This window comes from Gossypium arboreum, chromosome 5 (genome assembly GCF_025698485.1).
Source record: "Gossypium arboreum isolate Shixiya-1 chromosome 5, ASM2569848v2, whole genome shotgun sequence".
Lineage (NCBI taxonomy): Eukaryota > Viridiplantae > Streptophyta > Magnoliopsida > Malvales > Malvaceae > Gossypium > Gossypium arboreum.
Window position 1 is genome coordinate 91,465,826 of NC_069074.1, and position 266,146 is coordinate 91,731,971.

Genomic DNA, 266,146 nt, shown 5'->3' on the forward strand with positions numbered 1-266,146 from the left:
TTTTAACTTTTAATTTAATCTCGTTATCGCAGCAAATGAATAACTATGGGCATTCAAGATGAAATTAATGAGATTATCTTTCATTCTATTTACTTGGAAAAGAAGTGAAGTTTAAAGTGTTGAAGATGTTCATCCTTATCCGTATCATTATCTCTTGAGACAGTTTTGAAGATGTTGGAAGACTTGTTTATGAAGGATATTATATGATAAATACTCAAGATAATTTCAACTTTAAATAGGAATTTGAAGTGTATCAAAACTCTTTTCGATGAACTCTTGTATCAGCTTATAAATAGGTTGCTTATGGTGTCACTTTATGTGTAGTTTTGAGTATTTTGCTATTCCATTGGGTAAGTTTGTGACACTCTTTTAGTTTTTATAGGAGAGTATTATTGATTGTATTGTGAGGTATTTTGGTGAGCAATTTGTGACAATTGGGATCGGTGTTGAGGCTTAAGCCAATAGGTGATTTGGATTTTTTTTTTTAATAAAATCATTCACTAAGCGAGGTTCCAGAGTAAGATTGATGAATCCAAACTATGTTAACAAATAGCGTATATTAATTCTCTCCTTACTTTACTCCTTAATTTGCTTCTAGCTTTACTTCGCATTTAATCAATCTTGTTCAATTTTGTTGCAACAACAATTAAAACAAAATTGCTTTTCAAGTATAAATCGAAGGCGTTTTCACCAATTTCGAGTACTAACTTAGACAAAAAAAACTTAAGAAGTAACTTGGATAAAGTTACCAATGAGGCAAAAATTACCTAGGCACCTAGATTTCAGGGTTCTATAGGTATATTGGATGATATTCTGTTTTTGAAGTAGGGTATTTTGAGCAGCCTTGAGGCTACATTAAAATTGGGTTTGCGACGTATTGTGCTTGAACCCAATAGTTTAGCTGCAAAGTAACTGGTTTAAAACAGGTTGGCAGCACAACATCACTATGTTGTTCTTCGTTCTATTATTGGCCTTCTATATCTACCTTAGGAAGTTAAAAAGTTAATGACTGTTTAGCTTCTATGGCATACTCATGCTCTCTTGGAGTTCATTACTTCCTGCATGCTTGGGTACGGCTTGGCCATATTTTCGCTTAAACTCGGTGTTTTATCTCTTTGTGTAAAAAAGAAAGTATAATGATAAATTTAGCATCTAAGTTTTACTTTTTTGGTTACTTCAATCATAAATTCTTTTTATTACTTTGGTCATTAACCTTTAAATTTTAGTTTAATTGCTTTCTCTCTTTTCTTTTTCTAAATAGAAAAACTGATTGAATTATTAAAAATTTAGGGACACTAATGTGGCAATTTGCATGGAAGCGCACGCATACTTTATTGTTGACATGAGTTTTTTTGAAATTTTTAATATTTTTTAAAAATTTTATGAAATACACCTAAATTACCATATAAACTGTCGTATCAATATTATTAAAATTTTAATAACCCAAATAGCTTGTTGTTAAAAATAATCATCTAAATTTTAAAAATTAAGGGCAAAAGTAATTTTAAGAAAAGAATTAAGAGCAAAATTACACTAAAAATAGACATTAAAAGCAAACTTTACTAATAATGATAATTATTTGTTGCAAAAGTTTTTACCATGGTGGAGTATATACACATGCATGCATAAACAACCATGAACAGATCCAAAATATTGTGTGCTGGAATTGGGTCCTAGCATCAATGCTATCCATATATTTGCCATTATTTACAAGTTTCGACAATCATCAATATTGTTTAAATCGAATCAAATTGATAGTTTAGATAGTTGAATAAAAAATTTAGTCGAAATATTAATTTAGAGAAGTAAAAAATTAATTAATTCGTAAATAGATACAGATCGATTGAATCGAATTAAATAATTTTTTTAATTTTAAATAATGACAAATAAATTAAAAATCAATAATGCGACCAATCACCAAAACTTTAAATTGAATCCTAGCCTAGGCCTAGCTTCTTTAACTCTTTTGAAGAACCTAAAAGAATCCATTATTGAACTCATGTTCTTGTCACGTGTTCACCCATATCCCTTCATGAATGTTTGGAAAATGTTGTGTTGGAATGATAATGGTCCAAACCACATATGTTTTGATTTTTCAAGTTGGTTAAATTTTCCTACTAGTTCCTATAATCCGTAAAAGTTCTGGGTTTAGTCTCGATATTTTAATTTGATCAATTTTAGTCCTATACTTTTCAATCTGGTCGATTTTAATCCTTGTACTTTTTTAATTTTAAAATTTTACTCCTAACTCAAATAGTAGCAAGTAAATTCGTTTGGTTAAAGTCAATTACTAGTTCTATACCGAACATACATTTGTAGATTTAGTATATATATTCCCTAATTGAATCATTTCAAGTCCCTATTCTTTTTCAAATTTTAAATTTTCATATGACAGTCGTTAATCCATTAATTGGATTTTTAGTAAGTACTATGTGAAAATAACAAGCTAACATGGTATTAGACATATAATAATATGTCTGCCCATCAGATTTTGGAAATAACAGAACTTAATGTGTTGAACAATTATTATTAATTTGGTGAGGACTGAAGTTTTAAATTTTAAAAAATATAATGACTAAAATTGACCAAATTAAAATACAAAGACTAATAAAAACTATGTCATAGGTTTTACTTTTTACTTTTATCTTATTTTGACAGCCTAATATTCTCCTCTAAGGTACTTTGTTTCTTAGAACATGTCATTTTGTTTCACATTCAGTTTTTGTCTTGTCTGAAGCTTTCCTCATCTCCTCTCTTAATTTTTAACTTAATTTGGTATTATATTTAATTTAAAGATTTAATTTATTTATATTTATATTAACTCATCGACAGAATAGATGTCACGAGTCACAGAAGCATCGTCGTAATTGAAAAATTACTAAAAAACCCTTATATGTACAAAGTCAATAATATTATTTTAAGGGTGTTTACCTTTTTTTTATATTTTATAAATAAATAGAAAAACTAAATCATAATAAGATTTGAACTTATGTCGCAATGAATTTTAAACATTTAACTTTACCATTTCAACCGCAATATTATTTAATTTTTGTATGAACTTTTATTAAATATATTGTTACACTTTTTTCTCTCACGTCGTGAGTGTATCATAATTTAATATACATTCATTTTAAATTTTAACTTTCAAAATTACCATGGTTAAATTTAGGCATAATGACAGTTTTTCATTAATTTTCCATCTCTTTTAGTTTTTGAACTTGCATTTTTTGTCAAATCACCTTAAAATAGATGGAAAAGTTCACCTTTGTTAACTTTGTTGATGTGGAATATATGTGGAAAGCCCCGTAGATGACATGTCAGCATTTAATTAATTTTTAAAAATTTTAAAAATATTTTTTAATGATTTTATATTTTTAAAAATTGCTTTTACATTTTTTGAATTTTAAATTTTTAAAAATTAATTAGATCTTGACATATCATCCACGTGACAATTTATATATATACAACGTCAAGAAAGTTAAAAAACGTTAACTTTTTTATTCATTTTGGGTTGATTTGACAAAGAAGCAAATTTAAAAGGAAATACAAAAATTAAATAGATGACTAAAATGATTATTTTTTACATAATTTCAAGTAAAAAAATAAAGAGAGAGAGTTTATTTACAATTATTTAATGGTTAAAATATCCCTACATTATGTGTAAGTTGTTCATATATTGCTTGTACTCTAAATTTGTATTTTTATTTTTATATTTTAAAATTTTAATCTTAATTAAATTATCATTAAATTCATTAAATTAAAATTTTATTTTCAAATGTTATATGATAAATATATTATTATACGTGTAATGTTAATTCACAAAAAGTCATATCATTTTAGTTAATGAATTTAACGTTACTATTCTAGTCAAGAATGAAATTTCAAAATTCAAAAATATAGGGACTAATAACAAAATTAAACCTTACTGATTTAACCATTTTTAATTTAAGTGATTAATGTGGAAATATTACTTTATCATACGTGTAAACTTTCTTTGTTAATAAAGAACTTAAAAAATAGCCGATTGAGCCTTAACTCGATTAGCATTAATATTGTTGTTAATCCAAGAGGACTTAGGTTCAAGTACGTTAAAATACATTATCTTCCAATTTTAGGGCTTAGGAAGGACTATAAATAGTTTTACACATTAAATAAAAAAGAGCAGATATAATAAAAACGAGCAGATATAATAAAAACGATTAATAGTGAAATAAAAATAATAATAAATGTGCCCAACAAAACTTAACAATTTCCTATAATAAATCAAATCAAACATGAAAATCAACTTTGTTTCTTTGTCCAAAAATAGAAAAAAAATCATTTATATTTTAGAGTGCATTATTGAAGAATCAAACACAACTAGCACTAGCACCAGCACCAGCACCAACACTAGGGGAATCGTTAAAATGTCAAATGAATTTACAACTAGGATTCAAATATTGTACTACCAACCCTTATTTAGACTCTGGACTGGACCAAATCAAACAAATAAAATACTTTAAAAGGGCTAATGCATTTTTTTATCCGGGTTAATCTCTAAACATGATAATTATTATCACGTTCGAGTATAATTTTTTTCAAGTTAGTACTTAAATTGACAACTGTACTCACATTAGGATCTAAATTGTTTTTAGTTCAACTTTTTTTAAAGACTAACTTGGACCAAAAAAAGTGGTTAAAATATATTATAGGTCCTAGCGTTGTTCACAGATTTGGAGTTAGTTCCTGTACTTTTATTTCTAGGAATTTAGTTTATTTATTTTCAATTGTTTATACTATTAAATTGTCTTTATTTGATGTGTTGGTGTGACATTTTGAAATAAAAAAATACTCACCTGATAGTAATGTAATTAAAAATATGCCACGTTGTAATGAATTTGAATTTAACAAGCTGATTTTAACAGTGTTAACAGTTGGATTTGAAGTTTGAAATTTGAAATTTGAAAAGTAGATGAAATAAATTTCTAGAAATAAAAGTACAAAGACTAAATCTAAATTTATGAAGAGTGTAGGGACTTATGGCATTTTTTAACCAAAAAAATTTATACCCGAAATAAGAACAATTGTCGAGTTCAAGGATTAACTTATACCAACAAAAATTTAAGCCTCGAACAATTGCCGGATTCAAGGACTAACTTGAAAAAAATGTTTCATTTAGGGATAAAATGTGGATTAATCCAATTTAAAATTCAAAACACTATTTTTCTTGGAATGTCAGCTATATTTTTTTAAATATATGTAAGAAACTCAACAATTGAAGTTGCTGGGTCATCTCCACATACTTCCCAAAAAGGTTTAATACACTTTTCGAGACTTCAACTTAACAATTATTTCCATATTAGGACCTTAAGTTAGCAATTTTTCTCATATTGAGGTTTGAATTTTTTTTTTCCAAATTTTTCAAAGTATAAAGAAAAAGGATCAAAACCTAATGTGGGAACAATTACCAAGTTCAAGGATTAATTTGGAATGGGAAAATTTAATAAGTTTAGGGACTAACTTGAAAAAAAACTCAGATTCTAATGTGCAAAAAGTTCAGGCCCCAAGAGTAAATTAACCCACCTTAAAATTCAAAACACTAAATTTCTTCGAATGTCGGCTGTATTATTTATATTATATTTTTTAATGTATATAATAATTATATGTAAGAAACTCAACAGTTGAAGTTGCTGGTTCATCTCCAAAAAAACTTCCCAAAACAGCATCATTTTTTTTTCCTCTTCTCTGCAAATTTTTTCAGCTGAAACAAATCTAGAAAAACCCAATTTGAAGATTAAAAATTCAAAGTATTGAGTCACACTTTCATTTTGTAAAAAGGTCTTTTCCTTTTATTCGTTTCATTTTTCTAGAAAGTTGAAGGCTTTGGATCTGAAATTTTGGGTCATTTTGACTTTTTTTCATTTGAGATAAGAATTGGGTTTTTGCTTTTGATTTAGATTTTTCAGTACTTTCAGAAGAAGAACAAAAAAAAAATGAGTTGGAAAAGCAAAGGATTTGATCCAAATCCTAAATCTATGGTAACAAAAAAGTTGACTCTTTTGCTTTGCATTGGCTGTTTTTGTGCTGGAATGCTCTTTTCTGATAGGTAAATTTCTTTTTATTTTCATTTCTTGATTTGGTTCTAGCTTATATTTGCAGTTTGATGAATTAGGTGATTGTAAATATTATATATATATATAACACTTAGTGAAAGCAATAGCTGTTTTTCTTTGTTTTAATTAGTTCCATGGACCATATTTTAAATCACTTTTTTACTAGGTTTATTGCTATATATTTGTGTATATTATTTTAGTGGCAATGATTATGAAAACTTTTGATAAATAATCATTAATTTTTAGGGATTTTCTTTTTGTTTTTACATTTAGATTGATATGTGCTATGTAATTAATGAACCCACTTTGTTTAATGGTGTGTAATGCTAAGATCTGCACTTCATATAGCCTTGTGAAGGTTTTCATGTCGTTGTTTTATGCTTCTTTCATGGTGGATTCAAAGTTTTAGCCAGCATCAAGATCTTTCCGTATTCGCTTTCACTGCGAGGATTGGTTAATGTCCTCTGAAAATGGTGTTTTGTTAATGATATTCATTTGACATTTCATTTTGTTTACTGTCCTTATATTGAAACTTGTTGTTGGGATCTTCCGTTATTATCGTTTTCTCGAATTTGTTCAAGAATCAATGGATGTTCTCTGTCCCGAATCGAGAAGCTACCTTTATATCTTCAGTCATAGTTTGTTATATTGTTACCAATGTGAATGCCTAACTAATTAGATCTTTGGGGGTATCAGAATGTGGACAGTGCCGGAGGCAGAGGATAAAACCATATCACGAGCAATGGGTGTTAAAGATGAAAGACTAAAGTTAATTTCAGAGGGTTGTGATCCGATACGAGTGAGTTTTCTATTCAAATACTCGATAATTTTGTCGCCTTTTGTTAAGTTCTTGTTAGCTTACACGATGGATTTATATTAACAGAAGGATGTGAAGCATGAATCAAAGGATATACTCAGTGAAGTTTCGAGGACTCATAATGCTATACTGTAAGTTCATATCCGTGCTTCACTTTTTTACTTACCCCTTCGATTTCATTGTGGAAGGTGTATTTTTTTTTTACGGATTATAAAAATGCAGAACATTGGACAAAACAATATCGAATTTGGAGATGGAGTTAGCCGCTACAAGGGCAGTGCAAGAATCAATAATTAACGGTTCTCCCATTTCCGACGACCTGAAAATCCCTGAAACAAATGGGAAACGGAAATACTTAATGGTTGTAGGCATCAATACCGCTTTTAGTAGCAGAAAACGAAGAGATTCAGTTCGTGCTACTTGGATGCCTCAAGGAGAAGAAAGAAAGAAGCTTGAAGAGGAGAAGGGAATCGTAATGCGATTCGTAATCGGCCATAGGTATGTACTTTATCGAGTTCAAAGCCAAGTTTTGTGGACAGAAGCTTTATGAATCCTTTTGTTGTATAGTCAACTATTTCGACTGAATTGAATTCTCTTTAAACTTTTTTATCTGTCCAATCGATAGTGCTACCTCCGGGGGCATCCTCGATAGAGCTATTGAAGCAGAAGACCGAAAGCATGGGGACTTTCTGCGGCTGGTACTATCCTCAATCTTGCTAGTTTTCAGTTTTATGTATATATCTCGGGAACAACTATGTAGCCTTATTTTTTATTGTAAAAACTTTTTGTTCCGAGCAGGAGCACGTTGAGGGTTATCTCGAATTATCAGCCAAGACAAAGATATACTTCGCCACTGCTGCTGCTTTGTGGGATGCTGATTTCTATGTCAAAGTCGATGATGATGTGCATGTAAATATAGGTACATATACAACATTTTCTTCCCCATTCTCTTTTTTTTTTCTTTCATGAGAACAGTCTTTTAAACCGGTAAACATTAAACCTAAAATTCTTTAATATATTTTCCGTTTTCGTGTGGTTGCCAAAATGTATGTTGCACTTGAAACTGAGTATTTTGTGATGACAACAATTTGTAGATGTAACTCATTTATCTTGATATGTTTTTGTGTTTCTAGATTTGATATGATAGATATTGGATACGGTAAAAGACCTCTCCAATCTCTGTCAATTTTGAAAGTGAGCAACTAAAGATAATTAAGCACGGCGTTAATGTTTTCCATCAATTGTACATAATTTCAATTGTTATAGTAACAAATTTAGCATTTAATGTTTACATATTTTGTCATTATGACCTTGATTCTAATATTCAGCAAATTCATCCTCAACATTTAAGCATTTACACAATCGTTGCAGGATAAATTAGAACCAAATTGACAGAATGTGTAAACTTTGTAGGCTAAATTTATTATTCTACCAATTAAAATCATATACAATTGATAGAAAATATTATCGTTCTGATTAATTGTTCTTAGTTGTTCACTTTCGAAATTGACAGGATTAAATTGTTTTAATTTTTTTGAGAGGGACTGGAGAGGTGTTTTTACCAATTGGATACTCATTTTTGGTTTTTTTCCTTGGATAATGAAAAACATTAAGAAAATGTGTTTGGTTAAAAATTTTGAAAATTTAAAATAGGTGAAAATTAGAAAACAATAAAAAGTTGTTTTCACTAAAAATGTTTGGTAAAACTAAAAAAATTAACTTAAAATGAATTGACTTTGGTTCAAACATATATAAACAAAATTTGCTTTTGCAGCAACACTTGGAGCAACTTTGGCTCGACATCGAACCAAGCCCCGGGTTTATATCGGTTGTATGAAATCCGGTCCCGTTCTTGCCCAAAAGTAAGTCCAAGGTCATGTTTCTAACAAAGAAGTTCGGAGTTATAACCTAAATTTATGTTTTCTCACTTTTATTCTTGTCCATGGATAGGGGAGTAAGATATCACGAACCCGAATATTGGAAATTCGGTGAGGAAGGAAACAAGTATTTCCGGCACGCAACGGGGCAACTATACGCCATCTCTAAAGATTTAGCTTCCTATATATCAATTAACCAGTAAGCTTTGCATCTTCTAAACAAAATGTTGTATCTTTGTGTTTGAAGTTCATTTGTGCTTATTACTCGTCTTTCTTTAACGATAATTTTCCAGGCATGTGCTGCATAAGTATGCCAATGAAGATGTTACGTTGGGATCGTGGTTTATAGGGTTGGATGTCGAGCATATAGATGACCGAAGCCTATGCTGTGGCACCACAGGTAACATCCTAAACTAAATGCAGTACTTGTTTCCATCTGGTATTTGGAATCATCTTATCAAGGAACTTGTTATCGATAAGTGGTTCTCACCAGTCATATGGAGGCCCTTGTGTTAAGAGTTGAATTACATTTATCCCCTCTACTCAAAATTTGTACAAATTGGTCCTTTCACGGTAGATCAAAGAGCAAACAAATTCTTCTGTTAAAAAATTCATTTATTTCTACTATTAAAAGCTGGTCTTTATGCATCAGCATAAGATACATGTGGCTATACATGTGGCTATCTGATTATTTCATAAGCTACGCCATTTTTTAACTGTAGAAATGAATGAAGTTTTTAACAGATCGACCAGTTGTTGCTTATGTTTTGAGTAAATAGGACAAAATGCAATCTAACTCCTAATACAGAGGTTTCCATGGTACTTTTACTTGATATTTTCCATCACCGACAATATTTTTAAACCTATGTTGCTCAGATGTTAATTTTTTCCCTTGAAATACTCGTGTTCAACACATGGATATAAGGATATGACCTGAAAGGATCATCCATAAACAAGGAAAAACTTAAGAAACATTCAACCATACCTCTGTAAAATCTCTCACTCCCAAATCTGAGCAGCATAGCTTTAGAAAGGCACCTAACATTAAAGCAATGCTTGGAGGTTCTATGATCCCAATTGTTCTGTAACATCCCCGGACTTCCTCCGGGGACTGTATGTGTATATGTGTGTGTGTGAAAAGACAAGAATAGATAATAAATACCATATGTTCAAGGAGTATGTTACAAAACCAGGATTTGGAAACAAAAAGATTGATGATGAAAAACATTTGCTGCAGATTGCGAGTGGAAGGCTCAAGCAGGCAACGTTTGTGTTGCTTCGTTCGATTGGACCTGCAGTGGGATATGCAAGTCTGTTGAGAGGATGAAAGACGTTCACCGACGGTGTGGAGAAGGCAAGAATGCTTTGTGGAGTGAAGCTTAGTCAGTTTTCCTCCGATCTCCGGAGGAAGCAAAGTAAACAAAATAGCCATAGGAGCTTGTTTTTTTGGCCTTCATGAGAATACATTGTAGAAAACAGTGAGGTGTGTAATTAAAAAATTCAATTCTTTAGGGGGGGGTGGGGAGTTTTGTAAGTGTGAAAGGCAAACTCCACAATAAGTGCCATTAGTTAAGCCATAAAGCTTTTGCTTCTTTTATATATATATATATATTCACAAAATCAGTGGCTTTTTTTCATTACACTTTTTGACTGATATTTCTCCCTTTTTCATGATTGTGGGTGAAATTGATGATGAAATGCTTCCATTTTGATGTCTTCATTTCTTCATCTTTAAGCATCACCATCTAAGATTATATATATATATAAAGGGTTTGGTTAAATTATGAAAGTTAAATTCTACTCATAGCTCGGATTTATTTTTATACTTTAATTTGATCAATTTTAGTCATTGTAGTTTTCGAATTTTAAAGTTTTAGTGGTTTGTTTGGTTAAATTCAATTACTATTCTTGTGTACTATACATACATTTGTAAATTTAATCCATATTATTCAATTGGATAATCCTAAGTTTTTATATGTCATTACACGTATGGTAATATATTTGTCACATTAAATTTTGGGAATAGCATAACTTAATATATTTAACAACTATTATTTGGTGAAGGCTGGAATCTTAAATTTTGAAAAAGTGCGTGAATTAAAATTGATCGAATTAAAATACAGAGACTAAATTCATAACGTTTACAATATACGGTTAGGGGTGTTCATAGTTCGATTAAAACTGGATTAACCGACCGAGCCATTCTAATTCAGTTAATTGGTCAATAGCCGAATTTAGTTCGGTTGGAGGTCGGTTAATGATTTTTTAAAATTGCAGTTATTGATTAATTTGAATTGAAATCGAGTAATTAACCGAAATAAATAATATAATATATATAATATATTTTTATATTAGCAATGTATTTTTTGAACTATTATTTTTTATATAAATCAAAATAAATAATATATTATATATAATAAATTTTTTGAACTATTAAAAAAAGAAATGAACATTAACAATATATTTTTTTATATGTTTTATACTCTTTTTGTATTTCTTAAGGTATCTACTGAAGTAAGTTCAAGAACTTATTTTATACTTATTTTAATCAAAAGACAAAAAACATATAAATATCGGTTTATTCAATTAACCAAACGAATTAACCGAAATATTTCAGTTTGGTTAATGTATTTGAAAAAATTTCACTTGGTTAATAATTAAAGTTTTTACATTTCAAGTAATTCGATTAATAGTAATTCGATCAATTAATAATTAAAGTTTTATATATATATATATATACTGTGACTAATAGCAAAATTTAACCTTTTATATATATATATATATATATATATACTGTGACTAATAGTAAAATTTAACCTTATATATATATACTGTGACTAATAGCAAAATTTAACCTTATTTTCAATATACTTTATTTAATGCTTCAATTGTCAACTAAACATTTTAAAGTTGATAAATCAATTTAAAATTTAGGTACTAAGAAGAAGACCCACAAAAACCCTAAAGCCAAGTTTGCTGTATTGTTTTGATTCCCATTTGAAGTGTAGACAAAAAATTGGTTCAAAATTGAGCTCTATCAATCACTAGAAATTATTTTATTATTGGTATAATGTTAAATTTAGTCTTTAACATTTATATTTTCATCAATTTGGTCCTTTTTAGTCAAATTTAACCCTTAACCTTTTAAAACAGTCAAATTTGACAATTGACTTTTTTATAAAAAAAAGGTCAAAATGGTTTTCCTTTAATGAGATTACTAACTAAAATGTTAAAATTTTAAACACAAGAACATGCATGACAATTTACTTGTACTCCGTGTTAATTATTTTTGAATTTTATGAACTTTTATATATTTTTAATTTTATTTTTATAATTTTTGAAATATTTGTTTATGTAAAATATAAGACAAATTATATTATATTAGCATGACGCACATAAACTGTCATATGAGTTATCAAGTCAACAACGTTAAAAATTAATATTTTAATCATCATTTATGTTAAAAAAAAATATAACTCTTTTTAAAAAAATTAAGTTTAAATTTAACTTTTAAAAATAATGACCAAATCGATAAAAATATAAAGATTGAAGATTAAAATTATTATTATACCTATAATATTTAATAAATACAGTTGTACAAACCAGAATCAAGTTCACTCAACCTTATCTCATTCAAAGAGTTAAAAAAAAAAACAGTAGTGGAATCAAACAAGGTCATTTTGCATCATCCATTAAAGTGAAAACAAACACCTACCAAACAATCATTACTTCCAAAAAGAAAGCACAGCCCCACTAGTTCTCACTCATCCCACTAACATATCAAACCTAATATCATTCATCCCACTATTTCATATTTCATATTATCTTTCGATTTATGAATTCGATTTATGAATTTCGATGTCTACTATTAATAATAAAAAATATATAAGTAAATTTGAGTACGTTAAAATGCATTACCTTTTTATTTACGAGTTGAGGAAGAGTTATTAATAGTTTTAGATATTGTGTAAAAAAAAAATACGACCAAAACCCATAATGAAATTGTTCAAAAAATAATGAGTTCAAATGTCTTTAAGCGCATATTATCCTCCGATTTATGAATTTTGAAAATTATAAGTAGTAGTAAGAAATGTATAGAAAAAAAAAATGTTTAAAGCCTATAAAAATGATTTTTACATTACACTTTAGGAAGAAAGGATATCAACACCAATACTCGGATCTTAAACTTTAAGTTATCAAGACAAAATTTTAACCACTCCTTTGTCTTAATTATTTTTTCGATATTATTGAATTACCCCGTAAATTGAATCAAAAATAATAAAAATGTCAATTGATATGCTTCTGATTAAATTGTTTCAACCATAACTTCTTACCACTCAATTCAACAAGCATAAATACAGATCTTGAACCTTGAGGTGCCGATACAAAATTTTAACCCTCGAATTTAACCAATTGTATAAACTAACCTAAAAATCAAAATATTCAATCCTCCTACTTTTTTTTTTTACCTACTTGATTCAACAAACAATCCAAAAGCTCCCCTTTCGCACCATAATACAGTACCCCATATCTATCCCCCACCACTTGTTCACTTTACCATTCAACAAAACCATTCCATTTTTCTTCTCTATCTTAAACCTTGTTGTTTTGTTCCAAAAGATGAGTAACAACAACATTGCAGAAAGCTCAAACACCCAAAACCCAATCCTCAAATTGCTAGATTGTTCCCTTAGGGTTTCAGTGATTCCACTAAGTGTTGCAACCATTTGGTTAACTGTAACTAACAAGCAAGACAACAGCATCTACGGAGATGTCAAATTCAACAATCTTTTGGGTCTCAAGTAAGTCATCTTACCAACTTCTTTCTAGTGTCGATTGAGTCTTGACTCGGTATTAACTTTTTACAATATTGATAAAAATCAACTTCTTTACTAAGTTGACACAGTAACGAAGATAACGTGAGTTTAAACGCGTTTTTTCTCTTATTTAAATATTAAAAAAGAGTTATGAGTCGAGAAATAGACAAAAATCAACTTCTATAAAATGTTGATTGAGCCTTAGCTCATTTGACACTCTTGCTATTGCAACAACGAGGAAGACATAGATTTGAACGCTATTAAATGAGTTTTTCCTCTGATTTAAAGATTAGAAAGGGATTATAAATAATGAAGTGTTAAGATTTTTATATATTTATTTATTTATATTTTAGATAAATAAAAAGTACTGAAATTTGATTCGCAGATACATGGTTTGCACCAGCGCCATATGTGCTGCTTATGCTTTATTTGCTGCCATTGCCTCTTGGATCAGATATTTTGTCACTAAAGCTTGGCTCTTCTTTGTCTCTGATCAGGTATTTCAATCCTTAAAAACATCAAACTTTACCATAATTTTCATGTATGATTCTTTGAATATTACTTTTTTCGATTTAAAAATTCTAACCCAATCATTAACTTTGTTAGTATTTTCTGTCAAAATATGTCAATTTGTCATATTTATTAAACTATTTTCGTATGCCGATACGAATGAATTAAGTTGACAAATTCTGACAGAAATTATAAACAACGATAATGATTGGACTAGAATTTTTAAATCGAAAAAAGTAGGAGGATTGAATTACTAAACTATTAGTAAGTTTAAATTTTAATCACTTACTTTCAAAAAAATTTATTTAAGAACCGAGACTGATAACATATTTTAACCTCTTTCTTGTTTTGGTACTACAGATTGTAGCATATTTAATGGTGACATCAGGGGCAGCAGTGATGGAAATATTGTACTTAGCATATAATGGGGACCAAAAAGTCACGTGGAGTGAAGCCTGCGATAGTTATGGCAAATTCTGCAATAAAATGAAAGTAGCTTTGATCCTCCATGCCTTGGCTGTTTGCTGCTTCATGGTTTTGGCTCTCATCTCTGCTTATAGGGTTTTTAGCAAATTTGACCCTCCTTTTTTTTCTAAACAAGATAATGAAGAAAGGACTTAATTGCAAAATGGCACAAACATTTGGCTTTGTTTTGCATTAATATATATACTCTTTATAGATGCTTTGGGGTTTAAACTAATAAGTGGATTATATTCCATAGAGAGGTATGTATTATATGGGAAATTACCTGATGTGAGCGTTGAATACGAATGTTTTTATATGAATATTATCAATTATTTTAAATTTTTTATTTATTTATTTATATGTTTGAACGATAATATCTCGTTTGTGTTTATATACGGGTTAAAAGAAGATAGTTTAGCAAAATGAATAGAAGAAACTAAACTTTGCTAATGAGATTTTGGTTCAATGGGGTAAAAGTATCACGGAGGACCTTGTATTAGGAGTTAGATTACAATTTGTCCATCTTCGTTCAAAAAATGTGCAAATTAATTCTTGTACATTGGATCAAGGAGTAAACCAATCCTTTCGATTAAAAATTTCATTCGTTTTTATAATTAAAAAATGGTTTGACTGGCGAAATAACCAAATAGTCACATGTTGCATGCTATGTGTACCTCATGCTGAACCAAATGGAATTTTTAACAAAATGACCGAATTGCTCTTTGATCTAATGTACAAGAACTAATTTCCCCATTTTTTGAGTACAAATGGCAAAATACAATCTAACTTCTAGTACAAAAGCCTCATGGTACTTTCACTGGCTCAATGGTAAGTTTTTAGAACCGAATCAGTGGTTAAATTGGTCAGGTCACCGGTTCAATTGGTCCATACTGATTCTCGAGTCAACGGGTCTAATATATTTCTTCAAACTGATACCTCAATCGATTTCAAGTCTTTATCAATTGATTGAAAAAAAACTATTAGTAATTTTAAACATTGTGTCAAAAAAAATAGATATGATCAGAATTTATAAAAGAGAGTTAAATTTTTCTTTTAAAATCAAAGGGAAGTGGTATTATTCTTGTCTGGAATATGCTAATTGAACTCTAATCTGTTAAAATAAAATGGCAGCAGCTTAAAATTAAAGCAACAGCTAATCAATTTCAAATTTCAATTGAAAACAAAATTAAAACTTTCTTAAACTTGTAATAAATACATAGCTACAAAAAAGAAAAAATAGATAAATCCGTCACAGCACTCAAAGCTGCAAAGCCAGATCTGGCTGCTGGGAATCAACCAAAACACCTGACGATTGTTTCACCGGTGACCCTGGAGATTGGAACCCGATATTAAGATCGGGAGGAAGTGAATCCTGCTTCTGTCTCGGCTGTGCTCGAGGGCTAAGACCTTGCCAATGAGGCTGAACTTGGAACCGAGACAAGTCGGTCGCCACGAGTTGAGGGAAAACCATGGGTCGGTTTTGGAACTGAGCTTCATTCATCATGCGAACATGTTGCGGTGGGAAACCATGGAGGGGAAAATTATTCTTCTCTGGCTGAGGTTGAAAATGCATCCCCGCAGAAAGAGGGAATTGCCCTCGAACTTGTGAAGCTTGCGGATGAAGTTCCCTAGCCGGGTTGTATAACGAATCTGCGGATATTTTTCCTTTCGAAGTGCCAGAGTTTTCATTTGCTTCCTTAAAGGCTCCAGCTCCTATAGACATCCATGCACGAGCAGCGACAGCGGCAGCATTGCTGGACTCATCTCTTCTAATAGGTGGAACAGATGGCATAGCTGGTGGAGTAAACAAAGATGGCCTCCCTTCTGATGTTGACCCATTTGCGGGACAAAATGAAGTGGATTTCGATTCAGAAACGGGGACATCAAGAGGATGTGGCTTAGCAGGAACTGGGGTCCTATAAGTTCCAACATCCTTTCGAACATCAGTTGCAGGAACCGGGGTCGTCCTATGAGTAGCATCATCCTTTCGAGGATGAACATCAGCAGCATGCTGCAACTTTGTGAAAAGGGCTGATTCCTTAGGAGCACGAGTCTCGAAGGTTAATACCGGTGTTGGAAGTGGTTCATACTCTCCGACCCACCCACGACCAAACTTACAGCCAACAGGCAGTGCTTGCTCAATCCTGCGGGATGCAACTTTCCATGCAACAGGTCCAAGCGTTGCAGCAAAGCGAGCAAGACTCCTAGCATACGAAAGTTCTGCTTGAAGCCCAACCTGAATCAGAAAAGAAAAATAACTAAGAAGGCTAATAATAATTGAAGATGATAAAATCAGTTTGCTTGTTACATACAGCAACCAGCTGCTTGATTTCAGCCTCAAAGGTCGTAAATATCGAATCCGATCTAACCACCGGTTGATTAGATATGTTATATGTTGCACGACGATTATCATCAAGTGCAGTTGTCCTCCTCCCAAATTTAGAAAGAAGACCCTTCCCTAAGACACGAAAGAATAATTTAAGAGCTAAAACAGCACTGCCACATGTATAAGGCCCTTATCAACAATTAAAAAGCCACTATCGAAAGTGGAAATATGGGTTCGAAAGGGAACTCAATACCTGATGATAGTTCTTCAGTTTTCTCTCGATTATAATCAGGCACAGATGAGTTACCATCTACAAGTACATCAGTATGGCTAGGCCTCCCACAAGCATTAGCTTGGATAGCGATGGAAGTGTTCAGGATATCTCCAGAAGTGGCAAGAATGGCCCCTGAAGAGAAATCAGAACCAACAGGTTCCTGTGTTGTAAGGTATAAAGGTTTTCTGGTTTGCTTCTTTGCTAAGAAGTTTGATTTTGTTTTCTGTTCAATCTTGCTATCTTTCTCAGACCGGTCTACATCAATCCTTAACTTCTCAAACTTTTTCATGGCCAGCTCTTGAATGGACCTTGCCTTCGCATAATAACTTATAGTCAGAACTCAGAAAACCAAAAGATAATCAAAAGTAAACTATAATTCGGAAGGAACGAAGAGGCGAAAAAAACATTATACCTGTTTATGGTATACTGTATCTGGCGCATTGTATTGCATTGCGTTTGAGCATATTAAGAAGACATCACTCTGCATCCAAGAAAAAACAAGCATAAAAATCCAAGAGAAGGCAAATGTGAAAGCGGGGATCACTGTGGACCAAAATGCTACATTTTAGTTCATTCGGTGATATTGTTCACACTACTCAATGTAAACACAAAGCAGAGGCATCTCCATTTACAAGCACCAAAAACCGAAATCTATTTACCTAACCAAAAAATTCAGCTAATTGCAAAATGCTAAAAAAATAAAAGCCTATGACAACAAGATGATGAAGTAAAAACCCAGCCAAGAACTAGGAAACATATTGTCCAAAGACTGAACATATCCCTCAGTTCCACAATGTCGAAAACCAATTAACCAAACAAGATCAAATGAAAGATGAAGCTCTGAATCAGAGGCAATCTATCTCAATTAACATGGTGGGGTACTTCTTGGTTTTTGCAAGCTCATTTAGAAAGTTTCACCTTCACCAAAGTGTTCTAATCTGAAAATTTGCAACCTCAGCAGCCATCAAAAGGAGTTACTTTTATGCTTTCAAGATACCTTAAACAAATCTGTTATCTTAGTGAGGAAAGCAAATGCAATAGGACCACCATAAAAACTCTAGCCACCACTATTTGCCAATTGAAAACAATGTTGGTAAAATTATGATGAATATTAGCAACTCTCCAATAGAATGGACCAAAATGCAACATTCAACACTTGAGCCATGCCAACCAAACCTTTTATCTTTATCACAATGATTTTCAAGTTCCATATGTCAGATCTTGTATTGCATTACAGCAATCCACAACACTCTTGCCCAAAACCCATAAAACATACCCGATGCCAAAACAGTTACAGGATAATAAACAAGCATCTATGAAGATTGAAAAAATTCCACACCAGTTCTATGCAATTTCCACTTTCTCAAATTTGATGAACACCATGTGGCATCTTTAGAACAAGAATACACTTTGGGGGCTGCAATGCAGATCGATTTCTCCAATAAATACTAGAGCTGAACTTAAGGAGGCCTCTTCTTTTCCCAAATCAATTAATTTCATACCATGTTCAAAGGGGTAGAAAATTAGGAGAACTTCAACTAAGAAGAGAACTTCAACTAAGAAGAGAACTTCAGCTACATAAACCAAGCCGAAGAACACCATGAACACATACCTCAAATTGTTCCAGTGTCGAATAAGATCCATTTGCCAACTTCTTCCTCACCGTGGCAAAGTCCATCGGATGCTCAATCACATCATGGTAATCAGGAAGCTGCAAAATCAATAAAAACTTACTAAGGCGAAAGAAATTAAACTCAAAACAAACCAGAATTCCAAATAGGAACGTGCTGCCAACACTTTCGAAGTAAATTCTGCTTACCTCCTCAGGATCAACGGGTTCCGCATATACACCATACGTGTCTTTCCTGCCATGATTCACAGCCAATCCGGCATAAGCAACACCAAGTAGAGAGAAGAAAGAAGAAAAAGAACAGAAAAAAAGGAGTCCAATACTCACTTCTGAAGTTTATCAAGAATCAATTCCAATATCTTCTTATCAGGTAATGGAACCGCTGATGGAGGATCGGATGGCGTCCCTAATAAAAACCAACCAAAATCCATATCAAAATTCCACATTCTTAAACCGAGACACTGAATTCTCAAAACCCAGCACTCACATTACAACAAAGCTCCATAAACAGAGCAAAAATCGAAGACCTAACAATAAATCAAAAACAAACCTGGAACCGAGTCCTGCCCTTTGGATTCCCCTTTTCTCCCTCTCATCTGTCAAACCAAAAAAAAAACTCCTAAACTTCAGAACACCCAAACCTTAAAAGAACACAAATCATCAAAATATAAAAGCTTACACTCAAACCAGAACCCATCTACAAAGTCTCCCACAAGCTACATATAATATATAGATGAAGAGAGAAATGAGAATGAGACAGTGACAGTGACAGGAGACAGTGACAGCTAAAGGGGACAATATAGGTACACTCGAACATTACAGACAGAGAGTAGAACACAAAGATTTAGAGAGAGAAACAGATGGTTTAGAGGGAGAGAGAGATAGATAAATAGAGAGAGAAAGGTGGGAGCGTGATCAGATTCCGTTAGAAGATTTTTTGGGGGGGGTTTTTTGACAGTTGACCCTTAAAACCGTTAATTTTCTCCTAAATTCTCTCGTTCCCTCCAAAGTCCCAAACAATAAATAGTTGCTTGCTTTCAGCTTGTACTTCTCCTTTGATAGATCAGTAGAGTACAAATGATTTGATACAAACCTCGGCATCCACATCAACACGGCCATCGTCATCATCATCTTCATCATCATCAACTTGTCGGTCTTCTTCTTCTTCTTCGTCTTCATCATCAACTCCATCACTGACGTTGATTCTTCTCTTTTTAATCTTTCTCTTCCTTCTCTCACTTTCCTCTTCTTCCTCTTCCTCATCTTCATCTTCTTCTTCCTCCTCCACTTCCTCCTTCGCCGTTCGCCTCCCACGCGCGGCTGACGACGAAACAACACCTCGGCCACGGCTCGGCGGTAAAGAAACAGGAGGAGAAGGCGGTTCAGCTTCTAGACCTTGATTAAGTTTAAGAATAAGCTTAAGCTTCTTCTCTCTCCTCCTCTCTTCTTCCTCGTCTTCTTCCTCGAAGTCTTCGTCCAGGTAATCATCATAATCGATGTTATACCTCACATTTCTCCGCCGGTGACTCCGCCGCAGCTCCGATTCAGTCGCTGCTGCCGGCGAGCTTCCCCTTTTAGCCAGATCCGCCTTCGATGGCCTCCCTTTCTTCTTCCTCTTCACGATCTGCCCCATCTCTTTACACCTTTTCTCTCTAAAAAAAAAAAAAGCCTCACACACCCTCCCCTCTCTCTCTTCTGTTGTTTTTATTTTTTATTTTTATTTTTATTTCCACTTTCTCTCTCTTAAATTTTTTTTGATTCCATTTATTTTTTTTCCAGATAGTGTCTTGGCCTTTTTCCCGAGATTTCCGACCCTATATCCGAGGCTGTAGGTTCGTATATAAATAAAAAATGAGTGTGATGTTTGTTTTTTCTTTTTCAACTTTCTGGCTGTCTAAATGACATATCGGGAGTGTATAAAACGACACCCAAATACGCCGTTTTGGAAACTCCCTGATTAGGGTTCGGCGTGTCCCGTTCTGTGCGGCTCATTTTCTTTGATCCTAAGACTTTTTTTTTCTTTAGCGCGTGTGTAACACGCTCGTTATATGTAATGACATTTTTACTCGTTCTGATAAAAATTACTATGAAATTCTAAAATTTTCCTTTTATGGTAAAAAATGTAACATCAATAGTTCCGGGTCAGTTCATCGATTTAATCGATTTATCGTCAAATTTTTTTATCTAATCATAATTTTTATAATCGTGTTTTTCAAATTATATTCTAATTTTTATTTATTTATATTTTATATTAATTTAATTATAATTTTAATTTCTCAAGTTGTAATTGATTTTAGTCTAATTATTAACAATGATAAAAGCATAATTGTTAATATTAAATATATAATTAACTAATGGGAAAAGTTAATAACAAATTATTAGAATTTAAAATCAAAGAAAATTAACAATATCCTTATAAAAATAATTTAAAAATATCATCAAAGCATTAATTAAAAATATAAAAAAGTTGAAATAATATAAAATAAAAAATACATTAATGTGCTTATAATAAGAATGCAACCTCAGACTCGATGATGTAATTGCAATTATCTAACCATCTAACGAAATGAGCTAATATGTTAAAAATATTAATTAAAAAAAAACTTGAAGCAACATGGAAATAAAAAATTATAAACATGAGTAAAAGAAGAATCGAACTCGAGACTCAAGAATATAATTACAACTACCTAACAATCTATTGAAAAAACTAATATACTAAAAACCATTAATTAAAAATTTAAAAAGCTTGAAGCAACATGAAATGAAAAAATACAAATGTGAGTTAGAGAGGAATCGAACCGAGATTCAAAGATAAAAGCACTAACATTTAGCCATTTGGCCAAAGCTAAAAACATATCTAAGTTGGAAGCATTTTCCTGCCGTATCTACTGAAAATGCATCCAACTTCCACTGTAAAGGCGTCCAACTGGACGCATTTTCCCTTTCTCTATCCAAAATCAACCTAATCTGATAAATTTCAAAAAATTGGCCTAATCCGATAATTATAGTTAAAAAAAAATAATTTTTGGGTAATTTACCCTATTTATTATTTGACATTTAAAAAAATTACTAGATTAGACCAATTTTTTTAAAATGATTTGTTTTTTAGGTTTTTATTTTTTAAAAATAGGGCTAGGGTTTTGTAGGGTTTTGAGTTTTTTATTATAAATATTTTAATTTTATTATATATTCTTTAGTTTTAATAAATTTTTGAGATGTAAAATTAATAATTATTTAATTCGATATTTACTAGCATCGTATTGACACTAGTTGTATATTCGAATTGTAAAATTCAATTCGATTCATAATTGAAACTCCAACTACTCAATTTGATTAAATCTTAATTTATAATTTTTTTCAAATTTTTTTAATGCAATTGAGTTTTGATCAATTTTTTTTACAAGAGATTGAAGTCGATCAGATTTTTTAGTGCATTATTTTTAAACTTTTAGTGCATTTTTCTTCAGAAAATATATCTCGGGAATCTTGGGATATCTGATGAGTGAGTGGGAAAAAGTGAGAAGTTAAAAGTGCTAGAATGAAAACGCTCTACGTAAGTCGCATTAAGAGGGAATTGAGAGAAATGATATTTGATTGAGAAATTAAGAGGAAATCGAGAAATTTGAGAATGTGAGAGAGACTTAAGATTGAATTAAAAAAATGAAATAGGGAGGGTTATATAGACATTAAAAAGTGACGGTTAAGGGAGTCGTTAGTTCCAACGATTAGGGAAGAGTCGTTGTTCTCTAATGACTAATTAAATAATCATTAGAAAAAATAGTCGTTAGAAATGAGCATTAAGAGAAAACGCTTCCAGCCGAAAACATTTTCGTTATTTCAACCTAATTCAATAAATATATTAAGAAACGGCATTTTTACGTAATTCAATCCCTATTAAATAGCAACATTACTTATAGTTTCCAAAAGTAGAAGGATTTATTTGACGCGCCACCAAGTGCGAGTGATATTCACAAATCAAATTTGAAAATGTCCGCCAACACTTTGACTATTAGACCCAGTCTCCCACTAAAAAACTGCTCGGCTTCATCCTCGCTGTAAAAGGACTGAGTTGTCAATTCACAAAAACAGAGCTTTTCTTTTCCTTTTTCGGTGCAGCGTTCACATTGAATCATACCGTCCAAATGAGCAACGACGTCAATAAAACCAACGGTGGTGATGAGCAGCATCCGCAAAGGTGGAAAACTCCTGAAATGCAGCTCCTTCGTACGATTCAATTTCTAGGTGAAGGCTTCATTATTTGAGGTATCTATACTACATTCAATGTCTTTAAATAAATTTTTTTTTTAAATATTTTAATTTTTTAATTTAATTATTTCTTAAATAAATATTTTTCATTTATAGAGTCGTAATCATAAGTCATACAGTATGCATACTCACGAGCATGGTAGTTGGTATGGGCTAATATTGGTTGATATGTATTGTCTCAATTTTAAATCAGCATAAACTGTTTAAGTTTCATTTCGGTCAAAATATTTTAATTGTTTTAGTTCGTGTGTCAAGAGTCAGATTGCATTTTACTCTCTCTACTTAAAGAAATGAGTAAATTAGTTTGCGTATGTTAATCAAAGAACAAATCGGTCATTTTTTATTAAAATTTTCATCTATTTGTATTGTTAAAAACTAACGTAGCTAAATAAATAACTAGACCTTATCTTGATGTATGAGTAGAACTGGATGAAAATTTTAACAGACGGACCAGTTTGTTCTTTAATCTAATATATAGGGACTAATTTGTTTATTTTTTTAGTAGAAAGAGCAAAATACAATCCAATTTTTAATACAAAGACATCTATGGTACTTTTACTATAAATCCATTAAATCATGGTTTAATCCATAAACATATTAAATTTAATTTTTTATTTAAAATTATATAAAATATGGGTCATCAAAATAAAAATAGTAATCATCTAACATAAGGGCATAAGCGAAAAAAAGGACAATTTTTAAGAGGCAAATAAAATTTTAATTTTTTATATTCTATATATTTATAATTTTTAAAGAATTAAATCGAATTTTTATAATTTTAAGGGGGTAAAGTGTAATTTTATCTTTAATAATTTAAAATTTTAAAAAAATTAAAGGGCTTAAATAGTAATTTTTTATTTTTTAGGGGGCAGGGACCCCTGCCAGCCCCTAAATTCGCCTCTACATAAGGGTATATTAGTCATTTTCTAGTTGAGACTTTGTTAATTCGTGATACCGATTTAATTAAAAATTTTATTAATAATATAAATTTAAAAATAATATAAAATTTTAAATTTTAGGGTTTTAAAGATTTAAGGAAAAATGGGCTAAGTTGGCCTATAGCTGATGACAGAAAATCATTATCTTCTTTTTCTCGCTTCAGCATAAAAAAAAGTTTTGTATTACTGTATATATACGGCTTGTACGCTGTCGTTTTTCTAACTGACTCTCTGACAAAGTCAGCTAATCTGAACCGTCGGATCGCTCTGATTTGATGGTAAGCCTGTGCTGGAATCAATCACGACCGTTCTTTTTCAATTTCCTTTTACGTTTGGTTCAAATGGTGGGCCCAATGCATAACTATTCTGAAAATATTGGTAAATGGAATTATTATACCCTGGGTCCCACTGCTGACGTGGTGTAGGTGTAAATGGTCAACTTATTAATGGTTTTTAAAATTTAAATTAGGTTGAGAATAATATACACTTATTTTTTTAGTATTATTAATAAATAAAAATAATCAATTAAAATTAAATATTGAATTAAAATAGTTGATTAAGTCTTAGCTCGATCAACATAGGCATAATTATCATTGTAGGAGGATGTGGGTTCGTGTGCGTGCATTATCTTCTATTTATGGATTGAAGAAAGACTACGAATAGTTCTATATGATCAGAACTTATGATGAGATTGTTCAAAAATATTGAATAAAAATATGTTATTGTAATAAATAATATGTATAATGATAATTTTTTAGTTATTAGTATTTGTATTTTTGTCAATATTTTAAAGAGAATCGAGTTTTACCATCAACTTCTTAAAAATAGTTGAATTGTTGTTTTTTTCTAATAGAAATGCATACTAAAACGTTAAAATTTTAAACATGACAACTCACGTGCACTTTATGATATTTTTATTTTTATAATTTTTAATATTTTTTAATTTTAAATTATTTACTGACTTGACATATAAAATAAATAGTACCTTGTCATGCAGAGGCAAATCTAAAGAGGTTGGTAGGGCCTCGACCCCTCTAAAATGAAAAATTATTATTTTGGCCTTTTAGAAAATTTTAAATTAGTAAAGGTAAAATTATATTTTGACCCTTCTAAAATTATGAAAATTTAATTCAATCCTTTAAAAATATAAAGATATATACTATTAAAATTAAAATTTCATTTTAGCCCCTAAAAAATTTTTTACTTCACTCGATGTCAATATAAAGTATATATAGATTACTATGCAAGTTATGAGGTAAATATCATTAAAAAAATTAACATTTTAATCATTATTTCATTCTCGTTAAAAACAATTTTACTTTTTTTAATATTATTCAAATTTAACTAAAAAAATTACAGTAAAATTGATAAAAATGTAAAGGTGAAATCCATTATGCCTAAATAATATGCTATCTAATCTTAAAAAGTTGTTGATGGCCAAAAGAAATCTAAAAGTTATTCTAAGGATATATGTGAGTAATATTTAATTTGAAAAGCAAAAGAAAAGAAAATAAAAGCTTAAATTATCCAAATATTTTATTTTATTTTATTTTATTTTTAATAAAAGTCTTGCTTTCCACATATGTGTAAGTCTCACATATAATATATGATTTTTCTCCTTTTGAAGATATGATAATGAAATATTTCAACTATAAAAATAATATTAATATATAGCTTACGAGAATAAATTATATTAGGATAATTCTAAAAGTATATTTTTAAACACTAATAAAATAGTGACATATCATAAAATTTTAAAGATAACGAAGATTTATTATACACTAATCTATATCTAATATCTAATATATTCTCCAACTTAATTTAACATTAATTAAATTACTTAAAAATAATTAATTTTTAAATTATAAATAAACATCTTTTTTATCTTTTGTAAAATTAATCATTTTGGTTTTTTTTCTTACCCTGAACCCCGAATCCAAAATCCCGAATATTGAACTTGAACCTTAGACCTTGAGGTTTAGGGTTTGGCTTTAGGTTTAAGGTACAAAAGGTTTAGGGTTATGAGTTATGCGCTTGTGCTTTAGGGTTTGAGCTTGTGGTTTACAGGTGCATGGTCATGGGTTCGAATTTAGGATTTAGTGTTTATGGTTCAAAGTTTGAGATTTTAAAATTATGGTTAAATGTTTAAAGTTAATGGTCAATGTTATGGGTTTGAGTTTAGGGTTTCAACTTCTAAGTTTTAGGTTTAAGGTAAAAATAATTAGCAAATTTATGATAAATAATTTCGATACATAAATGTTTACATTTCAACAAAATTTTCCATGTCATTGATGCATAATTTTGAAAAAAATTTACCCTACACCTAAACTCATAACCCTAAACCATAAATTCTAAACCATAAATTCTAAATCTAAAATCTAGAAGGTCCTAAAACATGCACGATAGGAGTTCTGGGTGGAACAATGGAATTGATCTAGTTGGCTGAGTTATTAATTTGGTTGGTTGGGTCAGTAAGGGTGCCACTTTGGGATTGTGAAGCCATGACGTCTACGCTCGCCATACCAATTGTTGGTACAGTGGTACAACAAGGAGGAGATGTGGAGGAAAGATTGGTGGTCACTACGGAGGTCGATTCACCTGGACAGAGTAAAGAGTCGGAGTAGAAAAGACTAGAGAAGAGGAGGGTGTCAAAGCTAAGGGCTAAAGGTATATTGACAGAGTGTTGTCTTGGTATCTTAGAAGAGACCATCTTTTCTTCATCGTTCGTGGAGGTATTTATAGGTAAGGGTCTCGTGCAAGGTGATGTTAATGTATTGAACTCACAATCTAGCTATTATTACAAATTAGGGGCAAATATTTTCGATGGGACAAATCTTGCCATCCACTTTGACTTGATGGTATAAAACAGTTGAACCCATATGAAGTTTGGTAACGAACAACTTTATGTTCCCAATGAAAGCTTGGAGACCCAGGCGAAAGATAGCTTACACTTGTTGTAACGCCCCAATTTTTGGGAATTCTGTGAATGTTGGCATAGGTTTAATTATGTTTGTGTGCCTCTAGAAGGCCCAAGCTTAAGATAGAACCCGGTAATTTTAGTTAATTTTTGTTCCATAAGAAAAAGGGAGTGAAATTATGAAATAGGACTTATGTGAAAATGTTTGAAAATGCTATAGGCTAAATTGAAGTGGCCAAATAAATAGGAGTGCAAAATAGGAGGATTTGCATGATAAACCTCCCATTTTACATGAAGTGGCCAACCATCATGTTGTTGTAGACAAAATGTACACTTGATATCCATAATTTATGGTACAAATTGATACAAATTGATAATAGGTTAGGTAAATGTTCCATGATAATGGGTTAGGTAAATGTTTCATGATAATAGGTTAAGTAAATGTTCCATGATAATGGGTTAGGTAAATGTTTCATGATAATGGGTTAGGTAAATGTTTCATGATAAGAATTTCATGTCTTTTGTATTAAAGAATTAAATGGATGAAATATGAAGTTTTACTAAAAGAAAAAGGGGTGAAAAGAACAAAGTTTTGTCCATCTTTGTTCATCATAGCTGAAAGTTAGAGAAGAGAAAGAGAGGAGAAAGCTCTTGAGTATTTGGTCATTAGGAGGAGGAAAATTGAAGGTAAGTTCTTGGTACCTTGCTTCTATCTTGAGGTTCATGAGTTCTTCTTGATTCTACCTTAACTCTTGAAGTATATTTTGATTTTTAGTTGTGTTGTGAGCATTTGGTCATGAATTAAAATGAAGGAAATGGTTGTTGTTTCATGTTCTTTTGATGAAAAATGGAAGATATTTGAAGTTGAGCCAAACAAATAAGCATGCATGTGCCTTAGATGCTAAAGGAAAATCGGCTAACATGTTGTGCTTTAAAATGATGAAATGGAGATTATGCTTAAGTAAAAATCATAGATATGTGATGATTGATTGGTGATATACATGTTTAAATAACATGCATGCAAGATAGGTGTATGAAAGAGTGATTTGGTAATAAATCTGCTTGGGACAGCAGCAGTAACGTGACTTTGGAAAATCACCATAAATTGTGGGAGATGAATTAGAAGCTTAATAAATTATGTAATTAAAGCTTATTGAGTCTAGTTTCTAATGAAATAAACAAGAACATATTTTGAATTCTGTACAATGAGAAATTTGATTCGTAATGAAGTGTGGTCAGATTAGTCAAACAGTGAAACATGGGAAACTTTGAGAAATTTCTGGTATTGATTGGCTAAACCAAAAATTCTGAAAATTTTATGGATAGAAGATATATTAGTCTATTTTCAGGGAAAATTAACGGAACTTGCTTTGGAGTTTCGTAGCTCCAGTTATAAATAATTTAGTGACTGTTGCTCAGGAAGACAGCTTGCAGTGAAATTATGATTATGTGGTAAACATTGACAAAAATTTGTTAATGAGTTGCTTATTGATTTCTTATAAGCTTACTATGATCTGTAGGTGTGGTTGGCCGAATATTGTAAGGGGTTAATACGTAGTTTGTATTTGAATAGTTAGATTAACGTGTTAGTAATCCAATTGTAGGCGGTTCGTGTGTGGATCTCACAAGATATCGTCGCATAAGCAGTGTGTGACTAACACCCTCTTTCTTAGTCTAGATCGGCAAAAGCCAAAATGCCGAAATGCCGAAAATCGGTATTTTGAAGATTTACGAAAAGCGAATGCTCGTGAGGTAAATCGATTAATGTTTTTGGTAAGTTGAAATGTTTGACCGCAAAGTGCATGATTTCTATGCCCTCGATATTTTTGGGCTTTATGGGCCAAAATTGGAATGATGGGTCAACGGCCCAATTCGGTAAGAACCCTCGGTAGGTGATTCGTTAGTACGTGAAAAGTAGGAATATGCATGAAAAACCCTAAAATAGATAAATTCTTGAAATACCTTTAAAAGTGGAAAATTTACGTTTACCCTAGTAGATAAATTACCAAACACCCCTGGGTTAAATTGACCTAAATGCATGTTTGATTTGTTGTTATTTATCTGCATGCCATGTTGTTATTATCGATGCATGGGATGGGATATTGATGGAGGAAATATGAAGGTGGCTTGTCCACGTCTTGGAGGCTTTGCCTCAATTTATCGATAATCGAGCAGCAAGGCAAGAATGTGGAGTGGGTGGGTGGGTTGAGCTATTCCCCACATGGAGTGTATGGCTAGTACGGTGGAGTGTAGTGGTTGGTGGGTTGAGTAGTCTCCCCAAATGGGCTTGCATATGTTTACTGATGTTCTATGTATTTTGAAATGGGCCTATGGGCCATACTGTTATCTGAATAAGGGGCTAAGGCCCAGTTTATTGTAATCTGAAAAGGGCTTTGGCCCAGTACCACTGTTACCCAAATGGGCTTGCATATGTTATTGATGTTGCATGTATTTTGAAATGGGCCTATGGGTCATACTGTTATCTGAATAAGGGGCTAAGGCCCAGTTTATTGTAATCTGAAAAGGGCTCGCCCAAGACCATCATTACTGAATGGGCTTAGGCCCAATGGGCTTGAGCTGACTTGGACTTTGAATGGGTTTTCCTTACACACTGAGTTTCCCCAAACTCACCCCTTTTACTTTCATCCACGCAGGAAATCCCTTACCCATAGTGGGCTTGGAGCTGTGAGGGAATTCGGAGTGGCCACCCGTTCTGAAAGTTTGATTTTCTTCTGGTGAACTGGACATCTTTTTAATTACGTTTGAGGTTTTGGGCTTTTAAATGTAATAAGGCCGCTTATTTATTTTTGATGGTTTTAATATGTATTACTAAGATAGGTATTACTTATTTTAACTGTTGAAACTGGATAGCTTTAGGGCTCGTTTTCAAAAACAACAGTTGATTTCAAAATAACACGACAACAAGCAAAGCTTCCGCAATGAAAGTATTTTCTAAAATTAATCATTTTTCTTAAAATGACTTAATCAAATCGGTTTCTAGAAATATCCATGACGTTAAGGTGTGGCAATGGCAAGATGCATGTCAGGATTGGATCCGAAGGAGCTTGGTACTTAGCGATCAGATGGACTCACCACCTCTTTTTCCGGTTTCCTACGGTGCACGACTTCCATTCACTTTAACCCTTAATGAATTAATCTTTTGAACATTAAGTACGATTTTCTGGACTTAGAATGGAATTTTTTTTTTTTTACGTTTTGATGTGGCATGCCGAATCCGGCCATAACTTCTGGGTCGGGTTTGGGGTGCTACATTTAGTGGTATCAGAACTTTATGCCAAAAAAAAAAAAACTGACTTTTGAAAATAAATTTTCTGTTTAAAGGAGATAATCTCCGAACATATTTTTTTTACACAAATATTTGGAAAATGGATTTCAAAAAGTTTAAATCTTTTGAGTTTATCTGAAACCGATGAGGTGGCACATGAATCCCCGCACCAAGGCCGTAAGTACTATTCATTTTATATCTTGAATCGCATCTTGTAGTTAGTACTAAACCTTAGAGATAGTACTATAGATAATATAGCATAAAGGCTACGAAACTGAGACTGTAGGGTAAACTAAGCCCTAGGAAACTGAGATAGTAGCTAAACTGTGGTTACGCGAGAACAACTTTGAAACCTTATCTGTTCATAAGATATTCTATAATAAACAGTGGAAACAGTAAACTAACTGCATAAAATTGTAATCAGATAAATCGATATGAGTACGAGAGCTACTCGGGGAAGAGGCCGTGGTCGAGGCCGTGGTCGAGGCCGTGGTCGAGGCCGTGGTCGAGGCCGAGGTAGTACTCAAGCCGGATCTTCGTCTTCTGAACACATACCCGATGGAGTAGCACGACCACCACCGGTGGATGAGAATGGGCCGTATGATCGGGCCGCGGGGATGGCGCTCTGTCCCGAGCCATGTTAAGAGTTTTGGAAAGGGTGGTGGAGCTAATATCGGCCCATGAATAGGGGTCCATTTCGAGCGACTCCGCCAATGAGCCAAGTTTTGGGGTGTATCTGGAGTAGCCCCAAATGTGGTCGAAATCTTGGTGGAAGCCACGGAGCTAATTATGGATGACTTGGACCGCTCAAGAGAGCAAAAGTTAAAAGGAGCATATCCTTACTACGGGATGAGGCGTGTCGTGGTGGATCATCGTGAGAGAGGTACCCAGTGAGAGGTAACACAGGAGTTATTTAGCGATCCTTCAAGGCGAAGTATGTCTGAGCTAGCTATGTGGATGCTGTGAAGGAAGGAATTCTGAACCGACCTGTGGTGGTAAGACCGTTCTTGAATATGAGGCGAGTTTCGCGATTGAGCCAGTATGCTAATGGTATTGTCTCTACCGAATCACGAAGCGAGTGTTCGCTTTGAGGATGGCCTCGTGGATGAGCTAAGGGTGCTCATAGCTCCGCAAAGAGAGCGCGATTTTCTTTGACCGATAGAAAAGGCTAAGATAGCCGAAGAGGTGAAGCAAGTGAACGAGGAACCGTGATGAGGATCGAAATCGATTCAAGAGAGATGTTGGACCAACCTGTGCCGCAAACCGGAATGTTAAGAGAGCTAGGATGGAAGAACCGATTCGGCGGTTCCGGTGAATCTTGTTAGACCACAAGCTTGTGGAGATTGTGGTAGAATGCATTTGGGGAATGTTGGAAACGTTCGGGCTTGTCTTCGTTGTGGATCAAAGGAACATAAGATCGTGGATTGTCCTAAGAGGCCACTCGAGCTCAAGTGGTTGAACAAAGGTCATGCAACCCGTGCAAACAATGGTGAGGTGGACCGTCATTGCCGTTGAGAGGTCATGGCCGAGGTCGCGGTGGCAATGGCCATGGACGTGGGGCACCGGCAAGGGTACTATTAACACCGAGGCTCGTCACCACTTTGGTATATCTTTGCTTCGTCGCCCGAGGAGGGTGACCTTTTGACGTCATAATCGGTACGTTTTTATTTTTAGCATACCGTATATTGTCTTGGTGGATGTTGGATCTACTCATTCCTATGTTGCATGTGCCATATCTGGGTCGTTGGGTGTGCACTCTGAGGAGATTGTGAGTGGGGTATCTGTACTAAGTCCTTTGGGTCACTTTCGGTTAGGGTAGACAAAGCGTATAGGGATGTACCTTAGAAAATCAAGGTAAGATTTTCCCGGAGATCGATGGAATTACCATTCGGAGAGTTTGATCTCATTTTGGGAATGGGTGGCTTGTTAAGCATAACGCGACTGGATTGTGCCGCTAAACGAATGGTGTTAAGGACCACAAAGGATGAGGAGGTTATGGTGATAGGTGAGCGAAGGGATTATTTGTCCAATGTGGTGTCGGCATTAAGAGCCGAAAAGTGGATTCGGAAAGGTTGTGAGGTTTATTTGGCATTTGTAAGTCAGTCAGAAGAGGAGGGACTAACAGTGGATAAGGTTAGGACCGTAAAGGAGTTCCAAGATATTTTTCCGGAGGAGCTTCGGGATTACCTCCGAACCAGAAGTTGAGTTCGAATAGATTTGTTGCTCGGGCGGCGCTACCGTATCCATCGCACCGTATAGAATGGCACCGAAGGAGTTAGTGGAGTTAAAGGCTCAAATTCAAGAGTTGTTGGATAGGGCTTCATTAGGCCAAGCGTATCTCCATGGGGAGCACCAGTCTATTTGTGAAGAAAAAGGACGGGACAATGCGCATGTGCATCGATTACCGCCATTGAACAAACGACGATAAAGAACAAATACCTACGCCAAGGATTGATGATTTATTTGACCAACTTAGAGGAGCTTCAGATTTTCCAAGATTGACCTTCGATCCGGATACCATCGATTAAGGGTAAAGGAAGTGGATATTCGTAAGACAAGATTCGAGACTCGATATGGTCATTACGAGTTTTCGGTTATCTTTGTTTGGGTTGACGAACGCTTTGCCGCTTTCATGGATCTAATGAATCGAGTGTTCCAACCTTACTTGGACCGATTCGTGGTAGTTTTCATCGATGATATTCGGTATACTCGAAACCGAGGAGAAACATGAGGAGCATCTACGTATTGTCTTGCAAGTCTTTGAGAGAAGGAACGTATGCAAAGTTTAGTAAGTGTGAATTTTGGTTGCAAGAAGTGTCTTTTCTAGGTCATGTGGTTTCTTTGAAGGAATTAGAGTGGATCCTCGAAAAATTGAGGCGCTTCGGGATGGAAGCCACCAAAATCGATGATCGGAAATTCGGAGTTTTACGGGTTTGGCGGGCTATTACCGAAGGTTTGTAGAAGGATTTTCTCGATTCTTTGCACCATTGATTAAATCATTAAGGAAAGGGTAGCATTTATCTGGTGAGAGTCGCAAAAAGCTTTTGACCATTTGAAAAGGTATTGATGAAGCACCGGTGTTGATTCAACCGAGTCTGGAAGGACTTCACTGTGTACAATGATCGTCACATGTAGGGTTAGGATGTGTACTGATGCAAGAGGGTAAGGTGGTCGCTTATGCTTCCCGACAGCTTAAGTCTCATAAAGCGAACTACCATACGCACGACTTAGAGCTAGCAGCGGTGATCTTTGCGTTGAAAATCTGGAGACATTACTTATATGGAGAAAAGTGTATTATATACACAGACCATAAGAGCCTAAAGTATCTGTTAACTCAGAAGGAGTTAAACCTTAGGCAACGAAGATGGGTAGAGTTGCTTAAGGATTACGACTGTTCGATTGAGTACCACCTGTAAGGCTAACGTGGTGGTGGCGCGTTGAGTCGAAGGGTTGTTTCGATTTGAGAGCCTTGTTTGCACGTTTGAGTCTGTTTGATGATGGAAGTCATTAGCGAATTGCAAGTGAGGCCTATTTGGACTGAACAAATTAAAGAAAAACAGTTGAAGGATAACTCGTTGATTCTTCGGTTTGAGCAAGTTGAGAAGGGTAAGAATGAGGATTTTGGACTGAATACTGAAGAAGTTTTATGCTTCCGAGGAAGAATTTGTATTCCGAAGGACTCTGACTTGAGAAAGTCAATATTGAAGGAAGCTCATGGAGGACTTTGTGCCATGCATCCTGGAGGGAATAAGTTGTATCACGACTTGCGAGAAGCTATCTTGGTGGCACTGGCTTAAACGAAGTAATGTGAGTTAGTGGGGAAATGTCGACATGCCGCAAGTGAAAGTGAACATCAATTTCTTCGGATTATCGCAACCGGTGAAAATTCCATTGTGGAAGTGGGAGAGAGTCACTATGGACTTTGTGAGTGGGCTACCTTTGACACCCACCAAGAAAGATTCGTGTGGGTAGTGGTGGATAGGTTAACAAAATCGCCCATTTCATACCGGTTAGATCTTGATTACTCCTGCAAAAGTTGGCTAGGTTGTATGTGGCGAGATAGTACGACTACATGGAGTGCCGGTGTCGATTATTTCCACCGAGACCCTAGGTTTACATCTCGTTTCGGAAGAAGTTGCAGGAGGCATTGGGTACACGTTTGGATTTCAAGATCGCCTTTCACCCACAAGCAGATGGACAATCGGAGAGGGTTATTTGATTTTGGAGGATATGTTAAGGGGTTGTATCATCAATTTTCGTGGGAGTTGGGAGGACTACTTGCCATTGGCGGAGTTTGCATACAATATGACTACCAAGCAAGTATTCAGATGGCTCCATATGAGGCACTTTATGGGCGGAGATGTCGTACTCCTACGTGTTGGACGAGTTGGGTGAACGACAAGTGCTTGGACCGGAGTTGGTGGTAGATCTTGAAAGTAAGGTTAAGTTGATAAGAGATCGATTAAAGAGGCATCGATGAGCAGATGTAAGTCGATGCGGACCTAAAGCGCAAAGAGATAGAGTTCGTGGTTGGGGATATGGTTTTTAAAGGTTTCACCTTGGAAGAAGATCTTGAGATTCAGCAAGAAAGGCAAATTGAGTCCGCGGTTTATAGGGCCTTATCGAGTTCTTAAGCGAGTAGGGCGATGGCGTATCGATTAGAGTTACCACCGAGTTAGACAGAATCCATGACGTTTTCATGTGTCTATGTTAAGACGATATCGATCGGATCCCTCACATGTTGTGCCGGTGGAGGAGATTGAAGTAAGGACTGATTTGACCTTTGAGGAAGAACCCATACAAATTTTAGATCGAGAGGTTAAAGTTCTAAGAAGGAAGTCGGTTCGTTGGTAAAAGTCTTGTGGCGTAATCATGGGAGGAAGAAGCTACTTGGGAATCGAAGAGACTATCGTCAACAATACCCTCAACTATTTGGATCGTAAATTTCGAGGCGAAATTTCTTTAAGGGGTAGAGTTATAACGCCCCAATTTTTGGGAATTCGTGAATGTTGGCATAGGTTTAATTATGTTTGTGGGCCTCTAGAAGGCCCAAGCTTAAGATAGAACCCGGTAATTTTAGTTAATTTTTGTTCCATAAGAAAAAGGGAGTGAAATTATGAAATAGGACTTATGTGAAAATGTTTGAAAATGCTATAGGCTAAATTGAAGTGGCCAAATAAATAGGAGTGCAAAATAGGAGGATTTGCATGATAAACCTCCCATTTTACATGAAGTGGCCAACCATCATGTTGTTGTAGACAAAATGTACACTTGATATCCATAATTTATGGTACAAATTGATACAAATTGATAATAGGTTAGGTAAATGTTCCATGATAATGGGTTAGGTAAATGTTTCATGATAATAGGTTAAGTAAATGTTCCATGATAATGGGTTAGGTAAATGTTTCATGATAATGGGTTAGGTAAATGTTTCATGATAAGAATTTCATGTCTTTTGTATTAAAGAATTAAATGGATGAAATATGAAGTTTTATTAAAAGAAAAAGGGGTGAAAAGAACAAAGTTTTGTCCATCTTTGTTCATCATAGCTGAAAGTTAGAGAAGAGAAAAGAGAGGAGAAAGCTCTTGAGTATTTGGTCATTAGGAGGAGGAAAATTGAAGGTAAGTTCTTGGTACCTTGCTTCTATCTTGAGGTTCATGAGTTCTTCTTGATTCTACCTTAACTCTTGAAGTATATTTTGATTTTTAGTTGTGTTGTGAGCATTTGGTCATGAATTAAAATGAAGGAAATGGTTGTTGTTTCATGTTCTTTTGATGAAAAATGGAAGATATGTGAAGTTGAGCCAAACAAATAAGCATGCATGTGCCTTAGATGCTAAAGGGAAAATCGGCTAACATGTTGTGCTTTAAAATGATGAAATGGAGATTATGCTTAAGTAAAAATCATAGATATGTGATGATTGATTGGTGATATACATGTTTAAATAACATGCATGCAAGATAGGTGTATGAAAGAGTGATTTGGTAATAAATCTGCTTGGGACAGCAGCAGTAACGTGACTTTGGAAAATCACCATAAATTGTGGGAGATGAATTAGAAGCTTAATAAATTATGTAATTAAAGCTTATTGAGTCTAGTTTCTAATGAAATAAACAAGAACATATTTTGAATTCTGTACAATGAGAAATTTGATTCGTAATGAAGTGTGGTCAGATTAGTCAAACAGTGAAACATGGGAAACTTTGAGAAATTTCTGGTATTGATTGGCTAAACCAAAAATTCTGAAAATTTTATGGATAGAAGATATATTAGTCTATTTTCAGGGAAAATTAACGGAACTTGATTTGGAGTTTCGTAGCTCCAGTTATAAATAATTTAGTGACTGTTGCTCAGGAAGACAGCTTGCAGTGAAATTATGATTATGTGGTAAACATTGACAAAAATTTGTTAATGAGTTGCTTATTGATTTCTTATAAGCTTACTATGATCTGTAGGTGTGGTTGGCGAATATTGTAAGGGGTTAATCGTAGTTTGTATTTGAATAGTTAGATTAACGTGTTAGTAATCCAATTGTAGGCGGTTCGTGTGTGGATCTCACAAGATATCGTCGCAAAGTGTGTGTAACTAACACCTCTTTCTTAGTCTAGATCGGCAAAAGCGAAATGCCGAAATGTCAAAATCGGTATTTTGAAGATTTACGAAAGTGTCGAATGCTCGTGAGGTAAATCGATTAATGTTTTGGTAAGTTGAAATGTTTGGACGCAAAGTGCATGATTTCTATGCCCTCGATATTTTTGGGCTTTATGGGCCAAAATTGGAATGATGGGTCAACGGGCCCAATTCGGTAAGAACCCTCGATGCGTGATTACGTTAGTACGTGAAAAGTAGGAATATGCATGAAAAATCCTAAAACAGATAAATTCTTGAAATACCTTTAAAAGTGGAAAATTTACGCTTTACCCCTAGTAGATAAATTACGAAACACCCCAGGTTAAATTGACCTAAATGCATGTTTGATGTTGTTATTTATCGCATGCCATGTTGTTATTATCGATGCATGGGATGGGATATTGATGGAGGAAATCAAGGTGGCTTGTCCACGTCTTGGAGGCTTTGCCTCAATTTATCGATAATCGAGAGCAAGGTCAAAGCAATCTGTGGAGTGTTAAATTTGGGTGGGTTGAGCTATTCCCACATGGAGTGTATGGCTAGTACGGGTGAAGTGTAGTGGTTGGTGGGTTGAGTAGTCTCCCCAAATGGGCTTGCATATGTTTACTGATGTTCTATGTATTTTGAAATGGGCCTATGGGCCATCATTATCTGAATAAGGGCTAAGGCCCGCTTTATTATAATCTGAAAAGGGCTTTGGCCCAGTACCACTGTTACCCAAATGGGCTTGCATATGTTATTGATGTTGCATGTATTTTGAAATGGGCCTATGGGTCATACTGTTATCTGAATAAGGGGCTAAGGCCCAGTTTATTGTAATCTGAAAAGGGCTCGCCCAGACCACTCATTACTGAATGGGCTTAGGCCCAATGGGCTTGAGTGACTTGGACTTTGAATGGGTTTTCCTTACACATCGAGTTTCCCAAACTCACCCTTTTACTTTCATCCACGCAGAAATCCTTACCCATAGTGGGCTTGGAGTCGTGAGGGAATTGGAGTGGCCACCCGCTCGAAAGTTTGATTTTCTTCCGTGAACTGGACATCCTTTTAATTACGTTTGAGGTTTTGGGCTTTTAAATGTAATAAGGCCGCTTATTTATTTTTGATGGTTTTAATATGTATTACTAAGATAGGTATTACTTATTTTAAGCTGTTGAAACTGGATAGCTTTAGGGTTCGTTTTCAAAAACAACAGTTGATTTCAAAATAACACGACAACAAGCAAAGCTTCCGCAATGAAAGTATTTTCCAAAATTAATCACTTTTCTTAAAAATGACTTAATCAAATCGGTTTCCTAGAAATATCCATGACGTTAAGGTGTGGCAATGGCAGTATGCATGTCTAGGATTGGATCCGAAGGGAGCTTGGTACTTAGCGATCGATGGACTCACCACCTCTTTTCCGGTTTCCTACGGTGCATGACTTCCATTCACTTTAACCCTTAATGAATTAATCTTTTGAACATTAAGTACGATTTTCTGGACTTATAATGGAAATTTTTTTTTTTTTACGTTTTGATGTGGCATGCCGGATCCGGCCATAACTTCTGGGTCGGGTTTGGGGTGCTACACTTGTTCAGATTGTCGTCCCATAAATGAGGGCTTGTGGGAGACTTCCTGGTTTGTTGGCAACTAACTTATTCATAGGGTGCCTTTCTGGCTTGCCACGTGGCCTCACACGAATGGGGGTATAAAAAGTGCATAAAAATTATAAAAGTAAAATTATCCTTAAAATTCAAATTTTATACATTAAAAATTCACTTAAAAATAAAAAAAGTTTCAAAATTTTAAAATGTTATTCTAGTAATAAGGGTTTGATATAATTTTTGAATGAAATTTTAATTTAATCTTTGAATTAAATTAAAATATATACTAATTTAAATTCAATTTTAATACATATAGAACGAATAGCTCAAAATTTAGAAAAGTATTATTTCGGTTTAAGGACTAAATAATAATTTCTTTTTATATTTTAATTTTCTTTTATTAAAACCCTTACCTAAACATTGGGCATAGTGGAATACCATAAATTCAAATCCGAATTACTTCTTTTATTATATCTTAACGTACTGAGGTTGAAGCGTCAACCTCTTAAGACCTTTGCTACTCTATAGAATATTAATGACTTAGATATTAATTAATTATATTGGTGAATATATCTAAGAGGTTCCTCTATTATAGAGATTTTATTAAATTAGTCCATTTACTATTAAATAGTTCGATTTAGTCCATGTACTACGTTCAAATTTTTATAGTTCTGGAATTTTTTGGTTTGAAATTGAAATGTAATTAAATAATAACAATTTTCAATATATTTTTATATAGTAAATGTTAATTACATTATAATTTGGACTTATTTGAATTTTTTTAATAGTGTAGAAGCTAAATTGATTATTTAATGATAGAGGAACTAATTTGATCTGGTTCATATAATACAAGGATCTCACATTTGCTAACAAATCAAGTTTACAAACCTTTTTTCTTTTCCTAAGATTACTCTTCGATGGTTTCACTAAGTTAGATTTACTTTCCGGTGAATTAAACTGATTCAGATATATTGCAATAATTAACACATATGTACCAACACATATAGCACATAATTCAACGATACAAGTTGCGTAGCATGCCTTAAGTTCCTTTGTAAAGCATTACTAATAATTTTTTTGTTGAAATTAGGGTATTCATCGTCGACAGTAATGATTAATTCCTTTGCCATTGGTGTTCTTTGCTAAGGCAAGCAACTAGCCACAAAATGTGCTCCATCTCATGAGTGAGGATCAAACCCTCAATCATATGATTAAGGATGAGGTGAGCAATCACCACGCCATACCTCGTGGGTTATCAAAGCTTTCATATTTAGAATTTAGTCTCTCTTTAAGCATATATGAACACATATAAGCCTTTCTTCATTAGGCATGCTCCAAGTCCTTAAATTCTTCGTATATTTCTAATTTAATCCCTCTATTTTTATTTTAAAAATTAGTCACTCTACTAAATTCGTAGAAATAAAAATAAAAGGACTAAATTTTAATATAAAAAAATACAAAAAACTTAAAAGTATATTTTGACCAATACTGTAATTTCAATCCACTGAGGAATGAAATGAGTTTGGTGTTCATAGAAACTAAACTGAGCCAACAATTTCAGGAAACTAAGATGGGCTTAAACTCAAAACACAAGGCCCATTTTCCCACCAAGTGTTAAAATAACTATGGGCTTGATTTGGATCTGCTAGCCCAGACAATGATGCATCTACATGGTCTAATTCTGGTTTTAGTCCTTAAACTAATTTGGTGTTTTTTTTTAATATTATTAGTAGGTCCAAATTGATAACACTATTAACTTTATTTTTTGTTAAGGATAGCCCGAATAACTTTTATATGTAAAAAATATTGTCACCATTTTAACAACAGCTAGTAGTGTTATCAATTTACAAACGAACTTCGACCTATTTTGCTATGGGAAATATAAATTTTGATTTGGTTCAATCGTACACATAAAACTTTGATTTTGATCTAACTGTACACGTTTAAAAATAATACACCAATTTATTTTCATGTTAGATAAATATATTTTTTCTTATATATAATATGATATGATCCTACATCGATAATGATGTTAGCGAGTTTTTAAAATTGAGCAAAATTAAATTTTCATGTACACAATTACACATATCAAAGTTCATATATCACATTACACATTCGACCAAATTGTATATGTAATTTTGAGATTTATACTAAAAAATTTAAAATAAGGCATAAATGAGCCAATACTAATTTGTCAAAATTTATACATTTTTACTTGTCACGGAATAAAATTTAAATATTATGACACAAAATTAACATTAGGTAACTAATTAAAAACTTTTAAAAAATTAACTCTATATCGATTTGATCATGATTCTCATTATAAAAATTCTCACTATATATTATTATAAAATTTTGAATAAATTTATTATCATGAATCAACTCTATATCGATTTGATCATGGTTCGTAAAAAATTTAATATTTAGCGATAAAGTTTAACCATATTAAATAATTAGACTATTTTCTCAATTTTCATAAAGTAAAATTACAAATTTTGAAGAAAAAAAACTATTTTTAGCATTTGTAAAGTAATAATTTTGAATACTATACTATAGTGGCGGAGTCAAGAGGCGTTGGCGGGCCTGGTCCCTAAAATGGAAAAAATTAGTAATGATAAAATTGTATGTTGGTCCCCATAAATAATAAAAATTTAATTGAATCCTTTAAAAACTATAAAAATATAGACAATTAAAATGGTGATATTGCATTTTACTATTATAAAATATACAATTTAATTCCGCTCTCCAAAATTTTTGACTCGCCATTTATATACTAGACGATATATTTAATATGAGTATTATAATTACTTTTATAATTTTAATATATGTATTGTGTTTATCTAAACTATGTTTAACTCTTCAATTGAGTTTGTGTCACAAGTCAATCAAACATCGACTCAATTAGAAAATGATTAAAACTCATTCTTTTAATAATAAATATTATTATTATGACATTTTTTATATTTTTATATAAAATTTATAAAAATAAATTTAAACCCAAAAATACTTACATAGAATGAGATTTGAACTTAAAACACTATAATTTTCAATTTTTTTATTTTTTACAAAATATAATCTTTAAAATTTAAAATTTAATATTTCAACCAAAATCCCATTTATTTATTTTTATAAATATATTTCTACATATATAAATGATGAAATGTGGACAAATCTGGTCCATGTTGGAATCAGTATGGTATATGATTTTCTGAAATCTTTTGAACCTGAAATTCTTTTCATGGTTGTAAATGTTGAATTTCTTTTTTTATGCTTAAAAAATTCCACAAAAACAGGCAATAAGACAATGATGATAGAAAGCATAATTGGAATTTGTGTGATATGTGACCAAATCTGATTTCATACTTTCACACACACTCTCTCTGATTTGAAAAAAAAAAATATTTAATATACTATTTAATACTTAAATTTAATTTCGAGATTTAATTTAATATTTAAGTTCTTTTTATCTAAATTCGGTATATTATTTTAACTTTCAGGTACTTAATTTAAATATTGAAATCAAACTCAAGCACCAAATAACTTATTAACCCAAAAAATTATTTTTTCTTTCATTTCATTGTGCGATAGGGTTTTTGATCATGAATATTACATGACAGGTGCTCATAGGTCGGGTCAGATTTGGGCTCAGCTTAAGCATGATATTAACGTATTTTATGTTTGTCCAAGCCTGGTCTGATCCGAAATATGAGTCTAAAATTTTATCCAAACCCGGTCATATTTACATGATATTATTTTATTCTAATATTTAATAATTTTATATATATATTTTTTTTGTACAGTCATCTTAACATTATTTTAATGTTTACATTAGAGTAGTTTTATATATTTAGTATATGTTTATAACATAATATGAAGTATTATAAACTTAAAAACAATTCAGGTCAAGCCAGGCTAGGGCTTTGAATGTTGAAGCCCGAGTTCGATCTATATTTTAAATAGACTTAATTTTTTTGTCTAAACCCATTTTTTAGGCTTAATATTTTTACTCAAATCATTCTAAATTTCAAACGGATATAACTCGACCCATAAACAAACCTAATAATACAAACTAATAACAATAATAATAATAAATAATTGATGATTAATCAACCAATGCCTCTACCAAGTTCTGGTATGAAAACACAATGAATAACGCGTTAATAATTCTGCACTTGTTTGAACATATATAAATACACAATCATAATCATTCAACACTTTGAATTTATAGACATTCCCCAATTTCTTTGAAGTTTTCATGCTAGACACAATCTCCCTTCTTCACATTTAGGGATGGTAAGATTTTAATTATTTGATGATGAATATCGAATCGATCTGTTTTGAAAGAATACAAAATGAATGTGATGTAAAATGATGCCAAATTATTATTTTTGAACAATAAGTATTGAGCGGTTATAGTAATTGTTTGATTCACTGTTTAAATATTTACTTGTTTTTAAAAAGTTCGAAATAATAGAAATAACTGACAAAATCAAATCAAATTGAAGCGGAGCAGTGCAGAGTGTGGATGAATGCATTCAATATTTATGAAGATGATAATGGTTTTCAAGATCACACATTCACAGTGGAGTAGGACAGGTGATAAAGTAGAGTATGCCAACTGTGGAGTGATAATGAATTTGGCAATATTCACTCCCGTCTCGTTCTATTTTTAGCAATTTGTGTATTTATATCATCTTTTTGATTTTTTATATTATATATTTACAAATATTTTGGCATGTTAGTAGTTAAATTTATAAATTAAAAAAAAATTAGGATTCAAATCTTCTTGTTGAAGCAAAATTGATATAAATTAAAATTTCTAACTATTTATTTAATGTACAAAACTTTCTTTCGTTCAATAAATATTAATATATATAATATTTTAGATCGATATGATAAATATCGATAAATTTTATGATTAAATCATTAAAATATTAATCATACCACAATGAAGCGAATATTTTTTAGGGAGAGCGAATGAAATTTTAATTTTTATAGTCTATATCTTTATAAATTTTAAAGGATTAAATCAAATTTTTATAATTTTAGGAGACCAAAATATAATTTTACATTTACTAAATTAAATTTTAAAAAAATTAAAAAACATTAATATTAATTTTTATTTTAAGGAGATAGAACTCCTACCAACCCTGAATTCGTGTTTAATTTATAAAAAAATATAAAAAACTTTAATTTTAGACCGATATAAAAAATTTCCTTTTATATCATTACATGAATGTGAAAACGAGGGTATTTGAACTTCAATCATTAATTAATTAAATATTTTGTGTGCGGTCCAATGCATTATGGGATAGATAAGGTGATGGTCCCACCAATTGTGGACATGGCTGCACCATGATGTCTCCACCGGCTTAGCCATCTTTTTCGGGTCAATGGGTATGGAATTAGTGTAGTGGGTCGTGCCAGCCTTGCAAAATCATTTTACCTTTAACACTCCCAACAATGGCTCCATAATTTTGGTCTAACTTGTTGCTTTGACAAAAATGTTTTACTTAAGGTCCCTCCAAATTTTAGCCTATCATATGTCTTTTTTTTTTTTTATCACTTTTAAATTCATTTTTACGATTTATGAAAATTAATTTTTTTTAAGCTTCATGATTAATCTTAATAAATTCTCTTTTTAAGAGTGCAATATATTTTACTATTAGAGGCACTCATGGACCGAGCTTAATCTAGGTCGAATCCATATAAGATATTTAGACCAATTCTTCAAGCTCGGGCTTGGCTCGGTCCGAGAAATAGGTTTACTTTTTTTCCGACGTCTGATTCAATTTAAGAAAGGTAAACCTAAGCTCAACCGACCAACCCATATTTAATTTTTAATATTGATTTTATTTGAATATATATATATACACTAAATATACTAAAAGACACTAAAATAAAAGTTTTCGACACATTAAAAATATATCCAAAAGTATTTACATATCATAAATATAATAATGCTTTGTTATATTAAAAACACAAATAAATATAATAAATATTTTATTGTATTAAATATAATTTTAAAATTTAATATTTTGGGTTGAGTTATTTAGTTGAGTATTTTTTTAGATTTTAGGTAATGAATTTAATTATTATTGGGTTAGTGATTTAATATAAATATATATAATAATTATTAAACATATATAATTAATATAATATTTTTGTAACATAATATATTTGGGTCGGACTAAACCCGATACGGCCTATATTAAATTTTACCCAAGCCCATTTTTCAGACCTCGTATTTTTATCCAAACCCATTCATTTTTTGAGCAGGCCTTTAGGCCTAGACGGGTATTCCGACCTATGAGTATATATGATTATTGTACATATATTATAAATAATATAGAACTTTAATAGCATATATTTTATTTAAAAATACTTGAAATTTAATTAGTTTTGGTCCTTATACCGCAAGGGAACTTAAGATTTAATCTATATACTTTTCTTTTATCATAATTTAGTTTATTTACTTTTGTAATGTCATTAGTTAGTCTAAAGAGTTAATATTGTAAAACATTTCAATTAAAATGTTGACGTCAATTTTCCTTAAAACCATATTAAAAAAACATTTTATCATAACAAGTTCGAACGTGTGTCTTAAGAAAAAAACCCACACCAATATTTTCAATGTTATTTTTATTGTTACATGACTTAATATTTATTTAATTTTAAAATGTCATAACAGTGGATTTAATAGAAAGATTTTAATTGTCACAACAATTAAATCTGAATTTTAAATCTGAAAATTAGAGGTACAAAATTTCTAAAAATAAAAATAGAGAACTAAATTCCAATGTACCAATTGCATAAAGAAAATTTGAGATTTAAATTCCTATACTTTAATTTCTATCATAATTTGGTCTCTATATTTTATAATGTTATTAATTAGTCGCCAATTAAATTAAGACTCAATCGACAAAAAATAATTAATAACACGAAATGTAGGAAGACTAATTTTATTAAAAAACAGACATTTTTTTTCTTTTAATATCATTATATGAAAGCATAAAGATTTCATGTCGACAGTCTGAAAACAAAATCAGTTTTTCACCTATATATATATATATATATATATATATATATATTGTATTTATTTTTGCCTATATAAAAATTCAATAATATTGTATCTATAGCTTAAAATCAACACAAAATCCCAACATACCAATTATTGCCTTTTATATATCTATAGCTAATATTTTTAGTGTTTATATGAATTTGTGTAAAATATTTGCTGTTTTTAGAAGATTTCTTGAAAATATTCTTAAAAGTTATTTTCGATGAAACTAATATACATTTGAGATTTATGATAACGAGTTTAAATGTACTAAATTGATTACAAAATGATGTTAAGGTGAAATTATAGTAAATAATGAATCTTAATGATGTTAAGGATTAAATTGTAAACTTTATGAAATTTATAATTGAAACAAGAGAAGTAATATGCATGAAAATTTGTTATGTGAAATAAGATATTATAATAAATTATTTCATTAAAGTTCTTATATGGTGAAATATAAATTAGATGGCAATAGGGACTAAATTGAAAAATGTACAAAATTTTAAGTGTGAAACAATTTAATACGTGAATAAGGAAATTATGATAAAAGTTTAATGAATGTGTTTATGAGATGATGACATATGCATATAAAGTATTGTAAAAGTGAAATTGTAAAAAAATATGAAAATTTTATGATGACAAGGACTAAATTGTTAAAATTGAGAAAATATGTGATTGAAATAATAGAAGTGAAATGCATAGAAATTTGATATGTGAAACAATGTATTGAGATAAATTATGTGATTAAAGTGTAACGAGAAATAAAATTGATTTAATATGTTTGAGGATATCCTATGAGGATAACACATTTATGAAAAGGTCATTAGACAAGCACTGATCGAGTTGCTTTCGTAATAACATGCCATCAGATAGAGCTCAGTCATGATACTATAGTAGATTGACTTCGTGATTAAATGAGTTTATAATTAATAGATGAAAAACTGGAACTTAATTATAAATCATTTGAGCCCTTTAATCGATCCCTCCACTAGTTCGTTCAAACCAGAAATGAATTACCGTCCTCCCCTAATTAATTGTGCCAAATTAATTATGAAAAATTAGTTGAATAAATTTTTATATATATTAGTGACATGTCTTTAAAAACACACTTTATCCCATACTACCAAAAGTGGCATACCAACAAGCAAAATAAATAAAAATATTCTTAATGTGTGTAGAATAACCTACTAGAAGAATTGGTTGAAACCTAACCCAAAAAAATAGAAAAAAATATATTAAAGAGTAATTCTAAGAAACTACTGAAAATTGATGGCACAAAATATAAAATATTGGAAATAAATTGTGAAGCATGTTCAACCACACACGTATACGTATGGAAATCACGAATTTAGAATACAGACGAAGACAATTAATTGTATATATTAAAATAAAAATGTATGAAGTATGCTAAAATTTAATTTTGGTTTTGTGGTAAATTTAAACTTTTACCAATCTAATTAGTATAGGTTCAAAACCCACCATACACGTATTTTAAAGACTTTAACTCGTGATATCAATTCAGTTAAAGACTTTATTAATGATATAAATAAAAATTCGAGCCTCAAATTCAAAACTAGAACTTGGTTTGTTGTTTTACCCCTAAAATTTTCTATGGAATTCAACCAAATCTCCATGGATACCTAAATTCACATAAATTTACTGCTTTATAACTGTCACCTAACCTTTTCCTTTTAATCTGCATTAACCCAAACTAAATTTAAGTATAAACATATTGAAAATTAGAACAATTCATAGGGCTAATTTAGGAAAAAAAATTAAAAGTTAAAATATAATTTTATCATGTATTAATTTATGAGGATTAAATAGAATTTTTATTTTTATTTTTGAGAGATCAAAGTACAAATTTATCATATATAGATTTATAATTTAATAATTATCAAGGGGACTGAATTGAAATTTTCCATTTTCCTTTTGGTTTGAGGATGGGGGTTAGGCCCTACCTACCCTTTTACATTCTCTCCTGGCAATCGAGACTATAATCAAACTAAAACCTATAAATGATATTTACATATGATAGAACTTAAAAATCCATACATATAATTGTGCGTGATAGGTCTCAAATTTGAATACTTCAAATTTAAAACCTCGTCTTTAATAACAGTACTAAAATTTATTTGACAAATTTTGAAGAAATATATGTAATTAATATGTTGGGGATTTGGATGTTAAAATCATAAAGTTTGTATCACAAATGATATCAAGTAAATGCATGTGAAACAGGCAAAAAGACTAGTGATACAATTGGTATGTTTAGTTTTCAAATATTTAATAATAAATTTTTAAAAATATTAGAATTGAAAACGGGTTCGAATAAAAATATAAATTTATTTAAGATATGAATCGATTCGAGTTTTAATATTTAAAACTTAAGTTAATATGATTTGTTCTATTTTAAGTTTATAATATGTTACTTTTTTTAGAAAATATGATATGTATACATCTTTCAACGGATTTGAATTAGTTACTTACAAATTATATGGACGAATTTGGATAAAATTTAATACTCATATCTGGGTCGGGTCAAGTTTGAGCAACTATATATAATATTGATAGGAAAGTAGTTAGTACCATATTAGTGAACATATTATTTTCCTATTGGTACTGATGCATTTATTTGTTTTTTCATTTTTTAAGCATTATTTTAAATTTAAATTTATTTGTTTTTGTATTGACCGGTACGACATATTTCGAACGTTATGAGTGAAATTTACCGAAAGTCCGAAACATATTGGTACAAGTAATACAAATTAAAATTTACACCAAAATCAGAAGTAAAGTGTTTTGATTTAACATCAAAGCGAATAATACCGATACAAAATTAACTTCCTAAAATAATATTTTTTTATCCGAATCCAAATCCGACCCAACCAGAAACTATTTTTATTTATTGTTATCTTAAAATAGCCACAAAGAACATGAACATGAAATCAGATTAAAATATAGAGTTGAGATGAGAATGAGCCATTGAGATAAGTAAAGCATACCAAAACTTATTTAATAATAATGAATACATTTAAGTCATCATCAGTTATATTAATAAAATGTATATAATTATATTATATTATATTAATTTTTACATGTGTAATTGTATGTATTAATTAAATTAAATTAAATTATTTTTATAAATTATATATAAAAAATGGAGGAATTTATATTGCAATTTTTCTTTCATAAATGTGTACTTTCTTTTTGTGTCATGTGTCTAATTCTAAAACTTTATAATATATATATATATATATATATAAAAGATTTCAAAATTTAATTTTTTCTCATTTTAAGTCAATTATTTTAGTATAAATAAAATGAAGAATACCAATACGAATTGACTTCCTTGATTAATAATTCTAAATTAAATATGATTCAACATAACAATTTTTAGTTAACTGCTATCCGCCTAAATCATTTACATGTGTTAACATACCAAGACTTATTTAATATGTAATAATTTTTCATAGGTTATGATTATATATATATATATATATATATTACATAATGCTTAGAATTACTTATAGTCTTACTCTAACCCATAAATAAGAGGATAATGTGTTTCAGCAAGGTCGAACCCACATCTTCCTGTATTAATAATAATATTAATGTCAATCGAGCTAAGACTCAATCTGCTCGAAAAACAATCTCTTATATTATTTTGTATTATATGAAATTTTGATTACATTGGGTGTGGGGTTTCCATTTAGTCGCTTAAGCCACGCCGTTGAATATCTTTGTCACCCTCCCCTAATTTCACACCACAAGAAACTACTAGAATCATATAAACAAATTATAAACTTTCCCATCCTTCTTCAAACACAAATTGCTAATAATTTTTTATTACCCTAAAAAATCATAATTAAAATAATATAAAAATAAATTTAATCATCTTATCAGATTTTAATTTATATAAACACATAATTTCTGGGTACAACATAAAATAAAACGTATTTTTAAGGAGAGAATCTGGATTCAAATTATGAAAATGATATTATTAAGAAGAACAATCACGACTGCCAAAAGATTTAGTTTTGAATGGTGATTTAAATCGTGAAAATAATTTTGTTGGGAGGAATAACCATGACCACAGAAAGATCGATTTAATCTTCATTAATGGTAAAACAAATGTGAAACTGAATTCACCGTTAACACCCAAACATTTGAATCGATTATTGATGCGTTATAGTAAGTTGACAAGATTTAAACCCATGTCATCAGAATTAGGGGCGAAGTCAAAAAATTGATTTAAGGGAACTTTGAAGATCAAAGTGCAATTATACTATTATACTAACTTATAATTTCGTAAACTTCAAAGGAAATAAATGATATTTACCATTTTTAAGGGTCAAAGACATAACCTTTTAACTTGTTCACAATAAGGTTCCCACCTTTTCAGTCATGAAAGACAATCTAAAATCCAAGAAATTAAGACAAAATCCACTTTTGAACTAAAAAAAAGTAATCTGTCACCCATGAAACCTTCTATAAAAGCACAAAATCATTCATTTCAGTCCTCACCTAAGAAATCTCTCACCCTTGAAACCTTCTATTAAAACACAACCATTCATTTCACTTCTCACCCATCAAACCTTAAAACATTTTTTTTCAAACAAAGAGAGAGTTCTCTTTCCTTTCTTTGTGTGAAAAACCCTAGTAATGGTGAAAATGGATGGGAATAACTTCATCTTCTTCCTCACTATATGTGTATTGAGTTGGAGAATGGAGTTATTGAAAGCTCAAATGGTGCCGGCGGTGTATGTGTTCGGAGATTCGTTGGTTGATGTCGGGAACAACAATTTTTTACCTGTTTCATTCGCTAAGGCAAATTTTCCACACAACGGTGTCGATTTTCCGACCCGAAAACCAACCGGAAGGTTTTGTAATGGCAAAAATGCTGCTGATTTTCTTGGTAAGTAGCTTCTTCTTATTACTTTACTCATTAAACTTCATCTTTTAGATTATATATATATATATAACTGATAAATGAATGGTAGAAATAGTCGTATGGTATCATGCATTGCAGATTAATGGCTTCTTTATTGGGTTAATTTCACCAAACGTCCTCAAACTATTACATGAAACTTAGTTTGATATTTGAACTTCAAAACTTGAGTGAAACTAGAATATTATTTAAGGAGACTAAAATTGAATACTTTTTTTTTTTGGGGGGGGGGGTAAGGTATATTTTTACCATTATGTTTATTTGTAATTTCATAAAATTTTAAAAGGGTTAAAGGGAGAATTTTACCATGTTAATGGAGTAAACAATCTTGCTTTGCCCCTAAATTGAATCTTCAAAATATTAATATTGTATCAATTAAGTCCTTTTCATTCGGCTTGGTCATTAGTTTAGGCGTTAAATGCTGGTCCAGATTCGACATGGCGCATATTTAACATATGTTGGTCAAACTATAAACACGTATTTATTTATTGTACGGATAGTTTAGATCTAATGTGTTTTTAGAATGCTCCATAGTGGTCATTTAACACTCCAACTAATGACTAAACTAATGAAAAGATATGATTAATACAAAATTAATACTTTAAGGGATTAAATTAAAATATTTTAAAATTTAAAAGCCGATTTAATTATACCCATAATTTAAAAATGTTGGATGCAATTAACCCTTTAAACCTTCATGTCCAACTTCTGTTGCTAAATTCATGGCATTCACGTTTCTGTCTCTACATTTCCTTTTATTTTTATAAGATAGAAAAATATAGAAATTTCAAATAAATTAATGCTGACGTTTTGTTTGGGACACATGATAATGATATTAAACACAACGTGACAGAAATAAATTAAAACACGACATTAAAATGATATAAACAACATAAATACATAAATGTCTTAAAATATTTAATAGTATAATACATAAATATAAAACACATTTGACATAATTGTAGTTATAAAAATATATATAAGTAGTCGAGTGAGTCTTAACTCGATTAGAATGAATATTGTTGTCAATGCAAGAAGATATGGGTTTGAGTGTGCTGAAATGCATTATCCTCTTATTTATTATGAATTAGGGAGGGGTTATGAATAATTCATAGACATTGTTTTAAAAAAGTCACTCCCACCTTCTTCGTGTGTATAAATTACTAATATGTTTACAGAATACAAAAAATTAATTATTAGATTTGTTTCGAGAGATACCATAAAATATATATATATATATATATATATATATAAATATATATAATTATAATTTATTTGCCCAAAAATTAACATCAAATACGTTTAATTATAACTATTTTCAGTCAAACAAATAAAATTGTGGAACGTTCTTAAAATAAATAAATGAAGTTGTGGAGAATGAAATCTCAAATTTGACATGTACTAGAATTTTGTGTTTACTGTACTGCACATGTATGTGTTTTAACATTTGATTTGTATGTAATTTTGGGCAGCTGAAAAATTAGGGTTACCAAGTTCACCACCCTATCTTTCTTTGTCAACCAACAATATTACTTCCCACTTAACCGGTGTTAGCTTCGCCTCGGGCGGTGCCGGAATCTTCAATAGCACCGATCGTGTCTTTGTAAGTTGGAAAATTACATATTAATGTTTTATTTTATTTTTATATATACTTGTTGATGGATTGAGTTATTCACCTAAACTTAATTATCCATTGAAATTTATAAGAATTTGTACAAAAATATTAGGTTTATTAAAAATATGGGCCAAACTCATGCTGAAATCTTAAAGACCTAAACTCGTCCTAATCCGCTTTTAATTTTATAATAGATTATATTATATTATTTTATTTTTATATATTATATAATTTGTAACATAAATTAAATATATAGAATATATGATACTATATTGTCACATTAAAAAAATTAAGTTATCTATATATAAAATTTTAGTAAATAAAAAATAAATGAAATGTTTTAATATTAAATAAAAAATATAAATATTTCTTTTAAAAGAATAGTGAAGCATAAAATAGGATTGAGTTAACCAATTACAACAAACAAACTTAAATAAAATTTTAGATTCATATTTTTGAATAAATATAAATTTTATTAATATAAAAACTCTTACCTAAATCCAGCTTTATTCATAAACACATCTACTTGTAAATAAGGATCTAATTGGGCCTTTTTATTTGTTGGGCCTAATTTCGTTGTGTTTGCTTACAAAATCGTTAAGAATAGCTTGAAGCCCACACTGGGCTGTTGAAAACAAAAACTAAAAATGCGGTGAGCGTGGATCGAACACGCGACCTTCAGATCTTCAGTCTGACGCTCTCCCAACTGAGCTATCCCCGCTGACCGATATTGTTATTTCTAAATTTTTTAATATTATAGGGTCAAGCAATACCACTGTCAGACCAAGTGGACGATTTCATGTCGGTGAATAAAATCCTGATGAAGCTGGGAAGTTCTGCAGCACAAAATCAGACGTCAAAATCTCTGTTCGCTTTTGTTATTGGGAGTAACGATCTCTTCGATTACTTTGGATCTTCAAAGCTTAGAAAGCAGAAAACCCCACAACAATATGTAGATTTGATGGTTACCACTCTAAAACAACAACTAATGGTAACTTAACTGCTTTCTTAAACCATTTTAAATTTGGATAATTCAAGCTTACCAATTAAATTTTGATTTGAAGCTTAAGCTCAAATAGTTTTAAGTACTTGTTCTGAGTTTTGTTAAGTTGATTATTATTTAGAATTTTGATTGGGCGAATCTAAGTTTTGAGTTTATACAATTAACTCGAATTTAGCTAAATTCAAATTTAAGTTAATATATCTAATTTTCGGGTTCAAGTCAGAACTTTAATATCTACCTATATACATGGATTATGTGTGTTAATTTTGTAACTTGATCTTAAATTTTACTATTTTGGCAGAGACTCTACGCAGTGGGTGCTCGGAGATTCTTTTCGGCTGGTGTAGGAGCCATAGGATGCATCCCGTTAGAAAGAGTTAAAAACAAAAACCATGGATGCAATGCAGAAAATAATTTTTGGGCTGTCAAGTACAATGATGGGCTAAAGGCAATGTTGAATGAACTAAAATCCGAGCTTCAAGGCTTCAACTACTCGTACTCTGATACTTATGCTATCATGCAAACCATCACCCAAAACGCATCTACTTACGGTACTAATTACCACCTTTATTTTATTATTATTATTATTTTTAAATTATCTAGTCTTGCTATAGATTTAGGAGCAAATTAGTATTTTTTACTATAAAAATGAAGAATTTAATCACTGTCCATTTCATTTTGAAATAAATAGGTAAAATTGTAAATGATGATGAAGTTCAATATTAACAAATACTAAATAGTCGTGTTTTAGAATGGAGTTTAAATTATATTAGAATGATTTTTAAAATTTACTTTTTACCCATCTAATAAAAATGTTTCAAAAGAATATCATACACTTTTAACATTAGAACAATTCTCCTAAATAATATTTTAATTTTAATTAGTATGGATTGATTAAATATAATTTTAACTAATAATAATAGTAATGTAAGGTTCATTATTTATGTTATGGTGGGTTAAAATTTAGAAGATTTATAATTTGAAGGAAAACGATTAGATTAAGATTTAGGGTTTAAAGAAGAGTTAAGATTTTAATTTTATATAAAAATAGATTAAAATTTTTTATTTTAGAGTTAAAACATATATTATATTATTTATGCACTCTAAAAAATATGATGTGCTATGTTATTATTGGTTGCTTAAAAAGTGACTTTTAGGTGAATTATTTAACCTCATTTTAAAACAAAACAAGTAATTTTTAACATTCAAAATTCACCATCCAAAATTCTACTTATTTGCTTCAAAATTAACTATAGAGAAACTAAATAGCTAGTTTTTATAATAAAGAGATTAATTTGCTCTTCAACCTATAGGACAAGGATCAATTAGGTATTTAACCTTTTTTTGTCTTAATTGTCTTTTTTTTTAAGGAAAAAAGTTAATAGAATAGAGAGGAGTTTACCATTTTATTTGCCATTTTTGAGCAGGGTTCAATGAGATAGAAGCTGCTTGTTGTGGACTTGGTGAATTGAGAGCTAGAGTTCCTTGTTTACCGCTTGCAACACAATGTTCCAATAGGACAGACCATATGTTTTGGGATTTGTATCATCCAACCGAGGCAACCACTCGCATTGTTGTGGATACTCTTTTTGATGGTCCTCCTCCATATTCTGTCCCAATCAATGTTCGGCAGCTAGTTTCGGGTTAACTCTGCTCGTTATAAAAATAATATAACATGTGTAAGTGTGAAATAAGAGTATATGTTTAATACAAATATATAATTGATTATTTGTTCGATATAAATGTTGAGCACTGATATTTTTTCTTGAGAAAAAAAATAAAAGGTGTATCAACATAATAATAGGAAAAAAAAGGCATAGCAAATAAATTTTATCCATTGAAATTGTGTTGAACAGAATGCTGTGTTATTTGTAGTAAAAATAAAATTAAAAATACAATGTGATCAGAATGAAATAACCTATCAACTAAAATTACTTAAGGTGTTTATTGTTTTCTTTATATGATGTATTGGTCTGAGAATACAAGTTGTTTTCACAAAGAACTATGTATGCAATATTTATATTCGACAAATACTTAGATATCAGTAAAGTATATGATCCTTTATTATATAAAAATTAACAAAATACATATATTTGTATATAAAAATTGACACATATTATTTAACATATATGAGACACAAATACTTGTAAAGGAGAGTGTCAAAGTGTCAGACACGGCTCTGACATGACAAAATAAGTGTATCCTTAAATATCTGTGTTCGACAAATACTCAAATATAGGTAAAGTATTTGATCCTTAGATATATCAAAACCTAACAAAATACATATCCTCATGTATGAAAATTGACACATAAGAGCCCATCAAGAGATTTTTTTTTTTCCTTCTACTTCTAAATTCAGAATCAACAATGAGTAACTTTGTTCTAATCGATGTTCAATTGATAAGTATAAATAACTTTTTTATATTATATTATTATATAAGAAATTTAATATCCTAACTTTTTGGAAACTTCGATATTTCTGTTTTCATGTCGTGTTATATCTGTATTACGTATTCAGACTACCAAAGAGCCAAAATGTAAAATGTACCAAAACTGACGAATATACAGGCCAGTGCAAGGACATACCTTTCATGATTTAGAATTAAAGTATTCATATATCTTGGAAGAAGGCATTGAGGTCACCCTTAAGTAAATCATAGGCCAACATCTTGTCAACTGCAGTCTGAATTTAGGCCCAATCAATGAGACAGAATATATGAATAAAAGCATGAAATAAACAATAGGATAGTCTTATTCTTTTTCTTTTTTTCTTTTTTTAAGTCGTGAAAGTAGAACCTTATATTGCTCGTCTTTGGCTGATATTTTCTCATTGCATAATCGCTCCACGTTCTTATTTTTTTCAATAGCATCCAAGATTAATGTTGCTCTGTTAATTACTTCATCTGGGACACCTACATGATGAATAGAGGAATCATGCAATTCCTTCATGATCAATAATTTTAGGTTTTTAGATTCATTTGGCTTTCAAAAATTTGTATGTGGTTAAAGTATCAAAGTATTGTTGGTCAGAATAGCAATTTAGTCTCGTACAAATCTGTTACATTCGGGTTTAGATGTCACGGATATGTATCCTACAAAAATATCATTAGATTTTTAAAATTTTTTTCATGTATTTAATTTTTTTTCTTAAAATCATATCCCTACATCAGTATACCTAATTTAAGTATCAGATATGAATACTTAAAAAATAAAAAGTCCAAATAATAAAGCTATACTACAGAGCATTTGATGTTGGTGCAAGCAAATAAAATTCATAATAGTGTATATGAAAAATCGTCTATTGACTTATAATTTATCAGAGTCTACGTCAGTATTTAGACGATCTTCAGTGAGCACTTTTAATAAATTTACTATGACATACTTTAAATTTGTCCTTTTTTAATTTAAATTTTAGTTTTTATATTTTTATTTCTAAAATTTAATATCTCTATTTTTAATTTTTAAAATTTAAGTTCAACTATTAATATTATTAAATTTTATTAAATTCAGTTTGATTACATTATTTTTTACTTACATGGCCATTAAGTGGGTATTTTTGTTTATTTCAAAATATCATAGCAACAAATTTAATAAAAAATTTAACAAGATTAACAGTTGAACCTAAATTTTGAAATCTAAAAATAGACAATTAAATTCTTAAAAATAAAAGTAAATAGACTAAATTCTAAATTTTTAAAAAGTACAAAGGCTTATGACAATTTAACCATAATTATATTACTTAGTTCTATCCTAGGACTTGATTGCACATTCCGTAATTAAAATTATTTGGTCCTCCAACTTTACAAAAAGACTCATTTTAACCCTTATTTATTTTTTCCTTTCTAGCCATTAAATAAGCATTATTTGTCAAATCACCCTAGAATGGATTGAAAATTTAATGCCTGTTAACTTTGTAGACGTGATATCCACATATATGCCACGTCAACAATTAATTAATTATTTAAAAATTAAAAAATATTTTTATTTTTTTAATTTTTATACATTTTTAATAATGTTAACAACTAATTTAATAATTTTTATAATTTTTGAATTTTGAAATTTTAAATTAATTAATTAATAATGTGGCACTCACGTCGCAATCCACATGTATGACACATCAGCAAAGTTAATAGTCGTTAACTTTTCAATCCATTATGGGGTGATTTCACAAATAACGTAACTTCAAGGGTTAAAAGAGGCAAAAAAATTACATAGAGAGCTAAAAAATTTTTTTTTATAAAGTTAAAAGTTCAAATAAGTTATTATGCCTAATTAGAAAACTTGCTAGATGCTTTAACTATCTCTATGCATATAGGGATGAAAGCAACAAACTCAGCTTTAGGAGATTCGAAACTTACCTGCTAGTAATGCACAATGTAGCCCTGCAGGAAATATGAAGTAATTCATACGATTTTCAGTTAAGATTTCTATCATGAATCCCCAAGTTATATAAACTAAAAATAATAGAGAAAGAAAAAATCACCATAGCTCAGAGCTGCGTGTCCGGGAACTAACCTGCAAGAATGCATATGCAATTGTTGTCTTGATTATTAAATTAAACTATATGTAAAGTATAAAGACAATGGAATTCATAGGTCTGACCCAAAAACTGCAAATATGAAATTATATATGATACATCTAGGTGGTTCAATAAAATGTATATTAACACACCAAATCAGCTAGGTTGGTCTTTGGTAACAATTAAAACCAGACAAAGGGTTATTATACCATTTGGTACATGAGTTTGGCCTCAATGTTTAATTTGATATTTAGACTAAACGATATCATGTGGCTCAATGGATATTTGACAAATGTTTTCTAGTGAAAAAAAAATATAGAAGTATCAAGTTGAAAAAACTCAGGTATCAAACTGAACATTCAAGTATCAAACTGAACATTAAAGCTAAACTCAAGTGCTAAATTGAGACAAAAAATAAACCTGTAGATATCAATTGAACATTGAAACCAAACTCAGAGACCAAATAGAATATTAACCCTTAGACAAACACTAGCAAGAAATCTGTAAGGGTCCTAGGTTGTCATCTCCTCCTTTCTGAGCTATTAGATGGTATAGTCATCAATGGCAGATTTTAACATGTTACTGTGATTCCGGTAACGTGATATAAATGCAACGGAACTGTACCGATACAGAAAGATGATGTAACGTGATATAAATGCAACAGAATTGTACCGGTACAGAAAGATGATGTCTTCAACATTTGTAGAGTTCTCGTCAGGCCGTAGCACACTCATAGTGTAAAAGTTGATTTTCTCAGACTGAAAATGATTGTAGAATGGAAAAGTTTAAGTAAAAATAAAGGTAAAAGGCCAATGTTCTTTTTTTTTTTCTCTAGCTGAATATGCCATTTAATTGTGCAGCAAGTATGCAATAATTTGTACCTTTGGTAAGCAACTTTCATTAAATAACTCAGTCAAGTGAGTGCACACCAGAACCTGCAAATACAATATTACCTCATAATCCCAATAATTTACTGATTACTATTATAGTAAATACACAGCCAATCATTCACTATGCAGTCTGTTTTTTGCTTAAATCCTTTCATAACTTCGTTAACCACCGTAAATGTCATGTTTCATTAAATCTACAGCCAAGTAATGTGTGTGCCTCCCTGAGCTTGGAAAAGTGTAGTAAATCAGAAAGCCAAGTAATTAAACAGGCTAAGAAAAACACTTTGCAGTTTTAGTGCTTAGCTCCATATGAGAGCACACCTATGTTACCCAAACTCAAGGGTGAATGTTGATATAAATATGCTTAACTTTTTCTTCAAGTTTTTCTATATGTTTTAAAGATATTACTTTTATAACTATTGAGGGGAGATCAGACTCGCTCCAGGAGAAAACTTCGAAGTGTAATCCATTGGAAGCTGACGGACCACTTAACAGTGGAGGTATTGTGCTTGGGATGTCTGTGTTTGGTTTAATGCCCAGGTTTTATCTCCGGATTCTGCAGAGAGACCTTGATGGTGGGTTCATGAAATAGAAGCGCCTTGCCCGCCAAGGAAATGCGAGCATTTGGCCTTGGTGGGGTTTGAACCCATCCCTTGTATGGCATTAGTGGGTCAGAATGATACCACTTGAGCTAGCCAACCAAGGCCAAATGCTCACATTTCCTTGGTAGGTGAGGTGCTCTCATTTCGTAAACTTGTTGAGGGCTCTCCACGGAGTTGGGAGAAAAAAAAGGGATAAAATCGAGCACAAATACTCTAGGCACAATACCTCCATAGTTGAGGGGGCCGACGGCTCTCAATGTACGACACTTAGAAGACTTCTCTTAGAGAAAGTCTGACTTCAGCTCAACAATAACCATGCTCAATTACATACTAGAGATGGATACTTTAGGAGTGATGAAGAGTCAGGGTAACATAGGGCCAGTCCACATCACAGAAAAACAAGTATAGACTGAAAATGGTTACATTAACATCCAGAAACTAGTAGATAGTAATAATTCTGACTATAGTAAGTTAGAGCTAATGTGCACCCATCAGATTATAATAATAGGCGGTAATTTGGTGGGAGGAAGAGTAGATCAGAAAACCTTCGGTGGAACATCTAAGTTGGCGAAGTGCTTTATGGTCCCACCAAGAAGACCAATGCCATCTAAATTACAAATTGATAGGATAACTCAGTGAATATATTTGTAGTACTGCAAAACCAGCATTAACTATCTTGTGATAAGGTTAAAGGGAAGATACCAACCTTCTGTCAGGGTTCCTTTACCAAATTCATCCAGCAAACATAAAGACCTTGAAGTTGCCTGCCTGTAAAATTTTTCAACGTCATGCACAAAGCAATTTCTATAATATCTGAATTCGTATTTACAAATAAGCTTTAAAATCCAAGTCGATTTATTATCAGCATTAAATCTGAATTCGAATTAAATAAATTATATGCAGCATATCCAAATATGCTAAACAACTGAATTTAGTAAGTCAAAATTTAAAGTACAAATTTTAGAAGTAAAGCGAATAATCAATTAGGATATTTGAATTTGAATCCCTTACCCACAAAAGTAAAGTGGATTCAAATAATGAATATCCGAACTCATTATTTGAAAAAGTAAAACGGATTTGAATAATGAATATCCATGGTTAATATTTGCATCCATTCTGAATCTACTGCAAATAGAAACTAAAATATCCAAATCTGAATCTGCAAAATGCAAATCAAATATCCAAAATCCGCACTATCTATTACCATCCCTAATCACGACATGCCATTCCATGAGAAACTACGGAGCCATCATTATCATTCTAATCTGATATACCTTAGCATCATTCCCACTTGATGTAGATCTATCATAAATGTGGACTGTTCTGCAGTCATAAGCTTGCCTCCCATTGCACAGAATATCCTATGAAAATGGGAAACATGGTTGACTGTGACCCACTGGATAAGTACTAACAGAGATTTGCAATTTTAATTTTAAGAATTAGCAACAAGCGCATCACATACCTGTCAGTCAATCCAACTGTTGCTGCATCAGCAGGTACAAAACTTCCAATATGAGAAAGGAAAACAATTAAAGCCACCTAGGAAAACCATAATTTAGTAAGTGCAATTTATTTGAAACCTTTTTAAATGGATGATTATGTAGGCTATTAAAGTAGTTATTTTCTAAGAATCATGGATTTAACATTTCAAATTAATATTCCGATAAAGAAATAAATGCTGTACGGACAGCCAACAAAGAGGAGAAGTAAGTTCTGTTAGTACTGTCATGTTATACAGGAGGAAAACAAAAACATAATCAATCTATTTTTCACCAATCACCTATTTAAGGACAAACAAATTTGATAACGTTTTCTAACACAATCATATTGGAGATCAGAAGGAATCTCATAGAAACAAGTAAAAACATAGAAAAATCCATCAAAACTTAGAAAATATGCGCAGACAAGCACGTGCTTAATACAAATATGCTTCTACTAGAAAAGTACACCAGACTGACCTGCTTTATGTAGATGCTTTTCCCTGAATAATTAGGACCAGTGATGATACGAATCCTTCCTGAAAATAACAGAACTTTGTAGATTTGGACAAAACCACTTCATAATGAAATATTTGGAACAGGCTTTTTGTGATTAATTGATTAAATGTTTTATCCTGATATTTTTACATGTTACAGTTGAACTTTTAACTTAATTTACCTTCATCAAGAATCTTTGTGTCATTGGGGATAAATGTATCCACTGTCATTTCCTGCAAAACATGCCTGTAGCACAAGTCTAAAGTTGTTAGTTCTTGTTGGAAAAAGAAAGAAAAACATCATTAATTCTAATAATAAGATCTCTTAAGAGGTTTTCTAAATGAAAAAAGTGTGAAATTTTAAGTAGATAGCTCGTTCCTTCCATTTTGTATATCAAGAATGGTCTCCATGGTTAAAGTAGGCCTCACATAATTGTTCTGGCGAGCAACCATTGCCAACGACAAAAAGCTAAGATCAACATGAAAGATATTATGGTTAATATAGTTACCTCAGACACATTCATGTTTACAGAGAGAAGAAAATGTGAAATAGAAATAAAGTGAACTTTTTATAATTCTTACCAGTCAAGTTCAGACACAAAGTTCACAGCCTTATGCAGTTGTGTTGAGAATGTTAGTACACGTAAGACCAAGTCTCTGATAATCGCCCTCTCCATATCTTCATTAATGAATTTAAGAAGTAATTTGTTAGACGTCAAATAATTATAATATAATTATATCTCTCTCTCAACGAGTCTAAGGTCTGGAATTCCCTTTGACAAGTTCCACTTGTTCACTATAGGTCATTTGCGTGGAAGAAGCACGTGGAAAAGCCCCGCTAAGTCAAACAATTTCCCTACAGATCGTCCAGTGACTCGATCCACAACTAGGGACCATAACATAATTTTACAAAGAAATTCGCTACTAAGTAATTACGCTATCTTTCACTGGCTAACAGCAGCATGGTTGGGATATAGCTTGTTGAGATGGGTTGCAAGATGAAACTTGTAAAACACACCAGGCATTAACTACTTAAAAGTAAATTATAAAGCGTACCTAGAACTTTATGATAAATGTCTCCAAGAAGGCTATCCAATTCTCGTGTCTTTGCCGTACGATAAAAGAATCTCTTTGTTTCCCCATCAGCATCAGAGAACTGAGTTTTCGCAGAATATTCTCTGATTAGATGCGATATACATGGGAATAACATTCGCATTCATTTAAATCTAATTCATATATCAACTCAGTTTGCCTTGAAAATTTAATGTTAGAAAATTACGAATTTAGGAAGCCATATGATGCATGCATCAACTTACTGAAAATTCAAGATCTTGAATTTTTGATTGTGTGATTTCATCGGGTTGTTCCTCAAAAAAACACATCAAGTATCCTAGACAGACAAACAAAGATTATCATGCTAAATGTTAATTAAGATGTACTTCAAGTAGATTAAGATTGTGTTTAATATCACAGGAAATACGTTGACACATGGATATGCTGAAGAGACACAGAACAACCTATTTGATGTATATACACAATACAAGGAGAAAACTTCTCTTTGCATAAATGAGGAAGTTGCTTGAGCTCTAATGATGAAACCTGTGAAGATGCTAAATAATGTAAATAACTCTGTAGAAAACCTCAAATGGTACTTTGAATTCATCATAAATGCTTTATACTCTAATAAGCACCTCTTCTAGAAATTCGGGCAATTCCTCGTATATTTGTCTCAGCTCATCCAACTGCGCACAAATGGAAATAAACACTAAGGTTGGAAGTTTTATGTAAGGACACAAACTTTCCTAGAAAAAACATTTTGTCCTCATCACAGAAAAATCAGAATTTATGTCCAACCTCATCACAGAAACCCTCTTTCACTAGTGTCTCATAACCCTTCTCTTTCCTTCTGTTTACATCAATAACACCGATGACCTATAACACAGAATGTGTCAGTTTAAAGAAGAAAGTTATAAGGAAGGCAACAGGAAAATCAGCATTTTTCTACTGACTATATTCTTCCTATTTAAAGGTCACTGAAATGAGAAATAGAACCAAATCTACATGAAGCAAAATAAGAGACACGAGGGGAAAAAGAAAGTAGCATAATCGGTTACTAGTTCCTATTTCCACACTATATTCTCAGTTTTAAAGCATCTCCTTGTCAAACCTCATAAAGAATTTAATTGGGATATGTCTAAACCAAGCAGCAATTTTTAGCATCAGCCTGTCAATGAATATTAAAAGTGAAAATGACTAACCAATTCATAGACATATGCCAGCTCTGCGGTGAGGCATGAACGAGCCTGGAGAAAAGATCAGATAGATAAATATTTCACATCCAACCTAATGGAAAGAGGATATTCATGAATAACAAGTTTGATACCTTAGTAACAACGTCTACGTTCAAGCACTCTATATGCTCTCTAAGGTTTTCAGAAATACCTACTTCAAATATCTTGTTCACATGCAAGAGCGAACAGACACTCTACAAGAAAACAAAGAAGGTTTGGAAAATTAAGTTAAACTGTGCTGCATAAATCTAAAAGAACTCCATGCTTTTTGTGAGATAATTCTTTCAGGACAAAATTAAACCACTAACTGAAATGACTCCTGAAACCGAGAACAATTTGCTCCATGTTTTTCCATACAGTTCATGTTTCTCAAACTCAAATGCTGTAGGCAGCCACATTTCTCAAATTCAAATTGAATCACTAACTGAAATGACTCCTGAAATTGAGATCCATTTGCTCCACATTTCTTCATACAGTTATGTTTCTCAAACTCAAAAGTTGTATGTAGCTAAGGAAACAATAAATTCTAATTAAACTGAAATCATTAAAATAGTCCTCAAGTATTGATGTTATATCTAGATGATCATCTTACCAAGAACGGATCTATAACTTGATATATATCAATTGACAGACAAGAGAATCAAATGACAGCATGGCAATGTTAATATGCAATACCTTTAGAAAAGCAATCCAGTCACTACTTGTACACAGAGAGCTTGGTGAGTTGAATTTCTTCCACACGAAAAGAAAATAAAAATCCATCAGAAAAATAAATTGGCTTAGTTAGCATCTAAAAGTATTTCATTTCAGAAAAGCAAAAATATGAAAAACTTTGAGGAAAAAAGTTGTACTTAATGCAACATAATCACTTCATTTTTCCACGTGTAGGAATTGTAAGTGAACCATAAAAAACATTAAACTGTCGTGGTCATACCTTTAGTAGGTGAGGGACATCCTTCATGGATTTCAGAGTTTCACATAGAGAAACCATCAGTTCTTCGGAAGAAAGAAAGAATGATATCTTAATCTTGTTAAAGGCTATGAGTTTTGATAATAACAGATTAAGATTATAGCTGGAAGACCAAATATAGGATTCCTCAAGATAGTGGAGGTTCTGATATTATGTGTTTGAAATGCCACCATAATGAAATTTTTATTCAGGAAGTGCAAGCACTTTCTAGATATGATTGAAGAATAAAGGGATACGACATTGAGACGATTGTTCAAGTTTTCCAGGTCGAGTATTGGCCTGAGGAACCAGTTTCTATAGCAAAGAAAACCATTGCCCAAGTGTTTGGATTAGATTAGATATAATATAAGCAGCAATAATTTAACAGATTTCTCAAGTTCGATCGAGTACCTCAAAAGACGTCTCCCCATTGGTGTCGCACACTGAGTTTAAAGAGAAAGTGAATTATTCCACTGTGAGAAAAGATACAATAATATGAAAATTAAAGTAACTTTACAAACCTTGTTCATGATTCCAAACACCGAGAACCTAAAAAGAAAGGAAACTGTTAGAGATATGGTCAGGTTAAAACATCTGAAAGTATACCCAGAAAGAACTTATACTTGCAGTATAATGGATGTAATTACCCTTCTTTTGCTCTACCAATTCCCATATGACTCGGATGTTTGTCTACTTGAAAGATCTGCAATGCCTCATGTGCTGCAGCATCAAGCTTAAGAAACTTGTCCCTATTTTTTAGTTGTCAAGGAATGCAATATCGAGTTCTGGTTTCTAAATCTATTGTTATTTTTCCAAATAGAACGTAAATTTTGACTTGAAAAATCAGAAGAACAGATGCTGTGAGCATTGTGATCAATTCATATAAAATGATACAATGAAATTTCAGCAACAGAATCGATTGTAATTGAAGCAGTCCTAGACTCCATTTGCTCAAGGGTATCTACAATCCTTTCATTCTCTAATATAGCAAGAAGGCCCCCACTTACACGAACTTGGATATCACTTCCCATGTCCATCATAGAACTTAGCTGCAATAGTTTAAAAGGCAATAAGAGCATGCATATATCAACAGAACTGAGATTATGCTCACTAGAGTGTCCTTACTGCAATGAGAAAAGAGTACTGGGATTGACAACCCCAAAAGAGGAGGATCAAACACGCCAGTAGAGGTTATATACTAAAAAACCATTTTTCTTTAGTTTCTTAGTGTCAGAATGCTGTTAAGAACACATCTCATTTCTTCAAAGATTGAAACAGAGAAGCTATACTGAGCAGAACATTGCCTTGTTTTCTCATCGTGTTTAATTCTAAACTATTTACATTAATATACTAATTATGAATGAAGTAGTATTTTCATAATATTCCACAGCAACCTCGAAACTTCCACATCATTATGTTATAAAATTATTTACAAATTACATAAAAATCTTTAACCATGACTAAACGCTGAAATTATGTAAACTTTGTGCAAATGAAATTATTATTAGATATTACAGCTAATGGAATATCCTGGTTAAGAGATTATGTTATCAAAGACAGGTGGCGTTAATAATCATATGTGAGAGGGGGGGGGGTCATATTTTGATGACTTACATAGCAAATTCTCTCCTTGATGTTTAATCCATCATCCATTCCTGTTACTCGAAGGTATATCAACCTATAAAAGGCAAATAAGAAACCAGAAAAAAAAAAAGGTGAGAAGAAATATCAATGACTAAAGCTGGAATCGAAGAATATCATTTTAGGTATGAATGATAAGAAAGATAGTTCATTCAGGAAAGCAAAATAAAATGAATCAAGCTACTGTATAAAATGAGTAAGTAGGGTACTACAGTTAGTCCTATGTGAAAAAGTTCACAATAAGAACTAATGTCCTGAGTGAATATAAATTCTTCCAATCAATCCATAACAGCAGCAGATATGAAGCATGTACGTGCATATTACAATATTAGTTGACTTCTTCCAAATACTGGAACGAACCATTTACAACATCTCCCGTAAGTTTGTTCCTATGCTTCATATGAAAGAATGATGAAGGAGCTTTCCAGTCAAGCATCCAATGAATGTTAACCATATGGTCAAGTATCTTTAGGGAGATTGATTAAAAGAATCTTGGGCTTCTGTTGCTGCTGTAGAGGGCTGGGATTGGGTGTAGTATTTTGAGATTACCAATGACAGAAAAATGAACCCCAAGTTAAGTGCTTTTGTTTATAAATTTAGTTATCCTAGCAGTTCATTTATGCCATCCATTTGTACCTGTGCCATGCTTGTTCGTAAGTGAATATCGAACTTTTAACAAGCTTCACTGTGGGAGTCTCTGTCATCCCATCTGCATCATTTTAGAGAGTAAATAAAGTTCACAAGCTAATAAGAAAGTTTATATAACAACCAAACCAAGAGAAGTTACCACTTCGTTGTAAAGCTGACAGAAAGGTTTCCTCAGTTTTTGTACTCGTATATATAATCACCGGCTTGGCTTGATATTTCACTGAAATGAGCAAAACAAAGAAAAACAGATATGATCAATTAGAAGTTAAAAACAGACTAAACGAAAACAACAAATCTGAAGCCATAGCAAATGGGAGAAAAGATTATGGGGCAAGCAATGATAGTTCTAATTAATTTGAACTTTTCCTCAAAAGCCAGTTCCTTTCATAGACATGAACTCATACCAAGTTCAATCAGTGGGAAGTCTGAGCTACCATCATCCCAAACTTCAAGTACATTAAGCTGACGAATGCTGGAATCGTAGTAAGAAATTCCAATTCTGCACAACAGAGTTTGAAAAACGAAAAAAAAAAATCTCCCAGTTGATACCTTACACCATAATCAACAGCTTTAACGAAATCTACCTCCGCTACTTTCTTAATTTCCTGTTTGCGCTTACTTGTCGGTACTTGTTAAAACTTTCCTTTTCCTTTTCTACATTTTAAAGGCACAATAAGGAAATGGAAAATAACTCGAAATCAAAGATAAAGCTCACCGATGTCCCTGGTGAATGCAAGCCATGTAGACCTGCATAATATAGATCCATCCAAACAGGTGCATTAGCAAGAAAATAATCGTAACAGCTTTACGCGGAACAAAACTTTCCTAGGATCAAAACAAACTTAAAAGGTAACATTATCTATGATAAAACAATGTCAATAATTAGTATGAATAGAATTTTACATTAAAATAAACGCGGTTGCATGATTTGAATGTCTAGGAATTTTTTGAATTAAGCAAATGGATTAATGAATAATCGAAGATTGAGGTGTTAAAAAGTCGTTTGGAATATACATCTGATTCAACTCTGTTTGGATCACTGGAAAATGCAATGAAAATTATAAAATCAAAACAATGAAAGCCAAAATCAAACAAACTTCAAAAATATACTGCAACAAAAGAAAAATCAAGGTCTCCTGTCCTTAGATAGCCAAATAGAGAACTTTTAAAACTTGAACGTTGAGCGTTTCGGTTTTTTTTTTCTTTGAAAAGCGAATCAAACAAGCGAGAAAATCATTTCAAGTTCTTTTTGCATTGTTTTTTTTCTTTCTTTCTTATCCTCAGATTTTCGCAGCAACCAAACAGATCTTACAGAAAAAAGAACAAAAAAAAAAAAAGAAAAAATCGCAGGCATTTTAAGCTTGGAAATCAAATGGACCTGAGGGAGGGCTTCGGTTTCATCCATGTCTTCATCCATTGTTTGGGCGCTTAAATTTGATCACTAATAAAAAGAGAGGGAATTTTTGTTCTTTTATAGTACAGCCTCGAATATGCTTTGAGATTGAGCGGGATATATAACGGTCTAGTTCTTTAATTGAAGTAACAAAAAAATGGTTAAAATATGCTATTAGTCCCTGTACTTATCTAAAATTTAATATTTAGTTCTTGTACTTTAAAAGTTAAAATTTCAATCCTTTTACTTTTCAATTTAAAATTCTAGCCCAATCATTATTTTTGTTTGTAATTTTTTCAAAATTTATCAACTTAACATATTTATTTCTTGTCAATCATATGCAACGCCATATCGAGTACTCTAATTAACATATCAAGTTGACAAATTTTGACGAAAAATACTAACAATATAAATGATTAGATTGATATTTTAAATTAGAAAAATTAAGAAGACTTAATTTTAAAATTTTAAAATATATGGACTAAATTTTAAACTTTGTCCAAATATAGAGAATAACCGCATATTTTAAACCAATATATATATATATACTTAACACTTATTTTGTAAAACAAAGTATAAAATGCAAAATATACATTTAAAAATTTTAAATTATTGATGATTTTATTTTTATTCACACTTATTTTGCAAAAAGAATATAAAATGCAAATATACATATAAATTTTATATTATTTGTGGTTTTATTTATTTATTTATGAGTTAAATAAAATGTCAAAAAGAAATTGATTGAGTCTTAATTAGGTTGGCATTAGTATTACTGTCAGTATAAGAGAATGTAAATTCGAGCATGCTCAAGCGTGTTTATCTTCCTCGATGAAAATTTTAAGATGTTTAAAGATAATAGATAAAAGGTGATATCATCGTTAATGAAAGAAGAACTATTATTAACAGAAAAAAGAGACGAGAAATGATGAAAAAAAACATCCCTATCAGAGTCTCTTATTAATTCCATATTATTGTTTTGAATGAACCAGATTCGATTATTAGTTCTTCTCCTCTTCACTATTTATGCCGGTGAATGTGTTCAAGGTCCAATGCTTCTTCAAGGGTCAAGCTTTATTTTCCTCAAAAGGTTTTTATTGATACTAATTTGTCTAAAAAAATATTATTAGACGTGTTTTAGTTGCTAGCTAGTCTTGTTTTCCAAGTTGTTGCCCCATTCAACAATCTTAAAGGAGAGTCAAGTCTTTAAGTTCAATTCTTGAATGACATTTTAAGTGTAAAACTTTGCCAAATGAATTTTATCAAATAAAAGTCTACAATGATTTTACTTAGGGTCGTTTTAGATGAGCGAGCTTTTACTTACTGTTAGTATAAAAATAGCGGTAATGATAAAATTAGATATTATAACAATACTGTAATGTGAGACAAAAAGAAACTAAACACACTATACAGAAGAGAAACATTCATCCAAAAAAGGCCTTTAAATTAAACAAAAGCCTCATTTCGTTATTTTTGTTATTATTATTTAAATTTTAAGAAAATATTGGCTTAATATTTGATAACATTGATTAATACATCTTCTCTTATTAAGTTTAAGAAATTTAAAATAATACTAATATAATTAGATAAATATTTATTATACTATTAATGAAATTTTAGACTCTACAATGGGGTTGACAAATATTCTGTAGGTGTAAAATAAAATATTAAAAATAATAGATATTAAAAAATATTTATCAATTTCTAAAGCTAATTGTGGAATAAAAAATACATTGTCAATGGACTAAATATTTACCCAATTAATTATTCTTAACTAGTTTTTTTTTTATTATATAAAGGGTATACACTGCAAGTCCCAAAATTATCTTTTTTAAGTATGTTTTCATTGAGTTTTGTTAAGTGTTTTACGGAAGGGTTAGTGACTTCACATATGAAAGCACCGCCTTTATTCCTAACAACCAGTCCATAGCTGGCTTGCTGCATGTTTTCGCTAAAAGCAGTGTCGATGTTACACTTGATGCAGCCAACTTGTGGCCGAGACCAGCTAACAACGGAGCAGCGACTGCTTGAGCAGTAGCAGGCCGCACTTGTTGGTAGGTCGATCGTGCAACAGGCCAATCTTGCCCGAAAGAAGCAGCAAAAGCCGAAGCCACTGTAGATGTGTCTGCATGCCATAGGAACTGATTATGGAAATACCAGAGAGACCAAGCAACCACTCTACCAAACAAAGCAGTATCGACACCAAGCAGAAGCGAGAATAACCGGTCAGAAAAAGACGAAGATGGAACAACAATAGTAGATAACGAACATACTTGAACCGCAAAAGTACAACCCAAAATTACATGGTCGATATCCTCAACCTGTCCGCAACGAGGACAGTTAATCAGCACCGCACAACCTCTGTCAATAAGCCTACAACGCCACAAAAAATCTTTTACCTTTGGTGGAATATCAGCATTCCAAAGAGGCAACCAAGGCCCCTCCACTCTATTAACAAGTGAATCAGCGAACTTGTCAAAAGCAAGGCAAAAGGCGGACTTAACCGAATATTCACCAATATTCTTATCAAAGTGTCAGATAAGCCTATCGGGAAGGCGTAACTAGCTAAGTGGAACAACCATAATCCGTCGCACGTCACAAGGGGCAAAGACACCCTCGACCAAACCTCGATCCCAACCCCACTGATCATCACGAAACAAGTCACATACCAATATACCATCGGTAACGTATACTCAAGTAGTGCAGTTGTCAATTAGAGGATCTAAATTTATACAAGGGAGATGTGTTATATGTATATCGTGAATGCAATTATTGAAAATGTAAAATAGAGAAAGTTCAAGCCATCCATTGACAATGTAAAATGTAAGAGATGCGATCCATTCATTGGTAATATGAAACGTAAGAAATACATACTATTCTTTAGAATTAAGGAATGCATACTGTTCGTTAAAATGTAAGCAAGAGGATTATTCATTATTATAAATATAACTTTTGGGTTACGTTTTTTTACGAGAATATTGAATAAGTGCTTACAGAAGGTGGTATTATAGTGTTGATTGGGAGAAATAAAGTGCGAATGTTCGTAGTTATGAAATTTATTTGTTAACCCTAATTTTGATTTTTATGAAGAAGATATGTCTCACTTCTATCGAAAGCCCAAAAAGTTCATGGAGGGACCAGAATGTAGAAGATATGCCTCACCTCCACTGAGAGCTCAAAGGGTTCACGAAGGGGCCCAAATGTAGAAGTTATGCCTCACCTTCGTCAAGAGCCCAAAGGATTCACAAAGGGACTCAGATGAAAAGATATTTATATATATAACTTCTTGTGACTTAAAAATTTTGCACCGTCTAATAAACATAAAAGTTATAATTAAATAACATTTTTTTTAGTTCAATGATGATCAAACCCAAACTATTGCTCGGAAAGTGAATACTCGACCAATAAATCATAACTTGTGTTCAAATAATTGCATGCTTAATACACATATTATCTATAAGCTACTATTAAAGTTATCCCTCACTTAATGAAAAGCCATAATTTGAGTTTGGAAGGCCAAAATAATTTCATGACAACTAAGCAATGTATTTTTTCATCATGGTGAGAGTAATTAAGTCATTTTATTATAATAATATTAAGTTATTATAAAATGTAATTATTTAAAATTAAATGATTATTATTGAAGTGTTTAAAGTTATTGCAATGTGTCAATGGAAGTGTCTACTTTCACCATCACTGTTAAAGAGTGTAACTTGTCATATTTCAATGATTGATAAATTATTAAAACAAAATTTTGGATTATATGTTGATATCATGAGATTATTAAAGCCCACAAATAAAGATCAATTCACTTGGTGAAACTTATCTTGAGGATTAGATTGTACTGATTGCACCAAATCCCTTGGATCAAAGATGTTAAATCAATTCTCTAGTCATTATTATTGTATTGTATTTAGCTATTTTAATTGTTGTTTAAAAGGGATTCTGATTGATCTTTAATATTTCAGCAAGTCGCGAAATTTCTTGTATATTTGAGAGACTTGTACAGGTTTATACACAAAGTATTAAGAATACTTACTAGTTCATTGAGGAACATTTCTTTTATGCATTTGAGATTGTAAAATGTTTTGTTATTGGTTTAACCAACTAGGTTCTCAGGGGGAGAATTTAATGATGAGAGGTTTAGTTCTTGAAGTACAAAAGTGAGGATTCTTCATTGGGTGTGTGCTAGAACTAGGATCACTGGTTGTATTGAGTTCAAAGGTAGCAGATTTATCTCATTGAGCTAGATTTTACAGATGTAGAAAAATCAAACAGCGTAAACAATTTCTTATCCCCTATTTTATTAAGGTTGTCGTAATGATGGCAGAAGTTCCCATTTCTACTATCACTTCTACTCATATTTTATTTCATACATTTACCAATCGCCCAAGTCAACAATTATAATAAATTACATAAAATATGAAATAAACTAAAATTATATAAAACAACATGAAAATGATACAAATACAAAATGTGTTAAATTTGCATTCAACAAATTATTCACATGTAAAATTTATAATAAAAATTCATAACATGAGAAACACAATCACAATATGATTATCTTTTCTTTAAATTGAATTAATATTAAAAATTATGTAAAATATGACATAAATTTAAATCCAACATGAACGCACAAATTATTTTCTAAATTGAGTCGCTATGATACCATACATAAAATACATTATGATACAAAAATAATATAAATACGACATGCGTTACAAAAATCGTTCAAATCTATATAAAAACATGTAACAATATATTTTTCAGATTTAATTTTTTTTCAATAGTAAAGTCATATTTAATATATAATTTTTATGTTTTATAAAGAATTTGACACATTAAAATATTTAATGTCAATTTTAATAAATATATTTATTTATATTAATTTTTTATCGTTTCATGTTTTGATTATTTTTCATATTGATTTTGTGTTGTTCAATTAATTATATACAAATAGCTATAAATTATTTCATTTTTGTATTTTTTAAGTTTATTTTAAATTATCATATCAAATATGATAGTATGCTGGCAGCAGAGTGCAGGCATGTATTTTATATTACATTTAAAATTTTCATACATCTAATAATTTATAGTGCATTTATATTTAAGTAATTAATACATAAAAATAAGTCACGAAATTAGGGGCTGAGATGGGGTCAGTTCCTTGGTAAATTTTTATTTAAACTCTTTTATAATTTATAAAATTTTAAATTAAAATGATAAAATTACATTTTAATCTCGAAAATAATAAAATTTAATTTAATATTTAAAAAATATAAAAATATAAGATATTAAAACAATAAAATTATATTTTTATTATCATAATCTAACTCGAAAAAATTTTCTAACTTCACCTGATAATAAAAGTATACCACATTCAACATTCTTAAAGAGACTCAAGAATTCAAGTTGAATTCTTGAATGACATTTTAAGTCTAAAACTTGGTCAAATTTTTGATGGGTTCTTTTAAATCAAAGTCCACATTCTATAATTGCTTTTACCTAGGCAAACAAAGTCTCATTTCAATATCTTTTATATTTATTATTATTATTATTAAAATTTAGGAAAATATTGACGTAATATTTAAAAATAATATTTAATACATTTTCTCTTATTAAGTAGAAGCAATTTTAAATAATAATAATATAATTATTCTTAATTAATTTTTAGGCATAATAAAAATTCAGCTCTTAATGTTTAAATTTATTTTCATTTTAGCTCTTATTCTTTATTTGAATTAAATTTGACCCTCAACCTTTTAAAAAGAATCGAATTATTTTTTAACGAAAATGCTGACTAGAGTGTTAAATTTTTAAACATGTAACCCGTATGATAATCCATGTGTACTTCATATTAATTTTTTAAATATTTTTATAATTTTTACTTATTTATTGACGTGATATATAAGATAAATAATGTCATATTAGTATGCTATCGGGCCAACATCATTAAAAAATAATGTTTTAGTTAGCGTTACCATTAAAGAAAAAATTTTAATCTTTTTGAAAGGCTAATAGTAAATTTTAGTAAAAGAAAGGACTAAATTAATAAAAGATGTAAATATTAAGGACTGAATTTATCATTTACTATTTTTATTATATAAAAGTGTTTAGCATGTTAGTTGTTACGTGACATCTAAAACGTGTTGACCAAAAAATATTCTTATGATATATTTAAGGTTAATAATTATTAAAAAAAGTTAAAAATCTTTTTGATTTAAATCCAGTGGGGATAATGCTTCTAAGTTACGGTGTTTAAAATAATTAGGTTAAATTATTTCATAATAAATCCTTATATTTTTCATAATTTTAGAATTTAGTTTATTTATTTTTATTTTTAGAATTTAATCTTTCAAAATCCGGTTCAATTGTTAACATTGTTAAATTCAAGTTTATTATAATGTAACAAAAAATTTTAACAATGCTTATAATTAGACCTGAAATTTGAAATCTGAAAAGTAAAGGAACTAAATTCTTAAAAATAAAAATATAAGACTAAAATTCTAAATTTTTGAAAGGTATAGGGACCTATGACATATTTTAACCAAATAATTAATAATATGCTTTTGAAACTAATGATTGCTGCAATTGACGACAATGAATTTGTGCTTTTGTCCTTTAAGCTTATTTATGCATAATTACATATAAAAATTATTTATAGATCCGATCTTGTTTTTTCATTTTTTTTAATTTAATTTTAAAAACTAAATTATGAAACTCTTAATTTTTTTTAATATTAAAATTATAAAGGTTTAGGCCGATTGAGTCTTAACTCGATTGACATGGGCATTATTACTAATATAGGAGGACGACATAGATTCGAATGTTCTAAAACGTATTATTCTCCTATTTATAGTTTATTAAAGAAATAGTTAACATGATCTTCATTAATTTGTGTGTTGATCCACTTTAAAGTAGTGCTTCTGTAGGCCTTCCGTCCTAAATGTCTCTAGGAAGCATCACTTGTTCTCCTTAAAGGAAGCCATCCGCCCACTTTTATGTATGACCAGTCTTTAAGTGTGAATGCACTTCATAAACAACAATTAGTAGATTTGAGCATAACAACCTCATATAGATAGAGGCCCGTGATTATCCTTTACGCATTTAGCGGGACTTACTACCACGTCATACTAATGGATAAGGGGACTTCTCCTATACATACATTGAGGAAAGATGAAATGATCAATTTTTTAGCATCCTAGGGTAACTCTAAGCAATTGTCTTCTTGATCAGCCTGTTCTCTTATCTTTATTTCGGTTCTCAACCTCTTTAGGTGAATTGGCCTCTATTGCACCACCTTGTCCTCCACCCTTGTTGTACTTTGTATGAACAACTTTCAAAATATATTCGTATAGGTCTAACATAGTAAGATTTAAACTCATAACAAATTTAAGAGAGAACAAGTGCATAATACAAATCATAAATAATACATGTAAGATCAACTAGAACTAAAATGGTAAAAGTAACATGGAAGCCCTTGTACTAGAAGTTAGTTTGCATTTTCCCTCATCTACTAAAAAAATGAGCAAGTTAGTCCATGTACATTAGATCAAAGAGCAATTTGATCATTCTATTAAAAAATTAATCCATTTCTACTATTAAAATTTGGTCCTTACATGCTAAAATGAGATATATGTGGCACGCCATGTATAATTATCTAGTTATTCTGTCAGTCACATTAATTTTTAACAGTAAAAACGAATGGAATTTTTAACAGAAATGGTCAATTTGCTCATTGATTTAATGTATAATGACTGATTTGCCTATTTTTAGTAAAAAGGTTAATATGCAATCTAACTCCTAGTACAGGGATTCCGCGATACTTTTATTGATATAGAATTAACTTAATATGAAAGCACAATCCCAAAAATAAAAAAGGTAAATTTGCATTATAGCCCCTTCAAAAAATTAAATAAATTGCAAGTTAATATTGATAATTTACACATTAATCCCTCTAAAAATTTATAATTAATCTCTAACCTCCCAAAGTAATTTTTTAATTTTGCCATTGAGTACAGTGGACTGAAAATCGTAATATATTTGACCTAAATCAGAATAAATTTACGAATGAACTCCACTTTAATTTTATTTTATTTTTAAAATTTAAGCTAATTCAATAATACTCCAAATCTTATCCATAAATTAATGCAAAATTTTTAATAAAGTCAAAATTAATTTTTTTATACAATCTTATCCAAGTTTACGTCAATGTTACATAAAATATCATCAACTTACCTTAATTATAAAAATAAATCAAAATTTAAAATATATTTGCATAAATATATTATTTATTATTTAATGTATATTTTTTAAAATTTAAAATCCTTCCATTTTCCACTCTAACTTTCTTTTCCATCCAAACAGATCTCCCGCTTTCCCTGCAAATGCCGTCCTTTTGGTCCTTCCAATATTAGCTACACCTCTCATTTTCCCTCTTAACGCTCCAAATCTTAACGTGCGCACCCTCAGCGCACCACATGGCAGCTCCTTCATTTGTCTCCAAAGCAAGAACCGCTTTCAACTCTGCAGCTGCCAAAGCCGAGCGAGTTTTCACTGATTTTAAATCCGATTTTGGTAAATAAAAGAAAATATTTTTTGATCCTCTATATTTTTGCCTCTTAATATCCATCGCTAATTTTATTTTTGCGCTTTGCTAATTTTAGATTAAAAAAAATTGTCCGGCTTTTAGGTGATTGATGTAAATGTTTATAACGGGAGTTTGATTCTTTTTTCTTTGTTTTTTCTTATCCATTTCGTTGAAGATTCTGATAAGTTATTGCCGAAGGAATTCAAAAACGAATCTCTTACGAACGACGGCGAGTCTAAGGTAAATTTTAATTGATTTTTGATTTTTTTTTAATTTAGAAGGTCGTCGGAATTAAGGCACAATGCGCTTCTTTGTTTGGCTGCTGAGAAAATGAAGTAGATTGTAAAATTCGTTTCTTTGAAGTTTTGTTGAGAAAAATGAAGTAAATCGAGTTCGAAGAGTTTAGCTTTGTTCGTTTCTAATGGAACCAGAGGCTTTCTGATTTGTATAATTTTTTTTTTTTTAGTTTCCTGCACTTTCTCTGCAACCAAACAAGCTTTAAATGCTTAAAAGTTATGCTGAGTACTTAATCATTATTATGCAATTTTAAAAAAAAAGGATTATTTATTTATTTTTTCCCTGAAAATTCACGTGAAATAATAAAAAAGTATTTTTCAATCCATATTTACTTATTTTAGTTTTAAATTTGGTGTGGTTTGACGAGGTAAAGAATTCTAGGTGGAGACCCTCAAATTTAGGGACAAAGCAAGAATGGCAGGAAAGGTTTAGGAATTTACGGATAGGGAGAAAAGGCGTTGAAGACACCGAGAAAGTTGAAATTTCTATAATGGCTGTTCCATTCTATGATGAAAACATATATTTGCTCAACATGAAGAATGACACGGAAGCAAAGGTACATTTGTGATTTTGTATATTTTTTTCTTTCCCCACAGTTCAGGGTTACTGTTAGGGAAATTAAAATGTTTATTTTCCTGTTATTATTTAAAATTAAATGGATTTATTGATGAAATTGTTTCCCTACAGCTTTTAGAAGCAATACCTTCTGTAGATGTTTTAAATACCACCAACACGAATAGCATTCCTCCAACATCTGTACTCAAACAATTGGCTGTAGCTATTGAGTAAGTTTTAGTCATTAATTTGCTCCCAATACTTGAATTTGGTTTTTTCTTTATCTGCCCTTGTTGGTATTTAAAATTATAGGATGCCTCATGGCTGATTTGTGAATTGCTTTGTTGTAATGATGGATTCGGTTTAATCTTTTGGAGCGAAATGAGTTCAATGCTTACTGGTCAAATGTGTAATCTGTTGATTAATCATATTTCAGCTTGTACATGGTGTTCTTATATTTCTGTACTTTCCTTCTGGTCCCAGGGCTGGAAAAAATTTTAAGACGGTGAAAGATCTTTTGGCATCTTTTGGAAATTCTTCACCAAGTAAGGAAAAGGCAGGCTTGAGCTTCTCTACAGTCAAGTCGTTAGTTATTCGTGAGAAAGAGGATAAAGTTGCATCTGGCTTTGGTGATGACAAGAAAGTCCTTGCTTTGATTAATTCACTGTTTGATGCAGGTAGATTCATATATGTCGCCGATAAGACATGTGCTTTTGTTCGGAGACATGTTTCTTCTTTGAGCTTTCAAATTTTCTTGTGATGGTCTTCCACTTTCATTGTAATATCTGCAAGATATTTGCAGATGGAAAATTCCTCCAACGGAAGCTTGTATCTGATTCAAACACATGTACACCAAAGATACCTTTTATTAAAGACATTCATGGTGCTCCTCCACATGGCTTTGTTGTTAAGCTTTCTGAAGTCATTGGAAGCTTTAGATCCCTTCACAAGATGGCACTCTTTTGGTGCAGAGTTGTTATCGAAGTAAGTGGATTATATGTTACTTCTATCCAAAATAACACAAATGGTCAATGTCAAAAGCAAACTTCACTGAGTTTACACTTTGGATCTTTTTGTCCAAATAAAAACTAGTATCAGAAACTTATCTAATGAAGTTCAAGGTAGCATGATATTATAATAACCACTTCTAGCATAACAACATGCTGACACTTGGGTGCATCTTAGTAGTTGCAATTTTTCATACCACAAGTTATCTTCAAGTAAACTAAAGTCCTTCACATTCACATGCTAATGCATTTAGAGGTTTTTTTTTTCTTCACATTGTTGTTAATCTTCATCTGATGAGAAGTGTTTGGAATCCTTTACACATGCAGCTGAGAAGATTTTGGTCTGAAGAAAAACATCTGCCAGGCATTCCTGTGAATGAGATTCCAGATCTAAATTCATGTCTTCTATATCAACAATTACAGGTTATTAACTGTTGTCTATCAAGAAAAAGACAACATTATATTGCCACTGAATCATTTGATTCAGAAATGATGGAAGCTGGTTCAAATGTTAAAGAATCAGATGTTTCTAAGGGCACAGTGTCTGCTGGCTCTGCGTTGTATGCTCGACTTAAGACTGGAGAACTTGTTCTTCGGCAGGGAGCTAATCAACTGATTGAAAACTTGGCAATGTTGGAAACTGGTGAACCTATATACTCACCTATTACCCAGGTCTGGTTGCAAATTCTGCCAATAGATTACCTACCTTCCAAGCCTAATCCCATGATTGAGTGTATTTATGTATATGTCTGCAGGAAGGACCTTTGCTTACAGAAGATCTTATCAGGGAAACGGAGGAATTAGTGCTTCGTACTGGGAGGTCAGTATTTCGGCTCCTTAACCTTATAGCTCACCATTTAACACTTACTAATATGATTTTCTTTTGATTTGTTTACTGCATAAAATTTGTTCATAAATTTTATCATATATCAAGATTCTCCTGTATGCTTTAAAACAATGAACTTAACTTGCAGAACTTGCAGGATCTTTTCCATCTTTCTGTTGTATGCATCATAAGAATTTGAGTGAAACATAGGAAAATTATTCAGAATCTACGAAGTCTTTTGTCTGTTACCATAATACTTTGTATAGTTACATTATTCTTCTTGTTTTTTACTCATTGCCTTGCCTATTGTGGGTCAGTGTTGGCGCTGGGTGCTCTCGGCTACTCTCTGACATGCAGGCTTTCAAGGTGATATTTTAGCACAAAGAAAAATCCTCTATCTTTACTACTGTTGTAGATATATATGGATGCAACAGAAAACTCTTCCTAGTTTCAATTCATAATCTGTTTTTTCTCTTTAACACTCGTGTTAGGCTGCAAATCCTGGCTGTGTTTTAGAAGATTTTGTTAGATGGCACTCTCCTCCTGATTGGATTGAAGCTGAGCCAAGCGATAAGGTTCCGGGTGCAAGAGGTCAACTAAGTAGTAGAATGCAGAAAGGAGGTTTTTGTTTTCATCATCCCAGTTTCCTAAAGTTTACTTTTAGTTCTTCTCAGTCAGGTCTTGCTATTAAGGAGAGAACATCAGTTCATTGATTGTGTAGAGGAGTATGTTTGTATGAACTTGCACTATGTCCTTGTGTGATTCGTATTAGAAGCGTGTCTCATGTAGAAGATACTCTTCTAGTTGTTAAAATTGTTAGCCTGCAGAGAGTGTCATTTCTCGGACTTATGCTATAGTTGGCTCTAATATGTGAATTATACATATTTGTTAGGTAATTTGTGGCGTGAACTATGGGAGACATCCAAACCTGTACCGGCTATTAAACAAACACCTCTCTATGATGAGGATTTGGCGGTGTAAGTTGGATTCATAAATTTTGATGCTACGAATCTTAAATTTTCTATTACGGGAGCATTGATCTTACGAGATTAGCTTGTTTTATGGTTCCTTTAGGGATGGAATTCTGAATTTCTTCGAGAACATTCCCATTTCTGAGCTTTTTCAACAATTGTTTCTTGCGCTTGTGAGTGTTTTAATCTAATTTGAGATTATCCTTTCTCTATTTAATGTCTCTTATTACCAATCTGCCGTTTGGTTTATGTATCCAAACTGGGGGAAAAGGGAGTTTTCTGTTTTTCTACTTTGTTTCTAGAACATGATTTGACAACTATGTCCAACACAGGTATATTTAATTTTTCTAAAGTCCTCATATGTATTTGGTGGGTTCTAGGAGGATCATATCTTTATACCCATGTCCGGATACGCATCGAACATGAGTGTTGAACACATGCATTTTAAGAATGAAGATACGAAACAACATAGTTTGACACAAACTATGTTGCTTTGAAAAATACCTGTGTCCAATGCATACATAAACTTGTTTTTAGGAATATGACCCTCCAAGTATTCTATAAATGCATGGAAAAACTTAGAAAAAAAACTAAATGTACTTGTTCAGATGCATATCCACATTTGACATCCATGCTTGAGTCTGAGTAACATAGAATGTGAATATCAATAATTGGCTGTTATTTTCTTATTTTTAGGTTGCATATTATTACTTTTACCACTCATTCTTTATAATGCTAATTTCTCATTTGCGTAATGTTCAGCTCAGTTTGGGATTTGTATTAGCAGAGGACAAAATCTCTGCTAACGAAAACTTGTCAAAGCTGTTTCATGAGTGCAAAGACTATGTTGTTGCAACTTGCCAGAGAAATACCTGGAACGATAAAGTGGACGATCTTTGCCAGGTAGGTTTCTATTGTACACACATGCCTCGTGCTAGATTGTTTCATTTAGTTCATGTCATTGTTTACAAAGGAAACCTTGGTTTCTTCGCATGCAAGAAAACCGAGCTTGGCTCCTTGTCATGTTTTCTATTCCGTCGTCACTTAAAGGAGATTGCTATTTCCCTTGATAAATTGTCTTTTGGCTCATCAATCAGATGAATATTTTGCTTCTTCGAATGTATACATTTGATGATGTTCGAAAGTGAATTCTATTTATAGGTATACGAAACTGTGGAAACAATGTTAGTGTCTCCCGAAGAAGTCTTAAAGGCAATAAAGCAGGCGGATGAGACATCAACACAGGAAAATGAAAGCCCCACCCGGGGTGAGCTAAAACTTCGATTTCTGAGGCTCGGACTCAATTTTGGTAACAAGGATAAACAGCAGAAAAAAACACCGACGACGACAAAAGAACCTAAGAAGAATTCAGACGAGAATCCTTCTCGTCCATTCGCTAGCTTTTTCGATACCAAGTCATCTTTATTTGCAAAGATGTCACCTAAAGCTAAGAATTTCCCACATGTTGACAAACCTCCAGCCATAGATGAAAGTAAATTGACGGTGGCTTGATTGTATTGATCAAACAAATATCTTTTCTTTTCGGCCTAACTTTTGTAATGAGTTCGGTCAAACTTAAAACGGCGTAGTTTTGCAGGTAATTGTAAATTATTGTGAAATGAGATGATGCCTTTCCATCCGAAGAAGTAATTTTTTTAAGAAGAAATTAATATTTTTCTTTATCTCGAGCATGTTCGGGATTCTCATAGTAATAATGGTGTATTTCGTAATTAATAAGTTAAGAGTTAGAATGACGTCATTTGTGCTTAAAGTGTAATCAAATAATATAAATAATATTTGATAGTATTATAAATCTCTTTGTGAGTCTTTTTTTTAAATTAAAAAATTATATAACACAAAGGTAAAATATTAATTAAAATTTAAATAATAATAAAAATAGTATAAATATGACTTAAATAAAAAAAAAATTTACCTCAAAACTATGACAATTTTCTTATTTAACCTAAACTTTGATTCTATTATTACTAATAAAATAAAATAAATACATTTCCTTCTCTCTCTTCTCCCACGTTTCATCTTCTTCCCCCTCTCGTAAGCACCAATAACCGACCAGCCCATTGCACCTTCCGGTCCAGGCAAATGAGCAGGCCACAGATGAATCTACTAATTCCATGCTCATCATGTAAGTCTCCAATGAAATCATTGCCTTTGAAAGTGAGATTATGGACTGTGGAAGGCCCCTGCAAGAGCTTGAAGATTGTTGTTGTGGTGAACAGTTTGAGAGGGGATGGGAGATGGGAGATGGGAGCTGCTGTGAAAGTAGGCTGTAATGGGCTCTTATGAGAGAGAAGAAGGAGAATAAGAAACGTGGGAGGGGGAGAGAGAAAGAAAACAATATTTAAATTAATTTATCTTTATTTAATTAAAAATATTCATATTCTGATTCACTTTAAAATTTTCGAAGGTAGTTTTTGGAGATCATTTTCGTTTTTTTTAATGGAAAAATTTAAAAAATCTTGTTAGAAAATAAAAAATATAAAAATTAAAAAATAATAAAAGTTTTTTATTCTTTTCACTAAAATTGTTAAAAAAGTGAAAATTATGAAAACAAATGTGCTCAACTTTAAATAAATTCACCTTAATGTAAATCTATATAAAAACAAAAAATTATATAAATTTTAAATATTAAATATGGTACTCTATTCGAATAAATTTTATTTATTAAACGTGTTTTTCAATTTTAAAAATAAAAATTATTTTAAAAATAAAAAAATATTTTTAAAAAGCAAAGGAAACCTAAATAATACAGAACAAAATATCTCCTAAATAACAATATTCTATAATAGCTACTAAAACTATCAACTATTTACTCAAATTCCTAACGGAAACACATTTTTAAAATTTTTTCAAAATTAGGTTTTTAATAGGGCTTTGAGTATTTAGTAGGAGATATTTTTATTTTTCATTAGGAATTTAAGTAAATAGTTAATGGTTTTAGTAGTTATAAAATATTGTTATTTAAGGAGATATTTTATTATGTATTATATAATAAATTTTACTAATGTGGAGACAAACACTTCCATTGAAACGTGTTTTCGGAAATCACTTTACATAAAAAGTGGTTTCCGTTGACATGTTATAATCCTATGCTTGGTAGTTAGATGTTGGTGTTCTCACCCATGCGATGTTCAACGGCAAAATCAAAAAAATTTTTAGGGGACCGAAATTACATTGTTTATTTTTACGATAGTAAAAATATAATTTTACCATTTTAATAGTCTATATCTTTATAATTTTTAAAAGATTAAATCAAATTGTTATCATTTTTTAGGGGGCTAAAGTGTAATTTTACCATTATAAAATTAAAATTTTAAAGGGCCTAAATGATAAATTTTCATTTTAGGGAGGGTCGGGGCCCTTGCCAACCCCCTGGATTCGCCACTAACTATTTTGGTTTGATTTCGATTTTAACCATGTTATGTTTTTACTTTTTTCATGTTGTTTCAAACTTTTTCTTCTTTTTTTAATTAATAAACATGTTATTTATTTAAACAAAATAATACAAAATGTAATTATATAATTAAAATATATACTTTTTATATCTATCATTATGTTAAAAATATTTTATTTTTAAAAATATAAACTAATTTTTATATATATTTTCTTTTATATAATTTTTATATGTTAAAAATATTTACTTTTTCCACCTACATTATAGGTATGATAAATTCTAATGTTATAAAATTAAATAATTATTTCAAATATTATTATTATTTTATATGTAAAATATTTTAATAATTTTTAATTAATGATTTTTTTAACAAATTTTTAGGAATTTTTACAAAGTTGAATTTCTAATAGGACTTTGAGTATTTAATTACAAAATTGTGTTTTTCACTGAGAATTTGCTTAAGCATTTGGCAAAAATAGACAAAAATATCATTTTTAAATTGAAAATAAGGGATTTTCGTTTTCTTCTTCTTCTAAATTTAGGGAAATAGGCTCCGCGAAAGCTTATTTACATGGCACTGCGTCGCAAAGCAAATTTAAAAAATAAAAAAGTTATTATATTTTATTTGATAAATATTACAGATTTTAAAAATATTATCGTCATTAATCACATACGCATATTCAATGTCTAATTACAGATGGTAAGAAAATATTATTATATTTTTCATATTTGTTAATATCATTATTAAGTTGTTGAATTTTGTTTAGGATTTTGATTGAGTTTTGTGTTTATATAATTAGGACGAAGATCGAATTATTGAAACATATATATATACACAATTTAAGTACGAAAGCATCACGTGTTATAGAATGGTACTTGAATGAGGTGAGATTCTTATACGTGTTCCGTATGCGTGGTGAGACTAAATTGGAGCCCACACTTATTAGTGCTTTGTTGAAGAGATGAAGACCCGAAACACATATATTCCATCTTCTGTGCGATGAGTGTATGATTACACTTGAAGATGAGGCATTTCAACTCGGCCTACTCGTTGATGGGGCAATTTTTATAGGAGTAGTGCGTGTTAAGGATTGGCAGCTAATTTGCCACTAGTTATTGAGAAAGGTGCCAGGCAAGTTTAGTGGTAGCTAGACAAATATGGGATGGTTAGAAGATAATTTCTCACATCTCAACAACTCTTCTAGTGAGGTTGAAAGACATCAATTCATTTGAGTATTTATATTGAGGTTGATCGGGGATTTTCTAATGCCAAATAAATCTCAAAATAAGGTATATTTAAGGTGGCTTATACAACTAATTGACCTAAAAGAAGCTATGCGACTCGGCTAGGGATAAATTGTTTTGGCTATATTTTACTGAGAATTCTACCGAGCCACTAAAGCACCAAAAATTAAAATCGATGGATGTATACTCTTTGTCTAATCATGGGAATGATACCGCTTACAATTTTTTAGTCCCCGAGGAAACTTCCCTCACCAATTTCCACTCATAATAAGGTAAGATTCTAGTTATCATATTATCTTTTTGGAATAACATATTATTTGAATAGGTGTAACAATGACGCGAGCCATGTGAGTATATCAAATGAACTTCAAGTTCAAGATATTTGATTATTGTTAGATCAACGACCAGAACCCAATGTTAGTTTAAGAATTTTTCAGTTACATAATAATTACATAAGGATTTGAATTTTATTATTAGGTACGTAATGAAATTTATAATTTTGTATTGCAGTTTGGATGGATGTCATACTCTAATCTGAGAATTGAAGAATGCATCCCGACTGAATTTTTGATGAATCATAATATTTGGCATGTCAGAGTGTCGTTGATTGTTTATACAACAGTTTAGATACATGGATCTGATTGAATGATTTGCCCATTTAACTTTGTGGAAAATACTCCGCCCTCATCTCAGAACCTCAATAAACTTCACAAGATTGACTTGCAGGAGAAAACTGATGAAGATTGATTTAGATTCCATGCCAAGTATATGAACTCGTGGGCACATAGGTATAATTTTCTACCTATACACCAACAAATTGTTGTCGGCCCTCACCTCATAACAATATATCTCTCTAAATAACAATATCTTCTAACAACCACCAAAATCATAAACTATTGACTCAAATTTTTAACGAAAATACAATTTTCTAACCAAATGCTCAAAGTACTATTCAAAACCCAATTTTGTAAAAATTCTAAAAGATTTAAAAATGATTAATTAAAAATTATAAAAGTCATAATGCCAAAAATAAATTTATAATTTTATGATTTTTCTAAACAATTTAATATTTTTCAAATTTGTAATATATACCAATAAATTTATTTATACGACATCATCTTTATTCATTCCCACGCATAAAATAACTTACAAGGGGTTGATTTGGTAGAAACTTTTACTAATTTTTTTTGAGCTTACGGCAAAGCTTCCAATCAAAACCTCACAACAAGCAGACGTGGTAGCGTTGAACATTGATGGTATACGTTAAAAAAGTCAAAGAAATGCATGGGAAAACTTTTATGAACCCTAAAGATACGTGAGTTGTGACAGCAAAAAATCATTGCAAATTGCCGAAAAGAAAACATGCAAATGAAAGTCCATGCAATTTGGATTCTGAATCATAAAAGCAAGTGATGAGAGAGTTGAGTGGATGCTTTTAAGACCTCACCTGTGCTGTCCCAACCTTCTTTCATGCATCATGCATGGCTTCATATATTTTTTTGCTATATAAACCTTCCTTCGGGTGCTCACTTCTTCATCCTATTCATCTTTTTAAGTGTTATATATAGATTATATAAGCATTCAAAAAATGGTGTGTTATAAGCTTCTTGTTGTTTTGTTTGTTGGTGCATTTGTGATTTGCAGTAGTACTAGTAGTAGTGCCAGGATGCCTACGGGTGGGTTTGAAGATGAGAAAACACTGTTTCATCGTCGTCCGAGATTCGGTGGTGGTTTAGGAGGTGGAGCTGGATTTGGTGGGGGTGCTGGTGCTGGAAGTGGTGGTGGATTAGGTGGAGGATTTGGAGGTGGAATAGGTGGGGGTGCTGGATTTGGGTTTGGAGCTGGTGGTGGGTTCGTTGGTGGTGGTGGAGCTGGTGCCGGTGGTGGGTTTGGTGGAGGAGCCGGCGGAGGTGGTGGGTTAGGAGGTTTCCCTTGAAGTCATGCAGAAAATCGTTCCAAAACATATTATATTCTAATTACCTTATAAGTATTACAATAAGTTTAATTATTCAACAATCATAATTGTATTTTATTTTTGGTAATGTTTGAGCTCGATCTCAAGTAATTTCGTACAAATTTAAATTATAAAAAATAAATATATTTTATTTTATTACATAAATTGATATTTTCGTCCGATTATTGTCAATGCTAAAAGAAATCAAACTTTTTTAAAATAAAAGAGAAAGGAAAAAAAAACTTTACACAATCGATTTTATAATAGTTTGATCCTAATTGCCTATATTCGCTACTTTGTTATATCACAACCAAGGATTTCCTACTTTGCCCTACATTCGTCTGTATGTTTTTTCTTTATGTTGTTTAGACTTATCTTTATTTAATAATAAAATTATTTTCCTACCATCTTTTTTCTTATGGCTAAACTAGAATCTTTCTTAGTTTTGTGGCTATACTAAAACTCTTCGGATTTATAATTGGTTATAAAGATGAAGTAAAAAATAAGATTACTAAGAAGGTATTTGTTTACGAAGTTTGGCTCACTAAAGAAATGAAATAAGGGTGATGGAATATTTTACAATATGAACTCGGAGAGTATGTACAAGAGAAAAATGAGAAAATAAATAATCTTAAGCTTTTCTCTTTTCTTTAATGTTTGGATATGTTCTTCAATTGTTCTTGACTTGTATTCATATCCTCCAATTGATTTTTAGACGTTTGGAGCCGTTGGAGGGAATTTTCAATCGTTGGAAGATTAATCTCGTGCATCTAATGCAGTATGCAAGGTCAAGTCTCGATACATAAAGTAGCAAGTCTCAAAACTATACTACTCCCAAATGGTTGTGCTTATTGTTCTACAAGTCTCGGTACTTCAACCCAAAGTTTCAAGACTTGGTTGCTAGGTATCGAGACTTGACACATAAGTCTCGATATTGTACCCTTGTAACATCCCATACGCGACTCGATTGTCGGGTCTGAGCTACAATGTGCCACATTCGTTGTCGAAGCAACTACAATCATCTTACACTTGATTTAAACTATTAAACAACTAAATATAAGCAAAATAGTTGTATAAAACGATATGCATTCATTTCCTGGTCTTATACGAGCTTACAAAAGCTCTATTGCTAACCCAAGATCGAATTAGGGCCAATTTGTAATATTTTCAAAGTTTGAAGTTGATGTTACAAATTTGGGGGTTCCTCGTCGCGAAGCCACATGCTAACTTGGTCTCGTCGTAGCAACTATTGCTCGACATCACGACGTGACATACTGTTTTTAAATGGTACCAATTTGACACCAACCTATAAATATAAGAGCAACCGATTTCACTTCCATAACATATATTCAATAGAGGTGATCATGGGTTGGGCTATCCGGCCAGGCCCAAAGGCTCGCCCGAAAAATGGGAGGGTTCGGGTAAAAATATAGGCCCGAAATATGGGTTTGGGCAAAAAAATGAGGCCTGTTTAGAAAATGGGCTGGGCCTCGGGTAAAACTTTTTTGGCCCGGGCCCGGCCAGCCCCAATTATATACTAAATAATTTTTTTAATCATATTTAATTTTTTATTTTCAATTTTAATATAACCACTTTTTATTATATTTTCAATTTGTGTATTGTTTTAAGAATTATTTTAGTCTCATTTTTTGTTTGTTTATTGTTTTAATATTTATTTTTATATTTTTAAATGTATTTGATTTATTATATTTTTAATTTTTTATTTAATGAAATAAGCTTAAAAAAAATTAATATGGGTCGGGACGGGTAGGGCTTAGCAATTTTATTTTGGGCTGGGCTTGGATAAATTTTCAGGCCCATATTTCGGGCCTGGCCGGGCCCGAACCTAGAAAATGGGCCTAAAATTTTGTATGGACCCGGCCCGACCGACCCATGATCACCTCTAATATTCAACCAAACATACACATCCAATGGGTTTAAATTTTAAACCATAATGCCTTTCATATTGATCTGTCGTAATTTGATATGTCAAATTAGGCTCACGCTATACTTAATGAGCTCATTCTCGAGTAATTTTGATATTTTTCATAGTTTTCGTTTAATTTTTGTTCTTTAGATTTAATAAAGCTCCTCATGCATTTTATGCTTATTTTATGCTATTTTAAGACCAAAATTGGCCAAGGGTGTCATTTGGACCCTAATGAGTGATCGAGTGGTGTAGGAGCATGTTGGTGGCCCAAAATTGAGTGGAAACCATGCCACAAATAGAGGTATCGTGACATCGGAGCTTGAACATTGCAACACCTCCGTCAGGCTCGGAACGAGGAAGAAAAGGAGCCATCTATAGTGGTATCGGGATACCCACACTTGGGTATCACGAAATCCCCCCCAAGGAAACCCCTTGAGTAGATTGATGAGGATATCGTATTACCCTCCCCTGCATATTAAGATACGCTTATCGTACGGGAAAAAAATAACATCAGGGTTAGTTTTTGTCCACTTAAAGCACCTATCAAATAAAATACAGAGAGGGCATTTTAGGCAACATTTTTGGGTTAGAATCAACTGGGCTGAAGTGTGTGAAAGCCTTTATTTGAGCACATTTGTAAAAGTTAAACCCATATATGACCATTTTAAAAGGTTTTAACCCTTAAAAGGTTGGGCCTAAGGGTAAACAAAACTTTATTCGGTTGGAAAAAAATTCAAATTTTAAACTAATCAAATCGAGTTATTTGGTTTTTTCGAGTCAACTAGAATAATTAATTCGGTTTTTTAAGTTCGAGATGAGTTGAATTTTAAAATTCGAACAACTGGAATAATTTAAATAATAGGTTGGTGTAATTACCCCTTTTGTCCCTATAAATTTTGAAAATGAACAAATTAATCTCTCTCAACAAAAAAATATAAAATAAAATTCAAAATAATTTTGAAATTTCAAAATATTTATAAAAATTTTCAAAAACAAAAATTATAAAACAACTAAGGAATATGTGAAAAGGTTAAAATTTTTTAAAAATCTAAAATAATAATTTTGAGAACCTAATTAAGTAAATTACATATTCAAGTTAATCATACTAAAATACCTTATTTTCTCTCTCATTTTGCTTTGAAAGAGTTTTCAAATATATATGATTTCAAATTTATGAACTCTCTCACATGGAGTTAATTATATTATAATAAAATTTTAATTTGACATATTTTTTAAATTTAACTCAAATAATTTCATTCAATCCGACTTAATTTAAAAATAATTTCAAATTAAATTAAAATGATAAAATGAGACACATCAACTCAACTAATTTAAAATTTTTCATTCCATTCTCTTCTATTTGATTTAACGCTCACTTCACAAAACGGTGTCGTTTCAACTTTTCTTTCCATTCTCAGCCAAGACTCCTGAAAGTAAAAAAGAAACGAATCATCACTGTTTCAGGCATCTACAAATAAAATACCGCCACGTAAGAGAGCTTAACTGAGGTTGCCGTATTGGATCCAGCAGCCCCGCAAAACGTGCATCGTCAGTCTCTCCTCTCTCTCTTTCGCTCGTTCTTTTCTCATCTCTAAAAAAACCCTAATTTATTTTTAAAAAATTCCAAAAAAAAAAAGACTGTATTTTACAACTCTCAAATTTGTCTGCAAAGCCTAAAATCAGGTCAAACCTTTGTTCCTCTTTGATTCTCTTTTTTTAATTTTCACTCATTCATTCATTTCTGGTAAATATTTTGATTTTTTTTGGATTTTTTCTTTTGCACTTAGATTACTGATATTGATTTATTTGCTTCTGATTTTGTGAAAAAATATGAAAATAGAAGTCAGTAATGTTGGGCGCTTTAAGGAGAAAAGTTGCGAGCGGACGCTCATCAGCTTCGGTTAGAACATTTTATTATTATTGTTTTTTTTCGTTTATAATTTTACTTTATTTAGTTAAAAATCTGGATTTTATTTTTATTTTCAGATATTAGGAAAGTCATTACAGGCGATTCGGCCTGGTGTTTCGGCTTCCAGAGTTTCTTCTAATGCTGGAAAAGAGGTAAATTGTTTAATTGAAAAAATGAATTAGGATTTAGTATTCATGCATGTAGTTTAAGTTTCCTTGCATTTTTATTGATGTTGATGATACTAAAATTCTATAATTGATGTTGAAAGATTCTTGATTTATTAGTAAAATGTTGTTGTTGAATTTACATTTACATTAAAACAATGATAAAGTAATGCAAGATCAATCATTTAAGTTTTGGATTTTATGTCATCAACTGGTAATTGTTCTCATGAGATTTGAATTTCAAGTTTTTTAACAGATGCTATCAGTTCAACTGAGAGGGATCGCTCATGTTCAGAACTTCTCTCATCTTGTTCTGCCTGGTAAATCTTTTGAATGGTTCTTCTTCTCATGATAGTGTAATTGTGTTGATTGTCTTTGTTGTTAATGAAGGTTATTTCATAATTATTGCAGGATGTTCTGCTGGTTTAACAAAAACAAGGTTAGTCCGTTGTGTACTTCGTTATGCAAATCAATGTTTGGAATTATACTGTCACAATTAGTCATTACTTGACAGTAAAAAAGTAACTATATTTGCATCCATGTCCGATATATATTCGAACATGTATACAAGGATATGTTCCTCCAAGAACCCTCCAAATCCTTCAAAACAAATATTCAAATCCATATTGAACACATATTCTTAACACTCACACTTGAGTCTGAGGAACATAGCTTGGCACAGTGAGGGTATTAGTCTATGTTGACTGCTGGATTGATCCAATATTTGCATTAGTCTATGTTGACTGCTGGATTGATCCAACATTTGCATGTATAACTACCATATCTATCTTTGTAGAAAGCCAATTTCAGTGTGAAGTAGTTGACCCTTTTTTGTCCAGAAATTAGATTATTTAGGTGATGATTTTTTATTTTAATCTTTAAATCCACTTCTCTGACAGATTTTCTTTTATCTGTAGAGATGCCATTTGTATCATCCAACCGGAGGCTATCATGCAAACATCATGCAGGGCTTTCTCTTCTGGAGATGGTATGGCATTGACTAATGTCCACGATGATATTTATAGGGCCAAAGGCTTATTAGCCTTTTCTTTTGTTTTTCTAAAATGGTTATCAATATATGGGTTTGTGTTTTTGGTTTTTGCAAGAATTTAAGCTCTCTGCTTTTTAGTTGTTCATTTCATCAACATTTTATCGGGAATAGATGATCAATATCTAACTGTTGCCAAAAACCAATTTTGCTGTTATTAAGAAGTACTAGTTAGGCAACCTATCCAAAGAAGAAATTAGTACTTCTTTCGTTCTTGCAGCTCCACCTTTTCTGGGCTTAGTGCATTTTTCACTTGTAAAAATACATGTTGATGAGGGTTAGGTGCTTGGTTGAAAAAAAAAACCCATCTTTACCCCGTGTTTACTTGCTTGTGATGAAGGGGATCTCGTTGATGCTGTTGTCCCATTTATGGGAGAATCAATCAGTGACGGAACTTTGGCAACATTCTTGAAAAGTATGTTTTCTGCTACAGTAGTCTGTATCATTCACTAGATGTACCCATTTCCATGGTTGTAAGTGCTTGATTGTGAATTTATCTGAATTTTCTGGGAGCAGAACCAGGTGATAGAGTAAAAGCGGATGAACCGATTGCTCAAATAGAAACAGATAAGGTACTCTTCTTCACTTTTTCTTTCATCTGTCGAGAAGAGATGGATTTACACCCCTAATACCTGTGTTTATTTTCACTAGGTAACAATTGATGTTGTCAGCCCCCAAGATGGCGTGATACAAGAGGTAATATATGAATAAATCTTGACTGTTGGATCATAATTCACACATGCATACATGCAAATGTCTAGCATATTCTTTATTCCTGGGCTCCTATCTTCTCATTTCTGGGTATGAGCGGAGTGGACTCAATCCTGAATGTTACTTTTACAATTCTTGCCAGTATGTAGCCAAGGAAGGAGAAACTGTGGAACCAGGTACTAGGGTTGCTGTCATTTCAAAGTCTGCTGAGGGGGTAGCAGCTGCTGCTCCCACTGAAAAGAAATCCGAAAAAGCTGCTTCTGAGCCATCTCCTGCTGAAGCTGTAAAGGAGGATAAGCCAAAAGGTAAAGTTGAAGCTTCTGCTGCTGCGGCGAAGCCTAAAGCCCCTTCTCCACCACCTCCAAAACGAACAGCTTCTGAACCTGTACTTCCACCCAAGGAAAGGGAAAGAAGGGTAAGTCTTTTCATATCTGTTTACATCCACCGTTGGGACAAATGATGTAAGCGTCTTAGTGATTTACAGGTTCCTATGACAAGGCTTAGGAAACGAGTTGCTACACGATTGAAAGATTCTCAAAATACTTTTGCAATGTTGACAACGTTCAATGAAGTTGACATGTAAGTGCAAGTTTCCCTCTCATTTCTATTTTGGTTTGTATTCATAAGAAATCTGATACTGTTGATTTGTTTTATTTCCTTATCAATTTTCCTTTCATTACAGGACTAATTTGATGAAGCTCCGCTCCGATTACAAGGATGCATTTGTTGAGAAACATGGTGTCAAGTTGGGATTTATGTCAGGATTTGTTAAAGTAAGCAATGATTTATTCTTGAATTGCTTATGTCTGCCTTCATGGTCGACCTTCACTAACTTTCTCTCTTTATCCCCTTTACCATTTCCTCCATTCCATTGTTTCAGGCCACTGTTAGTGCACTTCAGCATCAGCCTATTGTAAATGCCGTAATTGACGGGGATGATATTATTTATCGAGATTATATAGATATCAGCATTGCTGTTGGAACTTCTAAGGTAACAGTCTTTGATTTGCCAAACTACAAGTTAGCCATTTAATGGCTTGCTGATGAAACTTGGATAAATGAGTATTTTATACTATTTCAAGATACAATTTAGCATCTAATATGAATGTATGTTATGGATACTTTATCTTTCTTGGCAGGGACTTGTCGTTCCAGTTGTCCGTGATGCTGATAAGATGAATTTTGCTGAGATAGAGAAGACAATCAACAATCTTGCAAAGAAGGCAAATGATGGGACCATATCAATTGATGAAATGGCTGGAGGCTCGTTTACAATATCCAATGGCGGTGTTTATGGAAGTCTATTGAGTACCCCCATTATCAACCCTCCTCAGGTTAGTGTTTAAAAATTGAATCTGTATGCACTTAAACTAGTGAATTATCCATATTTAGTTGAGGTGTTTCTCATATTTAGCTTTAGACTCCGAGTTTGAACTAGTGGTTTGATCGAGCTGAGCTCAAGCCATAAGAAGTTAGAACTTGAGATTATCTTGAAATTTAAAGCTTGAAGCTTAGCTCAAGATTTGATCAATTTTCACTTTTAAAGCTCAAGCTGATTCAAGATTAATATCAAACTGTTAAAGCTCACTTAATTAAGCTTACTTATTTAGTAAAAATGAGCTTCATTCCCTTGCTTGATTTTAAACTTGATTATTTACATTCGAGCTTGAGTTTAGCTTTTCAATACTAATTAAAAATAGAAAGCTCAGTTCAAGTATTAGGATACTTGAATCTGACTTGCTTAATAGCTTGAGTTGTTCAAGCTCAGACTCAACAATGATCATTTCGAGGGTTTTTATTTTCTTTCAAAAGCTAAGCATAATTATCTCGATTACATTCTCGTGTCCAAAAATAGAATCTTAAATGCATAAGCAAATGTTTTTGGCAGTCGGCGATCTTAGGTATGCACTCGATAGTGTCCCGACCGATGGTTGTTGGAGGTACTGTACTCCCAAGACCGATGATGTACATTGCACTCACTTATGACCATAGGTTGATCGATGGAAGAGAGGCTGTCTTCTTCTTGCGTCGTATCAAGGACGTCGTTGAAGACCCTCGCAGGCTGCTACTCGATGTATGAACTATGAAGACCAGTTAGTAAGATTTCATGGTTTTTATAGCACACAGCATTTGATTTTTATTCCTATATATATATATATATATAATAAAAAGAACAAGAGGAATAAATGCCTCAAGTTTTTTGTAGGGTTGCATTTGTTGATTCACCCTTTTTTTTAATTACTTTCTGAAAGTACGGATGGCCATTGTTGGAGTATTTGAAATACAATATTTCCTGTTTTGTTTTCTTTTCTAAGCTTTTAGATTCCGTTTTCTAGCGTATTGTTTTCTTTTATGTTCAAATATGCCACAAGTTTTTGTATTTTTTTATAAATTTGGAATTTAGTCTCCTTTATTTTCTAAGATTTTAGTTCGTTTAAGTATATTGTCAAAATTATTTTGTTAAATTTAGATTTATTATTTTATTTTTAGTTAAATGACTATCAAATGAGTTTTTTTAAATTTTAAAATGTCACACAATTAATTTAACAATAAAAATTAAAGCATTAATAATTGGACTTGAATTTTAAAATTTAAAAATGAGATAATTAAAATAGAAAATATTTTTATTGTGAAAAGAAGTAACTGTACTTTTAGTGTTTTTAGAAAATGTTAAAATTAAAAAAATGGTTTAATAAATGATGTTATTTTATTTTAAAGAAAAAAATTTAATAAGAAAAGTTTAAGCAATTTTTTTTTAACAAAGTTTATTTGAAAGAGGCTGCAATGAGATGAAAAAGTGGCTGTCGGGCTGAGAGTATTTCTGAGGTAAGAACATGAGGAGAGCAAAATGGAATTCTTGGGCATCGAATCAATGTTTCAATGGGTATGACACAGAATAGAAATGCTCCCTATTCTCTACATAAGTCTGTATTCAACACGAACCGTAATAGAATATTCCACTAACTCCAAACAATGATTTTTTGGTGGGTTCGCAGAATTAAGCTGTAATGGAATGGTAATGCCAGCCAACCAAACGGACTCTTAAGTTCATCTTGACTTCTCTTTCGTTTTGCATTACCTGTTTTCAGGGCCCCCAAACTATATTTGCAATTGGTGAGGGCATAGCCCTGGTAGCAGAAAACTTCACATCTGCAATTAGGACAAAATTTATGCACCATTGTTTGCAAGAGTTCTGGGTATTAGGAAGACCAACACCTTCAATGATGCCCTTCTCGCATGGCGCATAATGACTGATCACAACTGTTTCCTCACAAATATATTAAAAGCCAAATACTATAGTCATCACCCCTTTGAATCAGTTAAGCCTAAATCATCTGACTCTTGAACCTGGAAGGCATCCTTAGAGAAAGAGACATTTGCTTTCAAGATAAGGATATCCAACTCCAAGAAGGTAGAAGCTGTTGGATTAGTACGTATTCTGATCTCCCTCTTGTTGATACTGTTAAACCACCTATCCCAACAATCGAGGCTAATGCTTGCACCCTCCTCATCATGAAAATTTGGGATCAAAAGAAATGTTTCAACGTTCTCAATCATAATCGGGCCTCTGACCTCCTCAGCAGGACCCTTTCTATGAAGAGTGCCTATGGCCATCAGTGCTAGTCTGATCCTTTAACACTTGCGACCTCAGCATCACCATGGATTAATTTATGAAGGTTCAAACTTTCTTATAAGATTATCATCTTCCTCTGGAAAATTTGCACAAATTGCCTTCCAACCAGTGAGCTCTTCTCAAGGCGTCTTTCCAAAGCAGGGAATCCATTGAACACCTCTTCCCCGAATGCAATTTTGTTCGGGCAGTCTGGTTCGGTTCTTCCCTTGTCCTTTGGTCCGACTCCCTTCAGATTTCTTCTCTATCATCCTAGTTCCTTCATTGGCTCAACTCAAGCAACATCAGCTCCATCGGTTCAAAGAATGTTTACACCTATGCGGCTTGGACTCTCTAGATGATTTTGAGATCAAAGAATGAGCTCATTTTCAGAATGGTTGATCCTTCTCCAACAAGGGCAGTCATAAGGCCATGATTCCATAATGAATGCCTTCCCCTAGCCATCAATCAAGAATGCCCGTCTCAGAATGGGCTTTCTCTTGCATTGTCTATTGCAGGTGAAATGGCATAACTAGTGGAGCAACCATCGTCTCAACTCCTATCCATCCGAAACAACAAATTTGCCAGCAAAATTCAGGCCAAACTTCTCACTCTTCACTCTATCCTTATTTTCCTCAAAAATCATAATATTTGTCTGTAGGTTCCCTGAAAGTGACAAGTATTTCCTCCAATTTGTGGGTGTTGGAAGCTCCAACCAGCTCTTGATGACATCAAGCATTTCCTCCAATTTGTCCAAGTTCAAGATGGGCTTATGAACAATATTCACTTATCCTTGGAAATCAAACGATAGGCTTTATGTGCTTCAACGATTTATCATAGTTTTTCATGACTTTAACTCTCTTGTTTTATACCAAAAAAAATCATTTGCTCTTTTGGGTTATTAGCAAGTTGAAGTAACTAATACATGGTGCTTATTTTATTTCATTTTTAATTTTCTAACTCCATGTCACTAAAACATTTTTAATAGTCTCATGGGCCGAATCAAGTTTGAGGGTGGATCCATGCAAGGTATCTAGATTAATTTTTTAAGTTCGAACCTGGCTCGACTCAAAAAATAAGCCAACTTTTTGCCCAAGTACCCCCTATTTAAGAAAGGTAAACTCGAGCCTAATTTAGTCCGCTCATGTTTGATTTTTAGATTAATTTTATTTAAAATATATTTAAAAAAATATAATACACTAAATGCACTAAAAATGCTAAAATAAAATTTTCTAACATATTTAAAATATTTATATTAAAAACACTACCATAAATATAATAAATGTTTTATTGTATTAATATAATTTTAAAATTTTATATTTTGGGTTGAGTTATTTAGTTGGGTAATTTTTTTTTAAGTTTTGGGTAATGTGTTTAATTGTTATTGAGTAAGTAATTTAATATAAATATAAAAATAAATATATTTTAACATATATAATTGATATAATTTTTTTATAACATAATATATTCGGAATCGGGCTAAACACAGGCCAAAAAATCTTGCCTAAGACCTGACCCATATAAAAAACATGCCTTAAATTTTTTTCAAATCTATTTTTTGGGCTTTATATTTTTATTTAAATTCTCTCATTTTTCAAATGAGCTTTTGGACCTAAACAGATGACTCGACTATGAGCAATTCTAATACAGATATACGAACACATGCCCTAAACAAATATACAAACATAATATAAATAAAAAAAAAATTTCTCAATCTATATAATACTTGTGCATTCAAATTATTTTTGTATAAAATATTATAAAGATAAATACATGTAAATAATTTAATTCCCATATAATTATGAATACTTTTTTCTTCAAACCATTGAATACAGAAGAGATGCAATCAATTTAATCTTTAAAAGTAATATATTTAATAAAAATTTAAGTGTTCAAATCTTATTATTTGATTAGTCTGCTTCTGATAGCATGTTTTTAGTCTACTTCTAATAGCACGTTTTCTATTCAAAATAGATCTCTTGGTGGTGGTTTGGTGGTAGATTAAGCGGAGAGGACATATTCGACGGTGTGAGAGAAGCATGGAAGAGGGTTTGGCGGCGCTTTCACTCACTGGCAGGGAGGCGGCGGCATGGCAGGTAGATCTGAAGGAGGAGGTGATGAATCTAAGGGCCATTCGGATCACCAGTAAGCTCCAGTATTATGAGATTTAAAGAGTAAAAAAAATTGAACTGAAATGCAGCTCCAGTTGTAGTGTTTGGCAAGCACACCAGTGAGCATTTCTCACATCGCTGTAACCCAAAATATTAGCTGGAGTTAAAAGCTCTAGTGGACTGATTTAGAAGTCCAAAAATAAGGGTAATTATTATTTTACCCCTTCAACTCTTCCTTTATTATTTATTTTATTTAATACACATAACATAAGTTTAATATGTCTTTATTTAATATAATTTAATTTTCAAAAATTTATAATTTTTATTTATAAATTTAGTATAAATACAATTTAATTTATATTTTATTATTTGATTTAAATATAATTTGTAAAATATTTTGATATTTTATTATGAATATAATTTAAAAATATTTAAATTTTATTGTATATGATTTTAACATTTTAATTATCATTTTATAAAAATATAATTTTAATTTATATTTTATATTAAATAATATAACATAAATACATTATCATTTCTAATCTAGTATCCTTAATAGTCATTTTATATTTCTAATATAATGTGCTTAATATTCAAACTAAGCTGTGGTGAGTAGTTGTTTTTCGGCTAGTGTTGTTTAATTCAAGCGATGCGCACCACTCTAGCAAATTTATGACACCCTCACAGGGGTTTTACGATTACCGATCTGGGTGATAAGAGGTTTCTTTTTCAGTTTTACTGTGAGATTAATCTTGATAGGTTTTTGGATGAAAGCCCTTGGACGTTCAATAATCATTTACTCCTTTTTCATCGAATAAAGGAAAGAGATGATCCGATGGCATTACCATTGTTTTGGGTGGACTTCTGGGTCCAGATTCATGATCTCCCAATGGGGTTGATGTCAGAAACAATGGCTAGACAGTTTAGGGATTTTCTGGGGCAATTCCTAGAGTAATGATGCGAAGCCGCTGAATAAAGGGTATGGGGGCTATATGCGAATCCGTGTTAGGATAGACGTGAGAAATCCATTGATGAGACGTAAGAAACTTATTTTGGGGAACAAGGGGTGTACGTATGCAAGGTTTCAGTATGAAAGGCTTTCGATATTTTGCTTTCTGTGTGGTCGATTAGGTCATCCTGAGAGATTCTGCCCAGCCAAGATTGTTCATGGGAAGAAAGAACTGGTATTTGAGTGGGATCTTTCGATTAAGGCAGTACCGAGGAAAGCGATGGTGGTGACTAGTCCTTAGTTACATGAAAAGGGATAAGGGCCACAGATCGGAGACTTGCAGAAATCGCTGGGTACAGGGATTACTACAGAACCTGTGAATATACAGGGTCTGTTTCGAAATAGAGATTTCCTGCGACAGGCGGGGGCCAATCTTGGACTGAATATGGGAGGGATGTTGGATATGGGTTTTAGTGGATTAGAGAATATAGACCCGAATAGAGAGTTGGGGGAGGAAGACTGCCTTATGGAGATCGAAGAGGGGAAGAAGCGTCAATGCAGTTCTCAATTTTCTTCAATTTCTAGTTAAATGAATTTAGGGAAAACTACTGATAGACATTCTTATTTCATTGATTCTGAGATATCAATTGGCTGCAATTGTTTTTGCCTTAAAAATTTGGAGACACTATTTATATGGTGAGAAGTGTTATATGTATACGGATCACAAAAGTTTGAAATACTTAATGACTCAGAAGGAACTGAACTTAAGACAGAGACGGTGGTTAGAGTTCTTTGAAAGACTATGATTTGGTTATTGACTATCATCCAGGAAAGCTAATGTAGTTCTTGATGCATTGAGTCGAAAGTCATCCTTGTTTGCACTTGGCAATGAATGCTCATTTGGCTCTTAATGAAGAAGGTGTTGTATTAGTAGAATTGAAGGTAAAACCAATGTTTCTTCAACAAATTCGAAGTCGTAGAATGAAGATCCAAAATTAGTCTTGAAACGGCAAATGGTTCGGGATAATTTAGATTCGAGTTCAAGTATTGATGATGAAGGTATATTGCGCTATCATAATAGGATTTGTGTTCCCAATAATTCGATTTAAAGAATGATATTCTTTCGAAGCACATAATAGTATGTATTCTATTCATCCGGTAGTACAAAATGTATGGTGATCTGAAAAAGACATATTGGTGGCTGGTATAAAAAGAGAAATTTCAGAATTTATTGCAAAATGTTTGATTTGCCGACAAGTTAAAGCAGAGCATCAAGTGCCAACGGGTTTATTACAACCCATTATGATTCTGAATGGAAGTGGAGCATATTTCAATGGATTTTGTGTCGGGATTGCTGTGACTCAGAAAGAAAGATTCGATATGGGTGATTGTTGATAGATTGACAAAGTCAAGACACTTTATTCGGTCGAGCAGATTTTTCACTTAATAAGTTAGCGAATTGTATGTGTCGAGATTGTGAGACTACATGGAGTTCAATATCTATCATTTCGCATCGGGATCCGAGGTTTACTTCAAGATTTTGGAATAAATTGCAAGAAGCCTTAGGCACCAGATTGAATTTTAGTACTGACATTTCATCCTCAAACAGATGGACAATCAGAGCGAGTGATTCAAATTTTAGAAGATATGTTAAGATGTTGTACACTCGAGTTTGGTGACAGCTTGGGAAAGGTATTTACCTGTTGGTGAGTTTGCTTACAACAATAGCTATCAGTCTAGTATAAAATGACACCATTTGAGGCTCTTTATGGTAGAAAATGCAAGACTCCATTGTGTTGGTCTGAATTGAGTGAATCAAAAATAGTTGGGGTTAATTTGATTCGAGAAACCAAGAGAAAGTCCGGATTATTCGAGATAGTCTAAAAGTCGCTTCAGATCGTCGAAGTCATATGCGGATTTAAAACGAAGAGACATAGAATATGCAGATGGGTGATCGAGTATTTTAAAAGTTTCACCATGGAAAAGGGTGTTACGATTTGGTAAAAAGGGAAAATTAAGTCCGAGATTCATAGGGCCATATGAAATTGTGGAAAGGGTTGGTCCTGTGGCTTATCGTTTGGCTTTACCTCCGGAACTTGAGAAGATTCATAATGTGTTTCATGTGTCTATGCTAAGGCAGTATAGGTCAGATCCTTCACACGTAATTCCCCATACTGAAATTGAGCTTCAACCAGATATGACTTATTCAGAAGAACCAGTGAAGATTTTGGCTCGTGAAGTTAAGGAATTGCGGAACAAAAGAGTACCATTGGTTAAAGTATTATGGCATCGACATGGTATGGAGGAGGCAACCTGGGAAACAGAGGAGTCAATGAGATCACAGTATCCAAATCTATTTTCAGGTAACAAATTTCGAGGACGAAATTTTTAAAGGGGAGAGTTATAATGACCTAATTTTCAAGTGGTGTCGGAAATGGTGATTTGAGATCACTAAATTCGACAAATAAGATTGAACAAGATAGTAATTTAATATTTATGAGTCAAGTAAGAATTTAGAAGAATTTGTGAAATGGTGAAATTAGTGAATTAAAAGAATTTATTAGGTCAAGCGGGTCAAAAATGAGGTATCGAGACCTCAAAGTTGAAAATCGAGCTATAAATATTTTTATAAATATTTATGGAGTGTCATTGAGTTAGTATTAAAGTTTAGTTAGAAAATTTTAACGTTTGGATGGCTAATTAATTAAAAGGATTAAATTGAAAATAGCACAAAATTTGTTAAATTGTGAGTAAATAGCTTAAGTATTTAAAAGATGGATTTAAAGAGCAATTAGACCCAAAGGTTAATGGCTGGACGGTTTGGGTATGAAATAAGCAAGAAAACAATGTGAACAAGGGCAAAATTGAAAATAGATAAAAGTTAATAGTTAAATAATGATGTAATTGAAAAATCTAGACATTTCTTCATATTTTCTCAGCCAAAACGCCATAGAAGGTCTGGAGAAAGCTGGTTTTCATATTTTTACATCATGTGAGTCTAATTCTTGCTTTTTCTTGATAATTTTATGTTTTATGACTTTTACAATTAGGTCCACTTGTAGAATTCATTAGTTTTTGATTTTATGGGTGAAATTGGAAGTTACCCTGGATGGATAAGGAATTTTATGATGAATTATTATGAAATTTAAGTTCTAATTTCATATTAAGGTGGTTTTATTAAGTGATTTTGATAGGAAATGATATTTAGGACCTAATTGTGAAAAAGTTGTGAATTGAAGGTTGCTGTTGAAATTCAGAATATAAAAGGTTTTGAAATATTTTATAATGATAAAATAAAGTGTTAATTGAGAAAAATTAGTTCAATTGATGGTTGAATTGAGTAGGGACTAAATTGTGAAAACTGTAAATTTTGGGGTAAAAGTGCAATTTCGAAATTTGAACAGCATAAATTGTGAAGTGAAATAGAAATCAAATAAATGCTAATGAGTAGAAATATTTTATATTATAGATCAAGAATCCAAAGAAGAACGAGGAAAAGAAAAAGTTGCGGAATAGTCCCTAAATTTCAATATCTTCTACAAATTAGCCGGGTAAGTTCATATGGTTGAATTTAGATGTTTATTTGTGAATGATTGAAGTTTATAATGTGTTATTATATACGAATTTGTTGTGGGATTGTGTAGATTTTGTTAATGAAAGAATAAATGTGGAAATGCAAATTAGGAAAAACGCAGGATTGAGTACGTTCGTATCGTGACGTGTGATGAATTGACGGATAAGACCATGGTTGTTCCATGGCAAAGTGTGAAATGTAGGTATGGTATCATCCATACTGAGTTGTGAAATGTAGGTATGGTATTATCCATCTTGGTGTGAAATGTAGGTATGGTATTATCAAATCCATCTTGAGTTAAGAAATGTAGGTATGGCATTTCCCATACCGAGTTGAAAATGTAGGTATGGTATTTCAATGAGGAAAACCATACTGAGTTGTGAATCGTGGCATTGAGCAACGACGTACTCAATTTCGTAAGCCGTTTCCTAATTTGATTATAAGAAATAAAGAGAAGTGATCCAAATGGAAGAGATTGAGTAGTTATTCTTGTTGAGCTCAACTATGTGAATTATTATAACAATGGTTGTGAATCGCAGGAAACTTTAGTAAGTGTTTTGGTATTGTTTGGAAATATTATGTTTGGTAAGCATTACTTTTAACCTATGAACTTACTAAGCTTCAATAAGCTTACTTGTGTGTGTTTAATATTTTATGTAGATTGACTTGAAGTGAAGTGGGTAGATCGGATCAACACAACAAAGCACACTATCCAGATCAATTCCGTAGCTTTTGTTTTATGTTTGAAGATTTATATGGCATGTATAGAGTTTAAATGAAATGAAGTAAAGATGTTATAAACTAGTTAACAACATTTTGTACTAAAATAGTTTTTGGTTAGTAGCAGTAGTCTGAGTTTGAAAATTCACCATAAATCATAAAAATATAATTATAGGTTGAATAAAATATGAAATTAAATCTTATTTAATCTAGTTTCACATAGAAGAAACGGTGTAAGCAAAAGGCTTTCATATCAGGAGATATTTGAATTTTTGTGAGACAAGGTCAGAGTGATTTTGAACTCCCCTGTTCTGATTTGTAAAAATCATTAAAAATTATAAAATATTAATTAGGAGTCATAATATATATGTATGGATTCCTTATTGAGTCTATTTTTAATAGAAATAAACGTCTTGGTTATTTGAATTCTGTACATGGAGAAATTTGGTTCGTAGTGAACAGGGGTCAGAGCAGCCGAACCCTGAAACAGGGGAGACTTCAACTAATAAACTGTACTAATTGGCCCAACCAAAAATTCTAGAAAAAAATTAGTAAGTAGATATATGAGCCTAGATTTGGGGAAAATTTACGGATTTAGATTTCGAGTTTTGTAACTCGATATATGATTTTTTTTGCATCTGTAACGCAGTTGGACAGCTTGTCTGGAAAGTGTGATATAAATTGTTTGAATTTGTTTAAGTGCTCAAATAAGTTTAGTAATGCCTCGTGCTCGACTCCAGCGACGGTCTCGGGTAAAGGGGGCGTTACAGAAAGTGCGAAGGGCATGGGGGATGGTGGAGGGAATAGATGTTAGTAGCGATTGCACTAGGGATGGATTATCTTTAGGATGGAGGCAATGTGTTAAAGTAGTATTAAGAAGTTTTTCTATGAATCATGTTGATGTGCTTGTCGAAACCATTCTTTTGAAAACGGGGATCGACTTTGTTTGAAAGTGAAAATTAAAACGGGAGTCGCCACCAATCTTTTATCAGGTGTGATCGGATCACCTTTGTTTTAATAAATCAATTTTAGTTTACTAAAACAGGGCCTTTGGTTTACGAAACTTAAGAGAATGAGTTCAGGAGTCGGTTACGTGCGAGGAAGGATTAGCACCCTCGACACGCCCAAAAAATTGGTACCGAATTGATTAGTTAGTGTCTTAATGTCGAAAATCAAAAATCGGGAAGGTACTTGAAATACGATCTTTTCTATTAATACTGATTTTAAAATTCTTGAATTAGCTTAAATCGATTTGTTTAAAGATTTCCTTATCTCGAGATATCGGAGTATCACATCCCGTAAGTTAGGACACAATACCATGAATTCCCGAGCACAAGGTCGTCTTTTAATTTAAATTAGAAATCCGTGCATTTCAAAACTCAAAAGGATATTTAGCTATTTAGAACTAACAAGAGAACCGAAACCCCGTAAGTTAGGGCACAATCCTTCGATGTTCCAAAATGCGAAACATTGCCTTATTTATTGAATTTAGTAAAAACATGAATAAAAATCTTTAAAGTAATGAACAACAGAATGATATAAAATAGGCGGGAGACAAAAATAAACGAGTTGGAAATACATTGAAACAAATAATAAATATGACAACAATATTAAAACAATAACAATGCATGCGATATATTAAACGTAATAATAGTATCCAATGTGAAATAAAACAACGAAAATATACATAATAAATATATATTTTATATATTTATAAATAGTAATAGCGTTAGAAATATATCATATATAGTGTTTGAAGTATATACATAAAATAGTGAAAATATAACTAGTAATGTTAAGATATATATAATATATACATATGTATAAAATAGATAAAAAAAATATGTACATAACATATATGAATATATATAATAATATTAAAATAAAATAATAAGTGATAATAGTGAAAATAATAGGTATAATAATAAATATGATAATGTATGAAAATAATACTATATATAAAATTATATATATACTCATATAATAAAATATATGTACTAGTATTAACAATAAATATAATAGGGATAAAAATAGATATAATAATGATACGTACAAAATATGGTATTAAAAAGCATATTACATATATGTATATAACATAATGTTTATATATGTACATAAGATGATATAAAAATATATACATGGAACAAGCATAAGAATTATATGTAACTAATAACATTAAAATATATATATAATATATAAAATACATATAATATATATTAGAAATGATAATAATTTAAAACTATTCATACGCTATATAAATACATACATATATATATAAATAGTAATGATGTTAGAAATATACAATGATATTAGAAATATATATAAAATAGTATAAAAGATGTATAACTAATAATGTTAAAATATATACACAATAATATATATAACATACAATATTGAAAACATATATACATACTATATACGAAAAATATATAGATATACATAATATAATATTAAAATATTTACATAATACATAAATATTAGGGATAAAACGACTAATAATAATGCTACATAAGTATATACATAAATATATTAAAACATATACATATATATATAATAAAAAAATATACACTAATATATAATAATCATGATAATAATAATATTAAAATATAAAAAGTAAATATAATAAAGATATTAAAATAAAGTAATAAATTAACAACATATATAAATATATATATACATATACGTATGTAAAATATACATTACTACATAGTAATATTAATAATAGTAATAGATTGATATTAGTAACAATAATAATAATAGGAAACAGCAGTATAAATAATAGCAAAAATGATAAAATTAACTAATTTAATGACAAAATAGCTAAACCATAAAAAAAAGATTAAATCGAAATTAAAACAAAAAGTTTGGGGCGAATTCACAATAAAAACAAAAAGAAAGGACTTGATTGGACGCTCACAAAACAAATGAGGGCTAAAAACACAATTATTCCTCCCCTCAAAACATGACACAACAAAAGGGACTAAATCACAAAGCGTTGCATACTTTGTGGCCAAATTAAAAAAACTGAAAAAGTACTTGATTGTAGAAGCATGAAAAAGCAGAGGGGCTTAAAGTGCAATTAGCCCCTCCAATGAAAAACACGCGGATCCTTGGAGCGGGCCGGGTCAATAAACGGGTTAGGCCAAAACGACGTCGTTTTGGGGTTTAAAGGCCAACCCCAAAACGACGTCGTTTTGGGGGGCTATAAAAGGGCTAAAATTTGCAAAAAAAAAATCATTTGGTGAGGAGAGAAAGAAAAAAAAAGAGAAGGAAGAGAGAAGGGAGGGGGAAGGAGATTTCGGCCATGGGCCGATCACCGGCCGATCGCCGGACCACCGTCGCCTGCGCCGGCCACCGTGTAATTCTTCCTCTTTTTTTTTATATTTTAAAATATTATTTTTATTTCTATTTATGTATTTAGATAGGAAAGAAAAAAAGAAAAATTTGAAAATGAACAAAAAATAAAAATAAAAAAAATAGTAGATTCACCTTAGGGTTTGATTTGATTCGATGATATTGCACTGTTTTGGTATTTTGGAATTGTTCTTGTATTTTAACCTACTAGTATTGATGCAAAAAAAAAAAATCCTCTTTGTATTGATAGCCAAAATTTTTTTCCTTTTTTTTTTATTATATCAATACCCCCCCTTTACATGATTTTTGAATGGTTTTTTATAACCATCTTTTACATGATTTTCTATTATTTCTTTTTCTATTTTGTAGGTGATGGTGGCAGACAATGGATAGAAAAAATGGGAGGAAAATGGGGCAAGTGGGAAAGTGGCTAGGTGGCTAGGGTTTCTTGGTTTTTTTATTTGGGGGTTAGTGTTTTTTTTTAGGGGTTAGGTTTTTTTTTTGGGCTTAATGGGCTTTTGAATTGGGTTTAATATTTTGGTTTTGTAATAGGTTTGGGTAGATGTAAATGAGTCATGGGTTAAGGGTTTTAGTGGGTTTAGAGGTTTGGTTAGGTTTTGATGTAATCGGGCCCGGGCAATTTGGGTTTCTACAGTGCTGATAGAGGAGGCGATGGAAGACACTTGGTAACGATTTATTGGCTTCTATGGACATCCGGTGGAGAGCCAAATGTATTATTTGTGGGATTTGTTAAGAAATCTTGCCTTTGATAATGGGAATGTGGTTAGTTATGGGGATTTCAACAAGATTATGTATTCCTATGGGAAAAAAGGTGGAAGGTTAAAGGAGGAACAGTCTATGGAGGCTTTTCGCTCGGCTCTTGATGATTGTGACTTGTAGAAAGTGGGTTATGAAGGGCAATGGTTTACTTGGGAACATGGGAGATTATCGAGTAACAATATTCGGAAACGATCAGATAGAGGGGTGTCTATTCCGAGATGGAATGATTTATTTCTCACTTATAGCCTAAAGCATTGCGGTCATTCAATTTCGGATCATTGTCCTCTTTTACTTAATACCTGTAGCGGAATGGCAAGTCAAGGGAATTTGTATTGAGGTTTTAAATTTGAAGCTGTATGGATACTTGAGGAGGCCTGCGGGGGTGAGGTGTGACGACTATGGGAGAATGTTGAGGGATCGGTTCTTGACAGACTTCGGTAGGTTGGGAGGGGTTTGGCGAGATGGGCTAGGGATGTTTGCAAGACCTCACGTATGAAGCTAGAAAGATTAACTGCTCGGTTAACCAAACTTAATAATGCTTCGCAGGATGATGAGACTCTAGAGGAGTTCATCATCACGAATATGCAGTTGAATCTGGAAATTGATAAAGGAAGAGGGCAAGAACTAATTGGTTGAGGAATGGTGATCGAAATACAAGTTTTTTCATAGAATGGCTTCCCAACGTAAAAAGCGTAAGTTAATTAATAGCCTGGAAGAAGGATAGGGACGAGAGAGAGTGGGAATTGATGCTATTGAACAAATCGCTTGCCAGTATTTCACAGATTTGTTTACCTCCAAAGGGTGAGGTGATAATTGCAGGCTTCTTTCTGGATTCTGATTCATGTTACTGACGGCATGAATGGATTCTTGAACTTGTGTTTTACGGCATAAGAGATTGCTGCGACGATACGACGTATGCATCCTACAAAAAGGCACCTGGAGAAGACGGTTTTGCCAGCTCTGTTTTATCAACAGTTTTGGCACATTATAGGTACGGTGTTACTGATTATTGTTTGAATATTCTGAATAATGATGGCTCTCTGGAAGACATTAATCATACAAATATTGTCCTTATCCCAAAGAAATCGAACCTTGATAATATGACTCATTTTAGGCCTATAAGCCTATTATGCATAGAATGCAAATAATAATGTCGCACTATATTGATGAGGTGCGTTTGTGCTAGGAAGGTTGATCAATAATAATTTTTGTACGAAAAAATTAAAACTATTTTGGGATATCAACTTTAATTATTCATTGAACTCAAAAATTAACAAATAACCTAGAATCGATTTTTATTTTTATTTTTGCTAAAATAGGAAATGAAAATTAATATAATAGGTAAAAATACTATGAAGTAATAAATTCCATCTAATTTTACTATTAGATCAAAATAAAGTAAACATATACCATATGCAATTGTCTAATTATTCCATTAATCATGTCAATTTTATTGTAAAAATAAATGAAACTTTAATAATAAAAACTAATTTTTAGTTTTAAAATGAATAAAACTTTAATTAAAACTAATTTATTTTTTAAATGTGGTACTTTTAAAAACGCTAAGTAAAACGTACATGATCTATCACACTTAAGGAAATCAATTAAAATTGATTAATTTGATCATATATGAATCTTAAGCCACTATTATATAAGAGTATAACCAATGCTAATATTCAAAAAAGAACAGACCAAAGCTGATACAAAGAGAAACAAGAAAACAGGTTCAGTGTTGTTTACTACAAGGTCGCCATCAGCATAGCTCGGATTTTGGCTCTTAAATCGTTAGAAACCGTGGTGGTTGCAGACGGCACGGAAGAAGCCCTTCCCTCCACCACATCCGGGTTTGATATATCTGCAGAAGCCTCCCTACTTGCAACATTTCCCTCACTCAATTTCGATTGATCTGATTTCGCATATATCTCTCCTTCCTCCAATTCCACTTCTTTTCCAGCATGAGATCTCTTCCGTCGATGATTATACTCATCATCGGAAGACCTATGGTGCTTGTGCCGATGTCTAGAGCGTCGATGCTCATTCTCAGATGAGCTATCATGCTTGTGACGATGTTGAGATGGATGATGCTCATCCTCGGAGGAGCCACGACATCTTGACCTCTGGTGTTCAGAATCTGAAGGGCAATCTCTTTTCCGTCTGTGTCGAGAATGAAGACAGTCACTATCAGAGTGGTCAGACTTATGACTTTGTTCATCATCGGTGCTACTATCATGCTTATGCCGATGTCGTGAATCTCTATGTTTTGAAGAGGAATGTCTTTTTCTATGCTTATGCCTATCGCTACTTTGGTGATGAGATCTCCGTTTTCTACCCGAGTGTCCGTCCTTTACTTTATCTTCTTTTTCTTCTTGTTCTTCCTCCTCCTGTCCGCTATCTGCTTCATGTCTTTTTGATCTCGAACGGTACTTCCTCTTTGATCGACGTTCATTATGATGAATACCAGAATTCATCTTTTCATTTTTGTCACAAGTATCGATATCCATTGCACCTGAGCTGCCTTCCCTTTCTTTTACAGAAAGGCTTCCACCCTCAGCACCCGAACCACAAACCCCTAACCCAGGTGGTTCGGCAGATAAGCCACGCAATGATTCAGTTTTTAGTGGTGCAGAACCACTTTTTATCAAGGCTGCAAACATCTTTGCCCGTTTTAATCGTTCAGCTTTCAGTTTTTCTTCTTTTGTCAAACATGCCTCGGACGAATCAGCCTCACTTGCAGCTGCAATAGCTGCCGTCTTTGCAATAGCATTAGCAACCTGACCAGAAACACTCGGCTCGCCTTTCTGACCAGAACTTGGGACATGCCCATCCTCACTAGTTGGGACCTGACTGCTACCATTTAATGATGTCTTCGAAAGAATCTCTAAATTTGGTTTCTTAATGCCTCTTGTGGCAGCCTGAAGAATAGCAGCTGCGGCAGCTGCATCCACACTAACTCCGATTTGAGGCTGGGTAGCTTTGGAAGAAGGGGGATCTTGTCCATCCTTCTTTGATTTGCTGATTACCATTTTAAACTTCTCTTTCCTATCTGAGTTATATGGTATGTCAGATCCAAGAGATGCACTATCACTTTCTCGGGATGAAGCAGCTTTCTTCTCTACCCCACGGCCAGATGAATCATGCTTCTCAGAAATGAATCCTTTACCAGGTAACTTTGACTGCAGACAAAGAGGCATCTTCACTCAGCAGAAGAAACAGTGACAAAATATTGCAACTTAGAATCAAAGATAGAAGCAAAGAATTTACTACCAAGATAAGATCGGAGCACAACTGCAATCAGATTAGAATGAATATGCAAATCTAAATCAATCATTAAAGAAAACGGAAATATAGATGGAAAATTGAAAGGAATAACTTGACGCAGATATGTGTGTGTGTTTGTGCAGGCGAGAGAGCATATATGTATGGAAAATAAGATGTCTTACAAAAAAGAATCTCATAAAATACATAAAACATTATACGGAACAGCGAAACGTGAGAATCGTACCTTTTCAGCTTTTTGAAGAGCTTCTAAATAATATGGATGATATAGATTGGATGGCAACAGGAAAGGGAACCTCCCATGCTTGACATCTTGTTCAACCAGAACCGCTTCAAACTGTCTACCATTTCTCAGAATGAATTCGACAATCTTATCAACCACTCTCTTTAAATCAGATGGAGGCTCGACAACAGGTATTTCAACCTTCAATATGGGTGGCAAAGAAGAAGCTCGTGATTTCTCAGCTGTGGAAGCATCACTTTCTTTCTTCAACCCAGTCATTGTTCCAGGCTTAACTGATGTTATAGATTGATTTCGTTTTATTAGAGAAGCCTTTTCCTTCAAAGGGGCCAAATGTTTAGTTACAGTATCATCTTTTCTACTAACACTTAATGAAGATTCTTTCTGATCTGATCCGTCAGTTGACTTTTTATTGATAGCAACCCCAGATTCCCCAGATTCCATTCTCTTAGCTTTGGTAGCATTCTCCGTTTCACCATCCTCGTCTTCTCCGGAACCATATACAGTGCCAAGCAAAGATAAAGCGCCACCCCCTCTACCACTACTTGCCTGATCAAGAGAACTGTCAGCTTTGCTCTCTTCATCAATGGAATTGCTGCTTAAAAGTTCTTGGTGATCAACAAGAAACCTAAAGTAGGGATGCAGTCGATGATCAGGCATTAAGAAGCCAAATGTTGGGTTGTCTCCTTGTTTGACCCTCAAAACAATCTCTGATTGCCCACCATGTTTGCTTACAAATATAGCTGTCCTTGCCATAATCTGATGTACTTTCTCCGTAGGAGGCTAAAGAAAAGACAGAAAAAGAACAAAAAAGGGAGTTCAAGTCAATAATGAGAAATTTAACAATTGCAAAGTTCCGAGAGTGACTGAAAACTTACGAATAATCCCAAAGAATTAAAAATGAAAAAAGAAAACCACAGAATCTCACATATATTCAGATAAGCACAAAGATCAAGAAATAGAGAACTCCTAGGAAGATATGTATCATCCCATTTGCTCAAGTGAATAGGGTTCCTGTAAGGTAACAAATTTCTATCATTCTAATCCCACCTGCATGCACCCTTGTCATGACATCAAAAGGAAACAAGAACTGCATCTGCGCTCCGAGCATCTGAAACTTAGACATCGTAAGCCTTAGAATAACACACGCACCTTACTCAACTATCAGACAGCCACATTGGATAAGTATCAACAAACAATTATATCTAGATTATACAAAAAGTAAGTAAAGATGTATCCTAAGAAGCTGAGCATGTACTTACTAGGTTTTGAAGTAAGGTTTCAGGAACAGGAAATGGTGGCCGAAAACTAGATTCCACATCAGCATCCTTTTGCTCGTTTGATTCACCAGTGTTTCCATATGAAAAGGAAACAGCATTATAGAGACCGCCAGCAGCCGCAGGTTCCTCATTATTATCTCCATCTGGAAGCAAAATAAACCAGAATCAAAATCATTTCTAAATAAAGCTATTAATGCCATTATTGTTTTAGAAGTGCAAAGCAAACACCACCAACGACAAACATAAAAAGAAACTAGCCAGGATATGCTTAGAGTAAGGTAATAACATTCTTACTTGTCTCTTGGAAACACGTAACTGTTGCAAACTAGGTTCCTTCCTGCAATCTTGGAAAAGCAGTGCAACATATATAATGTTCATGCAAACTAGAAAACGCATCACCAATTGCTTACCCAACACCATTATCCCAAAAACCAAGCATAAAAGTATATTTTGTTTCAATAGGCCAAAACCCAAACAGTAGTACAGGCAAACGGCATAGCCTAACAATTCATACACCCAGGAAGCTTCCATTAAACATCTTTTGAAGCTCAAAACCTTAATAGCCAATTCATCTTTCCATATATTAATATCTACAAGGAAGATACATTAATTGCTCTTAAGTCTCTAACATCACTAACAGTAACATAAAGCATATTGTTTTTAAGTTGTAATGATTTTTTAAAACAAGCTTAGGATCAAATACAATATTTGAATCCATCTATTTCTTTGTAAACATTTTCCCACAAATCAGTGCTGAAGCTCAAAACCTCAACAGTGACATGAACCAAGGAATTAAACAATTAAAGATACTAATAAGCTCATATTTTACCAAAAAGACAGCAATAGAAAGCACTCGTTTCCTTTCAATTAATATCTTTAGGTAACTAAAGCTGAATAAAAAAACAATCTAACAGAAGCTAAGGCACTGTTTGAAGGTCACTCTTTCAAGCAAAAAAAGCAACCAACCACATTACAGTTCTGTCCTAAAGAAAATAATGTCTTTTTGTTATCCATAAAGGTTAAATTTTTAACTTCTTTATCCAAATGAACCCTAAAGATTGAAATGATAACAATAATATTTTTCTTTTTACTTCAAAAATTGGAACTTAATTTTTCATAAAATAGCAGGAAAAAACACATAATTAATAATTATAGAAGCAATAATATAATACTTAATTTTTAAAAAAAAATTAAAAAGGAAATAACTGTTTATCGTTTCTCACCTTGCCGATCGGGCAGCGACGGAGAAGGAGGAGGCAAATCGAGATAACGCTCACGATCGAGATCGGACTCCAACTTATCATCGGCGGTTACCGAAGGAGATGAAAGGTGGCGCCGTCTCTTTCGAGGCGGAGGAGGTCCAGAGAGAAGGTGACGCACATCATAGCGATCGATGGCGAGGGAGTTCCAGTCAACGAGAGCCTCCGGAGAGTTAACGAAGGCGGCCATGGCGTCGTCGTCGAAGAGCAGCGCGTGGCGTCCGACCACCTCTAGATCCATCGCTAATACTATTAGGATTTGTTTTGAAATTTGGGATTTTCTTTTTTGGAAGAATGAAAGGAGAGAGATTCTTTGTGATGGGGTTTTGCTTTGCTTTTTCTCTATTGAAAAGAAAAACAACCAAGGCCAAGGAGATCCGTCTTAATTAAAGAAATTGTCTGTCCTTGTAATAGGGATAATAATAAATTTAGTCTTTAATATTTATATTTTTTTATTTATTTTATTTATTTATTAGTTAAATTTAACAGTTTTAGAGTGAAATTTAATTATTAATTTTTAAAAATATTAATTAAAAATTTAAACATGGTAGGTTATATGTCAATCCTCCTACACTTTATGCTAATTTTATGAATTATTTATAATTTTTAATTTATAATTTTAAATTATTTATTGACGTAACATATAAAATAAATAATATCATTTTAGCTTAAAATATACACGGGTGACTACGTCAACATTATTAAAAAATTAATATTTTAGTCAACTTTATTAATATTTACCCATAAAACTATTGGTTTTAATATGATATTTACCCATAAAATATTTTAAATTTCATGCTCTTATCTTAAGTTTTTATTGATGCAATAAAATTACAGATACTATAAAGTTTAAAGTCAATATAAATTTTAAAAGAATAGTTAGAATTTTCAAACAGTGATTATGTTATATATATAAATATTTTCAAAAAAATAAAAATTACTTGATTTTTATTTAATAAACTATTATTATCGGTATGCAAATTAATTTAAAATTCAAAATATTTCATGGGTAAAATATAGATTAATGGCATATTTAACTAAAAAGAAGTAGTACAAGGGCTTGCTTAAACAAAATACAGTAGTTTAAGGGAATTTTTTTAGTATATTAGCCTTTTTTTTTTCTAAAGATATCATCGAATCGAGTCTAGTAACTAATTTTTTATATTTTGTAGGCTCATTAAAAAGGGTAGATGCTAACCACGAGTTTTAAAGCTGCTCCACCCCAGGGGCGAAGTCAAAATTTTTTTTTAGGGGGGCCGAAATTAAATTGTAATTTTTATGATAGTAGAAATGTAATTTTTAAAAGATTAAACCAAAATTTTATCGTTTTTAGGAGGGGCCCTGGCAGCCCCAATGGATTCGCCCTAACTCCACCCTTGCCATCTTATTTAACTCTCGTGGTTAGTATATTAGCCTTTTTATTTACAAAAGATTAATGAAAAATATAAATATGGTTAAAATGTTTCATAAGTCTCACTACTTTTCATGTTTCAAAATTCAAGTTCAATTAAATTTATTTGCATGACAATTTAAAATTAAAAAAAAAACACCACTTGATTACAATGTAACTAAAAAAATAGCATTGTAATGAAACTAATTTACCAAAATAATTTTAATAGTGTTAACAATTGAACCTGAATTTTAAAATATGCAAAATAGAATAACTAAATTCTTAAATTTAAAAGTATAAGGACTAAATTCTAAATTTATGAAAATTACAGTTACTCTACATATTTTAACCTACAAATATATACTTTTGAAATGTTGAGAATGTTTGTTATGCTAATTAGTTGGTTTTGGAAAGCATAAGACAAATAATTAAAAGGCTAAAATGGTTGGTTTCTTTTTTCCCCATTTTCCCTCAATTTGCAAATAGATAATATACAAGCATAACATAAAGAAGGGTTAATTGTACCTTACATCCCCAAATTATGTGCAAAATTTTAATTTGATAAATTTCAAAACATTCTTATTAATTCCTTAAATTAAAGTATCATTCTAATTGAGTCCTTCAACTAAAATGTTGTTTCAATTAGACTCTTCTACTAATTAAAGTGCCAAGTTTGGTGTTTAACGACAAAGTTATATGTTAGATTGATAGAAGAACTTGATTTTGACATGGTTCCAATTGGGCCTTTAAATTAAAGGATTGTTTCAATTAAGTCCTTCCATTACAAATGAACCAAGAACATCAAAACATCAGTCAAGAAATATCAGTCAAGAAATAATCCCATTACCTCATACAAATCTAGGGGAAGATTGAGGAGCAACTAGGAGGGCCTGGAAGACCATCTTTGTCCAGGATAAGCACCAGGGGGAGATGGTGGTCTGTCAAGCTAACCAACTGGGCTGCCACCAAGTCTGCTGCCCTATTTGCAACTCGCTTATTAAACTGTACTTTCACCTATTGAATCTGAGCCAGGAGACTATCCACCTGAGGAAGTATGGACCTAAGCTTTCATCTATTCCTGGATTTCTATTGCTTGAGCTTTTGAACAACAATCTTCGAATCAGTTTCAAGAATAATCTTATCATAATTCTTCTTAAGTGCAAGCTCAATTCCTAGTTTCATAGCTAAGGCTTCCACAACTTCAGGGCTATCAGTTATCACTTTTGATCCCTCCCCATCAACCAAAGTTCCAAGAGCATTCCTTACCACAACTCCCAGTCCTGCAGAGAGCCAGTGTCTTTATCAAAAGCTCCATCGCAATTAATTTTTAGCCATCACTTCTCTGGTTTGTTCCATGCCTTTGTGTCAGTCCCCGAATCTTCAGGCTCTCTTTGCCCAATGGTTCCATCTCAGTAGCTACTACTTTCATCTTCCTAATTGTGTACCCTACATCCACATTTTTACCTTGTAGAACTTTTTCACATTGCATTTTCCAGATGTACCATGTTGTATATAAACCATTCTAGTAATCAATTCCTTTCCCCTTATGCCATTCCTCAAATATTCGATCATTTGATTGAGCCAAGAATCAAAAGTACTGATGTTTTCTCTTAGGAGATGTTTTCTCTTAGGATTCTCAGCCCAAAACAAGTTTCGAACCAAACGGCTCTCACCTACTTACAACTCAGCAATGAATGTTCCACTATTTCCTCCTCACTTCCACATATCTCACAATCAGGGCTAGGCAGACATCTCCTCTTCCATAACCCTAGTCTAGTAGGTAGGGCATTAGAGCATCATCTCCATAAAAAGATCTTCAGTTTACAGGGTACCTTCAACCTCCATATCAATTTCCAAATTTGTTGTCTATGATACGTGAGGAAGATGGTCTTGCTCCTTCCCTTACTTGTACTTGATTGCACAGCAACTTGTAACCTGATTTCCCTGTGTATTTTCTTGAAGGGATGAACGGCCAAACAAGTTTGTCCTCACCCTCAATGTCATATATAATGGCTTTTTGTATCGTTTCCTTTTCCTCTTTTGATGACCAGCGTCCAAGGGTAGAAAGATCTCATCTTTTCTTAATATTTCTGCAACTCTTATTGGTCTGCTTTCAGTTGCATCCTCAAGAGGTAATTCAATCAATTTACAGCTCTCAGTTCCCGCAATCCATCTATCCCCCCAAATCTAAACTTGATCTCCATTAATAATCTGCCAAAACATATTATTCTTCATAAATGCCTTAGCTTCTATCAGGCTACTCCAAGTTCAGGAAGCTCTCGACCCTCTACCAGCCTCAAAGAAAGAGTGATTTGGGTAGTATAATCCTTTTAGAACACGAACCCAAAGAGCCTTTAGTTCCTGTATGATTCTCCAGCATTTTTTCGCAAGAAGAGCAAGATTGAACAGTTCCAAATCTCTGAATCCAAGCCCTCCTTTTATCTTTTGTAGGTTATAAAGTGGTCGTGCCTCAAGACTATTTGCAGGTCGCTCCCGTAGGTACTAGTTGTTGCATTGCGAGGCTATTGAAACTCATTTGTACCCTTAATAATAGTTATAGTAAAATGTTGAGTTGAAATTTCGGACTAATAAAGACAGATATGGCTACTGAATTAGGATGTGGACAATGACAAATATAAATGTTAAGCAAAATGTAGTCCGAGTTATGATCTTCATTTTCGATGAAGGAGCAAACCTGGTATACTGTATACACGAGTAAGCATGAGTAATGGAAGGGGACTGCTCACATCATATAGCTAGTGTTGATACACATTCAAGCAATTAAAATGCTGAAAATAAGGATAATTTGGATGCAATTTTAATGGGCATTTAAAGGCTATTCGGGTGGGCAATCAGCAACAATTTTGGCAAGAAATCAACAACGATTATCTGAAGCAAAAATCAGCAATAAAAGATTGCAATAAGCAGCTTATTTTGGTCGATGAAGATCAGAAGACTAATGAAACAGTTGGTGCAAACAAGAGTATAGGGCAGCAATATTTAGCAATGACTTAAAGCAAAAATGGGCAGCGAAAGTGGCAAGAATTCAATAAAAAAATTGTCATGAAAAACATCCAATGCTTCTTTAAAATGTCCTTAGTTGAACTAAGCCAAATATCATGGAATTCCAAGAACCAACATTTTTAACAGGCATTTTATCAAGCAACATACGAGCAAGCAGATATTTTCATGAAATCGTAAGTTTAGACTCAAGTCTTCTAGCCTACAACAAGCCGAAAGCAATTACGTCAGTAAAACTTTTAATTTACCATTTAACTAAAATTTTATTTTGATATTTTGATATATTTTAATTTTATCATGTACACTTTATTACTTCCGTCAATTGTATATGTTTATACTTATTATTAATAAAACCTCTAATTGAGTTTGTGTCACGAGTTAACCAGGTATCAAATCTGTTAGGAAATGACTAATATATCCTTTTATTCAACAACTATTATTATTATTTTGATGATAGTTTTGTTTTTCACACTTTTATATAATTTTTAAATAAAAGAACTAAAATTAACACGTCTAAAGATTAAACTTGTACTTAATGAATTTATAAAGATAACATGTCTTTTATTAAATGACTAATCAGGTACAAGCTCGACTAGAAAATGACTAATATACCATTTTATTAAATGACTACTATTATTATTTTGATGACTTTTTTGTCTTTTCATACTTTTATATAGTTTTTAAGTAAAAAAATAAAACTAACACGACTAAAAATTGAACCCGTGTGATGGGACAAGATCTTCGAATTTGGGATTTGCTTCTGCTGTTGTTGTGGTGAGAGATGCTATGGGAAGATGGCTTGAAGGTGTGGGTAAGAATATTGGTAGATGTAATGTTGAGTAGAGCTTTGAGCGATTTATGATGCCCTTATTTTGGCTTGGGATGTTAAATGGGATAATAACGTTATCGAATTGTGCCCACGCCCTTTCAACAATCTCGAACAATTCTCGTGGTAAGTTGAATAGGGATTTAGTAATTAGAATAAATGAACTTTGTAGTAGATAGTGGCAAGTGGTTTTATAGAAGGTAGCAAGAGAAGCTAATGCTGCAACTCACATATTGGCTGGTGCAATGCAAAAGAATCCGTATGGGTCTATCAGGTTTAAGGAAATTCCTACAGATATTAATGAGTAAGTTCAGATTGATGGGGTCTCAACTTATAATGCAATTGCTTTATCTCTATAATTTACCTCTATTTTATTTACCAAAAAAAAATTGAACCCGTGTTTAATAAATTTATAAACAAATTTTTTTATCATTACACTACTAACAATTATTGAGTAAACTTTAAACAAATTAACATTTAACATAAAATATTTTCTCTCACCAATTTTGTATATCTATAATATATACATTATGTCCACCCATAAGCGTGTGTGATAGAAGTAAAATATATAATATTATTAAGTTCGATTAATTACTTAATTTGAATCGAATTATTTGATAATTAAAATTTCAAAAAAAAATTAATTAATCCCGATTAAATTAAATTCAATGATCAATTGACTAATCCAACTAATTTGATTCAATCAGTTAATTCGGTTAAAATCGAAAAATAACCAAGTCATTGTCATTGGATGCAGAAAATTAACGTTCTGGGATTGGTTTGCTTGATGTCAAGTGTTGTGAAAAAGATAGAATAAAAAATTAATAATTAAGAAAAATAAATAATAATATTTTATTCTTTTTAACGAAAAAAGTATAAATTATATTACCAAATGGAAAAACAAAGACAGGTGGTGCAATTTAATTGGTTGGAATTTTTCAATGTTTGTTAAAATTGGACCAAAAATTATAACTAATTAATATTTTAAGAATTAAATTAAGCTAAAAAATGAGTATACTTCAATAGCAAAATAATTAAATAAAGCTAAAAAACCAATCTAGCTTACGAGTTATTTATGTCGTTATTCTATTCGATAATAACATAGTTGAGTTTGAATACGATAATAACATAGTTGAGTTTGAATATTTTACTCGTACTAATATTTGGTTTAATCTAGGCTTATGAATTAGATAAGTTAGATAGATTTTGAGTCGAGTTACCTTTAGGTTTGGTTATTTTGAATTTGGATTAACCTTAGATCTAATAATTTCATGTTTTGATGGTTTTGGATTTAGTGATTCGAATAAAAATTTAATATTTTTAAGATTAAAATTGTTTTAAATTCAAATTAATTTAATCGAACAATAAACTTTTTATGAATAAATCAAGAGTTAACTGCACCAAATATCCTTGAACTATGGTATTTATTCTAAATCGTCTTTAAACTTCAAATAATTCTAAATAATTCCAATTAATCCCTAAATTATCAAGTTTATACCAATTAGGTCTTTCCATTACTAAAATCGTTAATTTAACTATTAAATAACTCATCAGATCTTACGTGACATAATTTAAAATGAAAATTTTAAAACAAAATATTGTAAAAATAGATATTTTAAAAATCTTAGTATTGAGGTTTTCGAACTTTTACAAATACAAAAGCCTTATCTGGTTCAAGCCAAGCCTCAATAGAATTTTAGACTCATTTTTAAGGCTTGGTCTCGACCCAATCCAAAAAATGGGTCTAAAGTTTTGCCCAAATTCGGTCCAAATAAACTGTTAAAACTTGAGTTTCAGCCTGCATTGTATTAAAATTTTTATAATACATCAAATACACTAAAATATTAAAATAAATATTTCCTAATAAATTGAAAATAACTTAAAAATATTTATACTTAAAAGAACACTAACATAAATGCAACTTAGCAAGCAAATACCTATAAAATAGTAGCAAAATTAACAATAAAAGCAAATACCTATAAAATAGTAAAAAAAATTAACAATAAAATAAAAGTTATACAATATTCAAACAATAACAATAAAATAGTAATAATATAATAGCGAAACAACACCAAAACAGTGACAAAACAGTAGTAAAAACAGTGAAAACAATAGCAAAAAATAACAGGGTTTTTTTTTTTTTTTGCAAATTTAGGCTGAGCCAAAAAGAGCTTCCTCAAAGCCCAACCCATTTGTTGTTTTCTTCAAACTTATTTTTTGAATCTATATTTTTATCTATATCCTCTCACTTTTCAGATGATCTCAGGCCGGACCACCTTAATTAGATCTACTATTAAATCAAATTATATATGGGTGAAATTGGAATTTGATTTTCTAATTGGGGTATCAAAATGTGTATCAAGATTGGACCGTCAAATCTTACTTGGGATTGAAGCTCAATTAGTTTAATTGGGCATAACATACTCTTACAATACAATTTTCTAATAACTTGTGTTACACAATAAACACATACATACGTGGCCCAATTTATTATTTTCTTAGGCTAACGTGGTACTTTGGTTTTTGTTGAAATTTAAAAAAAAAAATTGAGACAAATTGTAGGTGCCAAATCCTTTGAGCTTAAGTTTAGGTGTTTCACAAACCACGTTAAGTGGCAGCTAGTATTGGCTCTCTTTTAGCTTCAAATTTATCATGGTTTTGCTGCAACGTGATTGGGATGTTCATGTGGTGCATGTTTATCGAAAATGTAACGGAGTAGTAGATAAAATGACAACTTTAGTCTTGGGTAGGCAATTCGACTTGAGTGTGTTGTATGAGTCTCTTTATGAAATCTCTAATAGAGGATGATAGTGGTGTAGGAACACGAAGAGTAGTCTCTACTTAGTTTGATTTTTTCTCTTTTCAACCAAAAATAAAATAAAATTGAAAGAGTAAAATTTATGATGTTTTGAGTTTGAATCCCATTATGCATATGTATTTTATCTCTTTGTAAAAATAAATGTGTTTTAATAAATTCACAACTGAGTAGGGACTCGTCGAGGGTGACATCAACTTGGTTAAAACTTTAAATGCTTACTAGGTTTTCTCACACCAAAATGTGGGTAATGAACTTGCGTATTGATATTATTGAACATGTGTTTGATCATTGGATTTGTAATTTTAATTATTTTATTTAAAAATTATATAAAAATATAAAAAGGACAAAACTATCATCATAATAATATTAATTATAATATAAAAGAATGAACATATCTCTAATTTCATAATTGAGTGAGTGATTCGATTAAAAGTGACACTAACTCAAATAAAATATTAAATTAGATAAATATAGATAGAAATGTAAACGAGAAAGGATGGTACAAAACTTTGATTCCACGTCATCCTTATTCTTTTCCAATGGTAGAATGACAAATAAGATTTTTCCTCCTGAAAAATTTCAAATCCAACTAAAAACACTAGAAACCAGGAGGAAAAATTTGATTTGTCATTCTCCTATTGGAAAGGGAAAAATTAAACTGGTTCTACTTGTTATTTTTAGGGAAAAATATCAAAACTATACATTAATTATAATTTAATGTGTAATTCTATACATGAATTTTGATTTTGTGCAATTTTATACATAATTTTTATTTGATTCAATTCTTGTAAATTATTAACACAATTATTGATATAACATCATTTTATGTTTATATATTGCACACATAAATAATTATATTTATCCAATATAAAAATAAATTAATGTATTTATTTATTTAAATGCATAGGATTAAATTAAAATTAAAACTTCAAGTATACATTTGAATCACAATTAGAATTTTATGTGTATAATTTTATTTGTATAGTAATTTAATAAATATATATAATTTATTATTGTAAAATTGAAAAGAAAAAATAATATTTATAATTAAATAATTTTATATGAATAATAATTATTTTAAAAATAATATAATAATAAATAAAAATATAATTTATGATTTTTATAAAATTTTAATTATTTATTAATAAAATTATTTTTAATAATTGTAATATTTATTTAAAATATTTTATTTCAACATATATATTTTAATTATTTATTTTATATATACATAAAATTTAACTTAATATCATTAATAATCATTTTTCATTCTCATTTCAACCGTTATGATTGTAATTGGATTCAAACATATATCTCTCCTCTCATTCGCTATAGTAGCTAATCTCATTGTCTATTCAAAGGAAGCCTAATTTAGATATCATTCCCGATTATTCTCCCTTTATTTTCAAATATCGAAGCTAATTTTCATAATTTAACATGTAACACTATTTTATTAAAGTTACACGATCCTTTAAATATGGTTGAATTTCTTCATAATATTTATTGTGATTAATATAAGGGTTAATATTTAGTACATCGATAATATATTTTTTTATTTCATAAATAATCTTAAAAATTTAAAAATATTTTTAATATTTTTTATATTTTATAAAATATTTATCAAGTCTCTAACTTTAGAGTACCGAATATTTTGAATATAATAGTGAGAATTGATATGAAAATTTGGACCGTCTTTTTATTTTAATTTTATTTCCTTTGCTTTGCCTGAGGGCATGGCTAAATTTCCTCAAGCGAGCCATATGGGAGCACATTTTTATTGGGGGTTCATTAAATGGTTCTAGAAATGGTCAAAATTGCCCCCCACTTTGACTTTCTACGCTACCATGTGAATGTGATAATAGCACTAGCATATGCTTATATTTTGTTAAATTTTGTTATTAGTCCCTATACTTTAATTTAATAATTTTTTAACCCTTATACTTTTTAAATTGGCCAATTTTGGTCTTGACTTAAAAGTGGCAGTTAAGTTCATTTGGGTAAATTCAATTACTAGTCTTATAGGTACAATTGTAGATTTAGTTTATATTTTTCAATTAGATCATTCTAATTCCTTACACTTTTTGAACTTTGACGGTCGTTAATCCTTTAATGGATTTTTAATGAGTAATATATGAAAATGACAAACGAATATGACATTATACATATGATATAATATGTTTGGTATATCATATTTTGAAAGGAGTAAAGTTTAACTTGATGAATTTAACAACTATAATTGAAAAGTAAATGGACTAAAAATTACGAAATTAAAGTATAATGATTAAATCCAAAACTTTAAGTAAAGTACAGAGGTTAATAGCATAATTTAATCTTTTAAATTTAATAATTAAAATTAAACAAAACCCTTAATTATTTATGATCCTAACTTGGGATCTATGAATGAGAAATAATTAAACTTGCTTAAAAACTAATAAACCCTAGATTTTCTAATTTTTTTAATGAATTAATCTCTCCAATTCCAACACCCTCCATGCATGCATCGCATCCCACCTTTTTACCTCTTTTCTTGTTTCTTTGGTCAACTCCTCTTATTTTTATTTTTAAAATTTATTTTAAAATACGAGAAAAAAATCGGATTCGATTAATAGAGACTAATCTTTCTAAGGTTCGCGTCTGTCTTTTTTAACGATGTCATTTTCAAGATTTAAATCTAAGTTTTTTCTATATCATTGAACTTTAAAACGATATTATTAAAAGGACTACTATTTTTTTTTACTATTCGTGTACAAATTTACACGTTACATTAATTGTACATTAAATATAATTTTTATTAAATTTCATTTTGAAATAATTATGTAAATCAATCGAGTTAAATCCGAATTTTTTATTTCTCTTATAAATTAGGTACCCAAGGTTTCATACTCCTCATTTCCTTCACCAAAAACTCTCAATATATATATCCAACAAGCTCCCCTAGAATCCAAGCCTTGAACATTTCCATTTCCTTCACCCCAAAAAGCAAAATACTCTAGAAGGAAATGGAACTCACAAAAATTATCATCACCATAGCTCTAAGCTTCACCATAACAATGGCAATGGCAGATCAATCACCATTGCCATCGACAAGAGTGAGCCGTTTCCTTCAAGCCAATAACCCAAGAGCGGCAAACCAATGCAAGTACAACGAGGGGATTTGCGGCGCCACCTCGACTTGTTGCAACAATAAGTGCGTGGACTTGGTAACGGACAGCAACAATTGCGGGGCGTGCCAGAACAAGTGCAAGTACACAGAGGTTTGTTGCCGGGGAGAGTGCGTCAACGTCTCGTTCGATAAAAGGCATTGCGGTGGGTGCAATCACCGGTGCGCTCCCAACGAGTTGTGTGTCTATGGAATGTGTAATTATGCCTGATTTCGATTACGAATTCTTTTGAGGTTCGTGATTTATATTCGTATACACAATAAAAAAAAAAAGAACCAATAAAGGTGACTTCGATATATAAGTATATATAAAGTGTATTATTTTTCTTTCATTTAGTGAAAGAAAATATTTTTCTTCATAAGTACACTTCTTGTAGTTCATGTAATGGTATAGCTGAAATTTTCTTAGCAAAATTACTTCATGTTGCTACAGTCATATGACCAATTGCTTCATAGATTTTGCAAAGAGTCATCTAGAATTAGTTTTTTTTTGAAAATGTGGGGGTGAGAATAGTTATGATTATGAATGTAATTATCATTTTATTTTTATTTTGTTACGTACCATTATATATATTTTATATAAATGGAAATTTGCGGTATCCGATCTTAATAGAATTGAGTTTTAGTTCGATTAATATCGGTATTGTTGTCAGTACAGGAAGACGTAAATTCGAGTGCGCTGAAGTATATTGTCCTCCTATTTAAGGGTGGGGGAGGGGCTATGGATAATTTTAAACATTGTATAAAAAAAACAGATATGATAAGAACCTATAATGAGATTATATTAAAAAAATAAATTTTTATTAATGTTTTTCTAATAAATGGTGAATATAATTAAGTCATTAATTTAGTGACAAAAGATTTCATTTGCTTCGAAGTTTTTTTTTTAATCAAAAGTGGTCCTTAAACTATTAGTTTCGTCCCATTTAAGGATAAATTGGGATAAAATTGATGGTTAAAGGTTCACTTTTGACTAAAAAAAAGTTTAGGGATCAATATGAGAATTAAGGTATAGTTTAAGAGCCAATTTATGAATAAAACCAAAAATAAATGGTATATTCAATTAAACAATGTTGTCATTATTTTAAAAAGGAAAAAACAAGTTAATAAAAATAAGGAAAGCAGAGGAAGTGAATGTGAATATAATGTCGAGATTTAATTCAGTCAGTTGGGCATCGGTTGCAAAAGCATAAATTGAAATGGTATAATGACTCATTTGGTCCTCTAAAGTTATAAAAAAGTCATTATGGACTTGAATCCGCGAATCCGCGTAGTAAAAATTGACATCCTTGAGATTCCCACCCTGGGTGCGAACTAGAAGAAAACAGTTATTGAAAGACCAGGGACTACTAGAGATAATCTTCTTCAGATCCACAACATGATAAAACTGGATCAAATAGAACCCATTCCCATCCATCGACTTAATCTTAGCACCTCGGAGTGGCCGCCATAGAGATAAAAAGGGTTCTTTCCATAGCCGCAAAGTTTATGGCTCTTTCAACCAAAAATTTCCCGACAAGACAAAGCTCGTAATCAATATTAATCGGGGTGAGATCCTCAGGACCCAAAACCAACTACGCTTCCTCCTCTTCTAAAGTGAGATTCGCAATTGCCTGTTGTAACGCAGTAGCTAATGCCCTTTCTCAAATATCTACTGCTGCTTTTTATGTCGTGCTAGTGCTTCAAATTGATTTGACCACTCGAATTAGATATACTTGGCTGCAAGATCCAGAGTAGATTTAAAATATCCTGGTCTTTTGCAACCTTGACAAATACCAACTGCTGTGTGGACTGATATCTCGTTAGATTTTATTGAAGGTGTTCCTAAATCTAATGGAACTATGGAAGAGTGTTGTATTGGTGGTGGTCGACAGGCTTAGTAAGTAGAGTTATGTCATTGCTCTTGAACACCCTTTTACGACAACAAGTGTACCCCAGGCCTTAACAGTGTTTACAAACTACATGGGATTCCCCAAAGTATAGTTTCTGACAAAGACAACATTTTTGTCAGCACATGTTGGAAGGAGCTTTTCCGATTATTAGGAGCTATTCAAACAGATAATTTCCAAACCAATAATCTTGAAATATGTTAAAAGGGCATTACTGACGAAAAATATATATAAAAAAAGGACCTATTTAAGGAAAAATACCAGGTCAAATACTAATGAGTATACAACCATGTTTTTCTCAATCAGAATATTTTTGTCATCCAACTTTTATAAGTTGTCATTTTCATAATCAAAAATAAAAAATTTGCAATATGAGCACTATCGTTACTTACTTTTATCGATTTAGTCACCTGCCATTAATTTATATATATTCAAAGATTGTTATTTCTTTTATTTATGTTTGACATGTGATATTTTGAGAGGCTGTCATGTATCATCTCCTGATATTCTTTAACAATATTACATTAGCACAAATTAATAATGTTAGTATAGAGGTAACGAACTGTGTGATGAAATACACATTCAAATATCGATTAAGTCCAGAAAAATTCAGTACCAACTAAATACAAATTGAAAATTTAAAACAAAATATATATAATAACTCTAAAATATATTATAATAAAATATTTTGTAATAATATAAACCTAGTATCTCTCACTTTCACTTTTTTAATGAATATCACCGTAATCCTGAAAAAGAAAAAAAAAAGTTCATGCATTGTTTTATCGTGAAGCTAATTCTAGTGATTCAGAATTGTAAAGCGTTCTTTCGCTATAATTGGAATTATAGTCTTGTTCATATTTATCGTGAAGTTAATATGTGTATGGATTTTTTGTATTTTTTGCTTAAAAATGGTATTAGAGTCGGATTTCACAAATCTCTATAATATCAATTCTAGATTGTAATACCCCCTACCCGTATTCTTTGCCGGAATAGGGTACGAGGTATTATCGGAGTTTACGAATTTTTTTTTTAACTCAATATAACCCCTTTATAGATATCTAACCTTCTCTGCAATATTATATCGAGACCAATCCAAATCAACCAATCCAATTCAACATAATTTCAAGATAAATTCATGCATATTTATAAAATAACGTCATCACATACCCAAAATCAGGTTTGTTAACCATACCAATGGCTAACTCTACATTCATTTCACAGAATCATTTACTTTATTAGCTTATACATGCCATTGATTTCCAAAATAAAGTTTCTTTATATATCGAAGTCCTGAGGTTGATAGTGTGATGTGTCTCCGACCAAATCCGACCTCCGAGCTCTTAACACTACAAAACAGGGAAAAAGGAAACGGGGTAAGCACTTCGTGCTTAGTAAGCTCATGTAACAAGAATTATACTTACCTAATATTTTCAATACAATACAATAAACATCCATATATCCATTCAATGCGTTATTACCCTAATATACACAAACTCAACATTCAAGTTAGTACAATAATTTCCATGTACCAATAATATATACCATGATTGATGAGCTCATCAATATCATAATTTCCATTTCCTTGTTATTTTTTTTATACTTATCCCGTTGAATTTATCGAAATTTTGATGGATTTTCAGAGGTACACTTTTAATGTACAATTCCGGGTCCGTCAATTCATACTCATGTGCGCACATTTCCATTTCAGAGAGCACACTCCCACGAACCTCAACCTTGCAGCGGGATTACCAGTCCAGGCTAAATCCCCTGCAATATAAACTCATAGAGTATTTGGGATTACCAGTCAAAGCTAAATCCTCAGAACGACAATTACTCTAATGAGCTTGGATCGAATTACTAGTCCAAAGCTAAATTCAGACCCTAATTCGGATTACCCATCCGGCTAAATCCATTTTACACATATTCTTGGAGGGCTATATCAGATAGGATCACCCTCCGGCTAGATCCTTTTTACCGTCAATTCCTTTTTAGAGATCCATCGAATTTTCCTTTCATTCAACTGGGATTTCTTCCCATTTTATCAAATATATCAATGTTTCATTAATTTTCATACAATGAACACTCAAATCATATTCACATCAATAACATACAATCTCAAGTATTTAAGAATATAATTCAAGTTACACGAACTTACCTTGATACTTGTTTGTAAACAAAAAAATCTACTAATCCCGAACTTTTTCCTTTCCTCGATCTAGCTTCGTATTTGAATCTTCTGGATCTAAATAAATAAATTTAATTATCAATTTAATACATTTCATGTTCATATGCAACATTCTCTATAATTCAACTATTATTTATAGTTCATTCAAAGCTGTCTACTTGAGTCATAGTCACTAAATTATTTTTTTCTTGAGCTACAGAACTCAAAATTAGGATCCGATAATTTTCCCTAAAACTAGACTCACATATATTCTTACCATAAAATTTTCAGAATTTTTGGTTTAGCGCATCAGTAAAGTTTATTCTTTAAAGTCACCCCTGTTCTGCTGTCGACAGTTCTGACCCTTCTTCACTAAAAATTAATTATCTCTTCATACAGAATTCAAATGATGTTCTCATTTGTTTCTATTAAAAATAGACTCATTAAGGATTCTATACATATAAATTTAAGCCCCTAATTGTTTTTATTCAATTTTTTATGATTTTTCAAAGTCAAAACATGGGAACCCGAATTCATTCTGACCTTGTCTCACAAAATTCATTATATCTCAAAATTTACGAATCCATTACTTACACTATTTCTTCTATGAGAAACTAGACTCAATAAGCTTTAATTCAATATTTTTTTCATCTTATAATTAGATTTCTAAAATTTATAGTGATTTTTTCAAAGTTAGTCTACTGCTGCTATCCAAACTGTTTTTGTGCAAGCTGTTTATTACCATTTTTCCCCTAAGCTTTTAATAAATGATAATTTTGTCCCTACTCAATTAGCCTCTCAATTGAACTGATTTTTCTCAATTAACATTTTATTCTATCACCTTAAACTAGTTTACAACCTTTAGGAATCATAATTTCAGCAATAGACTTTAATTCCAAGCATTTTCACAATTAGGTCCTAAAAATCAATTTCTATTGATATTACCTAAAAAAATCATCTCATAAACAAATTAAAGCTTTAATTTCATTTTATTTCATCATAAGATTACATAAATCAACCATGGTGACTTTCAATTTCATCCATGAAATCAAAAACTAAAGAATTTAATAGTAGGACCTAGTTGTAAAAGTCTTAGAAGCACAAAAATTACAAGAAAAAGGCAAGGATTAACTCACTTGGTGCAAAAATTATGAAATACCAGCTTAGAGAACCCTCCTATGGCGTTTTTAGCTGCTGGAATTGAAGAGAAATGAAGAGAAATCTAGATATTTCCTATTTAGTCCTAGCTTTATTTAGTTAATTTTGCAATATTCCAATTTTACCCTTAATTTATTAATTTTTCTGCTGATTTCATACCCTTGCCGTCCAGCCCAAATAACTTTTGGGTCTAATTCCTTTTAAATCCTTTCTCATTAGACTCTTAAGCTATTTAATCATTCTAGCAACTTTTACACCTATTACAATTTAGTCCTTTTCATTTAATTGACTACCCAAACATTAAAATTTCCTAACTAAATTTTAATACCACATTACTAACATTTCATAAATGTTTATAAAATTATTTTTGACTTATTTTTACGAGATAGAGGTCCCGATACCTTGTTTTTATCCAATTTCTTCAATAATTTCTTTTTCTAACTAACCACTAAATCGGTAAAAATTTTTCTATCAATATTTTCATACGATTTTCCTATCATATCAATTTTCATGCAAAAATATTGAAATATATTTCTCTTTAAATTGGATTTGTGGTTACAAAACTACTGTTCCGATAACTTTGAATTTAGGCCATTACATAGATGTCCTTTAGGGGCATGGAACTTAACTTGAAGATATTATTAATTTAGTTTCGAGAAACATTGAAGAAGCATGTAATGATCTAACTTTTTTGTTTTGTTTTGTTTTTGGATTCTATTGAATGATAATTTTCTTCATTTCCACACATATTAGTTATTCAACAATAACATTTTTAGAGATTTTTTTAGAATTTTATATAGAATTTCCTAGTTTTAAGTAAATTTGTTTTTTTAAAATAATTTTATATAAAACCAAGTTCAAATTGACAACAAAATACAAAATTCAAGAACTAAAATTGGTATTATATCAACTAAAAGAGTGTCACTTAACATCCAAGTGACAAAAAAATTAATTTCGAAATGTTTAGTGACCGAATTGTAACTTTTTTAATAAATTAATCAAAACAAAATCTTATCCATGGTTTAGTGACTAATTTTATAATTTACCGTTTTAATAATAATAATAATAATAATAATAATAATAATAATAATAATAACAGGTCGGGGTTTAATCCCCACCCATGACAATGAAGCACATTTCATGGCTAGTCATTTACCTTTTTGGAGAGCACCTATAGCGAGAGAATAAGTCATTGTTACTGACCGTTTATACCCTAGTTTTGACCAAAATAATAATAATATGCCAAATTCATGAAAGCCTACGTTAGCAATCACATAACTATTAGTAAATTTCTTTTTTTGTCACCAAACTCTGAAAAGTTATAAAATGGTTACCCAACTATTCGATTTTGTCTGTTTAGGTCGTTAGCGGGCTTATGTAACAACTTTTAAAATTAGCATAATAGCAACTTTCACCCTCAACATTTATATATTGTAGCAGTCTTGATTTTGAAAATCCTAACCCTCAACATTTACATATTGTATCCCGTCACATAGTTTGCCACATCTGCATTAACACTGTTAGCTAATAGGATATTGATAGCCAATTCGGTGATGACATGCAGAAACCTCCCAAAATGTCACGTGTCAAACATAAATAAATAAAAAATAAAAAACAAACAAAGTATTATACAAACTAACGGTATTAGTGTGGAGATATCAAATTATGTGACAGGATATAAATTTAAATACCCAAGTATGTACAAAATTTTAAATACAACTAAATACAAATTGACAATTTTAGAGAAAATATATATTAACTGTAAAACATATTACATGCTTTATAAAATATTTTGTAATAATATAAACCTACTTAAGCATTTTGTATAGGAGTCCCACTAGAAAGTTGTTGTTTTCATTTCCCTCTACCTTGGCTTGGTTGAATTTTCTCGGGAGCTTCTATGGTCTTTTTCTTCTTATTATTTATAGCAAGACCTTCTAGGGTCGTTGGTGCTTTAACCATTTGTAGGTATCTGTCACTTTCACTTTTTAATAAATACCACCGTATGTATTCCGGAAAAGAAAAAACAAGTTGGTGAATTGTTTTATATATTTTAATTATGTTCATTGCATGGTGATTAGAGAAATACCAACTACTCCGAACTTGTCAAAATTAGTTGTAGCATTCATTTGATTATCGTTGTCATCTCTTCCATTTATTTCTTGGTGGTAAAATCTAGTGAATCGTTGAGAAATGGATTTCGTGAGCCCAATCTTTGACATCGTCCCTCGTTTGTGGGGTTTCGGCGCCAAGCGTCTGGCACATGTGACACACCTCGGCAGACGCCTAGAAGAGTTGAGAACTGCACTGAATGACCTTAGTGACCACAGAGATGATGTGAAGGAAAGAGTAGAGATGGGTGTGAGGTCACAACAGGAGATGGTTAAGAAGCAAGTGGAAAGATGGTTGAGCAAAGTAGAAATTATTGAGCTGCAAGTAATTGCCCTTATCCATGAAGGAAATCTTCAGGATGAGAGGAAATGTTTTGGTTGCTGTCCCAGGAATTTGCAGAAGGCCTACAAGATCGGGAAGAAAGTGTTAAAGAAGAAAGAAGAAGTGGAGGAACTGTTAAAGAAAGGGGACTTTGCAGCCGTCACTCAAAGGCTGCCCGCTCCACCAGCCTCTCAGATGGTGGCTCAATTTCCTATGGAGAATACCGTTGGCCTAGACTCCAAGGTTGAACCCGTATGGAAAAAAATTGAGGATGGAAACGTTGGGATTATTGGTTTATACGGAATCGGTGGGGTTGGTAAAACAACCCTCTTGAAGAAAATCAACAACGAATTCTCGATCCGGAACCATGAGTTTGATAGCGTAATTTGGGTTACACAATCCAAAGCAACAAAAAGTGAGGAATTTCAAGAAATCGTTCGGAGGAAATTGGAGATCTCAGATGACATATGGCAAAAGTGTTCAAACGAGAACGACAGAGCGTGTGAGATATTCAGGCTCTTGAGCGGTACAAGGTTTGTGTTGCTATTGGATGATGTGCAGAAGAGCTTCTTCAAATCCCAACTCACCAGTTTAGGCATCCCCTTACCAAACAAGGAAAATGGGTCCAAAATAATATTTACTACCCGTTCGGAGGAGTTGTGCGGTTACTTAGGAGCTGAAGAGAGAATTAAAGTGGAATGTCTCCCACCAGAACAAGCCCTGAGTTTATTTTCGATGACGGTAGGGGAATACATCTTAAATTCTCATCCAGAGATTCCGAAGTTGGCTGAAATTATTGCCGCAAGGTGCAGAGGTTTGCCACTTGCACTGCTCACTGTTGGGACTGTCATGGCTAGTAGGAAGAGTCACTATGATTGGATCTGTGCAATTGAGATGTTGCAAAACTACCCATCAGAATTTTCAGGTATGGGAGAGCAAGTGTTCCCTCCTATCAAGTTTAGCTATGACAGCCTCACCTCTCCCATCGCTAGAAAATGTTTTCTATATTGTTCTATATTCCCAGAGAACTGCACGATAAGCGTCGATGAGCTTATCGACCTTTGGATAGGAGAAGGTCTTTTAGATGAAATAAGTCCACGAAAGCAAGGAGAATTCATTATTTTCACTTTAAAGCTTTCATGTTTGCTGGAAGGTGACGAATCTATGGAATTTGTTTGGATGCATGAAATGATCCGAGACATGGCACTGTGGCTAGCCCGTGACGAAGAGAAAAATAAGAACAAGATTTTGGTAGCGAGAAGAGGGAGGCTTACCGATCAAGAATTCAACAAATGGATAGACTCAAGTTGGGTCTCCTTGTGGGGTTGTAGTGACAGAGAGGTCATCCATTACCCACCAACTTGCCCTAACCTCTCGACTCTACTCATAAGAGATACACTGGTCAACGCATTTCCCGGTGGCTTCTTCGAGTTCATGACTGGTCTGAAAGCTTTAGATTTATCGGGTAATCAAGGATTGGTTGAGTTGCCTCCGGAGATTGGAAGATTGAGAATCCTTCAGTACCTAAATTTGTCATTAACAAGCATAACCAAGCTACCTACGGGCCTTGCGAATTTGAGAAACCTGAGGTGTTTGTTATTAGATTATACTATGCATCTTAAAGAGATCCCACCAAGGGAGGTGATGTCTTGTCTTTCACTGTTGCAGGTATATAGTAAAATGAATGGGGTGATGGAATACTTTGATGAAGTGAAAGTTCCAGTTGATGATGAACTTGCTTTCTTGGAGGTGTTGGAGGGATTTAGTCACATGAATAAGATTTGTATCACCATATTTTGTCACCCCTCTGTTGAAAAGATATTCAGCTCATACACCAAACGAGCATTCATTAGAAAATTAAAACTAATCGATTGCACGGGATTGACTTCACTATGTCCTATCAATGCATTACCAAATTTAGGGAAACTTGAGATATTTCGTTGTTGTTCACTTCAAGAAATCAGATTTCCAGATCGGGGTGACTTTCACAACCTTCGTCAGGTTCACGTAGGTGTTTGCCCACTGTTGCGGAACCTGGATTGCCTTGCTTATGCTATAAATCTTGAGATCCTCACAATTCTCGACTGTCAGTCTATGAAACAAGTTATAAGTGAGGAGACAGTACGAGACTACGTCTTCTTAGAGCTAAAGACGCTTTCTTTGACTTGTTTGCCAAGTCTGGAAACCATCTGTCCCTTGCCCAAAGCCTTTTCTTCTCCGATAGAGATCGAAGTATCTCGGTGCCCATGTTTGAGGCGACTTCCATTTGACGATGAAAGTGTAGATTTCTTGAAGAAAATCAGAGGAGAATTAAAGTGGTGGGAAGCTTTGGATTGGGACAGTGACTCTGTGAAGGAGGCCTGTAGCTTCAAATTTAAATCCACCTCTGCACCCTCAGGAAAGGCCAAAGAAATGACCGCTTCCACTAGCAAGGAAAAAACAGCCATTGCTTATAAGGGTTAGTTTGGCAATACTTTCGAAAAGTGCATTTGAAAAGTGCTGTAAAAAAATATTTTTGAGAAGTATTTTTAAAAAGTTTAGTTTAAAATTTGAGTGTTTAGCATTACTGTCAAAAAGTACTTTTGAGAAATAAAATGTCTATTTTAGTCACGTTATTATTAAGTAACAAATATGCATTTAAATAATATTTAAATTAGTTAATATTATTATATTTTAGTAAGAATATAAAAAAATATTATAACTTCTTGTTAATATTTTAATATATAAAATATAAATTTTAAATATTTTAAGCAATAAATATTAATTATTTATAAAATTTAATTAGAATATATAAACTATATTTTAAATATTTAAATATAACTATTAAATATTTATAATTAGTATTTTAAAAATATTTTTTATTTTAATTAATAATCTTAACACATTTGTAATTAAGTACCGAGAAAAAAAAGAGAAAGTTCTATATTATTAGAGGGGTGAAAAAGTAATTAAGCACTAAAAATGTTTTTGAGAGAGGAAAAGTTAAAATTTCAGTAAAACAAACTTGCTCAAGATGACTTTTCTTCCAAAAGTGCTTTTGGAGTCAGAAGTGCTTTTGAAAAGCAATGCAAAACTGGCCCTAAATCATGGTGGCTTTAAATCAGGAAAGGCCAGCGCATTTTAAAACCATTAATAAAAATTTAGGGTTTCTAAAACATGTAATTTTCTTTAGAATATATAACAATACATAAACTTAAATATATGTTTGATTAACACTTAGCTAAAGGTGTTTTCAAACTAATCGATTTGAGAACTTAAAAAAAAAATAGAAAGTTGATTAAGTTTTAGCTTGGTTGATGTCGATATTGTTGCCGGTGTAGGAGAATGTGGGTTTGAATAAGCTGAAGCATGCTATCTTCCTATTTAAGGGGTTGAAGAGAAGTTATAAGCAGTTCCAAGCATTGTATCAAAATAAAATAAAATAAAATAAATTCATCAATGATATAAAATTTTAAATCATTATATGTTAGTAAACCTTCATATTTATTATTTTAATAAACTTCAACTGAAATTTGATCTAATATATACAATGTCATGCATAAATTTTAATTTTGTGCGATTTTATACATAAAATTTTAATTTAATCTAATTTTCATAAGTCACTAACAACATTATCGAATCAAGATCATTTTGAGTTGATATATTGCATTCACAAAAATTATATTAATTCTATTAGAGTTGTATGATCCAAATTCTAAGAAATTGCTTGCAAGTCAAGCAAAATATATTTTCTTTCTAGAAGATGTAATATTTATTAGTATAATATATTTAGCATTTATTAGCATAATATATTTCATATTGATTAGAATTAGACTTTTCAACTTATATCATTCAATTCGATATTAGTGAATTTTTTTTCCTCCGTCCGTGATTTTTTCCCATAAGGGTTTCCACGTAAAATTTATATGTTCTATTTTTCTTTCTTTTTCCTTGCGATCTTTTTGCATTGCCATTATCGACATTCAATTTTTTTTTAATAAATCCAATATGAAAATAAATATATGCATGCATTTCTTTAAATGTGTAATTGAATCAAAATAAAAGTTTCATGAATATATATGAACCACAATTTAAGTTTCACGTGTATAATTGCACCAAATTAAAGTTCATATATCAAATTACAAATTGAACCAAAATTAATATATAAATTTGATATTTATCTTTTATTTATTTGAAATTTATTCAAATTTTAATTTTCTAATATTATTTTTCTAAATTATGGTAAAAATTTTATTCTTAAAACATATATATAAAATTATTATTTCTAAATTAAATAAATTAAATAATAATTATAATTTTTAGAAATATAAGATTTTCAACATAAAATATATTTGTTATGCAACAGCATAAAAATAATTGATTAATACATATATTAGAAGTAATTTAAGTAATTCTATGTATTAAGGAAATGATTTCAAAAAATTAAGGAGGTAATTGAAAAATCACTTAGTAATTGGATTTAGATGTAATTATTTGTAATTATACAAGAGTCGTATTTTGATAACTATTGTAATTAATGGATCCTATTGAATTGGGTGTAATTAAAGCACCCAGTTACACTTTTGACTAAAAAAAATTTTTAGTGATCAATTTGAGAATTAAGGTATAGTTTTAGGAGCCAATTTATAAATAAAACCAAAAATAAATGGTATATACAAACAAGTTAATAAATATAAGGAAAGCAGAGGAATTCACTCAGTTGGGCATTGATTGCAAAAGCATAAATTGAAATGGTATAATAACTCATTTGGCCCTCCAAGGTTGTAGAAAAGTCATTATGCACTTGAATTCGGGAATCCGCGTAGTAAAAGTTGACATCCTTGAGATTCTCACCCTGGGCGAACTTGTGAACTAGAAGAAAACAGTATTGAAAGACCAGGGACTACTAGAGATCATCTTCTTCAGATTCACAACATGATAAAACTGGACCAAATAGAGCCCATTCCCATCGATCGACTTAATCTTAGCACCCCGGAGTGGCCGCCATAGAGATAAAAAGGGTTCTTTCCATAGCCGCAAAGTTTATGGCTCTTTCAACCAAAAATTTCCCGACAAGACAAAGCTCATAATCAATATTAATCGGGGTGAGATCCTCAGGACCCAAAACCAACTATGCTTCCTCCTCTTCTAAAGTGAGATTCGCAATTGCCTGTTCTAACGCAGTAGCTAATGCCCTTTCTCAAATGTCTACTGCTGCTATTTATGTCGTGCTAGTGCTTCAAAGTGATTTGGTCACTCGAATAGAAATACCTGGCTACAAGATCCAGAGTAGATTTAAAATATCCTGCTCTTTTGCAATCTTGACAAATACCAACTACTGTGTGGATTGATATCTCGTTAGATTTTATTGAAAGTGTTCCTTAATCTAATCGGAAGAGTGTTGTATTGGCGGTGGTCGACAGGCTTAGTAAGTAGAGTTATTTCATTGCTCTTGAACACCCTTTTACGACAAGTGTAGCCCAAGCCTTAACAGTGTTTACAAACTACATGGGATTCCTCAAAGTACAGTTTCTGACCAACACAATATTTTTGTCAGCACATTTTGGAAGGAGCTTTTCCGAGGTAGTCAATAGGAGTGTTGAGACATATCTTGGTTGCCTATCAGGGGAACGACCAAGGGATTGGTGAAAATGGCTTCCACTTGCCGAGTGGTGGTACAACACATCATTTCACACTGCTACGAAGATAACTCATTACGAAATTATCTACCAACAACCTGCACCTTATTTGCCATGCGAGACAGAACCTTAAAGACTAGGGAGACCGCAATTCAATTGCTTAAATTTCATTTGGATCGATGCAACAACAGTAACAAAAATAGCACTGCTCGGTAGTATGACGTGGGGGGTTTTGTATATGTCAAACTCCAGCCATTTCGACAAAAATCCTTGGTAAACAAGTAGTATATGGAGTTAGCACCCCAAGTATTTCGGGCCATACCAGATTGTTGAGCACAAAGGAGCTGTTGCTTATAAGCTTCTACTGCCAGAGGAAGCTAAAGTTCACTCTGTTTTCCACGTATCTCAACTAAAAAACATGTACTGACTCTATATCATCTACCACAACTTGATGCTGATGGTACTACTGCAAAGGCACATGATGAAATGGAAAAACAGAGCAGTGACTGAAGTGTTGGTTCAATTGAGCAATTGTTTTCCTGAAGATGCAACTTGGGTTAAGTCCAATTTTCCATTTCAAATCTAAGGAAGTCGAGGAATCTTTTGGAAAATCCAATTCAATGGATGGAAAAAGCGGATCAAGGGGACTTTTCGAGTGAACTTTTGTTTAGATTTGTCGCTAATGAATTGTGGCCGACAACCAGCGTCTGGTGAAGAGAAAATGACAAAAAGGTAAAAAAAAAAAACAGAAAAGCGAAGGAAAATGGAAAAGGAAGGAAAAGAAAGAAAAAGATTAGATAGAAAGAAGATATCAGATTACATTTTAATTATATATATTTGAAATATTAAGTTTTAGTTACTTATGTTAATATATTGTAATATTTTTGTCACTGAACCGTTAATTATCATTAACGGTATAACGGACGTGGCAGATTAAATCATCATTTCAAACAAAAATTTTAGGTTAAATTATATAATATTTTTATGTTTTCTATTTGTTAAAACTTTTTTATGTTTATAAAAAAAGAAAGCTGAAAGCTGAAAAAAAAAAAATTTGTTTCGCATATTTTCACCCCACAATTACAAACCTTCATTGTCTATCATCGTTTTAACAAACCAATTTGGATATCTTAATAACCTAGTTTACAAGCTCGCCTCACTTGAAGTCCTCATTAGTTGTGACTTATAGCAGTCCACCCTCAACAAAGTTTCCCAAGCCCGTTACCTTAACTTCCTAATCAACCCTTGCCCTCTCAATATTATGTTGTTTCATGGATTCTTCAAATGAGTTCTACACTCTCAATAACTAAAACGACCATCATACGAAACTTAGTCATAGTTTAGTGATTAATGATATAGGTTATACTAATAATAATAATAATATGCCAAATACATGAAAGTCGCACTACAAATGAGCTAAAAGTTTAGTCATCTAACTATTAGTATTTCTTTTGTCACTTAACTCTGAAAAGTTACAAAATGGTCACTCAACTATTCAATTTTTTTTTTTTTGGTCATCAGTGGACTAATGTGACAACTTTTACAATTGATATTGTAGCAAATTTAACCATTAACATTTATATATTGTGTCAATTTAGTCTATAAATTATAAAGATATAGACTATAAAAAATTAAAATTTCATTCAATCTCCCCTAAAAATTTGTTCTAGTTTCATCCCTGCTGTATGGCTGTGGTTTTGTCCAAACTATTGATTCTTTTTAAGTTATCATATCAAACAAAAAGTTCTCTTAACATGATTAGATGTTCTAATGGTAATAATCAACACAACAAGGGGTTAATTGTTGTTATTGATGGTAGGCATTCTAGTTTCGGTTATAATAATAGTCACAAAGTAGTTATTTAACTGTTTAATTTTGTTTTTTTAGTCATTAGCAGATTAATGTGGCAGCTTTTAATATTAGTATAATAGTAACTTTAACCCTCGATAATTATATTTTGTGTCAATTCAGTATTGATTCTGAAAAACCTAACTCTCAATATTTACACATTATATTTTGTCAAATAATTTGGTGCATCTGTACCATCGTTAATTTGTGTTGATGTGACATTAATAACTAATTCGATGGTGATATACAACCACCTCTCAGGATGATACATGTCAAACATAAATAAAAAAAAATTTTAAAAATAAAAATTAATAAAAATATTACAAAAACTATCGTGCTAGTGCAGAAGTACCAAATTGTTCCAATTTTAGAGACAATATATATTAGTTGTAGTGGCGGAGTTAAAAATTTTTTTTTGAGGGAGCTGAATTAAATTATATATTTTTACTATATTAAAAATATAATTTCAACCTTTATAATTTATATCTTTATATCCTTTAAACAATTAAATTAAATTTTTATTACTTTTAACAACTGCAAACCAGGCACTGGTTAGCTGTAAACTATATTGTATCCTACATAAAATATTTTGTAATAATATAAGCCTACTTAAAGCTTTTGGTAATGGAGCTTGTGGTATGTCACTTTCACTTCTTTGTAATGAAAACCACCGTATATTCCGGAGTTGATGAATTGTTTTATATATTTTAATTATTTTATTGCATGCTGGTTAGAGAAATATGAATTACTCCGAACTTGTTAAGATCAGTTGTAGCTTAGCTTCATTTACTTCTTGGTCATAAACTCTAGTGAATCGTTGAGAAATGGATATCGTGTCCCCAATCCTTAACATCATCCCTGGTTTGTGGGATTTCAGTGTCAGGCATGTGGCGCATGTCAAACACCTCCGCAAACGCCTAGAAGAGTTGAGAACTGCAATGGATGAACTCAGTGACCACAGAGATGATGTGAGAGAAAGAGTAAAGATGGGTGTGAGGTCCAAACAGGAGATGGTTACGAAGCGAGTGAAAAGATGGTTGAGCAAAGTAGAAACTATTGAGCAGCAAGTAATTGCCCTTATCCATGAAGGAAATCTTCAGGTTGAGAGGAAATGTCTTGGCTGCTGTCCCAGGAATTTGCAGACAGCCTACAAGATCGGGAAGGAAGTGTTAAAGAAGACAGCAGAAGTGAAGGAACTGTTAAACAATGGGGATTTTGCAACCGTCACTAAAAGGCTGCCCACCCGACCATCCCCTCCCACCCCCCCGCGTCGCCCTCAGCTGGTGGCTCAATTTCCTATGGAGAATACCGTTGGCCTAGACTCCAAGGTTAAAGACGTATGGGAAAAAATTGAGGATGGAAACGTTGGGATTATTGGTTTATACGGAATCGGTGGGGTTGGTAAAACAACCCTCTTGAAGAAAATCAACAATGAATTCTCGATCCGAAACCATGAGTTTGATAGCGTGATTTGGGTTACACAATCCAAAGCAACAAAAGTTCAGGAATTTCAAGATATCGTTCGGAGGAAATTGGAGATCTCAGATGACATATGGCAAAAGTGTTCAAACGAGAACGACAGAGCGTGTGAGATATTCGGGCTCTTGAGAGGTACAAGGTTTGTGTTGCTATTGGATGATGTGCGGAAGAGCTTCTTCAAATCCCAACTCACCAGTTTAGGCATCCCCTTACCTAACAAGAAAAATGGCTCCAAAATAATATTTACTACCCGTTCGGAGGAGTTGTGCGGTTACTTAGGAGCTCAAGAGAGAATTAAAGTGGAATGTCTACAATCAGAACAAGCCCTGAGTTTGTTTTCTATGACGGTAGGGGATCACATCTTAAATTCTAATCCTGAGATTCCGAAGTTGGCTGAAATTGTTTCCGCAAGGTGCAGTGGTTTGCCACTCGCACTGCTCACTGTTGGGAGTGTCATGGCTAGTAGGAAGAGTTACCATGATTGGATCTGTGCAGTTGAGATGTTGCAAAGCTACCCATCGGAATTTTCAGGTATGGGAGATCAAGTGTTCCCTCCTATCAAGTTTAGCTATGACAGCCTCACCTCTCCCATCGCTAGAAAATGTTTTCTATATTGTTCTATATTCCCAGAGAACTGCACGATAAGCGTCGATGAGCTTATCGACCTTTGGATAGGAGAGGATCTTTTAGATGGAACAAGGCCACGCGAGCAAGGAGAATTCATCATTAGCACTTTAAAGCTTTCATGTTTGCTGGAAGGTGATGAATCTATGGAATTTGTTTGGATGCATGAAATGATCCGAGACATGGCACTGTGGCTAGCCCGTGACAAAGAGAAAAATAAGAACAAGGTTTTGGTAGCAAGAAGTGGGAGGCTTACCGATCAAGAATTCCACAAATGGATAGACTCAACTTGGGTCTCCTTGTGGGGTTGTAGAGACAGAGACATCATCCATTACCCACCAATTTGCCCTAATCTCTCGACTCTGCTCATAAGAGATACACTGGTCAAGGCATTTCCTGGTGGCTTCTTCGAGTTCATGACTGTTTTGACAGCTTTAGATTTATCGGGTAATCAAGGATTGGTTGAGTTGCCTCCGGAGATTGGAAGATTGAGATTCCTGAAGTACCTAAATTTGTCATTAACAAGCATAACCAAGCTACCTACGGGCCTTGCGAATTTGAGAAACCTGAGGTGTTTGTTATTAGATTATACTATGCATCTTACAAAGATTCCACCAAGGGAGGTGATGTCTTGTTTTTCACTGTTGCAGGTTTATAGTAAAATGAATGGGGTGACGGAGTACTTTGATGAAGTGAAAGTTTCAGTTGATGATGAACTTGCCTTCTTAGATGTGTTGGGGGGATTTAGGCACATGAATAAGATTTGTATCACCTTATTTTGTCACCCCTCTGTTGAAAAGATATTCAGCTCATACACCATACAAGAATGCATTAGAAAATTAAAACTTATCGATTGCACGGGATTGACTTCACTTTGTCCTAACTATGCATTACCAAATTTAGGGAAACTTGAGATATTTCGTTGTTGTTCACTTCAAGAAATCAGAAAGCCAGATTGGGGTGAGTTTCACAACCTTCGTCAGGTTCACGTAGGTGTTTGCCCACTGTTGCCAAACCTGACTTGCCTTGCTTATGCTAGAAATCTTGAGATCCTCACAATTCTCGACTGTCAGTCTATGAAACAAGTTATAAGTGAGGAGGAGATAGTAGGAGATGAAGTTTTCCCAAAGCTAAAGACGCTTTCTCTGACTTGTTTGCCAAGTCTGGAAACCATCTGCTGCTTACCCAAGTCCTTTTCTTCTCCTATAGAGATCGAAGTATCTCGGTGCCCATGTTTGAGGCAACTTCCATTTGACGATGAAAGTGTAGATTTCCTGAAGAAAATCAGAGGAGAATTAGAGTGGTGGGCAGCTTTGGACTGGGGCAGTGATTTTGTTAAGGACGCCTGTAGCTTCAAATTTAAATCCATCTCTGCACCCTCAGGAAATGCCAAAGAAATGACCGCTTCTACCAGCAAGGAAAAAACAGCCAGTGGTTCTAAATCATGATGGCTCTAACTGGACTATTTTGTGTGCTTGCGTGTGTTTAGTTGTTATCTATTTACTTGTCATTTTTATCCAAAACGAGACTGGTAGATTTTAGCTATTCATAACTTTATAGGGCCCAATTAGCAGGACTTAGGCTTTCACAAGCCTCTTGGTGGTCTTCTGGTAACTATGGAATGCTAGGACAAGGAGCCTTTTCAAGGAAAGGCAATGGTACCATAAGATGATCTTAGTAGTGCCCTGACCCTCCAGAAAGACTTAAGAGCTCACAATTTCATTTGCGCCCCCATGTTGCCTAGGAGGCCAGGAGTTCTGAGGTAGGAAGCCTTGCTTGGTGAGCAGCACAAGATCAATGTTGATGCAGCCTAGATTTCTAAGGAGCGTGTTGCAGCCTTCAGTGCGATGGCGCGCGATTCTGATGGCATGGCTTGAGTTGGTTGCGCACAACGATGGAGCTTTTGATGCTCATTCAGCTGAGGCCTTATTGTTGGAGGACTTAGGATGGCTAGGGAAGCATGGATTCCGAGTCAATTTGACTTTATAGTTTGTATTAATATCACTGTGCTGAATTTTGATTTTTTTTAATTATAATAATAGGAAAAAACTCGAACAACAAACACGACTTACCTGACTCGAACTTAGGCCACACCTAAAACAATAAACAATCTTGACCATGAAACCATTACATGGGTTCAATTTCGATTTTTTTTTTAACCTTAACATTTGTAAAATATTATATCCTATATAAAATATTTTGGGTATACGTCACTTTCACATTTTTAATAATTACTCTAAATTTGATTTAACTTTAATTAAAAGAATTAATTTATTCTAATAAACTTAATCACTTAACTATATTATTTAATAAATTTACTCAAAATTTGTTTTTTTATCGCATACGACTATTAAGCGATATTGTTTTAATTGGTATAATAACAATTTTAGTTCTTAATTTTTATATTTTCCCTTAATTTGACTCGACCGTATATAAAATGATAAAAACTAAAATTATTTTTTAAAATTAGAAAATTTTAAAAATATATAAAGTGAGAAAATGAGGGAAAAATTACTTTTAAACCTTCCAAAATTTCTTTCGTGTTTTACGTACGAAATATTCAATACATGTTCTTTAAGAAAATATAGAAAAATATTAAGCAAAACCATTCGTTCTATGTTTTTTTTTATCTCTTTTATTGCTGGACGAGGCTTTTTCGTTATAAGAAAAAAATATTCAGAATATAATTTGTTTTTATAATTTAGGTATAATTTAAAGAATTAAAATTTTGAATTGAGTTTGAAAAGGAAAATTTTGTAGTATATCTTGTATTTTTTGCTTAAAAATGGTATCAAAGTCGATTTCACGAGTCTCTGTAATATTAGTTCTAAATGTCCTTTAAGGTATGAAACTTCACTTGAAGAATTATTAATTTGATTCTGAGAAACATTGAAGAAGTGCATGTAATAATCTAACATTTTTTTTTATTTGTTCTATTTTAATTTGTTATTGATACTATTGAATTATAATTTTCTTATTTCTCACCTTTAACAATCACCTTTTCAAGATTTTATTTTTTAGAATTTTATATAGAAATTCTATTTTTAAGTAAAATTGATTTCTTTTATAATTTTTATCTAGAATTAAGTTTAAATCAAAATAAAATATAAAAGTTGAGAACTAAAATTGTTATTATAGTAATTAAAAAAATGACACTTAATAGCCGGAAGAAAAAAAATCAATTTCGAAAAATTTAAAGACTGTGTAACAGCCTATTTTTAATCAAATCGGAACAGTGGTTTCGAGACCACAAATGCGATGTCAAAATATTTATTTTATTATTATTTTGAGGCTTACATCATGACAGAATGATTGTGTGAAAGTTTCATTAAGAAATTTTATCGTTTAAGTGTTTAATTTGGTAAAAGGACTAAATTGCGTAAAGTGCAAAAGTGATGTTCTAATAGCTAAAGGTATTAAATTGCTATGGATTAGCAATGTGTATGCCTTAAATGGTAATTAGACCATTCAAAATGTTAGTGGACTTTTATGGACATTTTATTAAGTGATTTAAAGGTTAATTAGTAAGGTTAAATTAGTAATTCAATAATTAAGTTAAGTAAAATATGTAAAAACAATGTATCATCTTCTCAAATTGTTTCTTTCACTGATTTCAAAGAGGAAAATAGCCATTTTTAGGGCTTTGAAGTTCGGCTACTTCTCCTTGCTTGCATGGTATGTATTTTTAATCGGTTTTTGATGATTTCTATGTTTTTGAGATTATTGCAGCTTAGTCTAGCTAGCCCAGGGACTATTTTGAAAAATTGTTAAATGTTTAGGGTTTTTCCATTGTTGAATGTTGATGTATTTTGATGTTTAATGGTAGAAAATGCATGCTTGTTGTTAGATAAACAATATTTGTAAAGTGATTTTTGACAAAATTGTCAATTAGGGATTAAATTGTGAAATGTGTAAATTTTGTAGTTAAATTGCGAAATAAATGGAAAATATAGACTGCTAGGGACCTAATTGAAATTCTGCGAGCATGGGTTGTGGTTGAATTGCATGAATTTGTGATTTTATGAAATAAGGACTAAATTGTAAAAATGTGAAACATTAGGGGAAAATGTGTAAAATTTCCTTAATGTATATTTTAGACTAAATTGAATAGAGATATTATTAAATAATTTAATTTTGATTACATTTAGATCAAGAAAGGCGAAATACAGATTTAGATCGGGGAAAGAACAATGTTTTGGATTAATCGACTCGTTTCGCCGTTTTTGCATCCGAGGCAAGTTCGTATGTAATAAGCATTGTTATAATTGTATTTTAAATGCTTTGATATTGCATCAATTGTAAATACGACCTTGCAGATACGTTCGATGACGATTTGACAACGAGAAATCCCGATTGAACCTTAGGAATAGATTAGGATACGAATGACATGTCATTAGGGGTTATTATTGTTTTGGGTGCTGGTCCATACGTTTTACTGGTGGCTGAGTTATCCAGCATGTGTTGCGGATTCTCATTAGCTTGTGTGAGCAATACCGTGTAGTTACGTTATGACCGTCAACTTGTGTAAGTAGACCTGTTGATAGCTCGAGAGCGAGCATTATTGAGATATGATATTGAGATAGCTTCGGCTATATATATATTGGCACTTAGGGTGCGAGATTCCTGAGTATCCTGTATTATTTCAAATGGTTCAACGGTTATATCGAAGATATGAAATGGTGAGAAATAGATACGTATCAATACACGTATGTACGGAAACTGAATATGCATTGAACATATGAAAGAATTGAGTTCATGGTTAAATAGATGATTGAATATATGTTAACATTGTGGTTATATATATTTTGTAGTATGTTATATGCATATTTTAAATGGTAACTAAATGGTGAGTTTGCTTATTATTTTTATACGAGCTTACTAAGCTTTATAGTTTACATTGTTTATTTTTTCGTGTTTTATAGTGAACTTAAAGCTAGCTCGGATTCGAGAATCATCAGAGACTCCATCACACTATCCAACTATCACTTTGGGTACTTTTGAATCTAAGTTTATGAATATATGGCATGTATAGGAACTTTGGTCATTTTGATAAATAATTGGTAATGAATTTAGTCATTTGAAATGGCTTGTAAATGTTAAGTATTTGGTTTTGTATATAGTCATAAGAGTTGGCTTAATTTGGTTGATTTGGTTGTGTACATATATGTGCTTATAGCTCTTGTTATGTGCTTGATATTGCGTATGTTATGCTTGTTGATATTTGGTAATTAGGGGTATTAAATGGTTGAGAATTGAATTTGGAATGTTTGTGAGATTAGGCTAAATGATGCAAAATTTGAAGTGTTCATATTGAGGATTTGAGATTATAAGTTTTGGTATGAAATCGAATGGCATATTGTGGTATTGATGTGTTTCATATTGGTTGGTATTGAAATTGTATGAATTATGCTTGAATGAGATTAATAGAATGCTTATTATTATGCCATGAATTGTGCTAGTTGAGTTGATATAGGTATATACAAATTGGGTGGCAAATTGGCTTGGTAAATAGCCTATTTTTGTCCACACGAGTAGAGACACGGGCGTGTGTCTCAGCCGTGTGGGACACACAGTCAGGTTACACAGCCGTGTGTCCTCTGGTGTTGAATTAATAATCAAGTCAGTATGCTCCACACGACCCAGCACACAGGCGTGTGACTTAGCCATGTGGCCTAAGTTAGTATACCCCACAGGTTTGGCACGGCTTAGCACACGGGCGTGCGTGGCCATTTTTACGGCACACGGGCGTGTGTGTTGGCCGTATGACCCAAGTCAGAGAGTTACACGGGGTCAGACACGGGCTGGGACACGACTATGTGATCCCATTTCGAATGTCCACACGGCCTGCGACACGAGCGTGTCTTCTCACACGGCCGGGCCACACGAGCGTGTGTCTCCTCTATATTGAAAAATTTTCTAAGTTTTTCTAAAAATTTCATGAGTTATCGGTTTAGTCCCGAACCACTCCTAAAGCATGTTTAGGGCTTCTTAGACTCGTATTAGGAAAAATGTGATTGAGTTTGAATGATGATTGCATGAAATTTGAAAATGTATGTGAAATGAATGTTTAATTTTTTTTAAGTCCGGTAATACTCCGTAACCCTATTCCGACTTTGAATACGGGTGAGGGGTGCTACAGACTGAATTGTAACTTTTTTAGTTAAATGATCAAAACAAAATCTTATCCATGATTTAGTAATTATGGTATAATTTACCTTTTAATAATAATAATAATAATAATAATAATAATAATAATAATAATAGGTGGAAAGTTAAATCCCTCCAACGAAAAAGAATGAAACACATTTCATGTTCAAACATATCTATCTCAATGTTGTGGCAATTTCTTCTAAGAATTCGGATTATGGTGAGGACATAAGTTATGGCTGGTGTTGTCATGTGGAATCGATTCATTCCCAATGATTTAACATGACAAAGCTCAAATGCCACTTGTTAGAACCATAAGTAATATCTAATATAAAATTAGAACTGTAAACCAGGATATATCATGTCAAACCATCAAGAATAAATCAAGAGCAAAACTAGATACGGAAGCGTACCTGAAAATTCATCGATTTCTTGAAATCTACGGATCTTGAGGTTTTGATCTTCTAAATCAAATCTAGAGAAAGTGACTCTCTCTTTTCTAAAAATGGGATATTAGAAAAGTTACATTGTATGTAATTTGGAATCATAACCCTAATATATATAACTCTGGCACATTAGCCCTAATTTCTAATTAATGAATTCCTAATTAACCCATCATTAATTAGAAATTAATTAGAACTTAATAACTAGAGTATCTACGCATATTTGATCCATACTTTATTTAATAATTAAAGCCCAATAAACCTTAATCAAATTAGATCACTTTTAATTTGGACTGAGCTATCATGATAGTAAATAATAGGGTAAATTACACCAATAGTCACCCAACTTTGGGATAACTGACAAAACAGTCACCTAGGTTTCATTTCAGTCACTTAACTTTCAAAAAATAACAAAGCAGTCACTAACGTTATAAAAAAGTGACAAAACAGTCACTAACTAACAGTTTCCGTTAATGCCTTAACAGAACTGCTGATATGGCAAGTTAACTAGCTGACGTGGACAACTAACTTGCCACGTTAGATGAAAAAAATTAAAAAAAAAACCCTTTTAACAGATAATAATAATAATAATAATAATAATAATAATAATAATAATAATAATAACCAGCAGCAGCAGAAGAAGAATAGAAGGATAGCCATGCATATTTTTGTTGCGAATTAGAAGGAACCATATATTAGAATCTTTGATGCTGTTGAGAGAGTTATCATGAAATGATAAAAGAAAGAGAATTGGTTTTTTTTTTCTCAGCAACCAAACAAGCTAAGAAATTTGAAAGGAAAGTGAAAAAGATATAACCTTGAATTGAAACCAGTGTTTGGCTTTTGAGTCAAAGTAGTCAAATGAAATTTCTCAAATACACCCTGTGGCATGGCATATAACACCCATTACTCTATTTTTTACCTTCAGATCTCGCATATGTTTTTTCCCTTAGAGTTATTCGCTTAGCTCATTTAGCAGTGTTTAATGGTTAACAAAGACCTCCATAGCAGCAACAAAGAAGCTTTCATCTCATTTCCCTTTGTTGTCTCTCATTTGCTTCATCTCTTTCTTTCTTCTTCTCTCTATTTCCAGAAAAGCCTCCATTTCCTCTTCCACAACTCATCCCTAGTTCCTCCGCTTTAAACCCATCGACGCCAATCCCACCACCTGATCAGGCCCATCTACAACCGGCGATTCTTCATGCGGAATAAGCTTAAGGTACTCGCTGAAGAATTTTTAAATTAATGAGGAACTATTCAATGTCTATTATAACCAACCACAAATAAGAATGGTGAAAAACACCCAAAAACTGAATGATTCTTTAAAAGAACAAGATTCCACATAAAATGAAATTTAAGTTTCGATTCATTGTCCCAACCATTGCCGAAAACAGTCTATTCTTCTATTCTTTTATTTACAGATCAGTTCCACCAAGACCTTCAATTGAAGACATTGCAGCAGCCAAATCCATTCTCAAAACTGTAGAAAATGAAGAAAAAATCAAGCTTCAGGAGATCTCAATGGAATGATCACCTGAAGATGTCCCTGATGCCGCGGAGGGTGTTGGCCATGGAGGTGTCGGTGCTGTGGAGATTTCACAAAGCTCCTTCCATTTTCTCTTATTCTTCTTCTCCTCCTCCTCCTCCTCCTCTTCTTCTTCTTCTTCTCTGTTTCTTCTCTTATTATTCTTCTTCTATTCTTCTTCTATTGCCTAGTCCTATTTAGGGTTAAAAATGGCTGTTAAAGTGACAGCTAACCCGCCGTTAATGCCATGTCATATTTTCGTTACATCTGTAACGGAAAATGGTTAAAAGGACTGTTTTGTTATTTTTTCAAAGTTGAGTGACTGAAATGAAACTTAGGTGACTGTTTTGTTAGTTACCCCAAAGTTGAGTGACTGTTGGTGTAATTTACCCTAAATAATAACATATAATTACCCTTATTATATATGTGATCTTCATATTTTCTAACAACATAAGAGATGACTGGTGCTATCACATGGAATCGATTAGGTCTCCTCTAGGGATTATAAATGCAGCCTTTTCAAAAGCAAAAACTCTCCTCCATGGCTGTGGTTTTGTCCAAACTATTGATTCTTTTCAAGTTATCATATCAAACAAAAAAGATTCTCTTTAACATGATTAGATGTGCTATGCTAATGGTAATAATCAACACAACAAGGGTTAGTCATAGAGGATATTCTAGTTTCGCTTATAATAGTAATATGCCAACTTTCATGAAAGTCGCACTATAAATTAGTTAAATTACATAAATAGTTATTTAATTATTAGTAAAATAGTCACTTAATAAGTTAATACGACAGCTTTTAAAATTAATATAATAACAACTTTAACCCTCAATATTTATACATTCTTTACATAGTTTGATGCATCTACACTAATATTTAAAGTTGCTGTTTTCATTTCCCTAACCGTAGGCTTTGTTGTATTTCTCAGAAGCTTCTATGGTCGTTTATTATTTATAGTAAGACCTTCTACGGTCGTTGATAGTACAAAGAAAAAAAAAACTCTAGTAAATCGTTGAGAAATGGATTCTGGGATCCCAATCTTTAACGTCGTCCCACGTTTATGAGGTTTCGCTGCCAAGCATGTGGTGCATGTGAAACAACTCGGCAGACGCCTGTAAGAGTTTGTGGTATTTCACTTTCACTTTTTTTAATGAATACCATCGTATATTCCGGAGTTGCTGAATTATTTTATATATCTTAATTATTTTTATTACATGTTGGTTAGAGAAATATCAATTACTCCGAACTTGATAAAATCAGTTATAGCTTAGCTTCATTTGATTATCGATGTCATCTCTTCCATCTATTTCTTGGTGATAAACTCTAGTGAATCGTTGAGAAATGGATTTCGTGAGCCCAGTCCTTAACATCATCCCTGGTTTGTGGGATTTCGGTGTCAAGCACATGGCGAATGTGAAACACCTCGGCAAACGCCTAGAAGAGTTGAGAACTGCAATGGATGACCTCAGTGACCACAGAGATAACGTGAAGCAAAGAGTAGAGATGGGTTTGAGGTCACAACTGAAGATGATTACGAAGCGAGTGGAAAGATGGTTGAGCAGAGTAGAAACCATTGAGCAGCAAGTAATTGCCCTTATCCGTGAAGGAAATCTTCAGGTTGAGCGGAAACATCTTGGCCGCTGTCCCAGGAATTTGCAAACAGCCTACAAGATCGGGAAGAAAGTGTTAAAGAAGACAAAAGAAGTGAAGGAACTGTTAAAGAAAGGGGATTTTGCAACCCATCGAAAGGTCGCCCCAACCATCCCTCCCCGTGTCACCCTCAGATGGTGGCTCAATTTCCTATGGAGAATACCGTTGGCCTAGACTCCAAGGTTGAACCCGTATGGGAAAAAATTGAGGATGGAAATGTTGGGATTATTGGTTTATACGGAATCGGTGGGGTTGGTAAAACAACCCTCTTGAAGAAAATCAACAATGAATTCTCGATCCAAAACCATGAGTTTGATAACGTGATTTGGATTACACAATCCAAAGCAACAAAAGTTGAGGAATTTCAAGATATCGTTCGGAGGAAATTGGAGATCTCAGATGACATATGGCAAAAGTGTTCAACCGAGAACGACAGAGCGTGTGAGATATTCAGGCTCTTGAGCGGTACAAGGTTTGTGTTGCTATTGGATGATGTTTAGAAGAGCTTCTTCAAATCCCAACTCACCAGTTTAGGCATCCCCTTACCAGACAAGAAAAATGGGTCCAAAATAATATTTACTACCCGTTCGGAGTGTTGAAAAGTCAACAAAGGTAGGAAGCAACTTGTTAAAAAGGTGAAGCAAGTTGCACCGAATGTTGACAAGTTGAATGGGATAATTGCAATTTTGGTCCCTAATTTTTTAGGCTATTTGCAAGTTAGTCCCTGAACTTCAACTATAAATAGTCCTTTTCATTTTTCATTTCAACTATTCCAACCAATCTTTCTCTCTTAGTTTTCTCTCTTCTCCCATTTAAGAATTCTTAAGGAATTCTATTTGTTTGTAATATTTTGGAGATAGTAAAGTTATCATCTAGTGTTAGTGCAGGGACGTAGGTATAATTTACCGAACCTCGTTAAAACTCTTGTGTTCTTTTTGTCCTATTTTTTCAATATTTGAGGGTATAATAGTAGTATTTAATTGTGCTATTAAATTACTATAGAAGGATATTCGACTAAGGAAAGACTTGGTATTTAAGAGATCCTTGTGATCCACCTCTTCCCGGAATTGAACTTTGTGTGATTTTTAGTACAATAATTTACACGCTTCGACCCTATTGGAACTACAAGTGGTATCAAGAGCCAAATGTTAATCGTAGTATGCTCTGTGGTTGCAGTTTAAACTGATCTTCCACATTAGAAAAGATTTCCTTAGGTATATTTAAAGATTATGGAGAAAACGGTCGGTGTAGGAGCTTCAACATCGTCCATGTGGACAAGTCCGACAATTGCAAATGCAAGATTGGCCGTAGAGATCTTTGATGGCACGGCCCATTTTGGTATGTGGCAAAGTGATGTTCTAGATGCCCTTTTTCAGCAGGGTCTAGACATTGCCATTGATGAAGAGAAACCAGATGATGTACAGGAGAAAGATTGGAAGGCGATCAATCGGTTGGCATGTGGCACAATTCGATCATGCCTTTCTCGAGAGCAGAGGTATGCTTTTTCAAAGGAGACTTCTGCAAATAAGTTGTGGGTGGCACTTGAAGAAAATTTTTTGAGGAAAAACAGTCAAAATAAGCTCCACTTGAAGAAAAGATCTGTTTCGCTTCACTTACGTCCCAAGTACCACAATGAATGATCACATCACCAAATTTAATCGTTAGTCACCGATTTGCTAAATATGGATGAGACATTCAAAGATGAAGATTTGGCTTTGATCTTTGTTGGGGTCACTTCACGAGGAGTTTGAGTTCCTAGAAACTACTCTACTTCATGGCGGGAGTGATATATCTCGGCGAAGTTTGTGCGGCCTTATACGATTATGAGCAGAGAAAGAAGGACAAGCAGAAAAACTCAATCAGAGATACAGAAACTTTAGTAGTCCGAGGTCGTTCATACACTCGAAAGAAAACTCAGAAGGGGAGATCAAAGTCAAAGTTTAGACTCGGGAAAGATGAATGTGCCTTTTGTCATGAGAAAGGCCACTGGAAGAAAAATTGTCCAAAGCTGAAGAATAAGGGAAAAGCTGCTGTAGATGCTTGTGTTGTAAAGCATGATACCAGTGACTCTGAACTATCACTGGTTGCATCATCATCGTCGTTCCATTCAGATGAGTGGATATTGGATTCGGGTTGTACCTATCATATGTCTCCTAACCGGGAGTAGTTCTCTGATTTAGTTGAGCTAAATGGAGAAGTTGTTTATATGGGCAATGACAATGCCTGTAAAACTGTTGGGATAGGTTCAATCCAATTAAAGAATCAAGATAGATCAACTAGAGTTCTGACTGATGTTCTGTACGTACCCAGTTTGAAAAAAAATCTCATCTCATTGGGAGCCTTAAAATCCAATGGTTCAGTTGTTACTATGAGAGATGGGGTTTTGAAAGTGACATCTGGCACATTTGTGATATTGAAGGGCATCAGGAAAAATAACTTGTATTACTACCAAGGTAGTACAGTTATTGGAGCAGTCGCTGCAGCTTCCGGTAACAAAGAATTGGACTCAATACAGTTGTGGCATATGAAGTTGGGACATGCCAACGAAAAATCCTTGTAAATTCTGGCAAAGCAAGGATTGTTGAAAGGTGCAAAGGCTTGCAAATTAAAATTTTGTGAGCATTGTGTTTTGGAAAAGCAAAAGAGAGTGAAATTCGGCACTGCTATCCATAATACAAAAGGTATTTTGGAATATATTCACTCAGATGTGTGGGGGCCTTCCAAAACACCTTCATTGGGAGGAAAACACTACTTTGTTACTTTTGTTGATGACTTTTCCAGAAGAGTTTGGGTGTATACCATGAGAACTAAGGATGAAGTGCTTGGAGTTTTTCTTAAATGGAAAACTATGATCGAAAACCGGTGGCAAGAAAATCAAGCGGCTTAGGGACGGACAATGGAGGGAATATAGAAGTGATCCGTTCTTGATGTGTGCCAAGAGTATGGTATTGTTCGACACTTCACGATTAGGGATACACCACAGCAGAATGGAGTGGCAGAGCGTATGAATCGAACATTCTTGGAGAAAGTTCGATGTATGTTGTCCAATCTTTGGGTTGGACAAGCAATTTTTGGTGAGGTTGTGACATACGTTGGCCATCTTGTTAATCGCTTGCCATCATCGCATTAGAAAAAAAACTCCTATGGAGGTATGGTCGGAAAACCGCCTCTGATTATGATTCCTTACATGTGTTTGGATCCACTACATATTACCATGTGAAGGAGTCAAAGTTAGATCCAAGGGCAAAGAAAGCTCTTTTTATGGGAATCACTTCTGGAGTGAAGGGATTTCGTCTTTAGTCTTAAGCACAAAGAAAATGATCATGTGAGAGATGTTACCTTTGATGAATCGCCACATTGAAAAAGGTAGCGAGATGAAGATATTCAGACAAGTGATACTCCACAGCAGGTGGAGTGAACTCCAAAACAGGTGGAGTTTGAGCAGATGGGGATTTGCCCAGTTAATAAGTCTAATTTTTCAGCCACAATGGAGGAATTAGAGGTTGAAGAGGTTCTGACCTAAGAACCATTAAGTACACCAGAACCAGTTGCAATTGCAAGGCCAAGGAGAGAAATTGTAAACCCGCTTCGATTCTTGATATGGTGGCCTCACGCCCTTCCGTTGTTGATGATGATATTCCTGTCACTTATCAAGAAGCAATGCAAAGCTTAGAAAGTGACAAATGGAAATGCGTCATGGATGAAGAAATACAGTCTCTCCGGAAGAATAATACTTGGGAGTTGGCGCAATTACCGAAAGGTAAAAGGGCAATCGGATGCAAGTGTGTATTCACAAAGAAATATGGATCTCCTAGCAAGAAAGATGTTTGCTACAAGGCAAGATTGGTAGTAAAAGGCTACGCTCAGAAGGAGGGAATTGACTACAATGATGTATTTTCCCCTATTGTGAATCATTCCTCCATTAGAATTTTGTTGGCCTTAGTAGCACAGTTGAATTTGGAGCTAGCTCAACTTGATGTTAAGACGGCTTTCTTGCATGGTGAGTTAGAAGAGGAGATCTATATGACTCAGCCCGAAAGATACAAAGATGTTGATGGTAGAAATTGGGTTTGTAAGCTGAACAAATCGCTATATGGATTGAAGCAATCCCCGAGGCAGTGGTACAAGTGATTTGATAGCTTTATGATAAGGCAGAAGTACACAAGAAGCAAATATGACAATTGTGTGTATTTGCAGAAGCTGCATGACGGATCTTTCATTTATCTACTCTTGTATATTGATGATATGTTAATCGCTTCGAAGAGCCAAAAAGAAATAGATAAGATAAAGGCTCAGTTGAATCAAGAGTTCTAGATGAAAGATCTAGGTGAGGCCAAAAAGATTCTCAGTATGGAGATAAGTAGAGATAGACAGAGAGGCAAACTTTGTTTGAATCAGAAGCAATATCTGAAAAAGGTTTTACAATGTTTTGGTGTAAATGAAAACACAAAACATGTAAGTACTCCACTTGCTTCTCATTTGAAACTTAGTGCTCAATTATCTCCGAAAACTAAAGAAGAAAGAGAATATATGGCAAAAGTCCCATATGCAAATGCAGTTGGGAGTTTGATGTATGCAATGGTGTGTACGCGGCCTGACATTTCCCAAGTTGTTGGAGTTGTGGCGGTATATGCATGATCCTGGAAAAGGACATTGGCAAGTCATGAAATGGATTCTCTGTATCTTGAAAAACCGTAGATGTTGGTTTAATTTTGAACAGGATGAAGCACTTGGTCGGTTTGTAGTTGGATATGTTGATTCCGACTTTCTGGTGATTTAGATAAACGTCGTTCAACTACGGGGTATCTGTTTACTCTTGTGAAAGCCCCAGTGAGTTGGAAGTCTACCTTACAATCTCTGATGAGTGTGTCTACTACTGAGGCGAATATATGGCGATTCTGAAGTCATTAAGAAGGCTATTTGGCTTAATGGATTGTTGAAAGACTTGGGAGTTGTTCAAAGTCACATTAGTCTATATTGTGACAGTTAGAGCGCTATTCATTTAGCGAAAAATCAAGTCTATCATTCAAGAACCAAGCATATTGACATAAGATATCACTTTGTGCGGAAAGTCTTTGAAAAAGGAAAAATTCTACTTCAGAAGATTCCGACAGCAGATAATCCCGCAGATATGATGACCAAAGTGGTAACAACAATCAAATTTAATCATTGTTTAAACTTGATTAACATCCTGAGTATTTGAGCACCTTCAGGTGTATGGCACTCGAGAGCGCATTTGGAGGCACTACAAAAGATAACTTTATCGAATTTGGGGAGTTGAAGGAAGTGTGTGAAGATGTGATTATCCTAATCAAATCTTCAAGGTAGAGATTGTTGAAAAGTCAACAAAGGTAGGAAGCAACTTGTTAAAAAGGTAAAGCAAGTTGCACCGAATGTTGAAAAGTTGAATGGGATAATTGCAATTTTGGTCCCTAATTTTTTTAGCCATTTGCAAGTTAGCCCCTGAACTTCAACTATAAATAGGCTTTTTCATTTTTCATTTCAACCATCCCAACCAATCTTTCTCTCTTAGTTTTCTCTCTTCTCCCATTTAAGAATTCTTAAGGAATTCTATTTGTTTGTAATATTTTGGAGATAGTAAAGTTATCATCTGGTGTTAGTGCCCGAGGACGTAGGTATAATTTACGAACCTCGTTAAAACTCTTGTGTTCTTTTTGTCCTATTTTTCTTTCAATATTTGAGGTATAATAGTAGTATTTAATTGTGCTATTAAATTACTATAGAAGGGATATTCTGACTAAGGAAAGACTTGGTATTTAAGAGATCCTTGTGATCCACCTCTCTTCCCTAGGAATTGAACTTTGGGTGATTTTTTAGTACAATAATTTACACGCTTCCGACCCTATTGGAACTACACGGAGGAGTTGTGCGGTTACTTAGGAGCTGAAGAAAGAATTAAAGTGGAATGTCTCCCACCAAAACAAGCCCTGAGTTTATTTTCGATGACGGTAGGGAAGCACAACTTAAAATATAATCCAGAGATTCCGAAGTTAGCTAAAATTGTTGCCGCAAGGTGCAGTGGTTTGCCACTTGTACTGCTCACTGTTGGGAGTGTCAGGCTAGTACGAAGAGTTACCATGATTGGATCTGTGCAGTTGAGATGTTGCAAAGCTACCCATCAGAATTTTCAGGTATGGGAGATCAAGTGTTTCCTCCTATCAAGTTTAGCTATGACAACCTCACCTCTCCCATCGCTAGAAAATGTTTTCTATATTGTTCTATATTCCCAGAGAACTGCACGATAAGCGTCGATGAGCTTATCGACCTTTGGATAGGAGAGGGTCTTCTAGATGGAACAAGTCCACGCGAGCAAGGAGAATTCATTATTAGCACTTTAAAGCTTTCATGTTTGTTAGAAGCTGATGAATCTATGGAATTTGTTTGGATACATGATATGATCCGAGACATGGCACTGTGGCTAGCCCGTGACAAAGAGAAAAATAAGAACAAGGTTTTGGTAGCAAGAAGTGGGAGGCTTACCGATCAAGAATTCAACAAATGGATAGACTCAAGTTGGGTCTCCTTGTGGGGTTGTAGTGACAGAGAGATCATCCATTACCCACCAACTTGCCCTAATCTCTCGACTTTGCTCATAAGAGATACACTGCTCAACGCATTTCCTGCTAGCTTCTTCGAGTTCATGACTGGTTTGACAGCTTTAGATTTATCGGGTAATCAAGGATTGGTTGAGTTGCCTCCGGAGATTGGAAGATTGAGAATCTTGCAGTACCTAAATTTGTCATTAACAAGTATAACCACGCTACCTACGGGCCTTTCGAATTTGAGAAACCTGAGGTGTTTGTTACTGAATTATACTATGCATCTTAAAGAGATCCCACCGAAGGAGGTGATGTCATGTCTTTCATTGTTGCAGGTGTATAGTAAAATGAATGGGGTGATGGAATACTTTGATGAAGTGAAAGTTTCAGTTGATGATGAACTTGCTTTCTTGGAGGTGTTGGAGGGATTTAGTTACATGAATAAGATTTGTATCACTATATTTTGTCACCCCTCTGTTGAAAAGATATTCAGCTCATACACCAAACAAGCATGTATTAGAAAATTAAAACTTATCGATTGCACGGGATTGACTTCACTATGTGCTATCCATGCATTACCAAATTTAGGGAAACTTGAGATATTTCGTTGTTGTTCACTTGAAGAAATCAGATTGTCAGGTTGGTTTAAGTTTCACAACCTTCGTCAGGTTCACGTAGGTGTTTGCCCACTGTTGCGAAACCTGAATTACCTTGCTTATGCTAGAAATGTTGAGATCCTCACAGTTCTAGACTGTCAGTCTATGAAACAAGTTATAAGTGAGGAGATAGAATGGGACGAAGTCTTCCCAAAGCTAAAGACGCTTTCTTTGACTTGTTTGCCAAGTCTGCGAACCATCTGCCGCTTGCGCAAATGTTTTTCTTCTCCGATAGAGATCGAAGTATCTCGGTGCCCACGTTTGAGGAAACTTCCATTTGACGATGAAAACGTAAGTTTTCTGAAGAAAATCAGAGGAGAAGTTGAGTGGTGGGCAGCTTTGGATTGGTACAGTTACTCTGTTAAGGAGGCCTGTAGCTTCAAATTTAAACCCACCTCTGCACCCTCAGGAAAGGCCAAAGAAATGACCGCTTCCACTAGCAAGAAAAAAACAGCCAAGGCTTCTAAATCATGATGGCTCTAACTTGATTATTTTGTGTGCTTGCGTGTGTTTATTTGTTATCTATTTACTTGTCATTTTTATCCAAAACGAGACTGGTAGATTCTCGCCATTCATAACTTTGTGGGTCTCAATTAGTAGGACTTAGGCTTTCACAAGCTTCTTGGTGGTCTTCTGGTAACTACGGAATGCTAGGACATGGAGCTTTTTCAAGGAAAGGCAATGGTACCACAAGATGTTCTTAGTAGTGCCTCGAGCCTCCAGAAAGACTTGAGAGTTCATAATTTCATTTGCGCCCCCATGTTGCCTAGGAGGCCAAGAGTTCTGAGGTGGGAAGCCCTGCTTGGTGAGCAGCTCAAGATCAATGTTGATGCAGCCTAGATTTCTAAGGAGCCTGTTGTGCACAACGTCTCGATGGAGCTTGTGATGCTCATTCAGCTGAGGCCTTATTGTTGGAGGTCTTAGGATGGGTGGGGAGCATGGATTCCACCACATTATTATTGAGTCCATCTGCTTTTCTGTTGTTAATAAACTTCATACTTGATTTTTGGCTTTGCCTTTGTTTATGTGAATTTTCAGTATACCTATAGGTTGGTTAATGGGGTTGCGCATCGGTTAGCCCATTGACTCCTTGAGGAGAACATTGATTTATCATGTGGTTTGAATAATTCGGATGTCATCCACCGGAGTGTGTTGGATTTCACTTTAGTTTGATTTATGCGTATGTCGTTTTTGGTATTTTCAAGGACCAAATTGAATGAATTGAAACCTACATAATAAGGACTTAAATAAAAAAAATTCAGAATTGCATTAAGGATTAAGGTGGATAAATTAAAAACTAAAAAGAGATGAAATTTTAATAAATTTAAAAAAGAAAGGATTTAACAATACATAAACTTTTAAGATATGTTTGATTAAAACTTAGCTAAAGGTGTTTCCAAACTAATTTTAAGAGAATTTAAGAAAAATTAGAAACAAAAAACCCATTAATGATATAAATTTTAAACCTCTTACATGCATAAATTTTAATTTTGTACGATTTTATAAATAAAATTTTGATTTGATCCAATTTTAACAAATTACTAACAATTAATATTATTAAATTAATACCATTTCAGATCGATATATTGAATCAAAACCAAAGTTTCATGAATATATATGAACCATAATTTAAGTTTCAAATGTATAATTACACCAAATTAAAGTTCATGTATCAAATTACACATTGGATCAAAGTTCATGTATAAATTTGATATATATCCTTTTTTATTTGAAATTTATTTAATTTTAATTGTATAATATGTTTTTTAAATTATGATTAAAACTTTTCTTCTTAAAACATATATATAAATTATTATTTCTAAATTAAATAAATTTAATAATAATTATAATTTTGTAAAAAAAAAGATGTTTTTCAACATAAAATATATTTTCTATGCAACGACATAAAAATAATTGATTAATAAAGATATTAGAAGTAATTTAAGTAATTCTATCTATTAAGAAAATTATTTCAAAAAATTAAGGTTGTATTTTATAATTTTTTATAAAGGTTATATATTATAAATTTTATATTACTTTTTATTTAATTTATATATTATAAAAAGTTAATAATTTTTCTCCTAAGCTCAGATAACTTTTATAATTAAAGCTACAACTAAGGTATATCCAGGGTTGGCAGGGCCCGATCCCCCTAAAATAGAAAAATTTTTATTTAGGCTCGTTTAAAGTTTATAAAATTTAAATTAGTAAAAGTAAAATTACACTTTGACCCCCTTAAAAATGATAAAATTTTGATTTAATCCTTTAAAAATTATAAAGATATAAATATTTAAAATGGTGAAATTATATTTTTACTATCGTAAAAATATACAATTTAATTTTGGCACCCCCTAAAAAAAATTTCTGGCTTCGCCCCTAGCTACAAACTATTTAGTGTTCCAATTAGATAAAATTGTATATAATGTTTAGTTTTCTTGTTATTTCTAGTAGTAATCATATTATCAATTACTTTTTGGACTAACGTAATATATATAATGATTTAATTTTTAATTTTTCTTACTTGTTTAATATTTTTATAATAATTTTTCTTACAATTTGTATTGCCAAACATGACGTAAAGAACTACAATGTAATTATACTTTGTCAGCCAAACACGTTTAAGGAATTATAATTCTTTACAATTACAAGAAAATGTAATTACTACCCAAATGATTACATTTTCATTCAAAATATATTTAAGTCGTTTTACTTTTAGAGTTTGTATTAATTTATTAAAGGGTTTAGGATTTTATTATATTTTAAAAAATTATATAAAAAATTTAATACTGGGTTGGACTCAGGTTTTATCATTTTTATCTAGGCCGAGCTTAAATAAAATTTTTTGCTCATTTTTTGGGTCGGAATGAACCTATCAAACGGGCCTAAAATTTTGTTGGGATCTACTTGACAATCATGTAACTAAAAAAAAATGACATTGTAATGAATTTAAATTTAGTAAAATAATAACAGTGTTACCAGTTGAATCTAAATTTAAAAATTTAAAAAATATAATTAAATTCTTAAAAATAAAAAAAAGGGACTAAATTTTAAATTTATAAAGAATAAAATGACTTATAATTTATTTTAACTTATTAATAAATATAAATTAAATTAAATTAAATTGAAAAATAACATCTCTACTCATAGCCTTAAGCTTAGGAGCACCCACAAAGGGTAAAAAGGCTAAAGGCAAATTCTATTCCCTGTTTCTTTTTTGTGTGATTAAAGCAAAAGCGTTCAAGAGATTTCTTAGATTAAGGGGTAAAGCAAATATAAACTAAATCCAGCCGAAATTTAGTATTTAATCGAATTTTTTGAGTTTGAATTTTCGAACTTATTTTTTTGTCAATTTAATCCATGAATTTGACAATTGTTCTCCTATTGAGATTTAAACTTTTTTTGTCCAAGTTAATCTCTATTATTTTCTTGAAAACCCTAAAGTTCAAGCCTCATTGCGGAACAATTACCAAATTTAGGTCTCAATACGAGAATAAATACTAAGTTCAGGTACTAACTTCGACAAATAAAAGTTCAAACTCTAACATTAAATTTGTTGCCAAATTCAAGGTTCAAGTAATCATTTAACCTACACTTAAACATAATAGTTTAGCTGTTATACTAATCATGTATCTTAAGTGTGATACTAGACAGGTCAATTGAGTTGGTCGAGTTGATTTTGGTCGAATCAAACTTGATTGAGTTAATTTAAATTTTAAAAGTTTTGAATCAACTCAATTCGAATCATTTGATCAATTAATTTTGAATTGATCGAATAATAAAAATATATAGTAACATTAGAATAATGTGACTTAAAAGGTGAAATTACAAAACTAGACATATCAATTAAATAAAATATTTATAGAATTATTATATAGGTGAACAGAAATTTGGATTAATAATTTAGCTGAAGTTGGGATTAATTAGGCTTGGTTGTAAAGGAGTCCCCACTAAAAAGTTGCTGTTTCCATTTCCCTGACCCTAGGCTTGGTTGTATTTTCTCAGGAGCTTCTATGGTATTTTTTTGTTTATAGCATGACCTTCTAGTGTCGTTTGTGCTTCTCTCACTTTCACTTTTTTAATGAAAACCACCGTATATTCCGGAAAAGAAAAAACAAGTTGATGAATTGTTGATTAGAGAACCATCAATTACTCCCAACTTAGCTTCATTTGATTATCGTTGAGAAATGGATTTTGTGAGCCCAATCTTTGATATCGTCCCTCGTTTGTGGGGTTTCGGTGCCAAGCATGTAGCGCATGTGAAACACCTCGGCAAACGCCTAGAAGAGTTGAGAGCTGCAATGGATGACCTCAGTGACCACAGATATGAAGTGAAGGAAAAAGTAAAGATGGGTGTGAGGACACAACAGGAGATTGTTACGAAACGAGTGGAAAGATGGTTGAGCAAAGTAGAAACTATTGAGCAGCAAGTAATTGCCCTTATCCATGAAGGAAATCTTCAGGTTGAGAGGAAATGTCTTGGTTGCTGTCCCAGGAATTTGCAGACGGCCTACAAGATCGGGAAGAAAGTGTTAAAGAAGAAAGAAGAAGTGGAGGAACTATTAAAGAAAGGGGACTTTGCAGCCTTCACTCTAACCCTGTCCCCTCAGATGGTGGCTCAATTTCCTATGGAGAATACCGTTGGCCTAGACTCCAAGGTTGAAGACGTGTGGGAAAAAATTGAGGATGGAAACGTTGGGATTATTGGTTTATACGGAATCGGTGGGGTTGGTAAAACAACTCTCTTGAAGAAAATCAACAATGAAATCTCGATCCGGAACCACGAGTTTGATAGCGTGATTTGGGTTACACAATCCAAAGCAACAAAAGTTGAGGAATTTCAAGATATCGTTCGGAGGAAATTGGAGATCTCAGATGACACATGGCAGAAGTGTTCAAACGAGAACGACAGAGCGTGTGAGATATTCAGGCTCTTGAACCGTACAAGGTTTGTGTTGCTATTGGATGATGTGCAGAAGAGCTTCTTCAAATCCCAACTCACCAGTTTAGGCATCCCCTTACCTAACAAGGAAAATGGGTCCAAAATAATATTTACTACCCGTTCGGAGGAGTTGTGCGGTTACTTAGGAGCTGAAGAGAGAATTAAAGTGGAATGTCTCCCACCAGAACAAGCCCTGAGTTTATTTTCTATGACGGTAGGGGAGCACGTCTTAAATTCTAATCCAGAGATTCCGAAGTTGGCTGAAATTGTTTCCGCAAGGTGCAGTGGTCTGCCACTTGCACTGCTCACTGTTGGGAGTGTCATGGCTAGTAGGAAGAGTTACCATGATTGGATCTGTGCAGTTGAGATGTTGCAAAGCTACCCGTCAGAATTTTCAGGTATGGGAGATCAAGTGTTTCCTCCTATCAAGTTTAGCTATGACAACCTTACCTCTTCCGTCGCTAGAAAATGTTTTCTATATTGTTCTATATTCCCAGAGAACTGCACGATAAGCGTCGATGAGCTTATCGACCTTTGGATAGGAGAGGGTCTTTTAGATGGAACAAGTCCACGCGAGCAAGGAGAATTCATTATTAGCACTTTAAAGCTTTCATGTTTGTTAGAAGCTGATGAATCTATGGAATTTGTTTGGATGCATGATATGATCCGAGACATGGCACTGTGGCTAGCCCGTGACGAAGAGAAAAATAAGAACAAGGTTTTGGTAGCAAGAAGTGGGAGGCTTACCGATCAAGAATTCAACAAATGGATAGACTCAAGTTGGGTCTCCTTGTGGGGTTGTAGTGACAGAGAGATCATCCATTACCCACCAACTTGCCCTAATCTCTCGACTCTGCTCATAAGAGATACACTGCTCAACGCATTTCCTGGTGGCTTCTTCGAGTTCATGACAGGTTTGACAGCTTTAGATTTATCGGGTAATCAAGGATTGGTTGAGTTGCCTCCGGAGATTGGAAGATTGAGAATCCTGCAGTACCTAAATTTGTCATTAACAAGCATAACCACGCTACCTACGGGCCTTTCGAATTTGAGAAACCTGAGGTGTTTGTTACTGGATTATACTATGCATCTTAAAGAGATCCCACCGAAGGAGGTGATGTCTTCTCTTTCACTGTTGCAGGTGTATAGTAAAATGAATGGGGTGATGGAGTACTTTGATGAAGTGAAAGTTTCAGTTGATGATGAACTTGCTTTCTTGGAGGTGTTGGAGGGATTTAGTCACATGAATAAGATTTGTATCACCATATTTTGTCAGTCCTCTGTTGAAAAGATATTCAGCTCATACACCAAACGAGCATGCATTAGAAAATTAAAACTTATCGATTGCACGTGATTGACTTCACTATGTGCTATCCATGCATTACCAAATTTAGGGAAACTTGAGATATTTCGTTGTTGTTCACTTCGAGAAATCAGAAAGCCAGATTGGGGTGAGTTTCACAACCTTCGTCAGGTTCACGTAGGTGTTTGTCCACTGTTGCGAAACCTGAATAGCCTTGCTTATGCTAGAAATCTTGAGATCCTCACAATTCTCGACTGTCAGTCTATGAAACAAGTTATAAGTGAGGAGGAGATAGTAGGAGATGAAGTTTTCCCAAAGCTAAAGACCCTTTCTTTGACTTGTTTGCCAAGTCTGGAAACCATCTGCCGCTTACCCAAGTCCTTTTCTTCTCCTATAGAGATCGAAGTATCTCGGTGCCCATGTTTGAGGCAACTTCCATTTGACGATGAAAGTGTAGATTTCCTGAAGAAAATCAGAGGAGAATTAGAGTGGTGGGCAGCTTTGGATTGGGGCAGTGACTTTGTTAAGGACGCCTGTAGCTTCAATTTTAAATCCACCTCTGCACCCTCAGGCAATGCCAAAGAAATGATCGCTTCCACTAGCAAGGAAAAAACAGCCAGTACTTCTAAATCATGATGGCTCTAACTTGATTATTTTGTGTTTGCGTGTGTATAGTTGTAATCTATTTACTTCTCATTTTTATCCAAAACGAGACTGGTAGATTCTCCCCATTCATAACTTTGTAGGTCCCAATTAGTAGGACTTAGGCTTTCACAAGCCTCTTGGTGGTCTTCTGGTAACTATGGAATGCTAGGACATGGAGCTTTTTCAAGGAAAGGCAATGGTACCGCAAGATGATCTTAGCAGTGCCCCGACCCTCCTGAAAGACTTCGGAGTTCACAATTTCATTTGCGCCCCCATGTTGCCTAGGAGGCCAAGAGTTCTGATGTAGGAAGCCTTGCTTGGTGAGCAGCACAAGATCAATGTTGATGCAGCCTAAATTTCTAAGGAGCCTGTTGCAGCCTTCGGTGCGGTGGTGCGCACAACGTCTCGATGGAGCCTTTGATGCTCATTCAGCTGAGGCCTTATTGTTGGAGGTCTTAGGATGGGTAGGGAGCATGGATTCCACCACATTACTAATGAGTCCATCTGCTTTTCTGTTCTTAATAAACTTCATAGTCGATGTTTGGTTTTACCTTTGTACTGCCAAATCATTGAGGCCCATAGACTTTGTGATGACTTTGTTTATGTGATTTTTCAGGATGCCTATGGTTTGGATTATCCGAATGTCATTCACCAAATTATGTTGGATGACTCTTTAGTTTTATTTATGCATGTGTGTCTTTTTTGGGTTTTTTTTTTTTAAATAAAACGATTAAGAACTATGAAAAAAATCAATTATTATATCTTAAATCGCACAAAAGAGATAAAAAAAAACTGTGAATATTGTGTGATTAGTTTGATCGGTGTAAAAAATATAGAATTTGAGTACGCAAGAGAAGATTGAATCAAAATAATTCTTTTTTTTTTAAAGTAAAATTCTATTTCTATCATAAGGCAATATAAATGGTATATCAAACGCACTAAACAAGTTATACGATATCTCCGATGTGGAAGTAGGCCAACATTTCTATTGGCAAAAAGCAGGTTTCCAAGAGAGAAGAATATTGATGCGAAATTTGCATATATATACATATATATTAACTATATTGTATGTATTAATTAAAATATATTATTTTTAATTTTTTACATTTTACAAATAATATAAGGGAAAATAAAAAGAAACCAAATTTCTTTAAATTGTTAAGACTAATTAGTGATTATATCATGCAAAATTTTAAAATTGTAAAATTTAATCATACAAATTAAAAATAGTTTAGAAATATAAAATGATAAGACAATTAGTAATACTATGAAAATTATACCTTTGGAATGTTCAAGGACCAAATTAAATGAATTGAAACCTACATGACAAGGACTTAAATATAAAAAATAAAGAAAGAATTGCATTAGGGATTAAGGTGGATAAATTAGAATCTAAAAAAGAGATGAAATTGTAATAAATTTAAAAAGAAAGGGACTTAACATGAAAATAACTCATATTTTTATTTAAACAATGCATATTAAAACCCTTAATAAAAAATTTAGGGTTTCTAAAACATGTAAATTAGTACCATTTTGCATTGATATATTGGATCAAAATCAAAGTTTTATGAATATAGACCTAATCATGGGTCGGGTCACTCGGCCCAAAGACCCACCCAAAATGTGGGAGAGTTTGGGTTAGGCCCCAAAAATGGACTTGGATAAAAAAAATAAGACCTGTTCAAAAAAGGGCCAGGCCTCGAGTAAGGCATTTTTAGCTTAGGCCCGACCCGGCCCGAATTCACTAAAGGACAAAAAAAAATTGCTCTTTTTTTTTAATGTTATTTTCTTGTTGTTTTCTCTTTATTTTGCTACCATTTTATTATTATGTTGCTATTATTTTATTTTTATTGTTTGGATATTGTATAAAACTTATTTTATTGTTAATTTTGTTATTATTTTAAAGGCATTTGTTAATTTTGTTATTATTTTAGAGGCATTTGCTTATTAAGTTGCATTTATCTTAGTGTTATTTAAGTATTTATTTTGATGTTTTTGGTATTTTTGTTGCATTATATATATTTAAAAATTATAAAAAATAATATAAAAAATTAATAAGGGTGGGCCGGGTTGGGCCTGAGTTTTAGCATTTTTATTCGAGTCGGGCTTGGACAAAATTTTAGGCCCATTTTTTGGGTCAGGCCCAGGCCTAGTAAATGGGTCTGAATTTTTAGTTTAGCCCGACCCGACCCATGAGCACCTTTAGAATATATGTGAACTATAGTTCAAGTTTCACGTGTATAATTGCACCAAATTAAAGTTCATGTATCAAATTGCACAATGGACCAAAGTTCATATATAAATTTGATATATATCTTTTTATTTGAAATTTATTTAATTTTAATTGTATAATATGTTTTTTAAATTATGGTTAAAACTTTTATTCTTAAAACATATATATAAATTATTATTTCTAAATTAAATAAATTAAATAATAATTATAATTTTGTAAAAAGATGATTTTCAACATAAAACATATTTTCCATGCGACAACATAAAAATAATTGATTAATAAAGATGTTAGAAGTAATTTAAGTAATTCTATCTATTAAGAAAATTATTTCAAAAAATTAAGGTAGTATTTTACACTTTATAAAAAAATTTATAAACCTTATATATTATAAATTTTATATTATTTTTATTTAATTTATATATTATAAAAAGTTAATAATTTTTCTCCAAAGTTCATATAATTTTTTTATAATTAAAGCTGCGTAGCCACCTAAAATAGAAAAATTTTCATTTAGGTCCCTTTAAAGTTTATAAAATTTAAATTAGTAAAAGTAAAATTACACTTTGACCCTTTAAAATGATAAAATTTTGATTTAATCTTTTAAAATTATAAAGATATAAATATTAAAACGGTGAAATTGCATATTTACTATCGTAAAATATAGAATTTAATTTTGGCGCCTAAAAAATTTTTCGGCTTCGCCCTAACTACAAACTATTTAGTGTTCTAATTAGATAAAATTGCATATAATGTTTGTTTTTCTTGTTATTTCTAGTAGTAATCGTATTATCAACTACTTTTTGGACTAACATAATATATATAATGATTTAATTTTATTTTTCTTACTTGTTTAATATTTTTTATAATAATTAATATTTTTAAAAAATATAAATGATGTAACCGTATAATTACAATTTGTACTTGCCAAACATGACATAGAGAACTACAATGTATTTATACTTTGTTAGTCAAACACGTTTAAGGAAATACAATTCTTTACAATTACAAGAGAATGTAATTACTACCCTAATGATTACACTTTCATTCAAAATATATTTAGGTCGTTTTACTTTTAGAGTTTGTATTAATTTATTAAAGGGTTTAGGATTTGTATTATATTTCTAAAAAAATTATATAAAAAATTTTAATACGGGTTGGACTCAGGTTTTATCATTTTTATCCAGGCCGGGCTTATATAAAATTTTTTGCTCATTTTTTGGGTCGGAATGAGCCTATCAAATGGGCCTAAAATTTTGTTAGGATCTACTTGGCAATCATGTAACTAAAAAAAATGACATTGTAATGAATTTGAATTTAGCAAAATAATAACAGTGTTACCAGTTGAATCAAGTTAGAAATTTAAAAATAGGATTAAATTCCTAAAAATAAAAATAAAAAGACTAAATTTTAAATTTACAAAGAGTACAATGACTTATAATTTATTTTAACTTATTAATAAATATAAATATAAATTAAATTAAATTGAAAAATAACATCTCTACTCATAGCCTTAAGCTTCAGAAGCACCCACAAAGGGTAAAAAGGCTAAAGGCTAAACGCAAGTTCTATTCCCAGTTTCTTTTTTTGCGTGATTAAAGCAAAAGCGTTCGAGATTTCTTAGTTTAAGGGGCAAAGCATATATAAACTAAAGGCAGCCGAAACTTATGGATTCTTGTTGTGGAATTAAACTTGGTTTAACTTTTGGGGATAATTCATCATTCAATTTAGTGTTTAATCAAATTTTTTAACTTATTTTTTTGTAAATCGAGTTTATGAATTTGACAATTGTTTCCACATGGGATCTGAACTTTTTTTTGTCTAAGTTAGTCCCTGTTATTTCCTTAAAAACCCTAAAGTTCAAGTCTTATTGTGAAAATAATTACCAGGTTCAGGTCCCAATACGGGAATAAATACTAAGTTCAGGGACTAATTTGGACAAAGAAAAGTTCAAACTCTAATATTAAATTTGTTGCCAAATTCAAGGTTCAAGTAATAATTTAACCTAAACTTAAACATAATAGTTTAGCTATTATACTAACCACGTATCTTAGGTGTGAAACTAGACATGTTAATTGAGTAGGTAGAGTTGATTTTTGTCGAATCAATCGAGATTGAGTTAATCTAAATTTTAAAAGTTTTGAATCAATTCAATTCGAATCATTTGATCAACTTTGATTTTGAATTGATCGAACGGTGAAAATATATAGTGACATTAGAATCATGTATCTTAAAGGTAGAACTACGAAACTAGATATATCAATTAAATAAATCAAATTGATTTTGATCGAATCGATTTTAATTAGGTCGGTTTAAATTTTAAAAATTTCAAATCATTTTAATTTGATTCATTTAATCGAATCTGATTTTAGATTAAGATTTAGTAACATTAAGATTCTACTATAGCCTATTGAAGCAACCAAAAGGGAGGGATGTTGGGATCTTATGATTGGGGGAGCGGGTTACCTGGCAGAGGCGAATCTTGGTGGCAGCCAAGGCCTCCCAAAATTTTGGACTTATGTTATTTGAGTGCCAAATGGTAGCTTTAACCACTGTTTCAACAAGATATGATGGGATGTCGATGACGTACATAAACATATCTCTCTCACACACTTTTATATATAAAAGGGAAGGGCTATCATGATCAACCCATCCAAAAAAGGAAAAACAAAAATGCAATCCTTTGCTTTGAATACAATTTTCATACTGATCTCTCTATCCTATCTTTCCATTGTTGTTTCTAGTTCCAAACCTTTGAATCCATGCAATGGTGATTTCTTACACACCCAAGCTTACAGACAGATGCAAAACCAAACAAACACCACCCACTGCAAAAAACTCTCATCATTACAAGCTCAATTCGCTTGGAACTACCACAAAACCAGTCACAACCAAACCCAACTCAACATCCTCATAGGCACCAAGTCGATCACTAACATGGGTTGGTTAGCATGGGGCATTAACCCTGACTTACCAAGAATGGTTGGGACTAGAGCTATAATTGCTGTTAAAGTCCCAAACCAAATTACTCCATCGGTGAACACTTATAATATCACCAAAGACATACAACTTGGGTGTAAATTTCAACCTTCGGGGATTGATTTCATGGTTCAAAACATGACGGTTGTTGATGATAAGGATGTTGGGTTTTTTTCTGTGTTTGCTACTTTGGTTCTACCTCAAAGATACAATGTTTCGAGTTTGAACCATGTGTGGCAAGTTGGGTATTGTGTAGATGGACTGGAACCCAAGATGCATGAGACGAGTTTGGGGAATTTAGATAGCAAAGAGGTTTTGGATTTGGAGACTGGGGATTGTCAGAACATTGGACAACATAGGCGACATATGAGAAAGGTAAAATCAAAACTTTAGTCCCTCTCAGTTTTCATATTGATTAAATTTGTCTCTTTCAATTTAATCCCTGATGATTTCGAAAGTGAGTAATTAAGGAAAAATTAATTACATTGTTAATATTTTTTCGTCAATTGTCTATTTTTTATATGATAACAAATTTAGCTTTCAAAGTTTACACGTTTTCTTAATTTTGTCTTAATTTAACAAATTTAGTACATCACATTAACGCATTCTATCAATATTTACACAATATATAAATATTAAGAGCCAAATTTGTTATTACACTAATCAAAATTATGAACAATTGACGAAAAATATTAACACTATAATTAATTATTCTTAATTGCTCGTTTTTCAAAATTAATAGATATTACATTATTCTATATTATTCAAATTTGAGTGTGAAAGGAACATTAATATTTTAAGGAAAAATATACTTGCCTTGGGGATGGGTTTAGTTCATATTACTTTAATTTAAAGAAAATAATGCGTTTTAGCCTATTCAAATTCACGTTCTCTTGCACTGACAATAATATCGATACCAACTGAGTTAAGACTCAATTCTTGATATAGATGTAATTTTTAAATAGTCATCTAATGGTGTTAATGATTTAGATTCAACCATGATTAATAATAATAGGAGGACTAAATTATATTAAATTAAGTACGATAATAAATCTTTAAGTAGAATATAATATTGAGACAAAAACTCAAATTTGATAAATAAAAAATAATTTATAGGTAATGTACTAGAGATGTTAATGGGTCGAGATCAGGTTGGAATATGAATGGTATCAATAACAAATAGTTGTCTAAGTTTGATTTAAAATATGGATTTCGAATTTTATACAGTCTATTTATATTTGCAAATAGTCAATCCAAACTCGCTTAAGTTTGGTTTTTTTTTCAATTATTTAAAAAAATATTTTTTATTTTTATTTTTTCATATATTTTTTCTTTTACTAAATTTAAAATAAACAATTTAACATATTTTTAATATTTATATTTTAGTATATATTACATAATTTATAAAAGGCATAATGATAAATTTAGCTTCTAATATTTATTTATTTAGTCAGTGTAGTCTTTTTTTTTCAAATTATTTTGACTCCCAACCTTCAAAATTTAGTCAAATTGTATTTTTTTTGGAATGGAAATGTTAATTAAATCGTTAAATTATTGATAATAAATCTTTAAGTAGATAATGACAAATTAGATTTTTCCTCCTAATTTTTAGTATTTTTAGTTGGATTTAAATTTGTTGAGAAGGAAAAACTGAAAATCGGAGAAAAAAATCTAATTAGTCATTTTCTTATTGGAAAGAAATAAGAATGACGTAGAATCACAGTTTCACAAAATACTTTATCAGTTGAGACATGTATGGTATTAATATTATTGATATTAATATTACACGTAGTTGTTTAAACTCGATTCAGAATATGGATTTCAATTTTTGCACAAATACCTCCAAATTTGTTTAAGACTATCCATTTTTTAATTATTTTAGAAAAATATATTATTTTTATTTAATATTTAGTAATTTTATTTTTTTACCAACATCATTTTTTTATTAATTTTTAAACATAAACAATTTAACATATTTTTAATATTTATATTGTTTTAGCTCCTAAAGTTTATTTTTTTATCACGTTAATCTCTTTTTTAATTACTTTGACCCGTAAAAAAAAAAAGTAATGTGACTAAAATTTAAAGGCTGAAGACCAAAGTAATAAAAAATAGGGCTAAAGTGACAAAAAAAGTTAACGTTAAGGGTTAAATTTATGATTATACCTATATAAATATAAAAGAAAACAGCCGATTGAGCATTAACTCAGTTGGCATTGATATTGTTGTCAATGCAAGAGGATATGAGTTTGAGTGCGCTGAACCACATTATCCTTTTATTTAAGTGTTAGGAGGCTATGGATAATTCTAAATATTGTGTCAAAAAATAAAGTAAAAGAATACAACATAGTTTAAACTTTAAAAACAGATTGGGTCAGGTTGGAACCTTAAATATTGGAGTTCAAGTTCAACTCATATTTTAAACATATACAATTTTTTTATCCGAACTCATTTTTCGAGTTCAAACCCTATAAATGTTGAGCAATCTTTTACGCTTAAACAAGGAACTCGATCCTTGAACATGTCTCATTTGAATAAACTTTGATCGATTTTAATTCTTTCTTTTTTTTTTTGTTTTTCATTTGATAGATCCATGGGATTTTGAACATCATAGGATGGGGAACATTGATGCCTATTGGAGTGATTGTTGCAAGGTACTTCAAACAATTTCCAATTAAACTTGATCCTTGCTGGTACTACTTTCATTACTGTTGCCAAGTTGTTGGTTACATCCTTGGAACCGCTGGCTGGGGACTTGGACTATTCCTCGGACATGAATCCAAATACTATACCTTCCATTCGCACCGCGTCCTCGGCATTTGCATTTTTGGGTTCACTACCTTGCAAGTAACCCAAGTAACCTTTTTCTTTTTATTTTTCGTCATTTGATTCATTAAATGCAAATAGATCTGTTAATTGGGTAAGTCGAATTGATTTTGAATTAAATCAATATTGATTTTTTTTAAACGGTTGCAGATATTAGCATTTCAATTCAAGCCGACCCAAGAAGACGAGTATCGAAAGCATTGGAATGTTTATCACCATTTCCTTGGGTATGCATTACTTGTAATGATCCCAGTGAATATCTATAAAGGGATTAAATTACTAAAGCCTAATAATATAACTTGGAAATGGACATACAATGGGATCTTAGTGTTGTTAGGAGTGGTGGTTTTGGCTCTTGAGATTGTCACTTGGGCTATATTCTTATACAAAAAATGTTGCAAAAAAACGGTGGAAGAACCAAGTCCAAGAAGGGTTGAAATTGAAGAAGATAATAAGGGGCAAACTAAGGAAGGATCAAGTTCAAGGACAATTGAAGTTCAAGAATGAGCTTTGATTCATGACTTTCACTTATATGCCTTGTCCTATGTAGAATGTTAATACCCGATTTTTACTTGTGAATGAAGTAGTTCTTTGGGGATTCGAAACCAATGTATGGTTTACATGATTGACAAACCTATAATATGTAATTTATAATTTTTTATAATTTTTTATTTTTTAATTAAATTTAGTTATTAACTTTTCAAAAATAATCAAATCGTTTTTGATGAAAATGTTAATTGAAGCAATAATCTTTTAATGATGTTGGCATGATAACCTGTCTGATAATCCATGTATACTTCATGTTGACATGATACTATTTGTCTTATATGTCATACCTGTAACGACTCGATTTCCAGTAGTACCAAAAATTATAGTTTCAAGATCTTGTTTTTGTAAAACGAGTCCATAAATATTAAATAAAGATATTTACAGAATTATTATATAAGTGAATTGAAATTTGGATAATCAATTTAGCGAAATTGTGATTAATTAGGGCTTAGGGACTAAATTATAAAATCTAATCGCTATAGATTTTTATTATAAAACGACTTGAGGACTTAAATTATAATTAACCTAATGTCCAAAATGATAATTAAATCATTTTTCAATAGGTGATAGTTCATTATGATGACACCACTAAATTATGATTAAAGGTTAATTATACTAATTAACTTATGTTTAATTAAATTAATTAAGATTAATTAGTGGTTAATATTAGTATAAAAGATAAATTAAAAGGAAAGTTATCAAATTTTTTTCACTTTTAAACCGTTCAAAGAAAGAAAAAAAAAATAAGGGACTGCCATCTTCGTAAGGGTTTAAGCTTTTAGCTTTAAATTTCAAGTAAATCCTTGGTTATATTTTTTATTTTTATAGATTTTTTTTTATCTTGGAAGCTTGATTAAGCTAACCCAAGGATCAATTTGTAAAATTTTGATGAGATTTCATTGTTGATTTCTTGAAGTTTTAGGTGTTAAATCGATAGAAATTAAGTTTAGTTTAAGAAAAGGACTAAATTGTAAAGTTTGATTGTTAGTTTTGTACATTAGGGACCAAATTGAATAAAATGTAAAATTGATGATAGGAATAAGAACTAGAAGGTTCCTAATGAATAATTGTGAAATCAGATTTCAAACCGGAGTTTTAAGTTGAAAGATATGTTAACCCTGGTTTTAGGGACTGAACTGAAAAAATTGTATGAGTTCGCAATTAATTGTGAATTGGTTGATAATTGATAGTGCTATACGTTTTGTGTCAATCCATAGTTAACTTCGAATATGATTCATCGAGAGGGAAAGGAAAATCCAAAGCTATCAACAAGTAGCTCAAAATTCTGAACAATGTCGAGGCGCACCAAATCTTTCCATCCAATCCAGATTATGCCAAAAAAGCCTCTTGCTTCGATCCGCTGCGAATATTGAAATCCTAATTTTTCAATTATCCCATCTGCTTTATCACCGCTGACTCTTATTTCCATTAGACTAACAATGTTGAGCCTATGGTTTATGTTGTACTCTCTGAAAATATGTGGAAACTTTACGTTTGCGCACATTTGACAATTCCACATAAATATAGTAATTCCAGAATTCATTTATTTAAACAAAGATGGCACTCCTTTTTATTGATGGGCACTGTCTTGCACATCCTTGGTCTACCCCACATTTTTAAGAACTTCTGTTACCAAACCTTACTGCAACTAACTTTGGAGAAGTTCAACAATGTTACTAATTGACTCTGTCTAGGGAGCTTTGGGGGATGTGGCCTTAAAGGGGCTCCATTTCTCTCTTATGGTCTTTTTAAGTCTTTTATTATTATTAATCTCACTAATCTTCCCTTTTCCACTCCTTAAATTGCCAAAGTCTATTCAAAATACCAAGGCCTTTGTATCGCTCGCTACTACCGTCACCGGAGGCCTAGGGCAAACTTCATTGGGCCTCTCCCTTCCAATGAGTCAATGATGTCCTAGTTCTAAAAAACCTGACTTTTCCTTACGAACTAATACTGTTGAAGGCCCATAGTCGACATATTGACCCCCTCTCCGATTCTCAGCTTCAACGAGCCTGACCTTTGTTGGCCCATAATTATTCCATGTCCACTTTTATCTATAGGCCCCTGGATTCCCTTTACCCCATCAGCTGAACGACCCTCACCCTCCTTTTGTTGTTCCAGGCCCAAATGAGATGAGCCTGTTACTATTGTTAAAGACTGAACTACTGGGCTAGCTCTCCTTTGGCCCCTATCAGTCCTCAACCCAGTCCCCTTCCCTTGCACCCTTTCCTCCTCTACTAAGGCTTTCAATGCTTGGAACCTGGAGGCGCGCAATTTTTTCCGTTGTTTCCCTTCGCCATTCTAGGAGGTTGCCTACATTTCCTCTCCACTAGCATCCACGAGCCATAGTTGCTCGTGTTTATCGTCGACTCAACCGGGTTCAAGGCTAAGTTCGTCATATGTTCTTCCTTGCCATTTACACCCCTCCCTTCTGAATCCCCTAGTCTCTTTACCTTATTAGGGCAGAACACTTTCACATGGCCATAACACCCACACGAGAAACAGGCAATGGGTAGATACTCATATTTTACCACTACAAAACCCCATTGACCAGCACTTGAGATATCAATGCCTTCTCCAAGTTCACGTACATCGCCATCCCTGCCAACCGCCCTTGAACCCCGTTATCCTTGTTAAAATCGAGCTTAGCAACTTTTCCTATTGTCCTCCTTATTTCCCCCAAAACCTTCCTTTTGTACATATACCCAGGCAGACTCAGAGCTAAATCCAACTTGATCAACAGAAAATAACTTACAAGTCAATGGAAATTAATCCATTTTTTCCTGTAAAATTACTTACCCTTTTGAAAAGCGTAAATTATTTTTCAGAAAATAGCTCATTTATGAATACTTTTATTTTTATATAAAAATAAACTTGAATCAAGTCTAATATTATTATATTAATAATAAAATTTTAATTTTAAAAATAAATAATATTTGAATATCAAATATTTTATTTTCCAATATTATTAAAATACATATTTAATTATTTATATTTTATAATATGATTAATTATTAATTTAATTAATTATTTTAATAAATTATTTAATCTTAAAATTTTATTTTAAAAATAAATTTTAAATAATATTATTCATATATTGTTGAAAATATTTATATTTATATTAATATTTTAATATTAGATATGTATTACAATTATCAATATATTAATAATAAATGTTTTATAGTGTAAAATATTAATTTTTTAATTATATAAATATGAATATTTGTTTAAATAATGTTTAGTTTTATTTATCAATTCCAACTCTAATCTATTAATATCTACCCTAATATATGTAATATATGTTAATTAAATTAAGTTTTAATTAGATATTATTTATTATTAACTTTATATATTATATTAATTATTATAAAATATTATCTTATCATAAAATAAATTTCGATTGTTAAAAAGTAATGCTACTATAATATTTTGTAACAAATATAGTTTTGTTGTATTTGTTTCACTAAGAACAACTTTTAAAAATAATTTTAAAATTTTTATCAAATAACGGAAAATATTTCACACATAATCATTCAAACACTAGAAAAGATCGGCTTTTCTAGAAAATTAATCTATTTTCAAAAATCATTTTCTAAAAATTGTTTTAGTGAACCAAACTTAGCCTAAATTAAAATTGAAGTTGATTTATCAAATTTGAAATCTTTATAAATTAATTTATTGTTAACTATTAAAATAAAAATATTTGAAGAATATTTTATTTCATTATATTTTATTTTCAAACCACCAAAATCAATATCAAATGGTAAATTTAAATTAAAAAATAAAAATTGGTGGTAAAATTTAATCAAGTTCAAAGTTTAAAGGCAAAATTTAATCATATAAAAGTTAAGTGGTAAATTTACTAGTGTTCTTAAAGTATAGTGGCAAATATCAATTAAATAGGGTAAATTACACCTAAGGTTATTATACTATTAGTAAATTTACGTTTTAGTCACTCAATTTTAAAAGTTACAAAATAGATGTTAAATCATTCAAAAGTTTTTATTTAAGTCATTGTTAAGATTTTTTTTAAGCCCGACTAGTGAGCTCTAAGCTACAATTCGACAATTGGTACAATACCCATCGACGAGTAGAATATATCTTAGATATAATTTGATATGAGGACAATATTGGAGATCCAATAAAAAATCTATTTAGATTTTGGTTCGCGGATTCATGACGTTCCAATCAAATGTTGTGAACAGAAAAAGCTATACAACAACAATTTTAACAGTCCAACTACTTACATAAAAATTTTGAAATAATTCAATGACTATTTTATAACGTTTTAAAATTGAATGACCAAAACGTAAACTTTTGAATAATTTAATAAAATTTACCAATCAAAATAAAGTAAAATAATTAATAAAATTCATATCTTCTTTTTTGATGGACCAAACATTAAGCTTCCATTTCTAAATTTCCTCGTCCATATAAAAACCAATAAAATAATAATATATATATATATTATTTTTCTCGATTTGGGCCTATAAACCACTTAAAAGATAGTAACAAAATCCAAAAATGGCGGCTCCGGCAGTGGAGGGAGTAGCCGTGACGGCCCTCCGATCGGTCCTATTCCGAGTCCGACAGGCAGCTGAACGGGCGGGTACTCAACCAGAACGGGTCCGGGTCGTGGCCGTTTCGAAGACTAAGCCCGTGTCACTCATCCGCCAAATTTATGACGCCGGTCACCGCTGTTTCGGCGAAAATTATGTCCAAGAATTTGTTCAAAAAGCCCCTCAGGTATTTTTATGGGAAAATATAAATCCAATTTTGAAAAAATTTCCTTCCTAGTTTTCTATTTTTATTATTAATTATTTTGGCAGCTGCCTGAGGATATTGAGTGGCATTTTATTGGACATTTACAGAGCAACAAAGTTAAAACCCTTCTCGGTATGGTAAAATTTCCCAAATTTTTTTCTCTTATTGAGATTAAATTTAATTATTTTTGCAAGCATTTTTTTACGATTTAATTTAAAGTTGTTCTTTAATTTATAACATAAAATTGCGAAATTGAAATTTGTATCTACAAATTTTGAAAGTAAATTCAATCTTTATGTAATTTGTTTATTTAGTTTAAATGGTTAAATTTTTATTGATTTTATTATATGAAGAAAAGACAGAAACAATCTCATAAAATATAATTTAATTTGTATATGATTAGGTATTTTAGTAATTTCATATATGAGTTGATATCGACTGACTCATGACATCAACTCGGTAAAACACTTATTTTATGTTTAGGATTTATTTATAATTTTTTTACTGATAATTCCTTGTCTGCTTTGGTTTTAGCTGTAAAAATAGCATAAGATTGCCATTTTCATTTATGTTTAGCATTGGAAAGGTGTTTTAATGCACTGTTTTTTTTTTTTTTTTTTTTACTTGAATCAAATAGAAGTAACATATAACCATCGGAGTTAGGTGAGAGTTAGGTGAGATGGTGAGGGTCTCTCCTACCTTAACTAGTAGTGGAGAGTTCAATTCTTGCCTTGGGTATGGAGCAGCATCTATCCCCTTAATGGGCCTACAGAATGCGGAGGATTAATTACCAAGCTCGCTCCAGTTGATACTTTGAGAAATCAAAAAATAATAATAATAAAAGTAACATGTTAAAATTTAATAAATTTTAATTAAACAATCCTTAAATGCTGCCTATAGGCATTTTCATGAAGTTCTTATTAGCTATGCTATTCAGACTCACATGTGAGTGTTGGATGCTGATATGTACCCGGCACAGGTATATTCAACTTTAAGTTAGTTTCTCCACAGGGACGAAGCCAAAAAATTGCTTTAGGAGGGGTAGAGATGAATCATAAATTATTGCTAGGCCAAAGTGTAATTTTACCATTATACTAGCATATAATTTCATAAAATTTTAAGGGATTAAATGACAAATCTACCATTTTGGGCACTGCCTGCCCCCCTTTGTCTTTGCCCCTGTAGCTTACCAATATAATAGTTTCTTTCTCTTTAAGTTTGTTGTTTCTCTAAATGCAGGTGGAGTGCCAAATCTAGCCTTTTTTGAGGGTGTTGATAATGAGAAGGTGAAGACTTAGCCCTATCTTTGTTCTTTATTTTTTGTGTATGTAAGGGAAAGTTATGTATTCGGTTTTCGTCCGGGCCGAGTTTTGAGCAATCATACATCTTGTGTTTAGATCGCAAACCATCTTGACCGTGCAGTTTCGAGCCTTGGGAGAAACCCTTTGAAAATTTTTGTACAAGTAAATACAAGTGGAGAACCATGTGAGTCCCTCTAGTTTTAAGATTCGAATATTCAGTTCGATTTTGTTTGACCTTTGTAGGAATATCATTTAGCGTTATGTATTCAAATCATATGTTTTCCATATGTAAACCTAGTCTAAAAGCCGATAGGACCAATCAATTGATTGCCTTGATGTCGTTTCAGCAAAATCTGGGATAGATCCATCAGGTTGTGTTCGGCTTGCAGAACATGTTAAATCGCATTGTCCGCATTTGGAGTTTTCTGGTTTAATGACGATAGGGATGCCAGACTACACATCAACACCGGAGAACTTCAGGGTAATGAATTAGTCCCTATATCTTTGTTTTCTTGATGTTGTTCATTATTTTGGCACTCCTGAACCTGAATTAGGCTTTCTTCTATTCCTTCCTTTCATATATTCCATCATTGGATAACATGCTTTGGCGTTGTTTTGTATCTTGTGATGAATAGACACTATCAAAGTGTAGAGTTGAGGTTTGTAAGGCACTCGGAATGACAGAAGATCAATGCGAGCTATCGATGGGCATGTCCGGTGACTTTGAACAAGCGGTAAGGAATACCTCTAAGAAAAGTAGAAGTCGGTTTGGTTCGAGTCGAGTCGGGTCAGGGGGGTATGGGGGCAGATACAAGTCTTCTAAAAATTTCATCATGACTCAGATCGATTGAAAACTCTTTAGAAAAAGCTAGAATGTGGATACCATCTGTTCTGTTGTCGTTGATACATACATTTCGTGTTTGATTAAACATCTCTATGCTGATTGCAGCATTGGTGAATGTCACTCACTGGTCTTTTTGCAGATTGAAATGGGGAGTACAAATGTGAGGATTGGGTCCACCATTTTTGGACCAAGGGACTATTCAAAGAAGCAGCCAAATTGATGGCTAAAGAATTTGTTGAATATATATTTATATCCAATTCCATTCTATCATTTATTGACAAAAATTACCACATCCATGTAACTTTTTACTTATATGAAGTGTATTGTATAGCCTTTGTAGTTATTGGCTCACTTATGATGGGACTCACTTCAATCACACTTATGCCAATGAGAAAATTATAAACAAAGTTATCAAGTTTTTATTCTTTTTAATGATTTCTTCTGTACATTTGTTTTCAGGGTCTAAAGTTCAAATATACCCTTTTCAAATTTAATTTTTATATTTTTATTATTATGAATTTAGTTTATCTACTTTTTGGATTTTAAAATTTAGATGTAATTGTTAATATTGTTAATTATTTTTGTTAAATTTGAGGTCTAATTGTTAACAATGTCGTAGTAATAAATTTAAATTTAACAAAATAATTTTAATATCGTAAAAATATAAGAATTAAATTTTAAATTTACAAACAACAGGAAAAAAAGCAGGGATCAATTTAAATATTAAAGTAAAATTAAGGTACCACATTGAAAAGCCCTTATTTTTAAAGAGAGGGGGAGAATTTCTTTGCCTGAGTCAACTCAAAAACCTCTGATTTAACTCGGTACCCGACTTCTCTTATCTTAAACCTCACTAAAACACTCTCTCGACTCTCTAGCTTTGTCTCAAAACCCAAAAATTTTCTCAGAAATGGCTTCACTTTCTCTCCAACCCAAATTTTCTCTACATCCAAACAACTCAATTCTCCATTTCCACCCCCAAAACAAACCTCAAATAATCTTCTTCACCAGAAAAGTAAAAATAAAAACAAAAACAAAATGCTCTTCTATAGACCCCCAACAACAACAACAAAAGCAACGAGAAAGTTTCACCAGGAAAAAGAAAAGTGTGACTGAAACTGAGAAAGGAGTTGACCCAGTTGGGTTTTTGACGAAATTAGGAATTACCCATAAGGCCTTTGCTCAATTTCTTCGTGAAAGGTATGGTTTTTTTAGTGTTTGGTTAGCAAGAAAGTGAAGGAAAAAAGAGCATGGTTTTATTAGCTGAAAAGAATTTATAAGGAAAAAACTTGGAATGCTTGAGGTGTATGTTTACGATCATTAATCTTAGGGATAAATATCAAATAACTTCGGTCTAATCTGTAATTTGGTACATGAAACTTGAATTGTGTTCGTATATATATCATGAAACTTGAATTATTTGGTAAGTAATATATCAAGGCAAAGTGGATGCTAATCCGATAATATTGTTAGTGATTTATGAAGCAAAGTTCATTAATGATAATGCATATTGGATCGAAGTTCATGAATAATTTTGCTATTTATCCCTTATTTTTGTTGTTAAAGAGATCTAAGTCCCTTTATTTTCCATTCTTTAAGTATTGGATTGTTGTTTATTTTTACTGTCTATTTAGATTATATAGTTTTTGCATTTTATTGTTATTATCTTTTTAAATATGTTTTGTAGGTATAAATCATTGAAGGATCTTAAAGCTGAAATCTTTACACGCCACCTCAATCTTCAAGAGATGGCTTCTGGATTTGAGATATTGGGCACGCATCGACACAAGGAGCATCGAGTGGACTATATGGACTGGGCACCAGGTTTGGCCATAGCTTATATTCTTATCAAATTCGAACCCAGATTTTACCTCTGAATCGAATTCTTTGTACCATGATTTTACATTAGTTTTTTTCATATGAGCTTTTCAATACCTTTAGATTAGTTTTGACCATTCAGTTTATATCAGTCTTTATCATATTAGCTTTTTATTATGTTTAGCTCTTGTTTAATTTTGGTCGAAAGTTCAGTTTACTTGATTAAGTATGTTACTGGATGGGATTCTTTGTATAACTCCCATCATATGAGCTTTTCAAGTAAAAGTACCATGGTGGACCCTTTAGTAGGAGTTGGATTGCATTTTGCACCCTCTACTCAGAAAATGGGCAAATTAGCCCCTATACCTTAGAGCAAACTGGTCCTTTTGTTAAATTTTACATTGTTTTTGCTGTTAAAAACTGGTCCTTGTACATCAACATGAGGTACACACGGCACGTCACATGTCACTGTTTATTATTCCGTCAGCCATGTTAGTTTTTAATAGTATAAATGGATGATATTTTTAACAAAAAAGACCAATTTGCCATTTGATCTAACTTATAGGGACTATTTTGCTCATTTTTTAAATAAAAGGGGCAAAGTACAATATAACTCCCTAGTACAAGGGCCTCTGTGGTACTTTTACTAAGCTTTTCGATATGTTTACATTAGTTTTGATCATATGAGCTTTTCCATATGTTTAGATCTTATCAATAGTTGGTCACAATTCAGTTTACTTGATTATGTATTTACCTGATGGGACTTTTCATAGCTAGTTTCTCAACATGTATGTACTTGAGAATGTCGGTAAATAAACCTACTCATTTTTATGTTCAAGCCAATTCTTGTATTCTTTGTCATTGGTAAAAACTGAGTGTGTTATAAACAGGTGCTCGGTATTGTGCACTAGTTGGTGACTTCAACGGTTGGTCACCTACAACGAATGCCGCAAGAGAGGGTCTTTATGGCCATGATGATTATGGATACTGGTTTATAATTCTTGAAGATAAATTGAGGGAAGGAGAAGAACCGGATGAACTGTATTTTCAGCAATATAACTATGTTGATGATTATGATAAAGGAGATAGTGGTGTTACCATTGATGAGGTTTTTCAGAGAGCAAATGATGAGTACTGGGAACCTGGTGAAGACCGCTTTATTAAAAACCGTTTTGAATTGCCAGCTAAGTTATATGAGCGACTATTTGGGCCTAATGGACCTCAAACCATAGAGGAGTTAGGAGAAATACCAGATGCAGAAACCAGATATAAGGCACATAAGGAACTGCATAAAGATGATCCACCAAGTAATTTACCTCCGTTTGATGTGATTGATAATGGAAAAGAGTATGATATTTTCAATGTCGTGGTTGATCCTGCTTGGCAAGAGAAGTTCCGAAATAAGAAGCCTCCCCTGGCATACTGGACCGAGACTCGCAAAGGAAGAAAGGCATGGTTGAAAAAGTACTCTCCAGCTATTCCTCATGGAAGCAAGTACAAGGTGTATTTCAATACTCCTGATGGACCCTTAGAACGAGTTCCAGCTTGGGCTACTTTCATTCAACCAGGTAAGTACTCTCAGATCGATAAAATTGACCAGAAAAGCAACATTCCAACAGTTCCAAATGAGTTTTTATGCACTTTGTTTACTATGTTCAGATGCAGAGGGGAAGCAAGCTTATGCAATTCACTGGGAACCGCCACCTGAATACACATACAAGTGGAAACATTCAGCAATAAAACCCCCAAAGTCATTGCGCATTTACGAGTGTCATGTTGGAATTAGTGGATCAGAGCCCAAAATATCTTCTTTCAATGATTTTACAGAGAAGGTGCCTCTCCAATTGTTGAATTCTTCATATGTATGTGTTGTGATTTGGTTGTTGTTTTCCTCTCGTTCACACTATGCTTTTCAATTGCAGGTTCTTCCTCATGTAAAGAGAGCTGGATATAATGCAATCCAGTTGATTGGGATCGTTGAACATAAAGATTATTTCACTGTTGGTTATAGAGTGAGTTGAACATTCTTCCCCTTTCCTTTCTTCTCTAAGATTTAACATTTTTATCAATTTGAGTTCCCAAGTTGCTGACTTTGATCTCCACTTCTTTGTTTCAGAACTCCGAATTATGGACTGAGAATCTTCTTGTTTCATGCTTCTCATCTTTATTTTATAGTTATATATGATGTCTAACATTTTTATGGTGATGCAGGTCACTAACTTTTTCGCAGTCAGCAGCCGATATGGCACACCGGAGGACTTCAAGCGTTTGGTCGATGAAGCACATGGTCACTATTTTCTTCAATTCTCTCGTTTCTACATCAATCTTAAAGTTTTAGTTGTATTTGCAAGTGATGAACTAACTGCATCTAAAGCTGCTTTTATCTACTAAAAGTAACTCGTATGACTATAATCATAAAAAGTGAATCAATGACTGACAGGAATTTAGATGATGTGGGATATAAGCTTTAGTGTTAAAGATCCCGAATGTCATAAGTTAAACCGGTAGAATTGAATTGACATAAGGTAGTCTGAAGAGAAATACAAGTTATGCTTATAATAGAAATACTCATAAGATAGGTATTTGTCATAGCTCCTTATATGTTATATTAGGAATGAATACTGCTCCTCTCAGCATATAGTAATCTTTTTTCTGGTTAATAAATGTAATACCTTGCCTTTTCAAACCTTTTTCAGGGCTTGGATTGCTGGTCTTTTTAGACATAGTTCATTCCTACTCTGCTGCAGATGAGATGGTCGGACTATCACGTTTCGATGGATCAAATGATTGTTACTTTCATACCGGTAAACATTTTTCATTTTCATTTTCAATAATCAAGCTGTGTTTGGTATTCGGTTCTTGATCTCGTTTACGTAATAAACTCGCATTTAGTATGATGCCTTCTCAGACATCTTGGGATTTTTGTTTGTGATGTTGATATGAGACATAATATTCATGATCTTCGTAGTTCTTTTCTGGCTTTTTCTGTAGGAATTTATATGAATGAAATAGATTGGCATATAACTGCAGTATGGATAGAATATCGCCTTTTATTTGGTGTATGACAGTTCCTTTCATTATTTCCAACCATCTGCACTTCTAGGTAAACGAGGACATCACAAGTACTGGGGCACCCGAATGTTTAAATACGGTGATCTTGATGTACTGCATTTTCTCCTTTCAAATTTGAATTGGTAAATGTCGTGAATGTTTTTTTTTTCTTCTTTTGTTTTTGGCTTTTTGGTTTCGTGAATTGTAAGTTGATCTTTCGGGAAGTAACTTATGTTCCTTTTTGGGAAGGCCATATTAGCATTGACGATGAGATAATCCTTGAGCAGGTGGATTTCCGAGTATAAGATTGATGGTTTCCATTTCCATTCGCTAGCCTCAATGCTGTATACACACAACGGCTTTGCTTCATTTACCGGTGACTTGGAAGAGTAAGATATCAATATCTTTCTTTTGTAGCAACCTCCTTCCTGAGTTAAAAGTAGTTGGTTGCATGTAGACTGTCCGATATCCGGGAAGGTTTAGGCAAAAAAAATTAGGCTTGAAAATGGGTATGGGTTAAAGTTTAAGCCCATTTAAAATGTGCTGGACTTGGGCTCCAACTTTCACGGCCCAACCTAACCCATTTATCACTTTAATAATATCTTAATTTTCTTTTTATATATTATGTAATTTATATCATATGGAAAGTAAAAATATAATAGTATATTTGTAAATATTAAAAGATATGTTGTGTATGTTTATTGACGTTCAATCAACATCATATTATTCATTCTGGAAAATTACCATATACACCTAAACCAAAGAAATTTTATGTAAAACTTGGGTGAAGTTTAAGTCCACTATTTAATCCATTGTTCTGTAATCTTTCCCGTGCTCTAGAAGGAATTATTTGATTATTTATGTGCTTTATTGCAGGTACTGTAATCAATATGTTGACAATGATGCTGTAAAATACCTCATTTTGGCAAATGAGATACTTCATGCTCTTCATCCTAATATAATAACCATTGCTGAAGATGTAAGCATCGTGATTTTTCGGCTGTCCTTTTCCAGAGAAGCCAAATTGTTTCACTGTTTTTTCTCTAAACTATCTTTGGAAACCAAAATTTTCGTCTAGAATGAACTAGCTACGAAACTGTTCTGTTAGCTAAACCATGTTTGGCATGGTTGATTGTTCATAATGTATGGTCTTAATATTTATCTCCGGTACCTTTATTCTCTACATGTTTGGATATGGTATTGCTTCAATCAACTCGGGTCTTTCTTATTTTCAACACCAGGCTGTTCTAGACTTTCATTAAGTGAAACTTTGTTTATTCTCGAGAACATTTTCATATCGAGCTTTATTTATTTCATTTGTGGACTTAAAAATTAATTCCCATCTCCTTTAATGCTCAGGCGACGTTTTACCCTGGATTATGTGAACCGACGTCTCAAGGTGGTCTTGGATTCGATTATCATGTCAATCTCTCTGCATCGGAAATGTGGTTGTCTTTGCTCAAGAACACTCCTGACCATGAGTGGAGCATGAGCAAGGTTGTGTTTGTTGTCTTATATGATTAGTATAGATTCTCAGCATCATGTTGTTATCGCCTATGTTACTCCAAATCTTAATTTTTCTTGAAATACTCATCTCCAACACCCGCGTTTGATATATATTTGGATAAAGTTTAACATACTCATGTATGACACTAACACCCAAGTTCAAGTAACGTGAGGCAGCGGGGGTTCATTCTTTCCAAGTATATATTTTTCTTTCTATTATCGGCAGTAACTCTATGTCCCTTTTTGCAACAGATCACGAGCACATTGCTAGGCAACAAAAATTATGCAGATAAAATGCTTGTCTATGCCGAAAATCACAACCAAGTACCCGTCTTTTCTTATACATCAAAAGCTTTATTTGAATGGATTAAGTTCTTGAGCTATAAATATGTTAGAATGATGCTAACAAGCCATTAATATCTTGTATGTCAGTCGATATCCGGAGGGCAGTCATTGGCAGAGATTTTACTGAGTCAAGGAAATGACAAAGCTCCTCAATCAAATGAATTATTGCTAAGAGGATCTTCGTTACTCAAGGTATTCGATATTTCCACTTGCTTTTTTACTCTTTGCTACATATTTGGGTCATCTTTGTTGATCTTTCGTATTCATTTTCTTTTTGACAGTCTATAGAACTAGCCCTTTTTGTCTCCATAATATAAGACGTACCGGTTAAATCATCAAGCATTATTTTAGAACGATTTTTTATAATGAGTATATCTCTGCCAAACATATACCTCTATGTGACACTCACTCTGAAGTCCAAATAACTTAACTTTAACATAGTACGAGTAACTTCAGTGATTTTATCTGGTATGTTGATTCCTAATCGGTTTTGTTTCCATTAAACTAGATGATCAAACTGATTACATTCACGATCGGTGGCCGTGGGTATCTGAACTTCATGGGGAATGAGTTCGGGCATCCAAAAGTGAGGATGATTTTCCTTCTACTTTTCCTAGAAGACTTTGTTTCTTGTGATTAACGGTCTTTCGATTTTCCAGAGGGTTGAGTTCCCAATGCCGAGCAACAACTTCTCATTTTTGCTGGCTAACCGATGCTGGGATCTTCTAGAAAAGGAAGGAGTATATCAGGATTTATTTCGGTTTGATAAGGTAACAGAACCCAATTACTGTAGGGTAGAGCCCTTTTTATTGACACGTGCGTGTTCTAAGCTCAGGTTTCTTTACGCTTCTTGCAACTTAAGAATCGGAAAATGTGCTAGAACTACTAATGTGTATCCATTAATTCGATTACGTTTTCCCTTTGGCTGCAAATTTCAAGCAAAATAGGCATTGTTCACGAAATCATACTTTTTTCTTTGCAACTTTTAGGACATGATGAAATTGGACAAAAACGAAAAGGTACTTTCGAGAGGATTGCCGAACATCCACCATGTGAAAGACACTAATATGGTATAATGCCTTCGATCCCTCTCCCGTATTCAGCTCAGCTATTTGACAGATTAATACGATATAATTTTCTTATTAATTTAATTACTCGTATATACACAGGTAATATCCTACTTAAGAGGTCCTCTTCTTTTCGTTTTCAATTTTCACCCCACAGATTCTTATGAAAGATACTGCATCGGTGTGGACGAAGCCGGCGAGTATCAGGTAAAGAATAAGTTTTCTTGGGGGTTAATATACTATTTGATACCTAAATTTGACTTTAATGTTTAATTTGATACCTGAGTTCGGCTTCAATGTTGACTTTGTAACCTGAATGCTTTCAATTTGGTACCTTTGGTACTTACAATTTCTTCTTGGTCTCAATTAAGTACCTATATATATTTTTACTAAAGCACACGTATCAAACATTTATTGGGCCACGTGATGCTATTTGGTCTGGATACCAAATTGAACCTTGAAATCAAACTCAGGTACCAAATTGGAGCAAAAAGAAAAACTCAAGTTCGAAATTAAACTTTGAAGCCAAACTCAAGTATCAAATGATACATTAACCCTTTTCTTGGGTTATGAAATTTCTTCTTCATGAATAGACAATAGTTTCTCTTCACAACTAGGCATGACCACAGATACACAAAGAGGGAAATCTAAACTAATGGACATAACTTCTTTTGTGTTTGCGGTCGTGTAAGTTCAGTGTTTGTTTGTTTCGAGGAATTCTCGAGCTCATGCAGCATGAATAGTTTACGGTCTAGTAACCATCCTATGCATTTCAAAATGGAGCTCAAATATCGTACGGTGACAGGTCATACTGAACACCGATGAAAGAAGATATGGAGGTCAGGGGATTGTAAAAGAGGAACAGTATCTTCAACGAACCATTAGCAAAAGGTAGTTATCGACTTCCCTGATATAATCTTACTGTATTTTATAGTAACAATCTATCATCTGAATTTTCGCAGGGTTGATGGTCTACGAAACTGCATCAAGGTTTCACTGCCGAGTAGGACTGCACAGGTCGGTAAAACTCGGATGAAATTATGGTGTTGTTTCTCATTTTTATGAGTTCAATTCAATCTAAACCTTTCCGACTTTATGTATTTGCTGCTGTTAACCTTGGTGCAAGCAAAGATTTGGACTCATTTGAACAGAAATCTTCATTGAACCAAATGTTGTTCTACCAAATCCAGTATGTCAGTCAAGTTCTGGGGATTTTTCTTTTTTATCTTAATCGGCATTCCGGTTTTTGCAGGTGTACAAGTTAAGCCGGATTTTGAGAATATGAAGATGGTTTTTACTCTCGAAAGAAGTTCGATCTTGATCCGACGAACATACCATGAGTAATATAGTTTATAATCGTGAAGGGTTTGTTAGGGGTTAGTGTAGAATTTCAGCATATATATATATATATAGAAGAAGAATCTACTTACACCGATGTAAAACTATAATTTTATACCATTTCGTATATTTTTGTGCGTTTAATATTTTAACTATTCAACTGTTAAATGTGTCAATATGATTGTACATGTAAATTTTCAAACCGATCTAATGTCTATCATATCAATATAAAAAGTATAAATATTAATATTTATTGAGCGGGTGAAAGTTTTAGCTAAATAAATAGTTAGAGAATTTTAATTTATATCAATTTATCATGCATGATCTAATTAATATAAATATTTTATTTAATTATATTTTGTCCCTCTATTAAAAAAATGAAAAAATTAATTCATGTACATAGAGTTGAAGGAGCAAAGCGGTTTTTTCTATTAAAATATTCATCTATTTGTGTAGTTGTTGAAACTGGTGTGGTTGACAAAATAATAAGTAATTGATATGTGCCTTGCCATGTGTACTTTATGGTAACCTACAGGGATTATTTTTTACAAGAAAAAGGGATGAATTTTCTTACAGAATAACTCGTTTACACTTTGATCTAATAAATAGGTACTAATTTGGTCATTTTGTGAGTAGAAAAAGTATAAATTTTCAAACCGATCTAATGTCTATCATATCAATATAAAAAGTATAAATATTAATATTTATTGAGCGGGTGAAAGTTTTAGCTAAATAAATAGTTAGAGAATTTTAATTTATATCAATTTATCATGCATGATCTAATTAATATAAATATTTTATTTAATTATATTTTGTCCCTCTATTAAAAAATGAAAAATTAATTCATGTACATAGAGTTGAAGGAGCAAAGCGGTTTTTCTATTAAAATATTCATCTATTTGTGTAGTTGTTGAAACTGGTGTGGTTGACAAAATAATAAGTAATTGATATGTGCCTTGCCATGTGTACTTTATGGTAACCTACAGGGATTATTTTTTACAAGAAAAAGGGATGAATTTTCTTACAGAATAACTCGTTTACACTTTGATCTAATAAATAGGTACTAATTTGGTCATTTTGTGAGTAGAAAAAGTAAAATACAATCTGATTTTTAATACAAAAATCTTCATATTACTTTCATCGTCAGTTGAGGTGCTCATGGGTCGGATCGTATTTGAGTTAGACCTAAGCATGATATTAACATACTTTATACTTGTCTAAGCCCAGTTCGGCCCGAAATATGGGCTTAAAATTTTGGCTAAACCCACTCATATTTATAAAAGACTTAACTCAAATTCATTTTAGGTTCGCCCATATTATTTTTATTATTATATATAGTATATTATTTTAATATTAATAAATTTATACAATTCTTATTTATTAAAATTTTTATATAGTCATCTTAACATTATTTTAATATTTTATATTATAGTACGATATATTTAGTATGAGTTTTTTTTAATGTGTTCTAAATATCATAATATAAAGTACTATAAACTTAAAAATGGATCGAGTTGGGTTGGGCTTAGACCTTGAATGTCAAAGCGTAATCCTGACCCATATATTCAAATGGGTCTAATTTTTTATCTAAGCCCATTTTTTGGGTCTAATATTTTTATCCAAATCATCCTAAATTTCGGGTGAACCTTCAGGTAGGGGTGTGCAAATTTCGGGTAAAACCGAATTAATTCGGTCGGGGATCGGTTAATTTTTTTTTTGAAAATTCGGTTAACAGTTAATTCAGTTAACCGAATTCAGTTCAAAGTTAGTCGGTTAACTGAATTAACCAAATTAATCGAACTTAATAAATAATATTATAATATATAAGTATTAGCCCACTGCCGAATCTGGTCCCAACCACTAACTCACCCCCAAAACTTTTAAGTCCTACCCAATATTAACCCAATCCAATATATAAACTCAAGACAATCTTAAAAAGTACAAATAATTTAAATTATTTAATAATTTAATAAATAAAAATAAAAATTCTAAAAATCACGCACTTTCACCTCTGTGAACCTGTAACAGCCCGATTTTGAGCCTAGTCAGAACAGTGGTTTTGGGACCACTATTCCGAGGCCAGAGAAAATTATTTTAGTATTATTTTATGTGTTATAATATAATTTTATAAGTGCATGTAAATTTTGGTAAGTTAATTTTAGCGATTTCTAGTCCAATTTCGAAAAATGGCTAAATCGCGTAAAAGGTAAAAGTTGTATTTTGATGCCTAAAAGTATTAAATTGCCTTGTATCTTAAATTGGGGGTTTTTTAAGTGAAATTAGGCCATTTAAAGAGTGATGGCCGGTCATGAGACAAGGAATTAAATGGTCAAACATGTTAGGTAAGTGTTGGGTGACTTATTTGACAAATAAGTAATAAAATAAAGAAAAGAAAATATCATCTTTTCTTCATCTTCTCTCTACCGAAAAAATAGCAGCAAAAAAGGGTTTAGAAGCTGAAAACTTTCAGCAAAGAAACCCCCTTTATAGTAAGTGATTTTAATGCTTTTTTCTTGATGATTTTTACATTTTTGGAACCCTAAAGCATGAGCTTTCATATAAGGGTTCTATTTTGCAAAATGATGAAGAGTCTAGGGTTTTGCCATGAGAGTAAATGTATTGTTTGCTGTGTTTTTATGGAAGATTAGGAGTCCTAGTTGTCTAATAAACAACTTTTGTGAAAGAAATTGCATGAAAACACCTTAAAAAGGGCTAGATTGCTAAGTTGTAAAATGAGTTGTAAGTGTGTGAAATAGTTGAAATTATGAGTTGCTACAGTTATGAAAATGGTTCATCTAACTCAAGGAGTAAAGAAATGTGATAAAAATTATTTTACGAGCTTAGGGGTAATTTGGTAATTTTGGCAAAATATAGGGGCAAAATTGTAAAAATTGCCCAAGTGTGTCAATGGACTAATTTGATCAGTACATTGTTTTAACTAGCTAAGTGTGATGTTTTAGATGTTGAAAAATGCGATTTGGGCCTAGAACGGGGAGAAACAATTTATGGACGATTACAATTTTCACCTTTGTGGTATTGAGGTAAGTTTGTATGTAAACAATACCATGCTATACATGTATTTAAATGTTATCATTACATGAATTGTACAAATATTAATGTGTATGTGATTAATAGAAATATGATAAGACAAAGCCTTAATAGACGAGGAAAAATCCCATTTGAACCTTAGGAATAGAATAGGATACGAGTGACATGTCACTAGGAATTATGAGTCTAGATGACTAGCTCGAGAGTGAGCATTGAAATGTCATGAGATATGAGGTAGCTTTAGCTACAATTGAGGCACTTATGTGCAAAGGCTTTCCGAGTATCCAATTAGTATTCCAAGTGTTCAACGGGTAATCCAAGGAAAGAGTTGATGATAGTCCCAATGAGGTAAGTCATTGGTGAGTATGTACTTGAGTTATGTTACAAGTTGTGCAAGTATGTATACTAAGCCTATGAGAATGCCTTGATATGTGATGATCTATGATGCATAATATGTGTTCTTACCATGATGGATGAAATGATGTTGTATTAATTTTGTGAACAGTGATAATGAATGAGTAACTTAGCCTTGACAGATTTGAGTTACTGCAGTAGTGTAACTTTGAAAATACACTAAAAATAGTGGAAAATGAGTTAGAGGCAGAATAAAATATGGGATTAAAGCTTAATGAGTCTATTTTCACATGAAAGAAACAAATGAAGAAAAAGAGTTCTATATTGTGTGATATTTGAATTCTTGTGAAATAGGGTCTGAATGAATTCGAGATCCCCTGTTCTGACTTTATAAATTCACCATAAATTGTACAAAATTATTAATAGTCATACCTTACATTCATGGATTCCTTGTTGAGTCTATTTTTAAGAGAAACAAATTTCATGGTTGTTGGAATTCTGTACAGGGAGAAATTCGGTTTGTAGTGCACAGGTGTCAGAGTAGTCATACCCTGAAACAGGGGAGACTTTAACTAATAAACTATACTAAATGGCCCAACTAAAAATTCTGGAAAAAATTTAGTAAGTATACATATGAGTCTAGTTTCAAGAGAAATAGACGATAACATTATTCTAGTCTTGTACTATGAGATAATTGAACTTTAGTGTAGAAGGGTTGAAACTGTCAGACAGTGAATTAGGAGCAAACTTGAGGAATAAACTGTACTAATTGGCTAAGCCAAAAATTCTGGAAATTATATGGAAGAAAGATAAATGAGTCTAGTTTCAGGAAAAATTTACAAAACTTAATTCGGAGTTTCGTAGCTCTAGAGATAAATAATTTAGTGACTGTTACTCAGGAAGATAGCTTGTAGTGAACTTGAGAATATGTTGTAAACATTGATAAAACAAGTTAATGAGTTGCTTATTGTTTTCATATGAACTTACTAAGCGAAAGCTTACCCCCCCTTCTTTCCCATGTTTTCTAGAGTTGCCAAGTTAGCTCGGGTTGGAGGCCGTCAGAGATATTATCGCCCTGTCGAGTTAATGCTATCGGCGTAAGTAAACTCAAGTGATTCGAGTCTATGGCATGTATAGGGTTTTAATATGAGTATGTAGTATTATCATTTAGCCAAAGGCATTGACTTGTTATTAAGGTAGTATTGTAATATTATGATTTAGCCAAAGGCATTGGCTTGTTATTAAGGTAGTGTTAGTCATGTAAATCGGCCTATGTCGGCTAATGACGTTATGGGTCCATATGATTATTCTTATGCATGTATGTTATTATCTCTTGTGATGTGGCTTACAACATGTATGCCTAGAGATTGAATTGAGATTCATTGATGAGCTAATAACTAATGCAAGATTAAGTGATTGGTAAATAGTTAATAATGCTTCATGAATGGTTTGTGGATATGATTATGCATGCTTTGTGATGGACATGAGGTTTGATGACATATTGATAGCTATAGCATTAATGTGGTAAAGATGAAAGAAAAACTTATTGTAATGGTTGCATGTGAAATTACCATGGTCATGTCATGTTAGAAAAGTTTAAGTGCCTAATTTTGCCATGTTGTATGCTATTGTATAAGTATGCATGCATGTGTTGTGAGTGTGACAAAATGGCTTGGAAAATAGCCTTGTATTTGTCCAGGTTTTTGGACATGGGTTCAGGACACGGGCGTGTGCTCTATACCTACACGAGCGTGTAGAGCCTTGATGCAAGAGATTTTTTAAGTTTTTCATGAGTTCTCGGTTGGGTCCCGAACCATCTCGAATGCATGTATTGGGCCTCGTAAGCTCGCATAAGGGACAGATTGCATGTGAAAAGAAAAGTTTTTAATTGTTTAAGATTTCTTGGCCCTATTTAGTATAGAAGTGTTAGTAACACCTCAAACCCCGTCCCGGCGTCCGATGCAGGCGAGGGGTGTTACATTTAGTGGTATCAGAGCATGGTTTAGTCGGTTCTCGGATTAACCTAGCTTAAGAGAGTCTAGCTATACATGCCATAGTATTACTCGTGATAGTGTGATATCTCTCGGCCCTAACAGAACTGTTGGTTAAGACAGGAATGAGTTCCAACTGAGCAAATCTTGATAGAGATAAGAGTAAACTTGAGATTATTGAATCATGCTTGTGATATGCTGAAAATGAGAAAGGTATGAAAAGAAATTCATGATTTTTACATGACCTAGTATTCATTATGTGATACTCTTGAGTTAAAGAATGTGAAATAGTGGAGTAAAACACAGTTAAGTTGTGAAAATCTCTTTTATGCATGTTAGTATTCATACGATGTTAAATGTCCAACTTGATTTGGCCAAGTGTTTATAAAAAGAAAGAAATTTGCTTGAAATGACAGAATTTATGTATGAATGCTTTTATTGCATGATTAATAATCAATATATACATGAGGTTGACATTTATATCTAGATTAATGAAGTCAAGATGCAGTAATGTTATGCTTTATAATCTCGTTAGAGAATCATAAACGTCACAATAGCATGAAAGTTGTAATGAAAGATCAAATTGGGTGGAACGCAGGGAATGAGTACGATCGTTCACTAATGAATTGACGAAAAAGACCATGGTTGGACCATGGCAATACATGAGATTTATGAGCCAGTGTAAGACCATGTCTGGGACATGGCATCGACATTGAGACGAGGGCTAGTGTAAGACATGTCTGGGACATGCATCAGCCACAGTATGAGAGCCAGTGTAAGACATGTCTGGGACATGCATCGGCCTCGAGATGTTAGCCAGTGTCAGACATGTCTGGAACATGCGTCAGCTACGAGATGTCCTAGTGTAAGACATGTCTGGGACATGCATCGGCACGGTTACATGTGTCAGTGTAAGACCTGTCTGGGACACGGCATTGACACAGATGGATGAGAGCTAGTACAAGACCATAGTTGAACTATGGCATCAAGTAAGCGATGTATTCAAAACCATAAGACGTTCTCCAATTTGATAAATATTGGCAAGTGATTAAGACTAAATATGAGAATTTGATAAAAACATTAAGGGTAATTTGAGAAAAAGAAATAAAAGTTTGAGTTATGATAAATTCACTTATGTTTAGCTAATATTCGCATAAAATAAAGTTGTATGTATTATTGAGATATGTGAAAATGTGTTTATAACAAGTTGGAAATTTGAAATGTTTGAATCAATATGCGTAAAGCTATGTTGTTGTGAATATGTATTTGCTTGAGAGTTAAAAGTTTAGAGGCTTTACAATCTTCGCCCCCTTACCAGAATAGAGTTATACCACGAGATTTTCGAGAGATATGTTGCATAAGCTTGCAAAAGTGAAACTAAAGAGTACAATAATGGAATAGTATGGGATTAGTGAAGAGAAAATTAGTTAGAGAAATAATGTCAGACTTGCACAGATGTCTGAGTATGACGGATTCAATTAAACAAAAGTGATGGCTATCTTTCTCTTCTGAATATTCTATGTTTTCCTCAATTTTGGGAAATACGTATAGTTATCCCTTTCGAATGGAAATTCTATCATACGAGAATGCTAGTGGCTGTGATATTAGATGAAAAGCTCTATTGGTCCAATTAGTTATGATTGACATTTTCCCCATCTCTTCAGATTTCTATTTTGATATATTGAAATGAAGTTGATAGTAAAAATCTATGTGAGATTATTCTGATGTTCTATTGATTATGGTTTATATATATACGAGAATTATATTATCTCTGTTATAAGGAATTCTAGAGTGTACAGACAGTAGTTTCCTTCTGGTTTTCTCTAAGGGATTTATTAGATCATCTTTATTATTTTCTTCTGGATTATATTTTCGAATTTCTGGTATAGTATTATATCTTGGAATTTCTTATATTGGTTTTTCTCTTGTTCTTGTTTCGAGAATTATCAAGCTTGGCTTATCTTTACGAGTAATCTTTGACTTGCGATATTAGAATCTGTTATGATTAAGCTTCTGGCTCGACCATATAAGTGTGGGGATTTCAGTGTCAAAATTTCTTTAAAAAATTCTTGGGGTAAAGAATGGTTATTCTGCAAAAGTAAATCTGAGTTATGTGTATTTAAGTTTATTCTCTGGTTCGAGAATATCGTTACGTGTTCCTTGGTAAGTAGTCGTACAGTCAGAAATGATGAGGTTTTATTCTTATAAGTATGATACAGAAGACATAATTAGTTGGATTTCTCTCATTCGAGAGATGTTGTATAAGTGAAGTTGTTCTGATTAGTAAAGAGACCACATCTATGAAGTTAGAATCATTTGATTCATGTTAGTAGAGTTTCTAAACAGTTGATGATCAGAGTATAGAAATGTGGCTATAAGTGGTAAATTAAATAAGTACAGCATGATTCGACTTTTAATTTGGAATTGCAAGGAAGATTTGATTTCTGGTTTTTGTTATTATTATTTCAGAGTAAGATTAAGGTACTGAGAAACTCCAGGCTATGCAGAGAATTGTGTACAGAGTTCACAGCAGTCTTTTATTTATTCTTACAAAGGATGTTAAATTGACTACAGAGTAAAGCTGAATATCAAATGCACCTGAGACTATTACTGTCAGTGATGATATTGGAAGGAAAATAAGAGAGTACTGTTATGAAATTTTGTATCAGGATATCTCTCATTCCCGAGAAAAAGGAAGAATGCAAGTTGAATTACGATAGATTGATGATAGTAGTCTGCATGACTATTGTGGTTTATACAGAGGTAATGTTAGACGGGTTTGGACAAGTCGTGCTTCTAAGCTTATAGTTCTTAGAAAGTCAATTTTCAGTATTTTGAATTGAGCCGAGAATTTTATGGTAATTGTGGAAAGGTTACAGAAATCCTAAGTATGAGCTTTAACTGAGTTGTTTTGTAAGTTTTGAGAAAAAGATATAAGTGACTCGTGAAAGTTGAGAGCAACTTTTTCTGGTAAAATTTTCGGGGACGAAAATCCCTAAAAGGGGGAAGAAATGTAACAGCCCGATTTTGGGCCTAGTCGGAACAGTGGTTTTGGGACCACTATTCCGAGGCCAGAGAAAATTATTTTAGTATTATTTTATGTTTTATAATGTGATTTTATAAGTGCATGTAAATTTTGGTAAGTTAATTTTAGCAATTTCTAGTCCAATTTCGAAAAAGGACTAAATCGCGTAAAAGGTAAAAGTTGTGTTTTAATACCTAAAGGTGTTAAATTGGCTTGTATCTTAAATTGGGGGTCTTTAAAGTGAAATTAGGCCATTGAAAGTGTGATGACAGGTCATGGGAGACAAAATTGTTGAAAAGTCAAAATTAGGTGAAATTTGGCCACCAATTTTGACTAGTTTTATTATTAACAAATCAAAAAGAAAAAGCTATCATTTTTCTCTTCCCCTTCACCGAAATATGCAGAAAAGAAAGGGTTTTGAAGCTGGAAAATTTCAGCAACATATTTCCCTTGCTTGTAAGTGATTTTAATGTCTTTTCTTGATGATTTTTGTATTTTTGAAACCCCTAAAGCATAAGCTTTCAAATGAGGGGACTATTGTGCAAAATGATAAAGAGTCTAGGGTTTTGCCATGAGAGTAAATGTGTTGTTTTCTGTGTTTTTATGGAAGATTATGAGTCCTAGTTGTCTAATAAACAACTTTTGTAAAAGAAATTGCATGAAAACACCTTAAAAAGGGCTAGATTACTAAGTTGTAAAATGAGTTGTAAATGTGTGAAATAGTTGAAATTATGAGTTGCTATAGTTATGAAAATGGTTCATCTAGACTCAAGGAGTAAAGAAGTGTGATAAAAATTATTTTACGAGCCTAGGGGTAATTTGGTACTTTTGGTAAAATATAGAGGCAAAATTGTAAAAATTGCCCAAGTGTGTCAATGGACTAATTTGATCAGTACATTGTTTTAATAAGTTAAATGTGATGTTATAGATGATGAAAATTGAGATTTGGACCTAGAACGGAAAGAAATCGATTTATGGACGAGTATGTCTTTTCACCTTTGTGGTATCGAGGTAAGTTTGTATGTAAACAATACCATGCTATACATGTATTTAAATGTTATCATTACATGAATTGTACAAATATTAATGTGTATGTGATTAATAGAAATATGATAAGACAAAGCCTTAATAGACGAGAAAAAATCCCGTTTGAAGCTTAGGAATAGAATAGGATACGAGTAAAATGTCACTAGGAATTATGAATCTAGATGACTAGCTCGAGAGTGAGCATTGAAATGTCATGAGATATGAGGTAGCTTTAGCTACAATTGAGACACTTATGTGCAAAGGCTTTTCCGAGTATCCAATTAGTATTCCAAGTGTTCAACGGGTAATCAAAGGCACTAAATGTAACACCCCTCGCCCGCATCTGACGCCGAGACGGGGTTCGAGGTGCTACCTGACTTTTACTAACACTTCTATACTAAACAAGGCCAAAAATGGTTTGTGGATATGATTATGCATGCTTTGTGATGGACATGGGGTTTGATGACATGTTGATAGCTATAGCAATAATGTGGTAAAGATGAAAGAAAAACTTATTGCAATGGTTGCATGTGAAATTACCATGGTCATGTCATGTTAGAAATGTTTAAGTGCCTAATTTTGCCATGTTGTGTGCTATTGTATAAGGATGTGTACATGTGTTGTGAGGGTGACAAAATGGCTTGGACAATAGCCTTGTATTTGTCCAGGTTTTTGGACATGGGTTCAGGACACGGGCGTGTGCTCTATACCTACACGGGGGTGTGGAACCTTAATGCAAGAGATTTCTTAAGTTTTTCATGAGTTCTCGGTTGGGTCCCGAACCACCCCGAATGCATGTATTGGACCTCGTAAGCTCGCATAAGGGACAGAATGCATGTGAAAAGAAAAGTTTTTAATTGTTTGAGATTTCTTGGCCCTGTTTAGTATAGAAGTGTTAGTAAAAGTCAGGTAGCACCTCGAACCCCATCCCGGCGTCAGATGCGGGCGAGGGGTGTTACATTTAGTGCCTTGGATTACCCGTTGAACACTTGGAATACTAATTGGATACTCGGAAAAGCCTTTGCACATAAGTGCCTCAATTGTAGCTAAAGCTACCTCATATCTCATGACATTTCAATGCTCACTCTCGAGCTAGTCATCTAGACTCATAATTCCTAGTGACATGTCACTCGTATCCTATTCTATTCCTAAGCTTCAAACGGGATTTTTCCTCGTCTATTAAGGCTTTATCTTATCATATTTCTATTAATCACATACACATTAATATTTGTACAATTCATGTAATTATAACATTTAAATACATGTATAGCATGGTATTGTTTACATACAAACTTACCTCGATACCACAAAGGTGAAAAAGACGTAATTATCCCTTAATCGATTTCTTTCCGTTCTAGGTCCAAATCTCGATTTTCATCATCTAAAACATCACATTCAACTTATTAAAACAATGTACTGATCAAATTAGTCCATTGACACACTTGGGCAATTTTTACAATTTTGCCCCTATATTTTGCCAAAATTACCAAATTACCCCTAGGCTCGTAAAATAATTTTTTATCACATTTCTTTACTCCTTGAGTCTAGATGAACCATTTTCATAACTATAGCAACTCATAATTTTAAATATTTTACATATTTACAACTCATTTTACAACTTAGCAATCTAGCCCTTTTTAAGGTGTTTTCATGCAATTTCTTTCACAAAAGTTGTTTATTAGACAACTAGGACTCATAATATTCCATAAAAACATAGAAAACAACACATTTACTCTCATGGCAAAACCCTAGACTCTTCATCATTTTGCAAAATAGTCCCATCTTATGAAAGCTCATGCTTTAGGGGTTCCAAAAATGTAAAAATCATCAAGAAAGACATTAAAAATCACTTAATAGCAAGGGATGTAAGTGGCTGATATTTCAGAGCTTCAAAACCCCTTTCTTTTCTGCCATTTTCGATGGAGGAGAAGAGAAAAATGATAGCTTTTTCTTTTTGATTTATTAATAATAAAACTAGTCAAAACTGGTGACCAACTTCACCTAATTTTGACTTTTCAACAATTTTTGTCTCCCATGGCCGGCCATCACACTTTCAATGGCCTAATTTCACTTTAAGGACTCCCCAATTTAAGGCACAAAGCAATTTAATACTTTTAGGCATCAAAATATAACTTTTACCTTTTACGCGATTTAGCCATTTTTCGAAATTGGACTAGAAATTGCTAAAATTAACTTACCAAAATTTACATGCACTTATAAAATTATATTATAACACATAAAATAATACTAAAATAATTTTCTCTGGCCTCAGAATAGTGGTCCTGAAACCACTGTTCTGACTAGGCCCAAAATTGGGCTGTTACATTTCTTCCCCTTTAGGGATTTTCGTCCCCGAAAATCTTACCAGAAAAAGTTGCTCTCAACTTTCAAGAGTCACTTATATCTTTTTCTCAAAACTTACAAAACAACTCAGCTGAAACTCATACTTAGGATTTCCGTAATCTTTCCACAATTACCATAAAATTCTCGGCTCAATTTGAAATACTGAAAACTGATATTCTAAAAACTATAAGCTTAGAAGCACAACTTGTCCAAACCCGTCTAACAATACCTCTGTATAAACCACAATAGTCATGCAGACTACTATCATCAATCTATCATAATTCAACTTGCATTCCTCCTTTTTCTCGGGAATGAGAGATATCCTGATATGAAATTTCATAACAGTACTCTCTCATTTTCCTTGCAATATCATCACCAACAGTAATAGTATCAGGTGCATCTGATATTCGGCTTTACTCTGTAGACAGTTCAACATCCTTTAGAAGAATAGATAAAAGACTGCTGTGAGCTCTATACATAATTCTCTGCATAGCCTGGAGTTTCTTAGTACTCAAATCTTACTTTGAAATAATAGTAACAAAAACCAGAAATCAAATCCTCCCTGCCATTCCAAATTAAAAGTCGAATCATGCTATACTTGTTTAATTTATCACTTATAGCCACATTTCTATACTCTGACCATCAACTATTTAGAAACTCTACTAACATGAATCAAATGATTCTAACTTCATAGATGTGGTCTCTTTATTAATCAGGACAACTTCACTTATACAACATCTCTTGAATGAGAGAAATCCAACTAATTATGTTTTTCGTATCATACTTATAAGAATAAAACCTAATCATTTCTGACTGTACGATTACTTACCAAGGAACACGTAACGGTATTCTCGAACCAGAGAATAAACTTAAATGCACATAACTCAGATTTACTTTTGCAGAATAACCATTCTTTACCCCAAGAATTTTAAAGAAATCTCGACACTGAAATCTCCACACTTTTTTAGTTGAGTCAGAAGCATAATCATAACAGATTCTAATGTCGCAAGTCAAAGATTACTCGTAAAGATAAGCCAAGCTCGATAATTCTTGAAACAAGAACAAGAGAAAAACCAATATAAGAAATTCCAAGATATAAGACTATACCAGAAATTCGAGATTATAATCCAGAAGAAAATAATAAAGATGATCCGGAAAATCTCTTAGAGAAAACCAGAAAGAAACTACTATCTGTACGCTCTAGAATTTCTCGTAACAGAGATAATATAATTCTCGCATATATAAACCATAATCAATAGAACAACAGAATAATCTTACATAGATTTTTACTGTCAACTTCATTCCAGTATATCAGAATAGAAATCTGAAGAGATGGGGAAATGTCGATCATAACTAACTAGACCAATAGAACTTTTCATCTAATATCACAGTCTCTAGCATCCTCATACGATAGAATTCCCACTCGAAAGGGATAACCATACATATTCCCCAGAATAGAGGAAAACATAGAATACTCAGAAGAGAAAGATAGTCATAACTTTTATTTAATTGAATCCGTCATACTTAGACATTTGTGCAAGTCCGACATTATTCCTCTAACTAATTCTGTCTTCGCTAATCTCATACTATTCCATTATTGTACTCTTCAATTTCACTTTTGCAAGCTTATGCAAAATATCTCTCGAGAATCTCATCGTATAACTCTATTCTGGTAAGGGGGCTAAGATTGTAAAGCCTCTAAACTTTTGACTCTCAAGCAAATACATATTCAACAACAACATAGCATTACACACATCTATTCAAACATTTCAAATTTCCAAATTGTTATAAACACATTTTCACATATCTCAGTAATACATGCAACTTTATTTCATGCGAATATTAGCTAAACATAAGTGAATTTATCATAACTCAAACTTTCATTTCTTTTTCTCAAATTACCCTTAATGTTTTATCAAATTCCCATATTTAGTCTTAATCACTTGCCAATATTTATCAAATTGAAGGACGTCTTATGGTTTTGAGTACATCGCTTACTTGATGCCATAGTTCAACTATGGTCTTGTACTAGCTCTCATTCATCTGTGTCGATGCCGTGTCCCAAACAGGTCTTACACTGACACATGTAACCGTGCTGACGCATGTCCCAGACATGTCTTACACTGGCTAACATCTTGAGGCCGATGCATGTCCCAGACATGTCTTACACGGGCTCTCATACTATGGCTAATGCATGTCCCAGACATGTCTTACACTAGCCCTTGTCTCAATGCCGATGCCATGTCTCAGACATGGTCTTTGTAACACCCCTAACCCGTATCCGCTGCCAGAACAAGGTTTCGGAGCATTACTACCATTTACAGATCACTAAAAAAAAATTTAAATACTTACCGATTCAATGCATCATATATAATAAATATATTACCATTCAATCAACAGTTTGACACTTGTATAAGCATCAAACAACAACATTGTTAGTATACTTGCACATATCTCATAGAAATTCAACATTTATATATCTATTTTCTCGACATATCGCACTTGAGTTTAATAATAGTCTCAACTTACATAATTTCCTTGTATCAACATATCAAAGATAATCATATATGCACATGTCATGAAACATATCATGCTCTTACTGTTTCTTCATAAGCATATATCATTCATTTCATTATATCAATATTTCATGCTCCATCATTTCCATATATTTTATGTATATTTATTCCGGTAATAGCTTATATCAAGCTTAACATAAATTATATTCTATGTACTTATACTTATTTCGTTTATCTATCTTCATAATTATTTCATATAACCATTCGTCATCTGATACATATTACCTGAATATCAATTGTTCAACAGATGTTAGAGCATCTCCCATCCACGGTCTTATTTATCTTTGACATGATGCCATAGTGTCTTTCAACTATGGTCTTACTCATTTTCTATCATGTTGCCATGGTATCTTTTAACCATGGTCTTGTTCATTTCATATCACGTTGCCATGGTATCTTTCAACCATGGTCTTACACATTTCATATCAGGTTGCCATGGTATCTTTCAACCATGGTCTTACACATTTCATATCAGGTTGCCATGGTATCTTTCAACCATGGTCTTACACATTTCATATTATGTTGCCATGGTATCTTTCAACCATGGTTTTACACATTTCTAATCATGTTGCCATGGTATCTTTCAACCATGGTCTTACACATTTCATTTCAGAGAGCACACTCCCGCGAACCTTATCCTTACAGCGGGATTACCAGTCCAGGCTAAATCCCCTGTAATATAAACTCATAGAGTATTGTCGGGATTACTAGTCCAGGCTAAATCCCCTGCAACGACAATTACTCTAATGAGCTTGGATCTGAATTACCAGTCCAGGCTAAATTCAGACCCTAATTCGGATTACCCATCCGGGCTAAATCCATTTTACACGTATTCTTCGGGAGGGCTATATCAGAATAGGATCACCCGTCCGGGCTAGATCCTTTTTACCGTCAATTCCTTTTCAGAGATCCATCGAATTTTCCTTTCATTCAACTGGGATTTATTTTCAATTTATATCGAGTATTATCAATATTTTATCAAATATCATGAATTGAACATTCAAATCATATTTTCATCACATAACCACATATTTCAAGTATTTAAAATACAATTCAAGTTACACAAACTTACCTCATTGCTTGTTTGTGTTTATAATTTCATTAATCTGATATCTTTTCTTTTCCACGATTAAGTCTCATATTTGAGTCGTCCGGATCTTTATAAATAAATTTGATCATCATTTTCATTCATTTCATCTTCTAATGCATTTAATTAATGGTCTAGGAAAAATTACCATTTTGCCCCTAAACTTTTAATCAATGACGATTTCGTCCTTAGGGTCAGGAAAATAAAATTCTTGCAATTTAATCCTTATTTCCAGCTATTATTCTCATATATATTGATAACAGTCCATGAATTCTATAAAATATCATAATTTTCCATAATTTCAACACTTTTCAATTTAATCCCTAAAACATGTTTTTCCCCCCGATCTTGAACTAAATTAATAATTTCATTCAATTTTGTAATTTAAATAATAAAATAATCCATTTCATGCAATTTGTTCATTTCTGACATGTTTACAAATTGCCCATAAAGTTTTACTTTTATTCAATTTAGTCCCTAAGCCTAAAATATACAAATTAGCCATGCTAGATGAATATTCATACATATTTTTCCTCCTCCTCCTCTCCATTCCACATCCTTAATGTAGATAACACACTTGCAAGTAACATTATCCATAATTTTTATTTTTTTACTTTTATGAACATTCAAGCTGTCTATCTGCATCATAGTCACTAAATTATTTATATCTAGAGTTATATAACTCCAAATTAAGATCCAATAATTTTCCCTCAAACTAGACTCATATATCTTCTTACCATAAAATTTTCAGAATTTTTGGTTTATCCAATAAGTACAGTTTATTCTTTAAAGTTACCCCTGTTCTGCTGTCTGACAGTTCTGGCCTTCTTCACTAAAAATTTATTACCTCCTCGTACAGAATTCGAATGATGTTCCCGTTTGTTTATATTGAAAATAGACTCATTCAGGATTCTAAAAATATAAATTTAATCCTATAATTATTTTATCCAATTTTTTATGATTTTATAAAGTCAGAACAGGGGAACCCGAAATCATTCTGACCTTGTCTCACAAAATTCATCATGTCTCATGATTTACAATTCCATTGCTTACATCATTTCTTCTATAAGAAACTAGACTTAATAAGATTTAATTCCATATTTTTTTCATCTTCTAATTCGATTTCTACAATTTATGGTGATTTTTCAAAGTTAGTCTACTGCTGCTGTCCAAACTGTTTTTGTGCAAGCTATTAATTACCATGTTATAACACTCTTATTTTCTTTTTCTACACCATTTCTCATCACTTTCTCTATTTTTTTCTTCACTAACATATCAAGAACATAGGACCTTATGTAATAAAACTCTACTATAACATTATTTCCATGCTTTATCAATAATAACAAACTTAAAAACATATTGAAATCTTGATGTACTTACCTTTTCTTATTGACTTCAATCTTTAACTTGATTTTTCTCTCTCCTCCAGCTTCGATTTCTTGAATCCAACTTGATATTCTTGCTCCCCATCATCTCCTTGCTATCTTTCTCTCTTGATGGCTATGGAAATTCTTTCAATTTTTAGGTGAAAATAATGAATTTTTGGTGGAAGGACTAAATTGTAAAGAAAGAAAACTTCTTTTCTTCTTCTTATCTTACGTTAGTTTGCATGGGAAAGGAAATGTGTTGATAATTCTTCATCTTTCCTTCCTTTTATACTAAATAAATAATAATATAATAATAATAATAAACATCTCATAAAATATTAATAAAATAATATTTATCTAATTAATTAATTTAAAATATCATCAACATAATCATTACATTCTAGAATTCTCTCTCTTACTAATTGACCATTTTACCCTTCATGATCTTTTAGAATTCCATCCTTGAGTCATCACTTAATTTGGTAAAATTGCGATTTAGTCCCTCATAATTTTTTACCTATTCAATTTGGTCCTAATTCATCAATTTTTTCTTGGTTTCTAGATCATTCCACCCTTAAAATATTTGCACCATTAGTCCTTCAACTTTTTTATATTTACACTTCAACCCCTTAAATTTTGAGTATTTACTCTTGTGCAACAAAACTTTTCTCATCTTTGCAATTTAGTCCTTTCTTGAATTAATATATCATAATATACTTCTCAATATTGACAGCACTCAAAAATTCCCTTTTTGTCACTTTATTTCCTTATTTTACTATATTACGGATAATATTTTACTGTAAAAATTTTCGGGGTATTACAGTCTTACACTAGCTATCAAATCTCATGTATTGCCATGGTCCAACCATGGTCTTTTCCGTTAATTCATTAGTGAACGATCGTACTCATTCCCTGCGTTCCACCTAATTTGATCTTTTATTACAACTTTCATGCTAATGTGACATTTATGATTCTGTAATTAAGATTATAAGGCATAACATTTCAGCATCTTGACTTCATTAATCTAGACATAAATGTCAACCTCATGTATATACTGATTACTAATCATGCAATAAAAGCATTCATACATACATTCTGTCACTTCAAGCAAATTTCTTTCTTTTCATAAACACTTGGCCAAATCAAGTTGGACATTTAACATCGTATGAATACTAACATGCATAAAGAGCTTTCACAACTTAACTTTGTTTTATTCCACTATTTCATATTCTTTAACTCAAGAGTATCACATAATGAATACTAGGTCATGCAAAAATCATGAATTTCTTTTCATACCTTTCCCATTTTCAGCATATCACAAGCTTAATTCAATAATCTCAAGTTTACTCTTATTTCTATCAAGATTTGCTCGGTTAGAACTCATTCCTGTCTTAACCAACAGTTCTGTTGGGGCCGAGAGATATCACACTATCACGAGTAATACTATGGCTAGTATAGCTAGACTCTCTTACGCTAGGTTAGTCCGAGAACCGACTAAACCATACTCTGATACCACTAAATGTAACACCCTTCGCTAGCATCCGACGCCGGGATGGGGTTCGAGGTGCTACCTGACTTTTACTAACACTTCTATACTAAAAATGGCTAAGAAATCTCAAACAATTAAAAACTTTTCTTTTCACATGCAATCTGTCCCTTTTGCGAGCTTACGAGGCTCAATACATGCATTCGGGGTGGTTCGGGACCCAACCGAAAACTCATGAAAAACTTAGGAAATCTCTTGCATCAGAGCACACGCTTGTGTGCTAGGGACACGCCTGTGTCCCGAACCCATGTCCAAAAACCTGGACAAATACAAGGCTATTTTCCAAGCCATTTTGTCACACTCACAACACATGCACGCATACTTATACAATAGCATACAACATGACAAAATTAGGCACTTAAACATTCCTAACATGACATGACCATGGTAATTTCACATGCAACCATTACAATAAGTTTTTCTTTCATCTTTACCACATTAATGCTATAGCTATCAACAAGTCATCAAACCTCATGTCCATCACAAAGCATGCATAATCATATCCACAAACCATTCATGAAGCATTATTAACTATTTACCAACCACTTAATCCTGCATTAGTTATTAGCTCATCAATGAATCTCAATTCAATCTCTAGGCATACATGTTGTAAGCCACATCACAAGAGATAATAACATACATGCATAAGAATAATCATATGGGCCCATAACGTCATTAGCCGACATAGGCCAATTTACATGACTAATACTACCTTAATAACAAGCCAATGCCTTTGGCTAAATCATAATATTACAATACTACCTTAATAACAAGCCAATGCCTTTGGCTAAATCATAATATTACAGACTCACATTAAAAGCCTATACATGCCATAGACTCGAATCACTTGAGTTTACTTACGCCGATAGCGTTAACTCGACAAGGTGATAATATCTCTGATGGCCTCCAACCCGAGCTAACCTAGCAACTCTAGAAAACATGGGAAAGAAGAGGGGGTAAGCTTTCGCTTAGTAAGTTCATATGAAAACAATAAGCAACTCATTAACTTGTTTTATCAATGTTTACAACATATTCTCAAGTTCACTACAAGTTGTCTTCCTGAGCAACAGTCACTAAATTATTTATCTCTGGAGCTACGAAACTCCGAATTAAGTTCCGTAAATTTTTCCTGAAACTAGACTCATTTATCTTTCTTCCAAAAAATTTTCAGAATTTTCGGCTAAGCCAATTAGTACAGTTTATTCCTCAAGTTTGCTCCTGATTCACTGTCTGACAGTTTCAATCCTTCTGCACTAAAGTTCAATTATCTCATTGTACAAGATTCGAATAATGTTCTTGTCGATTTCTCTTGAAACTAGAATCATATGTCTACTTAATAATTTTTTTCTAGAATTTTTGGCTGGGCCATTTAGTACAGTTTATTAGTAAAGTCTCCACTGTTTTAGGGTATGACTACTCTAACCCATGTGCACTACAAACTGAATTTCTCCCTGTACAGAATTCCAACGACCATGACGTTTGTTTCTCTTAAAAATAGACTCAATAAGGAATCCATGAATGTAATGTATGACTCTTAATAATTTTTGTACAATTTATAGTGAATTTATAAATTCAGAACAGGGGATCTCGAATTCATTCAGACCCTGGTTCACAAGAATTCAAATATCACACAATATAGAATTCTTTTTCTTCCCCTGTTTCTTTCATGTGAAAATAGACTCATTAAGCTTTAATCCCATATTTTATTCTACCTCTAACTCATTTTTCACTATTTTTAGTGTATTTTCAAAGTTACACTACTGCAGTAACTCAAATCTGTCAAGGCTAAGTTACTCATTCATTATCATTGTTCACAAAATTAATACAACATCATTTCATCCATCATGGTAAGAACACATATTATGCATCATAGATCATCACATATCAAGGCATTCTCATAGGCTTAGTATACATACTTGCACAACTCGTAACATAACTCAAGTGCATACTCACCAATGACTTACCTCATTGGGACCATCATCAACTCTTTCCTTGGATTACCCGTTGAACACTTGGAATACTAATTGGATACTCGGAAAAGCCTTTGGACATAAGTGCCTCAATTGTAGCTAAAGCTACCTCATATCTCATGACATTTCAATGCTCACTCTCGAGCTAGTCATCTAGACTCATAATTCCTAGTGACATGTCACTCGTATCCTATTCTATTCCTAAGCTTCAAACGGGATTTTTCCTCGTCTATTAAGGCTTTGTCTTATCATATTTCTATTAATCACATACACATTAATATTTGTACAATTCATGTAATTATAACATTTAAATACATGTATAGCATGGTATTGTTTACATACAAACTTACCTCGATACCACAAAGGTGAAAAAGACGTAATTATCCCTTAATCGATTTCTTTCCGTTCTAGGTCCAAATCTCGATTTTCATCATCTAAAACATCACATTCAACTTATTAAAACAATGTACTGATCAAATTAGTCCATTGACACACGTGGGCAATTTTTACAATTTTGCCCCTATATTTTGCCAAAATTACCAAATTACCCCTAGGCTCGTAAAATAATTTTTATCATATTTCTTTACTTCTTGAGTCTAGATGAACCATTTTCATAACTATAGCAACTCATAATTTTAACTACTTCACACATTTACAACTTAGCAATCTAGCCCTTTTTAAGGTGTTTTTATGCAATATCTTTCATAAAAGTTGTTTATTAGACAACTAGGACTCATAATATTCCATAAAAACACAGAAAAAAACACATTTACTCTCATGGAAAAACCCTAGACTCTTCATCATTTTGCAAAATAGTCCCCTCTTATGAAAACTCATGCTTTAGGGGTGCCAAAAATGTAAAAATCATCAAGAAAGACATTAAAAATCACTTACTAGCAAGGGATGTAAGTGGCTGATATTTCAGAGCTTCAAAACCCCTTTCTTTGCTTCCATTTTCGGTGGAGGAGAAGAGAAAAATGATAGCTTTTTCTTTTTGATTTATTAATAATAAAACTAGTCAAAATTGGTGACCAACTTCACCTAATTTTGACTTTTCAACAATTTTTGTCTCCCATGGCCGGCCATCACACTTTCAATGGCCTAATTTCACTTTAAATACCTCCCAATTTAAGACACAAAGCAATTTAATACTTTTAGGCATCAAAATACAACTTTTACCTTTTACGCGATTTAGCCATTTTTCGAAATTGGACTAGAAATCGCTAAAATTAACTTACCAAAATTTACATGTACTTATAAAATTATATTATAACACATAAAATAATACTAAAATAATTTTCTCTGGCCTCAGAATAGTGGTCCTGAAACCACTGTTCCGACTAGGCCTAAAATCGGGCTGATTTTGACTTTTCAACAATTCTGTCTCCCATGGCCCTGCCATCACACTTTGAATGGCCTAATTTCACTTTAAAGACCCCAAATTTAAGATACAAGGCAATTTAACACATTTAGGTATTAAAACACAACTTTTACCTTTTACGCGATTTAGTCCTTTTTCGAAATTGGACTAGAAATTGCTAAAATTAACTTACCAAAATTTACATGTACTTATAAAATCGCATTATAACACATAAAATAATATTAAAATAATTTTCTTTGGCCTCGAAATAGTGGTCCCGAAACCATTGTTCCGACTAGGCCCAAAATTGGGCTGTTACACTGACATTTCGGTTGATAATACCTTCGTGCAAAAAGAAGCTTCAACAATCGAACTAACTTTAACTTTTCTCATAGAATTGCTCCGATAGATACAATTTTGTACCAAATCTTCACGAATTCAAATTCTTCTTTTAGACTATCCTTCAAATCACATCTTTCTTCTTATTAAAAAGATAACCTCCGAAATATCACTATACAGATTTAATCTTGATCTTCTATCATTTTCACTTTTAATGATGTCGAACCTTTCACAATAACTAGGAAAAAGTTTATAATAAAACTGTCTCCACCCTATAATAGATATTATCCCGATTGTTAATGAAACATTTGAACACAGAAGAGAATAAAATATGGTTTAAACAGCAACCAATGCAGAATCACAACTTCTATAGCTCCGATAACGGTACCACTATACTCTCACCTTTCAACCAGAAATTATAATCATAATAAACATAATCAACTCTGTCAAATAAATATTTCTTACAGATAATCACATGAAATCATAAGAAACCGCTATAGCAAAATTTCAATGTCTGTAGTTACACAGAATATCAGTAAATTACCACCCATATAGAATGATATCAATTCCGATAATATCCCAAAAAACGTCCAGAAAGAACAATATCACTCATAATTACTGAAATCCATAATAACAAAGATGATATACTCTTCATGAATATTCAACCGAACAATAATCAGTAGAAATAGAGTATTAGCACACACACACACACACACACACACACACACACACACATATATATATATATATATATATATTTTCATATTCACATATGGGAATAAATACCAAAGAATGACATAACAATGTCGAACATAACCCAAACAAACCAACGATGCTTTCTTTTATTAGTATGCTGAACTAATGTTCTCTTATGACAAAAATTCCTTCTGAAATTAAACCATCACATATACTTCTGAAGATAAACGTACACATAGAATGCCCTGAAGAAGTCATAGTAACTGCCCGACTATAACTACTGCACTCAATCATCAATGTAATTCAATCATGACTCAACCGTCTAATTCTGTTTTCACTAATCCCATGCTATTACACTATTGTACTCTTTAATTTCACTTTTGCAAACCCATGCAATATATCTCTTTAGAATCTCATCGTATAACTCTATTCTAGTAAGGGGTGAAAACTGTAAAGCCTTTAAACTTTTGACTTTCAAGCAAGTGCACATTCAAAAACAACATAGCATTACGCACATTGATTCAAACATTTCAAATTTCCAACTTATTATGAACACGTTTTCATACATCTCAGTAATATATGCAACTTTATTTCCTGTGAATGTCAATAAAACATAAGTGAATTTATCACAATTCAAACTTTTATTTCTTTTACCCAAATTACCAAAAATTTCTTATCAAGTTTCCACGTCTAATCTTGATCACTTGTCACTATTTATCAAATTGAAAAACGCCTTATGGTTTTGAGTACATAGCCTACTTGACGCCATAGTCCAACTATGGTCTTATACTAGCTCTGCTATTGTCGTGCCGATGCCTATCCTAGATAGGTCTTACGTTTAGCACAAGTTGAGCCGATGCCATGTCCCAGACGGGTCTTACACTAGCTCCTCTATCTCGGTGACGATGCCTGTCCCAGACAGGTCTTACGCTTGCACCTACGAGGCCGATGCATGTCTCGGACATGTCTTACACTAGCTTACATATTTCATGTATTGTCATGGTCCAACCATGGTCTTTTCCATCAATTCATTAGTGAACGATCATACTCATTCCCTGCGTTCCACCCAATTTGATCTTTCATTACCATTTACTTTATACAATCTCATACATATCTTTACACTGATGCACACATATCATAAACTTCTTTTCATACATTTCCAATTCCGTCATATCATAAATATATTACAATCAGTTTAATAGCATTTTCAGATCAATTAATAATAGCTCGGTTGGAATACATCATTACCTGAGCAAAACAATTTATAAGAGCCGGGAGATATCACACTATCACGCTTTACTTACGGCATGTATAGCTAGACTCTTATACTTGCTATGTTAGTCCGAGAACCAACTAAACCATAGCTCTGATACCACTAAATGTAACACCTCTCGCCCGTATCCCTCGCCGGAACAGGGTTTGAGGTGTCACCTGACTTAAACTCAATCAACTCTATATATAAAAAAAAATCGAGCCATAAAATTTTGATCAATTTTTAACTTTTCATTTCACAAAAATTTTGTCCCTTAAATGGGTTCACGAGACCCAAAACATACATCTAGGGTGGTTTGGGACTAAACCGAGAACTTAAGAAAAACTTGGAAAATTCATACTTTAATCATTATAAACTCATCACGTAATACCATAGCACATTCATGCATAATTAAAATGGATTTACAACCCCATAATCAAAATAGGCCAACACATATGGTTAAAGCCAGATCACATACTCTAATATTTACACACCTATACATGCCATAGACTCAAAGTATTTGAAATCACTACACCCATAGCGTTAGCTCGACAGTGTGATAACATCTCCGGCGAACTCCAACCCGAGCAAACCTGGCAACCCTAGAGAACATGGGAAAGAAGGAGGGTAAGCTTTATGCTTAGTAAGTTCTTAAGAAAACAATTAGCAGCTCATTTACATGTTTTATCAATGTTTACAACATATACTCAAGTTCACGACAAGCTGTCTTCCTGAGCAACAGTCGCTAATTTATTTATAACTGGAGCTATGAAACTCCAAATCAATTGCCGTTAATTTTCCCTGAAAATAGACTCATATATCTTCTATCCATAAAATTTTCAGAATTTTTGGTTTGGCCAATCAATACCAGATTTTTCTTAAAAATTCCCCTATTTCACTGTTTGACTAATCTAACCACTCTTCACAATGAATCAAATTTCTCATTGTACAGAATTCAAAATATGTTCTCGTTGATTTCATTTGAAACTAGACTCATTAAAGAGTCTAAGAATATAAATTTTATCTATTAACTATTTTTGTACAAATTATAATGATTTTCTAAAAATAGAACAGGGGACCCCGAAGTCATTTGACTCTATCCCACGCCACTTCAAATATCTCATTATCTGCTTACACGGTTTTTTTTATAAGAAACTAGACTCATTAAGCTTTAATTGCATAATTTATTCAGCTTCTAACTCAACTCCCACAATTTATGGTGATTTTCCAAAATCACGTTACTGCTGCTGTCCCAAGCAGATTTATTACAAATTTACTCTTTCACACATTCTTTGCATTCATATTATTTAAACATGTATATCACCAATCAATTTCATCACATCTATAATTTCACTTAAGCATAATCTCAATACAATACATCATACTCAATGATTCGCACACAACCGTTCAAATTAGCAATTATAAGATGGTTCCGCACATAGCCCACCCTTATCGATAATTTACGATGGTTTTACCCTTACTCACATATATGACATAGGCATTTTCACCTATGCTTCTCATTTCACCTTCATGATTCAATTCCAATCGATCTAACATGCATAAGTATATATCACATACCTGGCCAACTTAATGTATTGAACGAATTCAATTGTCGATTTAACACAAGGTCTCATAGTCTTAGACTTTTATCAAATCATCATCATTTAGCCTGCTAGGTTCTAAACCCGAATTCGTCACCGGCACGAAGCCTGCTAGACTTTAAGTCTGAACTCATTCACCGGCATTTCGCATACTAGGCTTGAAGCCTGATATCATTTCACCGGGATTATAGCCTGCTAGGCCCAAAGCCCGATAATATTATTCACTAGTTTAAAGCTTGCTAGGCTCAAAGCCCGAATATCACCATTATAAAGTCGTCTAATAAACAATTCATATAATATAGCATGCATACATGTTCACTTTGCTCTATTTAATCATTCAATCACAATTTATAATTGCCCTTTGAATCATTCGATATTTTGCACATTAAATGTCATTCTCAATAGCTCGCACACTAAGTGCCTAAGTGTCATTCTCAATATTTCGTACACTAAGTACCATATTTGATTACCCCGCACACTAAGTGCCACATTTTGTCGATATGTCGCCAGACATTAAAATATTCACGTATATACAATTTATACGATATTAAAGCATTAGAAACATAAATTTAACAATGCTTATTGCATGTGAATTTACCTCAAGTCAGAGATGATTATTCCACGACCTTCTCTTATCCCTGGCTTATAACCGATCTATTTATTTCACAATTAAAACATAATAATAAATTAATATATATTAACTAACTCAAATATCAAATCAAGTTCAAACTCAAACCATCCTATCATTTAATTACAAATAAATAAAAACATCTTTATTACTCACAAATGGTCAACACAAACACAACCATTATCCAATTCGTTTCAATTTGGGCAACATGAATACAATAAGAATTTATATTTGTTCATGAAACTTAAAGTTACAAAGATTACATATTTGGATAGCATTAAGATACTCTTTAATAAACAACATTAATCAGCATTATTATCATCTTTTTCTCTTGTTGTAATAAATAACCCATAAACTGCCCATAATCTCCTTTTCTCACTTATTGTCGGTTGGAAAGAATGAAGAAAAGATGAACTCTAATGTGGCTTTGTTTTATTATATTTCATTTTAATAAGCCAATTACTAAATTAATCTTTGTAATTTAATATCAAAACCTTTTAATGGTGGTCCATTACTGTCCACTTACCTATATAGTGGCCAAAAATCATTTAATAATTATATTTCTTCTTTCTTTCTCAACATTTGGCAAGAACAAGACAAGGATGTATGGCTTCCCTTTTTTTTTTTATTTCATAATTTAAACCATTAACTATTATAATATAATATATAATGCATATATGGCTATTCAACCATCATCATGGCCGGCCGCTTACATAAAAATGGGGAATTTGACATGCAAATCCCCATATTTTAATCCATGCAATATTTGACCACTACACTTCAACCTATCACAATTTCAATATTTTTCACATAAGTCCTTTTTAATTAATTTCACATTTAAATGACAAAATCAAAGCATGAAATTTTCACACATACACTTTCACTTATAATAGGCATAGAATTTAACATTTAATTATTTTTGTGACTCGATTTTGTGGTCCCAAAACCACTTCCCGACTAGGGTCAAATTAGGGCTGTCACATTGATGACCATGAGCAATGAGTGATTGTAGAGTTTGTTCAAATCAAAAAGAGTAGACATTCCGGTGAGTTCTGATTTTTAATTGTTAATTCTGATTGCTGCATTTGAATTTAAGTTAGAATTTTGTGCAATTCGGTGATTGAAGTTTTTTACTAACTAAAGTTGATCCATCGGTTAATTTTTTATATGTTTTATACTTGTTTTAACCAAAAATCAATAAACATATAAATTTCGGTTAACCGACCAAATTAACCAAAAAAGGTCGGTTCGGTTAAATTTTTTTAAAAAAATTTCGATTCGCTTAACGGATAAGGGTTTAAAAGAGCCAGTTAATTCGGTTAATCCTAGTTCGGGTTGGTTAACCGATTGAACACTCTACCTTCAAGTCAAGACGAGTAGTTCAGCCCATTAATAGGTCTAACCATAAGTTTAAACTTTTATTTTGTCAAAAAAAGTTTTTAAAAATACCGATGTGATACTTTTTAATTGGTTGAAACAATTTTTTTTAACGAATGTAACTGTAAGGTAAATGATTCTTATCGAATTACACCTTCTAATTAAATGATATTTGGCAATTATATAATATTGGTTAAAAACAAAAAAAGTGTATTCAGACTTTACTTTCTAGCCATATTATATATATATTACTGTTTTAAATATAAAATTTTTATAACATAAAAATTTTCTTAAAATTTATAATGAGAATGTAAAAAAAATTTAAACTCATTGTTTTAAGGGTTATTATTAAGTAGATCATCGGGGTGAAGTAAAAAAAAATTAGAAGGATCGAAATTAAATTATAATTTTTACGATAGTAAAATGTAATTTTAAAAGATTAAATCAAAATTTTATCATTTTTACAAGAGTTAAAGTATGATTTTATCTTTACTGATTTAAAATTTTAAAAATTTTAAAGGGTTAAATTTTTTTATTTTAAGGGGACCAGGCACCTGCTACCCCCCAAATTCGCCCTTGTAGATCATGAAACAATTTTCACAAAAATGATTTCATGTCTTCATTTATTCATTTATTTTTCAATATAATTTAAGGGACATTTTCATTATTTAAATATTTTTAAATCGTATATCAAATAAATATTGTAATTGTAATTATATATTAAATTAAATAAATGTTGTAATACCATAAATATTTTTTAAATAATGTTTTTCTTAAAATATTATTATTCTTTAAATATTTCAATTTTAAAATAGTTTTTTAAAATTAGTATGTTTTAAAATTAAAACACTTGGAATGATTTTTTTAAATTGAAATTTTAAAGTTAATTTTTATATTTTAATATTAAAATTGTTGAATTACAATTTAATAAAATCTATAATATATCATAATATATTTTATTAATATTCGTGCATAGTGTCGAAACCATTTTTTTTGAAAAACGGGGATCGACTTAGATTCTGAAAATGAAAACGAATAGAGGAGTCGCCGCCAATCCTTTTTGATGAGGTGTGATCGGGTCACCTAGTAAAAGTGGTTGTTTTTAATAAATAGTTTGATTTATTTTAACAACGATTTTGGTCTACGCAAATCAAGAAAACAGGTTCGGGAGTCGGTTACGCACGAGGAAGAGTTAGCACCCTCAATACGCCCAAAATTGGTACCTAGTTGATTAATTAGTGTCTTAGTGTCGAAAATTTGAAAACTTAAAAGAATTTAAAATACGATCCTTCTTTGTATTAATGCTAATTTAAAAATGATTGAATAAATTAAAACGGATGTTAAGGGCTCCCTCATCTCGAAATAATAAAACGTCACGCCCAGTAAGTTAGGACACGGCATTTCGAACTTTGAGAATGAGCTTGCCTTTATTTGAAATTCATGTGTTTTAACCCTTTTTAAAAGGGTATTCGATCATTTAGTGTAAACGAGAAAAATTGAAACTCAATAAGTTAGGGCACGATATCTCGAATTTCCAAATGTCGAATATTGCCTTTGTTAGCAAAAATCTTATCTCGAGGTAACAGAATGTCATACCCGGTAAGTTAAGGCACAACACCTCGTATCTCCGAGAATAAGGATTTTTCAAAACTCGTATTGCGATTTAAAAGAGTATTATATATTTAGGTTAAATGAGAAAAGTCAAAACCCAGTAAGTTAGGGCACGATTATCTCGAATTACCAAATACGGAATATTTACTTTTATGAAAGAATTATTATTGGGTTACATAAAACCTAAATTCGTGATGGAACGAGATAATAAAAAATGCATAACAAATAAAAATCAATAACCATAACAAGATAAACATAAACACAAATATGAATAATAACGATAAATACGAAGGTAAAATAAATCGTCAAACAAATAATAAAAAGGAAATAATGAATAAGCTAAATGTTTGAAATTATTTAAAAATTATAAATAGAATAGATGATGAAATAATAATAATAAGAGTAATGATATGTTTGAAATTATTTAAAAATTATAAATAGAATAGATAATGAAATAATAATAATAAGAGTAATGATATGTAAATAAAATAAATATGCTAAAAATATATATTTATTAAATTAGTTAATATAAAAATAATAACGTATAAGTAAATACAAAAAGGAAAATATAATAATAATAATAGTAAAAACACAATAGCAATAATAATGAAAATGTATTATAATATAATAGTAATAATGATGATAATAGTGGTATTAGTAATAATAATAATAATAATAATAATAATAGAAAATAATAACAATATTCAAAATAACACTCTCCCCCTCCCTTCTAAATTCGGCCATCGGTCCGGCTTTGCTCTGGTCCCGGACGCCCACGGCCGTCATTCCATTATACACCGTGACAATGGCCGGACCTCAAAAAAACTTTTTCGGTAATGAAAATATGAGTAAGCTTCTTACTTTTATTTTTACTTTCGTATAAAAACCAAAATAAAATTGAAAGGAAAACAATAAACAAACAAAGAACTTAAAACGATGATAGACAAAAAAACCTCTTTTACTTTGATTTTTAATTAATCTTCAAAAACTAACTTCTCCAAAAACTACCCTCTTTACAATAGTCTTGAATGGCTTTTATAGCCAAATTTTACAACTGATTCCCTTTTTTTTTTTTTATAGGCAAGTGGGGTGATGAAGTTAGTGGGGTAGTTTAGTGGGGTGGTTGGGGTTGTTTAGTGGAGTGGTTTAGTGGGGTGGTTGGAGTGGTTTAGTGGGGTTGTTGGAGTTAGTGGCAAGTGAGGTGGTTTAGTGGGTTGTTGGAGTTAGTGGGATGGTATTTGGTGGTTTGTAAAAATATTTGGACTTTATTTATTTTTGGTTTTTTTATTATTTCATAAATGGGCCATTAGGGTTTAGGTGATTGGGCTTGTAATTAAGTTATAGTTTGGACTTTGGATTTTTATTTTGGGTTTTAAGGTTTATTGAGCTCCGGATAAATTTAGGCCTCTACACATCGTATGGATAAAAAAATTAATATAATATATTTAAGATTTGTATAAAAATTATGCAGGTAAATAGAAAGTGCGTAAGTTAATAAACTTGGAACGACAGAGAAGGAAAACAAGTTGGCAATGGCTATAAATAGTTATTCCAGAGGGAGTAGCGTTGTCACTATATTATTGGTGTAAATGAGATATCAACGCTCATAAACAATTGAGTTGTACTTCAAAATAATTCGAACTTGATTATATAACTATTGAGTCAAGCTCGAGATAAGCACCAGCATCAAAAATATTATAATTTATTAATAAATAGTTGGGTATAATGATAAAGTATTAATAAGAAAAGAAGGTAAATTTAAATATTGAGACCAATATTGTCGGGAATGACAGTTTTGAACTCCGAAATGTATAATATAAAAATATTATAATTTTAAAAAATAAAATAAAAAAATACGATACGACAAGACATGAGAATAAAAAATACTTACTTTATTACGTGATTTCGATGTGACGTTTACTTGTTTTTACTCTTCTTTTTCCTTATTCGAACTCTGCTTTCATTTTTCTTTCCTTTGCCCGGACCTTTCTTCTTACTCCGCCGTGTCGCCGCTACATACTCCACCAACGCCGCCACTTCCTTTTCCGACATGAGAGCTTCCTTAGATGCCGTCGAGAGGATACTCAACTATAGGTTTCGAGACAAACGCCTCCTCGAAGACGCCCTGACTCACTCATCGTACTCCGACGCGCCGTCGTATGAGCGTCTTGAGTTCGTCGGCGACGCCGCTCTTGGCCTTGCGTTTACCAACCATGTTTTCTTGGCTTACCCCAACCTTGACCCCGGTCAACTGTCCTTGATCCGAGCTGCAAATATTAGTACCGAGAAACTTGCTCGGGTTGCCGTTAAACATGGCCTTTTTCAGTTTGTAAGACACAATGTTGTGGGTCTTGCACAAAAGGTAACTCATCGTTTATGTTCTGTTTTATTTTTTATGTTTCAATCTTCTGTTTTTCTTTTTTAATGTAGAAATTTGAGATTGAAATACTGTGGAAAAGAGACCGTACAATATCCACAACTTCAAGCATGTGAATGAGAAATTATTTGAATGTTGTTTAGTGGAGGTTCTAGTCTTCGAGTTGTCGAGCTGGTGATCCCTCAATGGTGATCAATATTATGCCTACTTGGGTTTTGTTTTCCTAGTCATAGAGAGCCTAGGTTGACAGAGTAGGACCACTTCACTTATATATATGAATATTTGTGAAAAGAGTATGTGGGATGTCAAATAAATGAATAAATTAGTCCATTTATATAAGATAAAAGAATAAATTGATTATGATTGACAAAATAATTAGATAATTGCATTCGGTGATTACTTTTTAACTATAGAAATGTAAGTGGTCCTTTTGTTAACAATTTTTAATGGTTGAAATGAAGAAAAAGTTTATAAAAAAGGACCTAATTTCTTATTTGATTTAATGTATAGGGATTAATATGTATACCTTTTAGTAAATACTTTCTCCTTGAACGAGCCTGACCTCCTCTCAACTGGTTTTTCTTTTCTAATGTAAGGTTAAAGAATTTGCTGAGGCTGTTACTAAAGAAGATGAATTGGTGGCTCATGGTGGATCGATGAAAGCACCCAAGGTTTTAGCTGACGTTGTCGAAGCTCTGGCTGCGGCCGTTTACATTGACATCAGATTTGATCTGATATCACTCTGGGTGGTATGTTATTATGTAGTTCAACGTTTTCCGTTGTTATGATTCGTATTCGGTTGGTATTTATGACGTCGATGCTGATGATATCCTTCTAAGTATATGTTGCAGATCTTTAGAGGTTTATTAGAGCCGATAGTTACGCCAGAAGCTTTACAACAACAACCTCAACCGGTTAGCTTATTGTTCGAGATATGTCAAAAGCAAGGGAAGTACGTTGACATAAAGCATTGGAATAATGGCGTAAAAAACATTGCTACTGTATTTGTTGACGGGGAGTTTATTGCTTCCGGTTCTTCGGATCGAAAAGACATTGCGAAGCTTAATGCGGTGAGGGAAGCTTTGCAAAGGTTATCGACATCCATAGTTGTTGATGTTGATTCACTCGGAATCGACGAGATTAATGGGTCTTTAGAAATCAAAGAAGCGAAGCAAAAACTGCACAAGCTTTGCATGAAAAAGAAATGGCCCAAACCTATCTACGAGTAAGGCTTTTATTCTTATTGTCGTGATGCAATTTCGAAACACGAGTCCGGGTTCTGAGTTCCAAAACTACCGTTGTTGATACATATGTTCATTCAATGTTCTGCCTATGTTAAAATGTCTTGTGCTCTTTTTTTCATGATGCAAATTTGAAGGACAAGTCCAGGTTCCAAGTTCGGATACGGTTCTTAATGCGAATGTTCATCCGATGTTTTTGTGATTGTCATGATGCTGTTTTTGAAGGACAAATCCGGGTTCTTAGTTCAGATAGTGTTCGATACATTTGCCTATGTTAAAATGTCTTGTATTGTTATTGTCATATTGCGACTTTTTAGGACGAATCCAGGTTCGGAGTTTCGATACCGTTCTCGATGCCGATGTTTGTTCCTTGTTTCTCCTATGTTAAAATATGTGACATGATGCAGAGTTTCGAAGGACAAATCCGGGTGGCGAGTTCAGATCCTGTTCTCGATACATATGTTCATACTTTGCTTATCATAAAATGTCTTGTGTTGTCGTTCTCAATACATATGTTCGTTCCTTGTTTCTCCTATGTTAAAATATTGAAGGACGGATCCGGGTTCGGAGTTTAGATACCGTTCTCGATGCCTACGTTTGTTCCTTGTTTCTCCTATGTTAAGATATCGAGTCTTTTTATTGACATGATGCAGTTTCAAAGGACAAATCTGAGTTGCGAGTTCAGATTCCGTTCTTGATGCATATGTCCGTTCCTTGTTTCTCCCATGTTAAAATATTGAAGGACGAATCCGGGTTCGGAGTTTAGATACCGTTCTCGATACATATCTTCATATGATGTTTTGCCTATGTTAATAGATTTTGTATTGTTATTGTCTTGACGAAATCCCGAAGAACAATGCCGGGTTCCAAGTAACCTAGTGTATGATATAGATGTTCATTCCATGTTTTGCCTCTGTTACGATATTCTCGGCCATTGTCGAATCCGTTTCGTGATAATATCTAATCCTTTAACCCTTTATTGCTTCAACTTTCAGGCTCGAGAAAGACGAAGGTCCCCCACACGAGAAGAAATTCGTATCTGCAGTTAAAATTCCGACCGAAGATGGCATCTTTTATATCACCGGGGACAAAAAGTCGAGAGTAAAAGAAGCGGACAACTCCGCGGCTTCGTGTATGATTCAATCCCTTAAAGAACTGAGATATCTGTGATTCGGGTCCTCACTTTCCGACGATCTCTAGTTACCGGGTAAATTTTGTTATATTTGTTGTCGATCTCCGATTGTATTCGACATCGCTGGATCCGGAACTTAAAACATAGTTGACTGTCGAGATCTCGATGGTCGGGTGCCGGAACACAAAGTGTTGCAAAGAGCCACCAATGTGTTCTATGTTTTATTTTGTCTGGAAGCACATTTTCAAGTTTTCATATATTATATCAACGGTGGTCGAATTGATTGTGCCATAAGTTTGCCGGTCCGATCAGGACAATTTGATTAAATAAAATATTATAAAATTAATAAATAAAATAAAAACTGATTCAATTAATTTCTTAACAAAATTTTCGGTTCAATTAGTTCAAAGCATTTTTCCGGACCAATAATTTGGGTGGTTCTTGATCCAAACCCAAAACCGACTCTTTAGATAGGAAATTGATTGACAAATCAGTTTAGAGAAAGACATGAATTTTTTATTTATAAATTTTTAATAATTTATTTAATTAAAGCAGAGTCAAAAATCATAATTTGACTTAATCAAATATTAATTATTATTTTAATATAGTAAGAGTTACAGCCCCAGTGGCGGGGGCGGGGGCCACTAAGAGAATCAGGAGATCATGACCTCACTTAAAATGGTAGATTTTTAATTTATACCCTTTATAATTTATAAAATTTTAAAATAATAATAATAAAATTATACTTTAATCTTTAAAAAAATAATAAAAATTTAATCTAACCTTTTAAAAGTTATAAAGAATTTTGACTCTGCCACTGTATAGCCCAATTGAAAAATGACATGTCATTGGTAATTTGTAAAAAATTTGCGCGCTAAGACAATTATTTATTATCTTAATTTATATTAAATTATTAGTGGAGTGTGCCGGTTGAGTCTTATCTCGATTGGTATGAATATTATTTCTAATCCAGGAAGATGTGGGTTCGAATACGTTGAAGCATATTATCCTCCAATTTATGGCTTGAGAAGGGGTTATGGGTAGTTATAGGTATTATGTCAAAAAGAGTAGATATGATTAGAACCTATAATGAGATTGTTCAAAAAACACTAATATACAATAATAGTATAGATATACGATGATGAAAATAATAAAGCATGCGTAAAACAATTAAAATGTAAATATTATATTAAAATAAAATTTTAGTTCACTTGTAAAATTAATGTATTGTTGATGTAAATTGCACCGATTTAAATCTCACCAAATGCAAATTTTTTATTAGTTTTTTTAAAAGATAAAAAAATTAAAATATCTTCGAATAATATAATTTATTTTTATTACAGATGACATTTTCGTAATTTCCCAAATCAAGTTGGTGTTATGTTAGCTCGTGACACCAACTATGTTAAGTATAGATATAAATTTAAATGGCATAATGATAAATTTAGCTCACGACGTTTACGTTTTCTGTCAATTTGACCCTTGTTCATTTTTTGAGCTAAATTTGGCCTTTAACCTTTCAAAAAAGAGTAAAATTATTTTTTAATGGAAATGATGACTAAAACATTAAACATGGCAGTCCATGTGCACGTCATGGTAAGATAACATCATTTGTGTTATATGTCACGTCAAAAAATAATTTTATAAAAATATAAAAAGTTCATAAAAATAAAAAAGTATGGAGTACACGTTGATAGTCATGCAAGTTGTCGTGTTTAAAAATTTAACATTTTAGTTTGTCTTTTTGTTAAAAAAATCATTTCGACTCATTTTCAAAAGGTTGATGATTAAATTTGATTTTTTTTTTAAAAGATTGAGGGCCGAATTTAACTTAAAAAATAAGAACCAAATTAACAAAAAAATATAAATATTAAGAGCTAAATTTGATATTATACCAATTTAAATAAATAAATTATATGCATAAATTTGGACCCACTGCCTTTGTTTTTTTTTTATTTAAAGGATATTCGAGATCAGGAAATAATTAATTTTGGATCCCTAAAGAATATTTCCCCACTTGAATTTAGTGTTTTTGTGGTCCATAATTCCATTTTTTAAAAGCTTAAAATATACCCAATCTTTTGGGCTAAAATTGCTGAAAATGTCAAAATAGAAAAAATTAAGAAAATGGGTCACCTTTTGGATATTTAACAAAATAGGTCGATTTTAAAGAGAGAAAGTAAAAATGCGTCCTATAGAATATGTTTTTTTGACTTTTTTTTTATCATTTCCTTTGATCAAATGGTTAAATATTAGTGGTTTTATACTTAAGTCTTGGTTCGATTCCTCTCCTACGTTTCACTCTTATTTTTTAAAATTGACTCTCTAAATATATCATAAAGTGACCAGTTTTCGTAATTTTTTATTAGAATTATAGTATGTATTAATAGTTGCAACTCTACACTTTCTTTATATTAAAAAAATAGATTATATTTCAATTTAAAAATTGTCCCAATGTCCTTTTACACCAAGGTTTTAGAATCGAACTCGATGGATGAATTAATCAAGTCATTGTTCTATTGATCTAATTGATTTAATTAAATAGATTTTTAAAAATAAAAATATTTCTAAAAAACAATTTAAATGATTTTTAACTCAATTTAGAGGGCAATCAATCTGATGTCTTTCCATGAATTAATACTTTGATCGATTCTCGATCCAACAAGTCTTACCAACAAATTTAAACCATACTTTCAATAGGTATGGTCTATATTAGCTTCGGTTAAATTGTATTTTATAGTCAAATTCACTCTTTTAGAATTTTTTTCCCTTTTTCAATATGTTGATAGCTGTATTTGGGTTGTTTTATGTGAATTTGGATATTGCAGATAATATTTGGATTCAGATATTTTAAATACTAATTAAAGTGGTGTTGGAAAATATACGTTGGAAAATATACTATTACAAAATAAACTCGTTAGCACTGATTGGAAAATAAACCAATATTAAATGAATAAAGTATTATTGTGCTATGTAAGAATTGCTGCCTTAGAAATGAATTTGCCCTGATTGTTGTAATCGTATAGTAAATGTCGTTCGCTAATGTTAACATAGTTCTTCAATATTCGTACACCCGAATAAAGAAGGTAAAACTCAATTGGTATTGCTCTTCTGAAATAATCTAAAAATAGAATTGATCGTAAAAATCACATTAAGACCAATTCTCAGGAAAATTTGGAGAGGTCATATACGGTCCCGCTTAAAACTCAAATGCAATTTAAGAAAAATTCTAAAGTTTTAGAAAGAATGAGAGAGAGTCGAGAGAGAGTAGAAGAAACTTTGTTTTTCAATTGTGTATCAAATGAAAGAAAAATACCTCCTATTTATAGGATTTTGGAAGGGACAAAAACATAAGTTAGTAAGGGCAAAATGATAATATTTCCATGTAACGATCAGAAAAATATTTAATATTTTTATAACTGTAAAAAACGGTTTGTAACTGTTGAAAATAATGGTTTGTAACTGCTAAAATAAATTTGCATTAGTAACAAGTGGATACTAATATTAATTATCAAATATCCATTATTCAAATTTCACTATAATTTTTCTTAAGGCTCAATACATAATTTGGTACTTGAGGTTGATAGTTTTTTCTTTAACGTAACACTTGTGTTATTTTTTTGTCCATTGCGATGCATGTATCTACAAAAGTCATACATTTTGGTACCTAAATGTAACAATATTAATTTTTTTTAGTGATCAATTCAGGTTTTAAAGTTGATTTCATGAAAAATTCTTCATTAGCTAATAATATTAGCAATTAATTTTCATCAAATCAACCCTAAAACCCGAATTAAATCACATCCATCGATTATATTTGACATTTTAAATGCACAATTAAAAAAATTCACAATTAACACAAATTTTATTAAATTAATAAAATCATGAAAATTCAAATATAATAATATTAATAATTAACTTTCATTAGATCAATCATAAAACCAAAACTAAACACTAAAAAAGTTAATATTGTTACCTTTGAGTACCAAAATATATAACTTTTTGTCAAATACAGGTATCACATTGAACCAAAAAATAACAAAGATACCACCTTAAAAATTGTTAAACTCGAATACCAAATAATGTATTAAATGCAACACCCACATTCCGTTCTGTTACTGGAATAGGGTTGCGGAGTGTTACCTTACAGGTCGAAACTTTTCATTTCATATCATAATTCAACTTAAATAAAGCATGCGTATTTCCACAGTTAATCAAACATAACAACACAAGCTAACGTGTAAACTTGCACAAAACTAAATACCAATATAACAAATCCAAAATGGCCCTATTACATGTCATATATATCAAACCAAAATCAAAGTATACCAAAGATTCCTGGATAGTGTGATTTCTTGCGTTACTCTAATCTTCCAAATCCACAAAAACGTAATCTACAAAAATGAACCAAATACAGGTAAGCTTACATAAAGCTTAGTAAGTTCATGTGAATAATCAATAAATTTTTACCCACTTAAACATTATAAATCAAACTTTGCATTTAGACAATGAAATTCCCGACAATCAAATCTTTCATCAAACAAATAATATTTTGAGCATTATTTCAGTGTTCGTGTCCAATCATCCGTACATAAAATCTTATTCAGTATAATCAATGGATAATGCTAGTTTGAGCAAGCATTCAGCATAACCAATGGACAATACTCATTTTAGCCAGCATTCAGTATAATCAATGAATAATGCTTGTTTGAGCAAACATTTAGTATAATCGGTATTCCATTTTTCGTTTTTAATGTCATACTATTGTACAATATAACATTTAAAAAATATATTATCATAGAATATAAGAATCATTAAAAGTATAAATAACGTATTTAACTTATCTCGATTAAATTATAGTAATACAATACGTAATACAACAACTAACAATAGACTTTAACCATTGTTGATTCTTTTGATTTAACTTAAAACTAAAATATAGCCTTGATTATGTTTTGAAAAATTAGATTAAAATTTTGAGCCTAAGATTTATATTAATTAATATGGTTTTCACACTTTATATTGGATTGATTAATTTTCTCTTTACCTGGTTAAACTTGCAATTTAACCATTTTTAATCATAATTAATTTCAGTTAAATTATTCAATACCTCTCTACAGCCCCTACGTGCTGTTATTTTACACTAAGTCCTTGCAATTTATCACTTTCACATTTTAGTCTTTTACATTAAAATTAACATAAACTATTTTACAAAATAGTCTTATTTAACAATCAAGCTTAATAAGCTATCATAAAACTTCAACAATATACTAAAACCACTCAATGGCATAATCCAAAACATTTGAAAGTATTAAAAATTAATCCCCAAATTAGCTAAATTAAGCTAATACAAACTGAAAAACATAAAAATTACTAAAAACAGGCGGAATTTACTCATCAAATCGACGGGCTAAGCTTGGCCGAACCTCCCATGTCTTGAAAATGGTGGTTTTGGTTTGGAAAGAACAACATAAGTAATAATTTGTATTTCTCTTCTTTTTTTCCTTTTAACTTAATTTATTTATTTTTAAAAATATAAAATTAACATATTTTTACACTAAAAACAAATTCCACCTCTCACCATATTTAATTATGGGCTAAATACCATTTTAATCCCCCTATTAAACCCTTTAAACTAATAATGATTGACTTTTATAGTTTTTATGATTTAGTCATTTTTGTTTAATTACTAATTAATAAGGATCTAATAGCAATTAACTACAAAACTAGAAAATTCCACACCATTTCTACGGTTTGGCCATTTAAGGAAGGTTTAATTTCACAATTGGTCCTACAATTATTTTAAAATTTAACTAAACAAACTTAATTTCAATTTAATCCTAAACTAATTGGGACTAAATGAAAATAGTCCAAAAGTTAGTGGATTTAATCATGTGACCACCGCTTGGGATTTTTTATCATGATTTAATTACCATTTTGGTCCCTTCACTATTTTTAAATCAAAAGTAATTAACTTTTACTTCTTTTACAATTTAATCATTTTACCATAATTGAGCAATAAATCATCAAAATTACTAGACCAAACTTCAATTCACATATAATATGACTCTGTAAATATTTAATAAAAATATTTACGGCTTTAAATTACTGAAACAAGGTCCCAATACCTCGTTTTCAATTACCACTTGATTCTTGAACTAAACCACTTATACTAACTTTTAATTTAGTAAATTAAAATTTCTCAAATAAGAATTCAATATAAAAATTATTATTAACTCGTATAATTTAAATATTAATTATACAAATTTATTCATCGAATTTATAATTTCGAAATCACTGAAAAACGAATTGCTCCAGTAAACTTTTTTAAAAAATGGATTTTGATATCCCACGTCGGAATCCAATTTATTTTTGTGAATAACATATTCAAATTTGAATACGAATTTTGAGCAGATTTAAAATATCATATGAAAATTTTAATTGATTCATATTTGAATAATAATACTTAGATTTAAATAGTATAGAAATTGTAGATATAAGAAGAGCTACCACGAAAAAATATGTAATTTTGACATATTTTATTTAATTTAATAAATTGATATTTAAATTTAATTGGTATTATTATTATTGTAATATGTTTGAGGATGTATGTTTAAAAATAATAAACTTCATCGATTGAATCTTAGCTCGATTTGCATCGACATTGTTGCCAATGCAGGAGGATATGAGTTTGAATGAGCTAAAATGCATTATTCTCTTATTTAAGGGTTGGACATGAGCTATGTGTAGTTCTAAGAACTATATATAAAAAAAATAGATATGATAAAAACGTACAATGAAATTATTCAAATACTTAATTTTTAATTCCATCCACTAATTCAACTCTTGATGTTTGACGCTATTAAAAAAACCCGTCAATACGTAGATTGAACAAAATATGTCACGTGGAATTTTCTTTTAATATCATCATCTATATGGAATTAAAAATATATACTTATTAAAATCGATTGAGTTTTAACTCAATTGACATGAGTATTGTTGTCAATATAAAATTATAGGGTTCGAGTACGTTGAATCGCGCTATCTTAGCCAGTTTTCTTAAATCATACCATTGAAAATGACAAAATACAATTAAATTTCATGAAAATTTGATAAAATATGAGAAACTATTTGTGATTCCGACTTTAACAAATTGAATGATTCATCAATTTTGCTAAAAGTTTTTTTAATTTACAAAAAAAAAAAATTGGTCAATTTTGAGTGCTTCAAAGTCCAATTTCTTATTATTTTACTTTATATTTTCTTTATTCAAAAGGTACAGAAAAAGTTAAGTGGGCAAGAAATTTCCAATGTCATCCTCATGAAGTTAAGTCTGGCCTTTTCCTCTCTTTTTCTAATATTAAAAACAATTCACCAAATTCTTCTCGATATAAAACTTAAAACTATTTATAGCCATTTTCTAATCCTTAAAGAAGGATAATGAATTTTAGTACACTTGAAACAATGTCCTCCTGCACCGACAACAATGCTGATACCAGTCGAGGTAGGACTCAATTGGCCTATGTTTATCTATACTTAAAAATATTTTTATATATATTTGGATAAATATTTGATATATTAGTAGCTGAAATTTTAGATGGGTTGAGATTTTATCATGCGTATTTAATTTGTATTTAAAAATCAATATGACACATGATAATTTTTAATTTTATTTGTAGAGTTGAAAAATACTTTATTAGTGTACCGAATATTAATCTTTTAATTTTTTTTAAATAGACATGGCAAAATCTTAACCCCATTTGTCCTATAGGGATATATTTTCAAGGTTGCTTGTCGTATAAAAAAAGTAAACTGCCAGTGTACTAAATATTAACCCAAATAAATTTATGCATGAATCAGATCAAACAAAACTCGATCAATTCCTTTTAGGGTTAATGCAATTTTTAACCCTTGAACTTGACAATTAGGCCCATTTTGGTACCTATACTTTTTTTTTTTGTTTACTTTAGTACTTAAACTTGTCAATTATCTATTTTGATCTCTATACTGAAAAAAATATAAAAGTTTGATGACGAGACATCTTGAGATTGTCTGATATCATTAGTTCTACCTTTTGTTTCAGATAATGACGATAACACTACCTAAAAGTGTTACACCATTTTTCCAGATTTAAGAATCAAAATGGAACTAATTTTCAAATTTAAATATCAAAATAAACACAAAAATTAAGTATCAAAGTAAATCTAATTACCAATTTTAAAGACATGAAATTAAAATTAAACCCATTATTTTACTCCCAAAATCAAACCCAACAAGAAAATCAATTTTATTATTTAAAAATCATATTAGTATTTACATATTTTATAACTAAATTCAAATAAAATTATATTTATCAAACAAAGCACATGGGCAAGAGTCTATATATTCTTATCATCATATAGGATGAGTGGTATGGGTAAAAGGTGTACGAGAAACCCTAAACCATAGAATTTGTGAGTACATCCAACAATGTTTCAACTTGGTTTTGTCATTTACACTCACAAAGAAATTTCCTATTATGTACTCTATTGGATATATGCTTTGATACCCTCAAAATTCCCTTTTTTAATAGTTGTTAAAAGAAAATTTAAATATGAGATTCAAAATCAATTCGGATAATATAAATTTTAGCTCTCGAATTTGATAATTAAGTTTATTAACTTTTGTTATTCATTTTGGTACATGAATTTGGGAATTAGATTTATTTTGGTATTTGAATTTGAAAAATATAAAAGTTTGATGGTGTGGCACTATGAGATTGTGCCACATTTATGGGTAAAGGCAGAAAATTTTTTTAGGGGGTCAAAGTATAATTTTACCTTTACTAATTTAAAATTTTAAAAATTTTAAAGAGCTAAAATGAATAAATTTCTATTTTAGGGGGTCGGGGCCCCTGCTAGCCCCCTAGATTCGTCCCTGACCACATAATCATTTAAAAATTAAAAAATTATATAGTTTTTCAAGTGGTGACGTGGTACTATCTTAAAGTTTCACATACAATGTTTTAATAACCAGACTAGTGGTTGAACCAGTCAGACTGTTGTTTTCCATTTCAATCAGATTGAAATTCGTTTGCTAGACCAATGATAATTAAATAATTAATTAAAAATTTCTGAAAATAAAAAAAATAAAAACGTATTAAACCAATTAAACTTGTTCAACCATTGATTTTTGTCTCAAATTTCGATCTTAATCGATTTTGATTTGTTTTCGATTCAGTTAGTTCAACCCTTCTGTCTGAACTATTATATCACGCGTTCTTGATCCAATTGACAAATCCAATTATGTCCCAAGAACACTGATAACACCATTAAATATTGACAAAATTCAAGTTCAAGGACTAAAATGAATCTAGTTACCAAGATCAGGGCCAAAAATATATTACCCTTTTTAATATTTGGGAAAATAAATGGTTTAAGTTTGGTATAACCACTTATGGAAGAAATATAACATGTGTTATTCATTTTGGTTGACAGCAAAACAATTATAAAATAATTATAAAATAATATAAAAAACTATAATTAAAAGATTGTGACGTAATCTTATAATAAAAATATTTTGCATTCTAAAATGGTTAAATTTCTATTTTCGTCCTTTCACTATACTCAAATATAAGATTTACTCTTTTGTAATTTAATTTGACATAATTTGATATTTTCGCTTTTATAATACTTTTAGTCAGTTTAAATAATTATTATCATTAACTTTTTCAATTAAAATGTTGTTTGAACACAAAAATCCATGTTAGTATGATGGGTTGAGAATAGTTTTCTTAAGAAAAGATTCGTAAGTATTTTAAATTAAATAGTTAATAGCTTATAAAAGTAGAGATCAAAATATGCCAAATTGATGGCTAAAATATGTTCTAGGTTTTGTACTTTTCTAAATTTGGAATTTAATTTTTCTACTTTTATTTTCAAGAAATCTACACTTTTCAAATTTTAGAAATTAGGTACAATTGTTATAATTACCCTGAAATTCTTATGTCCAATTTGCTTGTGTGATATTTTAAAATTACAAAATATTCATTTGGTAGTCATGTAACAACAGAATAATGTTGTAACAAACCCAACTTTAATAGAAATGAGCAATGGACTTGCATTTTTAAAATTGAAAAGCTCAGAGATCAAATTCATTGAAATCAAAGTAGGGGGACAAAATTATAAATACGAAGAGTACAGGGTTTAGAGAACATTTTAACCCAGATTAAAATACATGAATTAAAATCTCAATTTTAAGCATAGTAGAGGGACTAAATCCAAAATATGACCTTTAAAATTATATGGGTAAACTACACTGAAAGTCACCAAACTATTAGTAATTTTTTTTATCACTCAACTATGAAAATTTATAAAATAATCATCTAATTATTCAACTTTTTCTTTTTTAGTCACCAGTAATATAACTTTAACCCTCATTACTTATACATAAAGTTACTATTATGTCAAATTTAAAAGCTCCCATATCATCCTTCCGTTAGCCATTTAACGGCTTGTGACCAAAATGGATAAAATCCAATAATTAGGTGATCATTTTGTAACTTTTCATAATTAAATGACCAAAAAAGAAACTTACTAACAATTGAGGGACTACTCATATAGTTTACACAAATTATATTCCAAAAAATATATATTATTCATACTAATTAGATAAAAATAAAATAAAAATAAAAAAATATCTCAACCAAAAAAATTTGTATGGTTAGGCAAGAGGACACCAGTTTCAAGGTCCTGCGTATGAAATTTGTGGTTAATAGCTAGTAGATTCCTATAAAGAAGAAACCTTTATTTTTCCCCAAATAAATTTGGGGATTTTTAAAAAATCCTTTTTACAATAAACCCTTTTTTTATTTTCAATTCAGTAAAAGAAAACCCAAATTTTGTTGTTAGAATCTACACCGTATATACATATCAAATTGTTGAAACCATTAGATTTTTCATATTTTTTATCAAAGAAAACCGACTCTTGAGCAATTCACCATAGCCACTAGCTTTCCCCTTAAGTTTCTCATTTTCTCACAGCTACAGCCACATCATCTCATATCTATATATATATCATCCCTTCTTTCTCCTTTTTCATTTCATCCCCTAGGAATATTCTTCTTCCTTTTTTTTTTTTTTTCATGCACTCCAGGTGTTTAATAAAAGTCCGATATTGTTTTTTTTTAAGCTGTGGAGGTTGGGTATTTGGTTAAAGTAGTTTTGAAGGGGTTTCGAATTCTGGGTTTAATTCGTTTTGGTGGGGGGTAGTACCCAGGTTTAGACAAATTGTGGACATCACGGCTATACACGGAGTTTCTCGGGCTCTTATTCATGTCCGTACTGTACGACGTAAGGGTTGTGTGAACGAAAGCAACCCTTCGCCGCACGGTGGGCGTGGAGCTTTGCCTTCTGAAGGTGGTAGTCCTTCCGATCTCCTCTTCCTTGCTGGTGGTGGTATTGTCTTTTAGAGTTTCAGCTGTATATATATAGATATCTTTTAATCTTCCATAGATATATAAAAAATTTCCATTGAAGAAGCTTTTTTAGATCGTTTATAAGAAGAAAAGAAATAGTAGCAAAGATGATGCTTAGGATTAAGAGGGTTCCGACTGTCGTTTCTAATTACCAAAAGGATGAAGCGGACGATACTGCTCGTCGTAGTGCTGGCTGTGGGAAGAATTGCCTTAAAAGCTGTTGCATACCAGGTATTTGTTAAATTTCGAGAAAAAAAAATCGTTTGGTTTGATGACTTTTTTAATATAAATGAGGTGTAACTGGATCTGGGTTTTGGTTTATAGGAGCAAAGCTTCCTTTATACGCTTTCAAGAAGGTGAGCATGGAGCGTGAAGAAGATGTGCTGAAAATGGAGAACACAGAGTCTCCAGTTGCATTTCTTGACTCACTTGTTCTTGGAGAGGTAAATTTTGGTATTAAGCTCGTGACCATTAGTAGTTTTCAAGTTTATAAATTTTTGAGGTTAAAAATAAAATTTTTGTTTTTTATGTTAGTGGGAGGATCGGATGCAAAGAGGGCTCTTTCGCTATGATGTCACTGCCTGCGAAACCAAGGTCTTATATTTTTAGTCTTTCCATTTCATTGCTTTATTTGCTTATCTGCAAATTGTTATGTCAATTCTAGAGTAGGTTGGTTCTATCTAGATCGGGTCAAATTCGGGTTTTAAAATTTTCAAGTTATTTTGATTTGGATTTTCAAGTTCGGGTATTTTGAGTTCGACTCATTTCTTGTTTGGGTTGCTTTGTGTTTGCGTTTGAGGCTTGTCTTTTTGGCTTGATTATTATGGTTTGAATCATTTCGGATTCTAATCGTTTGAATAAATTCAGTCATTTTAGGTTCAAGTTTCTATTTTTTATAGTCAAACCAGTTTTGGGTTCAGGTCAGAATTGTCAGTCTAGTTAAAATTAAAGAATTTTACGGTTTAATGAAGTTGTTTCTACTATCTAAAGCTTTTTCCATGTTTATCATTATTTAGGTGATTCCTGGTGAATATGGCTTTATTGCCCAGCTGAACGAGGGTCGCCACCTTAAGAAGAGGCCGACTGAGTTCCGTGTTGATAAGGTACTTCAGCCCTTTGATGGGAACAAATTCAACTTCACCAAAGTCGGGCAAGAAGAGGTGCTCTTCCAGTTTGAAGCAAGTGAAGATGGTGAAGTTCAGTTCTATCCAACCGCTCCCATTGATGTCGAAAATTCTCCTAGCGTCGTTGCCATTAACGTATGTTAGTTTTACTTGTTCTACGTAGAAAATAATGATTTGACCAAGAGTGCTAGACTCAGTAAGATTAATGTCATTTGTATACGTTTCAACAGGTTAGTCCCATTGAATACGGACATGTGCTGTTGATCCCTCGGATATTTGAATGCTTGCCCCAGAGGATTGACCGGGAGAGCTTCTTGCTTGCACTTCATATGGCTGCTGAAGCCGGAAATCCGCATTTCAGATTGGGTTATAACAGCTTGGGCGCGTTTGCTACAATCAATCACCTTCATTTCCAGGCTTACTATTTGGCTGTGCCTTTCCCCATCGAGAAAGCTCCGACAAAGGAGTTAACCACTTTGAGCGATGGAGTGATCGTCTCGGAGCTTTTAAAGTATCCAGTCAAAGGTCTCGTCTTCGAGGGTGGTAACACTCTTCTGGACTTGTCCAACACTGTGTCTGATGCATGCATTTGCCTCCAAGATAACAACATACCGTACAACGTCCTCATCTCCGACTGTGGAAAACAGATCTTTCTCCTTCCACAGTGTTATGCCGAGAAACAAGCTCTTGGGGAAGTGAGTCCGGAGCTTTTGGACACCCAGGTAAACCCAGCTGTGTGGGAAATTAGTGGCCATATGGTGTTAAAACGGAGGAAGGACTACGATGAAGCATCTGAAGGAAATGCTTGGAGGCTCCTTGCTGAGGTTTCCCTCTCGGATGAGAGGTTCCGTGAAGTCAAGGCACTTATCTTCGAAGCCATTGCAGGCAGCGAAGATGTAATCGAAAATGGTATCAAGACTTTGCTAGAGGAGCCTTGTCTCGAAGAAGATGATGCCATCACCAAAAGCTCCCACCGTGGTGCTATGGTGGCTGGCACACAAGAATGCCTTGTTCTGCAGTAACAACCTGGAATATAACTAGAGCTCCAGCTTATCGGATCTTGGGCTCGGTTTCTATTATGTGTGTGTGGTGTCTAGGATTAGGATTATGTTTAGAAGCAATCTTATTCGGATTTGAGTGTCGGATACGAGTATGTATTCCAAGGATGTTACTCTTTATGTGCAACTTTTATGTTTATTTGCTTCATCATCAGAGTTCGTCTACTAGATGATGTAAATTACAATTTAATGTGTACCCTTATTATGGGCAGTAAATGCATGTGATTGTGGTAAATTATAGTTTAACCATCCAATATTATTAAATTTCGATAGTGGTAGTGACTAAAATAGAAAATTTTAAACTTAAGTGATTAAAATAAAAACACGTCAAAAGTTGAGTAACATTTTTTTATAGTTCACTCAATAATCAAATACGCAAAATCATATACAAAGCATTTTACATTATAAATAGTTTATGTCAACAATTTTTATAGTTGATGTGGCGTCACATTGCCATTAGTTTCTAATGAGCAAGTTGGTCAAAAGTTCTCGTTGATCGAAATTGTCAATTCAAAAGCTCAAAATTGCAAAAGGTTCCGAGGAGTTTAATTGAATTTCTTGAAAAAGTTTGAGGATTTATTATACCAATAAACCTTAAATTAACGAAAAATGACCAAAATAAAAATTGTTTTTAATCTCAATGCCTAAAATGAATTTTGATGCCCAAAATAAAAAATTTATGAAAATTTAGTGATCAACAATGAAATTTACCCCCCAAAAATTGGGACATTAGCTTATTTTTGCAACAAATTCTTAGATTAATTCATAATTAGGCCCTTGAAGTATATTACTTCTCCTCCTTTGGTACCTAAACTTTTTTCTATCGCTCGTTTAAGGATTGGACTAAAAACCTTAATGGTTGGATATTTAGGTACCAATTTGAACAAAAAACTCGTACTAAAGTGAGAAAAATGTATACTTCAGGGGTCAAATCATGAATTAACCCTATATTCTCAATAACGGGCCATGGGGTATATATGCTAAAATATATATATATATATAAGATTGGACCTACCTTAAATTTAATCTGATTCAGCCCAAATACATGCTTTCATTTTCTTTTTCTGGCAAAATCTAGTGAAAAATAGGCTTTGCTCTTCTTTCCTCTGTCGACGGCCTTCGCTCCCTTTTTGCTCCGCCGCTGATTCCACCTCCAGGTACGGCTATTTCTTTTTTCTCTTTTCATAAATTTCTTTTAAATCTAATATATATTTCTTTTACTTCTATTCTACTTCAAACTTGTTTACAATCCCCCTTTTATTTTTATTTACCCAGATTATTTGTATAAAGAGATGAGAATTAGGGTTTAGTTTATCTTAAAATTTATTAAGAAAAAATATGGGGTTCTTTTTTTTTTGGTTCCTTAGAATTGAACAATTGTATCATAATCAAAGTAAGCATATTTTCTATAGTTCAATTGAATTTGATTTTGATTTTAAGTTTCAAAGTTGATGTTTTCCCCCTTAATCACTGCTTTTGGTTTATAAAAAATAAAAAAGCTGCCCAATTAATTGTTTGCAATGAGCATTTATAGTGTTGGTTTTGACTGATTCCTATCACCTGGGAGATCCTGTACTTTAGGCTTAGAAGCAATTAAATCCCTCTACTATAAAAGTGAGCAATTTAGTGGCAAGTGGGTGACATTGTGAATGGGAGTAATATTGAACTAGATATGGAAAAAAGTTGAGCAATTTAGTCCTTGTTATGTTTTAAAAAAAGCTTTTTTTTTTTTTCTTAAATCACTTTAAAACACCACAAATTAGCAATGTTTAACCTTTTAAGTTTACTGTATTTTAAAATTTTATCTTTTTTATTCAAATTTAAATGTACAAAGACTAAATTGCTCGGTTTTGTAGTCGAGGGACTAATTTGCTTTCAACCTATAGTACAGGGGGCTTGTTTGGCAATTTAACCGTTGTCATGGTTTTCTTCTAATGAGATTGTTTTTGGAATTGTAGTTTTATTGAAAATGAAGAAAGGGTTGCACCCTCAGATGCAATGGGTATCTTATGTGACTCCGAGTGGTCGATTGATTAATTTCATGATGACAAAAATACATAGTGTTGGGAAAGTTTATCACTTAAGGGCAAAACGTCAAATGGCTGCAAGCGTAGGACAGATTGCTAAGTTCAACCGTCGGTATGGGCTGGAGAAGCAGGAGGGCTCAGAGGACTCTGAGAAAAATGAAAAATGAAATACGGATGGTATGCAATTTTGGGCGTTTATAGTTCGATTTTAGTATCTATGTTGTGGAATAACTTGACTCTTGTTAGTTAGTTGAAGCTCATTCGATCTTAGAACTGCTCCCTTTTGATAAAATAGTGCTTCAAATGTAGCTTATAAGATGTTCTTTTTTCAGATCTTAGTTCTTTCTTTACTATGATGCATGCTGAGCATTTGATACATTGTTTGGAAATTGAAGGTTAACATAGTTGAATATTATTCGATATAATGTTTTGATGATTCATTTGATTTTTTGATGATCATGTCTGTTCCAGACTCAATGGCAGTTTGGGGATAACTAGTAATTCGGTTCAATCAAGACCTGTAATTGATCAACTTGTTCTTCATCTTGTTTCATAGAATAGTGTTTTGAAGGTGGCTTGATGATCATTCTTTCGATGCTTTGCTGCTTTACTATATAATCTTATAAAAGTCTCTTCATTTCTCTGATTTTCGTTGGATGGAAATTTAATGTTTATGTGGTTAAATAGTATTATGTTTCCATGAATAATCCAGACTCGGCGTCCAGATCCGTGATCGATTAACTTGTTCTTCATCTTGTTCATGTTTTTGATGAGGCAATCCATAGATTTGGACCACAAAGTCTTGGATTTTGTGTGTTGTATAGTGTACTTTAGGCTTTGTTTGGTTGGAAGTTGGTGAATGTTCCATAACCTGCATTTTGCGGGTATCTATTTATCATATGCTTTCTTCTATGTATCAATATATCTTTCAGTTGGCTTATATAAGTTTGTCAATGTCTCAAGTTGATCTTTGTGAAACATGTTATCTGGTTTATTGTTGAAAGTTGAAACTGCCGGACCGATCCACTTCTAGTTTGTGTCTCTTGTAGACTTTTTGAAGGTCATCGAAACGATGGGGCATCTTTTCCCTTCTGTTTCGGCAAATGCATTATCAAAAACCAAATCAAGGTGAGGTTTTTGGCCTCCTTTTTCGATGAGTGCTTGTAAGACCCTCAAACTTTAGTGAAAGAGATTTGCCTTTTTACCTATATATGGCCACTTTCTTATTTGAATTTCTGCATCTTAAAATGAGTTGTTTAGCCAATTGTTTGTTCTGCATGAAAGTAATGAGCTTATGTCGAGCTAGGTTTAGGGTTTGGAGTTTTGGATCTCCAAGCCGGAACAAGGTCGTCACGACCAGTTTTTTTACATTATCGCTCTTGTTAACCACTGTTTTAGAGTTTGGGGTTCTGGATCTCCATGCTGGAACAATGTCACCACTGTGCTTTTTGACATATCTCTGGCATTAACTACTGTATTTTAGGGTTTAGGGTTTTGGGTTTTCAGGCCAAAAGAAGGCCCGTCACGACCAGTTTTTTGATATCATCTCATGCGTTAACCACCGTGTTTTAGAGTTTAGGGTTTTAGATCTCCGTGCTGGAACAAGGTTGCCACCGTGCTTTTTGACATTATCTCCGGCATTAACTATCGTGTTTTAGTGTTTAGGGTTTTGAATCTAATGGTTACATTTGAGTTCGAGTAACATAAGTTATATACATGGTAAATGTGGAAATAGATACCCTTGGGGGGCATGGATTTAAAAATCGGGCTGATTAGAGTGGCCGGTTTAATTTGTTGAATCGGGAATTAGTTGGTTTGCGGGTTTAACTATATAAATTGAACTTTTAAGCATTTGGAAAATAATAATTTTCAATACATTTTTTATACAGTTGCAATTTAGACTTATTTAATTCTTTTTAATAGTATAAATTAATTCATTTAATAATAGAGACTAATTTGATACAATTTTTATAATACGGGACTTTTTAATTATTTTACCCAAAAAAAGCTTAGAAAAACTTTAACTTATTCAAGAGGAATACTAAAATTTCTAAAGAGTATATCCTTATATATTTTACAAATTTTGTATGGGTTTCAAAGCTTATAACATAATTTCTAATGAGAACCCAAATTTTTCAATATTTTAAAAAAATTAATATTAATAATAAATTAGAGAATACCCAAATCCCTAATTTTATATAATTAGGTATTTTTGGTATATACCAAAATTTATAAGGTAAACGTTAAAATTATGATATACCAAAATTTCTAAGCGCATATCCTTATATATTTTGATATATACTGTAATTTCTAAGGATATGTCCTTAAATTTTTTGTATTTTATAATTGGGTCATATCTGTTTTCTTTTTATATGGAGAAAATTTTTATATCATAATTTGATTCATTAGTTATTTCGATAACATTTATTAACCAAAATATTTTTTTCAATTTATTATTAATTTGAATGTATTAAAAATATTGAAAATTAACTAATTTAAGAAAAATGGTTGAAAAGAATCGAAACTTTAGGTTTTCATTAAAAAAATGGCATAGTTAGAAACAAATACCAAAATTTCTAACGATTTTACCGGACTTAGAATGTTGGTGAGTAAGCCATTAAAATTTTAATGATATTAACGTGATAATTTGTTTAAAGGTCAAATTGTATTATATAAAATAAATAATAAATATTAAAATTTATTTAAAAATTATCAATATTTATAATGAAGTACGCTTGGATGACCATGTAGGCTACTATATCGGTGCTAATAAAATTTAATAATTCAATAATTTTTTCATAGAAAATAATTTGATTATTTAAAAAATTAAGATTAAAGTGAAAAAATAAATAAAATTTTAAGATATAAATAATAAATGGGCCCTGGGGTATATATAATAAAATAAAATAAAATAAATGTAATAATGGACCTACCTTTTATTTAATTTGAGCCAGCCCATATATATATTCTTTCATTTTTTTTTAATCTTTTTGAGCCAAAATTTAGTTTCCCTCGAAAAAAATAGGCTTCTTCGTTCTTTTCCTCTGTCACTGCCGCCACTCCATCCTTGCTCCGCCGCTGATTCCACCGCCCCACTTCCAGGTACGGTTCTTTCCTTTCTTTTTTTCTCTTCTTCTTCTTCTTCTTCTTCTTCTTCTTCTTTAGTACTGGAAAAACAAAGTTAATAAATTACATATTCTCAGCCAAAAAAAAAAACTCAATGAATTTTCACTCTTTCTAAAGATTCTCCACTATTTTTTCGCTTTCATTTTCTTCACTCACTATTTATAGTATCTTTTAATCCAAAGACGTAAAAAAACCCAATCTTTATCTCCTCTTTCACTTTATTTTGTTTTTCTTAGCATCCAAACACACCTCTTTTTCATTCCCGGAAAAAACTTTCCCAGGTGCCTTGTTTCTTTCTCTTTTTTTCTTTATCGGTTTTGTGATGTTTACTTGTTTTATGTTATTGGGTTACTTTTTTGTTTGTTTGGTTGATGAGAAAAAAAAAGTAAAAATAATGGAAAATTAAACTGGGATTTTCTTTTTGATGTGGTGATAGATGATTACTTGAAAAAAAGTTATGATTTTTAATATGCTTACAATTTGAAAATCATGGTTTATGTTACTAAGCATATAAAAATAGTGTATTTTAATACTTTATATATATATATTCTTGGTTTTGATTATCCAAATAATGATAATTGTGGGTATTTTAGTACACTTCTTCAAAGAAATTTATGTGTAGAAATAGGTTAAATTCTGTTATTAGTCCCTGTACTTTACGAAGGTTGTTGATTGAGTCCTTATACTTTACTTGTTACTGCTTGGGTCAGACTAAAATTTCAAAATTAATAGCTGAATTTAACTTTAGAAATATTGTTATATGATCAATGATATGATTATGGGTTTAACCATTGGTTTATATTTTGTTTCAGTGACTTTGAAGCTGTTTATATTCAATTAGAATGGCTTCTTCACCATTATTTTCTATGAGCACGATGAAAAGGGATTCGTTTGTTATGAAAACGATAACTTCGAACAAAGAGTTCAAGTTTAATGTTTCGAATCCCTTCGATAAGCTACCTGTTACGAGTCCTACATTGTTGTTAACCGGTGAGAACTCGTTGAAATGGGGACAAAACGAGAGTCTTTTAAGGAATCGAATGCAATGCCGTGCAGTGGAAGTCAAGAACATGCCTAGGTATACAATGGGGAAGAAGTTTGAACTCGATGATGTGATTGAAGCTCAACAATTTGATAGAGAAACTTTAAATGCTATATTTGAAGTTGCGAAAGAGATGGAGAATATTGAAAAGAACTCACCCGGAAGTCAAATTCTCAAAGGTTACCTAATGGCCACCCTTTTTTATGAACCTTCAACTAGAACTAGGCTTTCATTCGAGTCGGCCATGAAACGATTGGGTGGTGAAGTTTTAACAACTGAAAATGCTCGAGAATTTTCTTCTGCAGCCAAAGGAGAGACCCTTGAAGGCAAATTATTCTCTTTATCTTTTTCGGTTAATGTTCTTTGAAGTTGTTTGATTATGGTGTTTTTCCGGTAACCAAATAATGTGTTTTGCAGATACTATTAGAACTGTTGAAGGGTATTCCGATATAATTGTGATGCGACACTTTGAAAGCGGTGCTGCTAAACGAGCGGCAGCTACTGCAGGCATTCCCATCATTAATGCTGGTGATGGTCCGGGTCAACATCCTACTCAGGTAACTTATAATCTAAGTATCTCACTGATTTCCTTATTGTGTAATTTGTGGTAGAAGTACCATGGAGGCCCCTATAGTAGGAGTTAGATTGTATTTGGCCCTTTCTTCTAAAATAGATAGGTAAATTAGTCCCTGTACGTTTGATCAAAGATCAAATTGATTATTTTATTAAAAATTACATCTATTTCTACAGTTAAAAATTGGTCTCTGTATGTCACCATGATGTACACATGTATGTAACATGTCATTATCTGGTTATTCCGCCAGGCACACGAGTTTTTAACAGTACTAATAGATGAAATTTTTAACATAAAGGACTAATTTGCTCATTTTTTAAGTAGAGGAGGCAAAATGTAATTAACCCCTAGTACAAAAGCCTACATGATACTTTTACATGTAATTTGTGTAAGTCTGTTCTCTATTTGATACATCAGAGTTTGTTTTTTATTGGTATATAATTGGTAATTTGGCATCCCATGTTACATGAATCTAAGGCTGAGTGTCATATACGGATATGTACCTACTACGAGTATGTTTAAAATTTTCTGAGTTTTTTTTCGTATATTTGAACCTTTGATTGCAAAAAGATTGTTTCTTTTTCGATGTTGTTTTAGGCCCTTTTAGATGTCTACACCATAGAAAGAGAGATCGGAAAACTAGATGGCATCAGAGTCGGGCTTGTCGGAGATCTTGCCAATGGGAGAACTGTCCGTTCTCTTGCCTACTTACTTGCAAAGTACCAAGATGTGAAGATATACTTTGTCTCCCCCGACATTGTTAAAATGAAGGTTTGTATTGTACATGATTCATACTTAAACCATATTTTTGTTCATTTTCACTTATTGTTCCCTACTTTTTTGTAGGATGACATTAAAGATTATCTAACATCGAGGGGTGTCGAGTGGGAAGAAAGTGGTGATTTAATGGAAGTGGCGTCTAAATGCGATGTGGTGTACCAAACTCGTATTCAACGAGAACGGTTTGGAGAAAGGATTGATCTTTATGAAGAAGCTCGTGGTAAGTATATAGTGGATGAGAATGTGTTGAAGGTAATGCAGAAACATGCTGTGGTAATGCATCCTCTCCCGAGGCTTGATGAGATTACCGTTGATGTTGATGCCGATCCGAGAGCTGCTTATTTTAGACAAGCAAAGAATGGTCTCTATATAAGGATGGCTCTTTTAAAATTGTTGCTTGTTGGATGGTGAGGAAAAAAAAGGGGCTGTTTTTGGATTTATTTTGGGAAATTTGGCATCTTTTAATTCAGCTTGATTAGGTTAATCATTGTGCTTTTGAGAAACTGAAGCAAATAACTCAAAAAAGGATCAATTTCTTAATATTTCCTTTATGTTAAGTTGGATTGAGCCTTTCTGATTTGAATTTCGGAATTAGTTCATGTAATCATTTTTTATATTTAATAAATTTCGAGTCTGAAATTCGATTTGATTATTATCAATTTGAGCCCAAGTTGAAATTTGTTGGAAAACAAACTTTAGCTTTAATTTAGGGATAATATAATTTTTTATTTTTGAACTCATTTTAATATTTGTAATTTTTTTGTTGACTTTGATTCTTGAACTTGGCAACTAGATTTATGTTGATCCTTAAATTTCATCAAGATTTGATGGAAGTTATGTAAGTGGAACAAGATTGTTTTGGACAGATTGAGAATGGATTTATATTACAGTTTGAACAAAAAAATTAAATCAATTAACTCGAAAACTGGTCTGTTGATTGAATCAAAGACTAGAGATCTTATCTGTTTCAAGCTCAGAGATTAAAATGCAGTTGGTTGTTAAATTAAATTGCCACAATGACCCCCAAAAAATTACCAAAATAAAATTAATTGCCAATTCGATCAAATATCAAATCAACTTTGAACTTCGGATTTAGAGTCTAAATCAAGCTTTTTATGGCTTACTGCTCAAGAATTGCTTGGCATTAAGGAGATGAGATGGAACAAATAGTATTTTGAAGGTAAAAGGTGTTTGTTGAAGATAAATATAAATATGAGATTATAACAAGACATGTTTCAGTTCTAACAGGCAAAACTGGAATAGCTTTTGTACTTAATACATAGGAAAATTGGGATCAACATCATTGGCCCATGAATCCAAGCCCCCGACAATATCCTTGGCTAAATCGAATCCCTTGTTTCGGAGGTAATCAACGGCCCTTTGAGAATCATTACCTCTTCTGCATATTACATATAGGTTAGCTCCCGATCCGGTGCTTTCCTTCTCTTGTTCTTTAAGTGCGGAAGATATTTCGGGCAGTCGAGCCTCCAAGCTCGCGAGCGGAATGTTCAATGAGTTGGGGATAGAAACTATCTTGTAGTGAAGTTCCGGTCGAACATCCACCAAAACATGTGGTTCCCCACTTATGATCCTCTCTTTGTACTCTTTACTGGTTATTCTAGAATCGGGGGAGAGTAGTTTCAGCTTTTGCAGAGACTGCATGTACGAGCAATAAATACAAGTTCTTAATCAAGGGCAAACATATTCAGTATCGTTGTTTAAACTGGATAAACTTATTGTTTGGGGCATGGTGTATTCACCTCATTTGAATGTTCATTTTGGAAGTGTGGATCAAATTGTGATTCAGCACGAAGAAAAGGCTAAGCCCGAAACAAAAATGACAAGTAAAATGGGTAAAAGTACCATGAAGGCTCCTTTACTAAAAGCCAGATCGCATTTTGTCCCTTCTACTAAAAAAATAAGCAAATTAATCCATGTAGGTTTGATCAAAGAACAAATTGATCATTTCTATTAAAAAATTCATTCATTTGTACTGTTAAATACTAAGCATGAATGAGAAAATAACTAGATAGTAACACGTGGTGTGCCACGTTTATCTTATGAAGATGTACAGGGACAAATTATAAAGGCCTCTATAGTACTTTTACCAGTAAAATGCAACATATGAAGTGATTTTACTTTGCTTCTCTGAATGTCAACCGACAATTGCGCGACTTAAGAATGAAGAGAGCAGAGAAGGAAACTTACGGTTGACAATGGCGATTGAGTGAACTTCTCATAATCAAGATCTTTGAATTGCTGTTGGTTAAATGTCGTATTTTCTCCACAAACTTCGCATTGCAAAGACCTGCCTCTTATTTTGACCTATATGCAATACAAAATTTATGATTAGAAAAAAGAACATATGGCCCGATATTGGTATTTTGAAGTAAAGGATTGGTGGATCAGGGACCATACAATTCGAATCCTAGCTGATAACGCATCAAAAAGAAGCATCCGTCCTGAAAGCGGTTCACCAATATCGCTGGCTATTTTAATGGCCTCTAGAGCTTGAAGACAGCCAATAATTCCAGGAACTGTCAAAATGTAGAATAATAAGCATTAGAACCGAAAAAGATGAATATTAATGTAGTTTCTTTGGATTTGAATTGCAAAACAGAAACATTATCTTCACATACCAACTCCAAGAACTCCACTATCCGAGCATCTTTGACAAGCAGTTGTAGGAGGAGGAGTCGGAAATAAGCATCGATAACACGGACCTCCTTTGTAATTGTATACTGTCAGCTATACAATAAACCAACAGTGTAATTGGCTGAGGTCCAGGCAAGATGTTTCAAACACAGATAAATCGAAGTTAATTCATGTACTCAAGTATAGCATACCTGCCCTTCCAATCCTAGTGCAGCACCCGATACTAGAGGCTGCATGTCAACAGAAAAACAATTAGTACTTGAGCCAGTCAGTGCATGCGTATACATAACCTAAAATATGAAACACAGTACTAATCTTTGTTACTCCGACTTTCTATTTTTCTTTTAAGTACCTATGACAAATGCATATTTGGACATGAGTATGGGGATATAACCCTCCAAGAACCATCAAAATACAAGGAAAAACTTGAAAAAAAAATTCAACATACTGACATCCAAACCCGAGTCTAAGATAGGTACTGATATCAGCTGAACTAGCTTGCAAATTGAGGATACATTTCTTTAGCAGTTAAAATACCTGCAAGGTCCCTGTATTATAGTGACTGGATCAAATTAGTTCTTCTATTATTAAATGGATCAATTTAGTCCTTATACTATTCAAAAGAATCAAATAAGTCCAAATTGTAATAGAGTTAACATTTACCGTATAAAAAATGTCTTGAAAATTATTTTTTTCAATTGCAGTTCGATTCCAAACAAAAGATTTCTTTTACAGATCAATAAAAACTTTAAAAATTTTAACTCTGTTAAACAGTAAATGGCATTTTTTAAATAGTAAATGTTAAATCTATCCAATTTTGCCTTATTTGATTCTTTTTAATAGTACAGGAACTAAATTGAACCATTTAATAATAGGACTAATTTGATCAAGTCCCTATAATAGAGGGACCCCTCATGTATATTCACCTTTTTTTAGCACTGCAAATATTTAATAATCTAAGGAGATGGTAATGGCATTGGTACCTTTCCCAACACAACACAGCAATCACTTATCATGTATCGACTGGGAGCATTGTCTGTTGCATCGACAACTATGTCATATCTAAGAAATGTCCGCAGTCATGGAAATCACACCTCACATGAATTACCTAACAAGAAATGAAGAAAGAATGAAGAAATACTATGGTCGAAAAGGATACTGGCTCAAAATTTCCAAAGCATTAGATGTGCGCAAAGCTTGTTTGTGTTCAACAATCTGTATAGTGGAGTTGATCCTGGAATTTAACTCTATATTAGATAAAAGCCAAATCACAAAAGGAATTATGAGAGACTACAAGCAGTGAAGCTTTATTCAACACTAAAACATAAAATCGAGGCTATTGTAACATACGAGCGGCAAGCAGCAGCAGCAGACTTCACTTTTGGCTGACCAATGTATGCTTCAGTGTGAATAACCTGCAGCAAAGTAGACCGACAGTGATATAAGCGACCATTAGTCACAGTTCAAGAAACATAGGAAAGAAATATATGAAGACTGATGCAAAAAATGTTGTCAGAACAAAAATAAATAGAAGCACTTAGTTAATGATTCAATATCGTACAATGGAGGTAAAAATATCATAAAGGCCTCTGAACGTTAGATTAAAGAGCAAACTGGTCATTTTTGTTAAAAATTTCATCAATTTCTACGGTTAAAACTAGAGTAGCTGACAGAATAACAAGACAATTACACATAACAGCGGAAATGGATGAAACTTTTAATAGAAATATCAGTTTGCTCCGTGATCGAACGTACATGTACTAGTTTGTTTGATTTTAAGGGCCTCCATAGTACTTTTACCTAAAATGGACCCTCATATGCAACTTGTTTGATTTTAAGGATGTGTGGGAAACCAAAGGATAAAAAGTCTATGGCATGTATATAGATCTCGAATGACTCATGAGTTATGAGTACAACATGATTAGAACGTAACCAGATATTATTTGAATCGGAAAAACAGTGCCATCATATACCATAAATAATAACATAAATCTAAAACTTATACCTGCCTATGCATATTATTAAGCTCAACAACATCATGATCAACGATACCCAAGCGACCTACAAATCGAACAAAACAAAACAAGAAAAAAGTAAAACACAATAAATCGCTTTTCAATCACGCCGTCAAAGAGCTAACCGGACTTATTCTTACCAACACCACAAGCTGCAAGATATAATAAAGCCGGCGAACCCAAACCTCCAGCTCCAACAACCAATATTGAAGACTTCAAGAGATTTGATTGTGCTGTAAACCACACCAAGAAAATAAATTACTCAAAAAAAATTCTACTTGATTGAATTCAAAGAGAATTAAAATAAACCCAGATATGTTCTTCTATAGCACAACACAAAAGGCGCCAATTTCTTTCAAATAACCCCCCCCCCTTTTTAAACACAGCTGGGCATAAGGCAGTCAATTCAAGAAATTTATCATATAAATTCTTAACGTAATTAGCCATAATCAGCCATAATTTCGAGAAATTAGACAAAATTCAACACTAAAATCCAAAGTTTTACCTTGGACTCCAAAAGAAGGAAGCAAAAGATGACGGCTGTAACGGTAAATACTATCCGCCGATAACCCGTGAGCCAGATTGGCATCGACGGAGGATATTTCCGAAGGACAAAAACCATTGCAGACGCCGTCGTTTTGCTGCTGTTGAAGTGCTAATGAAGCTTCTTCTTGGAGCTGAGCTTCGAGGACCGAAATCCTTTGCTCAATCCGGGCTTTTTCTTCCTTCAAAGCTTCGATTTCTCGACGGATAGGTGACGCGCCGCCGCCGTTGGACTCCATCCTTTAGCAGCTCCGGTGACTAAAGAGAGAACTTAGAAGTAAAAAGAGAAACCCTAAAACAGCAAGCAGCTGAGCGTATGGTTTCAGTTTAGTTCCATACTACAATTGACCGGTCAAGGGTAGTTCTGTCCATTTCAATTTTGAATTTTATACTAATGAAATTATGTCAAATTGTAATTTTGGTCCCTATACTATGATCAAATTTAATATTTAATATCTACTCTTAAAATTTAATTTCACCTCTCTACTTCTATAATGATATTGTCAATGCCAATGAGTCATTGGTTGCAAAGGTAAGGTCTTCGTTTTTTAGATTATAGGTTTTAATTTGTTGGGACCAAATTAGAATTTTTTAAAAAAACTAAAATTAAATTATAATAACCTTATAATTTTATAAGGTTATTATAACCTTATAATTTTATAATTTCTAAAAGAATTAAATCACAATTTTATCTTATTAAAGAGTTAGAAATTCAATTTTAGTTGTCTCATTGATATGGATTCTCTCAAATTTTATTTTAGTTTAATTTTCCTAGCATGGATTTGTTTTGATATATTTTGATTATCGGTTCTATTGTGTATTATAAATGTGCATAAATTATAAATAATTGTACTTTAATCTTTTTAAAAAATTTCTTTGTATAATGTTATCGTTAATTCAAATAGATAATGGTATTAACTATTTTAATTAAAATAGTTATTTAATTTAAAAAAAGCATTATTTTCAACTCAAACATAAGAGAGAGTATAAGTATGCTAAAACCGCTCAATTAACCAATTTGATTAAGTCATATTTAATTTAAATGATATTGGCGGTTAAATTGGTGTAGGATCGATTTATTTGATTATGTCAATTAGTTATTAGTTATTGAATTTTATAATTGAACCGATCAACTTAATCGACTTAATATGTAATTTTTAAAAATATATTTATATTTTATAACATATAAATCGATTAAGTCGATTAAATATATTTATATTTTCATTATTTATCTATACTATATATAAAGTGGCTAATTGAGTTGGTGTCACGAGTAGATCTACTCATGGGCCAAGTTACCTACCCAAAATTTGAGAGGGTGTGAAAAAGGCCTATTTATAGGCTAAATTTGTAGGTAAAATAATATTAAAATAACCTACACTAATTAGAGTTTAAGTGAGAAACTAAATATAGAGTTTAACTAGGAGAAGAAAAGCCGAAAAATATGAGGCATAACTCCACAAATCTCCACGTTGACTCATATTTCCACAACGCCTTCTTTGCCAAAACCAACCACAGGCTTATCTCGAACTATGTAGGATATTAATGAGTCAAAGTTGTGCTTAAAAGCTGGAAAACTTATAGTCTTCGAATTGTGCACTGCCAAATCAAAAGTGACTTGGGTCTGATTTCCATAAACGCAGTGCCTTATTTTTTCAAAACATGCACCCAAAAGAGAATCTCTTTTATACGAAATGGTCATACCTTTTTCCCTCCTATGACCAAATTGTCACTGCTTCAAACAAGTCGACTTCGACTCTTTAACAGACAAGGGACGTATTATTTCACCAGTTATCGTTGATCCTTCTAGAACGTACAGACTGCCAATCTTTTTACCTTTCATCAAAACGAGAACCCCATGGGATACATTAATGTTGTTTGACTTGATGTTAATTTTACAAACCTTTGAGTCCAAAATTCCCAAGGATATGAGATTTGTCTTTAAGTCAGGCACATGCCTGACATCTGACAATGTTCTAATTGTCCCGTCGTGCATTTTGATCTGAACAATACTAATGCTGGTTACCTTACTGGGTGAACCATTCCCCATACGTACAGCTCCACCTTCAACTGAACTATATGTGGAGAACCAGTCCCTGTTGGGACACATGGAAAGAACACTCTGAATCCAGGATCCATTTGGACGTAAGTTGGGAGTTTTCACTTGTTGACATCAACAAAAAATCATCACCCTTGTCATTGGCCAAATTAGCACCAGCTAAATCTTCCTTTTTGCTCTCAGCAATCCTTTTATTTCGCAGTTTGTAACAATCTGCCTTGATGTGACCTAACTTCTTATACTAGTGACATCTCTTGTCTCACTTCCTTGATGCTACCAAAATTGAGGCTTGCTTATCTGACTTGCTATTTGAACTAAACTCATTGTCGAGTTTATTTTTACTCAATAGATGACCCTTCACATCCTTGAATAAGAAATTATCTCTTCCACAAATCAAGGTTTCCATGAAAGATTTGCATGAAGGAGATAAAGAGCACAATAATAACATAGCCTGATCTTCATCGTTAATCTAAACCTCAACATTATTTAAATCATTCAAAAGAGTAATAAGTTAACTGATGTGATATCAAAGGTGCTCACCTTCGTTCATGTGACACGTGTATAACTATTGTTTCAACACTAATCGGTTAGCCAGAGACTTTTTCCTGTAAAGGGTTTTTAACATTTTCCATAAGGTGAACATCATTTTCTCCATCAAAACCTTTTGTAACACATTATTTGTTAGACATAATTGAATCGTGAATAAAACCTTTTTATCTAACCTATCCCATTCTGATTTATCCGTGTTTGCAGGCTTCTTCTCTGTAAGGGCCTTCTCAAGATCACATTGAATCAAAATTATCGTCATCCGAACTTGCCACAAATTGAAATTTGTGATGCCATCGAACTTATCAATATCAAATCTTGTTATTGCCATATCTAAACAGGCTGATCTACTAAAATTGAATTAGCTCTTAATACCACTTGTGAAAAATGCCTATTTATAGACTAAATTTGTAGGTCAAATAATATTAAAATAACCTATACTAATCAGAGTTTAAGTAAAAAACTAAAAATAAAGTAACTTGGAGAAGAAAAGCCAAAAATATAAGGCATAACTCCATAGAGGGTTTGGGTTAAAATATTAGGCTCGAGAAATGAGCTTGGGTAAAAAAACAAAATTAGACCTGTTTAAAAATATGAGCCAAACTCGGCTTGAACATTCAAATCTCAATCTCGGTTCAACCCGTTTTTAAGTTTATAATGTTTTATATTTTTTTATAAATTATACAATTAATAACACATATAAATTAATCTATTATAATGTAAACATTAAAAAATATTAAGATAACCATATATAAAATTTTAATAAATAAAAAATATATAAAATTATTAAATATTAAAATAATTATAAAAATATATTTTTTATTTTATTTTATTTTAAATATTGAAAGGGTTAAAATAGGTTTAGGTTAGCTATTTAAAAATATAGACGGGTTTGGGCAAAATTTTAAACTCATATTTTGGGTTGCGCTAGGCTTGAACAAGCATAAAGTATGTTAATATCATACCTAGGCCTGACACATGAGCACCTCTAGTAACGAGTCAACTCTAACACCAACTTAGCTCTAAAATTACTAAAATACCTTTACTAGAAAAGGTAATCATTATTATAACGATATTTTCATCTTTTCATACTTGAACACAAGACCAACAAATCCATGTAAAAAACCCTTACCACTCAACCAAAAATTGTAGAAGCCCAAATTACCCAGACCCAACTAAACCTACCCAATCAGGTTACATCCACCAAAAACCCCAACCCACTAAACTAACCCAACTACCCACTTCATTACATTAGCCCAAAACCAAACCCAAACTAATTAAAAAAAAAAAACCTAGCAGCTCAACCTAACCCTAGCCCAAACAAAATCAAAAAAAGAAAAAACCCTAGCCTTCCTCTAAGTTTAGCCGCCGCCTCTGTCCCATCACCTCCATCAGCCACTATACCTCATTCCACCGCCATCAACTACTCTGCAAAATGGAGCAGACACGCAAGCAGCAAAAATGGTTAAAAAAAAACAATGTAAACGACTATATAAGCCGAACAAAAACATTCTAAAGGGGGGGATTGTTGATTTTTTGGTTGTTGTTATGTTTTAGAAAAAAAAAAGGAAGATACTGTTAGACAAGTATATTGAAAATCAAAAAGCGAAACAACGGAAGAAAGAAATGTTGATTTTAATCTCTGTTGCCCTTATTTCTTTAGTTTATTTCGTTCTTTACTTTCTTTTTTTCGATTTGTATCATTATTTTCATTATAAATAATTTTTTAAATAAAAATAAAGAAAGAAAAACTCACCTGGATCTTGGTGGCTTTGACCACCGTCAACGGCGGAGGCCTCAGCGGCTTCAAAGAGCCATGATGACGGCGGCAAAGGTGGGTTTTGAAACCCTAACCGAAAGGGGAAAAAGGAGGTGGGGTGTTCTCTGTTTGTTTAAACAAAAATGAAGCAAAGAATAAAAAAAATAAAAAATAACTTAAATAACAAAGATGAAACGACGCCGTTTTGATGTGTGGGTTCAGGGGCCAAAACGACGTCGTTTTGGCCTCTGACCCGAAACCCGACGCAAGGAAGCCCAGGATTCGATTGTTTTTGGACCAAGGGTCTATTTGCGCCCTTGGTCTTTCCACTTTTGAGGCCGTCTTAATGTGGTCCCATTCTGTTTTTTTTTCCTTTTTCGATTTTACCCACCCCAAAATTTAATTTCTGTTTCATTTTAACCCCCATGTGAACTGTGTTGTTTCGAAAATGGGAATATTTTTCCTATTGATCCCTGCTCTCTCCCGCATGTTCGCATTTGGTCCTTTATCATTTTTCAAATTGATCCTGAACTTTTATTTTAGATTCGTTTTAGTCCTATTTATTATATTTAATATTGTAATTGGATTAATTGGTTTAGTGTTGTTATGTTTATTATTACTCCACTATTATTATCTAATATGGATTATCATCATTATTTTACTCTATTATTATAAAACGTATTGTTATTATTATTATATGTTAGTTTTTATTTGTTATATACGTATATGTATATATATATATATATAGTAGTGTTTTTATTACTTTATTTTAATATTTTATTATATTTGCTTTTTGCATTGCAATATTATTATATATATTAGTATATATTTTTTTATATACGTATATGTATATATATATAGTAGTGTTTTTATTACTTTATTTTAATATTTTATTATATTTGCTTTTTTGCATTGCAATATTATTATATATATTAGTGTATATTTTTTTATGTATGTATATGTATATATATTTATATAGCCTTATTTTTATTACTTTGTTTTAATATTTTATTATACGTGCTTTTTGTATTTTAATATTATTATTATTATTATTATTATATAATAGTCTATATCGTTTTATTATATATGTATATATATATTTGTACATAGTCTTATTTTTTATTACTTTATTTCAATATTTTTATTGTATTTGTTTTTAGTATTTCAATATTATTATTAATATTATTATTATTATTATTATTATTATATAGTCGTGTATATTTTATTACCTATGTATATGTATATATATTTATATATATAGTATTATTTTTAATTACTTTATTATTTTTATTATATTTTATTATTCTTTTTTGTATTTTAATATTATTACTATTATTATTATCATTGTTAATATAGTGAATATTTTTGTTATATATATATATATATATTTATATAATAGTATTTTTAATTACCTTATTTTAATATTATTATTATATTATACACTTCCCTTTTATGTTTATTTATTTATTACTTTATTACTAATTAATTTAACTTATTAATTATTATTATCATTATCGCTATTGTTATTACTTCACTATCATAATATAATGTATTATTAATATTACTTTTATTTTCATTATTTTTATTATTACTATTATTCTTTATTGTCATGGTTATTATGTTCATTTTACCACTAATATTATTATTGCTATATTTATTATTTTTACTTTTATTATAATTACTATTATTATTATAGCTTTTCTTTTATACATTTACGTTTTATATAATACATTGATTTTATTATTTATTCGTTTATACTTTTATATAATTTCAAACTTTGAAATTTTTTTTATTATCTTGTATCATTATTTTGTTTCACATAATACTTATCTATATTTATTCCATTATTATTTTATCATTTTTACTTAAATTATAAGTTTGTTTTACATATTACATAATATTTGTTATTTTTATTGTCATTATCAGCATCATTAACATACATATATCGTGTGTATTTTTCATGTGCATATTAGTATTTTTACCATTACTACGAATACTATTCCTTTTATTATTTTATTAGAACATTATTTTTATTGTGAATATTATTGTTATTTTTATGCTAATATTATATTTTAATGTTTTTCATTAATTGTATCATCGCTTGCATTGTTTACAATTTCTTATCGCAAATGATATTTTTTATGTTTTCTAATCAACTTCAAAAATAAATAAGGTGACGTATTGATTTCAACACTAAGTCGCTGATTTTATCGCTATGTTGGGTGAATATCAATCGGCTTGTGTTAAAAACGGAACGTCCTTCTCAAAAGAAATCGATTAAATATTAAACTCGCATTTTTAAAAATTAAGACAATACATGTTTAACGAGATACCAGTTTTGGGCGTCGCGAGGGTGCTAATACCTTCCTCGTGCCTAACCAACTCCCAAACCCTATTTTTTCTCTGGCTTTTAATGTAGACCTAAACTCGGCATTCTTTTTGCTTAAAAAATAAATTTTCTTTTAAAAAAGAGGATTTATTAGGTGTCCGATCACACCTAGGAAAAATGATAGGTGGCGACTCCCTTTTTTAATAAAACTGAAATTCCATTTTCAAAATTTTCAACTAATCGCCTCAACTAGCGACCAAAGCGAAATTTTTACGTCGCTACAAAAATCATTTGTTGATTGTTCTGTGAACCGTTATTTTGTATGTCATATCTGTTATTTTGCATTGATTTTCTTGTGTTTAGACTCATACCGAGCTTTTTAAGCTCACTCCCTCAGTTTCCTTCTTTATAGATAACCCAAAAGGTTAGGACACGGACTTAACATTCAAAGGGCTTGTCTCGGATAGTTTTTTTTCAACAAAAGTATTTTAGTCATGATATTTATAAGTTTTGTCATTTGGGAATTGTATTGTTTTACATGAACTTTGCATGAGACTTAAACTTTGGGTTAATTTGGCATGCATAACATTATAATTGTTTAGACTTTTGAAATTTGAAAATTGAATTTATGAAGCATGAGATCTAGTTTTTAGTCAAAACTCTGTCGATTATCACTTTTTCCGCTTCAATATTATAAATGAATTATTGAGTAGAAATAAAATTGGAAAACAACGTTTGCGAAATAAACATTAAAAGCAATTAGTTTTTACTTTAGAAAATTTGTATCTTTTAGTGAAAAGGAGATAACACACTAAGCTTTCCTTCTAAGGTTAGCAAATGTTAAAAAAAAAAAGAACTGTTTTAAAAACTCGGACAATTTTGCTAGGCCATCTCGGTGGCTAATATAGCCTTCAAAATCTGGTTGTAATGTCTAGGCTGGGTTAGGGAGGTGATACTTTTATAAAAATAAATAATCCTATAAATAAAACAATTTAAGGGGAAAAAACCCTGAAGAAGACTTACGCAAATTCAACTTTCCCTTGTTTTTTTCAATATTAATAACCACCATATTTAAGTTGGGTCAAAAACTACAACCTAAAGTAAAAAAGAGTGAGAATCGATGTTTTAAGTTGTTTCTTAGAATGATTTTGTTCCGTTTGAGGTTATACTTGAAGGCAAGCATGATAGGAGATGTATAGATGTAACCACTACATCTTAAAATCAATAAAACAAAGTTATAAAATTTTTGTGTTAGACAAGCAGATCAATTTTTAAGTTAAATAAACAAATATACTGTATATATGAGTAAATTTATTTAATTATTTTTAATAGGCAAGTAATTTGCTCAGGACTTATGATTAAAGTGAAACTAAGCTTATTTGTGCAAATAGGAGAATAATATTTAACTTTAAATAAAAACTGTTAAAACTTAAAATAATGGACTTTTATCTTTAAACACCTAGGTTTTTAATTTTTATAATAACATTTTCTTATATTAAATAATAAAAATATATATTATATCTAAATCAACTTGAACTATATTTAGTAATTTAATTTGGATTGAAGTTCTATTTTATCCATGTTAAATGCCGATACAACTTCCAGATAAAATTTAAACTTATCCTTTTAAGAGATATTTCTTTGAGAAGATTCTAGAATATAAAATAAAGAAATAAGATATTATATAGAAGACTAGATATTCTAGATGAACATTCTAGCTATTTGATATTTGTAAAATTAATGGCAAGGATGTTGATATGTGTCAAAAATTCAACTGACCACTGAACTCTATAAATAGGGGTGAAAGCTTTCATTCATTCTTGCATAGGGGTGGAAGCTTTTCATTCATTCTTGCTATGATGTATAAGAGAGAGCCATAAGCAAAAGAGTGTGAGTGAGATAAGCGTGTATTGTTATGGGGATAAAACGATGAGTTTAGAGGAAGTTCTTGTTGTTTAAAATAACGTGTTTCAATTTTAGTTAAACGGGGCGTTTCGAACCTAGGCTAAGATTTAATGAAATGGCGTGTTGTAGTAATGAACTTAGTTGGCAAATGTAACTAATTTTCCAAGACCGTTTTCTTTTTCTCTAAGTTTTCTGTTGTTAAAGGGGTGGTTATGTGAAATTTGGAATTGAATTACATAAACATTTTTCTCTCCCTATTTCTTTCTCTTTCTTCTTCTTTTCTTCTATTATTTTTCTCTAAATTCCAAGTGGTATCAGGAGTCGCGAGGGTCTAGAAATCCTAACCTTGAACCAATATGTGAAAGGTCACTAGGTTTGAATTTGAAATTTGAAATTTGGTCTTCTCATGGTTGAACCTAATGGGTTAGATATTGATAGTAATAAAGGAGTTATCTATTTTGTAGATAATAGTATTACTTTTTAATGAAGGTATGCTTTTCTTTTAAATTTATAAATTACGATAAAAATCTAAAATAGTAAATCAATATTTGAACCATTAAATTTTTTTTAAATATTTATATAATTTTTTAATTAAGTTTTTAATATTTATGTGTAGGTATGTAGATTTTTTATCCAGATCAGTTAATGGAACTGAAAGATTATTTAAATATGATCTACATACAAAAAATACATCTGCTATATATACAGGTTTGATGTTTCCAAACGGAATAGCTTTGAGGAAAAATCATTCTTTTCTTTTGGTGGTAGAAACAACACGAAGAAGAAAATTGAAATTCAATCTCAAAACAAATAGTTTTGAGGCTGAAGTGTTTACTGAGCTGCCTAGAGTTCCTGATAATATTAAAATGAATGAAAAGTGAGAATTTTGGGTAACTTCGTTTGAAAACAGGAAGGCTTGGAGAGATCAATGATAATGTTCCGAATCCGATAGGAATTAAGTACGATGAAGAATGAAAAATTTTAAAACAATTGGATGAAAATGGTGAAGATGTATTTAGTTCTATTAGTGAGATTAATGAGGTTAATCAAACTTTATATATTAGTTCGATTACAAAACGTTATGTTACTATTTTAAAATTTAATTGAATATTGATTTGATTACAAAACTTTAGGTTGCTATTTTAATTCCAGTACCAAGGTTACAAAAACTTATATTGTTATTTTGAAAGTTTATTTATTTTTATTTTCTAAATAGTTTTTATAAGAATGCTCAATTTTATTTTAATTAAAATCTTATATTGTAATATATATATATATATATATATATATCAATTTGGTGATAGTTAAAACTTTAATGTTACGTTTGATAAGAGTATTATTTTTACACATATTTTAATATATGGGTAAGTAATGAACTATTTCAATTGTTAATATTTAATCACTTTCATGGCCTTATTTTTTACAATAACTATTATTTATATTTCAAATTTTAAATTTAAATTTAAATTTTATTCTTTATTTTATTTATAACTATTGTAATATATGTAACAAATAAATTTTTATCGAATTTTACACGTTAAATTTATTATTATATAAGCTGTGTTATTAATTTATATTATTAATCTATTCAAAATAAACAAATTTTAAAAATTCATCAATTAAATTAAAAATAAAAATTTAACCCACAATGATTTTATCAAATAATTTTAATAATTTGAAACTATTGCTATAAGTAGATATTGATATTAATATATCATTTGATATTTAAGTTTATTTTTTAATATGATATTTATATTATCTTTTTGTCCAATTTAATATTTATATCTACAAACGTTTCATCTTTTGATACCCAAAAGAAATAACATTAAATTTTTAGTGTTCAATTCGGTTTTAAAATTAATTTGATAAAATATATAGCTAATAATATTAGCGTTAACTACTTTTTAAGGGTTGGAAAAATGTTATATGTAATTCTAGTTATTGTATAAAAAATATTAGCAATTAACTTTTATCAAATCTAACTCTAAAACTCGAATTAAACCACATCTATCGACTGTACAATTAAAACTAAATTTATTCTATTAACAAAATCATGAAAATCTCAAACCTAATAATTTTAATAATTAGTTTCATTGAATCAACCTTAAAATCCAGATTAAACACTAAAAAGTTAACATCGTCAGCCTTGAATATTAAAATATATAACTTTTGTCAAATATAAGTACCAGATTGAACTGAAAAATAACGTAAATATCACATTAGAAAAAAGGTATTAACTTCAAGTATCAAATGATATTAAACCAATTTTATAAATGCATGAGTATTGACTATTGAGCTAAGAAGCTGAAATGGACCAAACCCAAATCCATGCCTAAGCAGACAAGTTGTTTCACCTTTGTATTCGTTTCCTAACACGACAACAACAATGAAACCCTAAACTTCATATGTATGTGTGCATATATATATTTATATATATTTGTTGTTTTGGAGTTTGATGATTATTTAAAGATGGGTAGCAGCAATCTCTCTCCTCCAAAAATCCTTTCGACCTTCACCTTACATGCCTTTTTCCACAGCCCATCACTGCAAATCTTTAAATCGATTCCAATTAATGTATTTGTATTCACAATTATGTATTTATAATGTCTTGATGTAAAGTTTCAGAGATTTAGCCACCAAAGCAATGGTGAAGAAGACAGAGGATTTCCTCCATTTAGCCCGAAGGAATGATTCATTAACAGAGAAAACAAGTTCAATTGATTCAAAATCGAACCAAAAAAGAAAAGCCAACGAGGAAGCCATGGCCGATCGAGACCAAGGGTTGGCTAGCCAGACCATGGAGAAACTACATGCGGCCGAGGCACTCAATAGTCATCCTAAGGTTGATGCAGTCAAGGATAGGTACAAGGACCATGAACCAGGTGCTGACTACAACAAGACTGGAGACAAACTAAACCATAAACAGCAATAACTATATATAATATGTTTCTCTTTACAAATTTAAAATTTATATTTTTAAAATTTTATCTTTACTTTTTAGAATTTTAAATTTAAGTGCAACTACTACGGATTTATGACATTTTAATTTTTATATTTATATTTAAAAGTTTTATTGAGTTGATATCACAGATATTATAAATGTGATAAAACTTTGCGACTTTGCTTTATCTTAAACCTCTTGAGTATTATTATTCCATAAAGATAAATACATGAACTACGTCTACCTAACTTGGAGTTCGTAAATACTCATACTCATATCGAGAAGTAGAGAAGTAGCGGTGAGGACATTGCACTAGCAGACCTCACAGTTTCAAGAGGTTTAATACATATAGGTCCTAATCTCACAAATACTACCATTTGAATCCTACTAGGTAAGTAAACCTATAAAGAAGCTAGTTAGGCCATGGTACCACCAGTTTGATGCAGCATTGCATCTATCTCATCCCCATCCTCCATTTCCAACTGTATCAACACAAACACATATTAGAAACCAAGGAACACGACATAAAACAATGAAGAGAGGAGGCTATATTATATATATGTATATAAAAACCAAGGAACAGGACATAAATCTATCAATCAGACAGGTTGGGTTGGATCCATCTAGATCATTTTGGTTCAAGATCAACAGGTCTACATAGGGAGGGATGAGAATCATACCTCATCCGGAGTCTGCTCGCCCCGCAGACGGCGACCGTCGAAAAGGAAGGCAATAGAGTTGAACTCCACCGATTGCCGATCACAATAAGCATTCATAAGTTTCTTTAGTTGAGTACTTCTTTTAATCCTAAAGAACACTTCATTCCCATCCTACACAACAAACATGAATTAGCATTTTATAACTTCACATATTTTACATCATTGAACAAAAATAGTAAGGCTAAAATATATTATAAGTCCCTATATTCTTTGTAAATTTAAAATTTAATCATTATAATTTTATTTCTAGGTTCTAATGTTTTTACTTTTCAGATTTCAAAATGTCACATCAATCAATTGAATAAAAAATTAGTCGCGTTAATAATTGATTCTAAATTTTGAAATTTGAAATGTAAAAAAACTAAATTCTTGAAAAGAAAAATTCAAGGACTAAATTTCAATTTTATGAAAAGTACAGGGACTGGCATATTTTAACCAAATAATAATTTATCCAGAATATACTCTAATATGTTTATAAAATTAATAATTCTAAATTTTCAAATATATTCTAATATCCAAATTTAGCCCTTTTTCCCCTCTTCCATATATAAGAATCAATTAATTTCCTTTGTAATTACATACCAATTCAAGTAAAATAACACAGTATAATAATTAAATTTGTCAAAAAAATATAATAATTGATAGATTAAAAAAATTCAAATCATAATTTGTCCAATTTAAGGTAAAATAGGAACTCACAAAAAGGAAATATGCTCAAAAAAATCCCAAAATTTAGATTTTGCTCACAATTAAAGAAAGAAATCCCTAAAATCTAAAACTCACAAAGCAAAAATCTATTTAAACCCTAAAAAAAGGGGATTTGAAATTTTTTTTGAACCTGGCCTTTAACTTTGAGATTGATGTGAGCCGTTTGATCAGCGGGTTTCTTGTCTTCCTCCTGATTGGTTACTCCCGTCATCTTCTTTCTTCTACTTCGAAGCTATTTGGGAGATCCGATTAGGGTTTCGAAATCGGGTTTTCGGGGGTCCCAACCAGCTATTGATTTTTCTTTTTTCGTTTTCTTTTTTCCGCTTGGCTGGATAATCACGCGATCGGGGGATTTTGTTTTATAGTGGTTGTCCGATTAGGAAATTAACGGTTAGGATTTGTTTTAGTTGAGATAGATCGGACGGACTGAATGTCTTTCCATTTAGCATACGATGTCGTTTTGTTGTAGAGTTTTAGTTTTTGAATTTTGGGTTGTGAAATGGAAATATAACCCACGTGTAGTTAAATTTTGGGGAAAATGCACTGGCAATCACTAAACTCTAATTTTAATGATAAAAAAGTTATTCAACTTTTAAAAAATAATAAATTATATTTTTCTTCACAGACTTAATGGTAAATTAACCTTACATTTAACTGGCCAGTTGGAATCTATGCTGTCGTTTAAACAACCTCAATTTAAGAAACTTAATTGAGCAGTAGAAGAAATGAAGATGTCGTCTAATCTCTGACTCTTAGAAACCAATAATCGTCGGAAAGAAGACAATACCTTATCAATAGTTGTGACAAACATTGAATTTTATTTTTCTAAAACAAGAAAATCCGTAGATCTCATCTTCATTTCATTATTTTAGCCATTTCCAACAACTGCATAATTGAGAACTTTTGCTGTTAGACAGTAAACATTAAAAAAATGCATATTCAGACTACAGACATTTTTATCGGAAACCATAGGCTTACAGGGAAGACAATAATTGGAGAGACTGTCTCATTGTTGAATCTTCTTGCTTGGGTTTCCTCTAGAATTTACAATTTTTAAAGAAATGGAGGAGAAAGTAAGTAGAAGTGGAGTTTGCTTCAGTTTTGCAAACTTAAAAACTTCTCTAATTTTTTTCTTAATAAAAACTAAACCTTCAACTTCAAAATCGAACTCTTCCAAATGTGATTATTTCAAATATAGTATACAAAAACAAAAGAGAAAAATGAAGAAAAGAGGGAAAAAGAAAGAAGGGACCAGTTTTAGAATTCAGGTTTCACTTTCACCACTACTGCAACTACTACTTTGGTTCCCCCTTCAATTTTATTGATTAATAAGGTTTGGGAAGGGAGAGAAATTAAAATCAAAAATCAAAAGAATAAGAGAAAAATAATGGGGATAAAATAGAAAGGATTATTGAGTGTAAGTGAAAGAGAAATTAGGTTGTTGGTTGCTTGAAAATTGAGAAGAATTGCGAGAAGAATTGCGAGAAGAAGAAGAAGAAGAAGAAGAAGAAGAAGAAGAAGAAGAAGAAGAAGAAGAAGAAGAAGAAGAAGAAAACAAAGGCGATAAACAAAGCAGCGACAGCGCCTATGGCTATGGCAGTGGCAGGGGTTAGCGACCTTAAAAATGCCATAGATTTTGTTTGGCAATTTTTTACTTTTGATGGTTAGTTGAAGAAGAAGAAGACCCTTTTGCTCCTCATGTCCAACGTGGCAAGTTAACTAGCCACGTCAACTAGTTAATTGGCTACGTCACCTGTCTCGTTAGGCCTGTAATGAAAAATGCTAATGGGTGATCGATTTTGTCACTTTTTAATAACGTTAGTAATTGATATGTTATTTTTTTATAGTTGAATGACTATTGGTGTACTTTACCCTCAAATTTATTGCCCATGATATGAATAAGCCTAAAAAAATGTTTGATTTCTCGATGTTTCTAGAATCGAATCGATAGCTGAATAAGTCAGATTATCAATTCAATCTCAAATTTATTAAAAATATAAAGCGTAAAAGAATATTAAAAAATCTAATTCAATCAATTTTTTAGTTGTTCAGTTGGTCTATACCTATTCGCGATTTAATTGATCCGGTACTATTCTTCAAACATATACCTTAATCGATTCTTGGTCAAACATGTTAATTCGGTTCAATTCAAAGGTCATTGGGTTTTT

General features: G+C 32.0%; 22 protein-coding genes, 5 long non-coding RNA genes and 1 other non-coding gene across 38 annotated transcripts; 19 read left to right on the top strand and 9 right to left on the bottom strand.

The window, feature by feature from the left end:
* Positions 1-5,622: 5,622 nt before the first annotated feature.
* On the top strand, positions 5,623-10,406 carry LOC108453782 (probable beta-1,3-galactosyltransferase 4). The gene is made up of 10 exons (XM_017752076.2): positions 5,623-6,085; positions 6,789-6,891; positions 6,976-7,040; positions 7,132-7,407; positions 7,535-7,607; positions 7,708-7,828; positions 8,684-8,771; positions 8,860-8,985; positions 9,080-9,186; positions 10,024-10,406. The coding sequence occupies exons 1-10, from the start codon at positions 5,973-5,975 to the stop codon at positions 10,167-10,169; spliced, it is 1,218 nt and encodes a 405-aa protein (XP_017607565.1). The 5' UTR covers positions 5,623-5,972; the 3' UTR covers positions 10,170-10,406.
* Positions 10,407-13,309: 2,903 nt separating this feature from the next.
* On the top strand, positions 13,310-14,917 carry LOC108452336 (CASP-like protein 2D1). The gene is made up of 3 exons (XM_017750110.2): positions 13,310-13,588; positions 13,989-14,100; positions 14,474-14,917. The coding sequence occupies exons 1-3, from the start codon at positions 13,407-13,409 to the stop codon at positions 14,732-14,734; spliced, it is 555 nt and encodes a 184-aa protein (XP_017605599.1). The 5' UTR covers positions 13,310-13,406; the 3' UTR covers positions 14,735-14,917.
* An 802-nt stretch (positions 14,918-15,719) lies between these two features.
* Positions 15,720-20,769, bottom strand: LOC108453509 (uncharacterized). Its single transcript, XM_017751643.2, has 9 exons — positions 19,902-20,769; positions 19,359-19,404; positions 19,136-19,214; positions 18,998-19,043; positions 18,791-18,889; positions 17,591-17,659; positions 17,158-17,491; positions 16,891-17,036; positions 15,720-16,814 (listed from the first exon to the last, which is right to left on the bottom strand). The coding sequence occupies exons 1-9, from the start codon at positions 20,439-20,441 to the stop codon at positions 15,837-15,839; spliced, it is 2,337 nt and encodes a 778-aa protein (XP_017607132.2). The 5' UTR covers positions 20,442-20,769; the 3' UTR covers positions 15,720-15,836.
* A 29,259-nt stretch (positions 20,770-50,028) lies between these two features.
* Positions 50,029-54,810, top strand: LOC108451814 (GDSL esterase/lipase At5g55050). The gene is made up of 5 exons (XM_017749504.2): positions 50,029-50,416; positions 51,922-52,052; positions 52,825-53,055; positions 53,369-53,618; positions 54,495-54,810. Exons 1-5 carry the CDS (start codon positions 50,164-50,166, stop codon positions 54,713-54,715), a joined length of 1,086 nt encoding a protein of 361 aa, XP_017604993.1. The 5' UTR covers positions 50,029-50,163; the 3' UTR covers positions 54,716-54,810.
* TRNAF-GAA (transfer RNA phenylalanine (anticodon GAA)) lies at positions 52,713-52,785 on the bottom strand. The gene has a single exon. It is a non-coding gene; the product is annotated as a tRNA-Phe (tRNA).
* An 868-nt stretch (positions 54,811-55,678) lies between the features above and the next one.
* Positions 55,679-67,999, bottom strand: LOC108451064 (DNA mismatch repair protein MSH5). Its single transcript, XM_017748798.1, has 34 exons — positions 67,961-67,999; positions 67,298-67,329; positions 66,987-67,081; positions 66,722-66,802; positions 66,571-66,643; positions 65,908-65,971; positions 65,188-65,342; positions 64,941-65,042; positions 64,815-64,842; positions 64,705-64,736; positions 64,551-64,608; positions 64,279-64,365; positions 64,020-64,076; positions 63,437-63,538; positions 63,312-63,356; positions 62,908-62,985; positions 62,745-62,795; positions 62,571-62,652; positions 62,370-62,443; positions 62,110-62,209; positions 61,636-61,732; positions 61,427-61,522; positions 61,236-61,300; positions 61,037-61,095; positions 60,541-60,617; positions 60,353-60,439; positions 59,785-59,846; positions 59,624-59,685; positions 58,468-58,521; positions 58,259-58,344; positions 57,551-57,582; positions 57,426-57,449; positions 55,864-55,979; positions 55,679-55,750 (listed from the first exon to the last, which is right to left on the bottom strand). Exons 1-34 carry the CDS (start codon positions 67,997-67,999, stop codon positions 55,679-55,681), a joined length of 2,424 nt encoding a protein of 807 aa, XP_017604287.1.
* Positions 68,000-76,305: 8,306 nt separating this feature from the next.
* Positions 76,306-82,036, top strand: LOC108450640 (uncharacterized). 4 transcript variants are annotated; one of them, XM_053027443.1, is made up of 14 exons: positions 76,306-76,552; positions 76,741-76,805; positions 77,230-77,418; positions 77,550-77,647; positions 77,901-78,094; positions 78,220-78,401; positions 78,752-79,096; positions 79,180-79,244; positions 79,568-79,616; positions 79,742-79,871; positions 80,143-80,227; positions 80,325-80,394; positions 80,984-81,124; positions 81,383-82,036. In XM_053027443.1, exons 1-14 carry the CDS (start codon positions 76,456-76,458, stop codon positions 81,731-81,733), a joined length of 2,061 nt encoding a protein of 686 aa, XP_052883403.1. In that variant the 5' UTR covers positions 76,306-76,455; the 3' UTR covers positions 81,734-82,036. The 4 variants fall into 4 exon arrangements, with proteins under 4 accessions (XP_052883403.1, XP_052883404.1, XP_052883406.1 ...); XM_053027444.1 differs by having other exon boundaries at positions 77,236-77,418; XM_053027446.1 differs by having other exon boundaries at positions 76,466-76,552; positions 77,244-77,418.
* Positions 82,037-86,399: 4,363 nt separating this feature from the next.
* LOC108451065 (glycine-rich protein 5-like) lies at positions 86,400-86,997 on the top strand. The gene has a single exon (XM_017748799.2). It carries the CDS (start codon positions 86,467-86,469, stop codon positions 86,812-86,814), a length of 348 nt encoding a protein of 115 aa, XP_017604288.2. The 5' UTR covers positions 86,400-86,466; the 3' UTR covers positions 86,815-86,997.
* A 3,233-nt stretch (positions 86,998-90,230) lies between these two features.
* On the top strand, positions 90,231-94,908 carry LOC108449923 (dihydrolipoyllysine-residue succinyltransferase component of 2-oxoglutarate dehydrogenase complex 2, mitochondrial). Of its 3 annotated transcripts, none has more exons than XM_017747308.2 (15): positions 90,231-90,445; positions 90,603-90,662; positions 90,749-90,823; positions 91,092-91,155; positions 91,247-91,274; positions 91,753-91,823; positions 92,224-92,298; positions 92,400-92,455; positions 92,535-92,579; positions 92,737-93,009; positions 93,079-93,173; positions 93,277-93,367; positions 93,475-93,585; positions 93,734-93,928; positions 94,483-94,908. In XM_017747308.2, exons 2-15 carry the CDS (start codon positions 90,612-90,614, stop codon positions 94,672-94,674), a joined length of 1,422 nt encoding a protein of 473 aa, XP_017602797.2. In that variant the 5' UTR covers positions 90,231-90,445; positions 90,603-90,611; the 3' UTR covers positions 94,675-94,908. The 3 variants fall into 3 exon arrangements, with proteins under 3 accessions (XP_017602797.2, XP_052884882.1, XP_052884883.1); XM_053028922.1 differs by having other exon boundaries at positions 90,232-90,506; XM_053028923.1 differs by having other exon boundaries at positions 90,250-90,310.
* Positions 94,909-101,231: 6,323 nt separating this feature from the next.
* On the top strand, positions 101,232-103,564 carry LOC128292780 (uncharacterized). The gene is made up of 3 exons (XR_008282691.1): positions 101,232-101,627; positions 102,734-102,815; positions 103,499-103,564. It is a non-coding gene; the product is annotated as an uncharacterized LOC128292780 (long non-coding RNA).
* A 5,746-nt stretch (positions 103,565-109,310) lies between these two features.
* LOC108453178 (uncharacterized) lies at positions 109,311-114,158 on the bottom strand. Of its 3 annotated transcripts, XM_017751127.2 has the most exons (4): positions 113,713-114,158; positions 112,472-112,632; positions 111,195-111,992; positions 109,311-110,865 (listed from the first exon to the last, which is right to left on the bottom strand). In XM_017751127.2, the coding sequence occupies exons 1-4, from the start codon at positions 113,987-113,989 to the stop codon at positions 109,432-109,434; spliced, it is 2,670 nt and encodes an 889-aa protein (XP_017606616.1). In that variant the 5' UTR covers positions 113,990-114,158; the 3' UTR covers positions 109,311-109,431. The 3 variants fall into 3 exon arrangements, with proteins under 3 accessions (XP_017606616.1, XP_017606618.1, XP_017606621.1); XM_017751129.2 differs by lacking the exon at positions 113,713-114,158 and having other exon boundaries at positions 112,260-112,632; XM_017751132.2 differs by lacking the exons at positions 112,472-112,632; positions 113,713-114,158 and adding an exon at positions 112,138-112,464.
* A 17,949-nt stretch (positions 114,159-132,107) lies between these two features.
* LOC108451066 (probable disease resistance protein At5g63020) lies at positions 132,108-135,237 on the top strand. Its single transcript, XM_017748800.2, has one exon. It carries the CDS (start codon positions 132,368-132,370, stop codon positions 135,068-135,070), a length of 2,703 nt encoding a protein of 900 aa, XP_017604289.1. The 5' UTR covers positions 132,108-132,367; the 3' UTR covers positions 135,071-135,237.
* Positions 135,238-140,897: 5,660 nt separating this feature from the next.
* On the top strand, positions 140,898-143,624 carry LOC108451067 (disease resistance protein SUMM2-like). Its single transcript, XM_017748801.1, has one exon. The coding sequence runs from the start codon at positions 140,898-140,900 to the stop codon at positions 143,622-143,624; it is 2,727 nt and encodes a 908-aa protein (XP_017604290.1).
* A 14,475-nt stretch (positions 143,625-158,099) lies between these two features.
* On the top strand, positions 158,100-159,635 carry LOC108451069 (disease resistance protein SUMM2-like). The gene has a single exon (XM_017748802.1). The coding sequence runs from the start codon at positions 158,100-158,102 to the stop codon at positions 159,633-159,635; it is 1,536 nt and encodes a 511-aa protein (XP_017604291.1).
* Positions 159,636-163,041: 3,406 nt separating this feature from the next.
* Positions 163,042-166,797, top strand: LOC108450505 (probable disease resistance protein At5g63020). The gene has a single exon (XM_017748161.2). The coding sequence runs from the start codon at positions 163,346-163,348 to the stop codon at positions 165,452-165,454; it is 2,109 nt and encodes a 702-aa protein (XP_017603650.1). The 5' UTR covers positions 163,042-163,345; the 3' UTR covers positions 165,455-166,797.
* A 3,959-nt stretch (positions 166,798-170,756) lies between these two features.
* LOC108452585 (cytochrome b561 and DOMON domain-containing protein At4g12980-like) lies at positions 170,757-174,767 on the top strand. Its single transcript, XM_017750382.2, has 3 exons — positions 170,757-171,632; positions 173,847-174,104; positions 174,234-174,767. Exons 1-3 carry the CDS (start codon positions 170,919-170,921, stop codon positions 174,588-174,590), a joined length of 1,329 nt encoding a protein of 442 aa, XP_017605871.2. The 5' UTR covers positions 170,757-170,918; the 3' UTR covers positions 174,591-174,767.
* A 4,315-nt stretch (positions 174,768-179,082) lies between these two features.
* LOC108451946 (uncharacterized) lies at positions 179,083-181,973 on the top strand. The gene is made up of 7 exons (XM_017749662.2): positions 179,083-179,378; positions 179,462-179,528; positions 180,636-180,682; positions 180,794-180,881; positions 181,045-181,178; positions 181,333-181,431; positions 181,681-181,973. The coding sequence occupies exons 1-7, from the start codon at positions 179,157-179,159 to the stop codon at positions 181,759-181,761; spliced, it is 738 nt and encodes a 245-aa protein (XP_017605151.1). The 5' UTR covers positions 179,083-179,156; the 3' UTR covers positions 181,762-181,973.
* A 299-nt stretch (positions 181,974-182,272) lies between these two features.
* LOC108453730 (1,4-alpha-glucan-branching enzyme 3, chloroplastic/amyloplastic) lies at positions 182,273-190,923 on the top strand. 3 transcript variants are annotated; one of them, XM_017752005.2, is made up of 20 exons: positions 182,278-182,741; positions 183,229-183,365; positions 184,250-184,927; positions 185,019-185,191; positions 185,282-185,371; positions 185,571-185,646; positions 186,056-186,163; positions 186,463-186,553; positions 186,698-186,799; positions 187,287-187,389; positions 187,770-187,907; positions 188,169-188,240; positions 188,349-188,453; positions 188,770-188,847; positions 188,921-189,031; positions 189,251-189,331; positions 189,431-189,535; positions 190,134-190,219; positions 190,291-190,345; positions 190,581-190,923. In XM_017752005.2, exons 1-20 carry the CDS (start codon positions 182,452-182,454, stop codon positions 190,611-190,613), a joined length of 2,712 nt encoding a protein of 903 aa, XP_017607494.1. In that variant the 5' UTR covers positions 182,278-182,451; the 3' UTR covers positions 190,614-190,923. The 3 variants fall into 3 exon arrangements, 2 of the variants coding, with proteins under 2 accessions (XP_017607494.1, XP_052884683.1); XM_053028723.1 differs by lacking the exon at positions 182,278-182,741 and adding an exon at positions 182,831-182,964; XR_001866628.2 differs by lacking the exon at positions 190,581-190,923 and having other exon boundaries at positions 182,273-182,741; positions 189,486-189,535; positions 190,291-190,350.
* A 2,100-nt stretch (positions 190,924-193,023) lies between these two features.
* LOC108452860 (uncharacterized) lies at positions 193,024-195,492 on the top strand. The gene is made up of 3 exons (XR_001866466.2): positions 193,024-193,155; positions 193,627-193,707; positions 195,097-195,492. It is a non-coding gene; the product is annotated as an uncharacterized LOC108452860 (long non-coding RNA).
* Positions 195,493-209,590: 14,098 nt separating this feature from the next.
* LOC128293281 (uncharacterized) lies at positions 209,591-211,981 on the bottom strand. 2 transcript variants are annotated; one of them, XR_008283452.1, is made up of 3 exons: positions 211,894-211,981; positions 211,350-211,433; positions 209,591-209,959 (listed from the first exon to the last, which is right to left on the bottom strand). It is a non-coding gene; the product is annotated as an uncharacterized LOC128293281 (long non-coding RNA). The 2 variants fall into 2 exon arrangements; XR_008283453.1 differs by lacking the exon at positions 211,350-211,433 and having other exon boundaries at positions 211,894-211,958.
* A 9,770-nt stretch (positions 211,982-221,751) lies between these two features.
* On the top strand, positions 221,752-224,907 carry LOC108450774 (ribonuclease 3-like protein 2). The gene is made up of 4 exons (XM_017748536.2): positions 221,752-222,225; positions 222,837-222,989; positions 223,092-223,465; positions 224,477-224,907. Exons 1-4 carry the CDS (start codon positions 221,914-221,916, stop codon positions 224,649-224,651), a joined length of 1,014 nt encoding a protein of 337 aa, XP_017604025.1. The 5' UTR covers positions 221,752-221,913; the 3' UTR covers positions 224,652-224,907.
* Positions 224,908-228,771: 3,864 nt separating this feature from the next.
* LOC108452826 (uncharacterized) lies at positions 228,772-230,095 on the bottom strand. The gene is made up of 2 exons (XR_001866455.1): positions 230,008-230,095; positions 228,772-229,007 (listed from the first exon to the last, which is right to left on the bottom strand). It is a non-coding gene; the product is annotated as an uncharacterized LOC108452826 (long non-coding RNA).
* Positions 230,096-235,315: 5,220 nt separating this feature from the next.
* Positions 235,316-238,485, top strand: LOC108453343 (GDP-L-galactose phosphorylase 1). Its single transcript, XM_017751390.2, has 5 exons — positions 235,316-236,299; positions 236,393-236,511; positions 236,603-236,662; positions 237,085-237,327; positions 237,423-238,485. Exons 1-5 carry the CDS (start codon positions 236,176-236,178, stop codon positions 238,212-238,214), a joined length of 1,338 nt encoding a protein of 445 aa, XP_017606879.1. The 5' UTR covers positions 235,316-236,175; the 3' UTR covers positions 238,215-238,485.
* Positions 238,486-239,255: 770 nt separating this feature from the next.
* LOC108450659 (uncharacterized) lies at positions 239,256-240,702 on the top strand. The gene is made up of 2 exons (XM_017748378.2): positions 239,256-239,407; positions 240,209-240,702. The coding sequence occupies exon 2, from the start codon at positions 240,220-240,222 to the stop codon at positions 240,442-240,444; it is 225 nt and encodes a 74-aa protein (XP_017603867.1). The 5' UTR covers positions 239,256-239,407; positions 240,209-240,219; the 3' UTR covers positions 240,445-240,702.
* A 2,538-nt stretch (positions 240,703-243,240) lies between these two features.
* LOC108450022 (aspartate carbamoyltransferase 1, chloroplastic) lies at positions 243,241-246,454 on the top strand. The gene is made up of 5 exons (XM_017747446.2): positions 243,241-243,379; positions 244,216-244,771; positions 244,863-245,002; positions 245,617-245,790; positions 245,866-246,454. The coding sequence occupies exons 2-5, from the start codon at positions 244,246-244,248 to the stop codon at positions 246,208-246,210; spliced, it is 1,185 nt and encodes a 394-aa protein (XP_017602935.1). The 5' UTR covers positions 243,241-243,379; positions 244,216-244,245; the 3' UTR covers positions 246,211-246,454.
* Positions 246,455-246,971: 517 nt separating this feature from the next.
* Positions 246,972-251,375, bottom strand: LOC108450313 (adenylyltransferase and sulfurtransferase MOCS3). The gene is made up of 11 exons (XM_017747876.2): positions 250,975-251,375; positions 250,610-250,702; positions 250,460-250,515; positions 249,805-249,869; positions 249,614-249,688; positions 249,438-249,516; positions 248,646-248,684; positions 248,439-248,547; positions 248,218-248,336; positions 248,008-248,124; positions 246,972-247,455 (listed from the first exon to the last, which is right to left on the bottom strand). Exons 1-11 carry the CDS (start codon positions 251,249-251,251, stop codon positions 247,072-247,074), a joined length of 1,413 nt encoding a protein of 470 aa, XP_017603365.1. The 5' UTR covers positions 251,252-251,375; the 3' UTR covers positions 246,972-247,071.
* Positions 251,376-254,658: 3,283 nt separating this feature from the next.
* LOC128292759 (uncharacterized) lies at positions 254,659-255,520 on the bottom strand. The gene is made up of 2 exons (XR_008282667.1): positions 255,374-255,520; positions 254,659-255,045 (listed from the first exon to the last, which is right to left on the bottom strand). It is a non-coding gene; the product is annotated as an uncharacterized LOC128292759 (long non-coding RNA).
* Positions 255,521-262,729: 7,209 nt separating this feature from the next.
* On the bottom strand, positions 262,730-264,342 carry LOC108450633 (small ubiquitin-related modifier 1-like). The gene is made up of 3 exons (XM_017748349.2): positions 264,109-264,342; positions 263,232-263,381; positions 262,730-263,033 (listed from the first exon to the last, which is right to left on the bottom strand). Exons 1-3 carry the CDS (start codon positions 264,187-264,189, stop codon positions 262,968-262,970), a joined length of 297 nt encoding a protein of 98 aa, XP_017603838.1. The 5' UTR covers positions 264,190-264,342; the 3' UTR covers positions 262,730-262,967.
* Positions 264,343-266,146: the final 1,804 nt, after the last annotated feature.

Coding starts and splice junctions, on each gene's coding strand:
- LOC108451066 (XM_017748800.2), top strand. CDS start 132,368: ATGGATTTCGTGAGCCCAATCTTTGACATCGTCCCTCGTTTGTGGGGT.
- LOC108453509 (XM_017751643.2), bottom strand. CDS start 20,441: ATGGGGCAGATCGTGAAGAGGAAGAAGAAAGGGAGGCCATCGAAGGCG. Junction 19,405..19,901: donor GTGTTGATGTGGATGCCGAG/GTTTGTATCAAA, acceptor TTGGTTTGACAG/ATGAGAGGGAGAAAAGGGGA. Junction 17,037..17,157: donor AACTGAAGAACTATCATCAG/GTATTGAGTTCC, acceptor TTCGTGTCTTAG/GGAAGGGTCTTCTTTCTAAA.
- LOC108450774 (XM_017748536.2), top strand. CDS start 221,914: ATGAGAGCTTCCTTAGATGCCGTCGAGAGGATACTCAACTATAGGTTT. Junction 222,226..222,836: donor TTGTGGGTCTTGCACAAAAG/GTAACTCATCGT, acceptor TTCTAATGTAAG/GTTAAAGAATTTGCTGAGGC. Junction 222,990..223,091: donor ATCTGATATCACTCTGGGTG/GTATGTTATTAT, acceptor TATATGTTGCAG/ATCTTTAGAGGTTTATTAGA.
- LOC108453782 (XM_017752076.2), top strand. CDS start 5,973: ATGAGTTGGAAAAGCAAAGGATTTGATCCAAATCCTAAATCTATGGTA. Junction 7,408..7,534: donor CGATTCGTAATCGGCCATAG/GTATGTACTTTA, acceptor TCCAATCGATAG/TGCTACCTCCGGGGGCATCC. Junction 8,986..9,079: donor TCCTATATATCAATTAACCA/GTAAGCTTTGCA, acceptor ATAATTTTCCAG/GCATGTGCTGCATAAGTATG.
- LOC108451064 (XM_017748798.1), bottom strand. CDS start 67,999: ATGGATGAAGACATGGATGAAACCGAAGCCCTCCCTCAG. Junction 62,796..62,907: donor AAGAGGGTTTCTGTGATGAG/GTTGGACATAAA, acceptor ATTTGTGCGCAG/TTGGATGAGCTGAGACAAAT. Junction 58,345..58,467: donor ATGAAAGTTGCTTACCAAAG/GTACAAATTATT, acceptor AATCATTTTCAG/TCTGAGAAAATCAACTTTTA.
- LOC108450313 (XM_017747876.2), bottom strand. CDS start 251,251: ATGGAGTCCAACGGCGGCGGCGCGTCACCTATCCGTCGAGAAATCGAA. Junction 249,870..250,459: donor TTAATAATATGCATAGGCAG/GTATAAGTTTTA, acceptor ACTTTGCTGCAG/GTTATTCACACTGAAGCATA. Junction 248,685..249,437: donor GCTGTGTTGTGTTGGGAAAG/GTACCAATGCCA, acceptor GTTGACATGCAG/CCTCTAGTATCGGGTGCTGC.
- LOC108453178 (XM_017751127.2), bottom strand. CDS start 113,989: ATGGATCTAGAGGTGGTCGGACGCCACGCGCTGCTCTTCGACGACGAC. Junction 112,633..113,712: donor GTCGCTGCCCGATCGGCAAG/GTGAGAAACGAT, acceptor TTTTGCTTCCAG/ATGGAGATAATAATGAGGAA. Junction 110,866..111,194: donor CTCTTCAAAAAGCTGAAAAG/GTACGATTCTCA, acceptor CTTTGTCTGCAG/TCAAAGTTACCTGGTAAAGG.
- LOC108451069 (XM_017748802.1), top strand. CDS start 158,100: ATGGGAGATCAAGTGTTTCCTCCTATCAAGTTTAGCTATGACAACCTC.
- LOC108449923 (XM_017747308.2), top strand. CDS start 90,612: ATGTTGGGCGCTTTAAGGAGAAAAGTTGCGAGCGGACGCTCATCAGCT. Junction 90,824..91,091: donor CTTCTAATGCTGGAAAAGAG/GTAAATTGTTTA, acceptor GTTTTTTAACAG/ATGCTATCAGTTCAACTGAG. Junction 92,456..92,534: donor CTCAAATAGAAACAGATAAG/GTACTCTTCTTC, acceptor TATTTTCACTAG/GTAACAATTGATGTTGTCAG.
- LOC108451067 (XM_017748801.1), top strand. CDS start 140,898: ATGGATATCGTGTCCCCAATCCTTAACATCATCCCTGGTTTGTGGGAT.
- LOC108452336 (XM_017750110.2), top strand. CDS start 13,407: ATGAGTAACAACAACATTGCAGAAAGCTCAAACACCCAAAACCCAATC. Junction 13,589..13,988: donor AACAATCTTTTGGGTCTCAA/GTAAGTCATCTT, acceptor TTTGATTCGCAG/ATACATGGTTTGCACCAGCG. Junction 14,101..14,473: donor TCTTCTTTGTCTCTGATCAG/GTATTTCAATCC, acceptor TTGGTACTACAG/ATTGTAGCATATTTAATGGT.
- LOC108450022 (XM_017747446.2), top strand. CDS start 244,246: ATGGCTTCTTCACCATTATTTTCTATGAGCACGATGAAAAGGGATTCG. Junction 244,772..244,862: donor CAAAGGAGAGACCCTTGAAG/GCAAATTATTCT, acceptor TGTGTTTTGCAG/ATACTATTAGAACTGTTGAA. Junction 245,003..245,616: donor CGGGTCAACATCCTACTCAG/GTAACTTATAAT, acceptor ATGTTGTTTTAG/GCCCTTTTAGATGTCTACAC.
- LOC108450633 (XM_017748349.2), bottom strand. CDS start 264,189: ATGACGGGAGTAACCAATCAGGAGGAAGACAAGAAACCCGCTGATCAA. Junction 263,382..264,108: donor ATCTCAAAGTTAAAGGCCAG/GTTCAAAAAAAA, acceptor TTTGTTGTGTAG/GATGGGAATGAAGTGTTCTT. Junction 263,034..263,231: donor GCGAGCAGACTCCGGATGAG/GTATGATTCTCA, acceptor GTGTTGATACAG/TTGGAAATGGAGGATGGGGA.
- LOC108453730 (XM_017752005.2), top strand. CDS start 182,452: ATGGCTTCACTTTCTCTCCAACCCAAATTTTCTCTACATCCAAACAAC. Junction 188,848..188,920: donor ATGAGTTCGGGCATCCAAAA/GTGAGGATGATT, acceptor TCGATTTTCCAG/AGGGTTGAGTTCCCAATGCC. Junction 190,220..190,290: donor CAACGAACCATTAGCAAAAG/GTAGTTATCGAC, acceptor GAATTTTCGCAG/GGTTGATGGTCTACGAAACT.
- LOC108450505 (XM_017748161.2), top strand. CDS start 163,346: ATGGATTTTGTGAGCCCAATCTTTGATATCGTCCCTCGTTTGTGGGGT.
- LOC108450640 (XM_053027443.1), top strand. CDS start 76,456: ATGGCAGCTCCTTCATTTGTCTCCAAAGCAAGAACCGCTTTCAACTCT. Junction 77,648..77,900: donor CAATTGGCTGTAGCTATTGA/GTAAGTTTTAGT, acceptor TTCTGGTCCCAG/GGCTGGAAAAAATTTTAAGA. Junction 78,402..78,751: donor GGTGCAGAGTTGTTATCGAA/GTAAGTGGATTA, acceptor TTACACATGCAG/CTGAGAAGATTTTGGTCTGA.
- LOC108451946 (XM_017749662.2), top strand. CDS start 179,157: ATGGCGGCTCCGGCAGTGGAGGGAGTAGCCGTGACGGCCCTCCGATCG. Junction 180,683..180,793: donor AGGGTGTTGATAATGAGAAG/GTGAAGACTTAG, acceptor TCTTGTGTTTAG/ATCGCAAACCATCTTGACCG. Junction 181,432..181,680: donor CCGGTGACTTTGAACAAGCG/GTAAGGAATACC, acceptor GTCTTTTTGCAG/ATTGAAATGGGGAGTACAAA.
- LOC108453343 (XM_017751390.2), top strand. CDS start 236,176: ATGATGCTTAGGATTAAGAGGGTTCCGACTGTCGTTTCTAATTACCAA. Junction 236,300..236,392: donor TAAAAGCTGTTGCATACCAG/GTATTTGTTAAA, acceptor TTTGGTTTATAG/GAGCAAAGCTTCCTTTATAC. Junction 236,663..237,084: donor TCACTGCCTGCGAAACCAAG/GTCTTATATTTT, acceptor ATCATTATTTAG/GTGATTCCTGGTGAATATGG.
- LOC108451065 (XM_017748799.2), top strand. CDS start 86,467: ATGGTGTGTTATAAGCTTCTTGTTGTTTTGTTTGTTGGTGCATTTGTG.
- LOC108451814 (XM_017749504.2), top strand. CDS start 50,164: ATGGTGAAAATGGATGGGAATAACTTCATCTTCTTCCTCACTATATGT. Junction 50,417..51,921: donor AAATGCTGCTGATTTTCTTG/GTAAGTAGCTTC, acceptor AATTTTGGGCAG/CTGAAAAATTAGGGTTACCA. Junction 53,619..54,494: donor CCAAAACGCATCTACTTACG/GTACTAATTACC, acceptor ATTTTTGAGCAG/GGTTCAATGAGATAGAAGCT.
- LOC108452585 (XM_017750382.2), top strand. CDS start 170,919: ATGATCAACCCATCCAAAAAAGGAAAAACAAAAATGCAATCCTTTGCT. Junction 171,633..173,846: donor ATAGGCGACATATGAGAAAG/GTAAAATCAAAA, acceptor TTCATTTGATAG/ATCCATGGGATTTTGAACAT. Junction 174,105..174,233: donor TTGGGTTCACTACCTTGCAA/GTAACCCAAGTA, acceptor AAACGGTTGCAG/ATATTAGCATTTCAATTCAA.
- LOC108450659 (XM_017748378.2), top strand. CDS start 240,220: ATGAAGAAAGGGTTGCACCCTCAGATGCAATGGGTATCTTATGTGACT.